At 39.5% G+C, this 243793-nt stretch overlaps 4 protein-coding genes across 26 annotated transcripts in view; all 4 read left to right on the top strand.

Annotated features, from left to right (window-relative positions):
- Nucleotides 1-78, top strand: part of LOC127440747 (gastrula zinc finger protein XlCGF57.1-like) — an 86781-nt gene extending 86703 nt beyond the window's left edge. For all 8 annotated transcript variants that reach the window (XM_051697577.1, XM_051697571.1, XM_051697569.1 and 5 more), the window contains one exon: nt 1-78. This exon is cut by the window's left edge and continues 3164 nt beyond it. The gene's annotated coding sequence lies outside the window, so the exon portion shown is untranslated.
- A 61483-nt stretch (nt 79-61561) lies between these two features.
- LOC127440765 (gastrula zinc finger protein XlCGF8.2DB-like) lies at nt 61562-108820 on the top strand. 2 transcript variants are annotated; one of them, XM_051697617.1, is made up of 3 exons: nt 61562-61719; nt 65946-66071; nt 107340-108820. In XM_051697617.1, exons 2-3 carry the CDS (start codon nt 65963-65965, stop codon nt 108809-108811), a joined length of 1581 nt encoding a protein of 526 aa, XP_051553577.1. In that variant the 5' UTR covers nt 61562-61719; nt 65946-65962; the 3' UTR covers nt 108812-108820. The 2 variants fall into 2 exon arrangements, with proteins under 2 accessions (XP_051553577.1, XP_051553578.1); XM_051697618.1 differs by lacking the exon at nt 107340-108820 and adding an exon at nt 81263-84415.
- Nucleotides 93913-173059, top strand: LOC127440788 (gastrula zinc finger protein XlCGF8.2DB-like). 9 transcript variants are annotated; one of them, XM_051697693.1, is made up of 5 exons: nt 140616-140713; nt 143581-143736; nt 151799-154945; nt 155169-155319; nt 171069-173059. In XM_051697693.1, exons 2-3 carry the CDS (start codon nt 143652-143654, stop codon nt 152788-152790), a joined length of 1077 nt encoding a protein of 358 aa, XP_051553653.1. In that variant the 5' UTR covers nt 140616-140713; nt 143581-143651; the 3' UTR covers nt 152791-154945; nt 155169-155319; nt 171069-173059. The 9 variants fall into 9 exon arrangements, with proteins under 9 accessions (XP_051553656.1, XP_051553650.1, XP_051553651.1 ...); XM_051697694.1 differs by having other exon boundaries at nt 151799-153814; XM_051697696.1 differs by lacking the exon at nt 140616-140713 and adding an exon at nt 93913-93934 and having other exon boundaries at nt 151799-155319.
- A 3869-nt stretch (nt 173060-176928) lies between these two features.
- LOC127440754 (gastrula zinc finger protein XlCGF57.1-like) lies at nt 176929-242772 on the top strand. Of its 7 annotated transcripts, none has more exons than XM_051697588.1 (5): nt 176929-177124; nt 184079-184219; nt 221702-221827; nt 234238-235651; nt 242555-242772. In XM_051697588.1, exons 2-5 carry the CDS (start codon nt 184108-184110, stop codon nt 242625-242627), a joined length of 1725 nt encoding a protein of 574 aa, XP_051553548.1. In that variant the 5' UTR covers nt 176929-177124; nt 184079-184107; the 3' UTR covers nt 242628-242772. The 7 variants fall into 7 exon arrangements, with proteins under 7 accessions (XP_051553548.1, XP_051553553.1, XP_051553552.1 ...); XM_051697593.1 differs by lacking the exon at nt 176929-177124 and adding an exon at nt 200796-201116 and having other exon boundaries at nt 184096-184219; XM_051697589.1 differs by lacking the exons at nt 176929-177124; nt 184079-184219 and adding exons at nt 211779-211997; nt 215259-215516.
- Nucleotides 242773-243793: the final 1021 nt, after the last annotated feature.

Below are 243793 nucleotides of genomic sequence, written 5' to 3' on the forward strand. Positions count from 1 at the left end.
AGAGCGGGTCTGTGGAGCATATAATTGGTTGGACCCACTGATATATACAGGTGCATCTCAATAAATTAGAATGTCGTGGAAAAGTTCATTCATTTCAGTAATTCAACTCAAATTGTGAAACTCGTGTATTAAATAATTTCAATACACACAGACTGAAGTAGTTTAAGTCTTTGGTTCTTTTAATTGTGATGATTTTGGCTCACATTTAACAAAAACCCACCAATTCACTATCTCAAAAAATTAGAATACATCATAAGACCAATAAAAAAAACATTTTTAGTGAATTGTTGGCCTTCTGGAAAGTATGTTAATTTACTGTATATGTACTCAATACTTAGTAGGGGCTCATTTTGCTTTAATTACTGCCTCAATTTGGCGTGGCATGGAGGTGATCAGTTTGTGGCACTGCTGAGGTGGTATGGAAGCCCAGGTTTCTTTGACAGTGGCCTTCAGCTCATCTGCATTTTATGGTCTCTTGTTTCTCATTTTCCTCTTGACAATACCCCATAGATTATCTATGGGGTTCAGGTCTGGTGAGTTTGCTGGCCAGTCAAGCACACCAACACCATGGTCATTTAACCAACTTTTGGTGCTTTTGGCAGTGTGGGCAGGAGCTAAATCCTGCTGGAAAATGAAATCAGCATCTTTAAAAAGCTGGTCAGCAGAAGGAAGCATGAAGTGCTCCAAACTTTCTTGGTAAACGGGTGCAGTGACTTTGGTTTTCAAAAAATACAATGGACCAACACCAGCAGATGACATTGCACCCCAAATCATCACAGACTGTGGAAACTTAACACTGGACTTCAAGCAACTTGGGCTATGAGCTTCTCCACCCTTCCTCCAGACTCTAGGACCTTGGTTTCCAAATGAAATACAAAACTTGCTCTCATCTGAAAAGAGGACTTTGGACCACTGGGCAACAGTCCAGTTCTTCTTCTCCTTAGCCCAGGTAAGACGCCTCTGACGTTGTCTGTGGTTCAGGAGTGGCTTAACAAGAGGAATACGACAACTGTAGCCAAATTCCTTGACATGTCTGTGTGTGGTGGCTCTTGATGCCTTGACCCCAGCCTCAGTCCATTCCTTGGAAGTTCACCCAAATTCTTGAATCGATTTTTCTTGACAATCATAAGGCTGCGGTTCTCTCGGTTGGTTGTGCATCTTTTTCTTCCACACTATTTCCTTCCACTCAACTTTCTGTTAACATGCTTGGATACAGCACTCTGTGAACAGCCAGCTTCTTTGGCAATGAATGTTTGTGGCTTACCCTCCTTGTGAAGGGTGTCAATGATTGTCTTCTGGACAACTGTCAGATCAGCAGTCTTCCCCATGATTGTGTAGCCTAGTGAACCAAACTGAGAGACCATTTTGAAGGCTCAGGAACCTTTGCAGGTGTTTTGAGTTGATTAGCTGATTGGCATGTCACCATATTCTAATTTTTTGAGATAGTGAATTGGTGGGTTTTTGATAAATGTGAGCCAAAATCATCACAGTTAAAAGAACCAAAGACTTAAACTACTTCAGTCTGTGTGCACTGAATTTATTTAATACACGAGTTTCACAATTTGAGTTGTATTACTGAAATAAATGAACTTTTCCACGACATTCTAATTTATTGAGATGCACCTGTATATATTTATAGAACTGGATCGCTGACACAACGGTAAACTTCCAACAGGAGGTGAAGCCACTGGAAGTGTTCGAGCGGCCATCTTGGTATGCCCAAACTGTCATAGAGCATCAATGACTAACAGGCGAAAACACCCCCATTTCACCATCTCCGGCCTGGGATACAACAGTTGCATTTTGCCCTCTAGTGATAGATATACGTGAATCGCGATGTGAGAGCATCCACCTGCCCTGGTTTGCAGCTTATCAGTACAGCACAACAATCACCAAAGGAATCAGCAAAACTGTCCACAAGTTGTAATGTAAGGAGGAAAAGCTGTAATATTTGCTTGTTTTGGGGTGACAACACGTCCTTTCCCTCGTAAGGTCCTTAAAGTCAAACCGGGAATTTTAATTTGCCTAAAATGCCTGGGAATTACGTGTTTTCATATTGAAGTGCTTTCTGTAGTCATACATGGATACATGTCATACATGTTCATTTGACATTTAAACCTAGCGCATCAGTCTAATTTTAACCAGCTTTGCTTGTCTCCCTCAATCTCAGCATCCGCTGCATGTGTGATAGAGTGAGAGAGAGCGTGCTCTTATTCAAGTGACTGCGAGAAAAAGGCACTTTTTGATGAAAACCTAAAACAACTCTGAATAAACACTTGGATGTTCACAATAAATATGTCTGATAATGTCTGTTTGTATCTTACCTTAGTTTCAGTAAAATTGTTTTCATTCAGCTGATCTGTTTGAGGTTGACTGTTTACTTGCTGAAATGAGATGATTTTCTATTAAGTCAATAGGCACAGTGGAATGTTTAGGCATAGCAATATGGTGGTGCAATGGCTTCACTGTTTTGACGTCATCAGCAATCCAATTCTATATTATAAATCAGTGGTTGGAACCACTGAACGAATACATCCCTTCACTGAACTAGTTGGTCATTTAGTTCGTGTCGTGAACTAAATGAATGCACTGATAAACTCGTTTGTGACTGACATGAACGAATCAGTCATCATGAACGATGATCTGCTGACCGAGAGGAGCTAAATGTCATTAATTTATATCGTCATTCTCGTTCAACAAGAAAAGGGGCCGGATGAATTATGAATAAATGTGAGTGATGACCACACATTATAATGACATACTGACATTATTGAAACTCATAATTATTTTTAGGCTAGTATTGTCCTTTTTATTTTTTATTTTTTTTATTTTTTATTTTTTATTTTCTTGATTTCAAAAAATTGTGCTCAGCAGTTCACAATAGGATAGATACAGTTGAAGTCAGAAGTTTACATACACCTTACATTCACAATTCCTGACATTTAATCTTAGAAAACATTCCCTTTCCTATGTTAGTTAAAATCACTACTTAAGAATGTGAAATGTCAGAATAAAAGTACAGAGAATAATTTATTTCAGCTTTTATTTCTTTCATCACATTCCCAGTGGGTAATAAGTTTACATACACTTTGTTAGTATTTGGTAGCATTGCCTTTAAATTGTTTAACTTGGGTCAAACCTTTTGGGTAGCTTTCCACAAGCTTCTCACTATAAGTTGCTGGAATTTTGGCTCATTCCTCCAGACAGAACTGGTGTAACCCAGTCAAGTTTGTAGGCCTCCTTGCTTGCACATGCTTTTTCAATTTGCCCACAAATTTTCTATCAGATTGAGGTCAGAGCTTTGTGATGGCCACTCCAATACCTTGATTTTGTTGTCCTTAAGCCATTTTGCCACAACTTTGAAGGTATGTTTGGGGTTATTGTCCATTTGGAAGACCCATTTGTGACCAAGCTTTAACTTCCTGGCTGATGTCTTGAGTTGTTGCTTCAGTATATCTACATAATTTTGCTTCCTCTTGATGCCATCTATTTTGTGAAGTGCACCAGTCCCTCCTGCAGCAAAGCACCCCCAAAACATGATGCTGTCACCCCCATGTTTCATGGTTGGGATGGTGATCTTCAGCTTGCAAGCCTCACCCTTTTTCCTCCAAACATAACGATGGTCATTATGGCCAAACAGTTCAAATTTTGTTTCATTAGACCAGAGGACATTTCTCCAAAAAGTAAGATCTTTTTACCCATGTGCACTTGTAAACTGTAGTCTGGCTTTTTATGGCAGTTTTGGAGCAGTGGCTTCTTTGTTGAGCAGCCTTTCAGGTTATTTTGATATAGGACACGTTTTACTGTGGATATAGATACATGTCTACCTGTTTCCTCCAGCATCTTCACAAGGTCCTTTGCTGTTGTTCTGAGATTGATTTGCACTTTTCACACCAAACTACGTTCATCTCTAGGAGACAGAAAGCGTCTCCTTCCTGAGCGGTATGATGGCTGCGTGGTCCCATGGTGTTTATACTTGCATATTGTTGTTTGTACAGATGAACGTGGTACCTTCAGGCATTTGGAAATTGCTCCCAAGGATGAACCAGACTTGTGGAGGTCCACAATTTTTTTTTTTTCTGAGGTCTTGGCTGATTTCTTTTGATTTTCCAATGATTTCAAGCAAAAAGGTACTGAGTTTGAAGGTAGGCCTTAAAATACATCCACAGATACACCCCTGTTTCAGTACATCACCTATCAGAAGCTAATTGTCTAAAGGCTTGACATCATTTTCTGGAATTTTCCAAGCTGCTTAAAGGCACAGTAAACTTAGTGAATGTAAACTCCCGACCCACTGGAATTGTGATATAGTCAATTAAAAGTGAAACAATCTAACTGTAAACAATTGTTGAAAAAATTACTCGTCATGCACAAAATAGATGTCCTAAACGACTTGCCAAAACTATAGTTTGCTAATATTAAATCTGGAGTGGTTAAAAAAAATGAGTTTTAATGACTTCAACCTAAGTGTATGTAAACTTCTGACTTCAAATGTATGCATTTGTGGGGAAAGACTTATGATGCTTTAACACTCAGCAGTGCTGAAGTCTCTTAGTATAATTTTAATAAAGGACAATTAGACGGTCATTTGGCGCCTTCTGCAGGCACAAAGATGTAACTTCAAGATCTGTTCCGTGAACGAATCAATGAACGAATCTGAACTAATCTTTTTGGTCAACGGAATCAAAAGAATCGAGTCAATCATCACCACCACCATTAATTCTGAATCAGTGAGTGTGACAGACCTCTGACAGAATAGATTTAAGACTGATTTCGAATAGTGTGGCACCATGTTAAATGATCAGAATCCTGCACAGTAGTTGTGTACCAGATGCCCTTAACAGTGGCAGTGGTGGTCCTGGATCACTTAGTGCCTTAAAGGAAGAGTTCACCCAGAAATGAAAATTCTCTTGTAATTCGCTCACCCTCATGCCGTCCCAGATGTGTGTGACTTTTTTCTGCAGAACACTAATGAAGATTTTTATAAGAAGATTTCAGCTCTGTTGGTCCATACAATGCAAGTGAGTTGGTGCCAACTATTTTAAGCTCCAAAAAGTACATATAGCCATCTTAAAATAATCAGTTCCAGTGGTCTAATTAATATATTCTGAAGCGAAATGCTGGGTGTGTGTGTTAGAAATAGATAAATATTTAAAACTTTTTTTTACAAAAAATTTTCACTTCCGGACAGCTTGAGGTTTGTACATTGACTAGGGTGGAATTCAAACTGCCTCTCACATGACGTAAGTGCGAACGCCTCCTCTGCTTAGATATCTACGGGCTGCAATACTGTTTCCACACAAAAGCTGCTAATGCAGCAGTCTGAGCAAGGAGCTCAGTCTGAGGCATCTCCTCCACTCATTCCCTTGCATTAATATATACTGTATGTTTGTTGTAATACTACTAATAACAGCAATAACAGTTTATCCTTTAAGGCACTGCGTCTTGAGGTTGTTGCTTAATTAGTGATTTGCGTTACAACAAAACCCAAAGACAGTAATCAAATCATAAATAGATACTAATGAGTTCTCGGAAGTGGTTTTGGAGCTTGTAATGTATACATCAATGACAAATGATCAGATTAGAAATCTTACTAAAAATTCTCCACCATTAAATATGTAATAGAACAGGCTCGTATCTGCTTACAATTTAAATGCAAGGATTTTGGCTCAAGAAGGGAATTATGATTAATTCAGGGAATATTGAAAGAATTCATGTTTACGTCTTTTCAACCAGCGGCCAGCATTGAGTTGATGTGACGTATCTATGATGTGATGTAGAGTAATACTATTCTCATGGCCATTGAAAATAATACTGAATTATTGTTTGAGCACGTAGCGTTGTCTTTTATATTTCAAGGGAGGAATTATTTAATCTAAATATACTACAGTCAACTTCTCTCTGAATAGAAACACTATTGAATAATCTACAACATAAAACTAAACTAACACACAATAGACAAACATGAACACAGGTTAATGAATGAGTTTTGGCAGAGAATGAATGAAATGATCTGAAACAGGTAAAATTAACTTTATGGAGCCTATAGACCTCACCTTAAGAATCATCAATGATTAATTTAGTATGCCGTGATTTGAGATCGGGTTAATCAAATTATATTAAAGAAACATTAACACTTTCAGCGAAAGATTGGAGGTACTTGTATTTGCATTATGTTGATTGGCGTCGAAGTCCTTGACGTCCTTTGGCTTGGCATGTGGAAGTTTTATTTAGTCCGATGGTCTTGAATTTCTGATGAAGCTGGATTGATGATGGAATGACCAGCGGAGTCTCCGAGACGGCTGCAGAAGAAGTTTGCAACTTCTACATTCTAGAGACCTTGCAGACTTAGAAAACGAGGATTACCACGAGGGGGCCTTGTGGTCTCAAGGGAGTTTCCTTTGGGAATGAGAACTCTGGAACTTTTCTGAAGAGAAGAGCCGGGCCTTGGCCCATTTCCAGAGGAGAAGAACATGATTTTGGCACCTTTCTTGTGGAGCAGAACAACTGTTTTGATGCTGGGTGTTTTTGCTGAGTCTTTTGCTATGTCACATGATCACCCTTTCCCTAGTTGATTTATGAGCATTGTTCTTTACAGTCTCCTGTTCAAAATAGGGCAATGTTTAATCATGCATTTTAATATCATTATTACGCTAAGGTATATCAGAAAATAACCTTCATTAGCATTCAAGACATGCAAAATGAAACTCAAGGATAGTAGTCATGATGTTCTTAAAATAAACGATTACCTTACTCATGATACAACATGAATAAAACAAGGTTGAAAAGGACAATGTCCAATTTTGTCAGTTATAACAGTGATTACAAATCATAACATATTTTAAATGTTACAGTCAGGTTATAATCATTTGTGTAAGATGAATTTGTCAATTTTTGGTATGGAAAAATAGACTGCAATTGTGTAGTGTAAAATGATGATGAAATTGAGTCTTGTGATTGTGTCAAAGTTGATTATATATATATATATGCATTGTAAAACACAAGAAAAGTTTGTTTTGTGCATTTGGAGAGATGAAAAAAGCATTGGTTTTGTGTCCTGCTTAAGAGAGTTCGAAGGGATCATTTCAAAGGAAGTCTGTTCAAGCTGTTATCTTAGATAATGGGTTTTAGCACATGATGGTTAGACCATGCTGGCCTCGTGGTAGTCATTTGGTCCAGTTTTTAAATGTATTACCTTGTTCATATTGGAAGAATGAAAGGAGGCCTTAGTTCTGAGATTTTCATGTTTTTTTTTTTTTTCAGCCGATAGTCGAGATGCTATCAGTGTCGTCCTTTGTTTGCAAGACAGCTGATTATCAACAGTTGCCCAAATTTTATGGACTTTTTTTTACTCTTACAGCCCTCTACATAGCAAGTAAATCACTTGAATATGCGACCATATTTTGCACTATGCAACTGAAATATTAATTTTATTAGCCACTGGCGAGTAAAAATTCAGATTTTACTCGCCAGAGCTTGAGTTGTGTAGTGGTGAAGAAGAACTTGAGCAACGCGATCCTTTCACTGAATTAGAAACCGGCGATTAGGAAGCTGGATTCAGCCTCGTTTTTTACAGTGTGTTGTGTCTCGTGTGTGTGCGCCTTGAAGGAAATTGATCTTGTTTGGCTGCAGTGGGTCTGGATCGGTTGTGATCACACTGTCTCCATGAGCCTTGAAATGACATTGCATTTAACGACGTCAACTCTTTTTTCACAACATTCTCGATTTTAAAGCAAGCCTACCAGCAGCATGCCTGTTGGACTTCTGTTAGAAGGTAAAAGTGTTGCAAAATTCGAGAGCTTGTAGATTTGAATTTGAGATCTTTTACAGTAAATATTTCTAAAAGCTATTTCTCTTTCATGTCTCTTTTAAAATCCTTTATTTACAGTCATTTGGTGATCAAAAAGACAAAAAGAAACATTATTTATAACCATACATTGCAAGGACGAGGGAAAAACAACTGTTATTTTCTCTCTCGTTAATGTGCACTGCGCTGACTCAACCGTAAACACATTCTCTTAAAGAGACAGTACCAGCGCTTGTTATATCAATGTGAACTCAATGTAAATCGCACAAGTGCATATAAACAAACATGTTACAAAATATAGGTAGTGTAATAAATGTGTAAATACATGAATAATTCACACAGGCACAGTCATGCATTGTGAAATATTTTAACTTCAGAAAACACTGTAAATATAAAACAATAACAAATACAGATCTTTATCATATCTATGCAAGGGTTTGGTCTTTTTTTTTTTTTTGGCATAGTAATTTTGATTATAGTTGCAATTAAATTATTATTTTTATAATATAATTATTACTTCTATTTTTATTAGGTTCCAACCTTTTTTTCCAACCTTTTAATTTGTATGAAATTTCAAACAGTGACAACAGCTTGTATCATTATTAAAAATGCTAATTCATGACATCATATTCATTTATAGAATGTGAAATTTGTACAGTTGTTCACAAGCTAAAATGTGATTAAAAAGATCAAAAGCCAAATATGATTTTTTTTTTTTACAATCTTGCATACTATATTGCGTGAAATCAAATATATGAAAACGTCTCCGGTTACACATGTACCTCGGTTCCCTGAGATGAAGGGAACGAGATATTGCTGTAAGCTCTATGGGGAACGATATCCCATCACGCTGCACTGACATTACACTCTCAGAGTTATTACACTAATTAGAGATATTCATAATGAGTCACAGGCCGATGACTTATAAGTCATATTAAAGTGTATATGAACAGTCCCACGTGGCGGATGCCAGATGGAAATTAATGTAGTCTGGGATCTTATTAATCCTCTCATAACATGGTTGGAAAAGTTGGTTTTATTTCTTATGGGAGTGCTTCTGACTTTTAAAGGGGCAGTTCAACAGCATATAATTAGGTGGCTTTGTTGATTATTGTTGGTAGCCCACCCGTAATAAGGGCTTAGGCTCAACCACTTGAATGTAAGAAGTGCTCTATACAGAGAGAACTTGTGAGGAGATGGATGGCACGTCCAGGTTATAAAGTCTCTCGAACATGTTTTGTGAGGACCATTCAGCTGCCAAACATACAGTTGTGCTCAAAAGTTTGCACACCCCGGCAGAAATTTTGAAATTTTGGCATTGATTTTGAAAATATGACTGAAAATGCAAAAAAAAACCCTGTCTTTTATTTAAATATAGTGATCATATGAAGCCATTTATTATCACATAGTTGTTTGGCTCTTTTTTTAAATCATAATGGTAACAGAAATCACCCAAATGGCCCTGATCAAAAGTTTACATACCCTTGAATGTTTGGCCTTGTTACAGACACACAAGGTGGCACACACAGGTTTAAATGGCAATTAAAGGTTAATTTCCCACACCTGTGGCTTTTTAAATTGCAATTAGTGTCTGTGTATAAATAGTCAATGAGTTTGTTAGCTCTCACATGGATGCACTGAGCAGGCTAGATACTGAGCCATGGGGAGCAGAAAAGAACTGTCAAAAGACCTGCGTAACAAGGTAATGGAACTTTATAAAGATGGAAAAGGATATAAAAAGATATCCAAAGCCTTGAAAATGCCAGTCAGTACTGTTCAATCACCACTTCAAGTCGAAAATTCGGGGATCTCTTGATACCAAGCCAAGGTCAGGTAGACCAAGAAAGATTTCAGCCACAACTGCCAGAAGAATTGTTCGGGATACAAAGAAACACCCACAGGTAACCTCAGGAGAAATACAGGCTTCTCTGGAAAAAGACGGTGTGGTTGTTTCAAGGAGCACAATACGAAGATACTTGAACAAAAATGAGCTGCATGGTCGAGTTGCCAGAAAGAAGCCTTTACTGCGCCAATGCCACAAAAAAGCCCGGTTACAGTATGCCCGACAACACCTTGACGTGCCTCACAGCTTCTGGCACACTGTAATTTGGAGTGACGAGACCAAAATAGAGCTTTATGGTCACAGCCATAAGTGCTATGTTTGGAGAGGGGTCAACAAGGCCTATAGTGAAAAGAATACCTTCCTCACTGTGAAGCATGGTGGTGGTTCACTGATGTTATGGGGGTGTGTGAGCTCTAAAGGCATGGGGAATCTTGTGAAAATTTATGGTAAGATGAATGCAGCATGATATAAGAAAATACTGGCAGACAGTTTGCATTCTTCTGCATGAAAGATGCACATGGGACACTCTTGGACTTTCCAGCACGACAATGACCCTAAGCACAAGGCCAAGTTGACCCTCCAGTGGTTACAGCAGAAAAAGGTGAAGGTTCTGGAGTGGCCATCACAGTCTCCTGACCTTAATATCATCGAGCCACTCTGGGGAGATCTCAAACGGAGATTGGTCATGCAAGATGACCAAAGACTTTGCATGACCTGGAGGCATTTTGCCAAGACAAATGGGCAGCTATACCACCTGCAAGAATTTGGGGCCTCATAGACAACTATTACAAAAGACTGCACGCTGTCATTGATGATAAAGGGGGCAATGCACAGTATTAAGAACTAAGGGGATGCCGACTTTTGAACAGGGGTCATTTCATTTTTTTCTTTGTTGCCATGTTTTGTTTTATGATTGTGCCATTCTGTTATAACCTACAGTTGAATATGAATCCCATAAGAAATAAAAGAAATGTGTTTTTCCTGCTCACTCATGTTTTCTTTAAAAATGGTACATATATTACCAATTCTCCAAGGGTATGCAAACTTTTGAGCACAACTGTATGTCCTGTAAGGTCACACCATTTGCCCACACCCATGAAGAGGCCATGCCTCAGGTTGAATGCGCTTTGACACCAATAGGGCAATTTGCACCCTGTGATTCATAAGTGAGTGCGATCGCATCAACGATCAGTGAGAGAGCCTTTGTTTGGAGCTGGACATTCCTTTTTTGCCTCCATAACACATAAAGAGCTGATTTGTCTGCCTAAACTGATGGGTGCTCTCAATATATTCATAGATTGCTCTTCATCTGAATTAAATGGTGGGGGAAAGAAGGCTTGCAAACGAACCACCTGAGCCCTGAAGTGCGTTGATAAAACCTTAGGCATGTAGCCTTTTCTAGGTTTAATGGTAGCTTTTGACAGATCTGGACTAAACTGCAGGCATGAGCTGTCAGACGACAGTGTCTGCATGTCACCCACCCATTTAAATGAGGCCAAAGCCAATAGGAGTGCAGTATTGAAGGAAAGCACCCGCAGCTTAACGGATTCCAATGGCTCGAACGGGGAGTTTGTGAGTGCCTTCAGCACCAGATTTAAATCCCAAGTCGGCACCATAGCAGGGCGAGGGGGGTTCAAAAGCCTCGCTCCCTTGAGCGTTGACAGAGTAAGACCAGCGTCCAGCCGCTCTTGAAGGAATGTCAAAATCTGATCTATGGGGCAATTCACCAGGTCTTTACCACGTGAAGAGCACCAATTTGCAAACAGGCATCATTTAAGTGCATAGAGGTGTCTCGTGGATGGTGCTCTAGCCTGTAAAATGGTGTTTATCACTGACTGAGCCAATTCCAGCTCGTCTGATATGCTCTGTTCAGAGGCCACATATGTAGGTTCCATAATTCTGGCTGGGGATACTAAATTGTGCCTTGTTCTTGAGAGAGAAGGTCTCTCCTCAGCGGTATTTCCCATGCAGGGCCGTCTAGTATTTCTAACATCTCTGGAAACCAGTACTAATTTGGCCATTTCGGCGCAATTAACAGAAATGTTTCCATGTCCACTCTGACTTTACTGATGACAGAATGGAGTAGGTGCACTGGGGAAATGCATACTTACGTTTCGCTAGCCATTTGTGAGCCAGCGCGTCCACACCCAGCAGGGCTTGATGAAGTCTCCATTCCCCTGGTAATGCTCCCTGGTGTGACAACAGATCCGCTTCAAAATTCAGACAGCCTGGGACATGTGTCACATGCAATAAGAGGAGATGACACCCACACCATTGGAGGTGGCATTGTGTCATGCTCATTAATTGTGGCGATCGGAGTCTGCCCTGGCGATTTATGTACGTCACTACTGTTGTGTTGTCCAAACGAATCAGAACATGGTGATTCACAAAGTCAGAATGAAAAGCTCTCAAAGCTATAAAGACAGCCAGTAATTCTAGGTGGTTGATGTGCCACGCCTGTTTCACACCTGTCCAGGTGCCGCAAGTCGGACATCCATCACACACCGAGCCCCAACCTGTGTTGGATGCATCTGTGGTCAACATTTTTCTTCTGAAAATTTGACCCAGCATAACACCCTATTGGTAGAAGGCCGGCGCTGTCCGTGGTGCTAGAGTAGCCAGACAGCGGCGAGTCACCATGATGCGCATGTGCCCGAGGCTCCAGGCACGATGTGGAATGTGTCTCTTGAGCCAGTACTGGAGAGGTATCTTGTGTAATAGACCAAACAGTATGATGGCGGAAGCTGCCGCCATAAAACCCAAAATTCTCTTAAATGGCAATGTTTTACCCAGTTTGATCTGAGACAGACACTGAAGAATGGTCTGTATGCGCTCGTTCGTGAGGTGCTCAGGCATGCTCACGGAGTTGAGACTAACTCCTTAAAGGAGATTTGCTGGCTGGGGAAAAGTGTGTTTTTTGCCCAGTTGACATTCAGACCCAGATTTTTCATATGGCAAAGCAACAAGTCTCTGTGTACACTCAGTAGTGCCTCTGATTGGTCTAGTAATAACCAATCATTGAGGTAATTCAAAACACGCACACCGTTCATTTTCAGTGGGGCGAGCACTGCATCGATACATTTTGTGAATGTGTGGAGAGCCAGAGACAGACCGAAAGGAAGGACTTCGAATTGATACACAGTTCCGTTGAATGCAAATCACAAAAACTAATTGGTACGTGAAAGTACGTGTCCTTCAGATCTATTGGTGCAAACCAGTCCTGAGGACAGATGTGTGATAAGATCTGTTTCTGAGTTAACATTTTGAATGGGCGCTTCTCTAGCATGCGATTCTAGCATATCAGATCTAGAATGGGTCGAAGCCTATCCTGTGGTCGGACCACAGATTGTAAAATGCCGGTGAAGTGAGGTGGATGGCTGGGCATGTCAGGAACGTTTCTGCTGAACGGCTGGGGTTTTTCTGTCGGCACGTTTTTCGTGTTGAGACGGCGGGTGCTTATGCTTGGGCCACGGTTTGCGTGGCTTCACAGATGGCTCAGTAGTAGCTTCCGGCAGCGCTGGGGCAGCGAGAGATGGATTATTTGCCTGGCGTTGACTGGAATTAAATTGGTAAAATAAAGTAGTGATCCTAACTGACCTAAGACAGGGAATGTTTTCTATGATTAAATGTCAGGAATTGTGAAAAACTTTTTGAGTTTAAATGTATTTGGCTTAGGTGAATGTAAACATCTGACTTCAACTGTACGTGCACTTCAACTTATAGCTGGCGAATAGGTTGATCAGACAGATACATTAATTCCTTCAATTTTCCCCAAATTAGTTATTATTCTCTTCCTGAGCTAAATACCTTACATACCGTTCAAAAGTTTTAACATGAAGACATTTTTGTTTTTGAAAGAAACTCATGCTGATGTTCACTAAGGATGCATTACATTGATCATAATAAACAATGCCAAAAACATTAGTAATGATGAAAACAATGTTGCAATCTTATGTTCATTGTACATAAAATGTGCACCCTGCTTTGATGTTAAATATAGGCAGACATGGACCTGCGTAGCTCAGTGGTAAAGACGCTGGCTACCACCCCTGGAGTTCGCTAGTTTTAATCCCAGGGTGTGCTGAGTGACTCCAGCCAGGTCTCCTAAGCAACCAAATTGGCCCGGTTGCTAGGGAGGGTAAAGTCACATGGCGTAACCTCCTCATGATCGCTATAATGTGGTTTGTTCTCAGTGGGGCACGTGGTGAGTTGAGCGTGGTTGCCGCGGTTGCCGCGGTTGCCGCGGTGAAGCCTCAGTGGGGCACGTGGTGAGTTGAGCGTGGTTGCCGCGGTTGCCGCGGTAAAGCCTCCACAAGCGCTATGTCTCCGTGGCAACGCACTCAACAAGCCACATGTTAAGATGTGTGGTTTGACGATCTCAGACGTGAAGGCAGCTGGGATTCATCCTCTGCCACCCGGACTGAGGTGAATCACTACGCGACCACTTAAAAGCACATTGGGAATTGGGCATTCCAAATTGGGAGAAAAAGAGGAAAAATCCCAAAATTAAAAAAATATAGGCAGACATAAAGCAGTGAAATTTGGTGTTGCTTAAATTAATTTTCAATTAGAGGGGCAGATGGAGCTTTGTTGCCTATACCAGGAAAAATCCACTGAACATGAGAATTAACCTTTCATACAAGAAAAGATAACATAAAAATAAATTCTTGACCTCTCTTGCTTTATTCTTATGATTTTGTTTGCTTTAATCTCCTTGCATTTCACATTTATCCCTCTTGTACTGATTTTTGACTGTTTTACATTTTCATTTTAGACCTGATGAAGCTGAAAGAGGAAATTCAAGAACTGAATGAAGAGGAGAAACATCAGCATCAGAGACCTGATAATTTTGAAACTGGAAAAAAATCTTATAGTTGCTCACAGACTAAGAAGAAACGTTCAAAAAAAAGAACTCAAAGAACAAAAACAGCACATTGCTTCACCTGCCCTCAATGTGGAAAGAGTTTCAGACATAAAGGAAACCTTAACTGCCACATAAGAATTCACACAGGAGAGAAGCCTTTTACATGCCTCCAGTGTGGAAAGAGATTCACACACAAAAGAAGTCTTAAGGAGCACATGAAAATTCACACTGGAGAGAAGCCTTACACATGCCTCCGGTGTGGAAAGAGTTTCACCCAAAAGGGAAGCCTTAAAATCCACACAAGAATTCATACTGGAGAAAAGCCTTTTACATGCCTTCAGTGTGGAAGTAGTTTTATAGACACAAAAGCCCTTAAGGATCACATGAGAATCCACACTGGAGAGAGGCCTTTCACATGCCTACAGTGTGGAAAGAGTTTCAGACATAAAAGAAGCCTCACAATTCACATAAGAATACACAGTGGAGAGAAGCCTTACGTATGTTCTCAGTGTGGAAAGAGTTTCTTTATAAAAGGAACCCTCGAAAGGCATATTAGAATTCACACTAGAGAGAAACGTTTTGCATGTCTTCACTGTGGAAAGGATCTCACAGACAAAGAAAGCCTTCAGGAACACATGAGAATTCACTCTGGAGCAGGGCAGGACTGGGACTAAAAATCAGCCTTGGAAAAATCATAAGTTTCCCAATTCATGTAGATTGGAGTTGTACTTGCATGCAGAGAAAATATATTCGTGGAGGTGCTAAAAACATTGCAGACTGAGTGACCTGAGTTGCCTTAAAGGATTTTGCTGGTGTGTAATTTATTTGCAAAACTCATTTTAACTTGGTTGTATTGTAGTTCATGATTGAATAGAGAACATTAATGAAATTAATACTGTTGTGTATTATATATATTGCTGAGTGCACTTTATGAAATTAGCAGAAATAATAATTGGTTCAGTAGACACGTTTTTTTCTTAAATTTGTCAGTTGGTGCATGTTGGTGAATTGACAAATCTGAATTGTTAAATTAAGCAAATTCCCCAAAATAGTAGGTGTGGGGTAGGTGCCTTTGTGTATGCTGTGCTAGTGGCACAAGTATTAGTGATGGTGAGCTTGGCATGTGGAAAATACTTTTACATTTGACCTGTTAAAAACTTTGAGGAGGAGACCAAATTGCTTCACAGATTCTGGTGCAGTTTTCTTTTATTCAGGCATTATTCAGATCAGGGTTATTGTAGTTTTGGATTTTTAATTTAGTATTTATTTCTATTTTAGATTCGACTTGTCATTTCAATTTAGTTTTTGTTAGTTTTCACACTTTTTTATTTTTAGTTTAGGCATTTTTATGTTTAATCAAGGTGGATTGTAAATATTCCAAATGTTATAATAGAGGGTGAAGATGTGTAAATTGGGACAAAGGGTAATGTAGGACAGTCAAGCTTGATTCCCATTGTATCCTTGTGTATTTCCTTCAATGGTTGCAAATATTATTAAACTAATCTTTGGGAAGTAAACAGTTAACTTTATTGGGCTTTAAATGTGGCAGAGCTCATTTCATGATCATCGGTGGGAAAACCAATTGTTAAGAAAATTACAGAAACGTGAGGTAAATCTTTTTAAGGCTATACGCAAGTAAAAGTTTACTTAATGTTTGCAAATGTTACATATGATGATTTATCAAATGAAAATGTAAAAATGTATTCCAAATAATTTGTAGATAATTTCTATAGAATAAATATTCCTCTGTCCTGCTTTACCAATACTGTCTGAAACAAATCTGGGATTTGGTCAAAAGAGGGTCTTCAGAGATTCTTCTTCCCAGTATTGATTATTTCTTTTTTAGCTGTTGACTAAGGTAGGATATCCTAAGCTTTCTATAAAGGTATAATGTCAGGTTATGTGCCATTTGGAGCAATTGCCAATAAAAACTACATTTACAAAAGTGTCCCACTTTGCCCGTTTTGACTGTGTGTCAAAAACTAAAGCAAAAAATAATTCAAGGTTATTTTATTTTAGTTTAGATTTTTTTCAACCATTTCAGTTTTTATTTTTATTTCAGTTAACGAAAATGTGTTCAATTAGTTTTTGTTTTTGTTAACGATAATTGATAAACACTGATTAAGATTAGGCAAAACTTCTTGTGAAAGGCAAACTCAGAATTTGTGTGTGTGTTTTATAGGGCAGAGCAGCTCTGACTAACACCTTCCATCAGAGGCGTAGCCATGGGTGGGCTAGGGCGGCCTGAGACCATCCACACATTGACCCAGGCACACCCAGAATATTAGAGATTTATCTCTGACTTCAAATAATCTGTCGGTCAGGGACAGTGCAAGCATGGTTAACAGGCAAAGCAAACAAACAAAGTTATTTTATTTATTTATTTTTCTTCTACAAAATGTATTTATTTTGTAAAAAGATGATTGGACAACAGTATTAGTCAGTTTGGTACTGAACATTGTAATGATGTGCACAAAACAGGAGTTCCCTATCTGTCACTCACTCGAAGTTGTGTCGATGTAGTGACACTAGGAGTCACTCTTGGGAGCCCGAGACACCTCTGGTCTTTGATAAAAGGCCAATGAAAATTGGCGAGTGGTATTTGCATGCCACTCCCCAGGACATATGAGTATAAAAGGAGCTGGCGTGCAACCACTCATTCAGATTTTCTCTTCGGAGCCGAACGGTCGATGTTTACTGAGCTGACTGTTCATTTACCTCTGCTGGATCTGACGGCGCATTTCAGTGGCTTCTTCCTCCTCTGCACTGGTGCACTGCAGAGAACACCCCTGGTGCACTGCAGAGAACGCCCCTTCCTGAAAGAGTATATTTCTCTAAAAGAGCTTTTTAAAGACGCATCTTTTTAAAGATGCCTTTCTGTTTGTGTGTTATTCCTGGTTGCGGTCGTTACCTGTCAACTTCAGATGGTCACGATCGCTGTCTTTCGTATCTGGGCGTGACCCACACATTCGTGGATGGTTCATGTTCTCACTGCGAGAACATGACCATGGCAACATTGTGGTTGCGGCTTGCTTCGTAAGAATGCAAGGCACCCCAGCGGCTCCCCGCCTCGGTCCTTCTACCTACAGGTATGAGGCCAGCGCGGCTAGCACTGGGGGCGATTTGGGGACCCCAATGGGACCGCCTCCGCTGGGTATCCCCCCGCGGACCTCCCATTCCCCAGCACGCTCATCTGCCCCGATCGGACTTCCAGATGAGTCCGCCGGCTCGTCTCACGGTGAGTTCGACCTCTTGTTCGGAGCCCGTGAAGCTGATGAGCTCTCGAGCGCAGCATCGGAGAGCGGGCTTGTCCTGTCGAACGCAGAAGCCTCAGCTGGGCTCCCCCCCTTCGGGGACGATTGCCCAGTCACAGGCTGATGCGGAAATGACGGACATGCTTTCCCGGGCGGCCGCGATTGTCGGGCTAGAGTGGAACCCTCCACTCTCCCCCGAACCCTCGCAGCTCGATGATTGGTTCCTGGGCTCACGGCGCCGCTCAAAGCAGCCACGCCCCGCTCCAGTGCCTTTCTTCCAGGAAGTGCACGAGGAGCTGACAAAATCGTGGGAGGCACCTTTTACTGCCCGGTCCCGATTTCTCAGTTACCCCGCCCTCACTACCCTCGATGGCGGGGCAGCCAGGGGCTATACAGTGATTCCCCCGGTGGATAAGGCACTCGCGGTGCACCTATGCCCACAGAGCGCCACCATCTAGTGGCTGCGGTACCCAATAGTTCAGCAAAAGAGCAGTCTCCTCCTTCCCTGGGTCACATACCCAGTGTGCATGGCCATCATCATGACCACCATCCACCTTTTTACCCTTACAGGATTGGTGATCCAGCGGCAGTCTCCCCGCCCCTGCATGCCCAGCTGTGGCACAGATCTGCCCCCGATGTGACAGTCTCCATGGGTTGCGAGGACAGGCCTCTTCCTCCCCCGTCCCAGGCTGTTCCGGGAGTGGTCACAAGGAGCCAGGTAAGTGCTTCGGTGTCCCTAGACTCAGCACGGCCACGGCATGGTGTGGCACCTCGAGCTCCACCCTACCGCGAGGCCCCACCTGCCAGTACGTCCGACGAGGTTGTCCCTTTGATCCTCCTCGCGTGGAACTTGGATGCGTGGCTTGCGCTTTCCAATCCATCGTGGTGGCTGGTCCGGACCGTCCGACTCGGCTACGCGATTCAGTTTGCCAGGCGTCTGCCCAGGTTCAGCGGTATCCACTTCACCTTGGTGAAGGACGAAAATGCTGCTACCTTGCACGCGGAGATCGCCACCCTGCTATGGAAGGGTGCAATAGAACCTGTCCCTCTGGCCGAGATGAAGAAGGGGTTTTACAGCCCCTACTTCATCGTACCGAAAAAAGGCGGTGGGTTGCGGCCAATCTTGGATCTGCGAGTACTGAACCAGGCTTTACACAGACTCCCATTCAAGATGCTGACGCAAAAATGCATTCTGGCATGCGTCCGGCATCAAGATTGGTTCACGGTGGTAGGCCTGAAGGACACGTACTTTCACGTCTCGATTCTACCTCGACACAGACCCTTCCTCCGGTTTGCATTCGAGGGTCGGGCGTATCAGTGCAAGGTCCTCCCTTTCGGTCTGTCCTCCTCTGGAATCAGCAGCACCTCAAGTCGCTGCAAGCCACTCACATCCTGGGCAACCTCAACACTGCAGTGGACACACTGTCATGGTAGGTTATCCTCAGGGGAGAGTGGAGACTCCACCCTCAGGTGGTCCAGCTGATCTGGAGTCGATTCGGACAGGCACATGTAGACCTGTTCGCCTCCCAAGAATCCTCCCACTGCCCGCTCTGGTACGCCTTGTCCGAGGCACCTCTCGGCATAGATGTGCTGGAACGCAGCTGGCCCCCTGGCCTGCGCAAATAAAAAAAAGACTCTGTGCAAGGTCAGGGAGGACGAGGAGCAGGTCGTCCTGGTAGCACCCTAATGGTCCACCCAGACGTGGTTCTCGGACCTCACACTCCTCGCGACAGCCCCACCCTGGCGAAGTACCTTCTTTCTCAGGGATGGGGCACCATTTGGCACCCGCGACCAGACCTCTGGAATCTCCATGTCTGGCCCCTGGACGGGAGACACAATCACTCAGGCTAGGGTCCCCTCTACGAGGTGCCCGTATGCCTTTAAGTGGCGTCTGTTCGCTAAGTGGTGTTCTTCTGACGGGAAGACCCCCAGAGATGTGCAGTCGGATCGGTGCTTTCCTTCCTGCAGGAGAGGTTGGAAACAAAACAATACTTATATACTTTTTAACTACAAATGTTCGCTTCCGTACATCTCTGTGGCGCTTCCTGCCTCCTCCTCCACGCGTGACCTTACCAATGAGCTTACTTCATCCCTCTCATGTACGTGCGTCACAGAGATGTACGGAAGCATGCCTAATCTAGATCAATCGTATCACCAAAGGGCAGGTCAACATATCACCAAAGGACAGGTCAACATTCACGCACAGTTTGATTCTTATTAAGAATGAACTAAGAAACAGGCATCATTTATTTGTGCTCATCATGAATGCTAGATTAATAATAAATTGTGAAAGACAGTGGACCACCTGATCTTTTTTCTGTTGTTACTGTAATTAACATTTTTTATTGATTCGAAGATATATAACAAAGAAAAACACAACATATATACATTGAATAAACATTTATATTTAACCCCCACCATTACCCCTCCCCAATCACCAACCCCAACCTGACCCATATAAGAACATATAAGAATACACACACACACAAAAAAAGAGAAAGAAAAAAGAAAATAAAATCATAGATAATTAAAACTAACCTTCTTTCTCCACAGCCCCTGCCTGAGAGTCCCCCAAAAATGCTAAATAATTGCCCCATTTTCTATCAAACAAATTTCAAAACCCCTGCCTTCTACTTAACACCTCCTCAAAAGCTGCCACCCTCCCCATCTCCGCACACCACTCCAGAAATGAGGGTGCTCCATTCGACTTCCATAACCTTAAAATAACCTGCCTACCAATCATCACACTGGTCAGAACCCAATTTTTTTGTGTTTATCCCCCATATTGATGACTGCCCCATCGCCCAAAACAGAGTCTTGGGCAAAATGAGTGCCTAAAACTTCACAAATCATACTCTGAACCTTCAACCAAAATTCTTGGATCTTAACACACCACCAAAAAACATGGGTTGTGTCTCCATCTTCTGATTGGCCTGTACAATCTAGTTCAATAGAATCTGTAAAATCTTGAATTGCATAAGGCACACCCTTGCATATCTAGATGCAGACTTGATGTTTTTTTGGAATCCTAGCCCACACTCCCTCCTCCAATACCAAGTTTAAATCTTTCTCCCATAATCTCTTGATAGAAGTTAAAGCTCCGTCCCCCAGACTCTGAATTAGCAGGGAGTAATACACTGATGCTTCATGACCATTACCAAAAGCAGTAATCACCTCTCCCAGAGTATCTGCAGCTTTAGGGGGGTGTAAACTACTCCCAAAAACAGTACAAAGCAGGTGGCGCAGTTGTAAATACCGGAAGAACTGAGACCTGCGAATCCCAAAATGTTGAACCAAATTTCCAAAGGATCTCAACACTCCGCTCTCATACAGGACACAGAGTGTAGTAACCCCCCTCACAATCCACTCTGACCAGCAGAAAGGGAACTTATTAATACACAATTTTGGGTTCAGCCATATGCTCGAGGCAACATTTAAATAAATGTCCGAATTAAACACCCTGGACACTTTTGTCCATACCGAGTGCAAATGCGAAGTAACGGGGTGTAACTTAACTTCTCCAATTATTTTGATAGAAAGGCTCTGCAATGGCGAAATAGGGGCAAGAACTTCCTGTTCAGTAAAAAACCAGGGAGGGGCTCTCTCAGGTGGAAGCATCCAATGAGCCAGATGTCTGAGACCGAACGCATAATAATAAAACAAAATCTTGGTTAGGCCTAGCCCACCTTTATCAATCGGCCTATGCAGCTTACTGAAATTGAATATGGGACGTTTCCCATTCCAAATTACTTGAAATAAGAGAGGGAGACATCTATAGGGAGTGAATGTAGCAGGTAGTTGAATTTTGGAATACAATTCATTTTAATAACATTAACCTTCCCAATCATAGATAAATGAAGTGAAGAAATGAAGCCCACCTGCCCACATTGCTCGAAAACCTTTTTATTAAGGAGTCAAAATTAACTCTAACTAAATCACACAAATTTGCTGGAAATAAAATACCCAAATACTTAATGCCCTGTTTGGGCCACTGGAAGGCGCCCGGCTGAAAAGCCATTATCGGGCAGTATGCTGTCAGAGCCAAAGCTTCGGGTTTAGACCAATTAACTCTGTATCCCGAGAACTTAGAAAAGGAATTAATAATTCTGTGGAGGCAAGGCATAGATCTAGTAGGGTCAGAAACAAATAATAAAATATCATCTGCATAAAGCAGAAGCTTATGCGCCACACCCCCCGCCATCAACCCTGGAAAATCATCCTCCTTTCTTTTCGCGGCTGCTAATGGTTCCAGGGCAAGACAGAACAATAATGGGGAAAGAGGGCAACCTGTTGGGTGCCCCTATCCAGAGAAAAATAATCTGAAATTAATCCATTTGTTTGTACCGCCACTACCGGATGTCTATAAAGTAATTTAATCTATCCAAGTATTCCCGAACCCATATATTTCCAAAATCTTAAAAAGATAATCCCATTCTACCATATCAAATGCCTTTTTGGTGTCAAATGAGATGGCCGTGACCGGAGTCTGATCATTTGCCACTGACCACATGATATTGATGAAACACCTGATGTTATCAGAAGAGCTGCGGCCCCGAATAAACCCCACCTGATCTGTATGTATAAGAGATGTCATAACTTTACTTAATCGATTAGCCAGAATTTTTGACAATAATTTTACGTCTAGCTGGATCAGGGAAATTGGACGGTAACTCTTACACTCACTTGGATCTTTGTCCTTTTTAAGAATCAGACTGATCCGGGCTTGTGTCATGGTTGGCAGAAGCTTTCCATTCTTTAATGATTCCGTATAAACTTCTAACAAAAGTGGGGCCAGTTCTGTAGCATAAGATCTAAAAAAATTCAGCGGCAAAGCCATCTGGCCCCAGAGCCTTGCCTGTAGGCAAGGCCTTAATTACCTCATCAAGCTCATCCAAGGTTATCTCAGAATCAAGAGAATGTTTTTGCTCAGTCGTCAGCTTAGGGAGTTCTAATGGTTCCACAAAGTTTCTAATATCTTCATCGGTAGATTCTTTAAAAGCATAAAAGGTAAAAGGTCCATAAAATGTAAATATTTCACCACCAGCAGATTCACTGAGCAGACACTCTCTGCTTTATATATCTAGCCAAAACCTTCCATGCTTTATCCCCTGACTCAAAGTATGACTGTCTTGCCCTGAATAGCCAAAACTCCACCTTCTGTGACAAAATAATATTATATCTGTATTTCAATTGGGTCAATTCTCTGAGGCCATCAGACGACATTCTAAGGTTCAGCTCTGCCTCGGCACTTTTAATATTCCCTTCCAACTCCACAAATTCTCATGCTTGTTGATGAATGAGGCATACTGTATGATCCGGCCCCTAAGAACCGCCTTAAGTGCCTCCCAAGCCATGCCCACAGAGGATACTGAGGACCAGTTGGTCTCCATATAGACATTGATTTCAGCATTTAACATTAGTTCTCCCTCCTCTGCACTGCACGCCATGGCTCTCCTGCATGTCCACCAAGCCAAGGCGCTGAAAGAACTGCACGAGGGTAGTTCTGCCCCAGATTTGATGCATGAACTGCGCTCAGCGACCGACCTCGCTCTCCGGGCGACGAAGGTCACGGTGCGGTCTCTCGGGCGGACAATGGCCACACTAGTGGTCCAGGAGCGCCACCTTTGGCTCAACCTGGTCGAGATGGGCGAGGCCGACAAGACACGGTTCCTTGCTGCCCCCATTTCCCAGGTGGGCCTATTCGGCGACACCGTCGAGGACTTTGCCCACCAGTTCTCGTCTCAGGGGCCCTCCATAAGTATTTGGACAGTGAGACACTTTTCAGAATTTTGGCTCTGTACGGCACCACAATGGATTTGAAATGAAGCAATCAATATGTGATTTAAGTGCAGACTGTCAGCTTTAATTTGAACACCCAAATTTGGTGAATGATTTAAGAATTACAGCATTGTTATACATATACCCTCCATTTTCAGGGGCTCAAAAGTAATTGGACAAACTAAAATAATCATACACTGATTCTTGATATAAGGGACAAAACATATCTTTCACACAACAGTGATTTTAAAAATCAGGAAATTCTAAAGGAAATGTGTATACTCAGGGCATATATTACTTATATTTTTAAATAATTTAATTAGAATTGTTTAAAATACATGCTCTGTACTTGAACATAACTTAACCTGTCCTCAGCAAGAGGTCACAATGTTCAACTGCCAAACAAAGTGTTTAAAATTGCAACAAATTCATAAATATAATGATTAAATGAGAGGTGGGAATCTGTGAGATATGAAACAATACATAAAGTAAACTTTAAACTATATTTCCCATAAAAAACTGTTCATCAAATTTGTGTCTCACTTTGCGTCAACTCTGTCAGATTTCTTTATAATCCTGAATAAATCAGACAATGTCATGGTCAGCTATAACTCCGAGTAACCTTTGCCACTTCCTGCCACTTCACATATGAAATGTAGTTTGATACATTTGAAACCCTGTCTTACTATAGATATCTTTATTTATTTAATTCAATTCAATAATTAATTACTTTCAGTGCCTTGACAAGGTTACAAACAATTTCTATGCTTGTCAATATTTCCCACCTTATTTTCAGGTTGAGAAGACAAACTCCTGGACATACTGGCAAAAGTTTCATCACCTCTGGACAGCTCCCATAACGAAGCACTTAAGGTCAACTTTATAATGAGCGATCTACGTGCTGGTTTGGGAAACAGCCGTTACTCCATCGTAAAATAATGAGTGATGTTAGTAAAATTGATTGTAAAAGCTTAAGTTGCAACGCTATCGGGAAACCCAACCTTTGTCTGTGTAAAGTTATCCAGTATTTCAACTCAATTGTCATGACGATGTAACGCCAGTAAACAACGTAGGCGTAAATCCCGCTAACTTTCACTTAATGTAAGTGATTCAAAAGAGAGAGCTGACATGACTTTGAGTTCCCTATCTGTCACTCACTCGACGTTGTGTCGATGTAGTGACACTACGGGGCACTCTTGGGAGCCCGAGACACCTCTGGTCTTTGATAAAAGGCCAATGAAAATTGGCAAGTGGTATTTTCATGCTACTCCCCCGGACGTACAGGTATAAAAGGAGCTGGTATGCAACCACTCATTCAGATTTTCTCTTCGGAGCCAAAAGATCATGCTCATTGAGCTGAATACTACTGTTCATTCACCTCTGCTGGATCTGACGGCACATTTCAGCGGCTTCTCCCTCCTCTGCACTGGTGCACTGCAGAGAATGCCCCTGGGCACTTCGGTTGAAATAAGAGTATATTTCTCTAAAAGAGTATATTTCTCTAAAAGAGCAGCACACACGGAACGTCTTTTTAAAGACGCGTCTTTTTAAAGATGCCTTTCCAATTGTGTGTTATTCCTGGTTGCGCTCATTATCTCTCACCTTCTGACAGTCACGATCACTGTCTTTCGTGTCTGGGCACTGCTCATGCGGAGACAGCATTCGTGGATGGTCATGTACTCATTGCGAGGACATGTCCATGGCAAAGATGCGGTCGCGGCTCGCCTCCGTAAGAAAGCAAGCCACCCTAGTGGCTCCCCGCCTCGGCCCTTTTATCCACGGGTATGAGGCCAGTGCGGCTAGCACTGGGGGCAATTTGGGGACCCCAATGGGACTGCCTCCGCCGTGTATCCCCCCGCGGACCTCCCATTCCCCAGCACGCTTGTCTGCCCCGATCGGGCTTCCGGATGAGTCTGCTGGCTCGTTTCACAGCGAGTTCGACCTCTTATTCGGAGCCCGCGAAAGTGATGAGCTCTCGAGCGCATCAAGAGTTCAGCAAGAGCGGTTTCCTTGTTCCCTGGGTCACGTATCCGGTGTGCATGGCCGTCATCACGACCACCGTCCACCACTCTATTTGGAAGGTTTGGCGCTCCAGCGGCGGTCTTCCACCCCTGAGCGCCCAGCTGTGGCACAAATCCACCCCCGATGTGACAGTCTCCACGGGTCACGAGGACAGGCCTCTTCCTCCCCCATCCCAGGCTGCTCCGGGGGTGGTCACAAGGAGCCAGGTAAGTGCTTCGATGTTCCTAGACTCAGCACGGCCACGACATGGTGTGGCACCTCGAGCTCCGCCCCGCCACGAGGCCCCACCTGCCGGTACGTCCGACGACGTTGTCCCTTTGGTCCCTTTTGCGCGGCTCTTGGACGCGTGGCTTGCGCTTTCCAATCCGTCACGATGGCTGGTCCAGACCGTTTGACTTGGCTACGTGATTCAGTTACTTCATCGTATCGAAAAAAGGCAGTGGGTTGCGGCCAATCTTGGACCTGCGAGTACTGAACCAGGCTTTACACAGACTCCCGTTCAAGATGCTGATGCAAAAACGCATTCTGGCGAGCATCCGGCATCAAGATTGGTTCGCGGCGGTAGACCTGAAGGACACGTACTTCCACGTCTCGATCCTTCCTCGACACAGACTCTTCCTGTGGTTTGCATTCGAGGGTCAGGCATATCAGTACAAGGTCCTCCCTTTCGGCCTGTCCCTGTCTCCTCACATCTTCATGAAGGTCGCAGAGGCAGCCCTTGCCCCGCAAAGGGAGGTGGGCATCGTATTCTCAACTATCTCGACGACTGGCTAATCTTAGCTCACTCTCGGGACATGTTGTGCGCACACAGGGACTTGATGCTCTCACACCTTAGCCAACTAGGGCTTCGGGTCAGCTGGGAAAAGAGCAAGCTCCTCCCGGTTCAGAGCATCTCTTTTCTCGGTTTGGAGTTGGACTCAGTCTCTTTGACAGCGCGCCTCATGAACGAGCGCACCCAGTCGGTGTTGGCCTGTTTGAAGGCGTTCAAACAGAAAACAGCGGTTCCACTGAAACTTTTTCAGAGGCTCCTGGGGCATATGACATCCTCAGTGGTGGCCACCCTGCTCGGGTTGATGCATATGAGACCGCTTCAGCACTGGCTTCAGACTCGAGTCCTGAGATGGGCATGGTGCCACGGGACACATCGCATGGTCATCACGCCGGTCTGTCACCATCTTTTCAGCCCTTGGACCGACCTCTCGTTTCTACGGGCAGGTGTTCCCCTAGAACTGGTCTCCAGGCACGTCGTGGTCACGACGGACGCCTCCAAAATGGGCTGGGGCGCTGTTTGCAACGGGCACGCAGCCGCCGGCTTGTGGACGGGCCCGCGACTGCATTGGCACATCAACTACCTTGAGTTGTTGGCAATTCTGCTCGCCCTGCAGAGGTTTCAGTCGTTGATTCAGTACAAGCACGTGTTTGTTCAGACAGACAACATGGCAAAGATAGCATATGTCAACCGCCAAGGTGGTCTGCGCTCTCATTGTATGTCACAACTCGCCCGCCATCTCCTCCTCTGGAGTCAGCAGCACTTTAAGTTGCTGCGAGCCACTCACATCCCGGGCAACCTCAACACTACAGTGGACGTGCTGTCATGACAGGTTACCCTCAGGGGAGAGTGGAGACTCCACCCTCAGGTGGTCCAGCTGATTTGGAGTCGATTCGGACAGGCACAGGTGCACCTGTTCACCTCCCAAGAATCCTCCCCACTGCCTGCTCTGGTATGCCCTGACTGAGGCCCCCCTCGGCATAAATGCGCTGGCACACAGCTGGCCCCCTGGCATGTGCAAATATGCATTTCCCCAAGTGAGCCTACTTGCACAGACCCTGTGCAAGGTCAGGGAGGACGAGGAGCAGGTTGTCCTGGTAGCACCCTACTGGCCCACCCAGACGTAGTTCTCGGACCTCACGCTCCTCGCGACAGCCCCCCTCCCCCCGGCGAATTTCCCTGAGGAAGGTCCTTCTTTCTCAGGGACGGGGCACCATCTGGCACCCGTGACCAGACCTCTGGAATCTCCATGTCTGACCTGTGGTGGTAGACACGATCACTCAGGCTAGTGCCCCCTCTATGAGGCGCCTGTATGCCTTTAAGTGGCGTCTGTTTGGTTAAGTGGTGTTCTTCCTGATGGGAAGACCCCCAGAGATGCGCAGTCGGATCAGTGCTTTCCTTCCTGCAGGAGAGGTTGGAAGGGAGGCTGTCCCCTTCCACCTTGAAGGTGTACGTTGCCGCCATAGCAGCACACCACGATGCAGTCGACGGTAAGTCCTTAGGGAAGCATGACCTGATCATCAGGTTCCTAAGAGGTGCCAGGAGGCTGAATCCCTCCGGACCGCGCCTCGTTCCCTCATGGGACCTCTCTGTAGTTCTTCAGGGTCTACAGAGAGCCCCCTCTGAGCCTTTGCAGTCAGCCGAGCTAAAGGCACTCTCCTTGAAGACTGCCCTCCTGACTGCGCTCACTTCCATCAAGAGGGTAGGAGACCTGCAAGCGTTCTCTGTCAGCGAAATGTGCCTGGAGTTCGGTCCGGGCTGCTCTCACGTGATCCTGAGATCCTGACCGAGCTATGTGCCCAAGGTTCCCACGACCCCTTTTAGGGACCAGGTGCAAGCGCTGCCTCAGGAGGAGGCAGACTCAGCCCTGATCGTTGCTGTGTCCGGTGCGCACTTTACGCATCTATTTGGATCGCATGCAGAGCTTTAGGATCTCTGAGCAGCTCTTCGTCTGCTTTGGTACACAGCGTAAAGGAAGCGCTGTCTCCAAGCAGAGGATCGCCCACTGGCTCTTTGACGCCATAACTATGGCATATCACGCCCAGGACATGCCGCCCCTGGTAGGGCTACAAGCCCATTCTACCAGGGGTGTAGCGGCCTCCTGGGCCCTGGCCAGGGGTGCCTCTCTAACAGACATTTGCAGAGCAGCAGGCTGGGCAACACCGAACACCTTTACAAGGTTATACAACCTCCGGGTGGAACCGGTTTCATCCCAGGTAGTGGCACGCAATACAAGAGGATAAGCTTGGGATAGCCAGCCGGGTGTATCACTTGCACATAGCGCCTTCCACCTCCTTTTGAGCTGAAGACATGTGCCATTAATTCCCAGTAGTGTTCACAAATTTTGTTCCCTGGTTGACTTCCTCCGAGCCCTGTGGCAGTCGAGTTTTCAGAGAGACTCGCTGCCGGCCCAGTACATGTGCTAACTAAGAGTCCTGTTCTTGCTCCGCAAGTGGCGGTTCCCTGTAAGACTAACCCCATGCGATATATATCTTCCGCTAATTCGTTTCCCTGTTGGCAAACTGCGTCTTCCTTGGGCAGAGCCCCTCTGCCCCAGTCTCCATGTTTGTAGTAACTCGTTGGGTAGGATCTACCTTGAAGACTCTCCACATGGTCGGAAAGACCATGTGATGTATTTTTCCACTTAAATACCCCCCCCCCCTTTGGGCAAGGTGTGGTCTCCGCAGTGTCTTCCCCTTGGGAGGGACACCCCCGACTAGTCCTGGCGGCCCAGTCGGATAATCCCCCTTATTTTTTAGGGAGTGGAAAAAGAGAAGGGGAAAAGAGGCCACGACTGGGTTAGCCTGTCTCTAACTTTTGGGTAGTCGACTTGTCCCCAAAGGGCCGTTCGACACTCATAACTATGTTGGGGGAGGTTACGTGTCGACCTGGTGTGCTGGCTATGAGGCACACAGTAGTCTGCCCACCACACACCACCAGTTCACGTAACACAGTTCAGCCAGTTGTGGCGTTTTGTATAGGGACCCCTAGTGTCACTACATCGACACAACATCGAGCGAGTGACAGATAGGGAACGTCATGTTTACTTGTGTCACCTCCGTTCCCTGATGGAGGGAATGAGACGTTGTGTCCCACCTGCCACAATGCTGAACTACCCGCTGAAATGGCCGGACCTTGTCTCGGCTCCTCAGCATAAAACCTGAATGAGTGGTTGCATACCAGCTCCTTTTATACCCGTATGTCCGGGGGAGTGGCATGCAAATACCACTCGCCTATTTTTGCTTCTCATATCATTGCCATGCGCATTAACCTCTCCAGGGTTTTTCCTGGGTCAAAAATGGTCTTCGGTGGTGGCTGACATACACGTTCATCACAGAGCAGTTTTTTTTATTTATTTTTTTTAACAAAATTGCAATTAATATTTAAGATATGTTGTTGCATTTCATGTTTGTTATGAAATTTATTTATTTTTGATCATCTGAGCATCTAGAAACTTCTGAACTCAACTGAACTTTTTGTACTTCAAGGTACGGTGGGAAATCAGACTAACTTAACACCTTATTTCTATAGGGCTAGTTATAATATTCATGAGTAAACCACTTTTCTGATTTGGGACTGTACTTCTATAGTAAATATGTTTGTTTCCTACTCCATAACAGAAATTGCTTCTCATATCATTGTGATTCTAGAAATATCTGAATCCAAACCAGGCCAGTTTGTTTCCTAATATCAAACATCAGTAGAACAGGAAATATATTACACATTATTTTCTTTATAATTTATAAAGGTGTAGACTTTTATTCTACATTGTACCCTACTTGCTCTTTTGTTTACCATAGTTAAAACCATGGATTGCTCCTTAGTTTAGGTATGAAGTTTTTCTTAAAAGATAAACTGTTTATTTGTTATGAAAAAATAATAGCCTAAACGCATTTAAAATCTTAAACTTTAATACAACTACTACAGTTGTAATGAAAGAAAATCTATTAAAGTTTACTGTGATAAATGTTAGAAATGATGAGTAGATGTGAGAAACCTTGTTACTGTTGCTGGTGCAGGTGTTTTCTCTTTCCCAGGTCAGTGCTGTTCAGTCTGTCTGTCTTGCCGTTTGAAGATGTTGAATTTCTCCATAGCGCTTTAAAAAATCAAATTCTCATGTAGAATTCAAATGGGTCACATTAGGTTTGTTTTGTGCCATGAGACCGAGGGAGGCCCAGTTTAATTGCTCATGTAATCTGCTCTGCGTTATCCTGTTACCGGAACTCGCATATCAACGGAAGACCGGTTGCCATGCGCATTTGCGTGCTCCAGTATACAGTAGTAGGATAGAGAAGAGCGCATCACTTGCGTGAAAGATTCTCTGTGGAACGCGAGCGTGGCCGGTTTTCAAACATCCCGCGCACATCAGCGTACCACATGTGAAGCATATTTAGCACCTATTTATCTTGCTTTCGGCACTTTATATCAATAAATTTGCTTTGGCGGCCCGAAATTTCGCTTTGGTGGCCACTGCAAAATTTTCAATGCAGGAAAAACCCTCGAGGGCACTGGTTGAACCAATGAGTTCAGACTGTAGAACTCTTCAGTGCTAGCCATCCAAAAATAACTATTGGAAACTATGTTGATTTTTATCGATAGCCGATTGTCAAAATGCAACTATCAGCCCCTGATAATTAATTGGTATCGTTGAAGCCAGAAGTTTACATACACCTTTGCCAAATACATTTAAACTCCGTTTTTCACAATTCCTGACATTTAATCGTAGAAAACATTCCCTGTCTTAGGTCAGTTAGGATCAGTACTTTATTTTAAGAATGTGAAATGTCAGAATAATAGTAGAGAGAATGATTTATTTCAGCTTTTATTTCTTTCATCACATTCCCAGTGGGTCAGAAGTTTACATACACTTTGTTAGTATTTGTTAGCATTGCCTTTAAATTGTTTAACTTGGGTCAAACATTTTGAGTAGCCTTCCACAAGCATCTCACAATAAGTTGCTGGAATTTTGGCCCATTCCTCCAGACAGAACTGGTGTAACTGAGTCAGGTTTGTAGGCCTCCTTGCTCGCACGCTTTTTCATTTCTGCCCACAAATTTCAGATTGAGGTCAGGGCTTTATGATGGCCACTCCAATACCTTGACTTTGTTGTCCTTAAGCCATTTTGCCACAACTTTGGAGTCATGCTTGGGGTCATTGTGCATTTGGAAGACCCATTTGCAACAAAGCTTCAACTTCATGGCTGATGTCTTGAGATGTTGCTTCAATATATCCACATAATTTTCCTTCCTCATGATGCCATCTATTTTGTGAAGTGCACCAGTCCCTCCTGTAGCAAAGCACCCCCACAACATGATGCTGCCACCCCCATGCTTCACGGTTGGGATGGTGTTTTTCGGCTTGCAATCCTCACCCTTTTTCTTCCAAACATAACGATGGTCATCATGGCCAAACAGTTCAATTTTTGTTTCATCAGACCAGAGGACATTTCTCCAAAAAGTAAGATCTTTGTCCCCATGGGCACTTGCAAACTGTAGTCTGGCTTATTTATGGCAGTTTTGGAGCAGTGGCTTCTTCCTTACAGAGCAGCCTTTCAGGTTATATTGATATAGGACTCATTTTGCTGTGGACATAGATACTTGTCTATCTGTTTCCTCTAGCCTCTTCACAAGGTCCTTTGCTGTTGTTCTGGGATTGATTTGCACTTTTTGCACCAAACTACATTCATCTCTAGGAGACAGAATGCGGTATGATGGCTGTGTGGTCCCATGGTGTTTATACTTGCGTATTATTGTTTGTATAGATGAATGTGGTACCTTCAGGCGTTTGGAAATTGCTTCCAAGGATGAACCAGTCATGTGGAGGTCCACATTTTTTTGTCTTGGCTGATTTCTTTTGATTTTCCCATGATGTCAAGCAAAGAGGCACTGAGTTTGAAGGTAGGCCTTAAAATACATCCACAGGTACACCTCCAATTGACTTCAATTAGCCTATGAGAAGCAAATTGGCTAATTGCCTAAAGGCTTGACATAATTTTCTAGAATTTTCCAAGCTGCTTAAAGGCACAGTTAACTTAGTGTATGTCAACTTTTGACCCACTGAAATTGTGATATAGTCAATTAAAAGTGAAACAATCTGACTGTAAACAATTGTTGAAAAAAATTACTCGTGTCATGCATAAAATTATGTCCTAAAAACTTGCCAAAACTATAGTTTGCTAATATTAAATCTGTGGAGTGGTTAAAAAAGCTTTAATGACTTCAGCCAAAGTGTGTGTAAACTTTTGACTTCAACTGTAAATGCGATATATCGTTCAATCTCTACCCCAGACTTTTTAAAAGTGGTGGTTCACTAAATTAAATGTTTGAAGCTTTTAACAAGATGTTGATATGTAACTGATTTTAACTGGTGACTTCCGTTTTAACCTCCTCTACACTAGGGGCTGGATATTAATATAGATTTCCCGATTCAATTCCGATTCATAAGCTCTCAATTCGATGGTGGTGCGAGGAGATAATCTGGCGTGTGCCAGCTGCGGGGCGATCGTCTGTGTTCCACGATTGCTATCGGGTAACATACAGCTCTGGAAAAAATTAAGAGACCACTGCAAAATTATTTCAACACACACAATATGTATGATGCAAATTGACTGTACTAAAAGCATACCACAACGCAGTCATAGTGCACAACAAAGTAAACAAAGATAAACAAAGTATACCCAGTCCATAGGAATAGTATTGTGTGGGATGCCATTTACCATTCCCTTGCAACCTCTTAGTACTGAAAACCATTCAAATAGACAATGTGGCAATCTGCTAAAACCAATTTAATTAAAGTTCTTTCACCACAGAACTGTTCTTTTCCTGGGTGAAACAAATAATAATCGTCATAACTTTCTACCCTCTCTGATAAATTGTTTATTAAAGAAGAGTTTAAAGAGGAGAGTGAAGACGTCAGTATTTCTGAACTATTCAGACTGAAGAATGAAGACACTGAGGAACAAAGAGGTTGGTGCCCATTCTTGCCCATTTTTATTTAATCACTGCTGAGCAAAAAAAAAAAAAAAAAAAACAAACAAACAAAAAACAATTTCTCCCAAAAATGTAAATTCTATCATTTATTCATCCACATGTTGTTCCCAGCATGTATGACTGACTGACTGACTTCTGTAGAGTACTAGCTATGCCACAGTGTTTTTGGTAGTACAGTTACCATCTGAAAAAAAAAAAAGCATTAAACCGGTTTTACGGTAATCTGCAAATTTTCCTATAAGCCAAATAAACATATCTCAACTGAATGTGTTGGCAAACGTGTTTCTCAGGGATATATGGATGCTAAGCACAGCCCTTTAATAGCATAACTCACAAAATAAATAAATTGGCAAAATTATTATAATATTTAGCTGTGAAAATCTATTGAAACTATTAAAAAATGTAAAATACACTCCAACGTACAGCCACACAACACATCTTATGTGCATGCCAGGAGCAGAATGATGCAATTTAATGCCACCAAAGCACTTGGAGTCACAGGGCGATTTTCATTTAAAACTGAATAACAGTAAGATTAGGAATATAGTGGTTGCGTAACATCTAGGGATTCACCGATACCATTTTTTCTCTCCCAATCCAATTCCTGAACTCTCAGTATCGGCCGATACCGATCCCAATCAATACCAATGTTGTTGTTTTTTATTAATGAGTTTAGAATATCTATAACTCACTAAGTGGAACTGATTGTGACTACTCTTATAAGTGTAAAGAAACAAACCTCTAACTACACATTATTTCATTATAGGAAAACAAAAAATTGTAAAAAAACGTGCAGCCTATTAAGAAAAGTGTTTTGTTAAACCAGTCTCCTGGGTGTGGCAGCAAAATTAACAGTAGTTCCACTGTAAGTCTTCTGTCGAAAAGAAGCCATTTCTCTTTTACACATTTTTTGTTTCAACTTCTACCTGGACTTGTAAATGGTTTGAGATCTCTCTCTCTCTCTCTCTCTCTCTCTCTCTCTTTCACTTTAGTTGTAATAGGATATCAGTCCACTTTTCAGTCACGTAGTAGTTTTTTGCAACCCAGTCAACTTAAACAATTTTTTTAAAATAATTTGTTAAATAACAAATTAATCTGTTATTGTAATTTGTAAAATAATCATTATATTTAATTTTACAATAGTGATACATTTCCATTGTAATTTCTTAGGGCTTTTATTTCGACTCTGGCTTTTATTTTGGTGGACTGCTCCAGAAAGTCTCCAGAAGAGTGTTTATTTGTAGGCTAGTTCACAGAAGATTAATTAGCTTCTCATTCAACATCTGATGAAATGCGCACCCGGTGCCATCCTTAATGCATGTATAAGCGAACCTAACTGTTGAGCATCTACATCTGAGATTAAGTTTATGTGGAGCTCCCACATATTGCTTTAAACAGACACAGAACATGTGCATCTACTTCTGTTATACATTTTCTCAACACCTTGCATGTTAAGAATTAAACATAATGACAACTACATCCCAAACAACAAAACCCATCTTCAGTCTGACTCATTATAAGATACTTGAAAATGTAATGACTGTAAATGATAACACGGCAATAAAGATTACATAATTTTGTGGAAAAACCACAACGTTTTTATATATTATGGCAGTTTGATACAAAGACATACACCAATAAGCCACAACATTTAAACCACCTGCCTAATATTATGTAGGTCCCCCTTTGTGCCGCCAAAATAGCGCCAACTCGCATCTCAAAATAGCATTCTGAGATGATATTCTTCTCACCACAATTGTACAGAGCGGTTATCTGAGTTACCATAGACTTTGTCAGATTGAACCAGTCTGGCCATTTTCTGTTGACCTCTCTCATCAACAAGGCATTTCCGTCCACAGAACTGCCACTCACTGGATGTTTTTTGTTTTTGGCTCCATTCTGAGTAAATTCTAGAGACTGTTGTGTGTGAAAATCCCAGGAGATCAGCAGTTACAGAAATACTCAAACCAGCCCATCTGGCACCAACAATCATCAATGTGATTATCTAATAAGCCAATCATGTGGCAGCAGTGCAGTGCATAAAATCATGCAGATTTTGCAGGGTCAGGAGCTTCAGTTATACAGTGTGAAGAAAATTTTCTTTTTTAAAGGGAAAGCAAGACAGTGATTAGTGGTTAACCAAAACTGATATCTAGAGAGCAGTGCAGCCGATGGTCGATATAAATGCCGATAAACATAATAAATCGTATGATAAATTGCCAACAGCAAACCAGATGTGTACACAATTTCAGTGAAACAAACTCTTATTTTATGCAATATTTACTCAAAGTTGCATGAACTTGAAAAGACAAAACCTTGAAAACAGAAAGTGTTGACTATCCTTTGACATCTATTGGTAGATTTTGGAACTGACACAAGGGAAAGTTAACACTTCTTATAATCGGCCAAGCGAACACACATATCAGCTGATTAATCAGCCTGGCCGGTCTATCACTAGCAGTGATGCAGCAATAGCATGTACATGTTAAGAAAAAAATGAGAAAATATTTCAGTTATACCAAATGAGAAGTTTTTGTTTTTTAGATATTTGATTCAACTGATATACACATCCTCACTACTTGTTCAGGATTTCTTCCTTGAGTTACTTAAGCATTTAATATTGGTGGTCAAAACAGCTTTCTCTTCTTTAGCGCCACCAGTTGCACTGGTTCTGATAACTGCAGCAGCTTCTGGCATGTGATGTACAGCTTATATTTTATTGGTCAGGGCATTTTCTTGCTGGGCAAAGAAAAAAACTTGACACACTCACAAACCTTGCTTTGTCATCGCTTGAATTTTTGCTTTTGGTGTGAATGGCTCCATAAGAAACAGTTGTTTCTATCCAAAATTGAAATCAAGGTGAGAAATCTTGGAGAAAATTTGTGTTTGGTCAGTCTGAGACAAAACTGTTTAAGAGTGAATTAAATGTATAGTTTAAACAACTATTGACTCTAGGCTCATATATTACATATACCTCATTTACTGGCAAAAAAATTATCCAGTCAGCTCAAACGTACATCCTGGAACCTATTTTTGATGATGTGATGCCTCGTTTATTATTTGCTTAAGCCTATGTTGGGTAAACAATATTACCAGTAGGGTTGCAGCGGTATACTGGTTTCTCTGTATAACACAGTATGAAAATTGACGGTTATCATACCATGTACATTTGCTTAACAACGGTATTGAGAAAAAAAATGCAACCGGATGGAGAATCTCACCTGCGTGTGCACATCTCCTTTCCTTCTCTGTGTTCCTCTGGAGCATTCTGTGGTTTAACATTTTGATTCTTCAGTATAACAGTGGCTTTAGAGGTGTAATAAAAGCATCACTGACACCTCATGGGGATCTAAATCTGTCATCATTGACAATATTCATCCATGTTGTTATCCTCACTTCAGTATATATTTCATTATTTTGATTCGATTTTTAAGTGTTCTAAATTGAAGCAAGGGAATGCAAAGAAAAATGTGACTATATGGAAAACAATACACAAAACCCTTCATCTGGTGAATATATAGGCTATAAAAAGCTTAATTTGGTAAATAGCCTACTTAACTATAGAGCACTGTATCGGAGCCAAGTCTCTGTCATTTCAAAATAAGAGTTGAAATGACGTATTAGTTATTGTGTCTGTAATATCCACTATCGGCCAGCCTTTTGTTTTTGCACTCTTTATTGCACCCCAGTAGTCTGGTGGAACTACAGAAAATGTTGACAAGTGCAAGACTTGTTAAAGTGGTGTGGAGAGTAGAGCGATTATTCAACTATTCAGCGATTATTGCAACAATCAATCATTAGCTAATAACCGATTATTCAGCTTGTGCCCCAACTTAAAAGGTTGTATTAAATGTGCTTACTAACAATAAAGAGGACAAAATCATCTTTTAAAAATACCTCTAAATGACATTCACTGACTTAAAGAGAAAAAATACTTTTAAGTTTAATTCAGTAAAGAAATTCACTGCAAAAAAAATAAAATAAATAAATAAATCCTACTGTTATCAAGTGTTCTGTCTTGTTTTCCATTTAAAATTGTCTAAAAATTCTTAAAACATTTACTTGAGAAGCAACATATAAGATATTTATACTTGCTTTAAGAGAATGTTAAATATAAGTGTATTTTGTATATAGTGTATTTTTTCACTTGGTTATACTTATATTCAAGATCTATTCTCTAAAAGCAAGTCTAAACATCTTATATGCTGCTTCTCAGGTGAATGCATCTTTTTTAGATATTTTTAAATATATTTTTTTAATATTATATTCAACATTCTCTGATAATCTTTTTTTATTCTGCAGTATAGCTGCTAAAGAAAATGTACGTTGTTTTAAAGGAGTTTTAGATATTTATATTGGAAAACAAGCCAAAACAAAAACAAATCAAAAAATGTATTTTGATGCAGTGTATAATGGGGCGAAGACTCTCTCACCTTTCTGTTCATGTCAGTCCATCTTTAACTCACAAAAAAAAAAAAAACTCTCTCTCTTATTAATAAATCTACGTATTGCCAATTTTCTTCACGATAAGAAACACACAGTGACATATATTATGATTCAATAGGTCACGAGCCATCACGTTATAATCTAGCTGCATTAAGTGTGCGTGCTTGAGGGATGAGGGTCCCCATGACAGAATGTGCCTCAGCCAGCTGCAGTTTCAATTTCTACCCCTTAGATCGGGACATTCGCGCAACTCATAGAAGAGGCGCTGACCATAGAGAAATGCCAGTTTCAGAGTTTGTAGTTATTTACATGATCTGCTACCATATTATTTGAACTTTATTAGAGCTATAACGCATTAAATATAACTGCATTAAAGATGTAATGCCGGGGTGTTTCCTTTGAAGAGTTCCGGCTCTGCTTATTCCAACAAGAGTGCTTCTGTATTTACTTATTTGGTATTTTTATATAATTCCCTCATACTTTGCATTCTACATCACCCGAAGCTGTTTGGAAAGTGCATCTGGACTGTGAGCTGTGTAATTCTTCCTCTCCTCAGTTAGGCACAAACTACAGTGCTGCTCTCGCGCGTCATCGTTAGAGTTTAATGTGATCTCGTGTTACGTTTAATGAGATCAAACAACTATTTGACAATGAAAATGTTTGTCAATTTTTTATTGCCGACATTGTCGATAACGTCAACTAATCGTTTCAGCCTCTAGTTCAAAGAAGGATTTAGTCTTAAGTGGCAGGGTCTGTCATTCATACGTGCTTCCCTACTGGTCCAGGCCGCAAAGAGTGACAGCTTATTCCCACGGCCTGGCATCAGTCGTGTCTTGATTGTATCCTTCCTTTAGTAAAAGTTTAGAGTCTAAAGCCAGCATCACACTAGCAGACACCATACAACTTGAGTTTGGCCGAGGGTGTCACACTTGAAGACTGTTTTGCTGAGATCTTGTTGTCTTCATTCAGAGGTATAACACTTGCGGATTCAGAATGGAGGGGTGACAGACATACCATTTCACCATAACTATTTGTCTCTGATTTTCTGTCATGTGGAGCTCGCCAAAGTAACAGGAGTAATTTCTAATGATATGCATCATTTTGATACCTGTTTTTCCTTAATGTACATTATTAAATGTGTGTTTACAGTATATTACCGTACCTTGTGTATTATTATCCATAAGAAACAAGGTTTCGGTTCTGAAGTCCGTTTGGAATGTACTTATAAAGAGGATGAACTGTATATTTATGCATGAGCGTTCTTAACTCATCTTACTCGTATAACAAACACAGATACTATGTTCCTTAAAATGCACCAAAACATGGAAATAACATAATGAAACAGTTATGCCAAATTAGTTAAATAAATGCCTTAACATTAAGTATTTTAATCTTATGCATTGACAGCTGAATAAGGTCTGAACAGGAAAACAAAATAGATATGTTTGTTGAACAACAACAGCTGCACTTACTCTACAGGGCTTTAATTGTTTTTCATTTAATTGTCATGGTCTCTGTGTGAATAGACCTTTCTTTGGTAGTCTGTCTAAAGAATTCATACCGAATTTGTAAAAGGATCCCTTGAAAGGCACACAAGAACTCACACTAGAAAGAAGCCTTACACATGCCATCAGTGTGGAAAGAGTTACACACACCACAAAAGTTATAAGGAGCTCATGAGAATTCACACAGGAGAGAACCCATACACATGTCATCAGTGTGAAAAGAGTTTCTCTGCAAAGGAAACCCTTGAAAAGCACATGCAAATTCACACCGGAGGGAAAACTTTTGCATGTTTTCAGTGTGGAAACCATTTCAAACATGAAAAAAGCCTGATAAGACACATAGAAATTCACACTGGAGAGAGGTCTTTCATCTGTCCTCAGTGTGGAAAGATTATCAAACATAAAGAAAACCTAAAGGAACACATGAGAATGCACACGGGAGAGAAGTCTTTCACCTGCCATCAGTTTGGAAAAAGTTTCACACATAAAATAACCTTTAAAAAGCACATAAGAATTCACACTGAGGAGATGCCCCTGCACACTTCATACAAAACTGAAGTGTGCCCCCATTTGCATGCCTTCATTGTGGAAAGAGTTTAATAGACATATGAGACACAATAATCACATGAGAACTCATACAGGAGAGAGGTCTTTACATGTCTTCAGATATGCCTACATGCCTTTCATGTTTCAGTCAAGTCTGAAAAAACACATACGAATTCACAGTGGAGAGAAACATTTCACATGCCTTCAGGGTTGGAAGAGTTTAATAAAAACAAATCTCAAGAGGTTATATGAAATGTCATTATGGAGAGAAATTACACCACTGTTCTCAGTGTGGCAAGAGTTAAGGTGAGTCTGCTTCACGGAGGGGGGTTGGGAAGGTCACTCCACCATCGAGCTACAGTGAAGCCAAATGTGTGGGAAAGCGATTTGGTGCATCTTTGTGTTGGTACCACATTGCGCCGCTCATTTGCTGACCGCAACCTTCTGGTAGGAGTGTAGCTCTGCAGGAATGATTGTAGGTACTGTAAGCTGGCGCAGACCTAGTGACTGTATGCCAGCATCAGAGCCTTAAACTTGAAAATTGCGGCACCTGGCAGCCAGTGAAAAGAGACGAGGGGTGTAACATGCACTCTCTTGGGTTCATTGAAGACCAGCTGTGCTGCTGAATTCTGGATCATTTGCAGAGGCCTGATCAAGTCAAGTCATTTTTATTTGTATAGCGCCTTTCACAACACCTTGAAAGACCTACCTGAATTATAGGAGTTGAACCAGCCAAGAACAGTTCCTGTGATACCCAGAGTAGAGAGGAGTGGACATTTACGTCTTTACAATAAGTGCCGCTAACCGACAAGCAATTTTACCCTGGTATGATAGGTGGCACAAAGCACCTTTCAGCTGGTCTGCCCTTCGCCCATCATAGATGAGAAGAACTACTTAATAAGTTTGCAGAACAACCAAGACAAACAAATTAGTTCTTTCAGATCGTATAAAGAAAAACAAAATTTCTCCAAGCTGCAGCAACCATGACAAGTTTGTTGTTGATTTGTTTAATGAAAAAAAATAATTTAGACACTTTCACAAACTATTTCAGCTCACCTGCTGGACAAGTTGACAGGCAGTATTATCATGTGTACACAGTCTGAGGAGTGATTAAAAATAATAGTGTAAAAAATAATATTAATGGTTAAAACATGTTATCAATTGGAAAAATAGTGAATACATGCCACTGCTGTTCATACTGTATATACTTGTGTTAATTACGTTTGTTTAAAATCAATGTGTAATGCACACACATAATGACTGCTAAAACAAATGTTTCTTATTGCCATGTACATCTAATTGTGTTATTCATCTGCTCAAACCCTGCATATTATGAATTAAATGTGATGACATCCTCCATAGGAATGCATTGTTTTATTCAAAATGTTGATCACGGTGAGAAATCATGGCAGAAATTCGCATTTGGTGTTAAAAGGCCTTTACACTCTGGCAAGACATCTCATTGTTCAGTAGTGCTATTACTTTGGAGAAAGGCCATATGGTTGTTTAGGAGTAAATAACCATTTAAAACAAATGTTCCTTCCATTGTCTTAATAGGTCAATTTTGACCTGTATAGGAAGAAACAGTATCTATAAAAAGAAACATTTCACCTTCTGTCTTTCTGGATGTTTTGCAGCTTTAAATAATGTTTACATCTATGAATCAATTTTGACCCAAAAATATTTCATATTTTCTCATATTTATCCCCTAGCCCCATACTGTTCTCTTGCTCCACCACCTGCTCTACTGAGTACTGCATCTTTCCCACAAATTGCAGACTTTCCTCTAAATCTGTTTTTTTGCACACATGTACATGTCCACACACACAATAACACAGAGTATTTTTTACAGTTTCGTTAATAAGCTTACCAACATGATTTTATATAGAAGGGTACAATGGGGCTTGAAGAACCCCCAATAGTAAAAGACTGTCATATCCACATCCAATCTCTCAACTTCCTCCAACCACCACATGAGGTCTCTCTCACCTGAATTCTGAGATGCCACCTCATCACGCTCCTGTTTCCTGTTTTGCTCATTACTACTGGGTATAGAAACTCAGCAAAAAAGAAAGGTCCTCTCACATTCAACTGCTTTTATTTTCAGCAAACTTAACATGTGTAAATATTTGTATGAACATAAAAGGATTCAACAACTAAGACATAAACTGAACAAGATTCACAGACATGTGACTAACAGAAATGGAATAATGTGTCCCTGAACAAAGGGGGGGTCAAAATCAAAAGTAACAGTCAGTATCTGGTGTGGCCATCAGCTGCATTAACTACTGCAGTGTATCTCCTCCTCATGGACTGCACCAGATTTGCCAGTTCTTGCAGTGAGTTGTTACTCAAATCTTCCACCAAGGCACTTGCAAGTTCCCGGACAGTTCTGGGGGGAATGGCCCTAGCCCTCACCCTCCGATCCAACAGGTCCCAGACGTGCTCAATGGGACTGAGATCCAGGCTCTTCACTGGCTATGACAGAACACTGACATTCCTGTCTTGCAGGAAATCATGAGCAGTATGGCTGGTGGCATTGTCATACTGGAGGGTCATGTCAGGATGAGCCTGCAGGAAGGGTACCACATGAGGGAGGAGGATGTCTTCCCTGTAATGCACAGCGTTGAGATTGCCTGCAATGACAACAAGCTCAGTCCGATGATGCTGTGACACACCGCCCCATACCATGACGGACCCTCCACCTCCAAATCGATCCCGCTCCAGAGTACAGGCCTCGGTGTAATGCTCATTCTTTCGTTGATAAATGCAAGTCCGACCATCACCCCTGGTGAGACAACACCATGACCCGTCAGTGAAGAGCACTTTTTGCCAGTCCTGTCTGGTCCAGCGAAGGTGGGTTTGTGCCCATAGGCGATGCTGTTGCCGGTGATGTCTGGTAAGGACCTGCCTTACAACAGGCCTACAAGCCCTCAGTCCAGCCTCTCTCAGCCTATTGCAGACAGTCTGAGCACTGATGGAGGGATTGTGCATTCCTGGTGTAACTCAGGCAGTTGTTGTTGCCATCCTGTACCTGTCCCACAGGTGTGATATTCGGATGTACCGATCCTGTGCAGGTGTTGTTACACGTGGTCTCCCACTGCGAGGATGATCAGCTGTCCTTCCTGTCTCCCTGTAGCACTGTCTTAGGCGTCTCACAGTACGGACATTGCAATTTATTGCCCTGGCCACATCTGCAGTCCTCATGCCTCCGTGCAGCATGCCTAAGGCACATTCACGCAGATGAGCAGGGACCCTGGGCATCTTTCTTTTGGTGTTTTTCAGAGTCAGTAGAAAGGTCTCTTTAGTGTCCTAAGTTTTTATAACTGTGACCTTAATTGCCTACCATCTGTAAGCTGTTAATGTCTTAATGACCGTTCCACATGTTCTTCTTTATAGTTCATTGAACAAGTATGGAAAACATTGTTTAAACACTTTACAATAAAGATCTGTAAAGTTATTTGGATTTTTACAAAATTATCTTTAAAATACAGTGTTCTGAAAAAGGGATGTTTCTTTTTTTTGCTTAATTTATATCTCTGCCAGTTCTCCCAGTCTTCCTGAAGTCTTGTTTAACCTAGTTAGCATTTCTGAGCATTCTCTATTTTCTGTGGATTACCTGTTTGCCTGACCTCTGCCTGTTTCTTCATGTTTTCCCATTCTACCTTCTGTTTTGGATTTGTTTACTGTGTTGAAAACAATCAAATAGGGACCACACATTGCTGATCATGCTCTCACAGAATTTTAATAAGTACAACCTTTCGACCGCTTAGGTCTTTGTCAGGTAATCAACACAACCACTGTTGCAAGTCTATAAATACACACACCTGACAATAGGCGTGGGCAACAAGTAATTATCCAATAATGATCCAATGGAATACATCAGTAAAAGATTTGTCTATCTCATACAAATACCAGTGACCTACCTAAAATGTAACACTAAAATACATATCAAAGCCCCGAAACCACAATACAGAAAATGTGCGACAAAGACACACACATAAATATTACAAAAACAGTGACAACAGTTGTTGTGTTGATTACCTGAAGAAGACCTAAGTGGTCGAAACGTTGTACTTATTAAAATTCTGTGAGAGCATGATCAGCAGTGTGCGGTCCCTATTTTATTGTTTTCTGCATTGATTTTTTTTATCTTGCACCTGTGTAAAATGTTTTGGATGTGCACATGCTACTTTTTGTTTACTGTGTTCTCATCACCTTTGCCTGCTTCTGACTCTGATACTGTTTGTTCCCATTAAAAACTCTGCAAATGGATCCTACTACTTTGTCTGAGTTTTTCTGTTTACAGAAGACTTCACCGCTCAAGGATCCAGCAGAGACTTCACCGCTGCACGTGGAGCTCCCATCTCAAGCCACCGTCTTAGCCAATCATCACCACCAGCTCGGCAGGCTATCATCAGCCATGGAAGAGGTGTTGAGCAACAGTTGTGCTCAAAAGTTTGCATACCCTGGCAGAAATTGTGAAATTTTGGCATTGATTTTGAAATTTTGGCTTTTGTTGTCTTTTATTTAAGGATAGTGATCATATGAAGCCATTTATTATCACATAGTTGTTTGGTTCCTTTTTAAATCATAATGATAACAGAAATCACCCAAATGGCCCTGATCAAAAGTTTACATACCCTTGAATGTTTGGCCTTGTTACAGACACACAAGGTGACACACACAGGTTTAAATGGCAATTAAAGGTTAATTTCCCACACCTGTGGCTTTTAAATTGCAATTAGTGTCTGTGTATAAATAGTCAATGAGTTTGTTAGCTCTCACGTGAATGCACTGAGCAGGCTAGATACTGAGCCATGGGGAGTGGAAAAGAACTGTCAAAAGTCCTGCATAACAAGGTAATGGAACTTTATAAAGATGGAAAAGGATATAAAAAGATATCCAAAGCCTTGAAAATGCCAGTCAGTACTGTTCAATCACTTATTAAGAAGTGGAAAATTCAGGGATCTCTTGATACCAAGCCAAAGTCAGGTAGACCAAGAAAGATTTCAGCCACAACTGCCATAAGAATTGTTCAGGATACAAAGAAAAACCCACAGGTAACCTCAGGAAAAATACAGGCTGCTCTGGAAAAAGACGGTGTGGTTGTTTCAAGGAGCACAATATGACGATACTTATATGAGCTGCAAAAATGAGCTGCATGGTCGAGTTGCCAGAAAGAAGCCTTTACTGCACCAATCCCACAAAAAAGCCCAGTTACAATATGCCTGACAACACCTTGACATGCCTCACAGCTTCTGGCACACTGTAATTTGGAGTGACGAGACCAAAATAGAGCTTTATGGTCACAACCATAAGCGCTATGTTTGGAGAGGGGTCAACAAGGCCTATAGTGAAAAGAATACCATCCCCACTGTGAAGCATGGTGGTGGCTCACTGATGTTTTGGGGGTGTGTGAGCTTTAAAGGCACGGGGAATCTTGTGAAAATTGATGGCAAGATGAATGCAGCATGTTATCAGAAAATACTGGCAGACAATTTGCATTCTTCTGCATGAAAGCTGCGCATGGGATGCTCTTGGACATTCCAGCATGACAATGACCCTAAGCACAAGGCCAAGTTGACCCTCCAGTGGTTACAGCAGAAAAAGGTGAAGGTTCTGGAGTGGCCATCACAGTCTCCTGACCTTAATATCATCGAGCCACTCTGGGGAGATCTCAAACATGCGGTTCATGCAAGACGACCAAAGACTTTGCATGACCTGGAGGCCATTTGCCAAGATGAATGGTCAGCTATACCACCTGTAAGAATGTGGGGCCTCATAGACAGCTATTATAAAAGACTGCACGCTGTCATTGATGCTAAAGGGGGCAATACACAGTATTAAGAACTAAGGGTATGCAGACTTTTGAACAGGGTCATTTAATTTTTTTCTTTGTTGCCATGTTTTGTTTTATGATTGTGTCATTCTGTTATAACCTACAGTTGAATATGAATCCCATAAGAAATAAAAGAAATGTGTTTTGCCTGCTCACTCAGGTTTTCTTTAAAAATGGTACATATATTACCAATTCTCCAAGGGTATGCAAACTTTTGAGCACAACTGTATCTTCGTAAGCAACAACCCACAGCTTCCGCCACATCCGGGGTTCCCGCAACAGTTAACTCTGCCTTTACTCCATAGCCTTCTACCTCATCTTCCTACTTGCCCCAACTGGTCAGCCACAACCCACATCTGGCCCTGCCTGACAAATTTGACAGGTCCCCTGGCCAGTGTAGCGGTTTCCTCCTCCAATGTTCCATCCATATTGTGTAACAACCACAAACCTTCCCCACCAAGGAATCCAAGGTAGCATTTATCATGTCTCTTTAGTCTGGGAGAACTTTTGAGTGGGCTAATGCTGTGTAGGACCACAATACTGAGATTTGTTCATCCCTAGAACGTTTTTAATCTCACTTCCGGTCAGTTTTCGCTCATCCGGAGGGGGACAAGGATGTGGAGGATCGTCTACTGACCTGTCACCAAGGTAAATCATCTGCTGCAGATTATGCACTCTCATTTCGTACCCTGGCAGCACATAGCAGTTGGCTGGATGCTTCTCAAAACCATCTATCACAGGGTACTGAACTATAACCTTCAAGCCGAACTGGCCAGCCGAGAGAACAACCTCTCTCTTGAACAATACATCCAGCTGTCCATATGGATTGACAACCTTTTCAGAACCCACACTCCAGCTTCCCATCTCTCAGTTCTGCTTCCTTCCCTAACTACGTGTATGTCGCCCCCAAACCTATGCAGTTTGGCCACACTGTTAACTTTGGAGGAAAGACAATGATGCCTTCGACTGAAACTCTGCATCTACTGTGGTGAGTCAGGACATTTTCTATCCTCCTGCCCTATTCGTCCAGTGACTGCCAACAACACTAACTCGGTGAGTCATTTTCCTACTTACCCTGTGATTAATCAGAGCCTCACTGTATCAGTCATTCTATTTATCGAGACATCTCATGTGGTAATCCAAGCCTTGATTGATTCTGGAGCGGCAGGTAATTGAATTGATACCGATATATTAGAAAAGCTCCACCTTGATACTGCCCCTTGTGTTCCTTCTATCAGTGTCACAGCATTAGATGGTCAACCCCTAGGCCTTGGATCCATCCGTAAAGACACCAAACCTGTCACCCTTTGGGTTGGAGCTCTTCATGAAGAGGAACTGCAGCTATTGGTCACTCGCACACCCATCACTCCTCTAGTTCTGGGTTATCCGTGGCTTTCTAAGCATGACCCCATAATTTCCTGGAGAGAAGGTGAGATCCTTCAGTGGAGTTCTTCTTGCCTCCTCACATGCTTGAAACCTGTTCACCCCATACGCTGCCACATGGCTCAGGTGCAAGAGGAGGAGGGGCATCTCTCATCCAGTGTTCCCACTGAATACCAGGATCTGTCTCTAGTCTTCAGCAAAAGGAAGGCCGCAGAGCTCCCTCCACATTGACCTCCATGATCCATGAGGCCAAGGCCATGGCAAAATATGTGGAGGAAGCACTGCGTCTGGGGTTTATCTGTCATTCTACTTCCCATGTGGCTGCTGGTTTCTTCTTTGTTGAAAAAAAGGATGTAGGGCTGAGATCATGCATCAATTACTGCGGACTCAACGCCATCAACATTAAATACCCTTATCCTCTACCCCTAGTACATGCAGCCATTGAACAAGTACACCAGGCCTGTGTCTTTACCAAACTTTATCTCCGTAATGCCAGCAATTTGATTCCGATCCGCAAGGGGATGAATGGAAAACAGCTTTCATCACCAACACCAGTCACTACGAGTATCAGGTCATGCCCTTTGGCCTTTCTAACTCTCCCTCTGTCTTCCAGGCCTTCATGAATGAGATCTTCAAGGACATGATCAAAAAATGCATCATTGTGTACATCGATGACATTCTGGTGTACTCCTCCTCCCCAGACAGTCACATTCTCCATGTCCGCCAGGTCCCTCGACTCCTACTCAACAACAGCCTGTTTGTGAAGGCAGAGAAGTGTGAGTTTCATGTTCCCACCATCTCATTCTTAGGGTATGTACTGAGCACCGATGGAGCCTAAATGGACGACAACAAGATCCAAGCAGTGGTGAATTGGCATCTCCCTCACACGATTAAGGACATACAAGACTTCCTGGGGTTCGCTGACTTCTACAGATGCTTCATCCATGACTTTAGCACAGTTGCCGCACCTCTCACCTCACTTGTCAGAGGCTCTCTGCAAGTAATGTCCTGGACCCCAGTGGCCTCGTAGATGTTCAATGATCTCAAGTCCCATTTCACCAGTGCTCCCATCCTAAAGCATCCAGACCTGTCTCAAGGTAACACTACTATTTTGGTGGTTGTTGACTGGTTTTCTAAAGCTTGTCATCTCATCCCCCTTAAGAAATTACCATCTGCTATGGAAACCACTGAGGCTATCATCCATCAGGTTTTTTGTTACTACTGACTCCCGGAAGACGTTGTGTCAGCCTTTGGACCTCAGTTCATTTCCCAGGTCTGGAGGGTGTTTTGCAAGCAGCTGAACATAAATGTCAGCCTCACTTCTGGTTACTACCCTCAATCCAATGGCTAAATGGAGCAACTAAACCAAGAAGTAGGCTGCTTCCTTCATTCCTTTTGCTGTACAAACCAACATGACTGGTGCCAATTCCTCTCCCAGGCCGAATATGCTCAGAACTCCATCTGTAATACTTCCACTGGCATCACCCCGTTCCATTGCGTTCTTGAATTCCAACCTCCCCTCTTTCCCTGGTCAAGTGAGTCCTCCAAAGGTTTCTGCAGTAGACAGTTGGATGAGGAGAAGCGATCAGGTTTGGGAATCCGCCCACATCCACCTACAAAGAACCATTAGCCATCAGAAAATCTATGCTGACCGCCACAGGAGACCTTTTCCCCAATTACGTCCAGGTCAGAGGGTGTGGCTCTCTACTCGAGATCTCCAGCTTCACGTGGGTCCATTCAAAATCATCCACCAGATTAACCAAGTCACCTACAAGCTCCTCTTACCCTTTAATTATCGCATCTCTCCCTCATTCCATGTGTCCCTATTAAAGCTGGTGTTTGGAGACAATCGGAGGGTCGCTGAGGAACTTGCTCCCCCTCCGTTGGACATTGATGGTCAGGAGGCTTACCGGGTCCACATCCTCCTGGACTCCCTTCGGAGAGGTTAGCGAATGTTCTACTTAGTAGACTGAGAGGGTTACGGCCCAGGGGAGCGTTCTTGGATCCCCACTGGCGACATTTGGATCCCTCCTTAATCGCGGAGTTTCACTAAAACCACCCTACCACACCCGGCCCCAGACCTCGTGGGAGACCCCCTAAACACCTTTGGGGGCATCCTAATGGGGGGAGTACTGTCATATCCACATGTGAACTCTCCACTTCCTCCAACCACCACATGAGGTCTCTCCTGCCTGAATTCTGAGATGCCACCTCATCACGCTCATCTGTTTCCTGTTTAACTCATTAATTCTGTGTATATACACTGGCAGACAAAAGTTTAGAATAATGTACAGATTTAGCTCTTATGGAAAGAAATTGGTACTTTTATTCACCAAAGTGGCATTCAACTGATCACAATGTATAGTCAGGACATTAATAACATAAAAAAAAATACTATTACAATTTGAAAAAAAATTCAAATTATTTCAATCTATTTCTCAAACTAGAGACTCTGGTGTACTTATCCTCTTGTTTAGTTGTACAGTTGTTTTTTTTGCCATTTTTGACCAAATATTGACCTTAGGACATGCCAGTCTATTGCATAATGTGGCAACTCAAAATCAAAGACAATGTTAACCTTTATTTAATGAACCAAATAGCTTTCAACTGTGTTTGATATAATGGCAAGTGATTTTCTAGTACCAAATTAGCAATTTAACATGATTACTCAAGGATAAGGTGATGGAGTGATGGCTGCTGGAAATGGGGCCTGTCTAGATTTGATCAAAAATGACTTTTTTCAAATAGTGATGGCGCTGTTTTTTTACATCAGTAATGTCCTGACTATTCTTTGATCAGTTGAATGCCACTTTGGTGAATTAAAGTACCAATTTCCTTCCGAAGTAGCAAAATCTTTAAATTATTCCAAACTTTTGGCTGCCAGTGTATATCTCTGCCAGTTCTCCCAGTCTTCGCGAAGTCTTGTTTAACCTAGTTAGCATTTCTGAGAATTCTATATTTTCTGTGGATTACCTGTTTGCCTGGCCTCTGCCTGTTTCTTCATGTTTGCCCGTTCTGCCTTCTGTTTTGGATTTGTTTACTGTGTTCTCATCACCTGGTTATCACCTGTCTGCTTCTGACTCCGATATTGTTTGTTCCCATTAAAACTCTGCAAATGGATCCTACTACTGTGTCTGCGTTTTCCTTATTACAGAGACATTGGGTGTTATTTTCTCCTAAAACACTAAATGGTAAAATAACTTTTACGCCTTAAACATAGATTATTACACCTTCCTAAAACGTTTGCAGAAGTTTGCAGCTCTTCACCGTTGTGGTGAACATTATAAGGGGTTATAAAGGGGGGTCTTTAGTGGTATTGTACATGAATCAAGAATTTATGCGTTTGAATGTTTATGCATTTTGAAAGGACAAGAAAACATCACCCTTACAGAAATTTTTTTTTTTGGGCAAACTTGCCACAAATTTGCCACTTATTTTCACATGCAAATAGGCTTTGTTGCAAACTCTTCATTGTAGCCACAGGTTGCCATTGAAGTGTTTGCCAGTAGTGGCAAATTGTCCATTGTTACACAAGGTTCACCTCTATCGGTGAAGAGCTGCAAACTTCTGGCAATAATTTGCAACAAATCGCAAGCTCGTTTGCATGTAAAAATAATGAGTGTCAAATCTGCGGAAAGTTTGCCAGAACTCTAGATTTTTGTAAGGGAATAGGAGGGTTGAAGAGACTACAAAATTAATATGGGGCCAGTTACACATAAATATATTTTACACTAGTCTTACAAGTTAGTTTTCTAAAATTTTGGTCTTATCTTTTTCAGTCAGTTGCATTCAAACTTAGATCAGTCTAATTTAAGACCAAAATGTAAGACTGCATACCCCTTGGCTAACTTTTGTTCACTTTCTATGTTGCCATGGAGCAGTGGTTCCCAAACTTTTTACAGTGGCATACCCCTCCAAACATTCAACATCCTTTCACGTACTCCCTCTCTAACGCATAGATAACATTCACACAATGTATTTTGAAAATATGTAGATTTAACACAATTATCTTTGTAAAACAACTCCCTTATATTAAACATGTTATATTTGTACATGTTTTGTACATGTTATATTAATCATATACATATTGAATAAGTGGCTTACCGATTGAGATGGGTATGCTAGATATGATATAACTGCATAACTTGAAAACTCCCCCCTCATTGCGTCACGGTACGCAAGAATCCCAGCAAACATGCCCCTTTGGGGCCCATGTGGGGCCACTGCGGGCAGAAAATGTGGGCCCACAGTGGGCAGTGTGGGCACGTGTGGGCCCCACACTATGGGGCCCAGGTGGGGCCCCAGTGAGCCAGCCCATAAGTGTGGGATGAGTGTGGGCTGCCCACACTAAACAGAGTAAAAATCTTTAAGCATTGCTGGCCTGTAATCTTTTGGGCAAGACAAAAAAATACTACTTCCATCATACAACAGGGCAAACAGTTTTATCAGAACATGAACCAATGGAATAAATAACAGGACAAACTATTTTATTACACTAACATTTATGCATTTGACAGACGCTTTTTTGAAAACAACTTACATTGCATTCAAGCTAGACATTTAATTAAGTTCATACATTCCCTGGGAATCAAACCCATGATTCCAGCGTTGCTAGTGCCTCACTCCACTGATTGAGCTACAGGAACATATGGAACAACAGGACAAACCGTTATATTACAACAGGAACAATGAGAGAAATAACTGGGCAAATGGTTTTATTAAATTGGAACAATAAAAGGAAGAACAATAACACTGGAGAACATTTGGAGTACAATGAGTCAAGAGTGGAGGACTGCAGTTTGGAGCCTGAGCTCCAGCTTCACACATAGGGTTTCTACAAGAGTGGGTAACAAAACACCTCATTAAGAATAAATGTCATTGATCTCCAGGGTAGAATAATAATAATTTTAAAAAAATCAATATTGCTGAAAACTCCAAGACTACTTAAAACAGTGGTAGTCAGGGATGGAGTTAGGGATGTCAGTGATGGAGTGTGTCCATTTTAAATTAAGAGAGCCTTGGTGAGCAACTGCAACACCATCCAAGGGGAATAAAGAATTAGCAGCATATTGGAAACATTAAAATGATGATTTCACTTTGCTGCTATTTAGATATTAAATGCTTACCTCTCAACCATTTCCACATCAAAAACACCGGATGCTGCAACATATGTCGACGTCCGTGGACCACAGAGAACAGACCTATCTTGCTGAGCTGAAGCGCTTCTCCAATTTACCACTAGAAAAGATCGGGAAAGAGGTAAAACATTTTAATGTATGAGATTGTAAACAATGAACAAATCTAGTAAAGTCTGTAAAAACCATGAAGTTTTTTTTATACTTAATTTATATTATTACATTTTTTTCATTTGATTTTATAGTTGATTTACTTCTGTTTTAATGAATATAAAGTTATATTACTATTCTAGTCAAAACAATACTGTATATGTAAATAAAGTCAACACTGCTGCAAAGAGGTTTCTAATACAGCTGCCGAGGGAGTGATTGTAAATTTAACATCTTACTTTCTGAATGATGTAATCCATCTCTCTATATTTTTTTCCTCTTTCGGAAAGTCATGTAAACACAATAGTGGATTTTTTTTTTTTTTTTTTTTTTTTTTTTTGCTGTTGGACACCACAGACCCTTTTAAAATGTCCAGGTTTGGAACACATAAGTATAGTAAAGTATTCCATAGAGATACATGGAAGACCACAGCAAATATGAATTTTGCTCTCTAATTTACTCCAAAAGCTAAGAGAAAAATATATTCAGTTATATGGCAATTTATTTATTTTTCTGTTTTTATTTCTTACTATGGATGTCCATACAATACAATAAAATAATAGTGATTAATCTACTGATTTCAGAATAAACAGAAATAATAATCTCAACATATAAAGAGATGGATTAAGGCAGTCAGAAGAGATAAAGATGTCAAATTTACAGTCATTCTCTCAGCAACAGCAGTGTTTTTTTATTTATTTTATTTTTTTTATTTAATACCAGGGTAATATAAGTACAATTATAAATGTAAATTTTCTTTAACAATAAAAAAATACAACTTTGCCAGATTTATGTTAATTGCAGAAATGCATCACAGTCTGTGAAAAAGGTCCATTACAAAATATACAGAACTGGCCACGAGCCAAACTGTCACTCAATGAGCAAATTTCAAAGTGATTGTCTCGCGACCTATAACTCCATTAAACAGCTGACTGGAAATCCATTGTGCTTTACTGATAATAATTTGTTAGTTTTTAGTAGTTCGCTTTAGTAGTTGAGTACTTAATGTTAATATGTTAGTATTAGTAATAGTTATTAAGTGTTAGGGTTGTATTTGTATATTAGTTTTGTATATTAGGAAAATATAAACTATTGACCATCGGACATTGACCATTACCTGTGGAAAATTCAAGGTACGTATATATGTCTAATGTTTGTATTATGCAAGTCATACTGTAAACTCTAAATGTTTGATGAAATTAAACTGACCTTCACTAGGTTTCACTAGACGCTTCGGTTCTCATCTGTTAATGTGAAAAGTTTAGTTGGGAGAACCTCAACACCTACTCCCAACAGTCGCAGTAGAAGGGTAGTACATAACTAGACATCATCCATCTAATAATACAATAAACACTAAACCGTAATAATAAAATAAATGCTTACATCTCAACCATTTTCACATCAAAAACACCAGATGCTACAGCAGTGTCACGGCTGGATACTTCTTCATCTTCTTACAAATAAAAATTTGTTCCTAATAAATAAATATGTTTTCCTAATAACTACTGAATGAATCAGCGTTTGAATGAATCGGTTGAATTAATGATTCAATGACTCACTCATTGCCTCCACCTACTGGCGGATTTAGTTTCATATTTAAAAGGATCACTTCATTTTTTCAATCATTTCATATTTCTGTTAATCTCAAAACATACAAGTAACTGTTTTATAATACAATTATATTAGTCTTTTTTCAGGTAATTTTCTTGGTGTGTTCTGTTGTCTTCCATTGGCTGAAGAGTAAGTATTACTCAATATTACTCTGTAAGATGATGTGTTTTGCATCACTTATAAAATATGGACAGTGAAAGATAGCAACACAATAGCTCAGATTTTAAGCACCTGAAAAATAGGTTTCAAATTTTAAGCATTAATCTATAGCATCAAATATTTGGGACTAGGTCAGTCAAAGTTAAAATTAACATCCCTGTTTAAAATTAGCATGGGTGTTACTTTAACACTCAAAAACTGACCTAATCAGGTTGAACCTTTTCATTCACACATACCTGTAATGGCGGGGAGGATATAAACTAAGCAAATTCAAACCAAAAATATATTTTAGAATAAAATTGTTCCAGTTTCTGGAGTGACACAAAATGCAGCTGATAGCCTACTTAAACGACATCATACGGGAAACGTTTATTACATTTCCCATTACAGTTTGTTTCTGTCTTATGAATACACTAATATATTATTATCTCAATTCAGGCAAAGTATCTGGCAACAGTTGGGGGTCCCAACCCACCTGCCAACACAAGACGCATCCTTGTGCACATGCTAACCACCCCACTTGCTCAACAATTGTGCTGGCGTGGCTCCGGCCAGAAGTGGATATGCTGGTCTGCAGAGCGGTCATGTAATGTACAAAATTACAGAATATTTTTGGCTGTGGCTCAACCAGACTAGACCTTTTTTTTACAGCTGACACTTGTTTAGTTTTGACCAAAAAACAAGATGAACTAAACTGAGGTACTTCTACGAACTAAAAGTTAGCCGACATATTATAAACAGAGGTTGCATTAACGGAAAAGTGTCTGTCATTTACATTTACTTTTCAGTTGTTGTTTTCTATCTCACTTAGATGCTGTGACAAAAAGTAACCGGGCCACAGCATCCGAAGTGGAAGCTGCAATTAAAATGTGTCTCCGCAATGCTAGAGACAGGGATGGGGGAAGGACCAGAAGATAAATGGCAGAGATCCACTGGTGCCCCTGAGGGGACTGATTTATACTTAATGTTTTCTAATGTGGTTCTAAGTGGTTATTGTTCTGTTTTATAAAATGCATTTTACTTAGTATTTAATCCATGATCAGTTTTGTACTCAATTTTAAATATATATTTTCTTCATTTTTTCCTGGCTGTGAATAAATGTATGTTTTTGAAACATATGACTGTTAGTTTATAACTGCTACTTTCAACAAGTGCAATTATTCTGCATATGATGTGGTATTCTGCAGGTACAAAGTAAGACCAAACTAATTTTATTATTTGTAAAGGACCCACTGAGCACACCCACAGGGCATACTGTGGCCCAGATACCATGCCCACAGTGTGCCCACACAACCTGTGGGCAAACCTGGCTGTGCTTTGGGGTTAGGGTTAAGCAGAGTAGGCCCTCAGTGGGGCCCATTGCGAGCCTGCAACATGCCCACTGTAATTATAATATCAACAACAAGTAGTTAATGATATCAAATTAACTAACCACGGACCATCACTTCATGTCATCTACCCCAATTTGGTGGTAGGCACGGTCAAAAACTGGTTATCTTGACTGCAGGAAGTATCGGCATTATAGAGCCACATGTTTTTGTTGTTGTTGTTTTTTACAAATGTAATACTCTAAACATTACATTATCCTCTAAGAACATACAGTGATGTGAGTGAGAGCAATGGAGACCGGAAATTGAAAACAGGCGTCCGTTATGAATCGTGGAACACTTCTGCATTCAGGAAAAAGGTGGATAGCGGTGTCGAAATTGCTTGTGTTCACTTATTCACTATTTCCTATGTAATGGATGGCAGTGAGTGCAATATTTCAGCAAGGGGTGAACAAATTGAGTGAGTGAATTCAGATACTGACATATACACCATACATCAGAGAGAGCACTAAAGCTGTCGCAGAAACAACTAGGTGCAACCCTGGTGCAAATAGTGGCAGATACTATACAAATAATTTTTTTACACACACATACACACAAACATAACAGTGCGTTCCTCATACTGGCCACCTGGGCACAGAACAATTGGATATTCATTCTACAACACTCCAATGAACTCCGTTTACCTCTAATCAGACTTGCATACATGGCGGCAGCCATCTTGTTGAACCTGAACTCATAAAAGCCACCAGCCATATCACCCTGTAGTTCAAGACTGGTTGCCCACTGAAGCTAAGCAGGGTTGAGCCTGGCCAGTACCTGGATGGGAGACATCTTGGTGGAAAACTAAGGTTGCTGCTGGAAGAGGTGTTAGAGAGGCCAGCATGGGGTGTTCACCCTGTGGTCTGTATGGGTGCTAGTTCCCCAGTATAGTGATGGGGACACTATACTTTAAAAAGGCACTGTCCTTTGGATGAGAATTTAAACTGAGGTCTTGACTCTCTGGAGTCATTAAAAATCTCAGGGCACTTCTTGTAAAGAGTAGGGGTGTAACCCCTGGCCAAATTACCCCCATTGTCCCTTTTCAGTAATGACCTCCCTAATAATCCCCATCCACTTATTGGCTCTATAACTCTACTCTCTCCTCTCCACCAGCAGCTGGTGTGTGGTGAGGGTACTGCGCACTATGGCTGCCATCACATCATCCAGGTGGATGCTGCACACTGATGGTGGTTGAGGAGAGTCCCCTGTTCACTCTGTAAAGCGCTTTGAATGTAGTGTCAGAAAAGCACTATATAAATGTAATGTTCATTCATTCATTCATTTTTATACCTTTGCTGCAATGCATCATGAGAATAGGGAGATACCAAGTATGTTTAAGGGGGATCGTTTATGTTTTTTAATTATTTGTGCTTTGTAAACAAACTTTTTTGCATATACAGTATTGATATTGTTTGCTGTATGTACAGGTGAAAACTGTCATTCAAACATTCCATTGTGAATTTTGTTTTATGATGTCTGGAAGAATGGCAGTCTCCATGAGTATACATATCCACAAGGAGGAACTTCTAGTCAGTCTTTAAAGATCCTGTGAAATCAAAATTAAAGTTTTGCTGCTTTTCATCTATATCCATTACCTTTAAGGTCATCAAATTGCTAGTGTATTTCTAAACATTGACAAAATTTGTTTTCGTAAGGTACTAGCATTTAAAATCTGCAGTCTCTCTCTTCCACCAATACGGATCAAATGAAATGCACCCTCTACAACATCTGGCTCTGTTCTAACTGGTGCTCATCAAGCCTTTGCAGGACACTTTGAAGGGAGCAAAATCCATGAAATAAGCGATAAGAATCGCTTAAAAATGAGTTCTGACTGTCGGTTATCACCTTTCACCTCTCTGAAGCTCTCACAGTGGAGGGTAATTTTCTTCAAAGGAAATAATTCATATGAGTGTCTGGGGTGTTAATTTTTGAACAGGACGCATCAACGCTGGAACTAGATGTGAGGACAAGTGGCTGGAGTTTATTTTTTAATTTTTTTATTTTTTTTTGTGCAGCCGGAGGTTTCCTGGGATGTACAGTTCTAGTATGTGTTCTCTAATTATTATGCTTGGTGTATTGTGATTCATAACATGGATATATTATCTTGTATTCCTTTGTTTTTCATTCATCTGTACTGCACAGCGGCTCCCGCCTCGTCGTAAACAAAGACTGCAATTTACTGTGTGCATTCAGTTGAATGCCACTTTGGTGAATTAAAGCACCAATTTCCTTCCAAAACAGCAAAATCCATACATTATTCCAAACTTTTGGCCACCAGTGTATATATATATATATATATATATATATATATATATATATATATATATATATGAAGACAGGACCAGAGGTGGGTAGAGTAGCCAAAAACTGTACTCAAGTAACTCAAGTCAATTACTTAAAAAATAATTACTCAAGTAGAAGTAAAAGTATTAACATAAATAATTACCTGAGTAAGAGTAAGTATCCAATTAAAAGAGTACACAAGTAGTAACTCGTTACTTTCACAAATGACATAATATATTATATTCCATTACATAATACACATTTAACATGTATTACAGAATTATTATTATTATTAATGGAAATTCTGTCATCATTCATCATCATTTTGTTCCAGACCTGTATGACTTTCTTTCTTCCATGCAACACAATAAGGAGATATTAGACAGAATGTTTGCCTGAGTCACGATTTACTTTCAGTGAATGTTTTTTTCCTCCATATTTTGAAAGTGAATGGTGACTGAGACTGTCAGTCTCTAACATTCTGTCTAACATATTTTGTGTTCCACATAATACAGAAGGTCATATGGGTTGGAACAACATCAGGGTAGGAAAATTATGACAGAATATTAAATTATGGCTGAGCTATCACTTTAAAGGGATAGTTCACACAAAAATTAAAGTTCTCTCATCATTTTCTCACACTCATGCCATCCCAGATATGGATGACTTCCTTTCTTCTGCAGAACACAAATTAAGATTTTTAAAAGAATGTTTTAGTTCTGTAGGCCAAAACGTTGATGCTCCAAAAAGCCTCTTAACGCAGCATAAACGTAATCCACAAGACTCCAGTGGTTAAATCCATATCTTCAGAAGTGATATGATAGATGTGGGTGAGAAACAGATCAATATTTGTCATTTTTTGCTAGATATCCCCAGCAGGGGGCGATATGCAGAGAAAAATGTGAATCACCAAAAACACAAGAAGAAGAATGTGAAAGTGATCTGTTTCTCACCCACACCATGGCTGTGTCTCGTTTGGAAGGATGCGTCCTCCAGAGGTCACGTCCTTTGAAGGCTGCAGTATACCGAATGTCCTCCTTTAAACAAGTGTCATTTAAATGCGACGGCCTTCGTAGGACGAACGGAAACGTATCGTAACATGGTTGCTGTGACAGCACGCCACTCTTTAACAAAGATTTTGAGCTTTGAGTGAGAAGGGAACAAAGTCCCTCTGGAAGGGAATGTATGAGGTACATTTTAGGAGAGTTATAATGATGTAGAGAGAAAAGAAAATAGATTTTACAGGTGTACATTTAGTCTAATACTTTATTTTAATTCATTTATAATAATATAATTATACATACTTTATACTCTGCACTCATCTACTGAGGTACTTCAACATGGGAATTAACATTACTTGCATTTGAACAACATATTTACAGGCAAATTGGCGTTATCTTTTTTAGACATTTCCGTTGAAGCAAAGAAGTGTGGGTTGTGAGTGCCCATGAAGGATACACCTCATGCATCCTCCGAATTCCTGTGAAAGAAGGTCGCTTCGAAGGCTGCATTGGAAGTGTCCTACTCACTTTTATAAAACGAGACAGCCTTGATGATGTATGCAGCTGACAAATGCGACCTCCAGAGGACACAGCCTTCCAAACGAGACAGAGCCCATATCACATAGCTTCTGAAGATACTGATTTAACCACTGGAGTCTTATGGATTACTTTTAAACTGACTTATGTGATTTTGTTTAGCTTTAAAATGTTGCCACCCATTCACTTGCATTGTATGGACCAAAAGAGCTGAGAAATTCTTCTAAAAATCTTCATTTGAGTTCAGCAAATGAAACAGTCATACACATCTGGGATGGCATGAGGCTGAGTAAATAATGAGAATTTTAAATTTCTGGGTGAACTATCCCTTTAAGGGCTCTTGTCAGAGCTGGATGAATTTGTCAATAAGAAGAGAGGTTTGGAAACACTTCTAGTAATTATTATGGTAAAAACGTGAAAATGTCCCACAAGGCCATTATATATAATGCTGAAATATAAACCAAAGCAAGATCATGCTTTATTAATGCCTACTTTTGCTATTTCATAGCTTTTAAAGTCCTGTGTGGATTCTTATTTCAGTGTAGTTACAGTTTTCAGTGTTGTAAGTATTTAGATCATTAGTTCTGTACAGCAGTACTGCCGCTCTCTAAATGCATATACGCAGCCTATTGCGTAGGGCACCAACCCCGGTCGTGGAACACTCGCTGTGTCTGAAACCGCCCCCTATCCACTATATAGTGCACTATTTCGGGTGTCCGCCATTTTTTAGGATTGTCTAAATTCTGAGTGAGCAACTCGTTCCCTACATTTGTTCACTCATTCTTACCCACAATGCACTCTAGTTTCGAGTGTACATGTACACTCGACAATGGTTAATTGTCCACAATCCACCGCAGGGAAGACGTACCAGCTGGGAGTTTACTGCTTCCTTCATTCCTGCTATGTTTTATTTCATGCTGAATGTAGTAAATTACTTTTTGACAAATCATTACTTGATTAAAATAACATAATAACATATAAAGAGAAAAAACATACAGATACATTTTAAAGTGTACTCTTTATTTGATAAAATGTTTACTCTTTATATTAACACACAGTATATATTAAAAATGACAAACAGAATGAAGATTTATTTTATTAATATATTATTTAATAAGAATAACAAGTAAGGCCCAAGTATTTTAAAAGTGCATATGTGACGTTGTTTCTGCAACAGCCCCAGAGCTCCGGCACTCGGTGTATATGTCAGCATCTGAATTCACTCACACATTTTCAGACACAGCCACTCTCTTCACCATACGATCACCTCGCGCACGCACATCTCTCGCACATGCGCCGTGCACCTCAAGAAAATGCTGTCTGTTCACGCTCCAGTTGTCAATCACGCGAACGGCAAAGCAAAAGGCATTTACACTTAACTTGGATGTTTACATGTACAGTTAATCCACCCGAAGTAGCTGCAATAGTTTCCAGTAAATGCGTAAATACTGCTCATGACATGCAGGACGCGGGACAAAGCGCACAGATATATTGCTGCACTGATTTAAAAATGTACACTTAAAAACTGATGTCACAAGAGCCCAGTTACATTATCACCTTGAAAATGACCATCTCATTACACAGAAAAGCCGGCGTTAGCATTAGAGCCAATACTTACCTCGACGTGCTGCCTTAAGTTGAAGCTGAGATTTTAATCTAAATATCAGCTTGTCTTGGTGTTAAATGAAGGCATTGCATGATGAAACTATAATTTTTTTCACTGTGCGGAGCAAAGAAAGTGGTTCACTTTGAAGAGCTCACGCAGCTGTGTGAACTTCCGCTCTTGTAAAAGTCTCATTAAATAATCTCTCAATAAATTACACATTAACTAAAATTAAACCCAGTAATGTAACGACAGGAATGCCGGCCATTGTAATGAATTGTACTCCAGTAAACGTAACAGTAAATGTAGCACGTTACTACCCACCTCTGGATAGGACAGTATATATAAATTAATAAATTAGTTATTACGTTCATATTGTATTATAAGTATTGTGTAGTATTTAGGAAATAGTACATAGGGTTTTTATTTTATTTTATATCTTTTCTATTCTGGTTCTCCTTGGACTGTGAGGGACTCTAGTGGAAGCTAGAGGTGGAACTGGAGCCCTGATGGTTCTGTGAGGGGAGAAGAGAGAAGAAATAAAAATACTGGGCTCAAAGAACAACAGGTGGCGGTAATACACTATATTAGTTCGCGGTCCATCAATAAAAGGAGGAAGAAGAAGAAGAACCACCACTTGTGACGTCATAAGGGTTCCTCTATCTGCAGCGGTTTGCTGTTGTGAGACTTGTGTTTAAATGCTCAGTGCTTTATTTTCTTCACTGTATATGAATATCTGGGTTTTTATTTATTCTGTCTGTTGAAGGAGTTTCCACAGATATCTGAACAAACAAAGACGAGACGGTGCTGCATGTAAAGTTGGTGAGTGTTTTCTCTTTTATTGTATTGTTATTGTTGCTCAGCATTTCTGAGCGCAGAGAAGAGATGACGTGTGCATAGCGCCCTCATGTGACTATAATACAGTACTAAAGTTATCGATAGCGTGACATCAATTGATTATTAGACGAATGCTTTACCAACACGTGGTAACCCAATATTTGAATAATTTCCACTGTGCGAGTCTTCTGAGTTAACAGTAATATCACCTCAGTGAATTAGTGAAGAAATCATGACAAAATAAAATATAATTTCACCGTTATAAATAAATTGTTAAAATGTTTATAATTTGGGCTGCAGCTAACAATTATTTTGATAATCGATTAATCTAACGATTATTAGAAGGATTATTTGACTATTCGGGCGATTATTGCACCGATTAATCATTAGCTCTTAGCCGATTATTCAGCTTGTGCTCCGAGTTAAAAGGTTGTATTAAATGTGCTTACTAACAATAAAGAGGACAAAATCATCTTTTAAAAATACCTCTAAATGACATTCACTGAATGTCATTTAGAGGTTTAATTCAGTAAAGAAATTCACTGCAAAAAATCCTTTTGTTATCAAGTGTTTTTGTCTTGTTTTCCATTTAAAATTGTGTATATAATGGGGTGAAGACTCTCTCTTCTTTTTGTTCTCTTCAGTCTATCTTTAATTCACAAAAGAACAAACTTTCTCTAATAAAGCTGTGCAATGGCAATTTTCTTCACGATAAGAAATGCACAGCGACACATATTATGATTCAATAAGTCGCGAGCCATCACGTTATAATCTAGCTGCATTAAGCGTGTGTGCTCAAGTGATGAGCGTCCCCGTGACAAAGTGTGCCTCAGCCGGCTGCAGTTTCAATCTCTCCCCCTTAGATTGGGACATTTGCACAACTCATAGAAGAGGCGCTGACCACACAGAGAAATGACCATTTCAGAGTTTGGAGTAATTTACATGATCTGCTTCCGTATTATATATATACTGTGAGCTGTGTCTTCTTCCTCTCCTCAGTCAGGCACGAGCTGCAGTGCTGCTCTCCCATGTCATCATTAGAGTTTAATTTGATCTCATGTTACGTTAAATGACATCAAATGACTATTCGACAACGAACATTTTTGTCGACAATTTTTTATTGTCGACGTTGTTGATAACGTCCACTAATCATTTCAGCCCTATTTTGAATAACTATATTTTGTTTATAATCAAGTAATGATTTATCAAAAAAATAAGCAAATTTCTCCCCAATTTGGCATGCCCAATTCCCAATGCGCTCTAAGTCCTCGTGGTGGCGTAGTGACTCGCCTCAATCCAGGTGGCGGAGGACGAATCTCAGTTGCCTCCGTGTCTGAGACCGTTAATCCGTGCATCTTAACGTGTGGCTTGTTGAGCTCGTTACCGTGTGGAGGTTTCACGCTATTCTCCGCGGCATCCATGCACAACTCGCCACGTGCCCCACAGAGAGCTAGAACCACATTATAGCGACCACGAGGAGGTTACCCCATGTGACTCTATCCTAGCAACCGGGCCAATTTGGTTGCTTAGGAGACCTGGCTGGAGTCACTCAGCATGCCCTGAATTCGAACTTGTGACTCCAGGGTCGGTGGTCAGTGTCTTTACTCACTGAGCTACCCAGGACCCCCAATATTTTATGTTTTTAAACAATGTACATGAGCTATCTTGCTGTAAAACTATAAGAAGAAAAGAGACACTTCAGTTGTATTGTTCTGAGGAAGAGAAAAGTGATGTTAGCTTGTGCCACTGTTATAATGAACTGTGCAACCAAATGCAGGAAATACTATAATGTAATTGTGGCTTACAAAAGGACAAAACTTGATTAAATTGTTAATTTAGGTCTATATTTAACTGTTTTATAGTGCTATAATGGATTTTATTGTAAATTGCATTGTTTAGCCATATGAGGGCTGCACCATTTGTAAAACACATTTTTAATCAGCCACATTTCATGGTTGCAAAAGAGGGCTCAAAGGACTCTTTCACTTAGTCAACAATCATTTTCCATAAAATGAAAAATAACTTATTTTTTGAAAATCTGTTTAAAAGCACTCAAAAAGTTTTTGAACTTTAATGTTTTCATATTTGGCATAATTCAATAGCTGTTTTGTGCTGTTGAGCAAAACCCTGATGCCTTTTCATTATTATTTCCATCATAATGCATAAATAACTGTTGTCTCAGGATGATTGTTTTATGAAATATCATGTGGTGCGACTGAAAATAAAGGCAAAAATAAATTAAAGGACCAGGAGTGACATCATACAGCAGCATGCAAAGGACCCCTTGAAAACATTTTGAAGGTCATTACCACTCTTTAAAATTTGGAAAAGAATCATCTTTTGAACTGCCAAAATTGACCATCATGTGGTATGACCTCAAAAAGAACATTTGTTTTTAAGAAAAGCTATAATTTGATTATAAAGTTCTTAATTGTCTTGAGTGGGAATAATGAATGTTTTGCTGAGGTGGACAATTCTTTTGCCTGGAAATTTGACTAAATAAAAAAAAACATAATGTGGTGCGAATATTCCTGAACATTGTCTGTGATTGATATGTGTCCTGGTTTTCAACTTTCTATACTTCCACCACTTCCACCTTCATTAGTGTTTATTAGTTTGTTTGTTTGTTTGTTTGTTTGTTTTATTGTTCCACTTATTATTTAGCTGGCTGGGAGTCTCAGGCAGCCCCTAGTATAATATATATATATATAAAATTCAAAATTAGATATTTGGTTTCTGTTTCTGAAATATGAATTACTTATACAATATGCTTAAGTGGATTTTGTTGTACTTTTTCTATAAATTGTATGTGTTCTAAAGAAATAACAACTGGGAAACTGCTCTTAACAGGTAATTATTAAAATATTAGGCTACTTAAAGATTTATACACACACACACACTGATGAGCCAAAACATCATGACCACCTGCCTAAAATGCTGTTGGTCCTCCATGTGCCACCAAAACAGCATGGACTCTAAAATACCCCTGAAGGTGTGCTGTGGTATCTGGCACCAAGACATTAGCAGCAGATCCTTCAAGTCCTGTAAGTTGAGAGTTGGAGCCTCCGTGGAGCGGACTTGTTGGTCCAGCACATCCCACAGATGCTCAATCAGATTGACATCTGGGGAATTTGGAGGCCAGGGCAACACCTTGAACTCTTCATCATGTTCCTCAAACCATTCTCGAACAATGTGTGCAGTGTGGCAGGGTGCATTAAACTGCTGAAAGAGGCCACTTGCCATTAGAGAATACCATTGCCATGAAGGGGTGTACCTGGTCTGCAATGATGTTTAGGTAGGTGGCATGTGTCAAATTGACGTCCACATGAATGGCCAGACCCAGGGTTCCCCAGCAAAACATTGCCCAGAGCATCACACTCCCTCCACCAGCTTGTCGTCTTCCCACAGTGCATCCTGGTGCTTGGTGACCTTCTTCCTCTGCTCCAAGGTCCAGTTCCCACTCTCGCGTGCCCATTGTAGGCACTTTCAACGGTGGACAGGTGTCATCATGGGCACTCTGACCGGTCTGCAGCTACGCAGCCCCATACGCAGCAGGCTGTGATACACTGTGTGTTGTGACACATTCCTCCCATAACCACCATTAAAATTTTCTGTGAATTTTCTTGTGTCACAGTAGACTTTCACTTGCCCTCGTGCATCGATGAGCCTTGGCACCCAACACCCTGTCGCCGGTTTGTGGTTTGTCCTTCCTCGAACCACTGTCAGTAGGTACTCACCACTGCTGACCGGGAGCACCCCACAAGCCTTGTCATTTCAGAGATTCTCTGACCCAGTCATCTGGCCATAACAATTTGGCCCTTGCCAAAGTCACTCAGGTCTTTACTCCTGCCCATTTCTCCTACATTCAACACTTTGACTATGTGAACTGATTGTTTGCTTACCATCTAATCTACCCAGACCTTGACATGTGGCCTTGTTAGGACATAATCAACGTTATTCGCTTCACCTGTGAGTGGTCATAAAGTTTTGGATCATCAGTGTATATTTTACTTATTTCGTAACATCTGTAGAAGAATGTGTTCATTCAGTACAGGGTTGTAATAACGCCATGACCATTTACAAGCATTAAATCTATAATATTTACAGTCTTATCAAATATTTTTAATATAATTGTTTTTCTGAGGGCCATTTATAAATTTAGTTTTTTTTGCACCATTTCATCACAACTTTCCACCCTCTCTGACCCTTAGAATGAAATCTGCATGACATGCTACTGAAGATGGAGTTTGTTAAAGAGGAGTTTAAAGAGGAGAATGAAGACGTCAGTATTTCAGAACCATTCAGACTGAAGAATGAAGATACTGAAGAACAAAGAGGTTGGTGCCCATTATTTCATCACTGCTCAAGAATATTAAAGGGGCAGTTCACTCAAAAATGCAAACTCTGTCATCCACATCTTGTTCCAAACACATATGGCTTTTTTTCTTCTTCTGCTGAACATTAGGGATGCCACGTGTGAGTTTTTGACTACCGTCAGAAAAAAATCATACTGAATCAGTTTTTCAGCTATCTGCAAATTGTCCTATTATGCATCATCAAGAGCTTGGAGTCACAGTGTGGTCTTTGCGCCACATTCAAAAGTACATAACTGTAAGATTAGAAATATTGTGGGTCCGCAATGTGTAGTTCATGAAAAATACTGTCCTGTAAATGAATAGTTCACCAAAAAAAATAGAATTCTCTTATCATTTATTCTCCCTTATGCCTTCTCAAACTCACATGAATTTTTTTTCTGATGATTGCATGAGATGTTTTTGTCCATACAATGCAAGTCAATAAGCCCAAAATGTATTATCTCCATAAAGGACATTAAGGCATCATAAAGGTTACCAAACTACTCCAGTAGTTTAATCCATGTCTTCTGTAGAAATACGATCTGTTTTGGGTGAAAACAGACCAAAATGTAACTCCTTTTCCACTATAAGTCTTGACATCTGCAGTCTCATTGGCAGATCATGATTTGAGGCTCGATAAAGTGTAATCGATCTTGACCAAACATCATGACGTCATGTTGCAAAAACCAATAAGGTTTACTGTTATTGAGGTGTAACAGTATTTGATGGGGATGGGACGATATATAGAATTTCGAGATATTACGAACCATATTGAGGCAAAACTCTATATTCCGAAATTTGCAACATTGTTTTCTGTCCATGTGATCATAAATGAAATGACCCGTCAAACATCAATCTCTATTGCTTGATTTTACCCCCACTGCACTTTTTTCTACATGATTTACAGGGTTCTGCACTTCACACTTTAAGTGCTTAAAGTACCTGGAAAATCACCTTGATTTGTTGGAAAGTGCTTGAGATTAAAATGGACCATTTCTTTCGTGTAATATGTGTCCATCAAAGACGAGATCCCGCACTCCACTTTCACTGAATAATGTGTCTTTTAACATCCTTACTGTTCTTTGCATCAGATAAAAAAGTAAAAAGGAATATTACTTTTCATCACAAATAGCACGCATGCACTAAAAAACAGAGACTTCTTGTTAATGAATAAACCGCAACACCCATGCAAGGCTCGAAATTGCGACCATTTTGGTCACATGTGCTCCAGAATGTTATCTGTGCGACCTCAAAATATATTTGGGAGCATTTGTGCGAGTGCAAATAATTGTTGTGGTGCGACCTGTTTTCATTTCTCTACAAAACGTTCGCTAGTTACTTCACTATGTGCCTGCTGTGAGCTGATACAGTGACCGGTCCACCGTTCTATTCAACGTTACATAACCAATTAAACTTTATCTTTACATTCCTTTAATGCAGATTTTAAATTGGATAATATTAGCCGTCAATCACTCCCTTTCACCGCGCTCCGTTGTCACGTGACATGGAGCTAACTAGCACGCGAAATGTAAAGAGCTGAAGAGAGAAGATAAGAACACTGAGAGATTTCTTTTGTAAGCCGCCTAAAGTTACAGATAATGTAACTCCTGGAGTTGGTGATGGCGATCATGTGGTGAATGTGGATCCACCAGCGGGAAAGAAAGCTCACAGTTTTCAGAGAGTGTAGCTTAAAGACTTTGAATGACTCTGCTATGAAAATGGCTCAATGCACTGCGTTCACTGTAAAGCCTGTGGGACAGAGGTTGCAGGTAACACTGTGTTCGCCACTGAATCCACACATTTTAAGCGCGAGAGCTTGATTAAACATGGGGAGAGCGCCAAGCACAAGAAATGCCGGGACAAGTGTGTGGCAAAGAATTCAGGATCAGGTTCGATTGTTCAAGTTTTAATCATCAGGATGCTGCCGGACATTCCGTTCAATTGGCAGAGCTGAACGTGAAGTTTAACACCGCCTACACCATCGCCGAAGAAGAGCTCGCCTTCACTAAATTTAAACCCATGTTGCAGCTCATGAAAATGAACGCCATTGAGATCAACATGAAGTACGCAAATGACTAGTCATGTGCCGACATCATCGGCGTGATAGCAGATACCATCCGCGAGAACACCGCAGTTAAAGTATCGTCAGCTCAGTACATCTCATTCATCATTGATGGAGACTCCGACCTGTCTGTCAAGGAGTGTGTGATAGTGTATGTCTGCATCCTGCTTGATGGACAGCCCACAAACATCCTCGTCAGACATGTTGAGGCGGAACACGCCAATGCTGATGGTGAGGATGTTTTTTTTTTTTTTGAAATACATAGCCTATTTAGTATTATATAAATTGTAGTTGTGGTGCTCCTTAATTTTCGGTGGGTGCTCCTAAATTTTTGCTGGTGCTCCTAACTTTTTGAAGTTGGGAGCACCAGTGCTACCAAGTAAAAAAGTTAATTTCGAGCCCTGCCTGTGTGAGTCTGTGAGATGTTGAACTCTTAAAGTGACCGTAAACTTTTTGCCGCATGTGGCTCTCTCTCTTCCGAACTGGCATCTCCGTCCCCTTTTATCTCACTCTCCCACTGATCATCTGATTAGCATCGGCCATGCACTCCTCCTCGTCACAATGATAAAATATTAATTGATAATGTAGAATTTTTATATTTTTAAAAAGTTAAAATGTGATTATAATAATCAAGACAAACAAATATACTTTTTTTACATGCTTTTTTGGGACAGGTTCTGTTCCGTTCTGTTGCTCGTTCTGCACCTGATCAGCTTGAATGTAGTCCACTCTCTTTGAAGGCTCATCTTTTATAGAGAAAGGTAGTGGCTGACTTAGTTTGTACATCAGGTCTTAATAATGTTTCTACAACTGGTACACAAATTGGCATCTCAGATCACAAACTTATAGAATTTTCATTTAAGTTTCCTCGCTGTAAGTCATACAAGAAAACTGTGGTATCTTATCGCAACCTAAAAGCAGTCGACCCCTCATCATTCTCCACCTCTGTCTGTGCACCCTTACTTTCTGACTCTTTGAGACTGTCCTGTCCTTCAAACATCCTCTCAAATTATAATTCAGCTATCTTAGCTGCTCTTGAAGAGCATGCCCCCATCAAGACAAAGCTGGTGCCCTCCTCTCGCTCATCGCCTTGGTTTACTCCTGAACTGCGGGCACTGAAGAGAGCAGGTCGTCGTCTTGAACAACTCTGTAGAAAAACAGGCCTCACTGTTCATTCATTATCTCTTACAGAACATCAGCTGAAGTACAGAGCAGCACTCAACACTGCACATTCAATGTACTTTTCCTCTGTCTTCCAAAAAGCAAGGTGTAGACCTAGAGCCCTCTTTGCTACAGTGAACAAACTAATTCACCCGCCGGCTCAGGACTCGCACAGCTCTGATGAACTTTGACTCATTTCTACACTTCTTTCAAGATAAAATTGTTTCCATTTACCAAACATTCACGTCAACCATTTTTGAAGATCCTCTGCACGAATGTCTGTCTGAACACCCTGTCCACCCTTTCTCCTCCTTCACTCCCACTAGCCCATCATCAGTCGGTGATTTAATTTTACATTCAAACTCATCATCCTGTCAGTTGGACCCTGCCCCAACCTCCCGTCTTAAACACTGTGAGTCAGTCATTTCGGCACCTATTTCGCATATGATAAATACATCTCTTGCGTCTGCCATATTTCCAACTGATCTTAAAATCGCCACTGTTACGCCAGTCCTTAAAGGTCCCAACCTAGATCCATCTTCCCTCTGCAACTATCGTCTTATTTCTAACCTGCCTTTTATATCTAAACTTCTGGAAAAAGTTGTAGCCTCCCAGTTACAATCACATCTTGCAGCTCATAATCTCTTTGACCCTGTCTGGTTTTTGCCTATTCCACAGCACTGAAACTGCTCTCTTGAAGGTTATTAATGTTCTCCTCCTCTCTGCTGACTCTGGATTTCTCAGTATTCTGATCTTGCTTGACCTGAGCTCTGCTTTTGACACAATTTGCCACAAAACACTCTTTTCCCGACTTTCAGTTATTGGTATTAGTGGCACTGCTCTATCCTGGTTTTCTTCCTACCTCACTAACAGACCGTATTTCATCTCTATTAAGAAACAAATCCCCTACTGCTCCTCTCACTCAGGGTATCCCCCAGGGTTCTGTACTAGGTCCACTACTGTTAATAATTTACATTCTCCCACTAGGTCAGATCATCCGTCGTCATGGTCTGTTATCACTGCTATGCTGATGACACCCAGATTTATACATCTGCACGTTTTGATTAAACACATGCCATCAGCTCATTAACTGTCTGTATCAGTGATGTAAAAATTTGGTTTAACTGTAATTTCCTCAAATTCAATGCTGACAAAACTGAGATCATGATTTCTGGGCCACAAACACTTCTAAGAAATATTGACATTTGTATCAATATTGATGGAAATCTGACCAAACCCTCTAAAACCATTAAGAATCTGGGAATCACTTTCGATCCATCACTTACTTTTGAAGCCCACATTAGAACCATCACTAAAACTGCTTTTTCATCTACGTCACATTGCACGACTTTGCACCATTCTCAGTTTGAAGGATGCAGAATCACTAGTTCATGCTTTCATATCATCACGTCTCGACTACTGTAACTGCCTCTTTACTGGCCTACCAGCTAAAACTATTGCCCAATTACAATACATCCAAAACTCTGCGGCTAGAGTTCTCACTAACACCAACCATTCTGCACACATTACTCCCGTCTTGTTTAGTCTTCACTGGCTGCCTATCTCAGGCCATATTAAGTTTAAAATTCTTCTCCTGACATACAAAGCTCTCAGTGATCTGGCACCTCATTATATATGTGATCTGCTGCATCCATACACACCAGCACGCACTCTTCGTTCTTCTGATTCCAAATTGTTGTCTGTTCCTAGATTTCGTTTATCCACTTTTGGTGGGAGATCCTTCAGTGTAGTTGCACCTAAACTGTGGAACTCACTACCTCAGAGCCTCCGTGACATCTCTATTTCTATCTTTAAATCTCAGCTTAAAACACATCTTTTCTCAGCACATTATCTGTCTATTACTGAATGATGTTTTATTTCCCCCTTTGTAGTTGAAATGTATATTAACGTACTTTGCCCTGTTAAATGTTTATGGAGTATAAAGTGTTCTTGAGCTTGTGGAAAGGCGCTATATAAATAAAACCTAATATTTATCGGTTTTACTGATTAATCGGTACAGTTAGTTACTTTTTGGAACTATTGGTTATCAGTTTCTTTTATTAATCCTTTGTGGCAGGTGCTGGAGGATTCTACAGTTTAGAGTCAGAATCAGCTTTATTGCCAAGTCTGCTTACATATACAAGGAATTTGTCTTGGTGACAGGAGCTTCCAGTACACAACAATACGAAACAGCAACAAGACATAGATAATAATAAAAAAGAAATAAAATGAATAGAAATTAAAGTATATATAGAATACCCAATAAGACTAATATATATATATATATTGTAGTGGCATTATAGGTAAAATAAACAATCACTGACTGGCAATATTCATCCATATTTTTATCCTCACTTCAATGCAAATTTGGTTATTTTGGTAACTCGAGTGTTTTAAAGCAAGTGCATGAAAAGAAAAATTGCACTCCTCACATGGCATCGATACTGATGAAATACCTGTATTTTTGTTTTATTTATTTTTTGTAATGTTACCGTTTTCAAATACAACACTTTAAAATTACAATACTGTATAAAATTTCACAGGAAAAAAAGAAAAATCTTTATAAAAATAATCAATATAAACTACCTGACCTGCTGATTTTATTGGTTTCAGTAACTCAAATGAAAACCAAGATGTAAAGGCTGTCTGTCAATATGGATTATTTAGCAAATTTAAGGGGAAGATTCTTTTTCATTAACAGAAGCATCTCTGCATGTTAACATGTATGACCCTATGAAATCATTTTTTTATTTTTTTTTTTTTTACAAAATAATTTCACAAATTTCATATTGTAATTAACATTTTTTTTATTGATTCCTACATTAAAGAAAAGTAGAAGATTTATACATAGAATCAACATTTAAACCCCACAACCACCCCTCCCAATCCCCAACCCCGCCCTGACCCCCAACAAACATCCCTGTGGTCACATGAGTATATACACACACACAAAAAAAGCAAACAAACACACAAACAAAAAAAAAGAATAATAATATATATATATATATATATATATATATATATATATATATATATATATATATATATATAATAATCACACACATTTATACCTCCACTTCTCTCTTAGAATCCTTGTCCACCCTCCCCCCTTCAATACCATAGTTGAAATCTTTCTCCCATAATCTTTTGATAGAAGTTAAAGCTCCGTCCCCCAGACTCTGAATTAGCAGGAATTAATACACTGATGCCTCATGACCTTTTCCAAAAGCAGTTATCACCATTCCCAGAATATCTGCCGCTTTAGGGGGTGTGTATGCTACTCACAAAAATAGTACAGAGCAGGTGGCGCAGTTGTAAATACCTATAAAACTGAGATCTTGGAATCCCAAAATGTTAAACCAAATTTTCAAAAGATCTCAACACTCCACTCTCATATAGGTCACCGAGTGTAGTAACCCCCTCACAATCCACTCTGACCAGCAGAAAGGGAACTTATTAACACATAATTTTGGGTTCTGCCATATGCTCAACACAAAATTTAAATAAATATCAGAATTAAACACTCTGGACACTTGTGTCCATACCGAGTGCAAATGCGAAATAACGGGGTATAACTTCTCCAATTGTTTGTTAGGCTTTGCAATGGCGAAATAGGGGCAAGCACTGTTCAATACAAAACCAGGGAGGGGCTCTCTCAGGTGGAAGCGACCAATGAGCCAAATGTCTGAGACCGAATGCATAATAATAAAACAAAATCTTGGGTAGGCCTATCCCACCTTTGTCAATCGGCCTGTGTAACTTATTGAAATGTAATCTGGGACGCTTACCATTCCAAATGAAGGACTTCGCCATGCTATCAAATTGCTTGAAATAAGAGAGGGGGACATTCACAGGGAGAGATTGTAGCAGGTAGTTAAATTTTGGAACACAATTCATTTTAATAACATTAACCTTCCCAATCTTAGATAAATGTAATGAAGCCCACCTGCCCACATCGCTCAAACCTTTTTATTAAGGGGTCAAAATTAACTAACTAAATCACACAAATTTGCTGGGAATAAAATGCCCAAATACTTAATGCCCTGTTTGGGCCACTGGAAGGCGCCCGGTTGAAAAGCCGTTACCGGGCTTTACGATGTCAGAGCCAAAGCTTCGGATTTAGACCAATTGACTCTGTATCCTGAGAACATAGAAAAGGAATTAATAATTCTGTGGAGGCAAGGCATAGATCTAATGAGGTCGTAGACGAATAATAAAATATCATCTGCATAAAGCAAAAGCTTATGCACCATACCTCCCGCCACCACCCCTGGAAAATCATCTTCCTTTCTTATTGCGGCTGCTAATGGTTCCAGGGCAAGACAGAACAATAATAAGGGGAAGAGGGCAACCCTGTTAAGTGCCCCTATCCAGAGTGAAATAATCTGAAATTAATCAATTTCTTTGTACCGCCGCTACCGGGTGTCTATAAAGTAACTTAATCCATCCAATAAAAGTATTCCTGAACCCGTATATTTCCAAAATCTTAAAAGATAATCCCATTCTACCATATCAAATGCCTTTTCGGCGTCAAGTGAGATGGCAGTGACCGGAGTCTGATCATTCGCCACTGACCACATAATATTGATGAAACGCCTAATGCTATCAGAAGAGCTGCAGCCCCAAATAAACCCCACCTGATCTATATGTATAAGAGATGTCATAACTTAATCGGTTAGCCAGAATATTTGACAATATTTTAACGTCTAGCTGAATCAGGGAAATTGGACGGTAATTCTTACACTCGGTTGGATCTTTTGTCCTTTTTAAGAATCAGACTGATCCAGGCTTGTGTCATGGTTGACGGAAGCTTTCCATTCTTTAATGATTCCATATAAACTTCTAGCAAAAGTGGAGCCAGTTCTGTAGCGTAAGATCTAAAAAATTTAGTGGCAAAGCCATCTGGCCCCGGAGCCTTGCCTGTAGGCAAGGCCTTAATTACCTCGCCAAGCTCCTCCAAGGTTATGTCAGAACCAAGAGAATTTTTTTCGTCAGTTTAGGGAGTTCTAATGGTTCCACAAATCTTCTAATATCTTCATCAGTAGACGAAGATGTGGAACTATAAAGATCAAGATGGAATTCTTTAAAAGCATTATTAATATCAATGGCTGAGGTATATATTTCACCACCAGCAGATTTCACTGAGGGAATGGTAGAAAAAGACTCTTTCTGCATTATATATCTAGCCAAAAGCTTCCCTGCTTTGTCTCCTGACTGAAAGTATGACTGTCTTGCCCTGAATTGCCAAAAATCCACTTTCCGCGACAAAATAGTATTGTATATGTATTTCAACCAGGTCAATTCTCTGAGGCCATCAGACGACATTTAGTGCTTCAGCTCTGTCTCTGCACTTTTAATATTCCCTTCCAACTCCACGAGTTCTCATGCTTTGGATTTTTTGATGAATGAGGCATGCTGTATGATCCAACCCCTAAGAACAGCCTTAAGTGCCTCCCAAGCCATGCCCACAGAGGATACTGAGGACCAGTTGATCTCCATATAAACATTGATTTCAGCCTTTAACATTTGTTGGAATTCAAGATTTTGCAAAAGGGATACATGAAAGCACCAATTATATGATTTCTTTTTCGCCGAATGTGGCAACACCTCTAAATTCACCAGGGCATGATCGGAGACTAAAATGTTTCCAATTGAACAATCAACAACAGATGAAATGAGCGACTTGGATATAAAAAAAATTTTTTTTATAATTATTCTAGAATAAATCTTATGGACTGATGAATAAAATGTATAGTCCCTACCAGATGGGTTCAAAAGTCTCCAAATATCTGTAAGACCAAGATTTTTACACATCCTGTGAAGCGTCGGTGTTGCTCTAGGGGGCTTACACACTTTTGCTTCACTATGATCAAGGACTGAGTCCATCAAAAGATTAAAGTCTCCTCCCAATATTATATCATGAGGGGTGCCAGCAGCTTGCAACATCCCTTCAAGCTCTATAAAAAAGCCCTGATCATCAGCATTAGGTGTGTAAATATTAGCCAAAATCAACCTTTGCCTCTGAATTTCTTCTAATACGATATTGACTCTTCCTAATTTATCTTTAATCTGTTTGTGACATTTGAAATGTAGATGTTTACTTATCAATGTAATGACTCCCCTGCTCTTACTTGAGCCAGCACTAAAGAAAACATGTCATCGGGGCCTGGGTAGCTCAGTGGTAAATGACGCTGGCTACCACCCCTGGAGTTCGCTAGTTCAAATCCCAGGGCATGCTGAGTGACTCCAGCCAGGTCTCCTAAGCAACCAAATTGGCCCGGTTGCTAGGGAGGGTAGAGTCACATGGGGTAACCTCTTCATGGTCGCTATAATGTGGTTCGTTCTCAGTGGGGCGCGTGGTGAGTTGAGTGCGGATTCCGCAGTGGATGGCGTGAAGCTTCCACACACGCTATGTCTCCGTGGCAACGCGCTCAACAAGCCACATGATAAGATGAGCGGGTTGATGATCTCGGACGCGGAGACAACTGGGATTCATCCTCCACCACCCGGATTGAGGCAAATCACTACACAACCACGAGGACTTAAAAGCACACTGAGAATTGGGCATTCCAAATTGGGTGAAAAAAGGGGAAAAATCCAAAAAGTAAAAAAGAAATCATGTCCACCCCATATCTTCCCAAAGTTTTCAGGCTCCTGCGGGGAAAGATGCATTTCTTGAAGAAACATTATATCAAATTTCTTACATTTAAGGAAAGAAATAACCTTCCTTTTTTTTATGGGGTGCCCCAACCCATTCACATTCCACGTGGCGAGAGACAATCTGCTCATATTAACATTTGACATTTTGACATATAAGGAAAAAATAGATTGTGTGTCAAAAATAAAATTTATAAAGACCACATTCCAACATTGGCGCAACAATCAACCCCCAAACATCCCTCAGAGCAAAAAGAAAAGAGAAAAAAGAAAAATGTGCGCAGTAAGTCCGCACACGACGGCGCCAGCCGGCGTTCATCCTTCTAAACTCAAACTGCCCCGCAAGAGTCCCCACGACAACTTTACCGTCGGATTGCTCAAGTCCGGTGCTTCTATACAAATTGTGAGAGACAGAATTACACAACAGAAAATAATCTATAAAACAAACGCCAGCCAATAGGTGGAATAAGCACAAAGAATGTGTAGTGTTCCTCCACAAAACAAGCTCCTGCTGCAAGCGAAAAAAAAAAAAAAAAAAAATTGCAGTTTCCTCGGGCAGTCCAACGAATGTTCAGTGAGCCGGCCCATTTGGCTGCTACATGAGTGTAACAAATGAGCTAATCACTCTAATAATTTGCAAGAAATATTCTACAAAACAAACTCCATCCATTAGAAGGCACAAGCTCAAACAACATGCAGATTCATCCACAAACTGTCCAGAAGGAGTGTTGTTCCACAAAACAAACTCCAGCTGCTAGGTGGAACCAACACAAAAAGAAACACAAAAGGTGCTCAGATTCCTCGGACAGTTAAGCGAATGTTCTTTGAGTCAGGCCCACTCGGCTGCATCGAGAGCATCACACAATGACTTTCTCATTCCATTGACTTATAATATAAAGGACATCGCTTGCTGCGGGCATGTAAATATTTTGCGGCCATCCTTAGTATCTATCCTCAATTTCCGGGAACCTCAGTGCAAAAGCGACCTTCCATTGATGTAAGTGTTTCTTGTATTCCTTGAATCGATGACGTTACTCTCTTGTCGAATTCGCAAAGTCCGGGAACAAGAAAATGCTGTGGTTCTTCCAAGAAAGCCTTCCTTTACTCCTCGCCTCGCGTAACACAAGATCTTTATCGGATGATCTCAGAAATTTTGCCAGAATTGATCGGGGCTTTTATCCCTCCACAGATCTCCGAGCCAGAAATCTGTGAGCTCGCTCGATTTCCAGCTTATGGCCTGTTATTTCGAGCAGACTCAGGAAGAGCTCGTCTAGGAATTTCACCATATCTCGGCCTTCTTTGTCCTCAGGAATTCCAACAATTCGTACGTTTCGCCGGTTACTATTCTCAAGGTCTTCCAACTTTTCCCAAATGTGCTCCAAGTCCGTCTTGGTCGATAGCGGGTTAGCAGCTAATTACCTCTCTGATGACATGTTCGACAAATGACGCTGAATCTTTCACCTCACTGGCCAATTCGAGTCCCGGGCTTTCGGCCTGTTGCTCAGGGGCTTCAGTTTGAGCTCATAAGTGTCTTTTAATGTCTCCAGAGCCCGAGGATTTTGAATTCTTTGACATTGTCTTCATAGAACAGTTATGGAACCGGGTGTATCAAATTTCACCGGTTTATGACACAAAAAGTATTAAAACTAGCAAAGTGCGCAGAGCTCGCCGTTCACGCGTCTGAACCTCGCATGGCGCCACGCAACCCTATCTCACAAATTCCATATTTAGCAGTTTAATTCAATTTGATCATCAAAGGGTGTCTAAATAAGTTAATTAAATAAATCTTTAAATAAAAATTACCAGTCATTTTTAGCATAACATTGGATTATTTTTATCATATGTAGAGCTTTTATACATATCATCAATATACAACATTTTGTCAAATAAAGTGCTGCACAAGCATCATAGATGTAAGGTAGTGCTTAAACATACAATTATTATTTTATTATTATTATTATTACAGTGAATATTACAAAACTATACAGTAGTGATATTTCTTTCGTGTTTTTGTCCATTTTAATGGAGCTTTTATTTTGGCTAGATACCGAGTGAAGCTGGTTTGTGGTCTACAGATTCACACTACCAGAAGAGCAGGTCGCTACGTGACCCAGTGTGATTTTAAACTCCAAAAAGGCTGCAGTTGAATTAACTAAATATATAGTCTGCATGTGCACATGAATGTTTATGGAATGACATTAGTACATCAGATGGTATCGGAGCATTTTTACGAGCACGAGTATGTGAGCACTGTATCGGACCTGATTCGGGACATCCATTTTATACTGTATATACACACAAAGGCCTTAATCTAGTGAATATAAAGGCTATAAAAAGCTTAAATTGGTAAATAAAGAGTATTGTAACAGAGCCAAGTCTCCGTCCTTTCAAAATAAGAGTCCTGAAGTAAGAGTGTATTTCAAGCTTGTTCATAGTCATGTGTTATTCTTCAAATCTTCATTTTTTTTCTTCATTTTGGTTGCACAATAAACTGCATCTGGGATTTCATTCATTTTGGACATTTCTATAAATACATTTTAAAAACTGTCAGCCGATTAATCAGTTATCTGCCTTTTTCACCACCTTAGTTATCGGTATCAGCAAAATCCACTATCGGTCGACCTCTAGAGAAAGGTATATCAGAAACTCTTATTTAAACTTTGAGCATTTATATTGTGTATTAATTGTGTACGAATAGAACTTATAATGTGCATTTTGCACAAACATTTTTCAAAAAATAAACAATTTTCTGCCATACTTTGTCATTTAAGTGTTAATTTATCGAATCAAGATAATATTGAATTGTGAACATCATATCATTTATCGAACCGAACCGTGTGAGAACCATATCGTCCCATCTCTATTATTTGATTTGCCATTTACAGAGTATTTTTGGTGAGTACTTTTGATTTGAAAGTGAGTAAATGAGAATTAAAATTTTCTATTTGTAGGCCCTTTAACACAAAAAAAACAAAGTTTTGGTGTGATTTTTCGCTACGATCAAGATTGTGAATAGAAACAATGGATTCCTGTGGATGGTATTATTTATTTGGTTATTTATTTATTTATTTTGGTGTGTGGGTATCATATCGTCAGCCGCTGCAGTTACCAAAACCAGTGCAATTAGTGCTGTTAAAGCACAGAAAGCTTTTTTGCCCACTGACATTAAAGAGGCCCTATTATGCTTTTTGGGATTTTACCTTTCCCATTGTTTGTAACATAGCTCTTTGTGCATGTAAAATTTATTGTATCCAGCCATTTCTTCTGTAAAGTATCTACATCACTATGTAACACATTTGCTTAATGCCCGACTAAGGGCTACTTTGGCCCGCCCTCAAACAAATGTAGTTATAGCTGAGGCCAGGATGAGTTGGGTTAGTGTTGTCGCCATGTCAAGAAGATGCTGTTTTCTTCACTGCGAAAGCAAAACCTCTTTGTTTGGACTTCTAAAGGCAGATGAATTGAAGTATCAGTGGTTAAAATTTATTTAAATTATTTAGCAGTACAACCACAACCAATGCAGGATTTTCAAGTCAGTTACTCCTGAAAGATGGTGCAGTTCCCAATTTGCTGGGACAATCTGGCGCTTCAGGATCACAACCTGTAAATATGCTTGATTATTTGTGGATTTATCTACTACCGAAAGTTCATATGCGGAGTTTTGTGTTGTAGCTATGGTGTACACCCAGTACACAGCTGTAGGCCTCTGCTAACCTGCTAGCTAATGTTATTGTGTTGAAATAGATTTGCTAATCAGCTGCAGGCCCAATTTTACCTACAATTGTGTAGAATTATGCAGATAGTTTATCGTTCTTACTATCATGAATAGTGATCAAGTGTTGAGATGGATTTATTTTTACAAACGGTAATTTTACATCTGCAATCCACGGTAGTGCTTGGCTAACATGCTATGTAATGTTATTGTTTTGCTAAGGGTTTCCAATTCAGCTGTGGGACGGCTTTTACCCAAAACTGTGTAACAAAAATGATCGATCTCAAGAGTCTTTATCAATGGTAAAGTGTGGAGGTTAATGTTACGGCCGCTATCGGTAGACCACGGCTAACTTGCTCACTAACTCTCTAATATCCCCGATAATGTCCAACTGGGAGTAAGCCTCTGTTCTCTGTTCATATCTTGGGCAAAAAAAGTTTGGCTACACCCATTCCAGCAAAAGATGACTAACTTAGATGCACTACGTGTCTCTTACTTGAAGCTTTGTTAGGTTCACAATAATCAACAGTGTACTTGTGGGCCCTGGGTAGCTCAGCGAGTATTGACACTGACTACCACCCCTGGAGTCGTGAGTTCGAATCCAGGGCATGCTGAGTGACTCCAGCCAGTTCTCCTAAGCAACCAAATTGGCCTGATTGCTAAGGAGGGCAGAGTCACATGGGGTAACCTCCTCGTGGTCACGATTAGTGGTTCTCGCTCTCAATGGGGCGCATGGATCACAGAGAGTAGCATGAGCCTCCACATGCTGCGAGTCTCCGTGGTGTCATGCACGACGAGCCACGTGATAATGCACGGATTGTCTCAGAAGCGGAGGCAACTGAGACTTGTCCTCTGCCACCCGGATTGAGGATTGACTATTATTAGTTAATTATTATTAGTCAACCCTTAACACTTAATTAGTTTAACAGTTAATGTTTTAACACTGTGGGACTCGATTATTTGCACCAAATAATATTTGCCTAAGATAAAAGTCCTAAATTAGTATTTTTATTTCTTTTAATAAGCCAAGTTATGATAACCTTGACCAGTACTGTACAGTGCTAAAGGCCAGTGTTTCCCAATTCCAGACCTAAAGCACCACCAACACTGCACATCTACAGCTTTTTTTTTTTTTTTTTTTTTTTAAAGATGCTCCATAAATTGAATTGGGTGTGTTTAATAAGGGAGGCAACATAATTGTGCAGTGTTGGTGTTTTCCTGGACCAGGATTCAGAAACACTGCTATAGCCAAAACATTACTGGCTTCTAGCAGGTCTGGAGATATTTTTTATGGGCAGACATAAAGCATTGGAAGTCTGAGTTGCTCGGAAGTTACCCAATAGGACACATTTCATTTACAATGTTTGGGAAAAAGCCCAGGAAAAGATTCCAGGAAAAAGCCACTGAACATGAGAATTAACCTATTATAAAAAAATGTAGAAATTTCAAAATCAAAATAAATACTTGACCTCTGTTGCTTTCTTCTGTTTTTTTGATTCATCTTTATCTCCTTTCTTTTGACATTTAATACATCTTGTATTGATTTTTGACATTTATGTATTGTTTTGTTTTTCATTTTAGACCTGATGAAGCTGAAAGAGGAAAGTGAAGCACTGAATAAAGTGGAAGAGAAACATCAGTATCAGGAACCAGCTAAATTCGTAACTGGAGAACAATCTTATAGTTTCTCACAGACTGAAAAGAAACACTCACAAGAAAGAACTCAAAGAACCAATACAGAAAATAATTTCACATGCCCTCAGTGTGGAAAGAGTTACACACATAAAGTAAGTCTTAATATCCACATAAGAACTCACACTGGAGAGAAGCCTTATTCATGCCATCAGTGTGGCAAGCGTTTCACACACAACACAAGTTATAAGAAGCACATAAGAATTCACACTGGAGAGAAACCTTTTGCATGTTTTCAGTGTGGAAAGAATTTCATCGACAAAACAAGACTTAAGGATCACATGAGAATTCACACTGGAGAGAAGCCTTTCACCTGCCTTCAGTGTGGGAAGAGTTTCACAATTAAAACAACACTAAATGCTCATATGAAATGTCATTTAGGAGAGAAGTTACACCACTGTTCTCAGTGTGGCAAGAGTTTCGTTCGGGCAAGATATCTCACTGTTCATCAGCGCTTTCACTCTGGAGAAAGACCATTTAAATGTGACCAGTGTGGTCAAAAATTTGTTTGTTCATCAAACCTAAAAACACACTTGAAAATTCATGCAAATGAGAAGCCTTACATGTGTTCTCTTTGTGGTAAGAGTTTTTCACAGCTGGCATATTTTAAACAACACCAGGGAATACATACTGGTGTCAAAGCTCATGTGTGCTCAGAGTGTGGAAAAGCCTTTGTCCTAATCAGCTCCTTGAAACGACACCAGAGGATTCATACAGTAGAAAAACCTTACAAGTGTTCACATTGTGAAAAGAGTTTTGCCAATCCACGAAACCTGAAAACACACGAGAAAGTGCATGCTGGAGAGAAGACATATGACTGCACTCAGTGTGGGAGGAGTTTCAGCACATCAAGTACTCTACGGAGACATTTAAAGAATTGCACAAAGTCTCAATGAGCAAACTTTATCTTGAGAATCTTTGTCACGTGGAATTTGTTTAAATTCTAAAGATGGACTTAAAGGTGCATTTTATTTTTTTTAATGTTCACTTGGACATTGACACAGTGGCAAGGATGCAGTATCATTCAAACATAATTTCTGGTTACAGATGCCATTGTAGAAATTCACTATTCACAGTCAGCCATGATTAATTTAATCCATGAGTGAAAGTGTCAATTACAAGGCGATTACTGAGATTAAGCAAACATTATTCGGCTGGTCATGTGATTCTAACATGTTCGCACCCATGAGGAGACTCTTTCCATGTAGAATAAAACAACTTTCATAAGGTTACTGGTATGTCTGGAGTCTTCATCTCATGTGAGTGCTCTTGATTTTATACATATGTTTCAAAATGACAATTAATTTCTTTAGGCGTAAAACTTTTTAAATGAAGAAAATACTGAGTGCATCGGATGATTAAGTTACTTTATAGACATCCGGAAGTGGTGGTACAAACAAATGGATTAATTTCAGATTAGTTTACTCTGGATAGGGGCACCAGGCAGGGTTGCCCTCTTTCCCCATTATTGTTCTGTCTGGCCCTGAAACCATTAGCAGCCACGATAAGAAGGGAAGATGATTTTCCAGGGGTGGTGGTGGGTTTATTGATTACATTTCAAGAAATTACATAGGCCGATTGACAAAGGTGGGCTAGGCCTACCCACGATTTGGTTTTATTATTATGCATTTGGTCTCAGACATTTGGCTCATTGGTCACTTCCACCTGAGAGAGCCAGATACCTGGTTTGGTATTGAACAGGAAGTTCTTACCCCTATTTGGCCATTGCAAAGCCTCTCTATCAAACTAATCTGAGTTAAGTTAAGTTACACCCCGTTATTTTGCATTTGCACTCGGTATGGACAAAAGTGTCCAGAGTGTTTAACTCTGAGGTTTATTTAAATGTTGCCTCTAGCATATGGCAGAACCCAAAATGATGTATTAATAAGTCCGCTTTCTGCTGGTCCGAGTGGATTGTGAGGGAGATTAATACACTCGGTGACCTATATGAAAGTGGAGTGTTGAGATCTTTTGAAAATTTGGTTCAACATTTTGGGATCCCCAGATCTCATTTTTATAGGTATTTACAACTGCGCCACCTACTCTGTACTATTTTTGGGAGTAGCATACACCCCCCTAAAGTGGCAGATACTCTGGGAGTGGTGATTTATTGCTTTTGGAAAAGGTCATGAGGCATCATTGTATTACTCCCTGCTAATTCAGAGTCTGGGGGATGGAGCTTTAACTTCTAACAAGAGATTATGGGAGAAAGATTTCAACTTGGTATTGGAGGAGGGAGTGTGGGCTAGGATTCTAAAAAACGACAAGTCTGCATCTAGAGATGCAAGGGTGTGTCTTATGCAATTCAAGATTTTACATAGATTTTATTGGACCCCTTCTAGATTGTATAGGCTTGGTCTTAAAGACACACCCACCTGCTGGCGATGCCAATCGGAGGATGGAGACACGGCCCATGTTTTTTGGTGGTGTATTGAGATCCAGAAATTCTGGTTGAAGGTTCAGAATATTGCGTGTGATGTGGTGGGCACTCGGGTTTCGTTTTGCCCCAGACTTTGTGTTTTGGGCGGTGGGGCGGTCATCGATGTGGGGAATAGTCAGAATTGGGTTCTGACCTGTGTGATGATCGCCAGGCAGATTATTTTGAGGGGTTGGAGGTCAGCTGGTGCGCCCCCATTTCCGGAGTGGTGCACGGAGATGGGGAGGGTGGCGGCTTTTGAAGAGGTGTCATTGGGAAGACGGGGTAACTTAGATTTGTTTGTCAGGAAATGGGGCATATTAAGCACAATCATCAAAACAAAGATGGTACATACTGTCACAGTCAATCTCCCTCATTCTCTTCAAGGACTATTATTTTGAAGTTTTCCCCTGGACTCCATTTCCCAGGATTCACTGCCCTAATAACTTCCTTCAGTTCATCATCATCTGCCTTCTATTCCCTCCTTAGTTTCCCAGTGTATAAATACCCTCTAGTTTTGTTAAGCCTTTTGTCAGTCCTTGAAGTGTTACATTGTGAAGTGTCACGTTTTGGTATTGTTAGCCTGTTAGCCTTGTAGTTTGTTTTCCACTCCAACGTTTATAATTAAAGGATTTAAAGATTCTACTCCTGCATCTCCTCTCTTTCTCTTCCACTCCATGACACCCACGTGTTTCAAAATCAGAATGCTCTGACTTCAGCTTTGTAAAACTACATAAAAAACAAATAAAATGATTTAAAACATTTCAAAATGATACATGAAATTAAGTTTAGTGCAATGAGTAAAACGTAAAGATGCTACAGCAGTTGTTTTTAAATCACATTATGTCAATGTAATTTTAAGATATAATGAAATGACAATCCAATACAGAACTAGGCTATATTGCCTTTATGGCTTTTCTTTCAACAGTGTAAGTTCTTCTTTACAAAAAGAAGCATTTCAGTTTTTTCACAAGCTAGTCTGTTTCTTTTCTCCTCCACCACACGAGAAGCAGAGCTGAACAAACATTCACTGTCTACACTTGTGCAGGGTGCAGACAGGTACGCTCGCGCAACTTCAGTAAGCGCAGGAAAGCGGCTCTTATTTGTGCTCCAGTAGACCAACGCCTCTTCGCTTCTTGGTATCTGTGCCTCAGACAGGTAGCTCTGCATCTACAAAGCTGTATGGCTGCCCATGACCTGATTCTGCTCAGAATTTTCAAACAGGCAATTCTCTAACAGCTGCTGAAGCACCTGCCTGACATGCCGCACATGGTCCTGCATATTATGTGAGAAGATCAGAATATCATCAAGATAAACAAAGAAACGATCGACAATGTCTCTAAGCATGTCATTCATGAGCCCCCGGAAGATGGCAGGGGCTTGACCAATCTGAAAAGCATGACCAAATATTCAAGTTGCCCCCTATTTGTGTTAAATGCCATCTTCCACTCATCCCCCTTCCTGATATGAACCAGGTGGTAAGCGTTGCGTAGGTCCAACTTCTTAAAGACGGACGCCCCCTGCAAGAGTTTGAAGGCTGAAGACATCAATGGCAAAGGATAACGGTTCTTTACCATGATGACATTCAGCCCCCGATAATCTATGCAGGGTCTTAGCGAGCCGTCCTTCTCCACGAAGAAGAACCCCGCCCCTGCGGGCGATGAGGAAGGTGGATGAGACCGGCTGCTAAAGAATCATTAATGTACCTGTTCACGACCTCCCTCTCAGGAACCGAGAGTGAAAACAACCGTCCTTGAGGAGGGGAAGTGCCAGGAAGCAATTCAGTAGTGGCCGATGAGGAGGGAGGGTCACGGCACGGGACCTGCTGAATACCACCCTCAAGTCGTGGTATGCCAGCGGCACCCCTGACATATCTGCCGGCTCATCCTGCAACAAAACACAAGACTGGACAGGGGTGACAGCAGAGTTAAGACAATGTGAAGAATAAAAGGAGCTCCAGGCAAGTAAATTGTTGGTTGCCCAATGTATGTGTGGGTTGTACGTTACCAAACAGGGATGTCCCAGCACAACTGGGGTTGATGGGGATCAGATGAGATAGAAGGACAACTGTTCAGTGTGGTTTCCGGAGATCAAGGTGACAGGCTTAGTGGAATGGGTGATGACTGACAGAGGCGTGCCACTAAGTGTATGGACGGTGATGAGCTCATCCAATCAGATCCTGGGGAGCTGCCATTTGGAAGCCAAGTCTGTATCAATGAAATTCCCTTCGGCGCCGGAATCCACCAGGGCCGTGATAACATGACAGTCCGTTCCAGTCAGTAGCTGGGCGGGGAGGAGTGTGCGGTGTCTGGGGGCTTTGTCCAAGGGTGTTGTGCTCACCACTAACCCCCCTAACTACTGACAAGTGAGAATAAATTGCTCAAGAGGATGAAGAACGGCATCTACAATGCTCACGGCGTCGAGTCAAACGCTGATCAACCCGGATGGCCAGGTCCACCAAATCGTTGAATTGCAGGGGAAGGTCCAAAGAATAAATTTTGTCCTGGATAGTGTCCGAAAGACCTTGCAAGAACAAGTCCCATATAGCATGACCGTTCCAGTCGCTGGAGGCAGCTAGGGTGCAGAATTCTATAGCATAAGCAGCTACTGATCGATTACCCTGGGACAGTCCTAATAAAATCCTCCCAGCTTGCCGACCTTGAGCTGCCCGGACAAACACTCGGTGAAGTTCCGAGGAGAAAGCTTCATATGAGGAGCAGCACGGATGTTGGTTCTCCATTCCCCAGTCCTCCTGGAGAGGAGTGTGATGAGACACGCAATCTTCATCATGTCTGAGGAATACGTGGAGAGCTGCAAGGAGAAGAAGAGTGAACATCGTGAGTGGAAAGCTCTAACAGACCCCTCACCTGAGAATGGCGGTGGGGGGATGGCGCATGCCTCTGGTCGCCATGGGGTGTGAGAAGCTGCCGGAGGAGCAGGGGGTGTGTCTTGCACAGGACTGGGATCGGAGGGAGAGCAGACCTGCTGGACCATCGAGGTAAGTTCTGTGAGTTGCGAAGCCATAACTTCTAAAGCATGGTTAGAGGCTGAGATCTGATCTTGGTGACATCCAAGCAGAGCTCCTTGTTGGGAGAGAGCGGAGCGATGAGTCTTCTCCTCCGCTGGGTCCATGGTGGCCAGTTTATTCGATCAGAGGTGCGGGGGTGGGGGAAGACAAAGGAAACAAAAGCAGAGATTACAGTTCAATGGAATTTATTTACAAAGGAATTAGTCAATGAAAGGCGCTCTCGGCACAGGCTGCTAATCACAGATCTAATGAGCTGCTATGGGCTGGTGACAAGTGTGTTCGTAAGACGAGAGTGTGTGTTGTGGTAGTCTGGAGCAATCCAAAGAGAGTCTGTTGAAGATGGTGTGTTGGAAGCAAAGCCCAGACGATTCTCCCGAGACACGGGCAGGAATCCTCCTCCACATGAACTAGGCACCAAACTGGTGAGAGCAACAGCAAGCAGGCAGATAACCGTACCTCTACAGACAGGCAACCAACAGATACATGAGCACGCTCCAACTACACAATTGAGAAACGTTAAACATGACAGCAAACAATAAACTGGCAAAGAAAGAGGGGAAACGCAAGGAATAAGTAGGGAGTGTAGAGTGTATCAGAGTGAAGCAGGTGGAAGGGGGCAGGTAATCCATTGTCGTGATCGGCGTCTCTCCGGGATGGATCAGCATTCCCATGGAAACGCTGATCACGTGTGCCGGCTCCACCTGTGAGACATGAGGGAGAGAAATACAAACAACAGTGTGAGCTGGCACACATGCCTGAACTGTGACATTTTTAGACAATTTTAAATGGGAAAACAAGACAAAAACACTGAAAACAGGATTTTTTGCAGTGAATTTCTTTACTGAATTAAATTTAATACAAAGTTATTTTTTCCCCCTTTAATTCAGTGAATGTCATTTAGAGGTATTTTAAAAATATGATTATGTCCTCTTTATTGTTAGTAAGCACGTTTAATACAACCTTTTAAGTCAGGGCACAAGCTGAATAATCAGTTAAGAGCTAATGATTAATCATTGCAATAATCGCTGAATAGTCAAATAATCGTTCTGATAATCGTTAGATTAATTGGTTTTCAAAATAATCATTAGTTGCAGCCCTACTCAAAACACAAAGTGTGCATGTTAATAATTAAATATCTTACCCATGAAATTTTACACCAGACCCTGTAAAGTGGCGATCAACACAATTAAAAGTTGAACATGTTGGCATGTCTGCTTTCAGTGCAAAATAAAATGCATAAATTGTCCAATCCTGACAGCTACTATAACGTTTATACTGATTAATTTTCCCTTATCGCTGACCTGTAGTGATCACTCGCAGCAGGCGCACATTAATACAAAAACTACTAATTCTATTTTAGAATAATTTCAATAATATTTAAGAGCTCCTTGATTTCTTCAAATAAAAAAGTGTTAATTTATTTATTGACCAATACTTAATTTCATTATGCTTTACCAAATTATATCTTCTGTCTTAAAAATGGCATCATTCCAGACTGATGTAACACGAATTATGCATTACAAATTCAATCACTATATAGTTTTTAACATGCTGCTAATCAATACTATTTAAATAACCATTACATGAGACTGCAAAATCAAGAATTCTATTTGCTTACTCAGGCTGTCAAATGCACGTGAAGCATAGTAAACAGGTGACTTATCATTGTCTCTTGCTGTCTGACAAACAAGGATGCAAAATAAGTTTGCTTCTAACCTCATTCGAGTGGGTGCTCGAGCTTGGCTGGTGCTTCCAGGCTCGTGCATGAGCTTTGACGTCAGCAGCGTGAGACGAGGAAAAACAAGTCAATTTCATGCTTTTAGCAGTCTGTTAAAAAATATTGGTAATCGGAAAAAGATGTAGAACAATGTAATGAAATGTTTGTGATCAAAATGTTTCCTGTCAAACAATTTATTTAGTCAGAATACATGGTTGCTTTTGAATGGCCGTCAATGTGGCAGGGTTTCTGCAGGTCTGAAAAAAGTCTTAAATTGCCCTTTCGCAAATTAAGGCCTTAAAAATATATTAAATCAGAGCAAAAAGTCTTAGGGCCTATTTACACTTGGTCACTTCAAGGGTTTTTACTGATCGGATTGCTATCCGATTGAATAAGCACATTCCATTTACACTTGGCCGCATGAATGCATCCGCCAGACGGCTATAAATCCAATCTTCAATTCCCGCGCTATATGCAAATTACACGGAGTTCAATTCTGTAATTATGCTTATGCCGGGCAGAAAATTTAAAAGATGTGATTCATTTTTTGATTCCAACTGACTTTGAACAGTGCGCGTGTGTGTCTTTTTGCGCATGCACAGTATTTCCCCCTCTATGGGCTTCTCATAGGCATGCGTGTCAGCTGCGCTCATTGCCAGCGTTTAGTTTCAGTTTCGTCAGTGATCTGCATCAGATAAATGAAGAAAAACCTGTCTCTCCTACAATGTACATCTGTGTCTTAATTTGTTATGATGTATTACGCGACGCAAGCCCTATCCAAATACTCAGTTACATCTGTTTCCATATGCTGGCGTAGCGCTGTTTGGGCAGAGTAAAGTTTACATATGCATCTTGAATAGCCAGATGCACTTACACTTGACCGAGTTACAAATGGAATGCTTCTCAAACCACCTCCTGAAGTGCGAATGTATCATTTTTAAGAAAAAAAAATGTGTGGACCATTTTGGCAATGTTTCCTAAATTTTATTACAATTGATTTCTTTGGTTTTTTTTCCCAAACATTTATTTTTAATTTTAATATTAGAGGTATCTTATGTCAGAAAATTAAAGGCAGATGCTATTTGCACCCTGGTGCAAATAAAGGTTTATGCTATTTACACCCCAGTGCAGATAGTGGCAGATACTATTTGCATCCACATTTAAATACTAACATACAGTATATGGTCATCACAGCAACATGTTTATTGTGTTTTTTAGAGTTCCACAGACACCCTACCCCTAAACCTAACCTTAACCATTCCTTAGAAAAAGTAACATTGGGTTTACTACAGTTAACCAGTTTCACCATGGCATTTTGTAGTAAAATTATAGTAACCACAAAATTAACCATGGTTACTATATTACCACAATATTACTGTAGTAACACCATGGTTAATTGCATTAAAACTATGGTTTCAACCAAAAAACATGGTTACTACTATATTAATACAGTGATGCAATCTACACACAAGTGCATTGAGCCACGGGAGGGAACGAGTGCTATCGACAGACTCCACCTCCTTCTCTGCACTCCTCGACATTCACCGTGACCAAATCACTGTGAAGGAGACTTCGAAGGCGGAATGATCGTGGCCACCATGTTGAAGGGTCATTCCAAACCGAAGGGCTCATAAATAGCTGCTTCGAAGGGCCCTTCAAAATGGGCGTTTCCGTAGGGTTCAACTGATGGACCCTACGTAGCGAAGTAGCTGCTAAATGGCTGGAGCATATGTCACAAATCTGGAGGTTTGCCAAGTGTAATTTAGTGTAAATTAAACCAGCTGCAATGGCAATCTAGTTCTATAAATAAAAACATGTGACATCCCTTCATCTCCATAGTCTATAAAAGCTTTTAAATATTATAATGAACTTTAAAAAAAATATTTTAAACACCTGGCTTTTTGTTTGAAACTGGCTAATGCTTGTTTTACTGTAAATTCTCTGGATCTGTTATTCTAAAGGAGGTTAAATACAATAATTATACACAGTGGCATTTCATTTATTTAATAAATGCTCTGTACATATGTTTATTGTTTTATTTTTTAAATAGATAAAACAACTTTTTCATCATGAAGCATACATTTCTTCATAAAATCATAAAGATTTAAATAATTTATTTTCTGTTTGCATTCTGAAAGCAGTTAGTGAGGCAAAATCATGTATAAATACTTCTGATTAGGTGCAGGTGATGTTCATTAGCCTCAGCCTTTGTGTGACGGCAGCGGCTCCTTCGGTTTGGATAGATGATGCAGAAGTGCGTTCCGAATGACTGATATTTTTGAGCCCTACACCCAATTATTAAAACTTTATTAACTTTAAAAAAATCGCTTCCTGCCAGCAATCGACGCATCAGTGACGTAAGTGCTATGGCGCGTTCAGAAGTCGTGTTGTGTACAACAGAGGAACAAACATCACGCGAGAGTTGGTTCATTTCAAACAGCATCCCAGCGCTGGCCAGAAGCAACGATTTAAAGTTTTAAAAAAAAATTAATTATCGATTTATTTCTTACACCAACCTATCGATTTGCTTCAGAAGACATTAATTGATCGACTGGAGTCGTGTGGATTACCTTTATGCTGCCTAATTATGCCTTTTGGACCATAAATAGCCAGCAGCCTGATGACACCTGTTTACTTACATTATAAGGACCTACAGAGCTTCAACATTTTTCTAAAAATCTTAATTTGTGTTCTGCTGAAGAAAGACAGTCATACACATCTAGGATGGTATCAGGGTAAGTGAATGAGACAATTTTCATGTAGTTCCAGCATCTACCAGCAGGGGCTAACGGGGACCTTCTAAGTAGCTAATTCCTGCCCCCCTGGTTTCACCAGACTATTAGGGTGAAAATACCGGGGTGCAAATAGTCACTCCATTAAATGGGTCAAATGGGGAAAAATATTCCATCGTTTGAACGTGTGCCATACAGGCTAACCTCTTTAACAATGAACTATTTTGAACAGTTCGCCTAAACATTCACAAAAAACTTAAACCAAATTTTTATATATATATATATATATATATATATATATATATATATATATATATATATATATATATATATATAATCACCTCCCTAAACCCAGAAATGTTATCCTCTCCAACTTCTTCCACTGGCCTATTTTATAGTGACTTAAACATTATTCTAGACAAGACAAGAGGTGGAAAAATACCAGTAGAAATTAGATCATAAATACAATTGTAATAAAAATGTAGGAACCAAATTTAAATGTTGAGCTGAAAACAGACATGCTTTTGAAAACATCTTATCACAATGACCTACTGTATTTCTCAGGAAATTAGCAAATTCTTCATTAACATGCAATCCACCCACAGTTTGCGCTCATACACCCACCCCCACTTGTGCTGGCACAGAAATTACACTTAGAATTAGTGTTCTTACGAAAATTGGATGAGACCTTGCGCACCGTCGTAGCACGTAGCAAAAATACAAGCCCATGTCCTCTTCAATGGGTTGTACTGTTGCTTATATTTTTCTGAACATTCTGCTGACGAAATATTAAAAAAACATCTTTTCAAGAAATTTCAGTTAACAAAAACATTTTGTTTATACAGTAGATGCCACTGAAGAGACTCTATGTTAATCCCTCACAGCCTCATTTTCATTCATGTTAAAAATCAAATATGGTGCTACTGTGAATAAGGTCTATATACCTATTGTTGCTGAAGCTAAATAATGTTTCTTTGAAAGTTAATAGAGACATAAATAAGGAAGCAGCGTGATGGAAATCTTTGAGTGGACGAGTCGGTATGTTCTGTAGGTGGGAGTAAGTCACACATATTTATTTTACAGTAATCAGTTATTCCACATGTACAGGATGGTTTATTGGACCTCTTCTCATTATGAATAAAAGTAAATAGTCATAGACATGGCCAGCACATGTTCCCAAGCTCGAATCCAGCTTGTTGTGTTACTCCCCTCTCTTCTCCCTATCGTTTCCTGTCACTTCTGCTCTCCCCTGTCCCAATAAAGGCCAAACAGGTTTAAACGTCTCAAGCTTTAACAGAATGTGCAACTGTGAGGGGAAGAACATTATTATGCCTGCACTAAACTAATATTATGTATACTAATGTTATGTATCTCTTTTTCAGCTGTTATCTCAAGGCTTTCTGAGGTGTCAGTAAGGAGAAGACAATAAGTTCAGTATTTTTTATGTTTAACCCTCAGAGACACAAGCATAGAGATTGATATATTTTCTTATGTTTTTAGGAGGCCACTGATTATTAAAAAATAATAATAATAATAATCTGCCTTTAATTTTCTGACATAAGATACCTCTAATATTAAAATTAAAAATAAATGTTTGGGGAAAAAAAAAACAGAAAACAATTGTAATAAAATTTAGGAAACATTGCCAAAATGGTCCACACATTTTTTTTTTTCTTAAAAATGATACTTTCGCACTTCAGGAGGTGGTTTGAGAAGCATTCCATTTGTAACTCGGTCAAGTGTAAGTGCATCTGGCTATTCAAGATCTTGATTTTTTTTTTTTTTTTAAGCATATTTTTCATTGTGGTGAATTTTGTGGGCTTCAGATTACAAAGGGAGTTTATGGGAAAATCTAGATTTTGTTGTTTAGCGCATTGCTTCGAGGTGACCATTGTGACTTAATCTGTGGCATTCAGTAAGCATTTTTCCCCCTCCAAAATTGTTGTTTTTATATAGTTCAGTGTCAATTTATGTGTAGTTTATGTTGAAATATGACTTGTTGAAATTCTTCTGTGCTGGGTCTATGAGTGTTAAGGTTATGAAGTTCTTTAATCTTTTTAAAAAAAATTTTTTTATGCAAGATATAATTCTTAATTAAACCTAGTATGTGCTACATGCTGTGTGTGTATGTATGTATATGTATATATATATATATATATATACACACACACACACTATTTACTAATAAATACTTTTTGGTAGTGTAATTACAATACCATTTTAATATGTATTAATAAATCCAGTATCCTGTGTTGCATTATTACTCTCCAAAGTTTACACTGGCACGTGTCGATTATAATTGATTAATTTACTCTGCTATTTAACCTGTGCCTGTCATCTCTGTTAACATGAATTAATTCATGAATTAACAAAACTTAAGAAATATATGTGAAATTGCATGTGTTTTATTCATATTATTCATATTATTATTATTACTACAACCAAAGATCTAAAGCTTTTATTTACACAGAAATTGGTTATTTTAATGTTTGTTCCACCAAATATTTTCAACAAAGAATGAAAACTGTATCAACAAACACTGGCATCTTTTTTTTCATTTGTATTATATTAATTTTGTGATTTTAGCAGACTTTTATTTTGTTCTCTGTGACGTCATCAGGGCTGCGCCGTAGCTTCTCTCCTGTTGTTGTTGTTCGGCTGAAGAAAGGTTGGTGCTTTTGAGTGTTTCAGAATTGAATGAGTATAAAACGCTACAAAACATCCTAAATTAAGTTTAAGTTTTAACAAACGTGCTCCAGCAATGTGGTAATATTATTGAGATCATTTTGGAATTTTAACATGAAATGAGTGTAGATACCGATTATAACATCATAAAGCTTGATGTGAAGTTCTGATCGTTGGTCTCTCGTAAATGCTGCAACATGTATGTGTTATTTTGTGTGATGCTTTACGCAGCCCCACTTGAGGAACATAAAGATTTACTTCGCATTTCTTTTTCATTCTTAACATCATAAATGTGGCAAAGTTTGCAGATGAGGAGGAAAAACTCCAGGTGAATCGACAAACTGCTGTAAAGATGGAGTTTATTAAAGAAGAGAGTGAAGACATCAGTATTACAGCAGAATGCGGAATAAAATGTGAAGATACTGAGGAAAAAATAGGTTGGTTTCCATTCTTGATTCTTCATTAAAGGTGCAGTCAGTAATTTTTTCCTCATTAAAAAAGTTTTACTCCTAAAGAAGTGAATTGTAATTTTGAAACAAATGTATAAAATCATGAGCACTCACATGGGATGAAGACTCCAGTCAGATCAGTAACCTTATAAAAGCTGTTTTATTCTATATGGGGGCGACCATGTTAAGCTCTGAACACACATGAAGCGATTTTATCGCTTGATGTCGCTAGTCTCTGTACTATGAAGTCACTCTTGGCGTTTCTACTGCTGTTGCTTTAACTTTATTTGTGGACTGCACGTCTGGACATGTCTTTTGAAAATATGATCAGAGATGAGATGTACTGCTAGTAAAAATAAGTTTTATTTCTAATGTGACATTGAATCAGTTTTCTTGTCTCTAAAAATGCATATTCTACAGAGGAGTGTTTATATGAACTGAAGCAGTGCTCATTGTATCATATAATTAATAAAAGATGAATGCTCTATCAATTTATGAATCAAACTCACTCAGACTGCCCACAATTTCTTTCCCATTTTCCCATTTCATTTTTATTATATCCATGTATGTGGTTACAGATGAATCATATAGAACAGTGAAATCGCTCACAGAAACTTCACAACACTGCTTCGTCTAGTCTGCACTTTACGGCATTATATCTCAAAGGAGATGACGTGACCTCTAGGGGTGTAAATCGGATGTTTATTTCTTGATACGATCTTAAAACAATTCTCTTGTCCTGCGATCCGATATTTGCCGATTCTTTAAAGTCTGCCACGATACGATTCGATTCAGAGGCCTGCGATCGATATTCCGATATTATGTGCCTATTTTTTAAAAGATTTTGCCCTCAAATGCAACCAAAATATAATTTGATTATTTTATTCAGCTCTCTATATACTGGACAAACACAACAAAATAAGGTACTTCAGATGTTGAAAAATTATACAGATAAATAATATAAAAAATAACGTCACACACAAGTGATCATCAGTTGTTTGATTACAGCTTATTTTTCAGTTTAATCCAATTCAAAGTACTTACATACCCATGACTTGTTTCCAACTATCCATGCTGGCTGCAGTTTTCTTGGCTACAACTTCCACAGTTGTAATAAAAATTCTGTTACAGTTAACTGGGATAAATGTTAGTATGGGAGTTGATGTGTAGATGTGTAAAGTCTTATAACTGATGCTAGTGCTGAGCAGCAGGTGTTCCTCTTTCCCTCGTTAGTGCTGTTCAGAATGTCGGCGTTGTCAAGACGTTTCACATGATGGTTGAACTTCATGGTAAAATGTAAAATTCAAATGGGTCGCATTTTAAAATTGAGGCTGCAAGTTATTACAAGTTTTTAAATACCAAACCGTTCCCATGTATAAGCAACTGTAGGTACTTCTTTATAGTTTTTAATCCACTGACTAAAATACTCACTGGAATGCTATTTAAAAAAAAAAATTTATTCTTGGCCCTGTGATTGCAGTCCATTTTTAAGGAAAAAAATAAAGTTCATAAAAACAAGTTGGGTCCGGCTATTTGTTTGAATTACACTCATAGTAAAACAATTGTGCATAGGCTGAAATTAAAATATTTGACAGGTAGGTTCAAGCAACAGTGCTCCTTATTTGCCTCACATGCACAAAAACACTGAATCTGTGTTCTTCTAAATGCATCAAAACACATGGGAAATGAAAATATTGCGATACAGTTTTCGCTTTTGGCCTTCGATGATTAAATTCCACCACACAAACACTGCAGATGGCTGCACTTTCATTAAACATCCAACTCCAGGGCTTGACATTAAGCAATAGCCACTTTTATTGGGCCAGTGTGAGCCAGGGCCATAAACTGGCCAGTGGGGGTCAAAAGTCTCGGACCTGGAGCGGTGAGACCAAAATCGCTCTACATTGCAACCACTGGGCCAAAAGCCCCGCAGCGTTTCCCTAAAACCCACCCTTAATATGCCACCCTGGTGCAAACGTCACATACACCGCCCATTTCACAAGCCAAACCAAATACGCATGTTATCTAGAATATCAAGTTTATATTGTATGGAAACGTTAGCTAGCTAGGAAGGTAACCGTTGACAGCTCACAGACTTTAACTGCCATGGTGTCCCAAGTGGTCTCTCCACTAACAGTGGGACGATGTCCCAGCACAACATCCATGATCTCGAACCATGGAAAGTCCTTCCTTTGGGCACGTCTTTGTCCATTGTGCATCTTAACGGATTTACAATGCCTCTGCAATTTTTTTCGCTAAGATGCAGGTGCGTGACATCACACAAATATGTTGGCACCCAGAGAGATGTACAAAGGTAGTGATAAACATTCACTTTTATTAAATGATATGATCAATGAGTGAAAGTTTCTACATTACAAGATGTTAAATCTTGTTTAACATTTGCAGAGACAGGTGTACAAAACATGGTAAATTAAACTCTCTTTTGATAATCGTACACCTGTAGCACAAAGCCTAGCGTAGCAGCATTGGTTAGCAGTTGGGTTGCTAGGAGACGTGTTTGGTGACAGTTTTGGTTGTTTAAACATAATTTTCCAAGCATCTTGCAATGGAATTCCTTTATGGTCGGAGATCGGAGAATTCAAGTCAGAATATCCCACATCCAACTTGAATGAAATGCAGCATGACTCGCTAAACTCCGCCTTTGACATTGACCCCGCCTCTATCCCCAGTTAGCCTCCTTTGGCCTAAGGGTAATCGGGGGGCCAAAGGCCATTGGCCCCGAATAAGCCCCAAGGAGGCACAATTAAACCCCGAAAGTGACAGTGGGAAGGCAACTGGCCCTGGCACGCACTAGCACACCCTCATTTGGCCCAACAGTAGAAATGTGGCTATTGTAATGTGCTTGTCCTTCTGACAGGTAAATTGGTCATTCACTTGTCCAAGTAAAAAAATTACTTGTCCAGAGAGAAAAAAGGACATTTTTTTTTCTGTTATGTATTTTCTAAAATTGCAACAGATGCCCAACCTAATAGTATACCTATGCAATCAACTCGATTATAACCCCTGAGTTCTAATTTTACTCAGAAGTAAAATTTGTTATACTAAAACATTTACATGATACTAAAAAATGACAACAATCTCACCTAATTCTCACAGGGCTTACTTTTCTCAATACATACCACTAGTTTTATTCAAATGGAATGATTTTTGAAATACACTGGTGGCCAAAAGTTTGGAATAATGTACAGATTTTGCTCTTATGGAAAGAAATTGGTACTTTTATTCACCAAAGTGGCATTCAACTAATCACAATGTATAGTCAGGACATTAATAATGTGCAAAAATTACTATTACAAGTTGAAATTTTTTTTCAGAACTTCTTAGTATTTCAAAGAGTTCTCATCAAAAAAATCCTCCATGTGCAGCAATGACAGCTTTGCAGATCCTTGGCATTCTAGCTGTCAGTTTGTCCAGATACTCGGGTGACATTTCACCCCACGCTTCCTGTAGCACTTGCCATAGATGTGGCTGTCTTGTCGGGCACTTCTCACGCACCTTACAGTTTAGCTGATCCCACAAAAGCTCAATGGGGTTAAGATCCATCACACTCTTTTCCAATTATCTGTTGTCCAATGTCTGTGTTTCTTTGCCCACTCTAACCTTTTCTTTTTGTTTTCTGTTTCAAAAGTGGCTTTTTCTTTGCAATTCTTCCCATAAGGCCTGCACCCCTGAGTCTTCTCTTTACTGTTGTACATGAAACTGGTGTTGAGCGGGTAGAATTCAACGAAGCTGTCAGCTGAGGACATGTGAGGCGTCTGTTTCTCAAACTAGAGACTCTGATGTACTTATCCTCTTGTTTAGTTGTACATCTGGGCCTTCCACATCTCTTTCTGTCCTTGTTAGAGCCAGTTGTCCTTTGTCTTTGGAGACTGTGGTGTACACCTTTGTATGAAATCTTAAATTTTTTGGCAATTTCAAGCAATGTATAGTCCTCAAAACAATGATTGACTGATGAGTTTCTAGAGAAAGCTGTTTCTTTTTTGCCATTTTTGACCTAATATTGACCTTAAGGCATGCCAGTCTATCGCATACTGTGGCAGCTCAAAAACAAACACAATATTAACCCCCTTAAAGCCTGAGCCCAAAATTCCGAAAATTCCATTTTGTGCCAGAATATGATATTCATATCCATTTTCATATTACATTCATATTCATATAACATCACACACCTGAACTGTATATACCATATTGAAGAGAAGAACTAGGGCTGTCAAATTATATAAATATATGTATGATTATTTAAGGCTAATCATCCTTTATCAATAAGATTTCACACAGCAATTTTTTACAACTATCTTCTCCAGCCACCATACTTCATCAGAAAACTGCATTTTCAACCATTTTAATTACAAGCTAGAGGGACGCTTCGAGTGTGTGAAATATACATAATTTTGTGGGCAATGTAGAATAGCAGACAGATTAGAAATATAATCTATTGTTTAAAAGTTATGACCATTCTAGTGATTAGTGGGAAAATGGAATAAAACAAACATTTAGAATGTTAAGATACATTTCACATGACCACTCCTCAAATACTCCTTTTGAGCACCTGTAATAATAAATTGAGATTGCATCTGAAATTGAAGGACACAAACACTGAAATATACATTTTATGTGTTCAATAAAACACACACTTTATTTAATTTGAACATTAGAATTACACACGAATTACACAGAAAAACATACAAAATCAAACTTTTGAACTATCTACAGTAAATACATTTTTTAATAAAGAGTGCAGGAACAGAATATGTATAAATTCATAAATACTCAACAACTGCAATAATTGTGGAGAGAAGAGAGGGAGAAAAGAGGGGAGGGGGAGGACGACACCACCAGTAAACACAGCCCAACCTAGGCCTCTTCGCGAAACTTGTCACACTCAGCTGAGTGCAAAGACTGAAAACAGTTCCTATCGCGAACCAAGCAAAGTCTTTTGCTATTACATTCCGGCACGCAACAAGCTACTTTAGTTTTATTTTCAGTCCTACTTTTCCGATAGCATAGCCAACATCTCTTAGAGGACTCTTTAAATTTAGGGACATGGGCTGTGTGGAGTGATGACGAAGGAGGGACTACAGGCTTTAGTGTATGCAAAGGGAAACTTGCGTGAATATCGATACCTTCCAGCTGACGAGCCAGGTTTTCTCTGAAATCTATCTGGGTTAAGTTCACTGGTCTACGCTCATCCCCTGGAGCCGCATGAATGTATTGGCATTCCTATTGACGACTGCAATGTCTATGAAGTGGAAAAAAAGAGTCTTCCACCACTTCTGAGTTTTTTGTAGGACGTCGTAAGATTTTATCATTTGGTTTGACCTATCAACAACGCCCATGTTTTTGTTATAATCGCTGATGACAGTGGGCTGGAGGGCTGCTACTTTTTTCCAGTCGCCATCATTTTTTACAAACCTAGTAATTTCGGTTGAGCCATTCGCATTGTGGAAATTGGAGAGGCATGTAACTGCACTTGTGTCCTTCCACTGAATTACAAGTATATTCCCCTCAATCCTACACCACCTCATATCCCCACAAGCTGTCTTGCGTTCCCATCTTTTGATGTCTTTAAATTGTGCAGGAAACAGTTTACGAATCACCCTGCATGTCCCACAGGCATTAGTTCCCATTTCTAACAACTTATCCATAAGAGCTGGGGACGTGTAAATATTGTCAAACCAAACATTGTGGCCCTGGTCTTTGAATGGCTGCAGTAACAATTCAACTACTTTGGTGGCTAAGTCAGTGATATGCCCATCATGACTACCTGTGTAAACATTAAAGTCGAGAGTATACCCCGAGTCTGATGTTGCAATTACCCATAATTTAAAACCCCACCGAGTAGGCTTGCCCTTCATGTATTGTTAAAATCCTGACCGAGCTTTAAACTTGACCATACGTTCACCTTATTTCGAGATTTTGGTTAGGCTGAAAGAGCTGCTGGCATTTTTGTTTGAGGTGGTCCATAAGATAATGCAACTTCCTAAGGTGATCCTGATTATCCTCTGTGGTAGGGTCTACAACATGTAGAGCTGCTAAAAGAGCCTTGTAGCGGTCACGTGACATAAATTCCCTCACCCACGAGCCTTGAAGTGACTTGGTTCCCCAATGACAATGGGAATCAGGGAGAATTGAAAACCCCATGTAAATGAGCAAGCCAAGAAATGTGTTAAATTAATTGGGGGTCACCTCCATCCAAGCTCCTTGGTAGCTGGAATATGACGGACAGTTTAGGACGAGCTCCCACCCCTGACGGTTTGTAAAGCTGCATATATCAGCAACTACAGCCTGAGTAAAAAACAGCATGAAAAAGTCAATTTCTCGCAACATCATATTGGAGGTTGACCGCACAGCCTGACGCACACTACCTAAGTCAATACCGAATCGACGGCTAGGCTTAAATGGGAGAGGTTTTGGTGCCTGTAAATCGATGTCAGAGTACGAGGGATAAGAAAGTCAGGGAAGCATTTATGCTTTCTAGCTGACTTGGGACCTGTGCGAGAATGGCTAGCCATACCCAAAATAATAAGAGTAACAGTGTTCGTGTTACTGTGAGTATCAGTCATATGAGAAATAGAAACAAACAATACATACACATTCATACATACCCAGTTGATGGTCTTGGCTGGGGATCGGGTTCCATCTCATCCTCCATCTCCTCGTGGTCCGGGTCTTCCTGCAGTAGTTCCTGGTCCAGCAGATCTTCCTCCTGTGTGCTCATACCCTCAAAAGCATTACATGGGAAAATCAACAAGCTAGATAACTTATCTAACTAGCAGGCCAGATTCCAGGCAGGTCTGAACAGCGTAAAAAAATTAAAAAAAAAAAAAACAACAAAAAAAGGTCTGAACAGCGTCTGCTCTCTGCCTCACATTACTTCAGGCGGATTTTTCACAAGCAACAAAATTGGCAAAAAAAAGTTATTGATATTTAGTTAAAAATGTACACAGTATTGCTAGCTAATGGTTATTTAGCAAGTTTCACAGAAACTGCCAAAAAAACATTTATATAAAAAGAAGAGGCTCGCCAATGACGGTCACGTTTTTTTCCAGAAAAAAAAAAAACAGCTAGCGCAAATAAATACTTCGTAACTAAAAAGGTTTGACTATCTTCCACAAGCAACAAAATTGGCCAAAAGAGTTATTGATATTTAGCTAAAAATGTACATAGTATTGCTAGCTAATGTTTATTTAGCAAGTTTCACAGAAATTTGCTTAAAAATAGAGGCTAGCTGCCTGTCCGATGAACGCCGACGGTCATGTAATTTTTTCCAGAAATAACTAGCGTTACTCCTACAAATAAATGCTTCTTAACTAAAATGTTTTAACACGTTAAATAATTTGTCTTACCTCGAAAGATCGCCTCAGTTTTCAATTTGAAGCAGTAAGTCCAACACTGGAGGTAATCGCCCGGGATATTCTCTCTGGCTCCGCTCAGGCAAATGGAGGATGACGATGATGACGACGATACATTTATTATTCACGCCCAGTAACCCCTTAACCAATCATATGTGCTTTTAGCTTATATTGTCATGAGTATCTGGCAGTTTTCAGAAATAAAATCGGTGATTGGAAGGCGAAGATATTGAGACAGGAACCATGGGAATAATTGTTCCCAAATTTGAATGCTCCGGCTGGAAAGGGTTAAGCTTCATTCATTGTGTCCGGGGACTTCAACAAAGCCAATCTCAAATCAGTCGCAGGAAAATACCACCAACATATCAGTTTCAACACACGAGGGGACGGGGTTTTGGACCATTGCTACTCTCCCTTCCGGGATGGCTACAAATCCCTCCCCCGCCCACCATTTGGCAAATCAGACCACTCTTCTGTTCTCCTTCTGCCCGCTTACAGGCAGAAACTGAAACAGAAAGTACCCACCCTCAGAATGATCCAGTGCTGGTCAGACCAATCAGATTCTACGCTACAAGACAAGTTTTGATCACGCGGACTGGGAGATGTTCCGGTCCGCCTCTGATGACAACATCGAGGTTTACGCTGATAGCGTAACGTGTTTCAGAAAGTGCATAGAGGACGTTGTTCCAAAACAATACAGATCTACCCCAACCAGAAACCATGGATTAATAGTGATGTTCATGCGGCACTTAATGCGCGGACCTCCGCTTTTAATTCTGGGAACGTGGAGGAGCATAAACAAGCCAGTTATGCCCTCCGCAAAACTATTAGAGCAGCAAAATGCCAGTACAGGGACAAGATTGAAGGACAGTTCAACACCGACTCTAGAAGCATGTGGCAGGGAATTAATATCATCACAGACTACAAAGGGAATAAAAACTCCGCCTTGAACACCGCTGCCTCTCTCCCGGATGAGCTAAATACTTTTTATGCTCGTTTCATGGGAAATAACACCGCTCTCGCGGCCGAAGCTACAGAGGTTAGTTGACTCTCCGTCTCTGTAGCGGATGTAACCCGATCCTTCCAACGGGTGAATATCCGTAAAGCCGCGGGTCCAGACGGCATTCTAGGCTGTGTCATCAGAGCGTGCGCGAACCAACTGGCTGGTGTTTTTACGGACATTTTCAACCTTTCCCTCTCCTTGTCTGTAGTCCCCACATGCTTCAAAATGTCCACTATTGTGCCTGTACCAAAGCAATCCAAAATCACTTGCTTAAATGACTGGCGTCCTGTTGCTCTGATCCTCATCATCAGCAAATGCTTTGAGAGACTAATCAAAGATTACATCTGCTCTGTGCTGCCTGCCTCACTGGACCCATAACATTTTGCTTACCGCAACAACTGCTCCACTGATGATGCCATTGCATCTACAATACACACTGCTCACTCCCACCTGGAAAAAAGGAACACATATGTGAAAATGCTGTTTTTAGACTACAGCTCAGCATTCAACACCATAGTGCCCTCCAAGCTTTATGTGAAACTCCGGGCTCTGGGCTTAAACAGCTCGCTGTGCAGCTGGATCCTGGACTTCCTGTCAAGCAGACGCCAGGTGGTTAGAATGGGCAGCAACATCTCCTCATCACTGACTCTCAACACTGGAGCCCTGTAGGGCTGTGTTCTCAGCCCACTCTTGTATTCCCTGTACACACATGACTGTGTGGCAACACATAGCTCCAATGCCATCATTAAGTTTGCTGATGATTCGACGGTGGTAGGTCTGATCACTGACAATGATGAAACAGCCTACAGAGAGGAGGTGCACACTCTGACACGCTGGTGTCAGGAGCACAACCTCTCCCTCAACGTCAGTAAGACCAAGGAGCTTGTGGTGGACTTCAGGAGAAAAGACAGAGAACACAAGCCCCATCACCATCAATGGAGCACTGGTGGAGAGAGTCAGCAGCTTCAAGTTCCTGGGTGTCCACATCAATGAGGAACTCACATGGAACACTGAGGCCGTTGTGAAGAAAGCTCATCAGTGCCTCTTCTTTCTGAGATGGCTGAGGAAGTTTGGAATGAACCAGCACATCCTCACACGGTTCTACACCAGCACTGTAGAGAGCATCCTGGCTGGCTGCATCTCCGCCTGGTACGGCAATAGCACCGCCCACAACCGCAAAGCCCTGCAAAGGGTGGTGCGAACTGCCAGACACATCATCGGAGGTGAGCTTCCCTCCCTCCAGGTCATATATACCAGGCGGTGTGTGAAAAAAGCTCGGAGGATCATCAGAGACTCCAGCCACCCGAGCCATGGGCTGCTCTCACTGCTACCATCAGGCAGGCGGTATCGCAGCATCAGGACCCACACCAGCCGACTCCATGACAGCTTCTTCCCCCAAGCAATCAGACTTTTGAACTCTTGATCTCTCACGATCAATATACATCAGCACTGCACTTTATTAATCTTATTATCTCACACGGACTGTCATAAATTATATTCTCTCTTAACAACACACTGGCAACTGACTATCAACCGACAGCCTGAATGTCAATACAGTACAATACAACCTACTGTATAATTTATATATACTTTATATACTATTTTTATTGTATGTGTATTCTATATTGTGTGTATTGTATACTGTACATTGATATTATTACTGTGTTGTGTAATTATGTGTATATTAGATATGTAAATTGTGTTGTAAATCTGATGTTTATTGTAAATTGGTATATGTCTCATCAATGTCACGACTGCTATGTTGCTCGGAACTGCACCCAAGAATTTCACACACTATTGCATTTGTGTATATGGTTGTGTGACAATAAAAGTGATTTGATTTTGATTAAAGACAAATAATATTATATTTTCATATTATGTATATTACTAATGCTATATTATTGTTTTTAGGACTTTTAGGGTTAAATCTACGCCAAGTTTTATACATAAGGCCCCAGGCATACAAATTTTTATATCACGTTCATAATGTTTATATCACTCAAGCAGTATTTATACAAAGTTAATATTCAGCATATATATATATATATATATTCATATAGGGGGGAAAAAAAGGAATAGTTCACCCCAAAATGATCATTCTCTCATATTTTACCCACCCTTTAGCCATCTGAAACTCGGATTACTTTCTTTCTTCAGTGGAAAACAAATGAAGATACTTTCACTGATGTGTGCTTATAGCCATACAATGTATGTCAATAGGGTCCAAATCTTCCAGGCTTTTAAAAGAACATGAACGCAGCATAAAAGTAATCCATATGACTAGAGTGGTTTAATCAATGTATTCTCAAGCAATACGGTCAGTTTTGGGTGAGAAACAGACCAAAATGTAACTCCTTTTTCACTATAAATTTTGACATCTGCAGTCTTTTTGGCACGGGTGTGATTTGAAGTTCAGTTACACTTCCTCTTGCTTGACACATGCACAGGGTGCGCTGTACATACAACACATGGATTAAACCACTCGAATCAATTCATTTGTGTTTCACTGAAGAAAGAAAGTCATGTGAGCAGTGTTGGGGAGAAGCTAACTACAAGTAGCGACACTACTAACTTAACTACATTTTTCAGTGGCTCAGCTGCTTTTAAAACAGAGAAGCTTTTCCAGTAGAAAACTACTTTTTCCAAGAAAGTAGCGGTGTAGTGCATCCAAATGCTACATCATGTTTTGGTCGGATTATAACTAAGCCTTGTTCAGACTGCCACTAAAAATCCAATTTTTATTTTTTTTATATCCAGATTGTATACAGATGAGTTTTGATAGTCTGGACAGCAAAAAAACCACATGAAATATGATTTTTCAGAATCTGATTCAAACCACATCGGGAGGTGGTTTCAAATGCGATTGAAATCTGATTTTTTCAGATGCGTCTCAGTCCGGACACTCTTGCTGCTCAAATCTGATTTCAAATGGACTTTTGGCAACACAACGATGACGTCAAAAATCGGTGACTGCAGCACGGATCATCACAATATTTACCAGTCTCCTCTGTCGCTGAGTTTTTCTTGTGCGATGGAGGAGTTCTGCAATGCGACTGGACAAGGTGCTTATTTGGAGAGCGAGATGATGCACCTCAATTTTTCCCTCATCTGTTTTGGAAGCATCGTCACGTGGATACGCTTACATCATTACCAAAGCAACCCATGCAGATAGGTTGGTTATGTCTGAACGTGCAAATCTGATTTGATCACTTGCAATTAATAGTGTGGACAGTCTGCCTGAAAAATCTGATTTGCCTGCAGTCTGAACATAGCCTAATAGCCTTCTTTATTGTGTAGAAGCCAAACTTCTACCGGAAAAATGTTTGACGAACTTGAAGTGTATTCAGGCTGCTGCTCAGAATCAGGCAGTGTCTTTCATCATCTTCTTTTGTAATGGCAGATCACAAACTAAAATAATGCATTACCGCCATCTACTGTAAAACCAGGCAGCTTATTACGGCTCAATTGGATCAGAAGAGACTGATGGTTATGTAAAGCGACCATCCACAGTTTGTTTAATTTTATAAGACGCACAGTGGCGGGTAAATCTGAAAATTATAAAAGACCACCATTCTATTCTATGAAATAAAGACACTTTGTTGTTTCAGACAACTCAAAAGCATAGTAACCTTTACTTTTTTAAATAAAATAATTAAATAACTTATTGCATTTTGAGGGATTTATTTTCTGTTATGATTATTTCATTATCTGTGTGTTATTGGGAGCAGCGAAAGAAATAATTCCTATCATGCAGAACTGTTTGATAACACATTTTGTCCATTTCTTAGCATTTAAGTAACTATTATTTTCATGTTAAATAAAATTGCTGGTAAAATAAATTATTTATTATGGCATGTATTATTATGCAAATATCTTTAAAGAAAAGTCTTGATCGGAAGTATCGATATTTAAAATTCGACACACACATCCTTATTTTCCATGATGAAAGTAAGAGATGGCGGCAGAGTTGGAAGATGGAGAAACCAATTACTCATGCCCTTATTTATCCAAGTTCATGTCTTTTAAAGAATCGAACAGTAAAGGTTACACTTTTGTATGTAATATGCAAACCAAAGATTACAACATTTTCTGCATCAAAGACTTCAAGCACAAATTTAAGGACACGTACAGGTGATTAATTCTAGTCATCATTTTGATTTGATTAACTAGCCTGCTATATTGCACACTATATCAAATGTCTATTTCTGTTTTAATTATAACGATGATGATTAATTGTGGTGTTATTATTATTATTGATTTGATAGTAACATTGAAAAAAATTGCTTCATTAAGTAGCTTCAATGTAGCTAGCTACTTTTTGTTTGTAACTTGTGTAGCCAACTACTTTTTCAAAAGGGCAGCTTGACTGTAGCTTAACTACTTTAAATTATGAGTAGCTTGTAGCTTGTCAAACTACAGTTTCAAAGTAGCTTCCCCAACATTGCATGCAAGTTTGAGGTGGCGTAAAGGTGAGTAAATGAACATTTTGTGATTTTATCATAAGTAAACTATTCTTTAATAGTTCTTGAATTTATTTTTAACAATTTAATATTTTTACTCTAGACCTGATGAAGCTGAAAGAGGAAAGTCAAGAACTGAATGAAGAGGAGGAAAAACATCAGTATCAGATAACTGATGATGTCATTACTGGAGAACAAACTTTAAGTTGCTCAAAGACTGAAGAAACAAAATCCAAAAAACCTTTCACTTGTCCTCAATGTGGAAAGAGTTTCACACATAAAAGAAACTTGAATTGTCACATGAAAATTCACACTGGAGTAGACTCTTTCACTTGCTATCAGTGTGGAAACCATTTCAAAGATAAAGGAGGTCTTGAAAGATACATTATAATTCACACTGGAGAGAAGCGTTCCATATGCTATCAGTGTGGAAAGAGTTTCAAACATAAAAACATTCTTCATTATCAAACAGCAGTTCATATTAGAAATAAGTCTTTCACATGCCATCAGTGTGGAAAGAGATGCAAAGGTATAGGAGGTCTTGAACGCCACATGAGAACTCACTCTGGAGTGAAGCGTTTTGTTTGCTATCATTGTGGAAAGAGTTTTGAATTAAAAAAACAGCGTGATTCTCACTTAGAAGTTCATATTAGAAATGAGTCTTTCACATGCCACCAGTGTGGAAAGAGTTTATCAAGTAAACAAAGTCTGGATCGTCACTTGAAAATTCGCACTGCAGAAAAGCCTTTCCCATGTTGTCAGTGTAAAATGAGTTTCGAATGTGAAGTGTCACTCCGTAGGCACATGGAAATTCATGTTAGAGTGAAGTCTTTCACATGCAATCAGTGTGGAAAGAGTTTATCATGTAAACCAAGTCTGGATCGTCACATGAAAATTCACACTGTAGAGAAGCCTTTCCCATGTTGTCAGTGTGAAATGAGTTTCGAATGCGAAGTGTCACTCCGTAGGCACATGGAAATTCACGCTAGATTGACGACTTACACATGCGACCAGTGTGGAAAGAGTTTCTCAAGTAAAGAAAGTCTGGATCGTCACATGAGAACTCGCACTCCAGAGAAGCCTTTCCCATGCTGTCAGTGCGAAATGATTTTTAAATGCGAAGTGTCACTCCGTAGGCACATGGAAATGCACGCTAGATTGACGACTTACACATGCGACCAGTGTGGAAGGAGTTTCGAACACCAAAGAGGGCTCAGTTGCCACGAGCGAATTCACTCTAGAGAGAACTCTTTCATATGCCCTCAGTGTGGAAGGACTTTCCAGTACAAAACAAGCCTTGCTAACCACATGGGAATTCACACTGGAGAGAAGCGCTTCACATGCTGTTACTGTGGAGAGAGTTTCAAATACCAAGGGAAACTTAAGAAGCACGTTAAAATACACGCTAGAGAGAAGCATTTTTATGTGCCATCAGAATCGGAATCAGATACAGAAAGTGCTTTATTGCCAAGTTTGCTCACTGACTCAAGGAATGTGTCTTCCATTACAGAAGCTTCCAGTACACACAGCATAGACACTGATACACAGAATAATAAAATGAGTAATATAAAATAAATATTTTTTAATAGAAATGTAATTACAAACTGGACAGGGTAACCTGTCTTCATTTCATCAGTTTTAATTATTTATTTATTTATTTAAATTATTATTTTTTTTTTTGTTAATAGCATGTGTTAGCATGCTAAATCTTAAGTAGCTGAGTAAAATTAATTGAGTAAGCAAAAGCTCCATTCTTCATCACAGTGGTTACCCAGTGTAACAGAATCCCAAAATACCAGAACATCTCCGCCTTTTCTCATCTTGCTCAACAACTCAGAAAATAATACTTAATTTTAACATTTTTACTCTCCCGATCAAGTCCCATGCAAAGCATGCTGGGAACTACGAATCCCCCCCCCCCGATTTCAGTTGTCAACAAAAATGTATTAATGTACCAATACAAATGGATAAAATAAAACTCCATTAATAAAATTTAGTAGATTGAATACAATGAAATTAAGTTGTAACAAAATGATCAAGAATTGTGTTGTATTAGCTCATTTTAAGTATATAATTTGAACAAGCATCAAAAAATATATTTGTGTTGTTGTTGAACATACTTGATTGGTTCATATTCACCCTACATAATTTAATCTAGTAACATTCACATTTTTAAGAATTACATGAATCAAAGCTATGTAGTGCTTGGAAGTAGAAGACAAATTATTAAAATTACACAGAGAGGCCCTCTAATCCACACTGGAAATTCCTTGAGGTCATAAACTAAATCTGCCAAGAAGATGCAGACAACACGTCTGGGACAACATGCATAAATGAAATAAAAGCGCACATCTGGCTAATGTTGACTGCCTTGAAAACAAAGATCGATTGGGGGAAGCACAACAAAACTCCTCAGTCTTTGTTGTTAATCAGATAAACCCCCAACTCATCACTTGACTGATAAGGCCATTTGCTGAAGAAACTCCCCCCATGGTTGCCACGGAAACCATGAGATGTCTGAACAAAGAAACTCTTTCAGTGAAAGAACCCTTATTCCCACTTCCCAAGTCCACAGACTGAACTTTTATTTTAATTTTTATAATGCATCTACAAGTAGGATATATCAATTTAAGCTGTGAACTTCGACACAAGCGTAAGAATTGTGTTATGATCATTTTACACTGAACAAATGCACAACCATGTGTATGAACATGCCAAAGTGTAGGAAACTCACAAAGCTGAACCTGATTGTAATCTTTAAAATATGTGTTATGACTTGTAATTACTTTTATAACAGACAAAGTTGAACATTGTAAATTTTAATCTTGTGTTATTCATGTTGTATCACTAGTAAGGTAAGCATTTATCATCTTGTCTAGCACATTATGTCTACTGTCATTGAGTTTCATTTTACATTTCAAGAATGGTGATGTAGGTTAAAAACTGTTTTCATGATATTAAAATGTATGATTATAACATACCCTCTTATGAGTGGGAAAATGAAAAAATTGACAACACCTGATTTCTTCTATTTTTGTGTATTTTTCATACTAAATTGTTTTAGATCTTCAAACGAGATATGACATAAAACAAAGGCAGCCTTAGTGAACACAAACAACAGTTTTTAAATATATATATTATTGAAGCAAAAATTTTATCCAACACCTGTATCCCCTTGTGAAAAACTAACTGCCCCCTAAAACTTAATAGCTGAGTGTGCCACCTTTAGCAGCAACAACAGCAACCAAATGCTTCCGATAACTGGAGATCAGTCTTTCACAACGCTGTGGTGGAATTTTGGCCCACTCTTCTTTGAAGAACTGCTTTAGTTCAGCCACATTAGAGGGTTTTCGAGCATGAACTGCCCGTTTAAGGTCCTGCCACTGCATCTCAATCGGGTTCAAGTCAGGACTTTGACTAGGCCACTCCAAAACTTTAATTTTGCTTCTTTTGAGCTATACAGAGGTGGACTTACTCCTATGCTTTGGATCATTGTCTTGCTGCATAATCCAGTTGCACTTGAGCTTCAACTCACGGACTGATGACCGGACGTTCTCCTTTAAGATTTTCTGGTAGAGAGCAGTATTCATGTTTCCCTCAATTACTGCAAGTCGCCCTGGTCCTGAAGCAGCAAAACATCCCCACAACATCACACTACCACCATCATCCTTGACCGTATGCATGATGTTCTTTTTGTGGAATTGTTTGATTTGTGCCACATGTAACCGGGACCGCTGTCTTCCAAACAGTTCCACTTTCGACTCATAAGTCCACAGAACATTCTCCCAAAAGGTTTGAGGATCATCAAGGTGTGTTTTGGCCAAATTCAGACGAGCCTTTATGTTCGTCTGTGTTAGCAGTGTTTTTTGCCTCGCCACTCTTCCATGAATGGCATTTTTCACCAGTGTCTTAATGATTGTAGAGTCATGAACAGTCACCTTTATTGATGCGAGAGAGGCCTGCAGTTCCTTGGATGTTGTCCTTGGCTTTTTTGTGACTTCCTGGATGAGTTGTTGTTGTGCTCTTGGAGGAATTTTGGAAGGTCGGCCTCTTCTGGGAAGGTTCACTACTGTGCCAAGTTTTCTCCATTTGTAGATAATGGTTCTTTGGAGTCCTAGAGCTTTTGAAATAGCTTTGTAACTCTTCCCTGACTGATGTATTTCAATCACCTTTTTCCTCATCATTTCTGGAATTTCTTTCGACCTTGGCATAGTGTGCTACTGGGTGAGACCTTCATACTGCTGAAAAAGTTCAATTTATGTGTTGATTTGATTGAACAGGGCTGACAGTAATCAGGCCTGTGTGTGTCTAGTCAAGCTGAACACCATTATGAGTGCAGTTTCATAGATTTTAGGATTTAGTAACTAAGGGGACAAATACTTTTCACACAGGCCCAGTTGATATGGGACAACTTTGTTTGCTTAAAAAATATTATCATTTAAAAACTGTATTTTGTGTTTACTCAGATTGCCTTTGTTTTATGTTAGATTTTGTTTTATTTGTTGAAACAATTTAGGATGAGATATACAAAAAAAACCAAGAAATTCTTTTTCACAGCACTGTATCTAAGAGGGGCAGAACGCTCTGGTGATCTCTTTACAAACAGTGCAGCGAGTGAACATCCGAGAGATGAGACATAAAGATGGACGAAAGCTGATGCACAGTATCAAATACACTGAATGTATGAAAGGCCTAATGTAGAGAGCACATCAATATGAAGACAAAGCCAAATCCTGGACATTTTAGGCAATTTTGAAATCCCAGCCGGACGCTTTTTTTCAGGTCCGAAAAAGAGGACATGTCCGGGTAAAAAAGGACATATAGTCAGTGCAGGTCCTCCCTATAGGCAAAATAAGCAAGTTGCTTAAGGCCCTGATCCGCCAGGAACCCCCCCCCCCCCCCACACACACACACACACACACACACACACACACACACTGTCAATGACATTATAAGTAGTTGTACGAACATGACTGGGGCCCCCACACAAGTTTTTACTTAGGGCCCTCAAAAGGCGTATTGTCACCCTACCTATATGTAAATGACCATTAAATATTCCTTACGGCTTCCTGCCGATACAAGTTAACCCAGCTTGCATGGCCGTGTGGCTGAGAAAAAGAAAGGAGAAAGACAATCCTTTACATACACAAATGTAATTCTTAATTAAACAGAACTGCAGCACATCTACTCCTTAAACATTCAGAGAATGACATATGCTTGATAATAGCTATCTGTGAAACAGCAGTTCACACAAATAGAGCTGTTATGTAAATAAATGATTGTTCAACCATTCAGCATCATGTTTGGACTCATTTATTACATTGTCAATGGAAATGGTTTGGAAAGTGAATAATGCATAGGTAAAACCTTAAAGACACTGTTCTGTGAACTTTAGACTATGCAAATGAGTATATTTCATCTCCTCTGGTCAGGGGCGGATTATGACTAGCAAGGGCCCCAGGGTCAATTTTCTTTTAGGGCCCCGCTGGTCCAATTATCTTTTAAAGTTGAGAACTATGCAATCTATTTTCATTTATTTAAGTCTAGGGCTGCTGACTAATGAATATATTGATAATCGATTAATCTAACGATTATTAGAACAATTATTCGATTATTGCAACGATCAATCATTAGCTATTAACCGATTATTCAGCTTGTGCCCGACTTAAAAGTTTGTATTAAACGTGCTTACGAACAATAAAAAGGACAAAATCATATTTTAAAAATACCTCTAAATAACATTCACTGAATTAAAGGGGGAAAATACTTTTTATTAAGTTTAATTCAGTAAAAGAAATTCACTGCAAAAAAAATACTATTGTTATCAAGTGTTTTTGTCTTTTTTTAAAATTTAAAAAAAGATTTTTTTAAAATAAGATTTTTAAAATTGTCAAAAAATTCTTAAAACATTTACTTGAGAAGCAACATATAAGATATTTAGACTTGCTTTAAGAGCATGTATCTTAAATATAAGTGTATTTTGTATATAGTGTATTTTTTCACTTGGTTATACTTCTGCGAGTGCAGTAAAGACAAAATATTCTTATATTCAAGATCTATTCTCTAAAAGCACGTCTAAATACCTTATATGCTGTTTCTCAGGTGAATGCATCTTTTTTTTAAATATTTGTATTTTAAATATTCAACATTCTCTGATAATAATTTTTTATTCTGCAGTATAGCTGCTAAAGTAAATGTACATTGTTTTAAAGGAGTTTTAGATATTTATATTGGAAAACAAACCAAAACAAAAACAAATCAAAAACTTATTTTGTTGCAGTGTATAATGGGGTGAATACAACCCTCTCTTACCTTTTTGTTCACTTCAATTCATCTTTAACTCACAAAAAAATAAATTTCTCTTATTAATAAAGCTGCATATTGCCAATTTTCTTCAGGATAAGAAATGCACAGTGTCATATATTATGATTCAATAAGTCTCGAGCCATCACGTTATAATCTAGCTGCAGCAAGCGCACGCACTCGAGGGACGAGCGTCCCCACGCCAGAGTGTGCATCAGCCGGCTGCAGTTTCAGTCTCTCCCCCTTTGATCGGGACATTTGCACAACTCATAGAAGAGGCGCTGACCATAGAGAAATGCCAGTTTTGGAGATTGTAGTAATTTACATGATCTGCTTCTGTATTAGTTGAACTTTAATAAAGCTATAACGCATTAAATATAACTGAGACTAAGATGTAATGCCGGGGTGTTTTCTTTAAAGAGCTTCGGCTCCGCTTATTCCACAACGAGAGTGCTTCCGTATTTGCTTATTTTGTATTTTTGCATTATAAGTAATTATAATGCAAAAATACATACTTGGTGATCTACATCACCTGAAGCTGTTTGGAAAGTTTAGAGTGTTTTCTTCCTCTCCTCAATCAGGCACGAGCTGCAGTGCTGCACTTGCACGTCATCATTAGAGTTTAATTTGATCTCCTGTTACATTAAATGAGATCAAATGACTATCTGACAATGTATATTTTTGTCGACAAGTTTTTTATTTTTTTTTAAAGTCGACTAATCATTTCAGCCCAATTTAAGTCTCTTTCAATACCTGTTCTGTTATGTACAGTCAGATTAATTCAAACACAGCACGGATGTGGTAAAGAAACCACTCAAACGAAACACGTTAGCTGAACAGTCACTGTTCTTAAAGACACAGTACCATTTTAACGTTTGTTACACATCATGTAAACTCAATGTAAATACTACAAATTATGCATACAAAATGGGGCCACAATAAATTATTAAATATTTAACTTTAAATACTTTAAACAAACACTTTAAATATTGATGAATTTAACAAATAGAGTAGGCTCCTACAGTACCCATGCAAGGGTATGGTGAAATTCAAGAAGAGTTCAGGCAGTTCTGGCTTGCGCTGCAATATCTTTTCAGCTTATCTAAATGATGGGGTTCCATTCAGAAGTGATGATCGTCCCTTCACCCTATTTCCTTCAAAGACTTTACCCTCCATTGTGAGAGCTTTGAAGGGCTGAAAAATGGGGGATCACAAATAGTGGTCATTTGGTTATTTTTTGGGGGGAAATTCTGTTTGGAACGACCCTACAGCTTGGCTACCATTATCATTCTTCATCAAAAAGCCCTGCAAAAGCATAATTTAAGCCTTTTCAAATGTAAAAAAAAGAAGACATCCTTCTCCCTCATGTGGTACCCTTCCTACAGGCTCATCCTGACATGACCCTCCAACATGACAATGCCACCAGCCATACTGCTCATGATTTCCTGCAAGACAGGAATGTCAGTGTTCTGCCATGGCCAGCGAAGAGCCCGGATCTCAATCCCTTTTGAGCACGTTTGTGACCTGTTGGATCGGAGGGTGAGGGCTAGGGCCATTCCCCCCAGAAATGTCTGGGAACTTCCAAGTACCTTGGTGGAAGAGTGGGGTAGCATCTCACAGCAAGAACTGGCAAATCTGGTGCAGTCCATGAGGAAGAGATGCACTGCAGTACTTAATGTAGCTGGTGGCCACACCAGATACTGACTGTTACTTTTGATTTTGACCCTCCCTTTGTTCAGGGACACATTATTCCATTTCTGTTAGTCACATGTCTGTGAAACTTGTTCAGTTTATGTCTTAGTAGTTGACTCTTTTATGTTCATACAAATATTTACACATGTTAAGTTTGCTGAAAATAAAAGCAGTTGAAAGTGAGAGGACGTTTCTTTTTTTACTGAGTTTATAAACATTTGTTTTCAAGGTTGATGGGATGCGAGACCTTGCAGCCTTGGGCCCCCCAGCCCCTGGTAGTCAAGGGCCCCTGGGCACTGGCCCCATTGGCCTGGTCCATAATTCACCTATGCCTCTGGTTATGATCGGATTTGTTGAATCCCGGAAACATCGGCATACAAAGAGCTGTTGTGGCGAGATATGGCTGGGTCATGTTACTATATGGTGCTAGGGTGCTTTGAATGGTTGTCAGGGTGTGGCTAGGCAGGCTTGCTAACCCAAGTCAGTAGAGACTATTCCTATGTCTCTACTATGTTCTGATCCAGAGAAATCTCTCATAATGTAAATCTAATGGTTTGGTTGTTGTAAGGATGCTCTGGCTGGTTGCTAGGCATGGCTAGGCAGTTGCCAGGGTGATACTTTAAGGCTGCTTGCTAGCCCGAGTCAAAAGATACCACACATTTAGATCTGGAGATATGATAACTCTGATCACTTGCAACGTTATTAATGGGATTTTTTTGTCAGATTTTTCCAATAGAGTGTGGATGCAGACATGCACTCTCAGCTCAGATGCACTCACAGACATGCAGTTTCTTTGCAGGAACGGAAGATAGCCTAAGTTGTCCGGTTATGTCCAATGAAGTCTAAAAGTATTTAGCAAAAGTTAGTCTCTGCACTGCTCTGTATTTTGAATGTGACAATGGTAATGCAGATGTAAATGAATGTGTAAAGCGTTGTTGAAGCAGCATATCGTCACATTTTACCTGTGACTTTTCTCTGCACTGGTCGGGGCAAACCAATCACTGTCATTTATGATAACACATTAAGCATTTATTTAATAATTTTACAAAAACATTGTTGTACATGGAAACATTATATTTTACCATATGAATATGAAAACACCTAGTTTACATGGAAACAATTTATGGAAACAATTTATTTGTGGCATGGGGGGCGTGGTCATGTGTCGGTCTGCGGGAGAGAGAGAGCGGTAAGGCTCGTCACCTGGTTCATAATTATCTCTAACTCCTGTCTCTCATTATAGTGATGGCGGAGGGAGACTTAAAAGGCACGCCAGAGCATCAGAGGGGGAGAGAATGACCAGAAAGCTACAGCCATCAGAGCTTCTGAGAGTGTTACATTTATGTTTATAACAACGGTTACTGTCATATGTGTGCGTGTGAAAGTTGCAATTAAAGAGACAGTCAGCTTCATTGTCTGCTGACTCCTCCATTGCCCGAACTTAGAGATCTGCTACAGTGAAAAAAAAAAAGAAATGTTTTTATTGATTCCATACATAAAAAATAAATAAATACAAAATTAGGACATGGAACATTAGCACATAATACATGGAATCATTTATATCCGTATTATTTTATCATCTGATAAAGATCTCGTGTTGCGCCAGGCGAGGAGCAAAGGAAAACTTTCTTGGCAGAATCACAATAGTTTCTTGTTCCCGGACTTTGCAAATTCGACAAGAGAGAAATGCGATTGGTTCAAGGAATGTAAGAAACTCTTACATATATGGAAAATTGCTTTTGCACTGATGTTTCTGGCTTTTCCCAACTTTTTATAGGGAATCATTAAAGAATGGAAAGCTTCCGCCAACCATGACACAAGCCTGGATCAGTCTGATTCTTAAAAAGGACAAAGATCCAAGCGAGTGTAAAAGTTACCGTCCAATGTAAAAGATGTAAACATTTTGGCAAAAATTCTGGCTAACCGATTAAGTAAATTTATGACATCTCTTATACATATAAATCAGTTGAGGTTTATTCGGGGCCACAGCTCTTCTGATAACATTAGGCGTTTCATCAATATCATGTGGTCAGTGGCGAATGATCAGACTCCGGTCGCTGCCATCTCACTTGACACCGAAAATGCGTTTGATATGGTAGAATGGGATTATCTTTTTAAGATTTAGGAAATATATGGGTTCGGAAATACTTTTATTGGATGGATTAAGTTACTTTATAGACACCCTGTAGGGGCGGTACAACAAATGGATTAATTTCAGATTATTTTACTCTGAATAGGGGCACTCGGCAGGGTTCCCCTCTTTCCCCATTATTGTTCTGTCTTGCCCTGGAACCATTAGCAACCGCGATAAGAAAGGAGGATGATTTTCCAGGGGTGACGGCGGGAGGTGTGGCGCATAAGCTTTTACTTTATGCAGATTATATTTTTATTATTCGTCTCCCACCCCACTAGATCTATGCCTAGCCTCCACAGAATTATCAGTTCCTTTTCTAAATTTTTTGGTCTAAATCCGAAGCTTTAGCTCGGCTTTTCAACCGGGCGCCTTTCAATGGCCCAAACAGGGCAGTAAGTATTTGGCCATTTTATTTCCAGCAAATTTATGTGATTAAGAGTTCATTTTAACCCTTTAATAAAAAGGTTTTCGAGCGATGTGGGCAGGTGGACTTCATTATATTTATCTATGATTGGGAAGGTTAATGTTATTAAAATGAATTGTATTCCAAAATTCAACTACCTACTACAGTCTCTCCCTGTAGATGTCCCCCTCTCTTACTTCAAGCAATTTGATAGCATAGCAAAGTCCTTCATTTGGAATGGAAAGCATCCCAGGTTACATTTCAACATGTTACATAGGCCGATTGACAAAGGTGGGCTAGGCCTACCCAAGATTTTATTTTATTATTATGCAGTCGGTCTCAGACATTTGGCTCATTGGTCGCTTCCACCTGAGAGAGCCCCTCCCTGGTTTTGTATTGAAAAGGAAGTTCTTGACCCTATCTCGCCACTGCAAAGCCCTTCTATCAAACTAATTGGAGAAGTCACACCCCGTTATCTCGTATTTACACTCGATATGGACAAAAGTGTCCAGAGTGTTTAACTCGGATATTTATTTAAATGTAGCCTCGAGCATATGGGTGAACCCTAAACTATGTATTAATAAATCCCCTTTCTGTTGGTCAGATTGGATTGTGAGGGGGATTAATACGCTCGGTGACCTATATGAGAGTGGAGTGTTGAGATCTTTTGAAAATTTGATTCAACATATTGGGATTCCCAGATCTCAATTTTATAAGTATTTACAGCTGCACCACCTGCTCTGCACTGTTTTTGGGAGTAGCACGCACCCCACTAGAGCGGCAGAAACTCTGGGAGTGGTGATTGCTGCTTTTGGGAAGGGTCATGAGGCATCAGTGTATTACTCCCTGCTAATTCAGAGTCTGGGGGATGGAGCTTTAAAGGAAGATTTAAATTTGTTATTGGAGGAGGGAGTGTCGGCTAGGATTCTAAAAAATGTCAAGTCTGCATCTAGAGATCCAAGAGTTCGCCTTATGCAATTTAAGATTTTACATAGATTTTATTGGACCCCTTCTAAATTGTATAGGCTTGGTCTTAAGGACACACCCATCTGATGCCATTCAGAAGATGGAGACACAACCCATGTTTTTGGGGGGTGTCGTAAGATCCAAGAATTTTGGCTGAAGGTGCAAAGTTTTGTATGTGATGTGTTGAACACTCAGATCTCGTTCTGTCCCAGACTCTGTATTTTGGGAGGTGGGGAGGTCATAAATTTGGAGGATAAGTACATAAAAAATTGGGTTTTGACCAGTATGATGATTGGTAGGCAGGTTATTTTGAGGAGATGGAAGTAAGATGGAGCACCCTCGTTCCCAGAGTGGTGCACGGAGATGGGGAGGGTGGCTGCCTTGGGAGTTAGGGATCTTTTCAAAAAGAAATGGGACAATTACTTAGCATTTTTGGGGTAATCTCGAAGAGGGGCTGTGGAGGGAGTAATTTAGAGTTTAGATTTTTATTTATTTATTTATTTATTATATTATAATATAAGTCTATTTATTATACTTGATTATTGTGTTTTCTTTTCTTTTTTTTTTCTTTGTGTGTGTGTGTGTCTATATTCTATTTACCGCAGGGGTGTTCGTGGGGGGTCAGGGTGGGGTGGGAGTTTGGTAGGGGAGGGGATATAGTGGGGGTTTAATGTTAAAAGTGATTGATTCACTATATATATGCTGTTGTTTTTTTCTTTGTGTTAATTTATGAATCAATAAAACATTTTAATAACAAAACAAAGCAAAAATAGTAATAATAATAATACAAATAAAGGACTTACACACATATATAAACAAACACACAGAAAAAAGTGATTATCCACATAGAAAAATTTTTTTTTTTTAAATGACCACATACAACGAAACAACATTGTCTCTCTCCCCTAACTATTATTGAAACCCTCCAGAAAGGCTACCTATCTGCCTCATTTCTTCCTGTATGCCTCCATGTTATCCAGCCATCTATGCATCATTTCTTCGAAATCTGCCACCTTGCCCAATTCGGTGCACCACTCCTGAAGGGAGAGAGAACCAGCTGCCTTCCAGCTCCTAAGAATTATTTGCCTCCCAGTCATCACACTGGATAGAACCCACTTTTTTATATATTTGTCATATATATCAATGACTCTCCCATCCCCCAAAATACACAGTCTCGGGCAAAGAATAACATCAGTGTCCAAGACCTCACTGATGAAGTTCTGGACTTCCAACTAGAACTGAACCAAAAGGCATGGGCTATGTCCCCATCTTCCGACTTACATCTCCAACAGGTAGGTGTATCTATTTAACCAAGTCTATAAAACCTAGGGGGGGTCCCACAGAAACGATGTATCTTAGCATCTCTGGACATGGATTTGACATTTTTTTAATCCTTTCCCACTCCCCATCCTCCAGAGCCACGTTCAAATCCTTTTCCCATAACCCCTTGAGAGATGATAAAGCTCAGTCGCTAAAGACTCTGAATCAGCAAAGAATAGTACACCAATGCTTTGTGACCTTTCCCAAAAGCAGAAATCACCACACTAAGGGTGTCCGCCGCTTTAGGGGGCATTATACTACTTACAAAGACAGTACATAATAAATGGCGCAACTGTAAATATCTGAAAAATTGAGAACTCAGAATCCCAAATTGCTGTATAATATTATCAAAAGATCTCAAAACTCCATTTTTGTACATGTCTCCAAGTAAAAGGGGGACTTATCAATGCATAATTTAGGGTTCAACCAGGGAGGGGCCCTCTCTGGTGGGAGCGAACAATGTTCCAAATGTCTGGGACCAAAAGCATAATAGTCAAATAAAATCTTGGGGAGACCTAACCCACCTTTGTCAACTGGCCTGTGTAACTTGTTAAAATGCATCCGAGGAAGTTTACCTTTCCAAATAAAGGATTTGGCTATGCTATCAAATTGTTTAAAATAATTGAGGGGAACTTCAATGGGGAGAGGCTGTAGTAAGTAATTGATGTTTTTATAACATTAACCTTCCCAATCATAGACAAATGTAAAGAAGCTCACCTGTCCACATCACTCAAAAACCTTTTTATTAAAGGGTCAAAATTAACTCTAATTAAATCACTCAAACTTGATGGAAATAAAATGCCCAAATACTTAATGCCCTGCTTGGGCCACTGGAAGGGCAATATACTGTCAGAGACAAAGCTTCAGATTTAGACCAATTAACGCTGTATCCTGAGAACTTAGAAAATAAATTAATAATTCTGTGGAGGCAAGGCATAGATCTAGTAGGGTCGGAAAATATCATCTGCGTAAAGCAAAAGCTTATGCGCCACACCTCCTGCCACCACCCCTGGAAAATCATCCTCCTTTCTTATCGCGACGACTAATGGTTCCAGGGCAAGACAGAACAATAAAGGAGAAAGAGGGCAACCCTGCCGGGTGCCCCTATCCAGAGTAAAATAATCTGAAATCTTCCGGGTGTCTATAAAATAACTTAATCCACCCAATAAAAGCATTCTCGAACCTGTACATGTCCAAAATCTTAAAAAGATAATGCCATTCTATCATATCAAACGCCTTTTTGGCATCAAGTGAGATGGCAGTGACCGGAGTCTGATCATTCGCCACTGACCACATAATATTGATGAGACGCCTAATGTTGTCAGAAGAGCTGCGGCCCTTAAATAAACCCCACCTGATCTATATGTATAAGAGATGTCATAACTTAATCGGTTAGCCAATATTTTGCCAATATTTTTACGTCTAGCTGGATCAGAGAAATTGGATGATAACTCTTACACCCACTTGGATCTTTGTCCTTTTTAAGAATCAGACTGATCCGGGCTTGTGTCATGGTTGGCAGAAACTTTACATTTTTTAATGATTCCATATAAACTTCTAACAAAAGTAGAGCCAGTTCTGTAGCATAAGATCTAAAAAATTCAACGGCAAAGCCGTCTGGTCCCAGAGACTTGCCTGTAGGCAAGGCCTTAATTACCTCGCCAAGCTCCTCTAAGGTTATCTCAGAATCAAGATAATTTTTTTTTGCTCAGTCATCAGTTTAGGGAAGTTCCACAACATTTCTAATATCTTCATCAGTAGACGAAAACATGGAGCTATAGAGATCAAGATCAAATTCTTTAAAAGCATTATAAATATCAATGGCCGAGGTAAAAGTTTCACCACCAGCAGATTTCACTGAGGGAATGGTAGAATAAGACCCTCTCTGATTAATATATCTAGCCAGAAGTTTTCCTGCTTTTTCCCCTGATGCAAAGTATGACTGTCTTGCCCTGAATAGCCAAAACTCCATCTTCCGTTACAAAATAGTGTTATATCTGTATTTCAATCGGGCCAATTCTCAGAGGACATCAGACATCAGTCGGTGCTTCAGTTCTGCCTCGGCACTTTTAATATTCCCCTCCAACTCCACGTGTTCTCGTGCTTTGGATTTTTTTGATGAATGAGGCATACTGTATGATCCGACCCCTAAGAACAGCCTTAAGTGCCTCCCAAGCCATGCCCGCAGAGGATAATGAGGACCAGTTGGTCTCCATATAAACATTGATTTCAGCCTTTAACATTTGTTGGAATTCAGGATTTTGCAAAAGGGATACATTAAAGCACCAACTAAATTATTTCTTTTTCTTCATATGTGGCAACACCTCTAAACTCACCAGGGTGTGATCTGAGACTAAGATGTTTCCAATTGAGCAATCAACAACAGATGAAATTAGGGATTTAGATATAATTTAAATCTTTAGATTAAATCTGATGAACTGATGAAAAAAAATGTATAGTCCCTACCAGATGGGTTCAAAAGTCTCCAAATATCTGTAAGACCAAGATTTGTACACATCCTGTGAAGCGTCAATGTTGCTCTAGGGGGCTTACACACTTTTGCTTCACTATCATCAAGGACTGAGTCCATCAATAGATTAAAGTCTCCTCCCAATATTATATCATGAGGGGTGCCAGCAACTTTCAACATCCCTTCAAGATCTATAAAATAGCCCTGATCATCAGTGTTAGGTGCAAAAATATTAGCCAAAATAAGACTTTGTCCCTTAATTTCTGCTAAAACAATACTGACTCTTCCTAATTTATCTTTACTCTGTTTGAGACATTTGAAATGTAGATGTTTACTTATAAATGTAATGACTCCCCTGCTCTTACTTGTGCTAGCACTAAAGAAAACATGTCCACCCCATATCTTCCCAAATTTTTCAGCTTCCTGCAGGGAAAGATGTGTTTCTTGATGAACTACAATATCATATTTCTTACGTTTAAGAAAAGAAATAACCTTCCTTCTTTTTATGGGGTGCCCCAACCCATTCACATTCCCATGGAGAGAGATAATCCACTCATATTAACATTTGACATTTTGACATATTAGAAAAAATAGATTGTGTATCAAAAACAAAATTATAAAGACAACATTCCAACATTAATGCAACAATCAAACCCCGAACCAAACAAACAGAAAAAAGAAAAACATGCACATTAACCCCACGCACGACAGCGCCAACCGGCGTCCATCCCTCTAAACTCGAACAGTCCATGTACGCCTACAAGAGCCCCCGCGACAACTTTGCCTCAGATTGCTCAAGTCTGGTGTTTCTATACAAATTTTGTGAGACAGAATTACATAACAGAAGAAAATCTATTAACAAACTCCAGCCAATAGGTGGGATAAACTCAAAGAACTTGTAGATTCATCCACAACACTGTCCCGAAGGAGTGTTACTATACAAAACAAACTCCAGCCGCTAAGTGGAACCAGCACAAAAAGAAACGTAAAAGGCACCCAGCTTCCTCGGACAGTCAAGTGAATTTTCAGTGAGTGAGGCCCACTCAGCTGCAACATGAGAATCATACAATGACTTACTCACTCCATTGACTTTATGAAGGACAATGCTGGTTGGGGACAAGTAAATACTTTGCGGCCATCCTTAGCATCTATTCTCAATTTGGCCTGGAACATCAGTGCAAAAGCGACCTTCCGTTGATGTAAGAGTTTCTTGCATTCCTTGAATCGATCACGTTTCTCTGTTGTCGATTTCGCAAAGTCTGGGAACAAGAAAATGTCGTGGTTCTTCAAAGAAGCTTTACTTTAGCTTTACTCCTCGCCTCACGTAACACAAGATCTTTATCGGATGATCTCAGAAATTTGGCCAGAATTGATCGGGGTCTGTCTCCCTCAGCAGATCGCCAAGATGGAACTCTGTGAGCTCACTCAATTTCCAGCTTATGGCCTGTTATGTTAAGCAGACTCGGTAAGAGCCCGTCAAAACAAAAAAACAAAAAATCTAATTACATTTCAAATTAAATGAAAATATAATTAAATTATCAAAGTGGTTAAAAAAAAAATAATAAATACATTTATATAATCACCTCCCTAAACCCAAATATTTTTTCCTCTCCAACTACTTCCATCGCCCTCTTTTATAGTGACTTAAACATTACTCTAGACAACAGAAGAGCTGGAAAAATACTAATAGAAATTAGACCATAAATACAATAATAAATATAAACACAATAATAATAATAATAATAATAACAATAATAATAATAATAAAAGAAAAATAAACCATGACTTCTAGAAGGTTTAACACAAATCTCATACATTTTTTATTCATAAAATGGCTACAACTGTGATTGTCAGGGACATAATTTGATGTTCCACTATATATATGAGTTTGGACATGAACTTTATTACCCTTTGCTGTTAAAATATCCAAACTGCAAATGTAAGAACTGAGTGAACTTTCCTGTCCCAATAAAGGCCAAACAGGTTTAAACGTCTCAAGCTTTAACAGAATGTGCAACTGTGAGGGGAAGAACATTATTATGCCTGCACTAAACTAATATTATGTATACTAATGTTATGTATCTCTTTTTCAGCTGTTATCTCAAGGCTTTCTGAGGTGTCAGTAAGGAGAAGACAATAAGTTCAGTATTTTTTATGTTTAACCCTCAGAGACACAAGCATAGAGATTGATATATTTTCTTATGTTTTTAGGAGGCCACTGATTATTTAAAAAAAAAAAAAAATTGTTTTTTTTTTTTTTTTTTTTAAAGCATATTTTTCATTGTGGTGAATTTTGTGGGCTTCAGATTACAAAGGGAGTCTATGGGAAAATCTAGATTTTGTTGTTTAGCGCATTGCTTCGAGGTGACCATTGTGACTTAATCTGTGGCATTCAGTAAGCATTTTTCCCCCTCCAAAATTGTTGTTTTTATATAGTTCAATGTCAACTTATGTGTAGTTTATGTTGAAATATGACTTATGTTGAAATTCTTCTGTGCTGGGTTTCTTTACATCATGGCGCCACGGATGGCCGCCTCGGTGTGTAGCTCTTCAGTTCTTTTGTTGTTTTTGTTTGTTTGTCCTGTGTTTAAAAAACATTTGCACTGTACATAACAGATAACAGATTTGTATTAGATTGCACTATGTGTGTGTATGTGTGTGTATGTATGTGTGTATGTATGTATGTATATGTATAACTATCTTTTATTTTGTATTATTATCTATGTCTTGCTGCTGTTTTTGTATTGTTTTTGTATTGTTGTACACTGGAAGCTCCTGTCACCAAGACAAATTCCTTGTATGTGTAAGCATACTTGGCAATAAAGCTCATTCTGATTCTGAGTGTTAAGGTTATGAAGTTCTTTCATCTTTTTTTTTTTTAAATTTTTTTTTTAGTATTTTTTTTTTACATTCAAGATATAATTCTTAATGTGCTACATGCTGTATAAATACTATTTACTAATAAATACTTTTTGGTAGTGTAATTACAATACCATTTTAATATGTATTAATAAATCCAGTATCCTGTGTTGCATTATTACTCTCCAAAGTTTACACTGGCACGTGTCGATTATAATTGATTAATTTACTCTGCTATTTAACCTGTGCCTGTCATCTCTGTTAACATGAATTAATTCATGAATTAACAAAACTTAAGAAATATATGTGAAATTGCATGTGTTTTATTCATATTATTATTATTATTATTATTATTATAACCAAAGATTTAAAGCTTTTATTTACACAGAAATTGGTTATTTTAATGTTTGTTCCACCAAATATTTTCAACAAAGAATGAAAACTGTATCAACAAACACTGGCATCTTTTTTAAAAATTTTTTTTTTTTTTTTTTTTTTCATTTTATTATATTAATTTTGTGATTTTAGCAGACTTTTATTTGGTTCTCTGAACCGCTGTGTTTGTGACGTCATCAGGGCTGCGCCGTAGCTTCTCACCTGTTGTTGTTGTTGTTGTTCGGCTGAAGAAAGGTTGGTGCTTTTGAGTGTTTCAGAATTTAATGGGTATAAAACGCTACAAAACATCCTAAATTAAGTTTAAGTTTTAACAAACGTGCTCCAGCAATGTGGTAATATTATTGAGATCATTTTGGAATTTTAACATGAAATGAGCGCATGTCCCATTGACAACAGTATAAACTTACAGGTGTGAGTCTTAGAATGTCCCATTCATACAACAGCGTACAGAAGCAGTTCGAAAACTGTCTGTATGAACGAATAACTGAAGTCACAACCGAACCGTATTCTAACAGCTGTAACCATAGTGACAGTGACTAAAGTAAATACCAAAGATGGCGACGTCCATAACACCGGCAAGTCTTATCACAATTGCCGCCGCGTTATTAAATAAATGAGTCCAATCGAGGCGCGAGTTCATCCATCAGATCATAATTAACCGACAGCGGCTTTGAATGCTTTTTAACCGCATGCAGAGCGCAGCTTTTGTGTCGTGCGGCTCGCGTCCATCAGCAGCCGGTGGAAAACAGCAGCTGAATCTTCGGATGACACACAGCTCATTTCTCCATCTCAATGAGTTAATGAAACACACGAGACACACACGTGTACAGTGAAGCGTGGCTCTAACTGTACATGACATAAGTTACAACCCGTAAATAACCGTCCTGTGTGTGAACGTAACCGACAACCGTATTCTGCTGCTGTGTAAACGTGGGCCATATGTTTTATATCTCAAAAAAGTGGCGAATGGGATCAGTGTATTCATAACAACTACACGAAGTTAATCCCGTTATAAATGAACTATACCTCCTTTATTTTCCCTCTGAATCTAGACATGACCAAACTGTATACACAAGGTGTCACACTGGCCGTATGCCACTGTTAAACAAGGGTAGAACAATGGTAAACTTTCATATAGGCAAGCACAATTTATTATGAAGTGATTAAAACTTCCATGAATTGTGGACAAATTATTGACAGATTTTCCTCCAGCTCTAACTGTCTATGATATTCTTAAGGTGACTTAAATCATTAGGCCTGCGTACTGCTAAACTAATATCATTCATGTTCAAATAATGTTCAAACAAATGCATGCAGTTACAGTCTTCAGTTACCTCTATAACTTTTCATGAGGCGGGGGATTTTGGCTAGTGAAAATGTTGAGTGGCTAGTGACCTTGGAATCTACTAGACACAGTGGCTAGTGAGCCAAAAAGTTCATTTCAAACCCTGTCTGCAACATGTATGTGTTATTTTGTGTGATGCTTTACACAGTCCCACTTGAGGAACATAAAGATTTATTTCTTTTCTTTTTCATTCTTTTCAGGATTCCCAACATCATAAATGTGGCAAAGTTTGCAGATGAGGAGGAAAAACTCCAGGTGAATCGACAAACTGCTGTAAAGATGGAGTTTATTAAAGAAGAGAGTGAAGACATCAGTATTACAGCAGAATGCGGAATAAAATGTGAAGATACTGAGGAAAAAATAGGTTGGTTTCCATTCTTGATTCTTCATTAAAGGTGCAGTCAGTAATTTTTTCCTCATTAAAAAAGTTTTACTCCTAAAGAAGTGAATTGTAATTTTGAAACAAATGTATAAAATCATGAGCACTCGCATGGGATGAAGACTCCAGTCAGATCAGTAACCTTATAAAAGCTGTTTTATTCTACATGGAGAGGGTCTCCTCATGGGGATGGCCATGTTAGAATCACATGATCTGCTGAATACTGTTCGCTTAATCTCAGTAACCGTCCTCTTTTTGGATCATGGCTGATTGTGAAAAGTGAATTTCTACAATGGCATCGGTAACTGAAAACTAGCGTTTGAATGATGCTGTATCCATGCCCCTAAGGTGTCAGTGTCCAATTTGAAATACAATAAAATAACTGATTGCACCTTTAATTACTAGTGGGATTCATTCATCCCAGTTTATTTTTTTTTTTTTATTTTTTAAATCAGTGCATCAGAAAGATTTCATCACTAAATTGTTCAGTGACCCTTTAATGTTGGTTGTATTGTCAGTATGTGGTGACAAGTGAGTGTCCTTTTGCATTAAATGAGTCACTGAATCATTACCACCAAAACTTTTTAAAACAAGTTCAAGTAAATTGGTATTTAGTCTTATCTTTTAAAATCTATCTATCTATATATATATCATTCAAATCTGCTAATAAAAATTCATTTAAGCATTATAAGCATTTTTACCCACCAGTAACGGCACAGTTATTCTGCTGCTAATTCTTCCTATAGTGTTCATCAGATCTTTACCAAGTTTTAGGCTGTTAGTTGTTAAAAGCTTTTAACATACCAAACTGTTCCCATGTATAAGCAACTGTAGGTACTTCTTTATGGTTTTTAATCCACTGACTAAAATACTCACTGGAATGCTGCTCAGTCAAAATTTTGCGCCATTGGTTCTTGGCCCTGTGATTGCAGTTCATTTTTAAGGGTCATTTTTTTTTATTTTATTTTTTATGAGTTGTGTTCGGCTATTTGTTTGAATTACACTCATAGTAAAACAATTGCGCATAGGCTGAAATTTAAATATTTGACAGGTAGGTTTAAGCAACAGTGCTCCTTATTTGCCTCACATGCACAAAAACACTGAATCTATGTTCTTCTAAATGCATCAAAACGCATGGGAAATGAAAATAATGCGATACCGTTTTTGCTAGTGGCCAAACTCCACCATACAAACACTGCAGATGACTTTCATTAAACATCCAATTCAAGGCTCGGCATTAAGCATTGTCATGTGCTTGTCCTTCGGACAAGTAAATTGGTCATTCACTTGTCCAAGTGAAAAGAATTACTTGTCTGGGGAGAAAAAAAGCAAATCTTTTTCTGTTTTCTTAAATTACAAAAGATGCCCTACCTAATAGGATTCCTATGCAATCAGTCAATACTCAGCAGTTACATTAAAAATGGCAGTTTAATGTTGACAAAAATGCATTAAAAATGTTAACAGATTAATCCTGAGAGAGAACCTTCCTCATATAAAATGTATAAAGACAGATAATAATATAGTTTCATATTATGTATGTATTACTAATATTATAAGATTTATATTGTCATATTATTATTGTTTTAGGACTTTACGCCAGGTTTTATACACAATTCCCCAGGTCTTCATCTCAATACAATAGCAATTGATAAAGACTCTCTTTACATTTTAAAAAAGGTTCTTAAAGTGTCATAAAAGTTGTCCATGTGGCTTGTACGTCATATTGCAAGTCTTGTCAAGGCATACAAATTGTTATGTCACATTCATAATATTTATATCACTCAAACAATATTCATACAAATAAGTTAATTTTCATCTTTTTAACTTAAATTATTATTATAATTGTTTTTAAAATAAAGGAATAGTTCACTCAAGAATGATAATCTTTACTCACCCCTTTGCCATCTCAAACTCGGATGACTTTCTTCAGTGGAAAACAAATGAAGATACTTTCACTGATATGTGCTTATAGCCATACAATGAATGTCAATAGGGTCCAAATCTTCCAGGCTTTTAAAAGAACATGAAGGCAGCATAAAAGTAATCCATATGACTAGAGTGGTTTAATCAATGTATTCTCAAGCAATACGGTCAGTTTTGGGTGAGAAACAGACCAAAATGTAACTCCTTTTTCACTATAAATTTTGACATCTGCAGTCTTTTTGGCACGGGTCATGATTTGAAGCTCAGTTACACTTCCTCTTGCTTGACACATGCACAGGGTGCGCTGTACACACAACACATGGATTAAACCACTCTAATCGCTTCATTTGTGTTTCACTGAAGAAAGAAAGTCATGTGAGTGTGCCGTAAAGGTGAGTAAATGAACATTTTGTGATTTTATCATAAGTAAGCTATTCCTTTAATTGCTCATGAATTTATTTTTAACAATTTAATATTTTTACTTTAGACCTGATGAAGCTGAAAGAGGAAAGTCAAGAACTGAATGAAGAGGAGGAAAAACATCAGTATCAGATAACTGATGATGTCATTACTGGAGAACAAACTTTAAGTTGCTCACAGACTGAAGAAACAAAATCCAAAAAATCTTTCACTTGTCCTCAATGTGGAAAGAGTTGCACACCAAAAGGAAACTTTAATCGTCACATGAAAATTCACACTAGAGTGAATTCTTTCACTTGTCTTCAATGTGGAAAGAGTTTCACTCGTAAAGAATATTTGAATTGTCACATGAGAATTCACACTGAAGTAGACTCTTTCACTTGCCATCAATGTGGAAAGAGTTTCACACATAAACAATACTTGAAAACTCACATGAGAATGCACACTAGAGTGAACTCTTTCAAATGCCATCAGTGTGGAAGGAAATGCAAAAATAAAGGTGGTCTTGAATGCCACATGAGAACTCACCCTGGAGTGAAGCGTTTTGTTTGCTATTATTGTGGAAAGAGTTTTGCATCTAAAAAAAACCGTGATACTCACTTAGAAGTGCATATTAGAAATGAGTCTTTCACATGCAATCAGTGTGGAAAGATTTTATCAAGTAAACAATGTCTGAATCGTCACATGAAAATTCACACTGCAGAAAAGCCGTTCCCATGTTGTCAGTGTGAAATGAGTTTCGAATGCGAAGTGTCGCTCAATAGGCACATGGAAATTCATGCTATATTGACGTCTTTCACATGCAATCAGTGTGGAAAGAGTTTATCAAGTAAAGATTGTCTGGATCGTCACATGAAATTTCACACTGTAGAGAAGCCTTTCCCATGTTGTCAGTGTGAAGTGAGTTTCGAATGCGAAGTGTCACTCAGTAGGCACATGGAAATGCACGCTAGATTGACGACATACACATGCGACCAGTGTGGAAAGAGTTTCAAAAAACAAGGATCGCTCAGTTACCACATGAGAATTCACTCTAGAGAGAACTCTTTCATATGCCCTCAGTGTGGAAGGACTTTCCAGTACAAAACAAGCCTTGCTAACCACATAGGAATTCACACTGGAGAGAAGCGCTTCACATGCTGTTACTGTGGAGAGAGTTTCAAATACCAAAGTCATCATAAGAAGCACGTTAAAATACACGCTAGAGAGAAGCATTTTTACGTGCCATCAGAATCGGATGTGGAATCAGAGACAGAAAGTGCTTTATTGCCAAGTTTGCTCACAGCTTCCAGTACACACAGTATAGACACTGATACACAGAATAATAAAATGAGTAATATAAAATAAAAAAATGTTTTTATAGAAATGTAATTATAAACAGGACAGGTAACCTGTCTTGATTCATTTCATCAGTTTTACAAAATCTTGTTTTGTCACATTACTGAGTTACATAATTAGGTCATGCTAGTTAGTTAACAATAGCATGTGTTAGCATGCTAAATGTTAAGTAGCTGAGGAAAAAGAAGTTGAGTAAGCAAAAGCTCCACTCTTCATCACAGTGGTTACCCAGTGTAACAGAATCCCAAAATACCAGAACATCTCTGCCTTTTCTCATCTTGCTCAATAGCTCACTGATCAGAAGGTCAGGGGTTCAAGCCCCAGTACTGCCAAGATGCCACTGCTGGGCCCTTGACCCTATCTGCTCCAGGGGTGCCATATCATGGCTGACCCTGCACTCTGACCCCAGCTTAGCTGGGATATGTGAAAAAAAGAATTTCACTGTATGTGTGATAAATAAAGAAAATTATAATTGATATGATTTAGTAATCTGGTCAACCAGCTTTTTCCCATTATTTTTTTTTTCAGTGATGCTGGCTGCGAGAGAATTTTGGGCCAGTTAATGGGACTGCCATTTGCCTTATCGGGCCGGTGCTAGATTGACCCTATTTATACCTGGTATTAACATGCATTTCGGGTGATGCAAACACAAGTGCTCACAGGAGATGGATTTGAGTGTCCCGCTGTAAACGGCGCTCTCGTCTGTTCACTTGTGATCAGATCATCACCCGAGACGCATCTCAAAGATGCACTAAGCAAGATTTTAGCAAGGATTTAGCTGGCTCTTACTTGTCCCATAGGTCCTAGAAGTACTTGCAGTTTTGGACTCTATACTGACACCCATTGTCTTTGAGTGCTGTCGCTTCACACCAAATGTGTTTGTTTATCTTCTGTTTTGTTACTTTTAGTCTGTGTTTTTATCAGTCTTATATTACACACATCCCTATAATGGACATTCTTCTATCCAATCCAAATTTTTACACGTTTTTGCTCGTCGGACTGTGACCAGACAGCCATGACTTGCAAGCTCTCGGCCAGCTGAACACCGCTTTGTGCTCAAGCTTGGCAATTGATGTCGTGCTGCTTATCCGTGATCCTCAATGTGAGAGCTGCAGGTCGTAGCCGTTTAATCACTCCAGAAGAGACCTCTCGTTTGGACATTTGATCTTTCCACTTTTACTCATTCTGGTTGGACTGTCTGGTGGATCACACTCCTGTTGATCAAAATACCGTACCTTCATTGGGACCACTGATGACCATTGCATGACACAGTGTCATGTGTTGTCAACATGGCAGTGCCCGTGAGGGGGTGACCTACTCCATGTAAAATTAAACAGCTTTTATAGGGGTTCTGATAAGACTACAGTCTTCATCTTATGTGAATGAACATCATTTTCAACATATTTCTAAAAAATGCTATTCATGTCTATGTGCAAAACTTTTTTAATTAGCAAAATCTTACTTAATGCACCTTTAATACCAGATGTAAACAAAGACATTTTTGCAAAAAGATGTACAAGTTTTATGCCTTGCAAATGTAAACTGTTTTCTGGAATGTATTGAAAATTGTTGCAAATTTTGCTGATTAAAATATGTCACATATGGTAACGTAATGTAGCTGGCTAAAATATATAAGCTTTTTGAACTTGCAAGATTGGTTTGTGATAGTTATGGAAGCATAAGTCTCAATGGGTAGAAAACTATAAACAAATTACTGTGTTTTCTTGTGCAGGTGTATAAGCTGTAGCTGTCTTGAAGTAAAATAAAAAAATAAAATAAATTAAAAACCTTATCAATTGTTTGTTGTAAGTGGTTTCATTTTTTGGTTCACCTATATGGTACACCTACTTTTTATAGGGTGGCCATATTGTGGTTGTCTGAAAAGAAGACACTGTGGGCCAGGTTGTACCGGGGTGGTGTGTGGCTGGGTGTTAGGTAACTAATTCATTTGAAAATATAAAATAATTTGAAAATATAAAACAAAACATAAGAACAATATACAAGATTGGATTAAAAAAATATTTTTTAAATGACTACACTTTTCAGGCCTCCTGCTGGGCTTAGGAGAACCTCCCTGAATATCACATTTTTAAATTTAATGACAAACTCTACTCTGCCCTGTCACATAATATTTATTATGCTAGTTTCTGTCTTCACATGACCTGAATTCTTGTTCATTGTATTTTGAATTTTTGCTATAGACGCAAGTGCCAGTTTTACAGGTCACATACAAATGTTGCCCTACAGATATCAAACGGACTGACTTTCATCATGGTCTATTTTTATCTGTCATATTTTTCTTTAATTTCCCTGATAGGTAGTACATTTGTTATTGTCTCGATATTGGCAATATATTCAGTTATTAAAAAAGGCAATGTAAGCGTAAACGTAAGTCTGATGAAAAACAGGTGTTCTATTTAATAATTAGTGAACACACTTTTAAAAGTGTACATACGTTTGTTTGTTTTCCCCAGCTAAGAGCGACAGAAAGCTCTGGTGATCTTTCTGTCTGTATACAGTGCAGAGAGTGAGCAGCCCAGAGATGACACATTAAGATGGACGAAAGCTGATACGCAGTATCAAATACACCGAAGGCCTAATGTAGAGAGCACATCAATAAGAAGACAAAGCCAAATTCGTGACATTTTAGGCATTTTTGGAAGCTTTTTTCAGGTCCAAAAAGAGGACATGTTTGGGAAAAAATAGACATATAGTCACCCTACCTATATGTAAATGACCATTAAATATTCCTTATGGCTTTCTGCCGATACAATTTAACCCAACTTGCATGGCCATGTGGCTGAGACAAAGAAAGAAGAATGGACAATTCTGCATATACACAAATGTAATTCTTAATTGGACACAGAACTGCAGCACATCTACTCCTTAAACATTCAGAGAATGACATATGCTTGATAATAGCTATCTGTGAAACATCAGTTCACACAAATAGAGCTGTTATGTAAATAAATGATTGTTCAACCATTCTTCATCATGTTTGGACTCATTACATTGTCAAGAGTATTTTGGAAATGGTTTCGAAAGTGAATAATGCATAGGTAAAACCTTTCAGACACTGATCAGTGAACTTTTGACTATGCAATTGAGTATATTTCATCTCCTCTGATTATGATCAGATCCCTCTTACCTCAAGGCCAGCACGTGCCACACCCTCTAGCACGTGGCTGTCGGAGACAATTTTGGGGAAGTGGCATTGGCGTAAGTCTAAAGACCCAGCTGACCAGAGCAAGTTTCAATCTCTTCTCATATTCAGATTCATGAAAACTGTTCTTAACTTTCTCTTCTCTATCCTCTCCCACCTCCTCTCACTACTTGCTGATGACTTTGCCATGTTTTTCCAGTGACAAAGTGCAGACCATCAGCAGCCAGTTTTCTACACCACACACCCACAACCACTCACTTTACACATCCCATCCTCTGTTTTCCTCTTTCTCTCCTTTCTCTAACACAAAGATATCCAAAGTGCTTCTTTCTAACGTCCTACCACCTCTTTCCTTGACCCTATTCCTAAAGTTAAATTCTAAATGTTTATTTAATGGAGCAATGTCTGTCATTGATCATCTGGGGTGTAACAGCTCACAAACAGTAGGAAACAGGTTTTTCCAGGCTCAGGTAGGACTTTTAAGCGGCCACTTCAATGCTTTACAACTTCACAAACTCATCAGCTTCACAGGCACTAGTAACTTAAACACATCAGCTTAACAAACATAACAGATTAAATGCAGCAGCTTCAGGAGCACCATTGCCTTCCTTGTGCTAGACTCTCTCACACTCTCTGCTGGTGGTGTGGCTGCTTATATGCCGCTCTCCCCATGCTCACTGGAATTAGATACAGGTGTTACACATAATCTAGCTCAGGTGCCCTTACCGCTTTCTCTCTCTCTGGATGGATGCTTGACCACGCCCCCGCTGCCACATGGGGTGAAAACACCTGTGTGAGTATGTGTTCTCATAGAGGGAGGGGGTGAGTTGGGAGCAAGTATTAGTATAAATTAGTATAAAGTTAGTATAAATTGTTCAAAATGTAAATCATCTAATATTGTCTACATTAGCCTCATTTTCAACACATCTTGGAACTTATCAAAGTTTGCTCTTTGGATTTTGGAATATTCATCAAATTACACTTACATTCAGTCATTTAGTTGATGCTTTTATCCAAAGGGACATACAAATGAGGAATATACAAGCAATTCATCATACAAAAGTCACCAGTATCTTCAGTATGGCACTGCCAATTTCTCAGTGGCTGGAGTAGTAAAGATGCTTGTGCAGAACAAAGGAGTGACCTGGAGGAGTGAATTGAAGCTGGTGCTGTTCCATTGGCTGTCCTGAAGGCCAGAGTCAAAGCCTTGAATTTGATGCGGGCAGCTACTGGCAGCCACTGGATTGAAATCAAGAGTGGAATGAAGTGAGCCTTCTTTGGTTGATTGAAGACCAGCCACGCTGCAGCATTCTGGACCATCTGCAGTGGCTTAATCGTACTAGCTGGCAGACCGGCCAGCAGGGCGTTACAGTAGTCCAGTCTTGAAATGACCAGAGCTTGGATCAGGAGTTGTGTAGCATATTCAGACAGGAAAGGTCTGATTTTCATGATGTTGTAAAGCGCGAACCTGCAAGACCGGACAGTTGATGTGATGTAGGCAGTGAAGATAAGCTGGTCATCCACCAACATCCTGGTTGGCATAAGCGTAGTTGAACTGAGATGAAAAGCGAGGTTGTGGTCAACAGACAGGTTGGCTGGGTCACGAGGAGTTCTGTCTTGGCAAGGTTGAGCTGAAGGTGATGTTACTTCATCCAGACCGACATCTCAGAGAGCTTGGGTGTCATTTTGTTTTAAAAAGTGGTGGGGACAGTTTGGGGGGGGGGGGGGGTTGATGACATCACGAATTGGTGATATGAGCAGATAATGTCAAATTATCTTTACTGTTTTAATAAATAGTAATTCTTGATTAACCAATTCAATAAATAAATATTTTGCATAATTAATTTGATAACACTGTCAGTAGATTTTGTCAGTCAGTGACTAAATACATGGATCTGTAGTTATTAGCCAGATAGACTGATTTGTCTTTTAGTAAAGTTTTCTCCTCTAGTACAAGGAGTTCCGGGTCCTAATCAGCCCTAATATAACTTTTTATTTAATAAACTAAGATTTATTATAGTTTATTGTTATTTACACAGACGTCAGTACTCATATTAATCATTATTTTAATATTATTTGCTAGAGCAAGCATATTCCTGATCTGTTTTGTAAATCAGCCTGACTGAAAACTTGAATCATCAGTTAAAAGCGGTCCTGCATCAACATGACTTCGTCATGAAGCGATGACTTGAAAAGTATAATAAAAAAAGTTGAGAAAAAATCTATTGGAGAGTGATGCTGGTTTCCCGAACACTACGCAGAACGTTAGTAGCACTTAAAGGAATATTCTGGGATCAGTACAAGTTCAACTCTATCGACAGCATCAAAGGACTTAAGTTGTAATTTATGACGAGCGATCTCTGTGCTGGTTTGGGAAACAGGTGTGCTCCATAGTAAACTAACGAGCAACATTAGTTAAGATGGTAAAAGCTTAAGTTGTAATGTCATTCGTAATTCGTTACTTCAATGTAACTTCTTCACAAGTTCAAGAATGTGTCTGATTAATTTATTTCAAAGTCATAGAAGGACTGGCTCGTTTTGAGTTTGATTGGAATGTTTACTGATTTAAAAGTGAATTGATGTGGGCTAATTTGAAAAAGTCATTTAAAAATGCTCTGCCTATGGTGGGGACACATTTGTTTGCATTTTTCTTTGTGATTTAACTGGAATGGGGCGTGAGCTGCTCAACAGCGGACTGAGTAAAGCATGCATCGTGGTGCACGAAAGAAAATCACTGCCCGCTGTCATTCACTGCACTGATAACAACCGCAACGAGACACTTACCTGACGAAAGCTATTTCAAAAAAGTAGTGGGGACAAAATTGGCAAAGGCAAAAAGTGAAAGGGACATGTCCCACTCATAAATGATGCCTATGTCCGAGAGGCAGGCAGAGATTTGAGCTAAGATGGTGGGGTCCTCAGGCTGAAACGGCAGTTAGAACTGTGCATCATCTGCGTAGCATTGGTAGGAGAAACCATGTGCCTTAATGATAGGTCCAAGTGATGTAGTGAAGATCGAGAAGAGGAGGGGTCCAAGCACTGATACCTGAGGAACACCAGTGATCAGCTGGTCTGACTTGGACACCTCTCCTCTACAGGTGACCTTGAAGGATCTGCCTGTGAGGTATGACTCAAACCATCAAAAAATGTGGCAAAGTTATCAGAAGTCAGAGAAGAAGTGGGAGGAGGTGGAGGAGAGAAGAAAAAGTTGAAAACCATTTACAGGAATCTGAAGTTTTACTGATCTTATTCTGGTAATAATTAACCTATCAGTAGAAACACTAGAGGAAAAAGAGGAGAGAAGAGATTGATACTTGCTCAGGTCAGCAGGGTGTTTTATTGCACCACTTCCTCTCTGCAGCCCTGAGCTCAGTGCGGTGGTCACAAAGTGTCTCTGACAGCCATGGGCACATGCTGGCCTGGAGGTAAGAGGACAGACACTATCAAGGCAAGAAGTCATTGTTGAGCAAAGAGCATTTGTAGCTTCATTTACATCAAGTGAAGAGAAGAGTTTAGTGGAGGGGAGAAATGCAGAGACCACAGAAGAGAAGCATGTTGGGGAGAGAAAGTGGAGGTTACGGTGGAAGGAAACCATAGGTGGGGTGAGAGGTAAGGAAGAAGGGAGAGTAACACAGAATTGGATGAAGTCCCCAAAGACCACCAGTGAAGTGCCATCCTCAGAGAATGAGGAGAGCAATACATCTAGCCCCATAACAAAGTTGCCTAGGGGATCTAGAGGACAATAGATGACCAATTAATATTAGAAGGATTGGTGGCAGTAATGGCATGATATTAGAAAGATGTGTTATTGCAGAGAGATGAGAGAGAAGTTAATTTCCATGAGTTGTAAATGAGCAAACCAGTTCCCCACCCAGTCAGACGAGGATTGTGGGAGAAAGTGAAGTCAGTTGGGAGAGCCGAGGGAGTTGCAGTGTTGTCTGTGCCGATCCATGTATCTCTCAGAGCCAAAACGTTGATTTTTGACTAACTGGCGAAGGCCAGGATGAAATCAGCTTTGTTGACAGCTGACTGGCAGTTCCATGGTCCAACTGAGAGAGAGAGAGAGAGAGAGAGAGAGAGAGAGAGGCTGTGGTGAGGCAGCACTAAGTGACCTTAGGTGTTCTGGAGTGCGTAGTGTACGGTGTGTGTAAGTATATTTTCGCCTACAGAAAACAATAGGTATATAATGAAAACACATATTACAAGCGTAGCAAGGAAATATAAGTAATGTGGCAGAACGACCAGCCCCTCCCTCTCGTCATCGTCGCCCCGCCTCTGAGGGCTGTCCTTAAGCCAGGCTCACGACGGGAGTGGGCAGGAGAGAGAGACGAGGCGCATAATTAATAAGCCTCGTTTGGGCAAAACGTAGAAAAACAGAGCATGCCTCTTCTCAGGGATCCAGCTTCTATCTCCTTGTGTGCACACTGGGGGGGGAGTGTTCCGGCCGAATTAGGTGCTTGCTGGACCCGGACCCCCGGAGCGAATTAGATGTGACGCCGGGGGATTGAAGCACGCGTTGCGGCCGACGGACACGGATGCCAGACCGCTTTCCCCTTACATATATCGTGGCCCTGGGAAGACAGGCCGCTGAGGAAGCCACCACCCCACAAGACGCCGCCATGGGCAACTGCCCATGCCTAAATCCCGCCCTGCTCGATGCCACACCCACTGTTTCTGTCTCTTGCTCACTCCGCCACAGTAGTATAGAAAAAATAGAAAATGGTAAAAAAAAAAACTTAGCGTAGTGAATGGCACCTTGTCAGAGTCCTTGCTTTGCAGGTTCCAGTCTGTCGACCCCACCATCTCAGCTCGTATCTCTGCCTGCCTCTCAGAGATCTCGGTCTGGATGAAGGTACACCACCTTAAGCTTAACCTTGCCAAGACAGAACTCCTTGTGATCCCATCTATTGACCACAACCTCACTATTCATCTTAGATCAGCTACACTAATGCCAACCTGGACAGCCCGGAACTTGGGAGTGATGGTTGATGACCAGCTTTACTTCACCACCCACACCTCATAAACCACTCGATTGCTTTAGAACATCAGGAACTACTGTAACGTTCTGTTGGCCTGCCTCACAACTAGTGCAATTAAGTTGCTGCAGATGGTCTAGAACACAGCAGGGCATCTGGTCTTCAATCAAACAAAAAGGGCTCACATCACCCCCCTCTTTATTGCACTCCACTGGCTACCTGTAGCTGCCTGCATCAAATTAAAGGCTTTGACCCTGGCCTTCAGGACAGCCAATGGTACAGCACCTTCTTACTTCAGTTCACTCTAGGTCTATGTCCCCACTCACTCTCTGTGGATAATGAACAAGCGGCACCTGGTGGTCCGATCGCAATGAGGCACAGTTTTGTCTGAAATGATCTCAACATTCAGAAAAAAGCTGAAAATGCATCTCTTCCACAAGCACTTAACCAGACAACACTAATGGCACTTACTATTTAATTGTATTATTTTTATATTTCTTTCCTTGTCTCTGTTTCTTCTGCGCTAGCTTCTGCACTATTCTAGTTACTCTGGGAACTTAAAAGGGTCTGCTAAATGACTAAATGTAAATGCAAATGAAACTGTCCTGTGCAGGTGCTCATGTACTTCGAAGTACATCTTGCTGCTTCTTTAAAAGGCAGTGGTCCATTCTGTGTGTTATAATGCCACTCTTGTCATTGCATGGACTGGTGAAAAGGTTATAAAGCAATACACATATAAAGGTAATTGGTAACGGACTGCTGTGCATTGAACAAGCATTGAACAAGCACTACACGGATGCCTTTAACTGTTGCACACTGTCACCGTGTCAACAACCACGTCTCCCGCTGAAAGCATTTAAATGCGCTCCTCCCGTGAACATGGATAGGGGAAAATGGGCCCCGTGGCCATGAGCTGGGCCCCATGGGAGTTATAGGCCTCTGGGCTTCAGCCCGAATAAGCCCGTGCGTTAATGCGCCCCTGGTGATAGTATGATATTTGCAATACAACAACGATTCACAAACACCCACAAAGGGCAAAAGGTATTTGTGTGACACCAAAGGAAAGAAAATAAAACAAAATATATCTTGTGTAAAATTTTTAGATCTTACTAAATAATCGTATTACTTATTTTTACAGTGGGTGAATTTTTTATGTCTTTCATCAAATTCTACATTCTGATATATATCTCTTAATATTCTCCTTTTTTTTTCTTATTAATTAAGTGATCTTAGCCACAGCGTTCCAGCGTGTGAAAGGACTTTTCTTTTACTTCTCCAAATCGCTGTGTGCGGGTTTGACGTCATCAGGGCTGCGACGTGGCTCTCTTCCGTCTTCTGTTGTTGTTCGGCTGAAGAAAGGTTTGTGTTTTTGAGCGCTTCAGAATTTAAGGTATATAAAACAATACAAACATTCCAAGTTGAATTTTAGTTTTAACAGATGTGCTCCAACAATATGGTAATATTATTAAGATAATTTCGAGTTTTTAACATAAAATGAGTGTTCCCAATATTGTAGTGCTTTATGTGAAGTGCTTATAATTACTAGCTTGTAAATTGCGCAGCATTTATCTGTTATTTGTATCATTCTACAGAAATGTCCACATTTCTGTCCCCAGCCTTTTCAAAAAGCATACACTTTAAATACACTGTTTAGTCACTGTTCTTTGAACAGTTATATCTATTTGAATCATGAATTAGTCAATGTTTCTATTTTAATCATCTATATAAAATTCGAAGTACAATAAAAGTGCTTGTCCCCAAGGTTGTGAAAACGCATCTCCCATTTTAAATGTAATATTGTATACCTGTATGTATATCACATTTATGACATGGAGAACATAACTAAATGAAATGCTAAATAAATATAATAAATAATATGATGGAAATAGGTGCCCCGAAGTGTCATGTCACCGATGTTACTGCTAAAAATCAAAACCTTGTTCTGAAAAAATGTCCAGACTCTTATGTCAACTCTATCTTACAATCAAGAAAGACACATTCAAATTCTACTGCCATTTTACATTTATCATACGTTTTGCCTCATAAATTCATTTGAGGGTTTTAGTTGATATCTCTGGTATAACCTATATTATTATAAGGGAATTGTCAAATATATTAATATATATATTATATATTTATATATGTATACACACACAGCTCTGGAAAAAATTAAGAGACCACTGCAAAATTATCAGCTTCTCTGGATTTACTGTTTATTGGTATGTGTTTGAGTAAAATGAACATTGTTGTTTTATTCTATAAAGTACTGACAACATTTCTCCCAAATTCCAAATACAAATATTGTAATTTACAGCATTTATTTGCAGAAAATGACAACTGGTCAAATAACAAAAAAGATGCAGTGTTTTCAGACCTCAAATAATGCAAAGAAAACAAGTTCATATTCATTTTTAAACAACACAATACTAATGGAAGACTTCAGAAATCAATATTTGGTGGAACAACCCTGATTTTCAATCACAGCTTTCATGCGTCTTGGCATGATCTCTACCGGTTTTTCACATTGATGTTGGGTGACGTTATGCCACTCCTGGTGCAAAACTTCAAGCAGTTTGGCTTTGTTTGATGGCTTGTGGCCATCCATCTAACTCTTGATCACATTCCAGAGGTTTTCAGTGGGGTTCAGGTCTGGAGATTGGGCTGGTCATGACAGGGTCTTGATCCGGTGGTCCTTCATCAACAACTTGATTGACCTGGCTGTGTGGCATGGAGCATTGTCCTGCTGGAAAAAACAATCCTCAGAGTTGGGGAACATTGTCAGAGCAGAAGAAAGTTTTCTTCCAGGATAACCTTGTACATGGCTTGATTCATGCGTCCTTCTCAAAGACGAATCTGCCCGATTCCAGCCTTGCTGAAGCACCCCCAGATCACCACTGATCCCCCACCTGGTCATCTAATGGTTAGACGGAGACCTGGAGATGCCTTCAAGCCACAGTGTCTCACACCCACTGTGAAATCGGTGATGATTTGGGGGTGCTTCAGCAAGGCTGGAATCGGGCATCAAACAAATCTGAGCTGCTTGAATTTTTGCGCCAGGAGTGGCAAGAAGTCACCCAACAGCAATGTGAAAGACTGGTAGAGATCATGATCTTTTTTATAAATGGCATATTTCGTGAAAATCTTATAAAAGTTACTATTTCTCAGTGATGACCAGTAACAGCAGTGAAAGGCTTTAGTAAAAAGCTATTCATTATGTTGTTATACATAAAATAGTGCTCATTAATTCACATTTCATGATTATGACTTTTCCTTATGGTTTTTAGTGAGTTATATGGCTAAACATGATATAGAAGCTCTTCTGGCCAAGCTCTAGAAATGTTGTTATCGGTATGGTGACAAACAGATTATTTGCTTAATTCCAGAGCCCCTGGTACTGATCAGAGATCAGTTTAGAATGAGCAGGGGTTCTGGGAGTTTTTTTTTTTTTTTTTTTTTTCCTTTTTCACCCAATTTGGAATGCCCAATTCCCAGTGCGCTTTTAAGTCCTCGTGGTCACATAGTGATTCGCCTCAGACGGAGGATGAATCCCAGTTGCCTCCGCGTCTGAGACCGTCAACCCACACATCTTATCACGTGGCTTGTTGAGCGCGTTGCCACGGAGACATAGCGCGTTTGGAGGCTTCACGCCAGCCACCGCAGCATCTGCGCTCAACTCACCACGCGCCCACCGAGAACGAACCACATTATAGCGACCACGAGGAGGTTACCCCATGTGACTCTACCCTCCCTAGCAACCGGGCCAATTTGGTTGCTTAGGAGACCTGGCTGGAGTCACTCAGCACGCAAATCAATGTTTTATTTTTTTTTTTATAAAATCTGTTAAGCTGCCATTTATGTGGCTTCATCAAGCAAATGGGTGTAAGGGGGTTCAGTGGAAAGGAGGAGGCGAGAACCGGCTTGACAACTTAATTTAATAAACAACTTAAACACACAACCAAAACCACACAGTACAGCTGCCTGCAATTCTCTCTCTCTCGAACTGTTGTCCCCGGCTGCCTTTATCCCTCGCGCGCCCCATCAGCCTGGCCCCGCCCTCCTCGGCTCTACATGGGCTAACCAATATTATAGGCTATGATTAAAAATACAATACATTTTAACACATTTTGGTACTCAAAAAGCAGATACTTCTGTAGAATGATCCATTTTTCTGTGATACTTTACACGTTACCAAAATTAATTTGCATTTTCATTCTTTTCACTCTTTTTATTATTCATAACATGTTCAACGTGATGAAGAAAAGTTCCCACTTATGGAAGAAAAATTTCAGATGAAACGACTGAGACCTGCGTGACAGACTGCTGTAGAGATGGAGTTTATTAAAGAAGAGAGTGAAGACATCAGTATTACACAACCATGCAGAATAAAAAGTGAAGATACTGATGGACAAAGAGGTGGGTGTCCATTCTTGATTCTTTATTCATCACTGGTACACTGGTATACATAGCCAAATATAACATTTAGTTGATGTCTTAATATTCAAATGGTCATTATACCATGGGGCCACTGATTATTACAGATCAGGACAGACCTTGTCTTGCTTAGGCTAATGTTAAAGTAAGGCTAAACTCATTTTATCAAGCCAGCTACTAGGTTACAATAATAGTATGCAAGTTTTTTTCTGGATAGCAAGCCAGTTGCTAATATATAGCTAGGCGCGAGCTACGAATTCAATAACCGCAAGTTAACTCGCACTGTATGGAAATGTAGGTTTGCATGGCATTCTAACTTCAAAATTAATATTGAAATCATCATTTTGCCACATTGCCATTATTAATTACAGGATTTACAGTGCTATAAAAAAGTATTTGCCCCATCCTGATTTCATATTATCTCTAATACTAAATTGTTTCAAAAATTCAAACAAAATCTAACATAAAACAAAAGCAATCTGAGTAAACACAAAATAAAAATTTTAAATGATAATGTTATTTGTTGAAGCAAAAAAGTTATCCAATACCAACTGGGCCTGTGTGAAAAAGTATTTGCCTTAGTTACTAATTCCCCAAATCTATGAAACTGCACTCATAATGGGGTTTAGCTGGACAAGACACACACACAGGCCTGATTACTGCTAGCCCTGTTAAATCATATCAACACCTAAATAGAACTTTTTCAGCAGCATGAAGTTGGCTAAAAGGTCTCACCCAGTAGCACACTATGCCAAGGTTGAAAGAAATTCCAGAAATGGTGAGAAAAAAGTGATTGAAATATATCAGTCTGGGAAGGGTTAAAAAGCTGTTTCAAAGGCTCTGGGACTTCAAAGAACAACAGTGAGAGCCATTATCTCCAAATAGAGAAAACTTGGCCCAGGAAGTCAAAAAAAAAGACAATGACAACATCCAAGGAACTGCAGGCCTCTCTTGCATCAATAAAGGTCACTGTTCATCACTCCACTATCAGAAAGACACTGGCCAAAAATGGCATCCATGGAAGAGTGGTGAGGTGAAAACCACTGCTAACCCAGAAGAACATTAAGCCTCATCTGAATTGTGCCAAAACACACCTTGATGATCCTCAAACCTTTTGAGAGAATGTTCTGTGGACTGATGAGTCAAAAGTGGAACTGTTTTGAAGTCAGGGGTCCCGTTACATCTGGTGTAAATCACAAAATTCCACAAAAAGAACATCATACCTACGGTCAGGCATGGTGGTGGTAGTGTGATGGTGTGGGGATGCTTTGCTGCTTCAGGGTCAGGGCAGCTTGCAATAATTGAGGGAAACATGAATTTTGCTCTCTACCAGAAAATCCTAAAGGAGAACGTCCGGCCATCAGTCCATGAGTTGAAGCTCAAGCGCAACTAAAGCACAGGAGTAAGTCCACCTCTGTATAGCTCAGAAGAAGCTAAATTAAAGTTTTGGAGTGGCCTAGTCAAAGTCCTGACTTGAACCCGATTGAGATGCTGTGGCAGGACCTTAAATGGGCAGTTCATGCCCTCTAATGTGGCTGAATTAAAGCAGTTCTTCAAAGAAGAGTGGGCCAAAATTCCACCACAGCATTGTGAAAGACTGATCTCTAGTTATCAGAAGCATTTGGTTGCAGTTGTTGCTGCTAAAGGTGGCACAACCATCTATTAAGTTTATGGGGGCAGTTAGTTTTTCACATGGGTGATATAGGTGTTGGATTTTTTGCTTCAATAAAAAAAAAAAAAAAAAAAAAATATATATATATATATATATATATATATATATATATATATATATATATATTTGAAAGCTGTATTTTGTGTTTACTCAGGTTGCCTTTGTTTTATGTCAAGTCTCATTTGAAGATCTAAAACAATTTAGTATGAAAAACACACAAAAATAGAAGCAATCAGTTAGGGGGCAAATACTTTTTCACAGCACTGTAGTATCTGATTCCAACTGTATTTTAGTTGTTCCTACATTTAACGAACTACTCTTCGGGCAAGCTACACATTATCTGCAAATGACTTTCTTTGTCGTCACTTGGCTAATTGTCTCTTATAGTGTTATCTCAGTTTTCAAAAACAGTTTGAAAAAGAAAAAAGAACTGTTACAACTTAACTTTATCTTGCTGAATTACACAGAATTATTGTCCCGCAAATGCATAAACATGTTTGAGGTGTTCCAGTGTTTCGCTGCTACCTTTCTGCCTCTTGTTTTACACAAAGGGAAACCATCACCAAACAACAATACCTCTGCATTTTTATGGAACCCAGAATACTTCCACACTTATGACTTAACCCTACTAGAAGGCGGATAATGGGTCACCTGTGTTCTTCCTTCAGCCATGCTTCTCATCCACACTGTTTGTTTACATCAGATTGCGCATTCGTCATTTGTGCCAAGTAAACGCAGTGTTGTAAATCTCAAATTGTTGATGGAATAAAAACTACTGTGTGACCAGAAAAATCTAAACAATTTGGCTAAAAGATTATCTATGGTATTTTTAAGTGCCCACGATAACAATATCGCACATATTAATTACGTGATATACCATATAACCGAATACCATCACATGCCTAGCTAGTATCCAACTGCAGACCTGCAGAGCCATTTCAGGACAGAAGCACATAGTCGGCAGTCTCCGGGCATAAGTGAGAGCGGAGCTCTGATGTACTATTTCACGTAAATATTTTATTAAACTGCAAACTATAACACATTTTACTGGGATATTGTATAATTTGTTTATAATCATCAGCCCCTTTATTTATATCTTTTAATAAAATGATTATAGTGTTTTATCCACCATGTTTAAAAGCAGTCTCTGGCTGGGTTGTACCCACAAAAACAGCCTCAATTGAAGAGGTGAGACCCATGATATGATTTTTTTAAATATATATTTTTTGAGGATTAGAAATTATGGTGAAATTTAAGATATTTTAATAAACAAAAGAATATGAAGTAATAACAACAATTGCCAAGCAGTTTTCCAAATAGTTTCTTCATAGACTTATAGTTTGATTGGCAGAAAAGACATAAAAGAGAGATGGCCAACAGCTCAATCCACATGTAAATAGGCTAAATGAGTAAATCAGTATATGAGTAGAATATTGTGCTACAAATATAAATTGGTACTTAAAGGGATCTGTTTCTCACCCACACCTTTCATATTGCTTCAGAAAATATGGATTTTACCACTGAAGTCATATGGATTCTTTTTATTCTGCCTTTATGTGATTTTTGGAGCTTCAGATTTTTTGTACCCTTTCACTTGCATTGTATGGATCTACAGAGCTGAAATATTCTTCTAAAAATCTTAATTTGTGTTCTGCAGAAGAAAGTCATACACATCTGGGATGGCATGAGAGTGAGTAAATAATAAGAGAGTTTTCATTTTTGGGTGAATTATTCCTTTAAAAACAACTTGAGATGAACATACAGTTGAAGTCAGAAGTTTAAATACACTTTAGCCAAATACATTTAAACTCAGTTTTTCACAATTCCTGACATTTAATTGTAGAAAACATTCCCTGTCTTAGGTCAGTTATGATCACTATTTTAAGAATGTGAAATGTCAGACAAATAGTAGAGAGAATGATTTATTTCAGCTTTTACTTCTTTTATCACATTCCCAGTGGGTCAGAAGTTTACATACACTTTGTTAGTATTTGATAGCATTGCCTTTAAATTGTTTAATTTGGGTCAAACATTTTGGGGAGCTTTCCACAAGCTTCTCACAATAAGTAGCTGGAATTTTGGCCCATTCCTCCAGACAGAACTGGTGTAACCGAGTCAGGTTTGTAGGCCTCCTTGCTCGCACATGCTTTTTCAGTTCTGCCCACAAATTTTCTATCAGATTGAGGTCAGGGCTTTGTGATGGCCACTCCAATACCTTGACTTTGTTGTCTTTAAGCCATTTTGCCACAACTTTGGAGGTATGCTTGGGGTCATTGTCCATTTGGAAGACCCATATGCAACTAAGCTTTAACTTCCTTGCTGATGTCTTGAGATGTTGCTTCAATATATCCACACAATTTTCCTTCCTCATGATGCCATCTGTTTTGTGAAGTGCACCAGTCCCTGCTGCAGCAGAACACCCCCACAACATGATGCTGCCACCCCCATGCTTCACGGTTGGGATGGTGTTCTTCGGCTTGCAAGCCTCACCCTTTCCTCCAAACATAACGATGGTCATTATGGCCAAAGAGTTCAAATTTTTGTTTCATCAGACCAGATGTTTCCAAATTTCTCCAAAAAGTAAGATCTTTGTCCCCATGTGCACTTTCAAACTGTAGTCTGGCTTTTTTATGGCAGTTTTGGAGCATTGGCTTCTTCCATGCCGAGCAACCTTTCAGGTTATATCAGTATAGGACTCGTTTTACTGTGGATATAGATACTTGTCTACCTGTTTCCTCCAGCATCTTCACAAGGTCCTTTGCTGTTGTTCTGGGATTGATTTGCACTTTTCGCACCAAACTACGTTTGTACAGATGAACTTGGCACCTTCAGATGTACCTTCAGGCATTTGGAAATTGCTCCCAAGGATGACCCAGACTTGTGGGGGTCCACACTTTTTTTTTCTGAGGTCTTTGCTGATTTCTTTTGACTTTCCCATGATGTCAAGCAAAGAGGCACTGAGTTTGAAGGTAGGCCTTAAAATACATCCACAGATACACCTCCATTTCAGTACACCACCTATCAGAAGCTAATTGTCTAATTGTCTAAAGGAATGACATCATTTTCTGAAATTTTCCAAGCTGCTTAAAGGCACAGTTAACTTAGTGTATGTAAACTTCTGACCCACTGGAATTGTGATGTAGTCAATTAAAAGTGAAACAATCTGTCTGTAAACAATTGTTGGAAAAATTACTCTTGTCATGCACCAAGTAGATGTCCTAAAAGACTTGCTAAAACTATAGTTTGCAAATATTAAATCTGTGGAGTGGTTAAAAAATGAGTTTTAATGACTTCAACCTAAGTGTATGTAAACTTCTGACTTAAACTGCACATTCATAGGGAACTATTTTAAACAGACTCTGTGCTAAAATGCTTGCATTGCTGTGACTGGAGTAATGAATGGTCCTCGTAGAGCAGGCATGGGCAAACTATCACCCACGGTTCGAATACGGCCCTTCAGATGGTTTAATTTTCAATAATTTCATATTTAAATAATCTCAGTTATCCTGAAAAGTATTCATTTTACAATTTCTTTTTAAATATTTCAAACATCTTGCATTGGGACCTAACGCACATCAACGTTTTAACATGCTCCAGGTGAACCCACGAATGGCTTTCTTATGGTTGTCAATGAACAAACTGGGATAGGAGAATGTATTATGACATAAACAAATTACATACTTCACCTTTAAAACCTTTATGACAATTCTGTCATAATTTACTCACACTTATGTTGTTAAAGCCTGTATGACTGACTGACTTATGCGGAGCACAAAAGAAAATAAAGTATGAACTATGTATAATATTGTATTGGTCGTCTTCTCAATACAATGGCATCAGATAGGGACTCACTTAAAAGCTTAAAAAGTTAAAAATTAACAAAAATTAAGCAAAGGATGAGAAGTCCTTTAAAATTGTTCATGTAGGTTTATATTTTACTGTATTATGCTATGAATCTGATTTTTTTGTTTTGTTTTATGAAATTCCCTTGTTTATCCACCTCTCATGAGGTGTGCACCATTTCTGAAAGAACATTGTCAACCAGCCAGCCATATTTCAATGTTTCAAAAGAGGGATCAAAGGACTCTTTATTTTCACTTTATGTTAAGAATAATAATTTTCCACAAAGACAAGGAAATTGTTGAAATATCCCCAGCTACTTTTCAAACACTTGTCCAGTGGAGGAGTCCAATCCTCCAACACGGAATTTGTCACTTGCGGTCTCTCGCTTTTCATTAGTAACAGAATCTGTGATCCAGTATATCTTTCCCTATTGTTTCCAAGTCTTCACTCAATGATTATTATATATGATGCATTAATGAAACTGGACATTAGATATGAATGCACTTGAAATTAAAATGATCTGAACAGAAAGGCTTTACTCTGTGTTCTGTTTCAGAAGGCAGCTAAAGAGCCAAGTGAGTGTGTGCATCTTTTTGTTGTTCTCCAGTATTCATTAAAGCAGTATAAGTTGATTCAGGACTTTATTTGTTCCAGAGAAAAGTACTAACTGCTCTTGGTTCTTTAGCTGTAATAACCCATATGAAACCGAACACAAACCAGGGGTGATTTTAGGATTGCATCTAAGGGAGACATTTGAAGATGTGCACATTTGATGTATTCCACTCCATTACCTAGATAGTGTTTTGTTTTTTAAACTGTGTTTACATCATTCAAGGTAGCCAGCTAATATTAACTCAGAATATTGACTCAGTTTTACCACTATATACAGTATACTTGATTTTTTTCAGTAAAGTTTGCTGGTGTGCGGATTCCACTTAAATGTTTTTATCATACATATTGAATCAATGCACCCAAAAACTACTTTTCAGGTTCCCGACACCCTTGTTGAGTTTTTATTTAGTGTCGGGATCATGTCACCTGTCATTGTTTTGTTTTGGTCTTGTGTGTGTATTTCTTCCATTGTGCTCTGTCTCGTGTATTGACCCAGCCCCCCTCATTTGCTTCGTTACTCTTCTGGTTATTAGTTGATCTGCCTCACCTGTTCCTCTTATTAACCTCCTTATTTCCTTTCCTTTATATTCCCTTTATTAATCTTGTTTTGTGCTGTTTTGTTCCCTCATATCTCCAGTATTCAGTCTAGTCTGTCGCTCTGTATCTGAAGTTTTTTCTTATTTCTTTTTGCTGTAGTTCTTGTTAGTTTGTTTTCTTTGTTGTTTTGACCCACTGTGGGCCTGTTTTGTTTATCTCAGCCTAAGCTGTTCTTGGCAGTTTGAGTTTTGGCCCAGTTTTGTGTTTTTATAGAAGTCTTCTTTTTTGTAATAAAGATTCTTTGGATGCATGCGGTCTGCAATAGGGTTCTATTCGCACACCTGATGGAACGAAACAGCCGATTCTGAATCCAGCAGACAGTTGCTCCTTTGGGACTGTTTCTTCGTCCAGCACAGGTCCGGCAGGGGTCACCCCCAAAAACATGCCCCTGGCCTCCAGACTACATTACTGTCGACAGGGGTATCGCCCCTTTGGGGTGTACACCCAGTCTCTCCTCGATGCAGTCCAGGGGCTTGGTTTTGGTGAGGCTGGCCTCATACAACTCTTCCTTGCTGAACTTGATGAGACTTTCGATTGGGACATGCTGGGTGACCAGAAATATAGGACCTTCTGGGAGGTGGTTGACCATGTGTGTCTGCTAAAAGAGATACCTGCTTGGGGAATTGGACCCCATCTCTGACAGCCCCACTTCCAAGTCCTTGTCGTTCGAGTTCATTGGTTCAGTGCAGGTGAGGCGCCGCCAGAGAAAGGGAGGTTCCAAAGTGTCCCGGTCGATGTCCAGTCCTGCTGCAGTCCCCTTGGAGTGTTAACCTCCCGATTTCCTTTCCTTTATATTCCTTTTGTTAATCTTGTTTTGTGCGGTTTCATTCCCTCATGTCTACAGTATCCTGTCTAGTCTGTCGGTCTGTGTCTGAATTTTGCTGAAGTTCTTGTTAGTTTGTTTTCTTTCCTGTTTTGCCCCACTGTGGGCCTGTTTTGTTTATCTCAGCATTAGCTGTTCTGGGCTGCATTTCCCAAAGGCATCGTAAGCCTAAGTAGATCGTAGAGACCACTGAAACAAAGGGGAGGACAATTTGCATTGATTATGAAATTTTATTCAAAATGTCAGTATTTTAATGCAAGTATATGGGAAGTGAATTTGGATCATTTCTGTAAAAATCCGTTTAAACCCATCCAAAAATATGGTCAATGAAAATCTATGGGGCTAATCCTATGGCACTTCTTGTAAAGCTTGTCTGAGCGAGCAACAGTTACCCGGAAGGAGCTTAGTGAAGGGGAAATTAAGATTCACTTGTATTTTTTGTTTCATTTTAATTGCTCTTGAATTGATTTTTTGACATTTCCATATTTTTATTTTAGACCCGATGGAGCTGAAGGAGGAAAGTCAAGATCTGAATGAAGGGGAGGAGAAACAAGAGTATCAGGAACTTGATGATGTCATTACTGGAAAACAATCTTTTAGTTGCTCACAGACTGAAGAAACAAAATCCAATAAATCTTTCACTTGTCCTCAGTGTGGGAAGAGTTTCAAAGAAAACAAAACCTTTAAGAGTCACATGAGAATTCACACTGGGGAGAAACCTTTCTCATGCCTTCAGTGTGGAAAGAGTTTCAGACAAAGCAGAGGCCTTATAGATCACAGAGTAATTCACTCTGAAGAGAGGCCTTTCATATGTCATCAGTGTGGAAAGCGTTTCAAACGTAAAAATCATCTGGATATTCACATGCTAACTCACTGTGAAGAGAAACCTTTCACATGCCCTCAGTGTGGAAAGAGTTTCAGACGTAAAGGAGATCTTGAACAACACACGAAAATTCACTCTGGAGTGAAGCCTTTCGTATGCTATCAGTGTGGAAAGAGTTTCAGACATAAAAACACCCTTGATTATCACACAGCATCTCATATTAGAAATAAGTCTTTCACATGCCATCTTTGTGGAAAGAGTTTTAAATGTAAAGATAGTCAGGATTGTCACATGAGAACTCACACTGGAGAGAATCCTTACACATGCTGTCAGTGTGATATAAGTTTCAAATGCGAAGCATACCTCCGTAGACACATGAAAATTCACACGAAAATGAAGTCTTTCATATGCCCTCAGTGTGGAAGGACTTTCCAAAACAAAAAGAGCCTTGCTAACCACATGGGAATTCACACTGGAGAGAAGCCCTTCACATGCCATCACTGTGGAAAGAGTTTCAAATTCAAAGGAAGCCTTAAGAACCACATAGGAATTCACACTGGAGAGAAGCATTTTCACATGCCATCAGAATTGGAAATGGAATCAGAAAGAGGTTTATTGCCAAGTTTGCTCATAGACTCAAAGAATTTGTCTTTAATGACAAAATAGACTAAATAGTCATAAACAGAATAATAATGTGAGTAATGTAACATTTTAAAGAAATACAATAACACAGAACAGGGTCACACAAGTGCAGATATGCTATATAAACACCAAGGCTCAACAATAAGGATGGCCTGCTGGCTTGGGGCAAGTGCAAGAGAGTTTTGGGCCAGTTAATGGAACTGTCACTCGCCCTGTCCTGCCACTGCTAGATTGTCACTAAATTTTGGATGTTTTTTATGCCTTACAAATATAAACTTTTGGTTGTCTGTGATGCTTTGAAAGTTGTTTGCAAATTATAATTTAAATATGTCACAGAGATGTGGTTTTTTGAAACTGAGAGATTGGCTTGTGATAGTTACGCGAGACTTAGCCTCAATGGGTTGAAAATTATAAAGTAAATTACGGTATGTTATCATTTTCCAGCAAAGGTTTATACATTTTAAATCTTGATGTTATATAAAAACTGCATACGCTTTCCAACTGCACAAGTATGATCTTTTTTATCACGTTTTTATCGCAAATTTTAAAACTTTATGAATTGTTTTAAATTGTTTCATTTTTTGGTATGCCTATACATGAATGACCATTAAAATTCCCTTGAACTTTCGGAGAATACGATCAGATTGGCCATTGGGAGAGTCAGGACATCTCAAGGTAGGAAAGCTCGATTACACTTTCTACAGCGCCATCTAGTGTTCTGCGCATGCGTCAAGCACTAGAAAGTGTAATTGAGCTTGAAATCATGATCGTGCTTAAGAGACTGCAGTGGCACATTGTACATTGAAAAAGGAGTTATATTTTGGTTTGTTCTCACCCAAAACTGATTAGATCACTTCTGAAGACATTGATTTAACCACTGGAGTCTTATGAATAACTTGTATGAAGCATTTATATGATGTTTTGACCTTCAGAGTTCAGGTCACCATTCACTTGCATTGTGAGGACCAACAGAGCTGAGATATTCTAAAAATCTGAATTTGTGTTCTGCAGAAGAAAGAAGGTCATACACATCTGGGATGGCATGAGGGTGAGTATGATGAGAGTATTTTCATTTTTGGGTGAACTATCCCTTTAATGAAGTTTATCTTGTCTATAAATGTATGGGGAAAAAATATTTCTTGTGTTGCCAATCAAAAAGTTTTTTGTTTACTAAATAATTACAAATTCTAGGTAATGCTATTAACCTATTTTCCATAGAGCTGCATAAAGGTAAGCATCCGAGAGTTAATGTAACAATTTGTAATGCATTGTCAGTTACATAAGTCAGTGTGTCATAGTGCACGATGGATCTGTTCTATTTATGTGCAACGTAGCTTATGCAACCCATATATGAAAAAAGAAATAATAATACTCGGAATAACAGATATATAAATGAACTATAGTGAAACCTGTCTTCAGTAGGCTGCAAGAATCCTAAAATTCCCTGTAGCATTTTGTCTCACATTTTGTAACCCAACTTGTGTGGCCATGTGGTTGAGAATAAAAAACAAAACAAACAAACAAACAAAAAAAAAAAAACTGGAGAAATAGTACTTGTACTTCACATCAGGGGTGGACGCACAGGGGCCAGCGATTAGTCTGTGGTGGCACAGAAATTTTTGGGGAGTATTTTCGTAAAAACTAAATTGAGCCCAAGACAAATGACCAAAAAGGCAATTGCTAGCTCCACCACTGCTTCACATACACAAATTGTATTCATATGCTTGATAACAGCGTTCTGTGACACATCATTTCACACTAATTGTTTGAACTCTGTACATTCATGACATTATTTTGGAAGTGGTTTGAAAAGTAAAAAATGCATAGGTAAAATCTACAAGACACTGTTCAAACTGTGACTTTTAAACTATGCAAATGAGATTCACAAAGGGAAAGAAGGGTGAGCCACACGTGTTCCATTTTAGATGTCAACAACAAATCAGAACTTTGGAACAGAAACAAATTATACATTTAACAGGGGGAGGCATTCGGAACTCCATCCTTTGGTGAATATTACATTTAGTTTTTTATTTATTTTATTATAATAATTTTGTGATTTTTAGAACACGCGTGTCTTTTATTTATCCAAGACTTTTATTTTGCGTCTCCGCGGTGCGCGATTGTGACGTCATAAAGGAATGCGCCTTGGATTCTCTGGTTACTGTTCGGCTGGAATAAGGTATGCAGTGGTTCAAAGTTTTTACGAACGTGCTCCAAAACATACAAATGTAACATAGAAACAACATTTATGAGATAATTTTGCCTCAGCACTATGAAATGACAGTAGATTGTCTCTGAATGTTACAATATGATTTTGGCGTATGAGTGTTATTTTTCTGTGATTAAAGTACATCCACTTTGTATTTCTTTTCTGGTCATTGTTCATCATAAACGTGACAAAGTTTTTAGATGAGGAGGAAAATCTCCAGGTGAAACGACTGAGATCTGTGAGACAAACTGCTGTAAAGATGGAGTTTATTAAAGAAGAGAGTGAAGACATCAGTATTACACAACCATACACAATAAAAAGTGAAGATACGGAGGAAAAAATAGGTTGGTATCAGTTCTTGAACTATATAGTGGTGAGAATTTTAATTCAACCCTGTGAATCTTTTGAATGCATGCAAAAGAAATGTTTATATAGAGAACCTGTATGTTACATTTATACACCAGTAATAATTAAATCATTAAAAAATACTCACTTTGTGGGGCCTGGGTAGCTCAGTGAGTAAAGAAGCTGACTGCCACCCCTGGAGTCGCGAGTTCGAATCCAGGGCGTGCTGAGTCCAGCCAGGTCACCTAAGCAAACAAATTGGCCCAGTTGCTAGGGAGGGTAGAGTCACATGGGGTAACCTCCTCATGGCCACCATAATGTGTGGTTCTCGCTCTCGGTGGGGCACCTGGTGAGTTGTGCGTGGATGCCGCATGCACTATGTCACCACGGTAACACACTCAACAAGCCATGTGATAAAATGTGCGGATTGATGGTCTCAGACACAGAGGCAACTGAGATTTGTCCTCCGCCACCCAGATTGAGGCAAGTCACTACGCCACCATGAGGTTTTAGAGCGCATTGCGAATTGGGCATTCCAAATTTGGGAGAAATGTGAGAAAAAAATACTCACTTTTCACGACCGAAACAAATTGTATCATCTTTTATTCAAATTTGCATATATAATCTTTCATTTTCCTAATGCACTTTTGAATGAGGAGCGAGGATCGCCCTGAAGCGCTTGGGTTACGTTGAAGTGTGGCAATCTGCAATCAGAATGTGCATAAGTGGTTTAATGCTGCTCTGTATCAGGCCCTTTATTATTTCCTACTTTTCTTACTTAGTTTTGTGCAATAAAATGTTTTAGTACACGGCTCTCTGGCATACTCGATTCTGATTGGTCAATTGCGTCATCTAGCGGTCTGATATTTCTCAGTAACAACTGCACAGTATGATAATAAAATAATTTCAATTCAGTGTTTCATGTGCATTTATTTGGCAAGTAGTCTTGTAATCAGGTGCATGATGAGCAGAGTCAGACAGTCATTAATTACAATGTAAAGACCAACAGAACTCCAACGCAAACCGGAGGTGGATATCAGCTGTTCAGCGATTTCTTTCTAGTCACATAAATTACATAATTTCAGTGCAAATCAATATTTTATGTCCATGTTTTTTTTTTTTTTTTTTTTTTGCCAATTCCCAGTGTGCTTTTAAGTCCTCATGGTGGCGTAGTGATTCGCCTCAGTCTGGGTGGTGGAGGACGAATCCCAGTTGCTTCTGTGTCTGAAACCATCAACCCGTGCATCTTATCATGTGGCTTGTTGAGCGCGTTGCCACGGAGACGTAGCGCGCGTGGAGGCTTCACGCCATCCACCGCGGCAACCACGCTCAACTCACCACGCGCCCCATCGAGAACGAACCACATTATAGCGACCACAAGGAGGTTACCCCATGTTACTCTGTCCTCCCTAGCAACCGGGCCAATTTGGTTGCTTAAGAGACCTGGCTGGAGTCACTCAGCACGCCCTGGGATTCGAACTAGCGAACTCCAGGGGTGGTAGCCAGCGTCTTTTACCACTGAGCTACCCAGGCCCCCTTATGTTCATGTTTTTATTTATTTGGTTAGTAGCCATGTAATAAGCGAGGTAATGTACAGTCAGCTGGTTGTTATTGCAAAATAAATCCCTTTAGGTTGATACGAGACCCTCTGCTTCTCATTGGGGCCCTGATCACCTTGTCAGGGTTTTATTTTGCAATAACAACCCATCCCTGAACATTATCTACATTACTTAGATAGTTATTTGGCCTATTTATTTGTTGAATATCCATTAGTTACCATGTTGAAGTGCTGCACTTAGCGTCCGTTTATCCCTCTGAAACATGTCTGAACGGAGTCACGTGAACATAACGGAGCATAATTATACATTTTCACCAACTAGTTGACTATAAAAATTTGTAGTTTTTCACATCCTTACTAGCAAAATCCAAACTTAATAGCAAAAATATATATTTTAAAAGTAATTAGTTTGGTTCTATTTCTAATGATAACTTAAAACGGTGAATCTACATGCTTTCACACATACAGCCTTTTCTGCAAATTTAACACCATTTTTCCATGCATAGGTCATGTGTGAACAGACCCGTTGTCAAAATGCCATGAAATCAGCTTCTGTAATTTGTCGGCTTAAGAAATTGTAACATTGCCGGAAAAGTTCTGTATTGATATGATGTGAGAACAAAGCTGTAAAATTACCAGTTTTAGCACATACAAGGTTGACACTGACATAAGGCACTTTCTGATTCAGTTGACCCTGTGCGAAGCTCTGTCCCCCTTGGCTATCGTCGCTCGCTCTGACGAGCTTTGCAAAACTTCCCATAGGGATGAATGGGAGATTGCCATGAATGGCGTGTTTTTTTTGGAAAATATTCTCATAAACCGATTTGACAGTGTTCTTACGTGCAATGGAATGAAGTGACATTTTAAAGCATATTTATTATTTTTTTCTTTTTGTTTTGTAAAAGAAACTGTTAAAGTACACCGAAATGTGATTGAAAACTGTGGAGACTGTGAATCAGAATTGAGGTTAATTATCATCACATATAAAGAGAAAAGCGTCATTTGATGGCAATTACACACCTGATATCATTAGTTTAAGTGAACAGAACTGCACATAACATCTCATAACACAGTCGCTTTGACAGTTTAAACTTTATTTACTATCATCTTTACTAAGACCTGAATCAATACATAAATGAACTAATGTTAAATTGTTAGCTTTAATTTACAGTTCCTTGGAACAAATTCAGGAGTCCTTGCTGATGTTATACATGTTCATTTGGGAATGAGGACCGACACAGTCCAAAGCATGCTCTTCTCAATATTTATTTAAAAAGAAAAATAAAAAAACTGTGTGTATCCTCTCTAGGTACCTCGTGCCGCTATTACCAAGACCTGCCTTTTAAAGGTCAATTGTAGGGGGCTAAATAATATCATAAAACTCAAACAGGTCATGTGCAGACTAAAACAATTACAATGTAAAGTGGCATTCCTTCAGGAAACACACCTGAGGTCTGAAGATGTTTTGAGAGTTCGAAAGAGATGACCTGGACAAGTTTTTTCTGCATCTTATACTGTACTAGTCAGGCAAGTGGTGTAATAATCTTCATACATGTGATGGAGATGGTGCCTGGGTAGCTCAGCGAGTATTGACGCTGACTACCCCCCATGGAGTTGCGAGTTCGAATCCAGGGCGTGCTGAGTGACTCCAGCCAGGTCTCCTAAGCAACCAGATTGGCCCGGTTGCTAGGGAGGGTAGAGTCACATGGGGTAACCTCCTCGTGGTTGCTATAATGTGTGGTTCTCATTCTCGGTGGGGCGCATGGTGAGTTGTGCGTGGATGCCGCAGAGAATAGCGTGAAGCCTCCACTCACGCTATGTCTCCGCGGTAACGCTCTCAACAAGCCACATGATAAGGTGCATGGCTTGACGTTCTCAGACGCGGAGGCAACTGAGATTCATCCTCCGCCACCCGGATTGAGGTGAGTCACTACGCCACCACAAGGACCTAGAGCGCATTGGGAATTGGGCATTCCAAATTGGGGAGAAAAAAACAAAAACGTGATGGAGACGATTTGTGATCCCTTGGGAAGATTTGTTATTTTACAAGGCACCCTATTGTCAGAATCCTTGATCTTATAGGGATAGTTCACCCAAAAATGAAAATTCTCTCATCATTTACTCACCCTCATGCCATCCCAGATGTGTATGACTTACTTTCTTCTGCAGAACACAAATTATGATTTTTAGAAGAATATTTCAGCTCTGTAGGTCCTTACAATGCAAGTGAATGGGTACCAACATTTTAAAGCTCCAAAATCCACATAAAGGGAGCATAAAAATAATCCATATGACTCCAGTGCTCAAATCCATGTGCTCAGACACGATATGATAGGTGTGAATTGGCACCAGATCAATATTTATATAATTTTTTATCATAAATTCTCCTCCCTGCCCAGTAGGGGGTGAGATGCATGAAGAATGTGAATCACAAAAACAGAAGTAGGAGAAAGTGGAAAAAGGAATTATATATTGATCTGTTTCTCACCCACACCTATCATATCGCTTCAGAAGATATGGATATAACCACCAGAGTCATCTGTAGTACCTTTATGTTGCCCTTATGTGGATTTTGGAGCTTCATAATTTTGGCACCATTCACTTACATTATATGGACCTACAATCTGAGATATTCTTCTAAAAATCTTTGTTTGTGTTCAGCAGATGAAAGAAAGTCATACATATCTGGGATGGCATGAGGGTCAGCAAATGATGAGAGAATTTTCATATTTGGGTGAACTAATCCTTTAATCAATGTATATAGGTCCAATATTGCATGGGCCCAATATGGCAATGCTCATTGGACCCAGGTAAAGATTGTTCATCAGGGCTAGATCACTCTCACAATCAAACAAGAAAAGTTGGAAATTGGACTTCAATTTAATTGATGTATGGAGAATTAAAAAAACCTGCAGATATTCAACTCTCTTGTTATTCAAGTCACATAATGCCCACTGAAGAATTTAATATTTTTTTAACATCAGCCACTTTATTGTCAAAAATTGAGAACTGCTGGTATGATAGTATGTGTATCTGTTCTGTCTTCAAGGGTTTTAGCTGTAGATTGGAGTTTGATAAAGCTATCCTCTGCCTGAGAAATGATCTGTTCTGCTTCAGTCAGTATGTCGGAGCAGTCACCGATTTGGCTCTTGATATCCGTTAGCATGTTTGTCACTGATTCAAGTTTGCCTGAAAAATCTGTCTTCAGTGAAACAATTGCTTGAAGAATGTCTTCCATGCTTGCTGCTTTATTCAGCGGTGCTTTCTCGACCATTGAAAACTTGGCCTCTGGTCTCTGAGAGCTTTCTTCTAGCTTTGTCTCTTCATGGCCCTCAAAGTCAGAGAGTTCGTTGTCCAGATCTGTTTCATCTGCTTTCTTCACTTTTCAGTTTTTTTTGGTGGAATTATTGTCAGAAATATGTTATTCCTCTGCGATTATACTCTGTATACAAATGTAAAAGCATTTAACAATAACATTACATAACTTTTTAGAGCGAAGCGAAGCCACGCTACCACTCGGCGCTGCACCATAATCAGAAGTCCCAAGAGTGCATTTTTATTACAGTAGTTACATTTTAAATGTATTCATTTGGCAGACGTTTTTATCCAAAGCGACTTACAAAAAGAGGAAGAATACAACAAAAGCAATTCATCTTAAGGAGACAGTAGTATGAAAAGTGCTGCATTACAAAGTTTCAGTTGCATCAGAAAACAACTGTCCAATACAGAGATTAGAGTGCAACAAGAATAATATATTTGTATTTTATTATTATTTTTATTATGAGTGTATGGTCAAGTGCTCATGGAAAACGTGTCTTTAGCCATTTTTTTTTAAAACAGAGAGGGCGTATACTTCACAGATGGAGTTGGGAAGGTTGTTCCACCACCGAGGTTCAGTGAAGCTGAAAGTGATTTGGTGCCTCTTTGTGTTGGCACGACATGGCGCCACTCATTTGCAGATAGCAGGCTTCTGGTGGGAACGTAGCTCTGCAGGAATGATTGTAGGAGCAGACCCAGTGACTGTTCTGTATGAGACTTGAACTTGATATGTGCAGCATCCGGTAGCCAGTGTAGAGAGACAAGAAGGGGTGTAACATGCGTTCTCTTGTATTCTGGATCATTTGCAGAGGCCTAATTGTGCATGCAGGAAGGCCGGCTAAAAGAACATTAGAGTAGTCCAGTCTAGTTATGACAAACGACTGAACAAGGAGTTATGTGGCATGTTCAAAGAGTAAGGGTCTTATTTTCCTGATGTTGTAGAGTGCAAATCTATATGATCATGCTGTTTTTGAGATGTGGTCGGTGAAATTGAGTTGGTTGTTGATGATAACCCCAAGATTTCTGACCATTTTGGAAGGTATTATTGTAGATGAACCTAGCTGAATGGTGACAAATTTTTGAAATCATCCGATAAAGATCTCGTGTAAATCATGGGATATACTTTTATGTGGCCTCCGAGTGAATTGACTCTTGACCATCCGAGGAACCGGGATGCATGTTTCGTTTCCTTTGTGCTGGTTCCGCCTAGCGGTTGGAGCTTGTTTTGTTAAATAACATTACTTCGGGACAGTTATGGATGAATCTGTCAGTTCCTTATGCTTATGCCTCCTGTTGGCTGGAGAATGATTTGTGGAGTATTTTCGTGGGACATTGGAATGATTATGTCATCTGCTGCACTCATCAGCTGGCTCACTGAAGATTTGTTTGTCTGACTGAGGAAACTGAACGGCTTTATATCAGCTGGAATTTGTTTTGTGAAGGAACACACCTTCGAGACAGTTCTGTGAATGAGTCTACACATTCTTTGTGTTCATTCTGCCTATTGGCTGGGGTTTGTTTTACAAAATATTTGATGTTATGTAATTTTGCCTTACAAATTTGTGAGGCAGAATTGAGCAATCCGATGGCAAAGTTGTCACGGGGGCTCTCGTAGGCGTACATGGACTCTGAGTTGTTGGCGCTTTTGTGCGTGGGGTTAATGCGCACATTTTTATTTTTTCTGTTTGTTTTGTTCGGGGGGAAGTTCGCGGTTTTATTGTTGCATTGATGTTGAAATGTGGTCTTCATAATTTTGTTTTTGGTACACAATTTATTTTTTCTATTATATCAAAATGTCAGATGTTAATATGAGTGTACTATCTCTCTCCACATGGAATATGAATGGGTTGGGGCACCCCATAAAAAGAAGGAAGGTTATTTCTTTTCTTAAACGTAAGAAATATGATATAGTGTTTCTTCAAGAAACGCATCTTTCCCCGCAAGAAGCTGAAAAATTTGGGAAGATATGGGGTGGACATGTTTTCTTTAGTGTTGGCTCAAGTATGAGCAAGGGAGTCATTATATTGATTAATAAACATCTACAATTCAAATGTCTCAAACAGACTAAAGATAAATTAAGAAGAGTCATTATTGTGTTAGCTGAAATTCAAGGGCAAAGTCTGATTTTGGCTAATATTTATGCACCTAACGCTGATGATCAGGGCTTTTTTTTTTATAGATCTTGAAGGGATGTTGCAAGCCGCTGGCACCCCTCATGATATAATATTGGGAGGAGACTTTAGTCATTTGATGGACTCAGTCCTTGATCATAGTGAGCAAAAGTGTGCAAGCCTCCTAGAGCAACATTGACGCTTCACAGGATGTGTAAAAATCTTGGTCTTACAGATATTTGGAGACTTTTGAACCCATCTGGTAGAGACTATACATTTTTTTTCATCAATCCATAAGATTTATTTTAGAATAGATTTTTTTTTTTTTTTTAATCCAAATCCCTCATTTCTTCTGTCGTTGATTGCTCAATTGGAATTTTTTTTTGTTTGTCTCCGATCACACCCTGGTGAGTTTAGATGTGTTGCCACACAGAGAAAAAGAAATCATAATGTATCCCTTTTGCAAAATCCTGATTTCCAGCAAAAGTTAAAGACTGAAATCAGTGTTTATATGGAGACCAACTGGTCCTCTGTATCCTCTGTGTGCATGGCTTGGGAGGCACTTAAGGCGGTTCTTAGAGGTCAGATCATACAGTATGCCTCATTCACCAAAAAATCCAAAGCACGAGAAATCGTATGTCATCTGATGGCCTCAGAGAATTGACCCGATTGAAATATAGATATAATACTATTTTCTCGCAGAAAGTGGAGGTTTGGTTATTCAGGGCAAGACAGTCATACTTTGCGTCGGGGGACAAAGCAGGGAAGCTTTTGGCTAGATATATAAAGCAGAGAGAGTCTTTTTCTACCATTCCCTCAGTGAAATCTTCTGGTGGTGAAATTTTTACCTCAGCCATTGATATTAATTATGCCTTTAAAGAATTCTTGATCTTTATAGTTCCACGTCTTCGTCTACTGATGAAGACATTAGAAACTTTGTGGAACCATTAGATCTTCCTAAACTGAAGACTGAGCAAAAAAATGCTCTTGATTCTGAGATAACCTTGGAGGAGCTTGACGAGGTAATTAAGTCCCTACCTACTAGCAAGGCTCCGGGGCCAGATGGTTTTGCCGAAGAATTTTTTAGATCCTATGCTACAGAACTGGCTTCACTTTTGTTAGAAGTTTATACTGAATCATTAAAGAATGGAAAGCTTCCCCCAACCATGACACAGGCCCGGATCAGTCTGATTCTTAAAAAGGACAAAGATCCAAGTGAGTGTAAAAGTTACCGTCCAATCTCCCTGATCCAACTAGATGTAAAAATTTTGTCAAAAATTTTGGCCAACCGATTAAGTAAAGTTATGACATCTCTTATACATATAGATCAGGTGGGATTTATTCGGGGCCATAGCTCTTCTTTTTTTATTTCTTTTTTTTTTTATTGTTTGCCCACAGAATCAAATAACATTAACAGTATCACGTCACATATCCATGTTACAAAATGTACAAAACCTTAAAAATAGGAAGTAAAAATGAATGGAAAAAAGCAAAGAAAAAACAAATGATAAATAATAATAATAAAAAAAGGATCACATCGTTTTAGAGCAGTCTTTAAGTAAGAATTAAATGAAAATTAAAGGAAATTAAAAAACAGTCCTGCATGTACATCAAGAGAGCTCTTTTATGTATTCCCAAAGGGGAGAGCATATCAGCCAGAATTTGTCAGATTTTTGATGTTTATCATAAGTGAGCTTTTCAAGTGGCAACCACGTAGCAATCTGTGATATCCACATTTTGAAAGATGTAGACTGTGATGCAGACCAAAGTAACAAAATGCATTTTTTAGCTAAATATACCAGGACAATAAATAACTGTATTGCATCCTTTTTAAACAAACTGTTCACATTAAGATTCAATAAATACAAAGCTGGGGTCATATCAAAGTTTAGTTCAAGGAGATCTTTCATTACCCTATGTATTTTCTTCCAATATGGCAAAATATTGTCACAGTACCAAAAACAATGAATGAATGTACCTTTATCCTTTTTGCATTTGAAACACAGGCCTGTGACATTGATAAACATCTTCTTAATATGCATCGGTGTAAGATATATCCTATTAAAAAATTTAAAGTTAAGCTCATGGATCCCAAGAGAAGTACATTTCGGGTACATATTATCACATACAATAGCCCAGTCATTCTCATCAATGGTTTGACCAATATCTTTCTCCCAAACACCCTTCAGTCCCGGCAAGGCAGAAGTGCAATTACTAGACAAGATGTCATATGCCCTTGATATTAATCCCTTTAAACAAATTGGATTCAGTATAAGGTCTTCAATCTCTGTTGTTTCGGTTCTCAACTCTTCTTTGTCTATCTTTGGTCTTAAAAAATGCCGCAATTGAAGATATTTGTAAAAATTGGACTTTGGAACTTTATATTGCTCTACAGTCTGCTGGAAAGACTTTAGGGTGCCCTTTGAAAATAAACAAGATATTTGAGAGACTCCTAGTTTCAGCCATGCTGAAAGACGAATCTTCTGCAACGTTAAAGGCAAATCAGGGTTAAAAGAAAGTGGGGAAGACAAGGAAAGAGAGGCAGAAATTCCTAAGTATGTCTTAACATCCCTCCAGGTTCGAAGAGTGTTTGATATGGTAAAATGTTCCGAAAACTTTTTTAGCTTTGTATAGTTCTTAACAAATGGCAAATATCTAATTGGTAATGGGGTGCAAGCTGTTTCTTCCATCTTATACCAAACAGAATTTGTCCTCTCACTACACCAACTGATCATATTTTTGTATCTGGGCTGCCCAATAATAAAACTGAAAATTTGGCAGAGCTATCCCACCCTTATCTTTTGGCTTCATTAAATTGGAAAATTTGATACGTGGCCTTTTATTATTCCAGATAAACTTTGAGAGGTGTTTATTGAGATCTTTAAAAAATGAATTTGCTAAATAACTAGGTATGGACTGGAATAAATATAAAAGCTTGGGAAGTACATTAATTTTTTATAACATTTATTCTCCCTAGAAATGAGATCGGGAGTAAGCACCATGTTTTCAAGTTAAGCTTGATTTTCTCTATAAGAAGAATAAAATTATTGTTTATAAGATCATTAAGTGAAGCTGTGACAAAAATGCCTAGATATCTGAAGCCATTTTCTGATAATTGGAAAGAGGAAATTAATTTTAAATGTTCTAAAGAAGAGACGTTTAAAGGTAATGCAATGGATTTGGAAAGATTTATTTTATAACCAGAAAAACTACTGTAATAAGAAATACATTCCAGTAATACTGGAATAGATTGCTCTGGTTTAGACATAAATATAAGTACATCATCAGCATAAAGTGATGCTCGATGATCTTCTCCTCCCACTATAATGCCGTGGATATTTCTGCTCTGTCTAATGAGTTCTGCTAAGGGTTCAATGGCTAGAGCGAAAAGCAAATGTGAGAGAGGGCAACCCTGCCTTGTGCCTCTCCCTATGCAGAACGGAGTTGAAGTGTGACCATTCGCAATTACTGTTGCCTTAGGATCAGAATAAAGCAACTGAATCCAACTAATAAAATTATTCCCTAGGTTAAATTTTCCAAGAGTTGCAAACAAAAAGTCCCACTCGACTCTGTCAAAAGCTTTTTCAGCATCAAGGGAGAGAACAAGTGCAGGGTGCCCTTCACTCTGAACAAAATTAATAACATTTAAAAGTCGGCGTATATTATCTGTGCCATAATGCGATTTCACAAACCCTGTTTGGTCTGGCTTAACTAATTTCGGTAGTATGTTCTCTAACCTACATGCCAGAACTTTTGCCAGTATCTTAGAGTCTGTATTAAGTAGACTTATTGGTCTGTATGATGCACAATCTTGTGGGTCTTTATCTTTCTTAAGTATTACGCAGATATTTGCTATTTTCCATGTTTCAGGTATTGCGCCTTGATCTAAAATAGCTTGTAAAGCTGGCATAAAAATGTTAGAAAACTCGGGCCAAAATGATTTATAAAATTCCAGGGGGAAACCGTCGGGTCCTGGTGACTTGTTGGATGACATTGATTGTATTGCAGCCAGGACCTCTTCTGAAGTTATAGGCGAATTAAGGTAATCTCTGTCTTCACCCAAAATAGCTGGAAGAGAAATATTATTGAAAAAAGTTTGAAATTCTAATTGTGAGGCACTGTTTTGTGAACAGTAGAGCGATTCATAGTAGGATCGAAATGCGTCATTTATAAGTACAGGATCGTATGTAGTGACACCATTTGGCATCTTTAGAGACTTAATTGCTCGTTCAGATTGTTTTTTTTTTTTTTAATCAGATATGCTAACAGTCTACCGGATTTGTTTGCATGCTCATAATAATTCTGTTTGGAGAGAAACAGTAGTTTTTTAATATGATTAGTGTGATCAAGATTGAGTTTGGCCCTAGCATGGCATAAAGCAGACCAGTTAATTTGAGTGGGGGTTGTACTATGCAGATGTTCTAGTCTTTTAACCTCCTTTTCTAAATCTTGCCATTTAGATATAAGGGCTTTCTTGTGTGCAGCAGTATAAGAAATAATATATCCACGTATTGTAGCCGTTGCTGCATCCCACATTACTGCAGGGGAAACGGGTGAGTTTTTATTATCTGAAAAATAATTTTGTATTGAGTCCCTTACAACGTTGCAAAATTTTGGGTCCAACAGCAAAGAAGAATTCAGTTTCCATATCTTACTTCTTGTTAGTGGGGTTTCTAGTGTAATATCTATTTGAACCGGAGCATGATCTGAAATGGCAATTGAACCAGTCTGACTAAAAGATGCAAGATTGGAACAAGTATTTGGAATAAAGATATAATCAATTCTTGAATACGAACCATGGGGGTTGGAGTAAAATGTATAGTCTCTAGTGAGAGGGTTCATTTCTCTCCAGCTATCAATTAAACCAGTTTCTTTACATAATTTTTTGAGAACCAAAGAGGATTTAGGATTGACTAGAGTACCTGACGAAGATTTGTCTAGTCTTTCATCCATCACACAATTGAAGTCTCCAGCACAGATTCCTAGACCTTTACAGTGTTCATTAAATAACAAAATCATTTTGGACATGAATTTGGGAGAGTCTTCGTTAGGTGTGTAAACGTTCAACATTGTAATATGCTGGCCAAATATAAGGCCTGTGACCAAAATAAATCTACCCTCAGGATCTCTAACTTAGTTTTCAAAAATAAATGGCAAGTGTTTGTTAATTAAAATAATCGTACCTCTTTTCCTAGGGTTAGCTATGCATGAAGAATAATACACTTGACCCACCCAATCTCGATTCAATTTCAGACGCTCACAATCCGATAGATGAGTTTCTTGAAGCATGGCAACTGTAACTTTTTCCTTTTTTAAAAAAGTCAGTATTTTTTTCCTTTTTATCACATGCCCTAATCCTTTAATGTTCCATGTCATAAATCTGGTCGAGTTCTGCATTACAATGAAGTGCAAAAAGATAAAAGACTGTTAATGTAATTTTCAACAAAAAGATAAAACAACAAAAATATCTGATGGGCAAATTTTTAACCTCAAAAAACAGGTAACAAAAAAACAACTCCCTCTCCCCCACCCCCGGCTCTGTCCCCAACTGACAGGGCCAACTAAATCCCCCTAAGCCTAGGTCTCTGTACCCCATTGGACTCAGGTAAAAAAAAGTTATACCTGCTACCAACATAAGGTTCAGGATCATACCTATTTAGAGAGACGCTACGTTAATCCGCTCCAGTAAAATAGACATTATCTTGGAGTACTCGTACAGGAAAAAATTAAGGAAAATATAAAAAGTCCGTTATATGAACTAACAATCACATCTGCCATTCCGAACAGATTAGAAACGAATAAATGGCATGTGAGAACTCTGGAAAATTAAGTCACTACACCTCCGAGTATGGTAAAGATAAGAAAATAAGTAAGAATCCCTTTATCACTTTTCTTGCAAAGTCTCTATGAACTCCTCCACCGCGGTCGGAGTGCTGAACGTGCGAAGCTCCGAATCATGAAGACATCGCAACTTGGCCGGGTACGCGAATCCATGGAACATTTTGCGATCAACTAGAATCTTCTTCACAGCGTCGAATTCCCTCTGTTTCCTCATCACATTCACTGAAAGATCTTGAAAGAAGCGTACCTGCTTGCCCTCGTGAGTAGAGCCCTCAGCTTTTTCGGGTAAACCGACGATTCGCAGATTCTTACATCGTCCTCGATTTTCTAAGTCATCCACTTAGAACAAAGCTTTGGCTTTGACAGCGTACTGTCCAGTAACGGCCTTCCAGCCGGGCGCCTTCCAGTGGTTAAACAGGGCATTAAGTATTTGGGTATTTTATTCCCAGCAAATTTGTCTGATTTAGTTAGTGTTAATTTTGACCCTTTAATAAAAAGGTTTTCGAATGATGTAGACAGGTGGGCTTCATTACACTTATCGATGATTGGGAAGGTTAATGTAACTAAAATGAATTGTATTCCAAAATTCAACTACCTGCTACAGTCTCTCCCTGTAGATGTCCCCCTCTCTTATTTCAAGCAATTTGATAGCATAGCAAAGTCCTTTATTTGGAATGGTAAGCATGCCAAGTTAAATTTCAATAAGTTACATAGGCCAATTGACAAAGGTGGGTTAGGCCTACCCAAGATTTTGTTTTATTATTATGCATTCGGTCTCAGACATTTGGCTCATTGGTCACTTCCACCTGAGAGAGCCCCTCCCTGGTTTTGTATTGAAAAGGAAGCTCATACCCCTATCTCGCCTCTGCATAGCCTTTCGATCATATTAATCGGAGAAGTTAAGTCACACCCCATTATTTTGCATTTACACTCGATATGGGCAAAAGTGTCCAGAGTGTTTAATTCGGATATTTATTTAAACGTAGCCTCGAGCATATGGCAAAACCCTAAACTATGCATTAATAAGTCCCCTTTCTGTTGGTCAGAGTGGATTGTGAGGGGGGTTAATACACTCGGTGACCTATATTAGAGTGGAGCATTGAGACCTTTTGAAAATTTGGTTCAAAATTTGGGATTCCCAGATTTCAGTTTTATAAGTATTTACAGCTGCACCACTTTGCACTATTTTTGGGAGTGCCACGCACCCCCCTAGAGTGGCAGATACTCTGGGAGTGGTGATTACTGCTTTTGGAAAAGGTCATGAGGCATCAGTGTATTACTCCCTGCTAATTCAGGGTCTGGGGGATGGAGCTTTAAATTCCCTCAAAAGATTATGGGAGGAAGATTTAAATTTGTTTTTGGAGGAGGGAGTGTGGGCTAGGATTCTTAAAAACGTCAAGTCTGCATCTAGAGATGCAAGGGTGTGACTTATGCAATTTAAGATTCTACATAGATTTTATTGGACCCCTTCTAAATTGTATAGGCTTGGTCTTAAGGACTCACCCACCTGCTGGCGATGCCATTTAGAAGACGGAGACACCACCCATGTTTTTTGGGGGTGTCGTAAGATACAGGAGTTCTGGTTGAGGGTACAGAATTTTATGGCTGATGTATTGGGTAATCGGATCTCCTTTTGTCCCAGGCTCTGTATTTTGGGTGACGGGGAGGTCATTGATGTAGGAGGTAAGTACATGAAGAATTGGATCCTGGCCGGTGTTATGGTGGGCAGACAGGTTATCCTTAGAGGATGGAAGTCAGCTGGAGCCCCCTCGTTTCATGAGTGGTGCGAGGAGATGGGCAGGGTGGCAGCTTTCGAGGAGGTGTCGTGTAGAAGGCTGGGGACCTGGGATTCATTTGATGTGAAATGGGGCAGTTATTTGACATTTTTGGGGGACTCTCGGGGAGGGACTGTGGAGTGAGAGGCGTAGTTTGAGATGTGTATGATTATTATATCTTTTTTATTTAATTGTATTAATTTTTATCTGTGTGTGTGTACTTATGTGAGACCATGAGGATGTTCGTAGGGGGTCGGGTGGGGTTGTTGATTGGGGAGGGGGAGGGGTAGTAGTGGGAGTTAAATGTTGATTCATTGTATAAATGTTTTGTTTTTCTTTGTCATTTCTATGACTCAAATAAAAATGTTAATCTTAAAAAAAGAAAGCGGTTTATTCCAGGGTTTTTGCAGAAAGCGTTGTTCTGAAACTTCATGTAAACTAGATTTCCTTACGCCGATTAAGAGAAAGAGGTTTAACACACCCAAGTTTCTCCCAGAGAATGCGGGTTATGTGGCCATGTAAACGCATTAGCAGCGTTCTAACAGTTTTTTGAAGAGTGCACGTGCGTGGAACAGACCGGGACAACAAACGTCAATGGATGGAGCTCAACATTTCTGGAAGTACAGTGGGAAAATCACATATACTATAAACTATACCCATTTACACCAAAGAAAAATACAGACTGTCCCACACGTTTGCGTACATGCACTCGTACATTGGGGAAATTTTACGAGTTTTACGTAAAAGGGAAATTCCACTATTGCTGTGCAATTCCACTGCAGGTCATGATAGAAAGTGAAGAAAACAAACTCTGGAATATCTGGAACTAAAGCGAAGAAAGAGAATAAATAGCAAAGTCTTCTTTGGATGCCATGTTTTTATTTACACAACATGTTGCTGTGGAGAAAGCTGCTTACTAAATGAGCCGCATATATACGAGTAAAGAATATGCTTATACAATGCATGTAATGCAGCGTTCTCGCAATAACCCGATTTCTTGCAATAAACCGCTTTAAATGTCTGGGTCACCTCATCACAGTAAGGAAAAAAAACTATTTCTACAACTTTACATTCAATTATATCGATTTTAAAAACTATTGATTGATTAATCGTTTACTTGACAATTTTTTTTTTTATTTTTTTAGACATGGTGGAAGTGAAAGAGGAAAGTCTAGAGGAACTCAATGAAGTGGATGAACCTGATGATGTCGTAACTGGAGACAATACTTTTAGTTCCTCACTGACTGGAAATAAAAGACACAATTCTCAATTCACTCAAACAGTACCTCAAAAAATAGAAACCAAAAATGATTTCACCTGCCTTGAGTGTGGAAAAAGTTTCATTCAAAAAGGACACTTTACTAACCACATGATAATTCACAGTGGAGAGAAGCCTTTCACATGCCAAAAATGTGGAAGGATTTTCCAATACCTGGGAAGACTCAATAACCACATGGAAAGTCACACTAGATGGAAGCATTTAAGATGCCATTACTGTGGAAGGATTTTCCAATACCTGGGAAGACTCAATAACCACCTGGAAGTTCACTGTAGAGAGAAATTTTTCACATACCATCAGTCCGGAAAAAGTTTCAGTTACAATGAAGGTCTAAGTAACCATATGAAAAGTCACGCTGAAGAGAATCCTTTCAAATGCCATCACTGTGAAAGGAGTTTCAAATACAAATCAAGCCTCATTAACCACATGAGAGTTCACACTGGAGAGAAGCCTTTTACATGCCATCAGTGTGGAATGAGTTTCAAATACAAAGAAACCCTTAGTAACCACATGGGAATTCACACCGGAGAGAGGCCTTTCACATGCCATAAGTGTGGAAGGATTTTCAAATACGAAGGAAGACTCAATAACCACATGGCAGTTCACTCTAGAGAAGCTTTTCACATGCCATTAGTGTAGGAGTTTCCAAGACAAAGAAGGCCTTAAAAACCGCATGGGAATTCCCACTGGAGCGAGGCATTTTAACATGACTTAAGTATGGAAAGAGTTTCACCATTATGCAAACCTAATTGCATAAGAATTCAAATGGGAGAAAAGCCTTTCATAATTGGTGAGAGGTGATTAAGTCAAGAACTCTTACTGTGTAGATGAAAATGAATAGGGAAAAAAGGGTTACATTTTGGTCACAGCAGCAATATTTATGCATTACACAAATGATCCTACTGTGCACTGACTGCTATACAGACTGTAGGTAGCATCCTTGAGCACAAATGACATAAATCCTACAGATGAACCTGAGCTCTTAAAATAATAGCCTGCTTCCATTAATAATTCAGAAACAATAGTATACTGAATTATCCACTTTTAAGAAGTTACATTGTTGTACATTTTTCATGCTTTAGAGATTGTTCATAATTTACTGTTTTAGAGAATTTTTAAGATATTGCATTACATAGCACATTGTTACGTCCATGCCATAGTCACAACTTGATTTTTGCCGTCTTACACGCAACATTTTTTCAAGTTCACCTGTGCATGCGTTTGCTTTATTGTCTGTGCAGACGTAAGTTGTATTACATTTGTGCTGTCATTGCATTGTATATAGGCTATTTGGAAGTGCACTCTTTTGTAAGTCATTGAGCGCGTTTACATGCACTTTCTTACACCGATTATGCATAATAAGCCGACAATGCGTGTTGTCATGTAAACGCAATAAACGGCGTAAGCTCATAAATGCCGTAAGAATAAACCAGTCGGCAAGTGTATATTTTTACCCATTACGCCGATTTCTTGTGGCATGTAAACACCTTAACCCGCATTCTTACCAGCTCATCCAATGTGCGCTCTTGTTGAGCGCGTGCCTCTTCACGGTTTGACGACAAAAACAGAAAATAACGCGATTATTTCAAATGTCATGTAAATGTGGATTTCTTGCTTTGTCAGATTTTTTTAAATAAGCTGATTTTAGAGAGTAATCTGCGTTTTGGTGTGCATGTAAACGTGCTCAGAGAGTATATTATTAATTGATGTAATTATCATTGATATTAGTAATTACTCATTTACTAATAGCGAACAGAGAATCCAAATGAATTTCTATGTGTTTTGTTTTGTTTCACAAACAAATTCTCATGTATGTGCATGTTTTTACATAACTGCACAATAAAGCATTTAAACTTATCCAATGACTCTTCTCGCTGAACGGAGCTGGAGCCTTGAAGTGGTAAAAAGATTATGGGAGGAAGATTTAAATTTGTTTTTGATGGAGGGAGTGTGGGCTAGGATTCTTAAAAACGTCAAGTCTGCATCTAGAGATGCAAGGGTGCGCCTTATGCAGTATAAGATTCTACATAGATTTTATTGGACCCCTTCTAAATTGTATAGGCTTGGTCTTAAGGACTCACCCACCTGCTGGCGATGCCATTTAGAAGACGGAGACACCACCCATGTTTTTTGGGGGTGTCGTAAGATACAGGAGTTCTGGTTGAGGGTACAGAATTTTATGGCTGACGTATTGGGTAATCGGATCTCCTTTTGTCCCAGGCTCTGTATTTTGGGTGACGGGGAGGTCATTGATGTAGGAGGTAAGTACATGAAGAATTGGATCCTGGCCGGTGTTATGGTGGGCAGACAGGTTATCCTTAGAGGATGGAAGTCCCCATCGTTTCATGAGTGGTGCGAGGAGATGGGCAGGGTGGCAGCTTTCGAGGAGGTGTCGTGTAGAAGGCTGGGGATCTGGGATTCATTTGATGTGAAATGGGGCAGTTATTTGACATTTTTGGGGGACTCTCGGGGAGGGACTGTGGAGAGAGAGGCGTAGTTTGAGATGTGTATGATTATTATATATTTTTTATTTAATTAAATTAATTTTTATCTGTGTGTGTGATGGGAACAAATGCAGTACCACACTGTAAAAAAGAAATGTCTTTTTACAGAGAAAATACAGAAACATCCACATTGTTCAATAAAAATGTTAAATTCCCCTAAAATACATGTATTAGCACAAAAATAAAAATGCCCCCATTACTTAACTGGTTCTCCATTATCCTTTAAAGGAAGATGAACATCATGATTTTCACGTGAAAATGTAATTTTAACCTGAGATGTCTGTAAAAATGTTTCTTCCAGTGTAAAAAAAAAAAAAAAAAAAAAAAAGTATTTTAGTGAGAGAATTATACAGTATAATTTAACAGTCATTTCAAATTTTTTAATAAAAGTGTTTAATTCCCCTCAAAATACATTTATTCACACCAAATGTACATATTTTCAGCAAATATTGCTCATTGATATAAACAGATTTCATTTTTTTTTTTTTTTTTTTTGCATTACTATAACTAAAAAATTTCCGTAATTTTAACAAAAAAAGAATGTAAAAATACTACAGTAAAAAAACTTTAACTGGATAACTAGTTAATTGGTAGTTACCTTAACATATACAGTAACAAATTATAATATACACAATATGTCATTTTAAGTAAATTATTGTGAAATTCTTTTTTTTTTTTAGATATAAACATATGATTTTACCATATTATTAACAGTAAACATTTATATCATGTTTAACAAGAGAATACATGTACTTAAGGTAAACTATTGTTAAAATCACAATGAGAAACAATAATTGGGTGTTCCCAGAAGTCCCTGCGTGACCCATCGCATTTCATTATATTTTATGGAAATAGTTATGTTTCATCTATTTTGTTGAGATCAGTTACAGTATGTACACTGGGGTGTTCTGTGTTATATTTATGTAGTTTAGTTAATGCTTATTACATTATTATAGTGTCTCGTGTGTTACCCTGTTGATGTTTTGTTTGTGTAAGTGACACTGTTCACTGTCTCTACATGTGAATTGGTCATTGCTGCTGGAAGAGTCACTCTTGATTAACTTTATGTCATGAAGTGTCCTTCTGTTGTTACTATGATGTTTAATGATACGGATTAAAAAGAAAAACAGATGAAGTGAGGAACAGATTTTTGTAGTTCCAGAAGGCTGGTATATTAAGATTATACATACATTTAATGGATTACTTTTTATACATACATTATATATACATTTAGTAATATAAAGGGTTGTAAACTGTAGATTTTTATCCCAGACTGTAGAATCCCAGGAGATCAGTAGTTACAGAAGTACTCAAACCAGCCCATATCTCCATGATATGAAGACCTAATTGTTATTATCAGAGTCTTCACTGTTCAATATATATATATATATATATATATATATATATATATATGGAACTTAAATAGACTTTATATACTTTAATACACAGTAAACTGTAGCAGAAAGCTTGCTTCATTCAGTTCAGCAAAAGTTTAAGGGCCCACTTTAACTTTATCATTTATATTATAATGTTATGATTTAGCTATGCAGAAATTGTAGTAATTGAAAAGCCTACATTTAAGTTTAAATAACAAAAAAATTAAATGTATTAATTAATAATTGATGTTAGCTCTGCGATCTTTTAATTCACCTTTTTGAACTAATGCATGTTTTAAACGCATTTAGGCCTGCTAAATGTAAATTCTAAGTGTTGAACCCCCTTTACCCCTTCTGCTCCTGATCCACTGGCACCTCAGCCCAAGAGGGGAAAGGGGCAGGGGCTTGGGCCACTGTAGCCACCCCCCAGTGCACATCCCTGGATAGTATAATGGTTAATGAGTTTATCTGAGCTATCACTAGCCTTTAATCACTCAAGAAATAGCCTACAACACCAGCAGCCTCCTAAAAGTTTGCAAACGCACAAAGACAGATTTTGCACATTTCTGCAGATATTTACTGATGGTTCTACTTCTAAAGAACCAAACAATAAAAAATGTAGGCATAGGAGTGTTGTACCTAATTCAATGACCTGTCTGTATATATACTACAGAACTAACTGCCTTAATATTAGGATTACAAGGGGTTGAACAGGTTAGGCTGGATAAGGTTGTAATGTGCTCTGATTCGTCTTCTGCCTTAAAAAATATATTGACCGCAAGAAGAAAATTCTGGAGGATTTGTTAATGGAATAATTCACCAAAAAAGAAAATTCTCTCGTCATTTACTTACCCTCATGTCATCCCAGATGTGTATTAATTTCTTCCTTCTGCAGAACACAAATTATGATTTTTAGAAGAATATTTCAGCTCTGTAGGTCCATACAATGCAAGTGAATGGGTGCCAAAAATTTGACACTCCAAAAATCACATAAAGGCAACATAAAAATAATCCATATGACTCCAGTGGTAAAATCCATATTTTCTGAAGCAATGTGAAAGGTGTGGGTGAGAACAGATCAATATTTAAGTAAATTTTTGTTAGAAATTCTTCTTCCTGCCCAGTAGGGGGGCGGTATGCATGAAGAATGTAAATCACCAAAAACACAAGAATAATGTGAACGTTAACGTGGAGACTGACTGAGCAGGGAGGAGAATTTATAGTTATAAATATTAAATATTGGCCTGTTTCTCACCCATACCTATCAAATTGCTTCTGGAGGTATGGATTTAACCACTGGAGTCTTATGGATTACTTTTATGCTGACTTGTGTGATTTTTGGAGCTTCAAAGTTTTGGCACCCATTCACTTGCACTGTATGGACCAAAAGAGCTGAGATGTTCTTCTAAAAATCTTAATTTGTGTTCTGCAGAAGAAAGAAACTCATATACATCTGGGATGACATGAGGGTGAGTAAATGATGAGAGTATTTTCATTTTTTGGTGAACTATTCCTTTAATGTTAAACTTAATAAAAGTTTACTCTCTCGGGTTAAAGGAATTTGTGTATTTTTGTTGGGTGCCTGCACATGTTGAGGGATTAGGGAATGAAGTGGCTGATAGATTATCCTAAAAAACCTTACATAAATTGGTAATCCATTTTGGGGGCAGGTATGAAGGATGCATGGGTGTATATGGCACTTTTATATATCCTTTAACGTTTTGCCCGCGGAACGATCAAAAGCAGTTTACACAACAGTACAAGCCATTGAAGAGACTGTAAGTCTGCACTGTAGGTGGCGGTATGCTCCTAATGAGTGAACAGACATTAACCAAGAAGAAGAAGAATGATTTGATCGTGAACGCGACTCCTCAGTCTGCTGCTTGTTGTGCAGATAGTTGGGAGAGTTTTGTGTAGATCTACAAGTTTATTTTTTAATGGTAAGAAACTTTCTTTTTTATTTGGATTCTGTCTGTTTAAGGAGGTTCCACTGAGATATCAGAACAAACCAAACAAGAGACGAGCAGCAAGTCATGAAATTGGTGAGTGTTTTCTCATTTATAGACTTGTTTGGTGCAAGTGGCGATATTTCAGGTGTTTGCGCAAACGAATTTTCTGCTGAGGACGACAGAGTGCGTCATATTGATAATTCCTTAGAAATCACCGGATAATCCAGTGCAACAGTTGTATTCCTGTCATCTGTTCAACTGTGAAACCAATACCCGTGAATAGGGAGGGACCGATCAGACTGCACTTAAAGGGATAGTTCACCCAAAAATGAAAATTCTCTCATTATTTACTCATCCTCATGCCATCCCTGATGTGTATTACTTTTTTTTCTTTTTTCTACAGAACACAAATTACGATTTTTAAAAGAATATCTCAGCTCTGTAGGTCCATAAAATGCAAGTGAAAATGCATCAAAGCTCCAAGAAGCACATAAAGGCAGCATAAAAGTAATCCATACGACTCCAGGCTTTTAATCAATGTCTTCTGAAGCGATCCAGTTGGTTTTGTGTGAGAACCGACCAAAATGCAACACATTTTTCACTGTACATGTTGTCATTGCAGTCTCTAGGCATGATCATGATTTCAAGCTCGATTACACTCCCTAGCTCTTGACGCATGCGCACAGCACTAGATGGCACTATAGGAAGTGTAATCGAGCTTGAAATCACGATCACTAATTTTGCTGTCAAAATGTATAGTGAAAAAGGAGTTCCTTTTTTTCTTTGTCTGTTCTGACCCAGAACTGAGTGGATTCCTTCAGAAGACATTGATTAAAACACTGGAGTCTTATGGATTACTTTTATGATGCCTTTCTGATCACCATTCACTTGAATTGTACGGACCTACAAAGCTGAAATATTCTTCTAAAAATCTTTGTTTGTGTTCTGCTGAAGAAAGAAAGTCATGCACATCTGGGATGACATGAGGGTGAGTAAATGATGAGAGAATTTTCATTTTTGGGTGAACTATCCTTTTAATGGCTTTAAACATTTTTGTATGAGGGTCATTCTTGGGATTCGTTAATATTTCAGACCCGCAGACTTTTTAAAGCGGTGGTTCATTAAAATGAACTGTTGAAAGATTTTTACAAGATGTTGATATATGTCCATTATAAAAGAATTACAAGAAATATTGCATTAAAAAAATCTTTATCATAAAAGAATGTCTTCTTTCTAACTTATATCAAGCATTTTGTAATGTCCCTGAGGCACTTCACTGAATTTTATACCTAGAAAATAATGTGCACTCTGTGTTGTTCCTTTGCTGAGAAAGAAATTTTACCAAAAAACAATTCATGTTTTTTAAATCTTTTATTATAAAACCAGGCTATAAAGTTCTGTCCTTCAATCTGAACTCAACCCTGTCACACCAAACACTTTGAGCCCATAAATATGTTGTCTGCACCCATATGTGACATTATTAACCAGAAGGGGTCTTTGAGCGTTTTCCCTCTTAAATACAGGACGATACTATTTCGGCCACAACACGGGACGTCCTGGTGTTACGGTTTGACTGATTTTAACTGACTTCCATTTGAACCTACTTTACGCTAGGGCTGGATATTAATAACATTTTAACCATATAGGTACAATTTGAAAATTTTTATTTTACAAATGATATTTTATTATTAGTTTATCACCATATTTATCACGTTTTAGCTTTTTGAGAAATGTTCAAATTTAGTGTATTCCATCACTAAAAGTCTTGAAATGGCATAGATATTATATTGCATAGGCCTATATATAATTTTTGTTATATGTTTATGGTTTACATGCATAATTTGCACTACTTACAAGAATTGTAGAGCATGTGCAAAATCGGGACTCTCTCTTAAAGGCTACCAGCATCAGGTGAGCGCATCCGTGCTATGTATAGGCTAATTAGAATGAAAGGTTTATGACTGTAAAGAATAAAAAGGGTATTAAAAGAGACATTATTCAAAGACAAATGGATTGTGTGAATCTCATCTTTGGACACACAGAACGAGTCAAACCAAACTTTTACTCTCAACAGGCAGTAAAAGAATCTCGGTGCTAAACTTCTTCACCACTATACTACACAATCACTGCTGAGTGAAATCTGAAAGTTTCCTAGCCAGTTGCTAATAACAGACATTTTTAGTTGGTTAGCATAAAATTTGGTTGCATATTATGCAAGTGATTTGCTCACATTGTTTTGCCGCATAGAATATAAGATCGATCTTGGGATTTTGGAATCGATATTGAGATTGTTCAAACCAAGATCGCAATGCATCAGGAATACTCTACTCTAGATTTGAACAATCTCAATATCGATTCCAAAATCCCAAGATTTGTCTAATGCATTATTTCGCTGTCCATTAAATGTAAACTTTCCTATTACGTTATGTTGGTATTCTTGTAAAGATGTAATGGCAGAAGTGCGCTAAGTCAACAACATAAATCAGCATCTCACGGGATCCGAACTCGTCCAGCAATAATGTAATCAACATGACCCATTAGGTGATATCAAGTTCAGCTATTCGACCATGACAAGTGGCGGAAAGATCTTGGTATTCAAATCAGGTTTCTTTATTCGGTGTGAACTGGTGCGCATTATCAAGGCAATGTGCCCATGTTAACTTGTGCCTCATGTTCACAAGCTGATAGTCTCATCTGATTATATGAAATCTGAACGCAGACATGCTCAGTTGGCTCAGGTATAAAATGTGCAATTAAGCGTATGCCCACATCATAAGTTTAGAAAAATAAGTTGGCAAAAATTACCCATTGTTGCCCACATTGTCATTTTACAAACTGTATTTTGCTCGAATAAAGCCAGTTATAAAAAAGAAAAAAAACACCCTTGTCATTGTCAGTAATCCTAAAGGCCATTGTACACTTCAGTTGTCCACGTTGCTGATTAAAAGAGACGGGGGTCTTTGCAGGTCGTGTAATGGGTGAATCGAAAGGTAGGGGGCATGTCAAAGTTATTCCAATCAGCTGAGAAAGCTGTCGGTTACACATATAGTTGGGCAGCAAGTCAAATTATTATTGGTCTACAAATTTATGAGCAGGAATTGTCAAATCTTACAAAGACGATGTAATCATGTTCACGTTCAGAAGAGTACACTTTGTAAGGAAACGCGGTAGACCGGGCGACAGAGAAAACCGATCCCGATCACAGAAAAGCAAATTATACCCGGGGCCGGTTGTACCAGCTATATGTACGTTACAACTTAGCCTAGTTGTGGCGCAAATTGGCACTGTCACAATTTACGCACTACTAAATATTTGAGTGTTGCGCCATTAAACTTAGGTAGAAAGTAACCCTATGTATAAACTAAATATTTACTGAAGCCTCTGACCAGGAGTAACGGATGGAATAAAAAAGCAGACTCACTTAATGACATCAATGAGCTCATGTTTTGGTTGACAGTCTTCAGTCTTTTTGACATATATGATGATGTTGGCATTTACACTCATTTACATTTACGGGAGAAAACATTATGTAAAATACTTAATACTTCAGCATGAAACCGACCTAACGGTGCACTTTCCTATGTACACCTCCCAGTGTCAAGTTTCAACATACTAAATAGATATTAAAATGTCTATTTTTCCAGCCTGTTGTATTAGTATTTATTTATTGTCCCTTATTCATTTTAGATACAGTTATTGAATATTGTTATTTACACAAGCTAAATATATCATTTATGAAATCTTGTTTTATTACTGTCACAGTCTGTCTCCCTCATGTTTCCTAGGACTCTTATTTTGAAGTGTTTCCCCCGGACTACGTTTTCCATTATGCACTGCCCTCATCACTGCCATCTGTTCCTGATTGTTCTCACCTGTTTTCCATTCACTCATTAGCTCTTGTTTGTATATATACCCTCTAGTTTTTGCGTTCCCTTCTCAGTTCTTGTTTGTTGATGTGTTGAGTTCCCGTTTGTTATTTTGACTGTCATCATTTTTATTAAAGCCTGCACTTAGATCCTACATCTCCTGTCTCCTCTCAGCAACCATTCGTGACAATTACGTATCGTATTTTAATGGGGATATAATTTAGAACTGACCATACAACTGACCATACAAGATGGATCTAGCAGCTTTATTTATCCAGTTGAGCCAGGCGGATTTACCCATAAAGGAATACTCCCTTCATTTCAGTACCATTGCCAGTGTCATAGGATTTGCTGACTCCCATCTCAAGTCAATTTACCGTATCGGACTAACAGCTTACCGGAGGGAATTGCCAGAGACGGGAGAATACACGTGGGAGAAATATGTGAGGTTAATGTTAGAAGCTCTAGCTTCAGAGGATCCTCCTCTCCTTACCCTGCTCCACGCCATGTCACAGCCACGCCTGAGTCTGCTCCACGCCATGTCACAGCCACGCCTGAGTCTGCTCCACGCCATGTCACAGCCACGCCTGAGTCTGCTCCACGCCATGTCACAGCCACGCCTGAGTCTGCTCCACGCCATGTCACAGCCACGCCTTCTACGGCTCCTTGCTCCAAGCCTGCCAAGGCCAATGAACCAATGCCTACGCCTGCCTCAGCCAACGAGCTTGAAGCCTTGTCCGTCCCAGAGCCAGCGTTGCCAGCCTCGTCCGTCCCAGCGCCTATGCCTGCCACGGTTAACGAGCCAACGGCCACTCCTGCCACGGCCAACAAGCTTGAAGCCTCGTCCGTCCTAGAGCCAGCGTTGCCAGCCTTGGCCGTCCTAGAGCCAATGCTTGCCATGGTTAACGAGCCAGCATCCATGCCGGCCCCTGTTAACGAGCCAGCGCCCATGCCGGCCCCTGTTAACGAGCCAGCGCCCATGCCTGCCCCGGTTAACGAGCCAGCGCCAATGCCTGTAGCCTCGACCGTCCCAGAGCCAATGCTGGTAGCCTTGACCGTCCCCGTAACCATGCTCCCAGCTGTCCGGAAAAGGAGGAGAAGGAAAGGGATACCTTTCCCCCAGTCTCTGCCTGTACTCACGACCACGGAGGTCGTTCCCAATTCTCTGCCCATGTTCACGACCACAGAGGTCGTTCCCAAGTCTCTGCCATGTTCACGACCACAGAGGTCGTTCCCGAGTCTCTGCGTGTGTTCACGACCACGGAGATCGTTCCCGAGTCTCTGCATGTGTTCACGACCACGGAGGTCGTTCCCGAGTCTCTGCGTGTGTTCACGACCACGGAGGTCGTTCCCGAGTCTCTGCCTGTGTTCACGACCACGGAGGTCGTTCCCGAGTCTCTGCCTGTGTTCACGACCACGGAGGTCGTTCCCGAGTCTCTGCCTGTGTTCACGACCACGGAGGTCATTCCCCAGTCTCTGCCAGTGTTCACGACTACAGAGGTTGTTTCCCAGTCATCCAGGACTCTTAGTCTCGAGCCTTCCATGGCTTTGCGCCTCCAGCCTCCCGTGGCTCCGCCTTCCTCGGCTTCACACCTCGAGCCTCTCATGGCTCCACCTTCCTCGGCTTCACACCTCGAGCCTCTCATGGCTCCACCTTCCATGGCTCCACCCTCTGTGCCTCTTCAGGCTCAACCTGCCTCCCTCGACCCTTCCGTGGCTCCACCCTCTGTGTCTCCTACGGCTCTGCCCATTCCACAATGGTCTCCACCACCTGTGTCTCAAATCCCCGAGCCTCTCGAGGCTCCACCTTCTATGGCTCTGCCTTTTAAGCCACCACCTCCTGCTACCAGATCTCCTCCTGATCCAGGCCCAGCTCTATGGCTGCCACCCAGGCCTCCTGACCAAGTCCCGGCCCTGTGGCCACCTTCCAGGCCTCCTGACCCTGTGCCCACTCTGTGGCTGCCTTCCAGGCCTCCTGATCCAGTCCCGGCCCTGTGCCCGCCTCCCAGGCCTCCTGACCCTGTCCTGGCCCTGTGGCCACCTCCCAGGCCTTCCGACTCTATCCCACCCCTGAGGCCGCCTCCCAGACCTCCTGACCCAGTCCCTGCACTGAGGCCGCCTCCCAGACCTCCTGACCCAGTCTCTACCCTGAGGCGGCCACCACCCCCCCAGACCTCTGGACCCAATCCTTACCCTGGGGTCTCCTCCCTGGCCACCTGGTCATCTTCCGGGTACCCTTCCTCACCAGTATCTTCCTGCCCTCCTCAGCCATCTTTGGGGCACCAGGAGTCACCCCTTAAAGGGGGGAGTTATGTCACAGTCTGTCTCCCTCATGTTTCCGAGGACTCTTATTTTGAAGTGTTTCCTCCAGACTACGTTTCCCATTATGCACTGCCCTCATCACTGCCATCTGTTCCTGATTGTTCTCACCTGTTTTCCATTCACTCATTAGCTCTTGTTTGTATGTATACCCTCTAGTTTTTGCATTCCCTTGTCAGTTTTTGTTTGTTGTTGTGTTGAGTTCCCGTTTGTTGTTTTGACTGTCATCATTTTTATTAAAGCCTGCATTTAGATCCTATGTCTCCTGTCTCCTCTCAGCAACCATTCGTGACAATTACGTATCGTATTTTAATGGGGATATAATTTATTACAGCTGACAGTTACGTGAGAAAACCAGGTTTGAACATCAACCGTAACAAGATCAAATTGAAAAGGACAGCTTTTTAACACTTCTGTGTAAAAATGTGAAGGCTGTTTATTGGATCAGTACAGGTAAACGTCATATTATGCGACTACGCATTACTTTACGCAGAGCTTACGACCTACTAGTCAAGTCTTGCCTTAAGAACATGTGATGCAACCAAATTAAGCACTGACTTAGTTACAAACTAACTAGTAGTTACTAAGCCCTTAGTGTGAACTTTACGTCTCAACATAAGTGAGACCTTACGCACAGTTGGAGCAACCCTACCCTGGTCCTTTTAGACCATAGGAATAGTATTGTGTGACATGTCATCTACCATTTTCCCTTGCAACCTCTTAGCACTGAAAACCTTTAAAATAGACAATGTGGCAATCTGCTGAAACCAATTTAAATAAAGTTCCTTCACCACAGAACTGTTCTTTTCCTGGGTGAAACAAATAATAATCGTCATAATTTTCTACCCTCTCTAAACCTTAGAATGAAATCTGCTTGACGTTGTATTGAAGATGGAGTTTATTAAAGAAGAGTTTGTTAAAGAGGAGTTTAAAGAGGAGAGTGAAGACGTCAGTATTTCAGAACCATTCAGACTGAAGAATGAAGATACTGAGGAACAAAGAGGTTGGTGCCCATTCTTGCCCATTTTATTTAATCACTGAGGAGCATGTAATGAATAGTTTACCCAAAAATTTAAATTCTGTCATTTACTCACCCTTATGTTGTTCCAAACATGAATGACTGACTGACTTCTGTAGAATTGTAGTGATGCTACTGTGTGAGTTTTTGACTTTACAGTTACTGTCGGAGAAAAAAAATTAAGCTAAACCGGTTGTATGGTTATCTGCAAATTTTTCTATGAGCCATATAATCATATTAAAATTTAATGTGTTGGCAGACGTGCTTCTCAGGAATATATGAATGCTAAGGGCAGCCCTACAATAGCATAACTCACAAAACAAATAAATAGGCTAAGTAAGGGATAATGTACAGTCAGCCAGATGTTATTTTAAAATAAACCCTGACAGGGTGATCAGGACCCCGAAGTGAAATGGAGGTCCTGTTGTTGTTTATTTGTATTTGTTTAATTTATCTGTCTGACTGCTCATTGTGTATCGTATTACAAAGACTACTTGCCAAATAAATAAATAAATGCACATGAAACTTTGATTTGAAATCATGTAATTGTGTGAGAAGAAAGAAATAGCTGAACAGCTCAATTCCACTTCCAGTTCTGTTGGTTTATTCTGTGAAAATTACCATCTGACTGCTCATTTTCAGCTTAATACAAGACTACTTGCCAAGAAAGAAATAAATACACACGAAACATTGATCGAAGTATTATTTTATTAGCTTACTAGTAGAGATTCAGGAAAGTTGAACAGTCTGCTACTCTATTTATGAAAACAATCCATTGTATGACTGTTCACGATTTCACAATTCAATATAATCTTGTTTAGATATAACAACACTTAAATTACAAAATGTTGTTTTTTAGAAATATGTTTGAACAAAATGTAAATTACAAATTTTCATTAGAATAAGTTATCTAATACACAGTATAGGCTAAATGCTCAAAGTTTAATAAGAGTTTCTCACGACGCTGATTACCACCCCTGGAGTCACGAGTTCTGTGCTGAGTGACTCCAGCCAGGTCTCCTAAGCAACCAAAATTGGCCCGGTTGCTAGGGATGGTAGGTCACATGGGGTAACCTCCTCGTGGTCGCGATTAGTGGTTCGTCAGGGCCAGCAAGGCCTTCTCTGCTGGCCTAGAGGTTGTCAGAATCAGAAAATTATATTTTTATAATTTAATATATATTTCATTAATGCTATATGTATTTTACAAAGTTCGTTCCCATCAGTCTATTAATAGTATTAACATCATTTCACTGCTACTCTCTCCCTCAGTTGCGCAGCGCTACTTACAGTGCAGCTCGTTTAAATTAGAGATTTTATCCAATCAGATTTTCCACCTGTTCTATCTCTGGTTGAAAAATGTACCCTGAGGCCTTCAGAATTTCGAGTGAATCCCCTCTGCTGTTGAAGCAAATGGGGACAATGTTGTTGATTGTCATTATCTTTAACCAATCAGATTTAGAGTTTGCCATGTTGAGCATATTCTTTGACACGCTGGAGCCTTCTAACTGGCCTAGCCGCCTATGTCAGCATTTTTCATGTGGCGTGATCGGAGGACATTAGCTAACTGAAACTGAAGTACAACTAGCTAGCATGTAAATTTTATTTTGTGTGATGTTTATATTTTTAGATGTAGTGCTTTAGATTTTTACTTAGCCCTGTTGTTGTTTTTTAATGCACAATGGCTGAAGGATGAGAAGAAATGGATTTGGTGGTGGATTTACTGGCAAAGCCTTTTTCGAGAAGGACCTTTCAAGAAAAGCTGGAAATTGTGAGGAAGGGTCGACCAACCCCGCAGCTAGCAAGCCTGTCCCAGGCAGGGGATTTGTGCGGTACATTCGACCAACTATGAAAGGTACACCTGGCTTATAGCGTCGAAGGAATATTGCAAATTGTGTTGCTGGGAATGCCTGTTACTTGCAACCGACCATTATGGTGTTTGGAGCCAAGCTGGGTTTGCAAACCTGAATTGCCTAACCAAGACCACAACGAGACACCAAAGCACGGCAGGACACTTGCAAGCAACAGTGCTATTGAAAACGTTCGGAGACATCCGAGTGGATCTACAACTCAACAAACAAATGCAAAGGGAAACGGAGCTCCACAACGAAAGAGTCAAGAAAAATAGGGAAATACTGAAAAGACTGATTGATTGTGTCATCTTTCTGGGTAAACAAGAGCTCCACAAATAGGGGGTAACTATGTCAAGCTTATTTCAGTTCTGGCCGAGCACGACAAAGATTTGCATTACCACCTTTACACTAACAAAGTGTTTACTGGGACTTCAGGCAAAATACAAAACAATCTGATTAGTGCTATAGCTGAAGTGATTGGAGAGGAGATAAAAAGGGAGATCAGTAAAGCAATTTCTTCGCAGTTATGGTGGACGAAAGTACAGATGTGAGTACTGCAGCCCAGCTGGCACTGGTGCTCCGTTATGTGACAGACACGTGTCAAGGAGAGGTTTGTCAGATTTGACGATGTTACAAGTGGCAAGCGGGCTGATGACATTGCTGCTCTCATTATCCGATTCTTGGAGGAGGAACATGAATGCCTGGATAAAGTTGTGGCACAGTGCTTTGATGACGCTGCCGTCATGGCATCTGGACTAAATGGGATGCAGGCTAAAGTTAAGGTGAGGGCTCCTATGGCTTTATTTATACATTGCTATGCACATCTACTTAATTTAGTACTGACTCAAGGGGCATCGAAGCTTAGAGAATGTAGGATCTTTTTTGCACATCTCAATGGCCTAGCTGCGTTTTTTCCAGATCCCCCTAAGCGCACGCAGCTGCTTGATTATATCTGCTAGCGTCGTCTTCCTTGCGTGACACCAACAAGGTGGCAATATAGTTCTAGATTGGTCAGCACAGTCTTTGAGAAGAGAATTGCCTTGAAGGAGCTATTTGAGCACATATTAGAACACCATGATGAGTACAACGAGGATTCTGTGCGCTGTGCTGACGGATACAATGCACATCTGGATGATTTTGAGTTTTGGTTTTTGCTTTCCACTTTTCATGTGATTTTTGAGTATTCGGGTGTGCTTTTTGGAATACTGCAAAACAAAACACTTGATGTACAATTCTGTCTGGCAAGAATGGACGAGTTTGGTGACACCACTGTGAGGGAGAGAGGGAAATTTGGTGAGATTTATGAATCTACTGTGCGTGAAACAGGTGCGCCAAGCACACAGATTTATTTGTACCGATGTACTATACAACCGTGTTATTGAACTCTTTATAAAGAAAGAAAGGAGGATGGACTATATCTTTAAATGATGAGCAGCTTTGGTAAGTTTGATTTTTTTATTATTTTTTTTTTATCTTTACTAGCCGGGCTGTGAAGTTGTAGTGTTGTAGGTGCCGTGCTGTCCATAGTACTGAAACACAGCGGAGGAGATCGATAGACAGACAGATTTCATCCTGGCGCCGGGCCTGTTACTAGCTATTTATTTTTATTATTGCTTGCTTTAGATCGTTGTTGCTGGTGTGAATGATGTTCAGATTCAGTGGCCTGTCTGTGTCTTTGAGTGTGCGTGGTGGCATATGCATTTAGGCCCAGCAGCTTGGCTGGAATCTGGGGAAGCCTGTTGAATCCTGATTGTGTTATTTGTGTTTTATGGCATTTTCCTTGCTTGGTGGTTGTATGAGTAAATCTGACTGGTTGTTGTGATTTTGCTCTTGTTTCTTTGGTAATGACATTGATTTGGGCTATGCGATGTCCATTTGTGATGGAGCATCCTGTCATACTGCTTAATAGTGGTACATCCTTGATGGTTTGATGGTATCCTCCCACAATTAAAATTAAAATAGCGGCTATGGGGTGGTTACATCGAATGACAATAGCGGCTGTTGATTAGCCTATAGCCCTAGTGTCATGGTGAGGTTATTCGAAGGCGGTTTAATTGCGGGAGGATAGCACTGAAGTCCTAGGTGTAAAATTCATGGCCCGCCACTGGTTTATCATATACCTTTCTCTATAAGAAAAGATCACTAACAAATAAACCTTCAAAAAGTTGGTTACTTTCAGGCTGATGAGGTGCAGGACAAGCAATATAACTGAACATAACATGTCTGAAAATTATGACAGGTTGCTATCAAAACTCCTCTATAACATGCTTGGGAAAGCTGTGCTTTTTTCTATCACTAGCCCCATGTTTTTGTTTTTTGTGAGGAAATATACAGTATATAGTATGTGAAAGTTTCTTTTTACTTTAAGAACTGGCTGTAAAGAACAAAAGTTAAATTAAAAGACACATTTTTCAATGAAAGTGGAGTGTGTGGATCTCATCTTTGGACAAACATTACACAGAGAAAATGCTTTGTTTTAATTTCTAACTTTGTTTAACACTTTCCAACAAAACAAGACACATTTCCAGATATTCCAGTACTTTTAAAAAAGATTAATAAAAAAAAAAAAAAACAACGCTATATTTTTTTAACAGCTAAATTCAAACACATATCGCTGGGCGATATGGCTAAAAAAATTATATCTCGACATTTTTCTACCTATTGACAATATTCGATAAATATCTTGATAATTATGTATTTGATTCAAAAGTTATTTTCTTTAATCAGAGGAACCATCATTTCTTGTAGCCAAGTAGATTAAATGTAATAAAGATGATATTTTTTTACTCATCTTACGCAGATGATATTTTATTATTCGTCTCCAACCCCATGAGATGCCTTGCCTTGCCTCCACAGAATTATTAATTCCTTTTCCAAATTCTCAGGATACTGAAGCTTTGGCTCTGACAGCATACTGCCCTGTAACGGTTTTTCAGCCGGCCGCCTTCCAGTGGCCCAAAAAGGGCATTAAGTATTTGGGTATTTTATTCCCAGCAAATTTGTCTGATTTAGTTAGTTAATTTTGACCCTTTAATAAAAAGGTTTTCGAATGATGTAGACAGGTGGGCTTCATTACATTTATCGATGATTGGGAAGGTTAATGTTATTAAAATGAATTGTATTCCAAAATTCAACAACCTGCTATAGTCACTCCCTATAGATGTCCCCCTCTCTTATTTCAAGCAATTTGATAGCATAGCGAAGTCCTTCATTTGGAATGGTAAATGTCCCAGATTGCATTTTAATAAATTGCATAGGTCGATTGACAAAGGTGGGCTAGTCATACCCAAGATTTTGTTTTATTACTATGCATTCGGTCTCAGACATTTGACTCATTGGTCACTTCCACCTGAGAGAGCCCCTCCCTGGTTTTGTATTGAACAGGAAGTTCTTGCCCCTATTTCGCCATTGCAAAGCCTTTCTATCAAACTAACTGGAGAAGTTAAGTTACACCCCGTTATCTCGCATTTGCACTCGGCATGGACAAAAGTGTCCAGAGTGTTTAATTCGGACATTTATTTAAATGTAGCCTCGAGCATATGGCTGAACCCAAAATTATGTATTAATAAGTCCCCTTTCTGCTGGTCAGAGTGGATTGAGAGGGAGGTTATAATGGGGGTTATATGTTGATTCTGTGAATATATGTTTTGCCTTTCTTTGTCAATTGTGTGAATCAATAAAAAGTGTTAATCAGAAAAATATGCAAATTTTTATTTTATATACAGTGATACATAGTAAATTAATGAAATGCAATATTTACCTTAAATTTTGTCTTAACCATTTTTTGTGAATGAACAAGATGTGGAGCTTTTATTTTGATACGTCACCATCTGGAGCTTTTATTTTGATACGTCACCATCTGGAGCTTTTATTTTGACACTGAAAGTGCAGTGTGTAGTTTGCAATGTTTCTAATCTGGTGAAATGCTGTCATCTCCTCCTGTTTTACTGTGCTGCCTTTGTAGATTTGTACAATAACTTTTAGTGGTTGCTAATATTTGGAATTGCGTGAATGCTTGAACATGCATTACTTTGATTTCACAATGCACATGAACTAATCTAAAAGCACTTAAAACTTGAGCACATGAGCTCTGCGCGTGCACGGAACAGCACACCTTCTGAAGCACACACAGATCATGTATATCTGTCTTAAATCGCAACCTTTTGCAATTTAATAATCACATATGACCATATCACCATTTTAATGTTATTTTGATTAATTGAGTAGCCCTGAAGAATCGTGAAATAAGTCAACTGATACATTGAAATCATTGCGATATTTACGTTATTGCTTAATTTTATATCATCTGCAAAATCATTGCGATTATATTGTGAATATTCTAAACAGTATATCGCCCTGTCCTACTTTGAGCACTTCAGTGACCTTGTGCGAACCCTGTAAATAGTGTAGAAAAAAAGCGAGATTTGAACAGAATTGAGTTGTGTGAAGTTGGCTAGCAGACTCCAGACCACTTGGTTTTGGCCAAGGGTGTCACACAAAAAGCTTTGCCCACCCCTGCTCTATACTCCCTCTTGTGTGGGATGTGACATGCCAACTGCCAAGTGACAGTCTTTTTCTGCTTTTTTACGTGCAAAAATAACTCACTCTGTCGGCATTAAGGGCATTTTAGACCCTACACATAAACTGATTTTAATGTAATTGTTTCATATATTATGATTTAAAATGGTGATCAGTGTATTGAAAATAACTTTCATCTTTTCATCTCTTTGTCATATCTCCCTGTTATTTTTTTGGAATCAGATTAATGTAGTGTTTAACATAGATAAGTGATGTATTTTATAAGTTGGCGGTCTAAAATATATTTTTCATTCTTTCTGGCAAACAGCCATAAAAGGGATTGTAAATTACAGTATGTGTGCTACATTTTGAAATTGCAGCATACAGTCTTTATTATAAGCGGGCATAGCTTTCGCAACTCAATGCTCAGTTGACCTTATTCATGCTAGCGCCATCTTTGATTTTTAACGGGAATGACAACAAGGCTGTGAGGAATAGACTTACAGTCTGTTCAATGGCATGAATGGTTTAAAGCTGTAAAAAGCTCCTTGACCACATAGTTAAGAAAAGATATGAACTTAGGAAATGTTTTTCTGTAACAGCTTTTGTTAAATGAGATCCTAACTGAAATTGCCATAGTATCAAACAGATAAGATAGGACAGAGACTGTTTAACAGAAACAGGTCACTTCTATTAAAATGAATGGGAGAAATTGGAACGCCCAACCAAGAAGCTCTAGCATCCAACGTATGTAGAAAGGAAGTCCCGCCTTACAGGTAAAAAGAGCCAATCACCTTTTAGATACAGACATCGCCTGTCAACCATCTCGAGAATGCACATGCGCATTAGCTATACAAGCCGGGAAAATTGTTAATTTTGCGTAATCTGAGGTAAAGAAACACAATTTTTGATACCAGCGTTGTCAGATTTTACTGCTGATTTGAAATATGTTCTTTGATCGTAATCTTGACCAACCATTTTGGAGATTTCGGTCTTTCACTATTCAGGTACAGTAGAGAGGAGCTGCACTGGCATGACTGGAAATAGCTTCCCAGGAGCATTCCAAAGATGGCCACAAGTGGACTTTGGAAAGGATTCTAAAATCTATTTATTATAAAAATAAATACTGCATAATTAATTGATTTCAGTGTTTTTGTGCATGAGACAAATAAAAGCACTGGAATACACACCAGTGTCTGTATATTATTTATGCACAATTATAATGCATGGACTTATATTATATGCAGTCTTTCAAAAACAGACCGGGTGCATGTTTGTAGTTCAAAGGTTTCATGAACTGCAACTATTTAGTATTAAGTATATAATTTTCGGGTGTGTATAAACTCATTGTTTGCCAGTTGATTAGCACCACCAATGCGGCGAATTGTGCAGCAGCAGCGACTCTGGGGAAAAATTACAAAAAGCTCATCTCATTGGTCAGTCAGTTTTCTTCACAGTCCGGGGGTTAAAAATCGGATTGCTCTTTATAAAAAAATATTTTGGTTTGTCGGAACGGGTGTGGATAGCCCCATAGGAATCCATTGTTCCTAAAAGCTTGTATGGAACGAACGTTCCCACCAAAAATTCGAGCTTAGTGTGAATGCGCCTTAAAGGCCAAAGTATACTTGCGTTTTCCGCGTTCTTGATCAGGTCGCATACAGTATGCGTGACGTAGAATTTGTCATCATCACAGTCTGCATGGACTGTTCTCACCTGTGAACATCATTGGCACATGCGCATGCTGTTGACTGTACTAAAAGACTATCACAAAGTAGTCGGTGCGTATTTGTCAAACGTGTTCATATTCGCTCGCGGTCAGAAGAGTATAGTTTGAAAGGTGAAAAAATTAAGTATACCCAAGACTTAAATATAGCCTGTTAATATGGGCACTGAAAAATTTCCTCTGCTTACATGACGTGACACAGCAGAAGTGGGCACTGCTCAGAAGTTACCCAGTATGACAATTCATTTTCAATTAGAGGGGAAGATGAAACCTTTTCGCCTATTCCAGAAAAACTACTGAACAGGACAATGACAGAATTAACTTCAAGTATAACAAAGATCACATGGAAATAAATATTGACCTCTCTTGTTTCTAATATTTATTCTAAAATAATAGATTTTATATTTTCATTTTAGGCTTGACGGAAGTGAAAGAGGAAAGTCAAGAACCAAGTACAGTGGAGGAGATACATCAGCATCAGAAACCTGATGATGTCTTCACTGGAGAAAAATTGTATAGTTGCTCACAGATTGATAAGAAATTCTCTCAAAATAGAACAAAAGCAGAAGATGCTATCCCCTGCCCTCAGTGTGGAAAGAGTTTCAAAGATAAAGGAAACCTAAAGGAACACATGAGAGTTCACACTGGAGAGAAGCCTTTCACATGTCATCAGTGTGGAAAGAGTTTCACACAAAAAGGAAACCTTAATTTACACATAACAATTCACACTGGTAAGAAGCCTTTCACATGTCAGCAGTGTGGAAAAAGTTTCACATATAAAGGAACCCTTAAGGGTCACATGAGAATCCACTCTGATTTGAAACCTTTCACATGTGATCAGTGTGGCATGAGTTTCAAACACAACCGAAGTCTTAAGGAGCACTTGAGAGTTCACACTGGAGAGAAACCTTACACATGCCATCAGTGTGGAAAGAGTTTCAGACAAAATGCAAACCTTTATTACCATATAAGGATTCACTCTGATTTGAAACCTTTCACATGTCATCAGTGTGGCATGAGTTTCAAACACAAAAAAACCTTTATAAGTCATAGACGTATTCACGGTGAAGAGAGCCTTTACACATGTCCTCAGTGTGGAAAAAGTTTGTCTACAAAGGCATGCCTTAACAGGCACATTAGAATTCACACTGGAGTGAAAACTTTTACATGCCTTCTGTGTGGGAAGAATTTTATAGAAGAAGGAAACCTTAAAGCTCACAGACAAATTAACCATGGAGTAGTAAACCTTTACACATGTCCTCAGTGTGGAAAAAGTTTGTCTACAAAGGCATGCCTTAACAGGCACACGAGAATTCACAATGGAGAGAAACCTTTTACATGTCATCAGTGTGGAAAAAGTTTCACTCAAAAAGGAAGCCTTAATGTCCATATGAGAATTCACTCAGAAGAGAGGCCTTTCACATGCCTTCAGTGTGGGAATAGTTTCAAACATCAAAGGTGCCTAAAATGTCACTTGAAAATGCATTTGAGAGAAAGTACATCACTGTTATAATAAACTATATTAAAACCCTATGGTGATTTTACTCATTAGATTTATTCATCAGTCCAAAATGGGTCACACGCACATATGTACAGAAATGACAATAAAATCATACATTGTTTGCAATTTTGACCACCACTTGGTAGGGTTCTGAAAATGAATTACTACAACCACAGTTGTTCGACTGAAATAATTGAAAACTGAATAAAGTCGGCACATTGTTGCTCCCCTACACTTATTTCATTAGGGACACAATATTTGGTTATAATGCTATATAAAGCTGACAACACTGAAAATAGTCCAGACTAACACATGCTGTGAATGTGAAGGGTTAATAAATCTGTGTCCAGCTGTAGAGAGAGTAATGGGGGACTGTTGGCCCAGGGTTCCCTTGTCTAGCCACTTCAGTATGCATCATGTGTCAGGAAAGAGAAGAGACAGAAAATGTTTTTTTTTGTTGTTTTTGTAATTGTTAAATAGTAAGTGCATTTAGTGTGGATTGGTTAAGTGCTCACGGAACAGATGTGTTTCTTGAATGCTGAGATGGTATCAGCAGGTCGTGTGGAGGTTGGAAGCTCATTCCATCAGAGAGGGAACAGAGAGAGTGAATGATCGTGAAATGGACTTTGTACCTCTGTGACAGGACCACCAGGCACTGCTCGTCTATTGACCGCTGAGAGCGAGTTGGGACAAACCTGGAGGAGTGAATTGAAGAGGGTGCAGTTCCATTGGCTGTCCTGAAGAATGAAGGCCAGAGTTAAAGCCTTGAATTTGATGCGGGCAGCTACTGGCAGCCAGTGTAGTGAAACCAAGAGTGGGGTGAGCCCTCTTTTGTTGACTGAAGACCAGACATGCTGCATTGTTCTAGACCATCTGCAGTGGCTTAATTGTGCTAGCTGGCCGACCGGCCAACAGGGCATTACAGTAGTCCAGTCTTGAAATGACTAGAGCTTGGGTCAGGAGCTGTGTAGCGTATTCAGACAGGAAAGGTCTGATTTTCCTGATGTTGTAGAGCATGAACCTTCAAGACCAGGTGGTTGATGAGATGTGGGCACTTAAGTTTAGCTGGTCATCCACCACCACTCCCAGGTTCCGGGCGGTCTTGGTTGGCGTTAGCGTAGTTGAACCAAGATGAATAGAGAGGTTGTGGTCAACAGACGGGTTGGCTGAGATCAGAAGAAGTTCTCTCTTGGCAAGGTTAAGCTGTAGGTGACATTGCTTTATCCAGGCTGAGATACGAGCTGAGATGCTTTTTACCGGCTTTACTGTCATGTCCAATATTGTTGCCACAGCATCAAATTCAATACAAGTTTCTTTGCAAAGCCTGAGTCTCAGTGGCAGGCCATGCATTTTAAGTCTAGACCTTCAGTGTGATTCATGTCATTAAGTAAACACAGTTTCACAATAATAAGACACCCTATGCCTTTGGGCATCATACATTATGTCACCACTAACTAATAATACCAATTGACATTTTAAAAACACGTCCACGCATGAAAGCCAGAACTTGAAACGACACTTAATGCTCAAGCAAGCCTAATTTTAAATGCAGCATGACTGTTTTGTGAAATGAACGTCTCCCGAACAGACATTCAAAATCATAATTTTTTATATGAATCTACCAAGGAGGTCTATAATACCTGGAGAAATCTATCTAATAATATTTGTGATTTAAATGTTGCTTGCAATAAATTTCGTTTCGTCAGGGTACACGGTTATACTGCGTTCCATTCAAGTTGGATGTGGGATATTCCTACTTGATATCTCCGACCATTAATGCATTCCATTCCCCGATATTCGGAAGATGACGTTTAAGGAAACAAAACTGCAACGCTCCCGTTAGCTTAGCAGGGGTTTGACTCTCATTAGAGATGTCTCCTAGCAACCCAACTGATAAACATTGCTGCAGCGCTAGCATTTGTGTTACAGGTGTACGATTATCAAAAGAGATTATAATTTACCATGTTTTATACACCTGTTTACACAAATTTACACTTAGAAAACTCCTGATGTTGCTATAACAATGCAAAAAGCACTTACCAATTTGCTTGAAGTGAAAATCAGTCCTCCTTTCCTGTTTAATAAATTTAGCAATCGCACGATCATGCAGAACAGCTCAGGTTTTTAAATCCATAAGGATCTCTTTCTCAATGGCAATACCAGCAGTGATGACAGTCGACTCATCAGCAAGATCTCACACTCTACACTTTCAAATTACATCACATAAAATGTGATTGCGTCACTCAAGGTCAGCTAGAAGGCCTCGACTGGGACATATCCTAAAGATCATACCCACCAAGAACAAATAAATCATCGGACATTAGATGCACATTCATTTGCACTGTTGAGAGATTCTGTGAAAGTTCTGAAGGCCTGACGGGGTGGAGCTCAAACTCACGCACTGATTCGGGCATGCGATTTGTGAAACAGTTGTCACGCTTCGCTCGTAAGCATCAAGGAATAACTTCTTACTGGATAAACTTTTCATTTTTCTCTATTTGTTTGCAGATTAATTAAAAGTGAAAAGCGATTAAAAATGCATAGGCAAAAAGGTCAATGAGAATGAAAGGATGAAAAATATTTATTTGGCATGTTAGGCCAGCAGAGAAGGATTTGCTGGTCCTGAGAATTCACCACTGATGAATCTTGGTTATGAAAAGAATCCATAAAGAAATGTGCCACAAACATATAATCCCACATTGACACGTTCAGGAGCTTCATTTGAATGAGCCAGTCATTCCTAAAGTTGGGGTCCTTCAGAAGGCTGTGCAGAGATGTAGTTTTTCCACAACCAGGAACACAACAACATCTGGGGACCTTGACTCTTCATTGGTTAAAAGCAAACTACAGTTACAGGTGTACCACTTTCAGTGTTTAAGCACCAGTGATTACATAGAGGCCGGTGCTATTAAAAAGTGAACACCACATGCTGACATCACAGGTGTGGCCAGTTTCAAAATGAGTCGTTTTTGCAGGGTGGAAACAATAAATGCTCTTTTTGGGCTGGAGAAAAAAATTCAGTTAGGAAACTTACAATATGTTTGTAAAGTGCAATGACCTCTTATTTAGTATGACACTATCATAGACAATTTGAATCTTCATGATATGAACCCTTTAATGTTTGTATTTTACTGCACATATCCTACGTTTAATAGGTGACACTCATGATATGGCTGACGCGAGTTCAATAGAAAAATACCTTTTTTTTATTTTTTATATTACAATCTATAGCCTCAGTGGAAAATACGCGTGAACCGTAATACTACTGAAATTGTAACCGAAAATAGACAAAAAGGATTTAATGATGGGAATAAAATAAGCTTTAATAAACTTATAAAACTTAAATGCAGAAATGTGAATTATAACAGTTACAATAATAAAACGTCTCCTTTAATCTTTTCTTTGGCCGTAAAGCTATAATATAGAGATGGTTACACACTGAATAAACTATATTATATACATTACTGTACTTTGAAATAGGCACATAATGAACAAATTGAGAAAGAATAGGATACATTCATGGGAGCTACCTTGTGTACATAGTGTATTTTTTTTATTTTATTTATTGTCCACTATTTTAACAGACTATCTGCTAATAGGGCATTGGACAGTGAGACAACGTATGCATTTGGGGTAAAATAAATAACTAGGGAACCTCAAAACCACAGCAATATTATATTCAGAAGTCATGAATATTAGTAAACATGTTACAGTACATTAATAGGAAAGTCAATGGCTTTGTCAAACAGTTCTCAAAATGCAATATTGTAGCTTCCCTAGCTGACACACACATACACACACACACACGACAGTAGCCGGCCATCTTTTTCTGTGTTTACGAACATGACATAAACATGCAAGGACGAATGATGTAAGCCTGAAATTTCTGTGCCAATTCCGAACAGACAGCTGCTATATTGTAGGCTTACCATTGTAAATACAGACAGACAAAGATTGGGTTTGGACACAGATTTTGTAATGTACTCTTTGAATAACTGGACATATGTTTTATCAAAAAAATCTTTCCATAGTGCATCTTTAAACTAGTGTGTTGCCTTCTTCAGCATCAATTAATGTTTGACAAATTTATTGAAAAGTATTGCCCACTGAATATCTTCAAATGCCCAAAATGTTACGACAAAAGGTCTACTCTCACCAAGATGGAAATGAATCAAATGAAAAACATTTTCACCCCTGTACAATAGGTGACACTGTTCAACAAACATTTATTCTGGTTTCTAGCACGGACCTTTAAGCATTCTGCTGTCAATGCATGAGATTAATATAATCTATTTAAAGCTGTTAAGGCATTTATTGGCCTTGTTTGTCATAACCATTTCATTTAGTTCTTTCAATGTTTAGAGTTTTTTTTTTCGTAATTTGAGGAATATAGTGTTTTTTGTGCGAAAGAGCACTTTTGCTCAAATATACGTCCTGAGTACCGGGATACAATTCCGAAGTGATCTGACCAGGACTCAGTGGAGAGCAGAGGGTGCTTCTCAATCGGAAGGCTGCAGCCTCGTTAGGCTGGATATCTCAGCTGACGTCATCAAGCACCGAAGGTAGGGCTGGGTATTGATACAGATTTCCCAATTCAATTTGATTCCGATTCACAAGCTCTCAGTTCAGTTCCGATTTCGATTGGATTCGATATCGATTCATATTGGTTTATTTCAGTTATAATGTCACTTTTGCTTACATATAAAAGAAATTATCTCTCAGCAAATGTTGTTAATTATACAGGGGACCTTTTAACTAGGTACATTAGGAAAATGTTCATTTTACTCATTATATTTTATTACTTTTTCATCATTTTGGTCACATTTTGATCACATTTTGGTAACATTTTTTATTTTATTTTTTATTTTTGAATGAACAAATAAATGTGTTCAATCAATAAATATTATATTTCTTATATTATTTTTGTTACATATTTATTGTTAAATTGCTTAATTTGAACTATTTACACACTGTAAAAAAAAAAAAAAACTGGCAGCTGTGGTTGCCAGAATAATTATGTAAAAAATACAGTAAAAATGTAAACAACTTTACAGAACAACCTGTACATTTTACAGTTAAAACAGTAGTATTTCACATGACCACGATGGCACTGTAAAAAATAAATAAAAATTGTTACATTTACAGTAAAAAAAAAAACATCAACTTGATATTAGCCTTCTGAAACTATAAAAATCTGCTTTTTACTTTAAGGTATTTGTTAGAAGAGCACATGATGACATGAAGTGGATCAATAGAGGCTCTTCCAGGAGCAATGACCAATAAACAGAGACAGTGCTCAGTGTCACTCACACAAACACTAAACACCATCAGCGTAACACATGTGAAATTAAAATAATTCAGTAAACATTAAACTACAACAGATATAACACAGAACACCCCAATGTACGTAACTGATATTAAAAATAAGAAGAAACTATTCCTATAAAATATAATGAACTGGGTCACGCAGGGAGTTCTGGGAATGCCCGATTATTTTTTTTTTTACCGTAATTTTAACAATAATTTACTGTAAAAAGTACATGTACTCTCTTGTTAAACATAATATAAATTTTTTACCATTAATTATACTGGAAAATCATACTTTTTCAATCTAAAAGATGTCATTTTTACAACATTTTATTGTAAAAACTACTGTATTGTCTTTTAAAATATATTAAAAATGTTTTACTGTATTTTACAGTTAATACTCATTAATCAAGTAACATTTTATTTCTGTAACATTTTTACAGTCTTTTACTGTATTTACATTGATTTGTTGAACGTGCTAGAACTGGTACTGTAACAAAAAATGGCATTTCTCTAAACAGCACCTTTAAATGAGTGCATGTTAACTAGAGAGACTCAAATGGCTTTACCTCATCTGTGTGATGCGTGTTTAAAATTAAATGTATTTTTGTAGTTGTTTTTGATCAACAACTGACTGTAAATAACAGAAAGGGTATTAAAAGAGTCAGTATTCAATGTCAAATGGGTTGCGTGGATTTGTCTTGGACACACATTACACGGAAAAACTTTTACTCTCAACACGCTGTGAAAGGATCTCGCTGCTGAACACTTCACGACTAAACTACACAATTACCGGTGAAAGAAATGTAAACATTTACCAGCCAGTTGCCAAATATATACCTTTTAGTCGAATAGCGTGAAATTTGTTTGCAAATGCAAGTGATTTCCTCTCATTGTAGTAAAGGGTTGCGCATTGAGTGAAGGATCGATCTTGGGATTTAAGAATCGATATTGAGATCGTTCAAATGAAGATCGCGATTAATCGGAAATACTATATTTTTACCCACCCCTAGTCGAAGGCTGTCTCAATTGTGAGGACCCTTGGAAGGCAGCCTCGTTTCGCAGCCTTTCGATTGCCATATTTTTTTGAGGATGCATCAGGTGTATCCTTCATGACCTTCAATCACCCACAATCCTTTGCACATGTCCCAAATTATTTTAACAAATGCCGGAAAACGAGTCACGTGACCGCAGAGGTGGAAACCTTTATGGCGCAGCTTAATTGTTTCTCTCTCTCTTCAAGTTTTATTTGCATTTGCAACAATGACAATATGTAGAAAAATAAAAAATCCAAGTAGTTTAGACAAAACAACAAATCAGAAGAAACAAAGAACCAACAAACAAATAAATTAAATTAATAAAAGGGCAATGTCACAAATTTGAAAAGCTTTAAAAGTTTTATAGTTTTTACAAGTCTAGGGTTCCTTTTTTCATTATTGAGGATTTCAATATAAATTCTAAGATCAGTGTTGCAAAATGTATTATATAAAGGCTTTTTCTGAGTGACTACCTTTGTGAATAAAACATTTTGCTAAAATAATTTTGAGATTATGGACATATTTCTCGTTTTCTGAAATATATGGGTTTTCTAAAAGTAAAATATCACTTGGTTGTATGCATATGGTTTGCCATGCACACACTGACTAGACCGTCTCATTGTAGCACTGAATGCTGAGGAAGAGTCTAGCCAACAGCCTCAAAGTCAGACGGTCTGGACTAGGAAGGATACTGACTAACTAGGCTGCAGCCCTCCATTTGAGAAGCACCCAGACCCTGCATTCCAAACGGGATAAATCCACCTCCAAAGGGCACTTCAAAGGGAGAACGGTCCTGGCCGCCATGTTAAAGGGTCATTCCAAACCGAAGGGCTCATAAATAGCTGCTTCGAAGGGCCTTTCAAATTGGGCATTTCCGTAGGGTTCAACTGATTGACACTATGCTGCCAAGCGAACCGGAACCGGACAACACGTCATAAATCTGCAGGTTTGTTGTAAATTAAACCAGCTGCACCTCTTAACACAATCTTGTTCTCTAAACAAAAATTCTGTGGTTTATAAAGGCTTTTAATTATTATAATGAACTTTTAAAAGCATTTTAAAACCCCTGGCTTTCTGTCTGAAACTGGCTAATGTTTGTGATATTTTCCTGTATATTTGCTCAATCTGTTCTAATAAGTTGAAATAAAAGAAATATACACAGTGGCATTTTATTTATTGAATAATCTAACATAAACTGTACATTTGTATACTGGTTAATTTTTTTGGATCATATTTGTTAAATAACTAAACAAATATTTAAACATGAAGCTTAAATTTCTTCCTAAAGTCTAAAAGTTTTAAAGCATTTATTTTCAGTTTGCATACTAAAATAGTTAATAGTAAGGAAAAAACATGTATAAAAAAATGTCTGAGTAGGTGCAGGAGGTTTAGTGTGACGGCAGTGTCTCCTTTGGTTTGGATAGATGATGCAGAAGTGCGTTCCGAATGACCAATATTTTTGAGCCTTACACCCTTGCACCCTTGCACCCTTCCACCCTCCGAAGCTCTCATTCTGGAGGCTAAACCCTTTGAAGGAATTAGGGCATATGGATGGGGCGGTTCCAAGATGGCGCTCTGATCGCACGTGTTTTTGATGAGCTCTGCAATCCCAAAATATTTCATTAGGGTATAGTGTTGCTACAATTAAGACTATGATAGATTGTTGAGTTTGACGTTACAGTGATTCATCGGAAACCATAAAGGGTGGCTCAGAGAAAAAAAAAATTACTGGATAAAAGGCTGGTAAGACTGACCCAAGTGCTAATACTAGCACAATTAACAAAACTAGTGGCAGTACACCAGTGGCTGAAACTCCTGTAAAAGATTATCTCAGCAACTTGTTACAGACAATTTGCACGTCTATCTCAAACAAGAAACTGGTCCAGAGATTTTGATGGCGGAGGAGGAATTTCCTTGTCTCCCTGAAACTCCGTGCAAGTCTCCTACTGTCAAGCAACGAAGACTTGGAGGCAGGGATATGGCTGTTATCCTCTCGCAGCTCTCGGATCTTGTAAACTAGGCTGGTACAGAACAAATCAAATGCACTTGAGAATTTGGTTGAAAAAAACTCGTGTGATTAACGAAATGAAAGAAGAGGTCAGTGCAAACACAAAACAAATTACTGGATTGAAGGAATCATTTGAGTTTATTTGCACTGATGTCAATATATTGAAAGACAAAGTTACTCACGGTGAGTCTCGTCTAAAATACACTGAAAATTGTGTTGCAGAGCAAGAGAAACATCTTGCTCTGCTAGAAGGCTATTCACGTAGATGGAATCTGAGGATCCATGGGATTCCCGAGAAAGAAAGAGAGGATGTTCGTTAAGAGGTCATCAAAGTGTGCCAGAGCCTTTTACTGGAATATAAAGTCAAATTACCTGATATCGTGGATGTGGCTCACCGACTAGGTTGTAAAAAGCCAGGTAACAACACACCTAGAGGCACTGGCATAGAATTAGGGGAGACAGGGGGTACACGTCCCCTCAATGCTTAGAAGGGGGTGAATTGTCCCCCCAAATCATGTGTCTGTCCTTGTTGTGCAGCTCTGTTCTCTAGTGTTACATATAGGCTACTCAGAGCTTGCATTAGGCATATGAAAATGTTTTCAGACCATTTCTTAAAAGTGCTAAGACCAGGGTTGGAAATGAATGGGGGCTCGAAGCAAAAGTGCAGCTGAAATTGCAGAGGCGGATCCTCGCACCGTCGACCCGCACAGACAGGCACTTCTTCTCGCTCCAGTCTGCATCAGTTCGGTCCAGCGCTAAATTCCGTGACTGTTTGCAATGTCCTAGTGAGCAAGCTAACACTATCGCTTCCTGCGCTAAATATCCCTGCACATCACTTATTCTGTTATTCTATCTGTTTGAAAAGCCTCCTCACCTGCTAGAGACCTGAAGTGCAGGAGGAATGGATGTAGCGCCCTCCCCCACAGGTTCAAATGAAACCTATGCCACTGCCTAGAGGACTTATTTTCCAATTCACTTCATGATTTTTCTGGGGTGCTGTCTGGATTGCTGTCAAAGATGATAACTTTCTGAGGGACAACCACATGAGGATCACTGAGGATTTGCCTCCTGCCGACAGAGAGAGAAGGATGAAACTCCACAAGTCGAAAAATCCAGAAAAGGAAAGAAGAGAGCCTTCAGTCAGTGGTCGTGCCTTTGTAGATGGTGTTGAGATTTTGCCACCTACTTAAACAACTGTGGATACTTCTTTCTCCATGATTGAAACTCAAACTGTGCTCAAACCACTATTTTGTCCAATGCTGAGTTATTTACTATGGTTACCATGACTTTAAGGATTTGGAAAAGATATTTCTTCTTTCCTCCCCATGCTTGAGTCTCAGCTCATATTTTTGTTTCAGTTCTTGAAAAACACTGGGAAACATTGATTATTCTTCTTTGAAGGTATTTTTTTCTGCTGGTAAGCGACCGATGCCTTTGCTATTATTGTAGCGTCTAAAAGGAAGCAACACTACAACAGTTGGTGTTTTGGTGAAAAAAAAAAAAAGTGATTGCTGATCTCATCCCTGGTGAATACATTTGGATTGACAGTTAAAAATTCGGTACTAAGTCTTTATTTTGTTATGTCTTTGTCTTTTGTGTTTCTCTTAATTGTAGAGGGTTACATAACATTGTTAAACAGAAAGCTATCTTTTTGTATCTTAAGTGTTTTAAAACTTAATTTTTTTTTTTTTACAAGAGTCTTTCCAATAATCAAGATGCTAATTTGTGGAGATCGCAATGGGGATTTGATCTGTGGATGTCTCATGGCACTAGACACTCCGCTGGGGTTTGTATTTTGAAAAATCGATTTACAGGAAAAATGTTAAGTTCAGATTGTGATGCATTGGGCCACTTGAAATGTCAAATTTAATGGGTATTATCATTAATGTGTAAGGTTATAATTTACAAAAAGAAAATAAAGCCTTTTTTGATAGTTTAGGGGGTAGGGTGCTTCACATGTTTTGCCAAGTATCCTAATTCGTCACTAGTCTTTGGAGGTGTTTTTAACGTAGTTCTAAATAATGCAATGGACAGATGGCCCCCACAAACTGGTAATCTTCATTCCAATTACTTAATTACATTTCTGCAGAAATTTTCCTTAATCGCTACATGGAGAAAATCTCACCCATTACAGAAATCCTTTATATGGAACAATAATTCATTATCGAGTCAATTCAGGATTGATTTTTGGCCTACTTCTAAGGATTTAGAAAATATTGACTGATATAATTCCCTCCCCATTTTCTGACCACAAGGCTATTTTTATCAACATTTCCCTTAAATCTTCAGCCAATTTAAAAGGAAAACCTGCGTATTGGAAAATTAATAATTCACTTAGTAATAATTCTCTAGTATAGAGAAGCTAATTTTGTCCTACTGGAATAAAGCAAAAATACAGTACATAATAATTACTGAAGTAATTGGGAACATCTTAAATTTGAAATTGGGAATTTTTTTTTAGAAAATATTGTAGTGACCTAACAAGGAGGAGAAAAATTGATGAGGATAAAATTAATTAAAATTGACACTTTATCATCTAAAAAAAAAAAATAGAAGAATGATCAGAATTGGAGAAAGCAAAACTTATTGAATGGCAATCTCAATTAGAGGACATATACAAATGAAAAGCTGAAGGAACGTTTATAAGATCTTGAAAAAAATGGCTTGAAGAGGGTGAACAGAACCACTTTTTTAGACTTGAGAGGCAAAAAGCAAAAAATAACCATATTTAATGGTGAGATTGTTTATGACCCCAGAACCGTCGCCAATTTTTGTGCTGAGTTTTATAGTAATTTATACACTTCTAAATTTTGTCAGCAATGTACTTCTGAGTTTGAGTCTTTGCCAAGTACGAAGCAAGTATTGAAGACTGTAACATGTGTGAAGCCCCTCTTAGACTAAAATAAAATATTGACGCCATTAACGATTTAAAAAGTAATAAATCTCCAGGAACAGATGGATTAACTGCTGAGTTTAGTAGAGCATATAGCAAGAATTTAGCACCTTTTTTGCTTAAGGTACTGTATATGCAGAGAAAGATTCGCTTCTTCATACTCTGTGTCAAGAGCTAATAACTTTAATCCCGAAACTCAAAAAAGATCCCCTCCTAACTGATAGTTACCGGCAAATTACATTGTTAAATAATTATAAAATAATTGCTCTGGCTTTGGTGAAAAGACTGAAATGTGTTCTGGATAATTTATCGATGAATGTTAATCAGGCTTCCTACAAATAAGACATATCTCCAATAACATATGTCTGGTCCATTGTTGGGTGTAATCCATTACTAAGTAATTAATTACTGTAATTAAATAACTTTTTTCAAGTACATACCGCACAGCTATCACGTACCAGCTGGCTTCTTTTTTAAAGTAAGGGAGTTCTCTTAATTTTTCAGTAATTTAATTACATTTACTTCTGATATAATTGCGTTAAATACTGTATAGACTCTAGAACAATTCTATATAAAACAACAGTGAATTTAAAATCAAAATTTAATGTCTAATGTTAAAATGTATGTTTTCTAATTTAATGCAGCCCCCTTAAATTCTTTGGCCAGTTCATGAATAATTTATTTGATTTTATATGATTTATTTGAAATAATTAAAAGAACAGTTTCATGTCTATCCTTGTATTTTTCATCTGGTCGAAGATGATCAGTGTTTTAGAAAGTAATTAGTAATAAGTAATGTAATTACTTTTCAGAAAGAGTAATTAGTACAGTAATCTAATTATACTGTTGAAGATGTAATTAGTTGTTAGTAATTAATTTCTTTTTTAGAGTAATTTACCCAACACTGGTCTGGTCCTAGACATATTAGATTATTCTGACCTTATTTCTAATGATTGTTTTATTCTCTTCTTGGACTGTTATGAAGCCTTTGATTCCCTGGAACATACATTTTTGATACCAGCCCATCACATGGTGGGATTTGGTGACTCTTTTTGTTGATCCATTAAAATGCTTTACACTAATGGTAATAGCTCTATAAAACTCAGCAGTGGTACTTCTCCTAGATTTACTTTAAATTGTGGGGTCAGGCAGGGATGCCCAATCTCCCCATACCTGTTTTTGATAGCTATGCAACTTCTAAACTTGCATATTAAAGAAAGTCCCTTAAAAGGAATCACTATTGATAGTTCTGAAATAATAATAAGTCAGTTAACAGATGATACAGCATTGTTTTTGGAGGATGCTTCTCAGGTTGCTGTAGCATTACAGACACATTTATTTGAGAATAAAGGGAGGTAACAGATTTTGGTAATCTCTAATGTACTGTCAGAGTTGGTGACCCTGCTGTTTCTCTATACTTTGTCATATACAACAGGAATGAATCTTTTAGAGGATAACACTGAAGAGATTAGACATCACCTGAATGAGTTTGGTGAACATTAGAAACACTAACTTTAAATTAAATAGGGGTAACATATTTTGGCAGCCTCTAATATCAATATAATTTAATATTCCACTGTCAGCATTGGTGTACCTGCTTTTCATAGACCAAAGTGGATATATCACCAGAGTAAGTGTGGTGAATAGATGTAAGACTTAAGAATAAAAACAATAACACTAATATTAAAAATAATTTTGTGCACAAAGAAACAATAATAAATGGAATAATACAAGTAATTAAGAACAACGATATTAAAAGTAAACTGGTGAGATTCGATACACTCTGTTCCATAACTGTTCTAGGAGGACAATATGTCAAAGAATTCAAAATCCTTGAGCTCTGGAGACATTAAAAGACACTTACTTGCTCAAGCTGACACCCCCGAGAAGGCCCCGAGCCCCGAGGGAGTCAATTTGGTCAGAGAAATTAGGGAAATTCGGCGAGAGATGTTAAACATGTTGGCAATGCTGACGAAGGTCATCGCTGACTTGCAGGATCTTGCTGTAATACGTCGATCGTTCACTGCTATGGAGATGAAATTCTCTGAGGTGGTTACAAGAGTGGGGGATGTCGAGAAACGGATCAATTATCTGGAGTCATCGGAGAGGGAATTATCTGCTAATCCGCTAGCGACCAAGGTGGATTTGGAGTGCGTCTGGGAGAAGTTGGAGGACATGGAGAACCATAGCCAGCGGAATATCGATAGATAAGATCATCCAATAAAGATCTTGTGTTACACAAGGTGAGGAGTAAAGGAAGGCTTTCTTGGAAGAACCACAGGATTTTCTTGTTCCCAGACTTTGTGAATTCGACAAGAGAGAAACGTGATAGATTCAAGGAATGCAAGAAACTCTTACATCAACGGAAGGTCGCTTTTGCACTGATGTTCCCAGCCAAATTGAGAATAGATGCTAAGGATGGCCGAAAAACATTCACATGCCCACAGCAAGCAATGTCTTTCAAAAAGTCAATGGAGTAAGTTATTTTGTGGTACTCATGTTGCAGCTGAGTGGACCGACTCACTGAACATTCACTTGACTGTTAGAGGAAACTGAGCACCTTTTTTGTTTCTTTTCGTTCTGTTCCGCCTAGCGGCTGGAGTTTGTTTTGTGGAGTAACACTCCTTTCGGGACAGCTTGGTGAATGAATCTGCACACTCTTTGTGCTTATGCCTCCTATTGGCTGGAGTTTGTTTTGTGGAGTATTTCTTGCAAGACATTGGAGTGATTAGGTCATTTGTTGCACTCATGTGGCAGCCAAATGGGCCGGCTCACTGAACATTCGTTTGACTGGTCGAGGAATCTGAGCGCCTTTTTGTGCTGGTTCCGCCTAGCAGCTGGAGTTTGTTTTGTGGAGTAACACACCTTCGGGAAAGTTCTGTGGATGAATCTACATGCTCTTTGTGTTTATTCCGTTTATTGACTGGAGTTTGTTTTATAGATTATCTTTTGTTGTGTAATTCTGCCTCACAAAATTTGTATAGAATCACCGGACTTGAGCAATATGACGGCAAGGTTGTTTTCCGGGGGCTCTTGTAGGCGTGCATGCATTGTTTGAGTTTGGAGGGATAGACGCCATTTGGCTCTATAGTGTGTGGGGTTAATGCGCAAGCTTTTCTTTTTTCTGTTTGTTTGGTTATGGGGGAAGTTCGGGGTTTGATTGTTGCACTAATGTTGGAGTATAGTCTTTATAATTTTGTTTTTGACACACAATCAAATTTTTTTTATATGTCAAAATGTCAAATGTTAATATGAGTGGATTGTCTCCACCTTGGTCGCTAGCAGATTAGCAGATAATTCCCTCTCCGATGACTCCAGATAATTGATCCGTTTCTCGACATCCCCCACTCTTGTGACCACATCAGTAAATTTCGCCTCCATGGCAGTGATCGATCGACGTATCACAGCATGATCCTCCAAGTCAGCAATGACCGTTGTCAGCATTGTTGACATGTTCAACATCTTTCGCCGCAATTCCCGCACTTCTTTCGGGCTTGCTCGGGAGCGTCAGCTTGAGCACGTAAGTGTCTTTTAATGTCTCCAGAGCCTGAGGATTTTTAAATCTTTGACATATTGTCTTCCTAGAACAATTATGGAACAGAGTGTATCAAATCTCACCGGTTTATGTCATAAAAGGTATTAAAACTAGCAAAGTGTGCAGAGCTCGCCGTTTACATGTCCGATCTTTGAATGGCGTCACGTAACCTCTCAAGAACAACAATATTAAAAGTAAAACACACGGTGGTATATGAACTGCTTGTCATAGCATGCGTCTTTTAGAAATCTGTTCGCATTAAACATCCCCGCTCCATCGACACGCCTGTTTCTCACGTCACTTGTCAGCGCGCGGTGATGCTCACTAAGCACGAGCACCGGACATGTTCTCACATGAAAACTTACTGAACAGCGGCCTCTAGTCACAGATTTCGGGCACAACACCTGTTAGAAATCTGTCTGACTTGCTGTGATGTCATGGTGACGTGTGCCAAAAAAGTCTCGTGGGAGCGAAGCGACGCAGTTGGATTTTCCCATCTGTGCAAACTGCAAGCATGATGGGAAACGACTTGCTGATGACACAGCTTAATGTTCATTGGCATAAACAACTGTTATGAAAAACAAATAACAAAACAGCAAAGTAAATTATTGTGTCTGGCAATGTAACATATATTATAATGGTGACTGTATAAATACGTCTTGTTCGTATGGCATTATACGAATAAAAAAAACAACAACTGTGATGTGATGTTTTGTTCTCTTCTAAAATGTTTGATTTCCTTTATTTCTAATATCATGCTTAATGTGTTTAAATTATATGTGAATATTCTTAACACTCTGACAGTTCAATCTCTGAATGGGATATGTGATTTTAATCATATTTCTGAAATATCTAAAATACGTGTCATTATTAAACTAAAAATGGATGGAAAGACACGTCTTATTGGCGAGATTAAATAACAGGAACATTGAGTGTCTTTTTCATCATTTTAATTTTAATTTTAAAGCAAAAGAATTTTAATGATATCCACTTTATCAGCAACAGTGCATGAACGTTAATCACGCGATATCTGCCTTTGATCTCGAAGGTGTCTGGTCCAGTAGGAGAGGGGAGAATTGTCCGACTTGACAGCTCTTATTTCACTCCTCAACTGACTGCAGCTGTCTGCTCTCAGAATCAGAATGGGCTTTATTGCCAAGTATGCTTATGAAACAGAAGCCAGCTGGTACGTGATAGCTGTGCGGTATGTGTAAACCTCACTCCCCTGGCCTAAAGAGGCTCACTATGGACTGACGCTAGGGGCTGTAGCCTTTAGCCTCCTCATTAGTGCGCCCGCCTCCCATACCGGCTGAAGCCGGTTCGAATCCCGCTCGAAGGACTGGTTACAGTGGTGCCGTGACCCGGATGGGAGTGAGGTTTTGGGGGGTGAGTGTAACAGAAGCCTGCTGGTACGTGATAGCTGTGCAGTATGTTTAAACCTCACTCCCCTGGCCTAAAGTGGCGCACTAGCGAATGACGCTAGGAGCTGTAGCCTTTAGCCTCCTCCTTATCATGCCCGCCTCCCATGCCCGAATAGAAAATATAAGTATACTGTATGTAGAAATACACAAGACTATATACACTACCGGTCAAAAGTTTTGAAACACTTACTCATTCTTTATTATAATTATTTTTTCACATTTTAGAATAATAGTAAAGTCATTAAAACTATGGAATAACATAAATGGAACTATGGGAATTATGTTGTGACTAAACAAAATCCAAAATAAATCAAAACTGTGTTATATTTTAGCATCTTCAAAGTAGTCACCCTTTGCCTAGAATTTGCAGACATGTGCTCTTGACATTTTCTCAACCAACTTCTTGAGGTATCAACCTGGGATGCTTTTTAAACAGTATTGAAGGAGTTCCCATCTATGTTGGCACTTAGTGGCTGCTTTTCTTAATTATTTGGTCCAAGTCATCAATTTCAAAACCTTTTTTTTTATTATTAAGTTTTAGTTTTATAATGAAATAAATTAATATAGTGGCACAATTATATTTTTGTCTACAAAACTAATTTCAAACATTTAAGCATACGCCTTCAGATCAAAAGATTTTTAAGATCATGGGAAACATTTCAGTCAAGTGTTTCAAAACTTTTGACCGGTAGTGTATATATAAATACAATCTGTTATGTACTGATAGTGCAGGGGAATGTAATGCAGAAGAGGTAGGATATATTAAATAATATAATAGACTAAGCTGTTTATTGCACATAATTATTGCTCAATGGGGCAGTTTTAACTGTTCATGTGATGGATAGCCTGAGGGAAAAACTGTTCCTGTGCCTGACGGTTCTGGTGCTCAGTGCTCTGAAGCACCGGCAAGAAGGCAACAGTTCAAAAAGGTAGTGGGCAGGGTGAGTGGGGTCCAGAGTGATTTTTCCAGCCCTTTTCCCCACTCTTGAAATGTACAGTTCTTGAAGGGAGGGCAGGGGGCAACCAAAAGTCCTCTCAGTAGTCCAAACTATCCTTTGTAGTCTTCTGATGTCTGATTTCGTAGCTGAACCAAACCAGACAGTTATTGAAGTGCAGAGGACAGACTCAATGACCGCTGAGTAAAACTGTATAAGCAGCACCTGTGGCAGGTTGAATTTCCTCAGCTGGCGAAGGAAGTACAACCTCTGCTGGGCCTTTTTCAAAAATAAGTCTATGTGGGTCTCCCACTTCAGGTCCTGTGAGATGTCCATGATGGGGTTAAGAACAAAAAAAAAAAACAAAAAAAAAACCAAACAAATCCAAATCAGACAAAAATAACAAAAGGGCTTTGATGCCTGAGGTGGGAAAATTTTATTTGTTGGAGGTTTAAAATTTGCCAAATGTTGTGTAGTATTCAGACAATTAATCAAATGTGCTTTAAAATAATAATTATTTCAAGAATTCCAGGAATCACCCATAGGCCACCTCATTTTTGTGACGATGCGCCAACGTTTCTAAGTTCAGAAGAATGAAATGGCTCAATAAAATGAAAAAATAAACACTCTCCCCTTAACAATAAACATAATGAGTGCTATTGTTGTTTTCAGTTATGTGTAACCTGTACATATCTGTTAACTAATCAAAAAATATGTTTTGGGGTTTATGACTCTGCAAACAGACTGTAAGTCTGTACAGTAGATGGCGGTAATGCTCCTAAGGAGTGAACGTCCATTAACCAAAAAAGAAGCATCTCCATCAGTGTGGGGTCATGTTGGGAGATTTTAGTGTCAGTGATTAGTGTTTTCTTTTTTTTTTTTTTTTTTTGTCCTTCATATCGAGATCTAGATGCTTAATTTTAGTAAAGTAAATTAAGAAACATATTTTAGTCTTTGGTTTCTGCCTGTTCAAGAAGGTTCCACTGAGCTATATGAACAAACAGAACAAGGTACGGTGCTGCAAGTAGGAAGTTGGTGAGTGATTTCTCATTTGTTTTCTTGTGTTCGCGTGTATCACGTGTCAATATTTCAGACGTTTCTGCAAACAGATATTCGGCTGTTGACGACAGATTGTGGGACAGTTTGCAACACTATTGTGCATGTTCAAGTAAATGTTCTGCATGGAGGGTATTACAGTACCACATCAATTTACCATGCTGCACTAAATAAATTAAGTGTTATTGCGTGAAGTACTTTGTACAGAATATGTTATTTTATTGTAGTTGAACCGTTTGAAATACATGATGCAATGTTAACAAACTTATCGGTTATCATGCTAACTGGAAACTGTTAATTTTACCATTTGTTGCTGTGGGACTGGTAGAGACAAGGGTCTGGTTGCACCAGCTATACGTAAGTTACAACTTAGCCAAATTGTGGGGTAAATGGGCACTAAGTCACAATTTACGCACTACTAAATATTTGAGCGTTGCACCATTAAACTTAGGTAGAACATAACTCTACAGATAAACTAAATATTAACGGAAGCCTGAGCAATGCACCATTAAACTTAGACCATAACCCTACAGATAAACTAAATATTTACGCAAGCGCGTGGTACCATTAAACTTAGGTAGAACGTAACCCTACAGATAAACTAAATATTTACGCAAGCGCGTGGTACCATTAAACTTAGGTAGAACGTAACCCTACAGATAAACTAAATATTTACGCAAGCGTGTGGCACCATTAAACTTAGGTAGAACATAACCCAACAGATAAACTAAATACTTACGGAAGCCTGAGCGTTGCACCATTAAACTTAGACCATAACCCTACAGATAAACTAAATATTTACGGAAGCCTGAGCGTTGCACCATTAAACTTAGGTAGAATGTAACCCTACGGATAAACTAAATATTTACGCAAGCGCGTGGCACCATTAAACTTAGGTAGAATGTAACCCTACAGATAAACTAAATATTTACGGAAGCCTGAGCGTTGCACCATTAAACTTAGGTAGAACGTAACCCTACAGATAAACTAAATATTTACGGAAGCCTGAGTGTTGCACCATTAAACTTAGGTAGAACATAACCCAACAGATAAACTAAATACTTACGGAAGCCTGAGCGTTGCACCATTAAACTTAGGTAGAACGTAACCCTACAGATAAACTAAATATTTACGGAAGCCTGAGCGTTGCACCGTTAAACTTAGGTAGAACGTAACCCTACAGATAAACTAAATATTTACGGAAGCCTGAGCGTTGCACCGTTAAACTTAGGTAGAACGTAACCCTACAGATAAACTAAATATTTACGCAAGCGTGTGGCACCATTAAACTTAGGTAGAACATAACCCAACAGATAAACTAAATACTTACGGAAGCCTGAGCATTGCACCATTAAACTTAGACCATAACCCTACAGATAAACTAAATATTTACGGAAGCCTGAGCGTTGCACCATTAAACTTAGGTAGAACGTAACCCAACAGATAAACTAAATACTTACGGAAGCCTGAGCGTTGCACCATTAAACTTAGGTAGAACGTAACCCAACAGATAAACTAAATATTTACGGAAGCCTGAGCGTTGCACCATTAAACTTAGGTAGAATGTAACCCTACAGATAAACTAAATATTTACGGAAGCCTGAGCGTTGCACCGTTAAACTTAGGTAGAATGTAACCCTACAGATAAACTAAATACTTACGGAAGCCTGAGCGTTGCACCATTAAACTTAGGTAGAACGTAACCCTACAGATAAACGAAATATTTACGGAAGCCTGAGCTTTGCACCGTTAAACTTAGGTAGAACGTAACCCTACAGATAAACTAAATATTTATGGAAGCTTGAACGTTGCACCGTTAAACTTAGGTAGAACGTAACCCTACAGATAAACTAAATATTTACGGAAGCCTGAGCGTTGCACCATTAAACTTAGGTAGAACGTAACCCTACAGATAAACTAAATATTTACGCAAGCGTGTGGCACCATTAAACTTAGGTAGAACATAACCCAACAGATAAACTAAATACTTACGGAAGCCTGAGCGTTGCACCATTAAACTTAGACCATAACCCTACAGATAAACTAAATATTTACAGAAGCCTGAGCATTGCACCATTAAACTTAGACCATAACCCTACAGATAAACTAAATATTTACGGAAGCCTGAGCGTTGCACCATTAAACTTAGGTAGAATGTAACCCTACGGATAAACTAAATATTTACGCAAGCGCGTGGCACCATTAAACTTAGGTAGAACGTAACCCAACAGATAAACTAAATACTTACGGAAGCCTGAGCGTTGCACCGTTAAACTTAGGTAGAACGTAACCCAACAGATAAACTAAATATTTACGGAAGCCTGAGCGTTGCACCATTAAACTTAGGTAGAAGGTAACCCTACAGATAAACTAAATATTTACGGAAGCCTGAGCGTTGCACCGTTAAACTTAGGTAGAATGTAACCCTACAGATAAACTAAATACTTACGGAAGCCTGAGCGTTGCACCATTAAACTTAGGTAGAACGTAACCCTACAGATAAACTAAATATTTACGGAAGCCTGAGCGTTGCACCGTTAAACTTAGGTAGAACGTAACCCTACAGATAAACTAAATATTTACGGAAGCTTGAACGTTGCACCGTTAAACTTAGGTAGAACGTAACCCTACAGATAAACTAAATATTTACGGAAGCCTGAGCGTTGCACCGTTAAACTTAGGTAGAACGTAACCCTACAGATAAACTAAATATTTACGGAAGCCTGAGCGTTGCACCGTTAAACTTAGGTAGAACGTAACCCTACAGATAAACTAAATATTTACGGAAGCTTGAACGTTGCACCGTTAAACTTAGGTAGAACGTAACCCTATAGATAAACTAAATATTTACGGAAGCTTGAACGTTGCACCGTTAAACTTAGGTAGAACGTAACCCTATAGATAAACTAAATATTTACGGAAGCCTGAGCGTTGCACCGTTAAACTTAGGTAGAACGTAACCCTACAGATAAACTAAATATTTACGGAAGCCTGAGCGTTGCACCGTTAAACTTAGGTAGAACGTAACCCTACAGATAAACTAAATATTTACGAAAGCCTTCGACCAGGAATAAAGGTTGGAATAAAAAAGCAGAATTAAATGATATTTAATGACATCAATGAGCTCATGTTTTGCGTGACAGACTTCAGTCCTTTAGATACACCATGTTGCCAAAAGTATTCGCTCATCTGCCTTTAGACGCATATGAACTTAAGTGACATCCCATTCTTAATCCATAGGGTTTAATATGACGTCGGCCCACCCTTTGCAGCTATAACAGCTTCAACTCTTCTGGGAAGGCTTTCCAAATTTCACGACTGGACTTGTTGCACAAGTGGCATCCTATCACAGTACCACGCTGGAATTCACTGAGCTCCTGAGAGCGGCCCATTCTTTCACAAATGTTTGTAGAAGCAGTCTGCATGCCTAGGTGCTTCATTTTATACACCTGTGGCCATGGAAGTGATTGGAACACCTGAATTCAATTATTTGGATGGGTGAGTGAATACTTTTGGCAATATAGTGTATATATGATATTGACATTTACACTTGTTTACATTTACAGGAGAGAACATTATGTAAAAACTTACTTCTTAGCGGCTCTTCAGCATAAAACCAATCTAACGGTGCACTTTCTGGTGTGTGTCACCCGGTGTCAAGGTTCAACACATACAAAATATATAGGATATTAAGATGAATACATTTTTCCAGCCTGTTGTATTAGTATTTATTTATTTGCCCGTTATGATTTTAGATACAGTTCCTGAATAATATTATTTACAGAGGCTGAATATACTATTTATTAAATCTATAATTTATTATGGAACGTATTTAAATGGGGATATAATTTATAACAGCTGACAGTTATGTGAGAAAACAAGGTTTGGACATTAACCGTAACAAGATACAACTGAAGTGCATGGCATTTTAACACTTTGGTGTTCAAATTTCAAGGCCGCTTATTTTCTAAATACAGGTAAACGTCATATTATGTGACTACGTGTTACTTTACGGGGAGCTTATGACCTACTATTTAAGTCTTGCCTTAAGAACAGGTGGTGCAACCAAATTAAGCACTGACTTAGTTACAAACTAACTAGTAGTTACTAAGCCCTTAGTGCGAACTTTACGTCCCAACAATCATGAGACCTTACGCACAGCTGGTAGGGTTGCACCGGCTGTATGAAAGGTCTTTTACATAATGTTGTCTCTTGTGAATGTAAACAAGTGTAAATGTCAACATAATCATATATATCTAAAGGATTGAAGTCTGTCACACAAAACATGAGCTCATTAATGTCATTAAATATCATTCTGCTTTTTTATTCCAACCCTTACTCCTGATCGGAGGCTGCCGTAAATATTTAGATTATATGTAGGGTTACATTCTACCTAAGTTTAAGGGTGCAACGCTCAAATATTTAGTCATAAATTGTGACTTAGTGCCCATTTACGCCCCAACTTGGCTAAGTTGTAACTTACGTATAGCTGGTGCAACCAGAACAGGCAGAACAGTTCTCGTCACAAAACTATGCCGATCTGTGCCAGTTGGCGCAGTTACGGTTTCTTTTTCCACTGTGGTACAGTGAAATCAGGAGAATGTCCATAACAGATAGGTTTGGGAACCGAGAACCAGTTCTTGTTCAGAACCGGTTCCATTCTTCAGGAATACAGGAATACAGGAATCGTATAATCTTCGTGAATTTCGGTTCCGTTAATGGTTCTCCAGCATGCAGTTTTCCGGAACACCATCCTGAAATACTCTGACAGTGTTTCCAGTAGCACATTTCTGTAGCAGCGCTGCCCTTTACTGACTCTACAGCGTAAAACACACAGCTCTACCAGTGCTGGCTCTTTAGAATCTACAGCGCAAAACATCCATGCTTCTGGTATAGTTCGATTCCCTAATGAACCGTTTCTTTTAAATCTACAGCACGAAACATACAGCGCTTCCATTTATAGTTTGGTATACAAGTAATCTTATAATGATGTGCAAGATATGAATGTCCAACTCAAAATTAAATAAGAACTGTTGAAATCTCACAACCCTGAAGTACAACATTAGGCTACATAAGTCTAAACGGTCTCTGGAACTGTCACTGTTTATTTAATGATGAGCTGTGTCGGCAGGCCTGGTTAGCTCGGCAAGTATTGATGCTGACTACCACCCCTGGAGTCACGAGTTCGAATCCAGGGTGTGCTGAGTGACTCCAGCTAGGTCTCCTAAGCAACCAAATTGGCTCAGTTGCTAGGAAGGGTAGAGTCACATGGGGTAACCTCCTCGTGGTCGTGATTAGTGGTTCTCACTCTCAATGGGGTACGTGGTAAGTTGTGCATGGATCGCGGAGAGTAGCATGAGCCTCCACATGCAGAGTCTCTGTGGTGTCATGCACAACGAGCCACATGAATAGATGCGCAGATTGTCGGTCTCAGAAGCGGAGGCAACTGAGACTTGTCCTCCGCCACCTGGATTGTAGACCACGAGGACCTACTAAGTAGTGGGAATTGGGCATTCCAAATTGGGAGAAAAAAGGGATAATTTTTTTAAAAATTAAATTAAATGATGAGCTGTGTCTCTGTTAAATCAAGCAGTGCAGTTACTGACTGAAAGTTCATATGACAATGTATAATTAAAGATACATGAGTTTTTGTTATAATAAGTGGAATTGTATAAAATAATAAATGAATTAATGAAATATGCCATCACATTTCTTGTTGATTTAGATTTGTTTATTTAAAATAGTAAATACTAAAAATAGGGTAGTAAATACAATAAGAATTGCATTACTAATTTCCAGATAATTATTTTAAAAAAAGGTACTAAAAGAATTACTGGAACCATTAAGGAATCGGAATCATAAAATTCCTTACGATTCCCAACCCTAATACAAATCCATCTTTTTGCGATGACATGAGAGGTAGGCATTGGAGAGAGTGCACAATGGAGGATGACGACCACATATTCCAGTTTTTAGGACTGCTTTTTTCCCCTGGTTTTACTCTGCTAATACACAGGAAAGATGGTCCATGTCACAAAAAGGAAAGCAAAGAGAAAGAGGCAAGAGGTTTACCATCATTTGCTGAGGGGTTTTGTATGCCACCAGGCATGAACATGCTGAAAGTCTGGGTAAAAGTTCCCAGACTAGCTAAAAAGGATAATTATTGACAAAATATTATAGAAGTAGAGGTGTGTAGAAAAATAAATGTAGGCTCCAATACTAGTTAAACCATCATCATGAACATACACCAAACATACACTATTTGTATTAACTTAAGCCAAATATTAGTGAATTTGGCAAGCTGGAAACAACTGAAAGCTCTATAAATTACCTTGGCATTGGCAAATTGACAATCGTAAGTTGTTGCGTACTAAGGCCATTCCACCAGCACCATTGAGAACGGTTGAGTACAGTTAGCTAACCCTGCCGAGAAATCAGAGCCGAGAACGCTTTATAATTGTGCCGTGCCAAACCGTGCTTATGTGGAAATGCAACTGTAACCGTTCCGTACCATGCTGAGAATCATCCGGCCTGATGGTGGAAAAGCGACTATACATTCCAAGCCTCTGAAACAATACAATCACTTTAAATAATGACAGAACTTTCTTTTTGGGTGAACTATTCCTTTATGCATCCACAGCGCCAACCACTTAACTGAGTTGCAATGGCAAGATGTAGGTGAGAGGAGCAGTTTCATTGTTGCCCACGGTAGGCAAAGGCACAAAGAAAAATCTAATTGCAATATTTGAGTTGTGTTTTTTTCAAGTTGAATATTTAAAGTTGAAAGAGTGCTCAATCAATCGATTATTTGATCACATGAATTAAAAAGTAGGTCATTTGAAATTGGGGGGTGGCACATTATGTTCTATCGTCACCGTGTGAAGGACCAAATATCATACATGACCCTAAAAACACACCAAATATTCAAAACAATATTTACACCTTTTTACCCTGCTAGAAAAAGAAACAAACTTGGCCAAGATTTCATTAAGAAACGGATATACAGAGAAATACACAAGTGGCATACACTAATTGATCAAACCTTTCAAACCTGACTGCAGGTTTTATGATACTTTTTTGCTGATAATTATGCTCATAATAAAGTTTATATTCCTAAATTATGCTTATAATAAGGCACATAGAGCCGCTCAAAAAAGTTATTCACAAGATCACAATTCATTTTAAATGAGCGGGGCAAGCAGTACGGATGGCTAAACTGTCCCGAAAATGCTGTATGTGTCTCATGCCAGCAGAGGGAGCACCCCGCCTGGTGCAGCCCCAGAGACCGCTGCCACTTCGTGCAGCTGTCTGTATCACCTATGCCTATATCCCACTGCTCGAAGCAAATTGTTTAATTTAGTTAATTTTTAAGAGTCATTTCAGGTTTAATACTGATTTATTCATTGTTTAACCCTTATGTTGTGTTCAGGTCATTTTGACCCAGATTACTTTTAGTTTCTTAGGGTTTTTTTTCTTTACTTAATCCAATTGGTATAAAATTCCTTGACTTTTTTCACATATGGTATCTTAAAACACAAACAAATTTGGACCATTTTTAAAAAATATATATTTTGGTTTTATTTCACCAGTCAAAAATTACCGGCCATTGGAAAAGACTGGATTAGTTTACAAAATACATACAGTTGTGCTCAAAAGTTTGCATACCCTTGGAGAATTGGTAATATATGTACCATTTTTAAAGAAAACATGAGTGAGCAGGAAAAACACATTTCTTTTATTTCTTATGGGATTCATATTCAACTGTAGGTTATAACAGAATGACACAATCATAAAACAAAACATGGCAACAAAGAAAAAAATTAAATGACCCTGTTCAAAAGTCTGCATACCCTTAGTTATTAATACTTAGTAATAGTTGTCTATGAGGCCCCAAATTCTTGCAGGTGGTATAGCTGCCCATTCGTCTTGGCAAAATGCCTCCAGGTCATGCAAAGTCTTTGGTCATCTTGCATGAACCGCATGTTTCAGATCTCCCCAGAGTGGCTTGATGATATTAAGGTCAGGAGACTGTGATGGCCACTCCAGAACCTTCACCTTTTTCTGCTGTAACCACTGGAGGGTCAACTTGGCCTTGTGCTTAGGGTCATTGTTGTGCTGGAAAGTCCAAGAGCGTCCCATGCGCAGCTTTCGTGCAGAAGAATGCAAATTGTCTGCCAGTATTTTCTTATATCATGCTGCATTCATCTTGCCATCAATTTTCACAAGATTCCCCGTGCCTTTAGAGCTCACACACCCCCAAAACATCAGTGAGCCACCACCATGCTTCACAGTGGGGATGGTATTCTTTTCACTATAGGCCTTGTTGACCCCTCTCCAAACATAGCGCTTATGGTTGTGACCATAAAGCTCTATTTTGGGCTCGTCACTCCAAATTACAGTGTGCCAGAGGCATGTCAAGGTGTTGTCGGGCATATTGTAACCGGGCTTTTTTGTGGCACTGGTGCAGTAAAGGCTTCTTTCTGGCAACTCGAGCATGCAGCTCATTTTTGTTCAAGTATCGTCGTATTGTTCTCTTTGAAACAACCACACCGTCTTTTTCCAGAGCAGCCTGTATTTCTCCTGAGGTTACCTTTGGGTGTTTCTTTTTATCCCGAACAATTCTTCTGGCAGTTGAGGCTGAAATCTTTCTTGGTCTACCTGGCCATGGCTTGGTGTCAAGAGATCCCCGAATTTTCCACTTCTTAATAAGTGATTGAACAGTACTGACTGGCATTTTCAAGGCTTTGGATATCTTTTTATATCCTTTTCCATCTTTATAAAGTTCCATTACCTTGTTACGCAGGTCTTTTGACAGTTCTTTTCCACTCCCCATGGCTCAGTATCTAGCCTGCTCAGTGCATCCACGTGAGAGCTAATAAACTCATTGACTATTTATACACAGACACTAATTGCAATTTAAAAAGCCACAGGTGTGGGAAATTAACCTTTAATTGCCATTTAAACCTGTGTGTGTCACCTAGTGTATCTGTAACAAGGCCGAACATTCAAGGGTATGTAAACTTTTGATCAGGGCATTTTGGGTGATTTCTGTTATCATTATGATTTAAAAAGGAGCCAAACAACTATGTGATAATAAATGGCTTCATATGATCACTATCCTTAAATAAAAGACAGTTTATTTATTTTTTATTTTTTGCATGATCAGTGATATTTTCAAAATCAATGCCAAAATTTCACAATTTCTGCCAGGGTATGCAAACTTTTGAGCACAACTGTAAATATTAAGTGTTCAGGAGCATCCCAATCCTTTAGATGAGCATTTATGTGGATGTGTGTTTGCACACACAAAGTCCTCGGACATGTGCACATACACAAACACACACAATGTGTGTTGAGCACCCTTTTGTGGATGACAGTTTGGTCAAATGGCCAGGGGGCCACAGTGGTTTAATTAACCCTGAGCTACACGTACCCTCTGGAATCACTGTTTTATTAATATTAGCTTCATGTAAACTTTTCTGTATGGGTTGGTTTTCTCCCTAGAATATTTTTACTTTTGCTTTTGAATATTTTAGTTCACATTTCTGAACATCTGCAGAAGAATGTGATTATATTACAAGTTTTTCTAAATTGTAATAATTATCTTCACTTAGGGCCACTTATGTTTTTTTTTTTTTTTTTGCCAGATCATCATAACTTTCCACTCTCTCTCTGACTCTTAGAATTAAATCTGTTTGACATGCTATTGAAGATGGAGTTTGTTAAAAAGGAGTTTAAAGAGGAGAGTGAAGACATCACTATTTCAGAACCATTCAGACTTAACAATGAAGATTCTGAGGAACAAAAAGGTTGGTGCCCATTCTTGTTTTTTATTTAATGACTGCTGAGGAACATAAAATAAATAGTTCACCCAAAAATGTAAATTGTCATTTACTCATGCCATTCCAAACATGTATGACTTTCTTTTGCGGAATACTAGAGATGACACTGTGTTAGTTTTTGATGGTACATTTACTGTCTGAGAACTTAGGACACAGTACACTTGACATTGCGTTTCGCTAACGCATATGGGGAGTGTCCTTCCACACAACCTAGTTGAAACCTCTCTACAATAACGCCAATATTCTAATATTGGCTATGGTGTTTAAGCCCCGGCCATTTAGGCGCGAAGCTGTCCGCTATAAAAGCAGGCGCGCAAACATCATTCCTCAGAATTTTCTTCTTTCAAGACAGCGATTCATCTCTTGTCTAGAAGCCCTCTACTGCTTCGCCGTAGACTACACGAGTCAGCGGGCGGAATCTTCACGGCAACGAGAAGACTCTCCGCTCCCTTGCAGTGCGCCGGCAAACATCACTCTGCCTGGCCGCTTGACGCTTCTCTGATGAACAGGCCTAAAAGAGTCTCTTACATGTTCGCATCTTTTTAAAGATGTCGTTCCGTAAGTGTTCCTTGTGCGAGAGGCACATCCCGCCATCAGATCAGCATGAGAGCTGCATTCTCTGTCTGGGCCATGCCCACACAGAGTCAGCTCTAATGGAGACAGACTGCCCTCACTGCAAGGGCATGAGTCTCAAGACGCTTCTCTCACGAATCGCCCTTGTTCTGAGGGACAATTCAGCCTCTCGCGCCCCCCCCCACCCACCTCTCCTGTAACACCCAAGGGATCACACGAGGAGGCATGGCGGGGCTGCGAGGTCAAGCAGGTTGAATTTGAGGTGGACCTCGTGCCGGCACATGCCCAGCAAGCCCCTCAATCTCCACGTAATGCGTCTATGCCAATACATTATGTGCGTAACGAGCTCCGGCCTACCGCTCCGTCTCTCACTACATCAGGCGAGTGGCCTTCCCCCAGCGAGGGTGAGGAGCATGTACGTGCCACTGACAAGGAGATGCTTCACGTCATTTAATCGGCAGTCAAAGAGCTCGATATCAAGTAGTCTCCTCCTGAGGAACCTACACAATCTCGCCTTGATGAATGGTTCCTGCAGTCCGGACACCGTCAAGCTACTGCGTCTCGTAGATCTGCCCCGTTCTTACCTGAAGTTCATAACGAACTGTCAAAATACTGGCACGTGCCCTATTCAGCTCGCCTGTGCAGCGATTACATCCTTTCTAATGTGGATCACGGGGAAGGAAATGGTTATGCCCAACTACCCCCTGTGGAGGAGGCGGTAGCGGCACACCTCTGCCCAGGGAGTAGCAGGGCGTGGAAATCACGGCTCATTCATTCTTCCAAGCCCTGTCGACTAACATCCGTACTGGCTGGAAGAGCATACTCGGCATCGGGTCAAGCTGGTTCAGCTCTCCACACAGTGGCTTCTTTGGCGGCTCTGTGGATGACGGGCACAGCCCTTTGAAGCGGAATGCAGAGCTCGCTGTTCCCTCCAGGTTTGCTTTGAAGAAGGCTCGATTAGAGACACACAACACTGTTCCCCATCTCCCCGCTGTTGTTTGTCGGGAAAGGAATATTGCCGTTCACAGTATTGTTCAAAATGTTGTTTCTGTGTCTCAGATTCATATGAATGCAATAAAAAATGCAAAAAAGAATACATTGCTCATTGCACATTCATGAGACGCTCACACATTCTCAATAAAGAGCTCTTTTCGCATTCAGTCAAGAACACCATTTTATAGGCCAGAGCGCCATCCACGAGATGCCTCTACGCACTAAAATTGCATTTTTTCTCTGATTGGTGTCTTTCACATGGCAAAGACCCAGTAAACTGCCCCATACATGAAATTCTCACTCCGTCAACACTCAAAGTTTATGTGGCGACTATATCTGCGTATCACATACCTGAAGCCGGTGCCACTATAGGCAAACATGATTTAATCATTAAATTCCTTAGAGGAGCAAGACGATTAAATCCACCTCAGTCGGCTATAGTCCCGACTTAGGACCTAACTTTGGTCCTAAAAGCGCTCGCATGGCCCCCCTTCGAGCCTTTGTACTGTTGATTTGTGCATGCTCTACATTAAGACTGCACTACTGCTGGCTCTGGCCTCAGTAAAACGGGTCGGTGACATACATGCACTATCAATTGACAATTCATGTCTGGAGTTTGGCCCCGGACTTTCAAAAGCCACTGTCCAACCCAGAAAAGGCTATGTGCCTAAGGTTCTAACCATGCCCTTCAGAGCACCAGAGGTGGTTAACCTTCAAGCCTTCTTCCCTCCTCCATTTAATTCAGATGAGGAACAATCCATGCATTTGTTATGCCCTGTTCGGGCGCTACACACACGTTGGGTGCACCCGCCAGTTCAGACTGTCTGCTCAGCTCTTTGTGTGCTATGGAGGACACATGAAAGGAATGTCTGTCTCCAAGCAGACTTTCTTACTGGATTGTTGATGCGACTGCCCTGGCTTACAAGTCGCAGGGTAAGATTTGCCTAATTGGTGTTAAAGCACACTCAACTAGAGGCATAGCCTCCTCAAGGGCATGGACATACGGTGTGTCTTTACAAGACATATGTTTTGCAGCAGGATGGTCTTCTCAAAACACATTCGCAAGGTTTTACAACCTAGACATAACATCCTCTCTGTTTAGAGCGCTTGCTATTTCGTTTGCCAAACATATACACTACCGGTCAAAAGTTTTGAAACACCTGACTGAAATGTTTCTCATGATCTTAAAAATCTTTTGATCCGAAGGCGTATGCTTAAATGTTTGAAATTAGTTTTGTAGACAAAAATATAATTGTGCCAACATATTAATTTACATAATTACAAAACTAAAATTTTATTAAAAAAAATAAAAAAAAAAGTTTTTGAAATTGATGACTTGGACCAAATAATAAAGAAAAGCAGCCACTAAGTGCCCAACATAGATGGGAACTCCTTCAATACTGTTTAAAAAGCATCCCAGGGTGATACCTCAAGAAGTTGGTTAAGAAAATGTCAAGAGTACATGTCTGCACATTCTAGGCAAAAGGTGACTACTTTGAAGATGCTAAAATGTAACACAGCTTTGATTTATTTTGGATTTTGTTTAGTCACAACATAATTCCCATAGTTCCATTTATGTTATTCCATAGTTTGATGGCTTTACTATTCTAAAATGTGAGAAACATTTTTTTATAATAAAGAATGAGTGTTTCAAAACTTTTGACCGGTAATGTACTTATGCCTCCCTTTAAGTACAGGCTCCCCATCATTTTGCACAACCACCTGCATGCAGGCTGTTGTAATTTATAATAAAGTCACAAGCACTTTCATTATAAATAAAATCCCTTCCCAACTGGGTTCGTTAAGGGGTTAATTCATACTATATGACTATAGTTCATATTCATTCTGAGTGCTCCCCTCCTAGCCCAACTTGAGGGTCACTCACTTGCGGCATAGTCATCCTGGGGGACTGCGGCGTCATGTTTCCTCTCTGGAAGGTTATGTCATGTAGTGCGACGTGATGGGATTCTGTTCCCCATATGCATTAGCAAAAAAAGTGTACTGGTTACGTATGTAACCTCGGTTCCCTGAGACGAAGGGAACGAGACATTGCGAACGCTGGCCGCACTAAAAGACTCAGAGTTTTTTTGAGGTGCGAGCGATGTGTTCCTTGTCCCTCAGTCAGAAAATTCTGAGGAATGGTGTTTGTGTGCCTGCTTTTATAGCAGACAGCTTCGTGCCTAAAAGGACGGGGCTCAAACACCATGGCAAATATTAGAATATTGGCGTTATTGTAGAGGGGTTTCAACTAGGTTGTGTGGAAGGATGCTCCCCCATATGCGTTAGCAAAATGCAATGTCTCGTTCCCTTCGTCTCAGGGAACCGAGGTTACGTACGTAACCAGATTTTTGGTTATCTGCAAATTTTTCTGTTAGCCACATAATCATATCACAATTGACCATGATGGAATACACGGTTTCTCAGGGATATATAGACTCTAAGTGCATTCCTACAATAGGATCACTGAGAAATAAACAATAAATAAATAGTCTTAATTCTAACATTTAACTATAAAAAAAAAAAAAAGTTCTAATGAAAGAGATGCTCAAATGTACAACATGCGGCACAACACCGCTTAAGCCCAAAGTATACTTGTATAATGTATGTAAGTATACATATGGTTTTGTCGTGAACGTTGGGGCTGGGTGATATATCGAATATACACGATATAGACCTTATTCACATTAGTGCCATTTTTAATTTTTAATGGGAATGACGAGGCTGTGAGGGAGACTGACAGTCTTTTCAAATGGGCTGTACTGCAGTTTAAAGTGTTTTTGGATCGTTGCATGGAAAAAACATTGATAAAATATCTGTCCAAGAACATTCAGGACACAAAGAACTCCAGACAACATGAGTTGTGGAATATTAGATGTGATCTAGGAGCTTTATACAGCTTTATACCATTCGTGCCATTGAAGAGACTGTATGTCTATTACTCACAGCCTCGTTGTAATTCCCATAAAAAATCAAAGATGGCACTTGCGTGAATAAGATGCAAATAACATCAGTATGCCGATAGGGTCATGTGTGATTATTAAACTTCAAAAAGCTGCAATTAATGACAGTTAAACATGGTCTGTGTGCACTTCAAAATAATCGGGGGAAGCGCTGTTCTCTGCATGGGCTTGTGTTTTTGGCTCTTTTAGAGCAGTTCACTTCACATAGCTTGTGAAATTATTACATGTTCAAGCATTCGCACAATTCCAAACATCAGTAGCCACTACAAGTTATTATACACATCTACAAATCCAGCACAGTATAACAGAAAAGGAGGAAATGACAGCTTTTCACCAGATCAGGAACATTGTAAACTACACTCAACACTTTCAGTGTCATAAAAAAAGCTTCAGGTGAAGGTTAAATGTCAAAATAAAAGCTCCAGATGAAGGTGAAGAATCTAAATTTAATCCTCAGTAATAATGATAATTCAGTATTATATTATATTAATAAAATTGACTGGGTCCCACAGTAATAATATTATGCAATATTCAACTGGGTTTCAAAAAATAAATGGAGTAGTTATAGCACACCTTGTCTATTAACAAAAAATAAATAAAAAAATAAAATATATGAAGGTAAATAATAGTTTTTATTAAGCTGCTATGAATCAGTGTATATAAAATATAAATATAAGTGTACATCAATGCAAATTTACTTTTCCCTTAAGTGGAAAACTGTGGGAAACATGCCTTCATTATTTTTCAAGAGATTTTAATTTAATGCCTTTAAAATATTGAATCAGATTGGTTAATAATGTTTCCTCTGATTTAAAATAAAATAAAGTCACTTTTGAGCCATTTCAGAGCAAATACATAATTTTTGAGATATATAAAGAATATTGTCAATAGGCTGAAAAATATTGAGATTTAACTTTTGTAGCAATATCGCCCAGCCCTGGTCATTGGGAAAGTTGGTGAGTTCAGCGAAGGCTTGGTCTGGGTAATTACCGGGGTCCAGGGCCACCACTTCCTACACGCAGATTGTGCAGTTTGTTTAAGCAACAAAGCCCGTAGAGGGGCACCAAAAAGTCCTCTCCGGCTGCTTAGGCACACGTTAAGCCAGCACCACACACTCACTAGCCCACTAGAATACGATTCATTTTCAGTTAGAGGGGTGGATGGAACTTTGTCAGCAGGATTCGAAATTAACTCCTGCCATCCACCAAATGTATGTAGTTTTTGCACAGTGGTGGGTAGATTTGCTCATATGCCTGCCACTGTGGTGGCCGGGTGGTCCATACATCTCTGAGTGACATTTGACAAGAGATGCTGTTGCTTAGACACACCGCATGCATCTTGAAACACATTTGATTATATTTTGAAGAACAGATGAAACAAAAGCTGTCAATGCGCATGTCTGATTCAGTTTCCTGTGCGCAAGCGCTTCTCACTGAACCCACAGATAAAGAGTTATCTCTCTTCTCTGTATCAGTGGTCTGAAAACAGAGTTTATGAGTGCTGCAAAAGGTCATTTACAAAACAAAAATATATAAAGATATTTTTCACACTTTATTTTAAATCACACATCACATTCAGTTTGTGTTCCCTGGGAAATTGAACTAATAGCCCTGGCTTTGCTAGCACCATGCTCTACTAGTTAAGATACAAATAATCTCAGACCAAGAGGTGTTTTCACTTTAAATTCTGTTTTACATGTTACTGTATACATGCATTTCATATTACAATATACAGTGCCCTCCACAAATATTGGCACCCTTGGGAAATATGAGTAAAGAAGACTGTAAAAAAAAAAAGAAAAAGGAAAAATTCTTTATTGTTTATCCTTTTGATCTTTCATTCAAAATAATCACAAAACATCTAACCTTTAATTGAAGTAAATATTTGAAATGGGGAAAATCTCATAATTAAAAATGTTGGTCCAAAAAACCTTTGCCACAATTATTGGCACCCCTAGAAATTCTTATGAATAAAATATATCTGAAGTATATTCCCATTCATATATTAAACTTTTTAGTACACCTGGGTGACTAGGAACATTAAATTGTTCAGCCATGACTTCCTGTTTCACAGGGGTGTAAATATGAGAACACACAGGCCAAATTCCTTTAATCTTCCATCACAATGGGTAAGGCCAAAGAATATATTTCTGATGTGCGGCAAAAGGTCGTTGAGCTTCACAAAATGGGAAGTGGCTATAAGAAAATAGTTAAAGCATTGAAAATGCCCATTTTCAACATCAGGGCAATAATTAACAACTTCCAATCAACTGGATATGTTAAGAATCAGACTGGAAGAGGATGGGTGTCTATATTGTCTCCACGCATGGTGAGGAGGATGATTCAAGTGGCCAAAGAATCTCCAAAGATCACAGCTGGAGAATTGCAGAAACTAGTTGGGTCTTGGGGTCAGAAAGTCTCCAGAACTACAGTCAGACGTCACCAACATCACCACAAGTTGTTTGGGAGGGTTTCAAGAAAAAAGCCTCTGCTCTCATTCAGCAATCTCAGGCATCTTCAGTTTGCCAGACACTACTGGAACTTCAAATGGGTCCGGGTTCTATGATCAAATGAAACAAAAACAGAGCTTTTTGGCAGCAAACACCAGAGATGGGTTTGGCGCACACAGAGAGGTAGCCATTTGGAAAAGTACCTCGTGCCCACAGTTAAATGTGGTGGATCTTTAATGTTGTGGGGCTATTTTGTGCCAGAGGTCCTGGACATCTTGTTTGGATACATGGCATCATGGATGCTATCAAATACCAACAGATACTACTACTGCCTCTGTCAGAAAGCTTAAAATGGGCCATGGTTGGATCTTTCAGCAGGACAATGATCCAAAACAAACATCAAATCAACACAAAAATGGTTCACTGTCCACAAAATCAAAGTTCTGCCATGGCCATCCCTGTCCCCTGACCTGAACCCCATACAAAACCTGTAGGGTGAAATTAAGAGGAGAGGCCACCAGTGTGGATCTTGGAATTTGAAGGATCTGGAGAGATTTTGTATAGAGGAATGGGGTCAGATCCCTTGCCGTTTGTTCTCGAAACCTCATTAGGCATTATAGGAGAAGACTCAGAGCTGTTATCTTGGCAAAGGGAGGTTGCACAAAGTACTGAATAAAAGGGTGCCAATAATTGTGCACCACATATATTTGACAAAAATTGTGTTTTGATCAAACTTGTTGTGTTTGTAATTGTTTAATATCCATTAGAGGATAGATTTTTTTTAATGATAGATCAAAAGGATAAATGCATTTTTTTTTCACAGCCTTTGCTCATTTATATATATATATATATATATATATATATATATATATATATATATAATATACATACATACACACGCGCACACAGTATACACCGATGAGCCAAAACATCATGACCACTCACAGGTGAAGCGAATAATGTTGATCATCTCCTAACAATGCAGTAGAAATGGGCAGGAGTAAAAACCTGAGCGACTTTGACACTGGCCAAATTGTTATGGCCAGACGACTGTATCAGAGCATCTCTGAAATGGCAAGGCATGTGAGGTGCTCCCGGTCTGAAGTGGTGAGTACCTACCGAGGAGGGACAAACCTCAAACTGGCAACAGGTTGTTGGTAGGGCTGAAACAATTAGTCGACGTTATCTACAATAGAAAATTGTCGACAAAAATGTTTGTTGTCGAATAGTCATTTGATGTAATTGAACGTAACATGAGATCACATTAAACTCAAATGATGATGCGCGAGAGCAGCACTGCAGCTCGTGCCTGACTGAGGAGAGGAAGAATTACAGAGCTCACAGTCCAGATGCACTCTAAACTTTCACAGCTTCAGGTGATGTAGATCACAAAAATACCAAATAAGTAAGTACAGAAGCACTCTCATTGTGGAATAAAAGGAGCCGGAGCTGTCTGAACTGAGCTCCGCTGAAGCAAAACTTGTGTGTTGAGAGTCTTTAAAGGAAACACCCCGGCGTTACATTTTAAATGCAGTTATATTTAATGCATTATAGCTTTATTAATGTTCAGATAATAAGGAAGCAGGTCATGTAAATAACTACAGACTCCAAAACTGGCATTTCTCTGTGCAGTCAGCACCTCGTCTATGAGTTGCGCGATGTGTCCCGATCTAAGGGGGAGAGATTGAAACTGCAGCCGGCTGATGCACACTCGACGCTCATCACTCGAGCGCGCACGCTTAATGCAGCTAGATTATAACGTGATGGCTCACGACTTATTGTATCTTAATACAGTACGTGTCACTGTGCATTTCTTATCGTGAAGAAAATTGGCAATACACAGCTTTATTAATAAGAGAGAGTTTGTTTTTTTGTGAGTTAAAGATGGATTGAAGTGAACAGAAAGGTGAGAGAGGGTAGTCTTCGCCCCATTATACACTGCAAAAAAATGCGTTTTTGATTTGTTTTTGTTTTGGCTTGTTTACCAATATAAATATCTAAAACTCCTTTAAAACAATGTACATTTACTTTAGCAGCTATACGCAGAATAAAAAAAAATTATCTGAGAAAGTTGAATATAATGTTAAACAAATATAAATATTTTAAAATATCTAAAAATCCTTTAAAAAAAAAAGATGCATTCACCTGAGAAGCAGCATATAAGATATTTAGACTTGCATTCAGAGAATAGATCTTGAATATAAGTATATTTTTATACTGTATATTTATTTATTTACTGCACTCGCAGAAGTATAACCAAGTGAAAAAATACACTTACACTGGCAGCCAAACGTTTGGAATAATGTACAGATTTTGCACTTAAGGAAAGAAATTGGTACTTTTATTCACCAAAGTGGCATTCAACTGGTCACAGTGTATAGTCAGGACATAAACTTAAACTACTTCAAAGAGTTCTCATCAAAAAAAAATCCTCCACGTGCAGCAATGACAGCTTTGCAGATCCTTGGCATTCTAGCTGTCAGTTTGTCCAGATACTCAGGTGACATTTCACCCCATGCTTCCTGTAGCACTTGCCATAGATGTGGCTGTCTTGTCGGGCACTTCTCACGCACCTTACAGTCTAGCTGATCCCATAAAATCTCAATGGGGTTAATATCCATGTGGCAGGGTGAGCAAGGGACAGACACAGTGGGTGTGGGGTCAAGCCTCGGAGAGGCATTGATTGGAAACAATAATAAATGTAAAAATGTCCAAAAAGGGTAATAAAGTGTCCAAGGGGGAATAGTGTTCATAATAAAGTGGGAATCTGGCATCCTCGCAGTGAACGGGGCTCCGTGAAAGGGCGGGGTAGTGTTCATAGGATATCCCAGGCACAGGCTGGGTCAGTCGGCCGTTCACGCTCCCCTCCAAAGTCCACAGCGCGTGGGGCGGCAGCATCACTGGCAGCCTGTCTTCCGCGACTCATTACGCTGTCCGGGGGTCCGAAGAACGGGTCCACTCATCCGATCACTCCTAGCTCTGGTCCTGGGCGTGCGAGGATGCCAGCGTTTTAAAGACAGCGGTGATGAAGCATTATCCCCATCAGGGATTCACCTCTGACCAAACGAGGCTTATTAATTATACACCTCTTCTTGCTCTCCCACCAACTCCCATCGTGAGCCTGGCTGAAGGGCGGCCCTGAAAGGCGGGGCGACGATGACAAGCCAGAGGGGCGGATCATTCTGCCACATCCATAATACTCTTTTTCAATTATCGGTTGTCCAGTGTCTGTGTTTCTGTGCCCACTCTAACCTTTTCTTTTTGTTTTTCTGTTTCAAAAGTGGTTTTTTCTTTGCAATTCTTCCCATAAGGCCTGCACCCCTGAGTCTTCTCTTTACTGTTAAATGAATCTGGTGTAGAGCGGGTAGAATTCAATGAAGCTGTCAGCTGAGGACATGTGAGGTGTCTCTTTCTCAAACTAGAGACTCTGATGTACTTAAAAGAAAGCTGATAACCAAATAGCTTTCAACAGTGTTTGATATAATGGCAAGTGATTTTCTAGTACCAAATTAGCAAGTTAGCATGATTACTCAAGGATAAGGTGTTGGAGTGATGGCTGCTGGAAATGGGGCCTGTCTAGATTTGATCAAAAATGACTTTTTTCAAATAGTGATGGTGCTGTTTTTTTACATCAGTAATGTCCTGACTATACTTTGTGATCAGTTGAATGCCACTTTGGTGAATTAAAGTACCTATTTCCTTCAGAAACATCTGTACATTATTCCAAACTTTTGGCCGCCAGTGTATATACAAAATACACTTATATTTGTCTCTTAAAGCAAGTCTAAATATCTTATATGTTGCTTCTCAAGTAAATGTATTTTTAGACAATTTTAAATGTAAAACAAGAAAAAACACTTGATAACAATAGGATTTTTTTGCAGTGATTTTTTTTTTTTACTGAATTAAAGTTAATAAAAAGTTTTTTTTCTTTAATTCAGTGAATGTCATTTAGAGGTATTTTTAAAAGATGATTTTGTCCACTTTATTGTTAGCAAGCACATTTAATACAACCTTTTAAGTCAGGGCACAGCTGAATAGTCAGTTAAGAGCTAATGATTAATCGTTGCAATAATCGCCCGAATAGTCAAATAATCATTCTAATAATCGTTAGTTGCAGCCCTAGGTGTTGAGCACCCAAGACTAATCGATGCACGAGGGCAACGAAGGCTATCCTGTCTGGTCCGAACCAACAGAGGGTCTACTGTGATTTTAAAATTTTAATGACGGTTACAGGATGAATGTGTCACAGCACACAGTGCATCGTGCCCTGCTGCGTATGGGGCTGCATAGCCACAGACTGGTCAGAGTGCCCATGATGACCCCTGTGGGCACGCGAGTGTCGCAGTAGTGGAAGAAGGTCTCCTTGTCCGATGAGTCCCGATATCTTTTACATCACGTGGATGGCCATGCACGTGTCCACCGTTTACCTGGGGAAGTAATGGCAACAGGATGCACTGTGGGAAGACGATAAGTCGGTAGAGGGAGTGTGATGCTCTGGGCAATGTTCTGCTGGGAAAGCCTGGGTCAGGCCATTCATGTGGATGTCAGTTTGACACATGCCACCTACCTAAACATCGTTGTAAACCAGGTACATCCCTTCATGGCAATGATATTTCCTGATGGCAGTGGCCTCTTTCAGCAGGATAATGTGCCCTGCCACACTGCAAACATTGTTCGTGAATGGATTGAGGAGCATGATTAAGAGTTCAAGGTGTTGCCAGGTCTCCTAAGCAACCATATTGGCCCGGTTGCTAGGGAGGGTAGAGTTACATGGGGTAACCTCCTCGTGGTCGCTATAATGTGGTTCGTTCTTGGTGGGGCGCGTGGTGAGTTGAGTTGAGAAAAAAAAAAAAAAAAGAGTTTAAGGTGTTGCCCTGACCTCCAAATTCCCCAGATTTAAATCTGAGCATCTGTGGGATGTGCTGGACAAACAAGTCCGAGCCGCAGCGGCTCCACCTCGCATCTTACAGGACTTGAAGGATTTGCTGCTAATGTTTTGGTGCCAGATACCACAGGACACCTTCAGGGGTCTTGTAGAGTCCATGTGTCGGCGGGTTGGCACTGTTTTGGCGGCACATGGAGGACCAACAGTATATAAGGCAGGTGGTTATAATGTTTTGGCTCATCAGTATATAGTATATACACATACACAGTGTGTGTCACAAATATTTGGAATCATAAAAATATTCCACATTTTATTTGGAAGAAAAAAGTGGCTGGTAAAATTGGGCATTCACCAGCCTTTTTTACCCTGTTTGTTTGAATGTAAGCATTAGTTTAAAAAAAGATGATCTAGAAATAAATAATTGATCTGTTTCTTTCTGCTATTGGTAAGGTTCACTTTTGTCTCCTTTTCACTTTTGACACATATTGATTTGACTTTTATATTTTCATTTTAGAGCTGATGAAAGTGAAAGAGGAAAGTCAAGAACTGAATGAAGTGGAGGAGAAACATCAGTATCAGAAACCTGATAATTTCTTAAGTGGTAAAAAATATTTGAGTGGCACACAGACTGAAAAGAAACACTCACAAAAAATAACTCAAAATTATTTCACCTGCCATCAGTGTGGAAAGAGTTTCAAACATAAAGGAAGCTTTAATATCCATGTGAGAGTTCACACTGGAGAGACCCCATACTCATGCCTTCAGTGTGGAAAGAGTTTCACAAATAAAGGAAACCTTAAAAGCCACATAAGAATTCACACTGGAGAGAAACCTTTCACATGCCTTCAGTGTGGAAAGAGTTTCACACAAAAATCTAGTCTTAAGGAGCACATGAGAATTCACACTGGAGAGGCCCCATACATATGCCTTCAGTGTGGAAAGAGTTTCACACGAAAAGGAAGCCTTAAAATCCACACAAGAACTCATACTGGAGAGAAGCCATATACATGCCATCAGTGTGGAAAGAGTTTCACACATAAAGGAAACCTTAATTTCCACATAAAAATTCACTCTGGAGAGAAGCCTTTTACATGCCTCTTGTGTGGAAAGAGTTTCACACACAAAAGAAATCTAAAGAAACACATCAGAATTCATACAGGAGAGACCCCATACACATGCCTTCAGTGTGGAAGGAGCTTCATAGACACAAATGTCCTTAAGGATCACATGAGAACTCACACTGGAGACAGGCCTTTCACTTGTCTTCAGTGTGGAAAGAGTTTCAAACATAGAACAAGCCTCAAAATTCACACGAGAAGTCACACTGGAGAAAAGCCTTTCACATGTCTTCAGTGTGGTAAGAGTTTCGCAAATAAAACAACCATGAGAGCCCATACAAAATGCCATTCAGGAGAGAAATTACACCAATGCTCTCAGTGTGGTAAGAGTTTTGTTCGGTTAAGATATCTCATTGTTCATCAGCGCTATCACTCTGGAGAAAGGCCATTTATGTGTGATCAGTGTGGTCAAAAATTTGTCTGTTCATCACACCTAAAAAGACACTTGCAAATTCATGGTAATGAAAAGCCTTACATGTGTTCTGACTGTGGAAGGAGTTTTACACAGATGGCCTATTTTAAACAACACCAGACAATACATACTGGTGTGAAAGCTCACGTGTGCTCAGAGTGTGGAAAAGCCTTTGCCCGAATCAGCACCTTGAAACAGCACCAAAGAGTTCATACAGGAGAAAAACCTTACAAGTGTTCACATTGTGAAAAGAGTTTTGCTTATCCAAGACTTCTGATTACACATGAGAAAGTGCATGCTGGAGAGAAGACGTATGACTGCACTCAATGTGGGAGGAGTTTCAGCTCGCCAAGTACTGTACGGAGGCATTTAAAGAAGAACTGCCCAAAGTTGTCTTTGTGAGCAAACTTTTTATCTCGAGAGTCTTTGTCATGTGAAGTTTTTTTGAACTTCCGAAGTTGGACTTTGTCTTAAATAGACTACAAGAGTGATATGGTGTAGGAACTCTTAGAAAATGGATGAAATAAGGAAAAAAGGTTATTTTGGTCATACCAGTATGCCTACTGTCAGAGACATTATAAGGATGAGATGTTTCATTCCTACACATAAATGGGAGACATTGTAACACTAAATATGGCGACTGGTAGGAATGGAATACAGTTAAAAGCCAATCACCTTTCTGACAGAGACATTGTGTGTGTTTACTTTAGGGATGTGCACGAGTAATCAAGCACTCGTTCTGCACCAGCTACTCGAGTATTAAAATCACTACTTGTATATTGCAAATTCATTTTCTTTCCCACATTTGCCTGCTGTGAGCAGCTCTGAATTACACTATATTTTCCCTCTGAATCTCTCACCAAATCTTGCAGTTACAGTTGAGTCCACTGGGGATGCTGTGGATGTATGTCGTCGAGTGTTGGATAAGAGAAGATACAGTATCTTGCCGTTTGTGCTTCTGAAGCCAAGTCAAGTTATTTTACAAGACAATACTTCTGTATTTTTATTCGTATTGAATTCTACTCTTTGTATTCAGTTCTTGTTGGAGTCATGCAAACCAACAAACGAGGTTCTGCTTTTATGGTGGAAAGTTACGAGGAACACTGAAGCTTATCTGACCAGTATGTGTGGATGTGCGTGAAATCTCGAATCAACGGCACAGGGCATTTTATAAAAAGCCAACTTTCACCACTTGTTTTTCTAGATTATAACATGTGAAATTATAAAAATGTGATAGCCTTTATGTAGGCTCAGAGTTTACATATGTGCATTAACCTAATGCAGTCTGTATTTGCTTTTGTCCATTTTTATTCATTCATATTGTTAACGCATATTTCGTTTTTACTCAAAAGAAAAGCATAGTTTAAGTTATATTTTGAAACCATTCTTGGTAACATTTGTGAATAAAACAAATGATACATTTGTCCATCATTTTAACGTGCATAATAATTGACGAGTAATCGTTTTTTGTGGGTTACAATCCTCAACTACACAATTACTCAAATGCCCATCCCTAGTTTACTTGAGAATGCACATTATCAGGAACAGTTTTTGGCATTATTTTGAGCTAAAGAAGCACAATTTAGAAAACCATCGTTGCCAAATTTTATTTGAAATATGTTGTGTACATTATCTTGACCAACAGTTTCAGATTTTTATCAGTGATCACTGAAAGCTGTGTATGGACCTGGGATGTGCACAGATAGTTGTTATTTGGTTAATTGTATTTCAAATCCTGTAGTTGAATACCAAATTCACCATTCAATTATTCTACACATGCAGTTGAGGTCTTCAACATTTTGAGCCTGACGGGACCTGACATACCGTCAGGTTTCAGGCCAGGTTTGGGTCAGTTTTATATGTATAGGGTGAGTAAGGGTGTTTTTGCATGCCACTGCACTATTTAGAGGTCCAAGCACCAAACACACACACACACACACACACACACACTACTTAGGCACACACCCCCATCTGACCTTATGTGGCACTATAATAAGACTATTTATGTTTTTGTCCATAACTCTGGAACTGAAAGGGCTACAATCAAAATTATTTTACCTCTAAATCTTTGAGTCAAGCTCTTTTTATTTCCATCTATATTCTGCCATTTCGAGTTTTCTGAAAAACATACTTTTTCAGACTCCTAGACCATTTGTCTGATTTGCACACAATTTGGAATACACAAATCAGCCACAACATTAATACCACCTGCCTAATATTGTGTAGAGGTCCCCCTCATGCCACCAAAACATTGCCAACCTACATCTCAGAATAGCATAAATTCTACAGACCTTTGTGCGTGAAAATACCTGGAGATCAGCAGTTACAGAAATACTCAAACCAGCCCATCTGGCACCAACAATCATGCCACGGTCCAAATCACTGAGATCACATTTGATGTGAATATTAACTGAAGCTCCTGACCCGTATCTGCATTATTTTATGCACTGCACTTCTGCCACACTGGTTGGCTGATTAGATAATCGCATGGATGATTGTTGGTGCCAGACGGGCTGGTTTGAGTATTTCTGTAACTGCTGATCTCCTGGGATTTTCATCCACAACAGTCTCTAAAATTGACTCAAAATGGTACAAAAAACATCCAGTGGGCGGCAGTTCTGTGGATGGAAATGCCTTGTTGATGAGAGAGGTAAACAGAGAATGGCCAGGCTGGTTCAAACTAACAAAGTCTACGCTAACTCAGATAACCGCTCTGTACAATTGTGGTGAGAAGATCTCAGAATGCTGTTCTGAGATGCGGGTTGGCGCTGTTTTGGCGGCACGAGGGGGTTGGTCGCTTAAAGGCAATCTCCACTTAAACTTTGCTACAATTATCCTTTTAAGCAATTTTAACCGATGAGAACTGTAATAGTTTTGTTTGTTAAACTGTGATGGGGAGGGCAGGATGTCGAAAATTTTTAAATTGTCGGCCTGTGGAGACATTAAAAAGCACTTTAAGCTCTCACACGTTGGATGCCTCACAGGATCAAGATAGCAGAGTTCCAGTCGATAGTGACAACCGAGCTTCGTGACATAGGTCAGGGATATCTCGAACATTAATGCAGTACTGATGAAAATCTCGACCAACATTGAAGGCCTCGCTAAAATACGTAGAGCGATCACATCTATGGAGGCAAAACTTTCCACCCTGATCACAAGAATTGATGATGTTGAAAAACGGGTTGAGTTTCTGGAGTCGACCGGAAGTGAGTTACAGGCTAACCTGCCTGCTTCCTGTTGTGGGTCAACGTTATTGTTTACTGGGGCCAATTTTATTTTATTTTATTTATTTATTTATTTTTTTTATTGAACATATTTATAATTGAATGGTATGGTTTATGTTAAGAAAAAAAGGGGACAAAACAACACCTAAAACAAGCAAACAAACAAAAAATTATATATATATATATATATATATATATATATGTAAAAATCACCAGACTTGAACAAGAATCATTATTGTTTTGGCTGAAATACAGGGGCAAAATCTGATTTTGGCTAATATTTATGCACCCAATGCTGATGATCAGAACTTTTTTATAGATCTTGAGGGTAAACTACAAGCTGCTGGGATCCTTCATGATATGGTTTTTGGTGGAGGATTCAATCTTTTAATGGATCCAATCCTTGATCATGGTGATGCAAAGGTGTGTAGACCCTTTAGAGCAACGTTGACTTCAGAGGATGTGTAAAAATCTTGCTCTTACGGACATTTGGAGACTTCTGAACCCATCTGGGAGGGACTACACCTTTTTTTCATCCGTTCATAAGATTAACTCTAGAATATATATTTTTTGTATCAAAATCACTTATTCCATCTGCCACTTACTGCTCAATTGGGAACATTTTAGTTTCAGATCATGCTTTGATGTGTTTAGAGATGCTGCCACATATAGAGAAAAGGAAATCATATAGATGGTGCTTTAATACAGTCCTTCTGCAGGACCCAACAATTCAACAAGTGTTAAATATAGAAGTTAATGCTTATGTAGAAACCAATTGGCCCTCAGTGTCTTCTGTGGGCGTGGAGTTGGAGGCGCTTAAGGCAGTTCTTAGGGGGTGGATCATACAATATGCCTCATTCAGAAAAGATATGAACACAGGAATTCATAGAATTGGAAAAGAATATTAAAAGTGCTGAAACAGAGCTGAAGCTCTGATTGTCATCCAGTGGTCTTAGAGAGTTGACTCAGCTAAAATATAGGTACAGTACTATTTTGTCACAGAAGGTAGAGTTTTGGTTATTTAGTGCAAGACAGACATATTTTGAGTTTGAGGACAAGGCAGGGAGACTTCTTGCCATATACATAAAACAGAGTTTTTTTCCCACCATTCCTTCAGTGAAGTCTTCTGGAGGCAATATATTTACTTCTCCCACAGATATTAATATTAAAAAATAAATATAGTTCCACATCCACATCTTCCAAAATGGATGATATCAACTTCGTAGAGCCATTAGAACTTTCTAAATTGATGAATGATCAAAAAGACTTTCATGACTCAGATATTACTTTGGAGGAGCTTCTTGAGGTAAGTAAAGCCTTGCCAACAGGTAAGGCACCGGGGCCAGATGGTTTTGCCACATAATTTTTTAGATCTTGTGTCACAGAACTAGCTCCACTTATGTTAGAAGTTTACACAGAGTCATTAAAGAAAGGTGAACTACCGCAAACCGTGGTGCAAGCCCTGATCAGTCTCATTCTTAAAAAGGATAAAGACCCAAATGAATGTAAAAGTTATCGTCCAATTTCCCTGGTCCAGTTAGATGTAAAAATATTGTCTAAAGTTCTGGCTTATCGATTAAGCAGAGTAATTACATCGATTATACATATCAATCAAGTGGGGTTTACACATGGTGTAGTTTTTCTGATAATTATTATTATAAATTTTATGTGGTCAGTAGCGAATGATCAGTCCCTGATTGCTGCAATCTCACTTGACGCCGAGAAGGCATTTGTTAGGGTGGAGAGGGACTATCTTTTTAAGATTTTGGAAATGTACAGGTTTGGGAACACTTTTATTGGGTGGATTAAGTTACTTTATAAACAAATGGTAGCGGCAGTGCAAACTACCTAATGCCTTGCTTGGGCCATTGAAAGGCGCCAGGTTGGAAAGCCGTGGCAGGGCAATATGCTGTCAGAGCAAGAGTTTCCGATTAAGACCAATTCACCCTATATCCTGAAAATTCAGAGAAAGAATTAATAATTCTATGGAGGCTAGGTATTTAAACAAAAGTACACTTTGGGCTTCATGCACATGCTGGGAACAGAATGATGCATTCCAATGAAGCCAAAGCTTTTGGAGTCACAGGTCAATCTTTGTGCTGCATTTAAAAGTGCATTACTGTAAGATTAGAAATATTGTGAGTGAGTAACGTAGTTCACGTCATCCAGCAGTTTGAGCGTTATTTCTTCTGTAACTATTAAAGCAATCCATTGTCTAATTGACACCCCATCATAAATAATCAGCAACAGACAGAAATATACTGTCCTTTAATCACTCCACAACACCTCACAAATAAAAGAGGTTTTGTGTAGAATTCAAGACCTCAGAAAACGACACTCTTTTGAGATGAACTATAACCAAAAGGTTGCCTAATGCAGGATTTCAATTCTGCTGACAGTTTTTGTAGGCTTTTTTTCCTGTCTTTGATAACTGTAAATTTCAGCAGGTGGTAATCCCTGCATGAAGAGGCTTTGGGCCTTCCAGATCCTTTCTTTCTGGCAACAAAACCTGTTGTTTCAAAGCGTTTATCTTTTCTCTTAACAGCTGATAGAGAAATTGGGATCATCTCCGCCTTTAGGGTCTTATAAACTTCAGAATAGCTACAGTTTGCCTGACGCAGACCAGCTATGCGGTTTCTGACAGCAACCCCTACATGATATTTTGCTTTTTTTGGAGCAGATTTTCTCACTACTTTACCTTTGGACTCACAACACTGCATATTGTAGATATCTCCCTGATCTATCACTCCTGGTTACATTTTTGAGCTTGTTATCAGGCATTTGATGGGCTGCATACAATGACCTTTAAGAAAAAAACATCCCAAAATATATTTTTGGAAAATTTTGTACACCCAGACATGTGTTAGTTTGAATTTATCAAACATTTTAATCATTATCATGATTTTACGTTAGCATACAAGAAGACTATATAAGTGAATTTTCACACACAACAGTCTCTACAGTTTACTCAGAATGGTGCCAAAGACAAAAAACATCCAGTGAAATGCATCGTCGATGAGAGAGGTAAATGGAGAATGGCCAGACTCGTTCAAGCTGACAGAAAGGCTACAGTAACTCAGATAACCACTCTCTACAATTGTAGTGAGCTGAATAGCATTTCAGAATGCACAACACTTCGAGCCTTGGGGCGGATGGGTTACAACAGTAGAAGACCACGTCGATTTCCACTTCTATTAGCCAAGAACAGAAAGCTGAGCCTTTCCATCAGCTCAAACCAGACTGGCCATTCTCTACTGACCTCTCTCATCAACAAGGCGTTTCCGTTAGCAGAACCGCCGCTCACTCTAGAGACTTTTGTGTGTGAAAATCCCAGGAGTTTAACAGTTACAGAAATACTCAAACCAGCCCATCTGGCACCAAAAATCATGCCACGGTCGAAATCACTGAGATAAATTTTTTCCCCATTCTGATGGTTGAGGTGAATATTAACTGAATTTTCTAACCCGTATCTGCATGATTTTATGCATTGCACTGCTGTCACACGATTGGCTGATTAGATAATTGCATGAATAAGTAGGTGTACAGATGTACCTAATAATGTGGTCGGTCAGTGTATATTCCACTATACATTTGAATGGAAAAAAGTGGCTGGAAAAATTGGCCATTCACCAGCCTGTTTTAACTTGTTTGTCACAGCCTAGAATACGCTTCAAGTTCGGCAGACATTTTGCCGATAGAAGTTTGGCTTCTACGCAATAAAGAAGGCTGTTAGTTATAATCTGACCAAAACACGATGTAGCATTTGGTCATGCTAAACTGCTTCTTGCTGGAAAAAGTAGTTAGCTACTGGAAAAGCTACACTGTTTTAAAAGCAGCTGAGCTACTGGAAAAGCTACTGAAAAATGTAGTTAGGTTAGTAGTGTTGCTACTTGTAGTTAGCTACTCCCTAACACTGGCCACTGAACATGCAATTAAACTTTAGGATAAAAAGATAATAGAAATAAGTACTTGATCTCTGTTGGTTTCTTCTAAAGATTTTGTTTAATTTTATGTCTTTTGCATTTCACATTTAGGCCTCTTGTATTGATATTTTTCTGTTTTATTTTTTCATTTTAGACCTGATGAAGCTGAAAGAGGAAAGTCAAGAACTGAAAGAAGTGAAGGAGAAACATCAGTATCAGAGACCTGATGATTTCTTAAGTGTTAAAGAATCTTTAAATGGCTCACAGACTGAAAAGAAAATATCATATAAAAGAACTCAAAGAACAAAAGCAGAAAATAATTTCACCTGCCCTCAGTGTGGAAAGAGTTTCAGACATAAAGGAACCCTTGAAAAGCACATAAGAGTTCACACTGGAGAGAAGCCATTTACATGCCACCAGTGTGGAAAGAGTTTCCCGCACAAAAAAAACCTTAAGAACCATATCAAAATTCACACTGGAGAAAAGCCTTTCACATGCCTTCAATGTGGGAAGAGCTTCAAACATAAAAGAAGCCTCAAAAATCACATAAGAAGTCATACTGGAGAAAAACCTTTCACGTGTCTTCAATGTGGGAAGAGTTTCGCAAATAAAACGGCACTGAAACCCCATATGAGAATTCATTCAGGAGAGAAATTACACCAATGTTCTCAGTGTGGAAAGAAATTCACTCTGGCAAGATATCTCAAAATTCATGAGCTCTATCACTCTGCAGAAAGGCCATTTAACTGTGATCACTGTGGTCAAAAATTTATTTGTTCATCAGATCTAAAAAGACACTTGAAAATTCATGCAAATGAGAAGCCTTACATGTGTTCTCTTTGTGGTAAGAGTTTTTCACTGCAGGAAAATTTTAAACAACACCAGTTAATACATACTGGTATGAAAGCTCATGTGTGCGGCGAGTGTGGAAAAGCCTTCGGCCGAATCAACACCTTGAAACGGCACCAAAGGATTCATAAAGAAGAAAAACCTTACAAGTGTTCACATTGTGGAAATTGTTTTACTCATCCAAGACTCCTGATATCACATGAGAAAGCGCATACTGGAGAGAAGACATATGACTGCACTCAATGTGGGAGGAGTTTCAGCTCACCAAGTACTCTAAGGAGACATTTAAAGAAGAACTGCCCAAAGATGTCACAGTGAGCAAACTTCATCTTGAAAATCTTTCCCTGTTTTCCAAATGGGATAAATCCTCCTCCGAAGGGGACTTCAAAGGGACAACAATCATTGATCATAGACTGACATGTTGAAGGGTCGTTCCAAACCGAAGGGGTCATGAATAGTTGCTTTGAAGGGCTTTCAAAGCAAGACTTTCAGTAGGGTTCAACGGATGGACACATCGCTGCCAAACGGACCGGAACCAGACTAT

The sequence above is a fragment of the Myxocyprinus asiaticus genome, chromosome 5 (assembly GCF_019703515.2).
Source record: "Myxocyprinus asiaticus isolate MX2 ecotype Aquarium Trade chromosome 5, UBuf_Myxa_2, whole genome shotgun sequence".
NCBI classification, from domain to species: Eukaryota; Metazoa; Chordata; class Actinopteri; order Cypriniformes; family Catostomidae; genus Myxocyprinus; species Myxocyprinus asiaticus.

What these genes read in the sequence shown, in the direction of transcription:
- LOC127440788 (XM_051697690.1), top strand. Translation starts at nt 127,404, where the DNA reads ATGGAGTTTATTAAAGAAGAGAGTGAAGACATCAGTATTACAGCAGAA. An exon ending in AGATACTGAGGAAAAAATAG is followed by an intron (nt 127,489 to 129,913) that starts GTTGGTTTCCAT and finishes TTTTTACTTTAG; the next exon opens with ACCTGATGAAGCTGAAAGAG.
- LOC127440754 (XM_051697588.1), top strand. Translation starts at nt 184,108, where the DNA reads ATGGAGTTTATTAAAGAAGAGTTTGTTAAAGAGGAGTTTAAAGAGGAG. An exon ending in AGATTCTGAGGAACAAAAAG is followed by an intron (nt 221,828 to 234,237) that starts GTTGGTGCCCAT and finishes TTTTCATTTTAG; the next exon opens with AGCTGATGAAAGTGAAAGAG. An exon ending in AACTGCCCAAAGTTGTCTTT is followed by an intron (nt 235,652 to 242,554) that starts GTGAGCAAACTT and finishes TTTTCATTTTAG; the next exon opens with ACCTGATGAAGCTGAAAGAG.
- LOC127440765 (XM_051697617.1), top strand. Translation starts at nt 65,963, where the DNA reads ATGCTACTGAAGATGGAGTTTGTTAAAGAGGAGTTTAAAGAGGAGAAT. An exon ending in AGATACTGAAGAACAAAGAG is followed by an intron (nt 66,072 to 107,339) that starts GTTGGTGCCCAT and finishes TTTTTACTCTAG; the next exon opens with ACCTGATGAAGCTGAAAGAG.